At 39.6% G+C, this 288358-nt stretch overlaps 7 protein-coding genes, 2 long non-coding RNA genes, 2 other non-coding genes and 5 pseudogenes across 16 annotated transcripts; 11 read left to right on the plus strand and 5 right to left on the minus strand.

Moving 5' to 3' along the window:
- Positions 1-7770: 7770 nt before the first annotated feature.
- On the plus strand, positions 7771-22777 carry oprk1 (opioid receptor, kappa 1). Its single transcript, XM_088326227.1, has 4 exons — positions 7771-7893; positions 13571-13856; positions 19361-19713; positions 20388-22777. Exons 2-4 carry the CDS (start codon positions 13609-13611, stop codon positions 20918-20920), a joined length of 1134 nt encoding a protein of 377 aa, XP_088182353.1. The 5' UTR covers positions 7771-7893; positions 13571-13608; the 3' UTR covers positions 20921-22777.
- A 5292-nt stretch (positions 22778-28069) lies between these two features.
- Positions 28070-34469, plus strand: chmp5a (charged multivesicular body protein 5a). Its single transcript, XM_088353368.1, has 8 exons — positions 28070-28255; positions 28540-28644; positions 28717-28763; positions 30702-30795; positions 30878-30949; positions 32441-32549; positions 33954-34069; positions 34160-34469. The coding sequence occupies exons 1-8, from the start codon at positions 28187-28189 to the stop codon at positions 34208-34210; spliced, it is 663 nt and encodes a 220-aa protein (XP_088209494.1). The 5' UTR covers positions 28070-28186; the 3' UTR covers positions 34211-34469.
- Positions 30959-32381, plus strand: LOC148373526 (uncharacterized). The gene is made up of 3 exons (XR_015852756.1): positions 30959-31471; positions 31548-31605; positions 31759-32381. It is a non-coding gene; the product is annotated as an uncharacterized LOC148373526 (long non-coding RNA).
- Positions 34470-38192: 3723 nt separating the features above from the next.
- Positions 38193-38281, minus strand: trnar-ucu (transfer RNA arginine (anticodon UCU)). Its single transcript is given in 2 exon segments — positions 38193-38228; positions 38245-38281. It is a non-coding gene; the product is annotated as a tRNA-Arg (tRNA).
- Positions 38282-38720: 439 nt separating this feature from the next.
- On the plus strand, positions 38721-48250 carry bag1 (BAG cochaperone 1). Its single transcript, XM_088326239.1, has 7 exons — positions 38721-38862; positions 41175-41300; positions 41369-41451; positions 41514-41627; positions 46630-46737; positions 46823-46885; positions 47761-48250. Exons 1-7 carry the CDS (start codon positions 38826-38828, stop codon positions 47848-47850), a joined length of 621 nt encoding a protein of 206 aa, XP_088182365.1. The 5' UTR covers positions 38721-38825; the 3' UTR covers positions 47851-48250.
- A 3944-nt stretch (positions 48251-52194) lies between these two features.
- Positions 52195-58276, minus strand: myl12.2 (myosin, light chain 12, genome duplicate 2). The gene is made up of 4 exons (XM_088326250.1): positions 58160-58276; positions 55243-55455; positions 54089-54250; positions 52195-52575 (listed from the first exon to the last, which is right to left on the minus strand). Exons 2-4 carry the CDS (start codon positions 55424-55426, stop codon positions 52403-52405), a joined length of 519 nt encoding a protein of 172 aa, XP_088182376.1. The 5' UTR covers positions 55427-55455; positions 58160-58276; the 3' UTR covers positions 52195-52402.
- A 9543-nt stretch (positions 58277-67819) lies between these two features.
- myom1a (myomesin 1a (skelemin)) lies at positions 67820-116848 on the plus strand. The gene is made up of 37 exons (XM_088326262.1): positions 67820-67955; positions 72061-72300; positions 79440-79589; positions 79652-79838; positions 80388-80545; positions 80643-80735; positions 80844-80932; positions 82766-82807; positions 82982-83143; positions 83224-83385; positions 85807-85948; positions 87145-87344; positions 87420-87473; positions 89748-89872; positions 91595-91778; positions 91861-92035; positions 93862-93983; positions 98011-98207; positions 98284-98410; positions 99349-99533; positions 99600-99714; positions 101830-101986; positions 102145-102251; positions 102426-102470; positions 103818-103954; positions 104029-104173; positions 107191-107250; positions 107318-107385; positions 107450-107575; positions 110671-110758; positions 111180-111218; positions 111323-111428; positions 112156-112319; positions 113154-113190; positions 113358-113380; positions 115738-115793; positions 115870-116848. The coding sequence occupies exons 2-37, from the start codon at positions 72101-72103 to the stop codon at positions 116137-116139; spliced, it is 4497 nt and encodes a 1498-aa protein (XP_088182388.1). The 5' UTR covers positions 67820-67955; positions 72061-72100; the 3' UTR covers positions 116140-116848.
- On the minus strand, positions 98635-121875 carry LOC148373531 (uncharacterized). 5 transcript variants are annotated; one of them, XR_015849493.1, is made up of 9 exons: positions 118199-119086; positions 118067-118089; positions 117903-117966; positions 117564-117812; positions 112775-112839; positions 111295-111416; positions 110565-110706; positions 107261-107373; positions 101494-102467 (listed from the first exon to the last, which is right to left on the minus strand). It is a non-coding gene; the product is annotated as an uncharacterized LOC148373531 (long non-coding RNA). The 5 variants fall into 5 exon arrangements; XR_015849492.1 differs by having other exon boundaries at positions 117903-119086; XR_015849494.1 differs by lacking the exons at positions 101494-102467; positions 117564-117812; positions 117903-117966; positions 118067-118089; positions 118199-119086 and adding exons at positions 98635-99543; positions 121708-121875.
- On the plus strand, positions 113876-114051 carry LOC148373532 (U2 spliceosomal RNA; annotated as a pseudogene).
- Positions 114282-114418, plus strand: LOC148373533 (U2 spliceosomal RNA; annotated as a pseudogene).
- On the plus strand, positions 121170-150086 carry lpin2 (lipin 2). 2 transcript variants are annotated; one of them, XM_088326275.1, is made up of 19 exons: positions 121170-121498; positions 129710-129910; positions 134620-134715; positions 136187-136632; positions 137327-137453; positions 137531-137825; positions 138198-138297; positions 138592-138779; positions 139904-139997; positions 140077-140146; positions 140218-140310; positions 140379-140458; positions 140541-140685; positions 141422-141570; positions 143009-143095; positions 143304-143456; positions 144874-144988; positions 145314-145417; positions 146733-150086. In XM_088326275.1, exons 2-19 carry the CDS (start codon positions 129719-129721, stop codon positions 146875-146877), a joined length of 2679 nt encoding a protein of 892 aa, XP_088182401.1. In that variant the 5' UTR covers positions 121170-121498; positions 129710-129718; the 3' UTR covers positions 146878-150086. The 2 variants fall into 2 exon arrangements, with proteins under 2 accessions (XP_088182401.1, XP_088182410.1); XM_088326284.1 differs by lacking the exon at positions 121170-121498 and adding an exon at positions 121990-122187.
- Positions 139148-139297, plus strand: LOC148373535 (U2 spliceosomal RNA; annotated as a pseudogene).
- A 2199-nt stretch (positions 150087-152285) lies between the features above and the next one.
- emilin2a (elastin microfibril interfacer 2a) lies at positions 152286-187612 on the minus strand. The gene is made up of 9 exons (XM_088326318.1): positions 187359-187612; positions 181622-181747; positions 180866-181056; positions 178913-180787; positions 160998-161306; positions 156759-156812; positions 154934-154993; positions 154726-154869; positions 152286-152808 (listed from the first exon to the last, which is right to left on the minus strand). The coding sequence occupies exons 1-9, from the start codon at positions 187511-187513 to the stop codon at positions 152486-152488; spliced, it is 3237 nt and encodes a 1078-aa protein (XP_088182444.1). The 5' UTR covers positions 187514-187612; the 3' UTR covers positions 152286-152485.
- LOC148373537 (U2 spliceosomal RNA) lies at positions 158525-158644 on the minus strand (annotated as a pseudogene).
- Positions 187613-229076: 41464 nt separating the features above from the next.
- Positions 229077-229157, plus strand: LOC148373538 (small nucleolar RNA SNORD36). The gene has a single exon (XR_015847227.1). It is a non-coding gene; the product is annotated as a small nucleolar RNA SNORD36 (small nucleolar RNA).
- A 31680-nt stretch (positions 229158-260837) lies between these two features.
- On the plus strand, positions 260838-260949 carry LOC148373539 (U2 spliceosomal RNA; annotated as a pseudogene).
- Positions 260950-288358: the final 27409 nt, after the last annotated feature.

The raw sequence follows: 288358 nt of genomic DNA on the forward strand, positions 1-288358 counted from the left end.
TAGCCTCTTGGACACCTTGATGCCATGAATATAACTATACAGTAACTGATACCCTTTCTTACTACTGTCTTTTGAGATCAATTTACATAATTAGGAAGAAATGATACGCTATGGGCAGCACGGCGGCGCAGTGGTTAGCGCGTGTGCGGCACAGTTCTGAGGTCGTGGGAACCTCCTGCGTGAGTTCAAATCCAGCTCCCGGCCTTACTGTGCGGAGTTTGTATGTTCTCCCCGTGCTTGCGTGGGTTTCCTCCGGCACTCCGATTTCCTCCCACATTCCAAAAACATGCATTTCAGGTGAATTGAGCGGTCTTAATTGTCCCTAGGTGTGAATGAGCGAGTGAGCTGTCTGTCCCCGTGTGCCCTGCGATTGGCTGGCAACCAGTTCAGGGTGTCCCCTGCCCACTGCCCGGAGATGGCTGGGATTGGCTCCAGCCCCCCCGCGACCCTAATGAGGATAAGCGGTACAGCTAATGAGATGAGATGAGATGATACGCTATGCTATCAGGAATAGCAACTCGAGTCGCTCCCTGTTGTTTTGGCCGCTCTATTTGCTCCGCGTGTGATACATTAATAACATAACTACAGAGGGCGTGGCTTAGCGCTCTGTCGAATTGATTAATTGTATATTTTTTCTTCTTTCTATTGTTGTCCTTGTAACGCGGGAGTACGATGCGTAACTTAGCCTCGGCGATATTCTTTCGCCTCATAACCGACGTGTCAGGGTTCAATTATTTAGTTATTGTGGTTCACGATGTTTCTGTTGCCTGGAGGAAAATAAGAACTGAGGTAAATCCACTTACCAAGATATTGTGTGTGCTGCATGGCCTTGGTTGTTGTTTTTTTTTTCATTATTCCATCCATAAGTGTGATATGTCTCCAAGCAACCAGTGCTAAGTGACAAACCGACCATCCTTAAAAGATTCGGATTCATGCTATTATTTCATTTTTGTACATTCACATCAAAACCTAAAGAAAGGTAACATTAAAGGGACTGTGTGTATTATCAGCAGAGGTGGGTAGAGTAGCCAAGTAATAGTACTGTTACATCAGAATAATATGACTCAAGTGGAAATTAAAGGAGGCATTCAAATAATTACTTGAGTAAAAGTCAAAAAGTACTCAAGCATTGAGTAACTGTAGTAGCATCTTTTTTATATATTGAAAAAAACAACAACAACCATTCAATCAGATCATCAAAGTCCATCCATCCATCCATCCATTATCTGCACTGCTTCTCCTCAGTAGGGTCGCGGGGGTGCTGGAGCCTATCCCAGCTGTCCTCAGGCAGTGGGCAGGGGACGCCCTCAACTGGTTGCCAGACAGTCACAGGGCACGCAGGGACAGACAACTCACTCGCTCATTCACACCTTTGGACCGGCCAATTAACCTGGCATGCTAGGGCCAACCCTGATTAGCTGACTTCACATGAAAGTCAATTAATATATTATGAGATTGTTTTTTTTAAAGGTTTGAACAAATTTATTGACACTAATAACAGAAAACAATCATGACAATCTCAACAGCAATTAAGCACATTCACAATATTATATTTCAATATGACGTTTTTAACAGCAAACACAATGTGAGGTTTGAACAACCCTTCTCGAAAATCTTAATAGCAATCAAGCATATTCACAATTTCATTATATAACATCCGTCCAGGCCAAAGTCGATTGTCTTTGGTCTGAACAAATCCACCGACACCAACAGCAGCAAAACAAACACGACAATCTCAACAGCCATCAAGCATATTCACAATTTTGTTATATCTGACAATATGACGTGACAATATGACGTTTTAACATTTTTTCCTGACATTTTATACATCAATTAAACAATTTCAGAGTTATTATCTTTTAACAGTAGTTAACCAACGTGTAAAGGGCAATACTATTGTGCAAGGGCATAGCTCTGACATCCCACCCTCCCAAGCAGCATCCTTCCAGTCCTCTGTGTGGGTCCTCTCCCTTCTAACCTCTACTTTCCACAACCCAGGCCGTTGCTGCCGGGACTCCCACAGTGTAGCTCCGGTTCCCCCCTCCGGGTGGGTGCAGACGATTCTTCTTTATGGCTGCGTCCTAGGCCCGCCGCTCGCAGATTGTATGGTATCTGCAGCCATTTGGAGCACAGCCGCGGGGGGGATCTGCCTGCACCTCCATACCAGCAGGTTTCTGGAGGTCCAGATGGCGTCCTTGATGGCGGCAAGAGTGAGCCAGTCCCTGGCAAAGTCGTCCCAAGACCTCCTCGACCGACTCACCCCGTAAAGCACATACTGTGCATCAGGGACCTCCCCTGCTGGCAAGTCCGGGAACTTTCCTAGTTGGTCGGCCATTGTCCACAAGTCCTCTGCAGCGTTGCACTCACAAAAAAGGTGCCTCACCGACTCCTGGGCGCCACAGCCAGGTCGAGGGCATGTCGAAGTCGCTGACATTCCTCAGCGACTGGGAGAACCTCATGAGCCACCATCCATGACAAGTCTCGTAGTCTGTTTGGGAGGGCAGGATGATTCACGTTGCTCCAAACCGTTGTAGGTTCGCCAAACGCAAGCCCCCGCACAGGGCTTACTGTTGCTCGCCCTTGCACAATAGCAATAAGGGCCCTGTGGTTCTGCAAAGTGTGACACTCGTGTGTTTCCAAATCAAACTTCTTTAAAAAATCCCGAATAAAGAGATGTGTTGGTGGCAAGTTAAATGAAACTGGAATCAAACGATTGTTTGGTTCAAGCTTTAGCTTCCGCAAATATGAGCCCATCCAAAACCGGGTCATCGCTTGACTTTTCGGGTTGTTGGGTGGGCTCACAGCGTTTTGGAAGTGGAGAGAGACATATTTGCTTCCAAGGAAAAGCTGGAGGTCAGGCACTCCTTTCCCCCCTTTTTCCTTTTCATTGTATCTCTTTTTATCCTTTCCCACTTTGAGCCCCAGACAAAGCGAAAGATGGCTCGGTCCAGTTGTAACAGCACGCTTCTTTTGGGCATAAAAACTAAACTGATTGACAAAAGCAGTGGGAGGATGATCGCTTTGATGATTAGGACCTTCCCCTCTATTGTCAGTTTTCTTAGTGACCAAAAAACAAGTCTTTGCTTAACTTTCCTTGTCACGTCATCCCAGTTGGTCTCGCCTCCTCCATCCGCATTGAATTTTATCCCTAGGATTTTCTGGTCTGTCTTTAACACCGTCAGTGGGAGTCCTGCCTTTTCTGTCTCTTTCCACGTTCCATAAAACTTCACTTGTGATTTTTCTCTATTTAGCCTTGACTCACACAGGAAAAATAAAATAAACCATTCCCGCAGAAATTGTGAAAATTGGGGCTGGGCTCTGGCAGTTGTGAGCATGTAGTTGTTAACATCTACTCATGAGCATTATCCATTAGCATGACTTTTTGTAATGCGGCCGTTAACATGACTCGTTCGCATCTGCTCGTTGGCTTGTAGCCGTTAGCATGACTCGTTCGCATGCAGCCGTAAACATGTCTCTTTAGCATTTAGCATAATAGCATTAATTCGTTAGCATATAGTGGTTAGCATGACTTGTAGGCATGTAGTCATTAGCACGACTCTTAAGCCTCAACTTGTTAGCATGTAGTTATTAGTATAGTTCGTTAACATGTAGTTGTTAGCATGACTCGTTACCATCTGCTCATTAACACCTAGCCGTTTGCATGACTTTTTAGCATGTGGTCATTAGCATCTGCTCGTTGACCTCCACACGTGAGCATCTACCTGTTAACATCCCCTCATTAGGATGCCTTTTGCTCATGGTTACATTTCAAGTGGGTAAGTGACTCACTTGGGCCACCCCTGGAAACTTCCCTTGTTACCATAGTGACCAAATTTTTAAAAAAATCGTTTTTTACTTAGACCGATCTTGTATCGCCCAAATCGTCTCCAAGCTGGTGTTCTGCCAAAATGTCCTACCCTCTCAAGATGTCCTACCGTAGGCAAATCTGACAGCCGAATCTGCCTATACGTATTTTGAACAAGTGAAAGTCAAACAGGATTAAAATAAACTTTAAAATCATAAGTACTCGCTGCTTGTAACTGAATGTAAGGAGGAAAACGTGACATCACTTTTTGCATTATATACATCATATACCCATGTTGGGTAAGTAACGGGTAAAATACTTTAGTATTACAGCAAGTAAAAAAATATAGGAATAGTACTTCAAATTTGTTATAAAATAGTTGAAGTAAGTAGTGGCTCAGATGACCAGTTCGTGTTTACTGTTGCTTGAATCAAAGATAAGTTAAACTCTAGAAGCGTTGACCTTCCCTGGCTTGCACCCAGCTTAAATAATTCAATTATAACAACAATTCATCAACTATTACAATTAACAATACAATATTGTATTATTATTAAAGGTTTATTACATATGATATAAATATTAACAGTGTTTATGATGTTATTATTTTTGTATTAATCGTTGTTATTATAAAGGATCTATGAGCTAGCACCAGTAGTAGCAAATTTACAGTCTATAGTAGGCATTTGTGGCAAACACTCAAAATTCCCTGACACCTTTTTGCACTTACTGAAGCGTTCCTTATTCGAGTTAACTTTAACCAGATTGGCACGATAACTTATCCGAGATAAAACGAAAACAGCAAACGCGGATATTCCTAAATGATGTCCTTGGTTCAGTCAGTTGTTTAAATGGCTTGCAGTCTACTGTGCTTTCGAAAATGTCAGTTTCTTCTGGAAATTGCAATGAAATTGTGTTCCTTAAAATTTCAATTTGTGCACAGTGCACACAGGGCCGGCCCGAGCCTTCATGGGGCCCTAAGCAAAATTAGTTTTTGAGCCCCTTATTACTTGATCATTTGCATACATAGTAGGACTCATTCCACATTCTAATCCAGGAGCAGGCAACTATTTGCTGTCGGGGGCAGCAGTGGGTTCAAAAGTTTTGGCCAAGGGTCTGATCTTTGAAAAAGATCCAATTTTTTCATCTGGGAATTAATATAGATGCAGACATTTACATTTGATATTTACTTTTCAAGCGTTACAGTAAATGTGTCAGAACCCAAACAGATGGAGGCGGCAGTAGCTCAGGAGGTAGAGCACTCGTCTTGGGATCAAGGGATCCCAGTTCGAATCCTGGCTCGTCCGTGTTACATGTCGAAGTGTCCTTGGGTAAGACACTGAACCCCTGATACCCCCAATAAGCAGGTTAGCGCCTTACATTGCTGCAAGGCCGCTATTGGGAAATGTGGAGCACATTGTAAAGTGCTTTGGGAAGTCATTGACTTGAAAAGCGCTATATAAATGCAGATCATTTCATTTCATTTTCATTTCATGGAGGACCCAGACGCGTAACGTTTTCACACAAGCTTTGTTTTATGGGAATGGGGTAGTGAGGCACGTGAACACAAACACCAGGGATGCGGTGATCGCTAGGCGGAAGATGTGAGACAGAGAAGTCAGAGGCAGACGAGATCGAGCCCGGACAGAATAGAGGGGTTTGATACAGGACACACGGGTAGATACCGGACGGGACAGATGATGGACAAGACGAGACAAACGGCATCGATACCGGATACCGAAGACTGGAGCAAAATACCGGACAGGACGAGACAGGCAGGATCGGTATTGGATACTAGAGACTGGAGCAAGGTACCAGGCAGGAGGAGACAGACGGGATCGATACCGGAAACTGGGGATGGGAGCAAGAAACCGGACAGAACGAGCCAGACGGGGTCAATACCGGACACTGGAGCAAGATACTGGAGACAGGAGCAAGATACCGGACAGGACAAGACAAACGGGATCGATACCGGATACTGGAGACTGGAACAAGATACCGGACAGAGTCAAAATACAAGTCTTGCAAGTGCAGAGGTTTGTTGACAGACTGACAAGGAGTGAATGAGAGCACTGAGTTTAAATAGGAGGGAAGCCAATCAGGCAACAAGCCGCAGCTGGGGCCAAACGGGTGGGGCCAAGCGAGGGCAATGGGCAACTGTGACATAATGTACTTTTTTGAAAGTATTTTTGAATATTTCTGTAGTCAGATTTCAGTTGAAGTTCAGTAGTTTCTATGTAGTATTATTTTTGTTCTATTTCTGCGGTAGTTTTTTTTATTTTTTCCATGGTAGTAAGTTCTTAATATTTCTGTAGTATTATTGTTGTATCACAAAGGGTGATTTTATTGTTGCATGCATGTAGTATTTTTATAGTAATACAGTACTTTGATAATTTTAGTGTTTCTGTTTCGTCGTATTTCCATAGCAGAATTTTTGTAGTATCACTGTAGTTGTATTTTTGCAATGTTTCTGTTGTAATACTTTTTTAGTATTTCTTTTATAATACTTTTCTGGTAGTGTTGTGTAATATTGTATTATAAAATTGTATTTTTTTAGTATTTCTGTAGACATATTCTTGATGTATTTCCAAAGCAGTATTTTGTAATATTTTTGTACTTTTTTGTAGTATTACCATAGTATTATTTTTGTCACGAACCAGGAACGGAGATGGGACCCAACAGCGCTCATTTTCTCAGTTTTTATTGATAAGAGGGAGAGAAAGGCTTGCTTCCGCGATCCGCGGATCGACGAACACGGGTAGCAGGTGTCGGGTACGCGAAAGTGGCACTTCCGTGTCGAGCGAGGAGGATCTGAGACAGGCGGGAATAGCAAGTCGTTGGCTGGGGCTGGAGATCAAAGTCGGTGTCGAGTTCGTAAACGAGGTCGGTAGCAGGAGGCAGGCAGGTTATGGGGCAAAACAGGTCAGGTCCGGAAAACAGGTTGGCAACAAAGATCAGGCAAAAAAAAGCAGGGCAAAAACGGAATCGGACGAAAAGGCTTACTGAGCAGTTCACATAACGATCTGACGGCTTCCAAGCGGAAGCCGGGGGTTTAAAAAGAGAGTGTCCACCAATCAGCTTTCCGGGCTGTTGGCGCCAATTAAGCCACAGCAGCTGCACTCAATAGGCAATCATGACAATTTTGTCATATTTCTTTAATATTTTTGTAATATTACTGTGGCTGGGTTTTTGTTGTAACTGTTCTGTAGTATTTTGTATCATGGTATTTTTGTAGTATTTCTATACTCTTTTTTTTCCGAATGAAAGCAAAATAATATATGAGGTCCCTGTTTTTAAGCCATATATTTGATATTTAGTTTTGTAGTGCTTTTGTAGTATTTCTGTACACGTTTTTTGTTGTTGTAGACTCACAAAAGTGAGAATGGGGACAAAATTGGTGCCAAAAAAGTTAACCACTCTTTGGGGCCCCCTAGTGGTCGCAGGCCCCAAAGCAGCCGCTTAGTTCGCTTATGCCTTGGGCCGGCTTTGCGTACACACAACAGCTGGGCATGGTTTTTCTTGTAAACTGTGATTCTAAAAAGGCAATAAACATGCAATTCTTCTCTCGCTCCATTCAAACTTGCAATGCTACTCCCGCTGTGTTGGGTCGACAATGCGCACGCATCCTGTGGTGATCCGGGGATGACGTAGATTGGAAAGGGGTCATAGAAGCTAATACTGTTGAGGTATCCTTTGGTTTGACTTATTTTCCTACGAAAGAAAAAGCGTCTCAAAATCCTGTTCTAGGTAAAAGAAAATACATTAAAAAAACAGAACTCATGGGATGAAGATGTAATGGAAAAAAGCAGGTATTAAGATTTCTACGCCTGAAACTTTGATAATGTCATGTCTTTCTCCGAACGTCTGTTCTTTAATATGAAAGAAATGTGAATAAAATGTGAGTTATAGTCGAAGAGAGAGCAATGACGTCACTGGAGAGCAGCGCTTAAGCGAGCTCCAAGCTGTGCGCTGCGTTCAGTGTATTGACTTCTCCGCGGCGGATTAAGCTTTGCGCATCGTTACAAATCATTCAAAATATCTTTTACAACTTTGTGCCATTTCGTTAATTTTTGGGGAGAACTGGGATCAAGGTAAGCTTGCGTTAATGCTGCTTATGACATCTCATATTTCTAGTCAGTAGATTAAAAAAATACTGTCGAACTTGTTTATGAAACTACCGTTTTTTTCGCTCATTATTATTCGTCGTGTACTATTGAAGCAGATCAAATGTAGTATCTCTAATTAAATGCATTTTAAACTCGTTGTTTTAGCCTTAATGTCTTTGTTTATTTCGTAATGTTTAATGGCAGCTTTTGTCACTTCAATCAGTGGTCCCTAAACGGACCGGTGTTCTGCCGAAATGTCCTACTCGGGCGAAACTTCCTACCAGAGGCTGATTTGACAGCCGAGATACTAGTGTTCTCTCTTGACTTGTTTTGTTGAGATCCATATTCGTAGAACGTTCGTAAAAATCTGTTGATATAATACTAACACGTAGATGCAAGTGGGAAGGGCCTTCTGGCGAGTAAAAAAAAACTCCTAAGAATATGTTTATATATTGGTATTAACCGAAAGAGAATGCTTTTAGGCAGAGCTCGGCAAGTAGGAAGTTCTGGCATTCGAATTTGCCATTTCAGAGTATATTATTGGGTAGACATGCGCAGGTAGGACATTCTGACTCTTGACTTTACCTATTTGGATTATGTTAATGCAAAGACGTAAGGCGTCAGAGGCAGCAGAGGAAAAAATACCGATATCCATCAAATTCCTAAGTATCTGTGCCGATAATCGGTCGACCTTTAATTCTGATACTTATATATACCCTTTCAGAGTATATTAATGCATAAACATAAGCAGGTAGGAGGATCTGACTCCTGAATTAACCTATTTGGAGTATATTTATGCAAAAAAATAAGCAGGTAGTATGTTCTGACACTTTAATTTACCCTTTAAGAGTATACCTGTGCCAAGATGGTAAAAGAAGGATGAATGAGGTGCGCGCAATGATCAGTAAAAGTTGGTCCAGGATGCAAATACAAGTTTTGGTTTGGGAGAAGATAGAAGATGGGGGGAAAAAAAACTTGACAATTTGTCCACAACTATTTAGTTTTATAGCAACAACAGTCGCTGTTTGACAGATCATATTGGGGGACAAAGCCAGAATGTGCCCACCTCTCACATCTATGACATTGCAAAGCACACACTAAGTCAATGCATGTACAAATGTGAAAGCAAATATACCTATGCCGTTTCCATTTAAAGCAACGACCCATTTTCAGCATTCACAGCTAAATATAAAAATTATTTTAAAGTATTTCTCACATGATGATGTTCATTACCATTTCGATCCCAGGAGACTCTACATCACATACCACCATGGAGCACACCACATAGTACTCTTCTGCATGACCTAGCAGAACTGAAGGGCATTTTGTACATCTGTGTAATTTCTTGATTGTAGGTGTCATTCCTTTGTTTGCTAAATACCATTGGTAAGACATGACTTCCATCAACTTTATATAAATAGTGGTTAGTAGAAAAACTAAAGCTATAAACTAGAAAAGCAGCTCCAAACTTACCCCAATGTTCAAGCAAGGTACGGCTATCTGCCCTCAACCCTGTGCACCTGCGACCATGGTGGTTAGCACATCCTTTATCTCACCTAAGGAGATGTACAGTTCTGCAAACTGTAACACATTTTTTGCACATTTTTAATTCAGCAGTCACCCAGCTTTGAGATAGGAGACAAAAGTATATGTGTACTTCTTCAAATCACCATCATTTAAAAGATCATATGTTATCACCTTCTGCACAATAACATCGCAACTACTTGAGTCCTGATGTTTGTGATGTTCCAGAGTCTGCAACTGCCATTACTCCTTCAACCTTTCCATCATATGTAGAAAGTATATGATGAAAACAGAACAACAACCAGATTAATATTAAACCAGAATATTCTTCTTTAAATCATAACTTTGCCCACCCAGATATCTCCAGTTTCGAATACTGTTTCACTCACTAATGTTCTTAATTTCCAAAGGGATCATTTAGGATCAGTCCCCTAATGGGGATGTTGATGATCTTTGAAAAGTAAATTGAATTTAGTTAAACTAAACATTACTTTCAAAGCAGTTTCTGTGAAACAAATTTAGGTTGGACACATACCAAAAGAATCCAGTGTGCAGAGAGGTTTACAGGGCACAACAAAATATCTTCTATTGGAAATTTAATCTGGGGAATCACACTTCTCAGCCTCCCTGGTAAGGTCTATTCAGGGGTACTGGAGAGGAGGGTCCGCCAGGAAGTCGAATCTCGGATTCAGGAGGAACAGTGTGGTTTTCGTCCTGGCCGTGGAACACTGGACCAGCTCTATACACTCTTCAGGGTCTTTGAGGGTGCATGGGAGTTTGCCTGTCCGGTCTACATGTGTTTTGTGGACTTGGAGAAGGCATTCGACCGTGTTCCTCGGGAGGCCCTGTGGGGGGTGCTTCGGGAGTATGGGGTACCGCACAGTCTTATCCGGGCTGTGCGGTCCCTGTATGCCCGGTGCCAGAGTCTGGTCCGCATTGCCGGCAATAAGTCGGATTCGTTCCCGGTGAGGGTTGGGCTCCGCCAGGGCTGCCCTTTGTCACCGATTCTGTTCATAACTTTTATGGACAGAATTTCTAGGCGCAGCCTTGGCGGGGATGGAGTCCGGTTTGGGGGCCTCAGCATTGCGTCACTGCTTTTTGCAGATGACGTGGTGCTGTTGGCTTCCTCAGCCCGTGATCTTCAGCTCTCGCTGGAGCGATTCGCAGCCGAGTGTGAAGCGGCCGGGATGGGGATCAGCACCTCCAAGTCCGAGGCCATGGTTCTCAGTCGGAAAAGGGTGGTATGCTCCCTCCGGGTCGGGGAGGAGGTCTTGCCCCAAGTGGAGGAGTTCAAGTATCTTGGGGTCTTGTTCACGAGTGAGGGTAGGATGGAACGGGAGATCGACAGACGGGTCGGTGCAGCGTCTGCCGTCATTCGGACCCTTTACCGGTCTGTCGTGGTGAAGAGGGAGCTGAGCCGAAAGGCAAAGCTCTCGATCTACCAGTCGATCTACGTTCCTACCCTCACCTATGGTCATGAACTTTGGGTCATGACCGAAAGAACTCGATCCCGGATACAAGCGGCCGAAATGAGTTTCCTCCGCAGGGTGGCTGGGTTCTCCCTTAGAGATAGGGTGAGAAGCTCAGTCATCCGGGAGGGACTCGGAGTAGAGCCACTGCTCCTCCGCGTTGAGAGGAGCCAGTTGAGGTGGCTCGGGCATCTAATAAGGATGCCTCCTGGACGCCTCCCTCGGGAGGTGTTCCGGGCATGTCCCACCGGCAGGAGGCCCCGGGGGCGGCCCAGGACACGTTGGAGAGACTATGTCTCTCGGCTGGCTTGGGAACGCCTCGGGGTCCCGTCGGATGAGCTGGAGGAAGTGGCTGGGGATAGGGACGTCTGGGCTTCCCTTTTAACGCTGCTGCCCCCGCGACCCGACCTCGGATAAGCGGAAGACAATGGATGGATGGATGGATGGAAATTTAATCTGTAGGATGTTTCACCGCCAGTTTAAAAAGACAGAGATTTACTTAACATCTACTAACATCAGAATGCATTGCTAACCTTGGTGACATGCCTAAACCTCCCTGAGAAAATATAACATATGAAAAATACATAAAAACAAAGACAGATATATAAACACAAATTAAATAAACTTGTTATATATCGTTGATTTAGTTTTCTTTCTAAAAAAAACTCATAATATGTACAAACAGAACTCTTACTTACGATATGAAACGAGGGTAGTACGTTATAACATTACATACACTGCGTGAATAAACAGCATGCTTAAAAGCGACTACGAAAATACACGAAACACGTCATGTTTAAAAGTTGTGAAAAATCATGTGTATGGTATTTTCAGGCAGTAAATAGTAAAAAAAAAATCTGTCACGTATGACTGGTAGGAAAAAAAGACTGCACGATTCCCAGGAAATTGATCTTTACTATGTTTTGTGTACTGTTACTAAATCTTTTGCACCCTGGTCATTCTGGAAGGGGGGATTAATACTTGCGAGGCCCCTTCTCAAAATTTCTTATATTCCTCGTGCTGAGGTTTTGAGTGTTTCCTCGCCTGCATGTTGGTTTAAAATCAGGGGATGGTGTAATTGTAATCCTGTGCAGTCTTTTGAGACATCTTGTGATTAATGGCTACACAAATAAATGTGACTTGACTTGACTTGAAATCGCTATCTGCTCATTGCGCATGATAGGCAAGCACACTGGGCATTGATTGGTAGGACGTCTCGCCGGGTAGGAAGGAATTGCAGAACACCGGTTTAATGTCTAACAATATTCACAGTATTATGGCCGGCCGGCCCAATAACAACATCGGTAACAACCACAACAACCACAATAACCACAACAATAACAACAATAATAATGATACAATTTTTAAGCCTAAATCCCCCAGACCACTAGGGGTGTAGGTGACATAGGAGTATTTGGACTCACAGTACTACAGATAGTTGTTATAGAATGGAGAAAAAAGAAGGTCATCCTGAAAGATATGAATAAAAGTGAATAAGCTTGACGAGGGAAACAACTCTTTGGTACTGTATATCTGGTTGTGAATTGGACTTAGAAGGATATTGAATAAAAAACATTGTATATTATGTTGTGTTAATCTTATCATGGTCCTGTTAAACAATGTGGTTTAAAAACAGTGTGATGATCAGATGAAATCTAATGCCTTTTCCCATGTCATCTACATTCCTAATGGTCTAGTGGTAAAAATTTGGTCTTTCATTGTTGCAATCCAGTTTGAAATCCAGTTGTATTTATTGTTGTGCAAATGCGGTTAATAATATTTTTCAATTGATCAAGTATTGCTTAAATACTACCAGAAAACGCGTTATATATGATATAAGCCAAAAATTTGGCAAATTTTTGTTCTTTCTGTGCATACTGATACGGATCCGCAGCCCAGTGGTTGCCGACTACTGGCCTAAATCGTATATTTTTTCAAGATGGCAATTGTTTTAATCATGCATGACCGCTGCACTTAATCATGATCAGAAATGTCGCTGTCTTGATCTAATTTCTTCAAAACAATAGAAACAAAATCCTTTGGTTGTTAACACTTAGACTACTTTTAAGTACTCATAAAACATATCTGTAATTTGTAATATTTTTTGTATGGGTTTGATATCAATTAATTTGAAACTTCAAAGTCACGCATGTTCGTTATATTGTGGTAAATCTAAATCTATTCATACTAATCAAAATTTAGCTAATATAATCTATTTTACTCCAACCCAATGTAACCCAATCCAACACAATCTAATCCAAACAAATTTGATCTCAACCTAATCTCATCTAAACCTAATCTAAACTACTTATATATCCCAATGTGTGTGTGTGTGTGTGAAACTGCTAAACCGGTTTATGTGAAAATTTACACAATTGTGCTTTAGGTATCTGCAAGTGTTTCTAGCTAGGTATTGTGTCAAGGCACCCCCAATGAATGCCAACAAAATCGATAAATATCTACTATTGTGAGGCCTTATTTTGTGGGGTTGCTAATGCACAAAGTGGGTACTGAAGATCCGGACCACTGACCACTCCAAGCAGCCGAATCCAATCTTCTATCGGAATCAATACCTTTTTATGCACATGTTTCTACAAACAATGGCCCGCAACGACGGCTGTTCTGATTGCGAATCGATAAATGCTCTTGTGCACTCTCCTGTTGTGCAGTGTTAAGGGGGCAAAAAGAGGGCAGCGTTCAAGTGCACATGATGGAGACCCCTTTGGTGCATGTGAACCGAAGAGAGGGTCCTGAGGACATGTGTCCGTGGGATGGGGAGGAGGTGTCGGGGGCTTGCACCTGGCCCACTTCCTCCACCTTCAACGGGACGTGGGAAGGAGAGGCAGTAGACAGCGAGCCCATGTCGCCCATCATCCCTGTCATCGTGGCCGTCTACTCCCTGGTTTTCGTGGTGGGCCTGGTGGGCAACTGCCTGGTCATGTATGTCGTCATCAGGTTAGTTTATACCTCCTTTTTATTTAATTCGCGTAAAAATTATAGATATAGTGCAGTTTTAAAGGTAGTTCAGCTCCATTTAACTTGTCTACATCAATCAAAGGGGCTGTACGGAATTTGGAACTTTTTTTATTCGCTGAACTCAGTTGGGCATTGTTAACTTTCAACTTTGTGAAGGACGCCTCAAACAATGCACCCCACCTATAATGGGACAGTGTGTATTATTTGGCACCTCTTAGTGGTAAAAAAAGCAAAACAAAACAGAATTCATCAACAAACAATATTGATTTAAATAATAAGCAGAAATACATGAATTATACTACAAACGTTTATTTTTTTTAAATACTCTAACTTACTCACCTAGAGGGAGCTGACATGATTGTCGGCCATCTTGCCGTTAATGTTGTGATTGCCAATCTGGAGCACCTGCGGCGGCTTGATTGGCGCCAACAGCCCGGACAGCTGATTGGTGGACACTCCATTTTTAAACCCCCGGCTTCCTCCCAGTCATTATCAGATCGTTGCGAACTGTTGTATTCCACTCAGTGAGCATTCTCGTCCGACTCTGTTTCTGCTAAACCTTTCTCCTGCCTGATCTTGATTTTTGGCCCGTTTCTGGACCTGATTACGCCCGTTCTGCCTGCCCCAGTTACCTTACCCGTTTTGCCTCGTTACCTGCCTGCCTCCTGCCTACGACCCCGATAACGGACTCGACATCGCATCTGATCTCCAGCCCCGGCCAAACGACTTCCTATTCCCGCCTGTCTTCGTCCGACACAGAAGTGAAATGAAATGAAATGATCTGAAATGATCTGCATTTATATAGCGCTTTTCAAGTCAATGACTTCCCAAAGCGCTTTACATTGTGCTTCACATTTCCCAATAGCGGCCATGATCTTCGCAGCCATGTAAGGCACTAACCTGCTTATTGGGGGTTCAGTGTCTTACCCAAGGACACTTCGGCATGTAACACGGACAAGCCGGGATTCGAACTGGGATCCCTTAATCCGAAAACGATCGCTCTACCTCCTGAGCTACTAGAAGTGTCACTCTCGCCTCGCTCGCGCCTGTTTTCCGTCAGTCCTCGGATCAAGGAAGCAAGCCTTACTCTCCCTCTCTTTTCAATAAAAAACTGAGAAACGTACGCTATTGAGTCCTGTGTTCGTTCTGGTCTGTGACAGTTAAGGGTACCCCAAATGAACTTATCAAAATTTCTTCTTTTGTACTGTACTTGCTTTTTATAATTTCTATTTCATTTATGTGTTTTTTTTTCCTTTCCTTGTATTTAATGTATTTTTTTTTCTTTCTATTTACCTTTTTTATATTTTATTTTCATTAGTTTATGTCTTTTGATTCAATGTTCCCCTTTTCCTTTTTACCTTTTTTTCCCTCTTTTGAAAAGGTTGGGTCGAGAAATGTGTATTTATTTGACACAACTTGAGGCTGACTTACAGGGAGCTGACATGATTGTCAGCCATCTGACTTGTTAGTTTAATGTATCAGTCAAGAGATTTGTGCAGTTATTTCTTTTACACAGCAGAATCCTTACATAGTAGTTGCTGTCATGTTTTTCTTGCATCTTGCTGCTACATTCTGCTCATCTTGCTTGTTTTCGTTCGCTTTAGACAACACTGTGACATCTAGTAGTCGAATATTTCACAATGTACCTAGAATGGTAAAACAGAATTAAGGGTGATGATGGAGTGTCGTATAATTTCTGCCACTAGATAACCCCCTTGAGACGCTTTTACAGTGCTCACTCAAACGCCATTTTCATTTCCGGTCCTCAAAAACGTGAAGCGGAGGATCATTTGGTTTCTATTTTTAACAATTAAAGTTTAAATGCTTAAATCTAACCCCAAAACAATATACATTTTAAAACAGATCTTCCTACTGCCTGGTAAATCTCCTAAATCCAACGTTTATTGCTTCTTAATTTTAGACCTCTTGCATTTTGGTGTCACAGAATTTTAGGCAAATGTTAAGGTAAAATTAAAATGTTCAATACATCAAATAGGCAAAAATGCCAAAATTTGAAGGCATTTTTCTCAACATTTCACCATATTTGCCATTTTCTTTGTAAAATTTAAACCTTGTTTTAATCTAAGTAAGACAAATTACTCCACAACCCTTTTGTGAATAAGTGGTGCAGAAAAAGGATGGATGCATAAGAAAAATGAATTGGACTGATTTCAAAATGACAAAATTATTTTATTTAACTCACAAAAAGGTTGCCTTTTTGGCTATACTAAAAAAAAATACTCAATATCCCTCCAAGAATAATCTTTATTTTTTTGCTATGGGAATGATTCAATATACCAGAAGTAACATCTCTCTCATCTTATCTCAAATCTCATCTCATCTCTCATCTCATTAGCTGCACCGCTTATCCTCTGTAGGGTCACGGGGGTGCTGGAGCCCATCCCAGCAATCATCAGGCAGTGGGCAGGGGACACCCTGAACTGGTTGCCAGCCAATTGCAGGGCACACAGGGACAGACAACTCGCTCGCTCAGTCACACCTAGGGACAATTTGGACCGGCCAATCCTCCTGGAATGCATGTCTTTGGAATGTGGGAGGAAACCGGAGTGCCCGGAGGAAACCCACGCAAGCACGGGGAGATCATACAAACTCCGCACAGGTAGGCTGGTAGCTGGATTTGAACCCACACAGGAGGTTCCCAAGACCTTAGAACTGTGCCGCACACCCGCTAACGACTGCGCCGCCGTGCTGCCCACCATAAGTAACATTTTAAATGAAAAAGAACATCCTTAAAATAAGCTAAATCTACTGTCAATGGAGAAAGATTTTTATCACATATTTTGCAGTCTACCACCTCCGACTAACCCTCATTAGCACAGTTTTGAAACATCGAATCATTAATTAAGGTTTAAAAGAGTGCAAATAGTGTGTGACGAATTCATCAAAATAGGTTGATGATGTCAACCTTTGCAGCATCCACAACCCATTAACATCTCTATACAAAGAAAGGAAAATACCTGAGCAGTAAGGGAAGCGCCAGGCGGTGCTGGAAATTTTAGTATCAATCCCATCTAAATATATACATGGTAGTATCGATCAATACCACTCCGATACCGATATTTTTTGTTCTGAAATGCCATGATTGTTGAATAACTGAACCCTCCTCCATGACTTAAGATAAACACAGCAAGATTTTATATATAGGGTATATATATACCACAGCCATATCCCCCTAGTGGGAGGTGGCTAGAGTCATTTCTGACTCTTTTTGGGAGATTGATTCAGAGGAAGGAATTCCCAGCCCCCTCGCCCAACCCAACTGAGGCGTTGGGAGTCATTAGGTGACCAAGCCCCCCAATTCCAACCCCTAATGTTGAATGCAAGCAGGGAGGCAACGGGTACCAATGTTTAAGTCTTAGGTATGACTCGGCCGAGGCTTGAACCACAACCTCCCAGTCTCGGGGCCACCGAGCTGGTTTAATTGTTTAAATTGTTTCATTTTTCATTAAATAACTAGAATCTAAATTTAACAGTATATATAATAAATGACAATATTTCTATTACAACTGTTTCAGAACAAAAGCCAAGAGTCAAATAAAAAAGCAGCGAAATAACAAAAATAGTCAAGTCAAGTCAAGTTTACTTGTATAGCCCACAAGGACTTTAAAAGGGCTGCACAGACCACAGACTATTGCAAACTACCAACTATTATAAACCTACGTGAGGGCAAAGAAAAACTCAAAACTTCAACATGAGGTAAATGAAGAAACCTTGCTAGGAATACAAAATTTGACCTTAAATACTTCAGTATGGTAAAGAAATTGTTGATACCGGACAGAACGGGACAGGTACAAAAGCAAGATACCGGACAGGGCAGGACAGACGGAATCGATACCGGATACTGGATACAGGAGCAAGATACCAGACAGGACGGGACTGATGGGACCGATACCGGATAATGGAGACTGGAGCAAGATACCGGACAGGATGAGACAGACGGGATCGATACCGGATACTGGAACAAGATACCGGAGTCAAAACACACGTCTTGCAAGTGCAGAGGTTCGTTGACGGACTGACAAGGAGTGAATGAGAGCACTGAGTTTAAATAGGAGGGAAGCCAATCAGGCAACGAGCAACAGCTGGCGCCAAACGAGCGGGCCAAGTGAGGGCAATGGGAAATCGTGGTAGAAATACACATTTTTTGTCTATGTATTATCGTTAATTTTCAGCTATTGGTGCCGTATATGCTTTTTATCCTGAACATCAAAAAGCAGCAAAAACCCAATTAGTCATTTAAGTACTTTTTGGCACTTTTTTTCCCTAAAAGCAATGCAATCTTAACAAATAAAAATGTTTACAAGATATAGAAAGTGCTGCAAACGTACAAATACTGGTGCAGGTGTATCGTATTTATTAATGTATGATTGCACTTTTTTTTTTACCTATAAAAGACCTTAACGTCTGGTTGTGCATTTCTCATGAGGTTCTACGTTAGTATAGTACTGTATTTGTGTATTATCTGATCAGTTTAAATATACACTAACCACAATCGCAAAACATTGGATGCAACAGAAATCGAACCTGGGATGCGGTGGTAAGAGTGCAAAATCCTATCTACTAGACCATCAGTGATATAGATGAAATATGAACAGGCATTTTACTCTAATTTTAGTCAGGGTTAATGTTAGAGAATGGAGAAACCAGAGTCCTCCAGAAAGATATGAAAAAACACAAAAAAGCTCAAAAAGGGAAACCCCTCTGGTGTATCTTATTGTCAATCGGTTTTTGAAAGACATTAAATACCTCTTTTTTGTTATTAAATACCGACTCTCTTTTTAAGCTTTTCTGCCTTCAAAAATACTACACCCTCTAATATTTTGGAAATGAAGTCAAAAAGTGCAAATAGTGTCAACAATACAATCTAAAAACCTTTAACAGTATAAAAATAAAATACTTCTACTACAACAATTGCAAAAATCAAGAGAGACGAACCAAAAAAATCAGCAATGTAGCAAGCAAGCCCTTTTGGCTCTTTTGCCACAGTTTTACAGATTTTTGGTCAGGTACAGTAACATGTTTACATTTTTAATTGCAGCTCGTTGCTCTCTGTAGGGTAAGCTTTTTTCACGTGTTTATGTAAATTTGCAACACTAGCACACTAGTTTTCCACACGAATGACACCTGGCATTGTCATTTTCTGTGCTTCTGATGAGGATGCCTGCGCAGATTTGGTCCACTCTTCTGCCTGCCAGGCAGGATGCAGCAGCAGGCCAGTTAGAAAGAGGTGCTAAATGTGTGACTGTCAGTCACACCAACAGGCATAAACTTAACAGTGTCCAAGGCTGCTGGGTGAGAGGGAGAACTGTGCTATCTACATATAGAAGTGACGCTTTGAGGAAATTGATGGATCCATATGGTATCTAACGGATTAAATTACTTGCGTAGTATAGATTGCTGATGTCCGGATCAATCCACCCACCCGTACTAAGCAGGGTTTATTTATTTTGCCCTTGCGTTAGGTACACCAAGATGAAGACAGCCACCAACATCTACATCCTGAACCTGGCGGTGGCGGACGCATTGGTGACCAGCACCATGCCCTTCCAGAGCACAGATTTCTTACTCAGCTCGTGGCCTTTTGGCGAGGTGGCGTGCAAAGTTTTCATCTCAATCGACTACTACAACATGTTCACCAGCATCTTTACGCTCACCATGATGAGCGTGGACCGCTATGTGGCCGTTTGTCACCCGGTTAAGGCACTCGACTTCCGTACGCCGGTCAAGGCCAAAGTAATCAACGTGCTCATATGGGGGCTGTCGTCCGGTGCAGGTGTGCCCGCTATGATCTTGGGTAGCACCAAGACCAATAATGGTAGGTCTTAAAAACTAAGGATATAATGCAATTTAGCCAGCAAATTCGGTGTATCTTCATGTTTTATTTGTTTCTATACGGTGTCTATGTATTTACCAGCGAGGTGTAGTGAGGCACAGTCAGATTTACAAATAAATTAACTTACATTTTCTTCATCATTATATTGATAGAGCAAGGAAGCAATGTATAAACTGTAGCATGGAAAGAAAAAAAAATTATTGTCATACCCATACCCTTAAATTAAGTTAATGTGCTGCTCCTTTTGAATAACCACATCATAAATAGGTAATTCTTCACTATGAAGAAAAAGCCCATGCAACGACAGAAAATACTTGATGGGTTGACTTGCTGTTATCAGCAATTCTATTGCTTGGGGCTGAGGTGTGTGCCTAGTCAAAAATCCCTATCACCCTCTGCCTTGAGGCTAGAGAATTGTACGCCTCACTCTCCATCTGCAGATGCTCAGCACAGTCCTACGTAACATACTGCTCTTTTTGAATAAAAGCAGCAATAGAAAGGTAAATCTCCATTATGAAAAAAAAGTTCATGCTGTTCCATTTTAGCAGCTGCAAAGCCTAGAAAAAAAAGTTAGGAGTTTGTTTTTAGATTTAGGTAGGGTAACACCCAGTGTAGCTGTCTGACTCCAAATCTCATAAAGTTGTTTTGACCGCCAGGTACGACAGAATGTGCTCTCCAGTTCCCCGAACCGTACAGCTACTGGGACACTCTGATGAAGATCTGTGTGTTCATCTTCGCCTTTGTGGTGCCCGTCATAATCATCAGCGTTTGCTACACGCTGATGATCCTGCGCCTGAAGAGCGTGCGCCTCCTGTCGGGCTCACGTGAGAAAGACCGGAACCTGCGGCGCATTGCCCGCCTGGTCTTGGTGGTGGTTGCCGTCTTTGTGGTCTGCTGGACCCCCATCCACATCTTCATCCTGGTAAAAGCGCTGTGGCCCAACGTGCCTGAGACTACACCCGTCATGGCCGCCTACTTCTTCTGCGTGGCGTTGGGATACACCAACAGCAGCCTCAACCCTATCCTCTACGCTTTCCTGGACGAGAACTTCAAGAGATGTTTCCGGGACTTCTGCTGCCCCAGCATCCGCAGAGACTGCCAGGGTGTAAGTCGGGTCCGGAGCACCCTGAGGGACCACTCGTGCCCCCTGGACAACCGCGGCGACTCCAAGCAGGCCAGGCCGGTATGACTAGCCATGGACGTGTCCTCGTTGCCAGAGGACGAGGATTCCAACGAGTTGTGCTTGACACAAGTCACAACTGCGGTCTAAACTTCCTTCTGGGGGTCTGCAAAATATCAGGGTGCACTAGTGCTCTACTTGCAATTACACTAATGTATGTAACTGCGCCATCGTGACACGGTAGTCTGCAAGGATAATCTGTTTTGTCACCGTGGTGGTCTTACACCCTTGACTATCAATGATGGTGTTTCATTTAAACTTTAGTATACTTTCAAAATAAAAGAGAAAAGACATCAATGAATTTTGAACCAATAAAGAGGGGTGGGAGAGGAGCCTTCAGATAAGAGAATCGTATTCCGTCCAAAAGTCCTCCTCTGAGTCCTCTCTTTGTATTTAATCTTCGAGGTTACAACAAACAGATGAGTCCTAAGGGGTGTGGAATAAAAAAACAGCAACATGATTGGTTGATAGTGACTTAAATTAATAGTCAATACAGAGAATAATAGTGCACAATAATAGTCTAAAGAAATAACTGGCATCCTATCGAATCTTCTTTGCATTTGTCCATTGAATTTAACAGATGAGGATAAGTTTGTGTTGTCACTACTGTGGTGGCTCAAAGTTGCCCTCTTGTGGCGTATCATCCAGCTGCCCATTTCTCCGTAGAAAAAAGGAACGAGGTGACTGTAATTGACTCACCATGACCTGTAATAACAGCACGTATCCCAGTTGACTTCTGAAATTATTGGTTTCTATATTACTTGTAAAATGGGAGCCATGGTATGCAGTGATGAAATATGAAGGGTACATCGAACAAAATGCCACAATACCGTGCATTATGAGCTTTTGTGACCTTCTTTCTCCAGATTCACAACAAACTGTGCAGTGATTGTTTTGGTGTCCAAATATATTTCAGATACAATCCGTCCTTCTGTCGATTTAATGCTTTGATTCCACAGCCTAAAATGGATTTTTATCTTGCCATTCCCAATCAATCGTAAGAGTCAAACCTAACATAAATCAAATACCCCTACTGTACATAATACATCCATATATTGTATTTAATACATCCACTTACATCAACTGTTTAGTCTAGTAGCTTAAAGCTAATGCTAAATAAAAGTTAACTCTAGGCATCTGATTAAATGTGAGGTACAGCAAGGGCGCAGATTTGGTATGTGCCACCACCAATATGGAGCAATCATTGTTTGGCCACCACCGATATAATGTGATCATTTAAGAGAGAAAAAAAAAGATCGATCGATCACAATCTCGTTCACCTAGCAGAGCAGAAAGGTTTAAAGCACATTCTCTGCTGTAGCACTGATGCTTATGACCGACATGATTGATGTTCCTTTCCCCTATTTCACGTGAGACATGTGTTTGGTTATGATTTGGTCCCCGCAATATTGAACAATTGTTGTTTTGTCCCCACCAATATTATGGAATCACTTCAAAACTGTGGTACGTCCCCAAGAAAGGCCAAGACCAAACCCACGCCCTTGAGCTAGAAGAGTATACATTATTCATTCTTTGAGAAGAGCGACTGATATTAATGCGATTTCTCAACCTTCATCAATATGGCACTATCTCCAGACAGAACATGCGTTTCAAGACGCTGCAATATCTTGAGTTTATTTCAAAGCACAATTGTTTTTTCTGCATTACAGAACCTCATGACTGCTGGTTAGTATCACATACTACAGTGTGGCGTTTGCTTTCAACCCATTCAACAAGTTTTGATCTGTATGTTATTAGTGATACTATAGAAATGATCCTTCGTGTCGTGTTTCTTAAGGTGACATATTACATGATAAATCGTAAGTGTAAGTAGTGAGTTCATTATTGTTGTGTGTATTATTATGACTGTGACATATTAGCAACAATAAACCTGCACTTTGTGTTATTGATTCAATCTATTTCATGCTCACCGAGTGGACTTTCAACCCTGCCTCTTGTATGGTGTCGTCAATACCCAAGAGACGCTGCTATTTACCAGAGAAGAGGGGACGCAGCGTTTCTGTGGTAACGCCACCTTGAAAATACTTACCCGTGGTTATTCTCTTCTCTTTTAGTTGAGGACTTTCAGGAATGCTGATGAATTTGTCAGGCAGTGACGAGTGAGAGGTTCGTGTCAGGTGAAGCAGTCAATTTTACATATCAATTAACCTACATAGTACTCATTTCACAGGGAGAGACAGAGAGCAATTAATAAACAGTAGTATGTTGTTTTTTTTAATTGTACTACTTTAACTTATTAATGAAGTCTATGTGCTGCTGCTTTTGAATGAATATTCCATTAAAAAAAATCCACTCAACGAGAACAAAACTGGTTGGCTTTATTTTCATGCCAACATGATCTCTAAATCTATTGGTTGTGGGTGAGTTATGCAAAAAAAAGTCTGAATCCTTGGGCTCACTATCACCATCTGCTGTGAGAATTGTAAGAGAATTGCGTGCCTCACTCTGAAGCTGCAGACAATCTTCCATCCAGAAATACGTTTTATACTAGTTTTATTCATAATGAAATGTGAGAATTCAGCAACTTTATAAGAGAAAATCCAAAAATTGTGAAATTATATGAGAAACTACACTAAATAAATGTCACTATTTAATCTATTTTTATTTATATTTCCATGATGACAGGTGAGGCAGAGCTTTACCTGCCTCAACTGATTACCTGTCACTGCTTGTTTGTAATTAAACCGAATTTTAATAGTCAAGTCATCATTATTTGTATAGGTCTCAAAGGGCTGCACAGACCACAGATTATTGCAAACCACAGGCTATTATTATACCATCCCCTGATGTAAACCTTCATGAGGGCAAGGAAAAACTCAAAAACCTCAACATGAGGAAAATGAAGAAACCTTGAGAAGGGACTGCACATGAGGTATCCCCTTTCCAGGATGACCAGGCTGCAATGGATGTTGCACTAACAAATAATAAACAGACATTGTCAACATAAAATATAGATTATTCATATGCTATGGAATAGAAGTGTGTTTTAATCTTAGTTTTAAACATTTCCACTGAGGTTGAAGATCAAATCTCAGGGGGAAGAGCACAGCACCGGGGCCCGAATGGAGAACGCTCTCGAACCTGCAGATCTCTTCGTGGCTCTTGGGATCACTAGTAGGGACATAGGGGGAAATTAAATCTGAAAGTTATGAGGAAGCAAGTCCATGCAAGGTTTTGTATAGTACAAACATAACCTTAAAATTACATCTTAAACTAACGAAGCGAATGCAGGTTAGCTTAAATCGGGGTAATGTGATCAAACTTTCTTGTCCTAGGTAAAATCCTCGCTGCAGCATTTTGTACCAGCTGAAGGCTCTTGATTTTGGACTTCGGGAGACCGGAGAGTAGTGTATTACAGTAATCGAGATGGGAGGTAACAAACGCATGAATTATAATCCCCACATCCAACTAAAACAGCATAGGGCGAATTTTAGCAATGTTGCGAAGATGGAAAAAAGCTGTTCTAGTAATATTCTTAACGTTTGTTTGAAAGGACAGATCGGGGTCAAATATGTCACCTAGATTTTTCACTGAGTCACTCTGGGTGATATTACATTTGTCAATATTCAGAGCAGTTTTTGAGAACAATTCACGGCATTACCAGTTGTATACTTGCTCAAAAAGAGTATTTTAACCTTCTTGACACTGACAGACATGTTTTTCCCCAGGCTACAATTTTTTTGCCAAATGAAATGAGTTAGAATTTTGGAATTAATTTGGTCAAATAAAATGGGGTGAAGCAAAACGTAAATGGAGCTGCAATTTGATACGATGCAGCAATCTTCCTCCATACAAGGGATGTCAAACTCGAGGCCGGGGCAGAATCAGTAAAAGAATATCAACGCCAAAGTTCAAGCTTTGTTTTTTAGTATTATGCTTGACCATTCAGCCTACATTGGTATCCTGATCTACATATTATAAACACGGATGACAAGGGATTTTTTTAAAACATAGCACATTTATTCACAAACAATGGGAAAAAAATAATTTAAAATTTGGCATTGAATTTGTTAACTGGTTTTTTTTTAAGTTGAGAGAATCCAGTTTTGCACTGTAATCAACTCACAACACTATTTAAACTCAACACTTTCCTCTAGGGGGCGTAGAAAGCATTTGGTTTACATTTATCTAAAAAATCATAGCTTTTCATAGATATGACCTAGAGCAGGGCCGTAGCCACGCAAACGCACATTATGCGCATTGCGTAGGGCATCAAGTGCCCAGAAGGCCACCAAAAAAATCAGGGTTGTAAAAAAAGGTAAGTGTTAATCGTATGCGCTAAACGGTTAAACAATACAAAAGCAGCATAAACCAAATTTCCCGAGAAAAGGTGTAAATCTGCTTTGTGCCCGGCCTGTCTCCAGTCTCAAGGTGTCCCTCCCCCCTCCCAGTGGTATGTTCGATTATGCCTCATTCACAATATGGTGAGCACCTGTACGAACGTGGCTTGAAACGACAACAAGAGTCTGGATCGGAGAAAAGAAAAAAGAAGAAACGAGATAAAGCTCATGCATTGCTTGCCGGTAGTCAATGTTAAAATAAAAAAGCTCATTATTGTACCATATTTCCACACCCATTTGGCGAACTGCTTTAAAGGGAGGCGCTCTCCTTGGTTCTAATTATTTTTTGTCTGATCATACGGTGCTCTGGCCTATTGGATGCAAGTCTCACGCGAGCGCATTCAATACCAAAGCAAGTGTGCGTACAGTTTATTAAAAAAAAGCACTGTGATAAAAACGGAGTTTGATTGTGGTTTCATCAAGTATTTATCACAAACTGAAACACCAGAATACAACAAAATTGTAAAAAAAGAAAAAAGAAAAAAAAAAGAAAGACCAAACAGTTAGGTAATCCGTCTATCCATCTATCATCTGCACCGCTTATCCTCAGTAGGGTAGCGGGGTTGCTGGAGCCCATCCCAGCTATCTTCAGGCAGTGGGCAGGGGACACCCTGAACTGGTTGCCAGCCAGTCGCAGGGCACACAGAGCCACTTGCTCATTCACACCTAGAGACAATTTGGACGGGCCAATTAACCCGACATGCATGTTTTTGGAAACCGGAGTGCCTGAAGGAAACCCACACAAGCGCGGGAAGAACATGCAAAGTCCACACAGGAAGGTTCGATCTCGTGACCTAAGAACTGCAGCACACACGCCAACCAATGCTGTGCCGCCCAGTTAGGCAATCACATTTTTTAAACAAAGCCATCAAACTCAGATAGTCAAGTCAAGTCAAGACAGACTATTCCCCTTGTAGAGATCAAAGAGATCAAAGCCAGCAGAGAAGCTAATCACGTGTTGTGACTCATTTCATTTGCAGATAAATTGTACCCGTTTTTATACTCATTACAGTATTGTTCTTATTTCTATTTTCTCATATATATAAAAAGGATGATGAGGTTTTTATTAGTTTCAGCAATGAGTCACGGCACGTGATTAGCTTCTCTGCTGGCTTTGATCTCTTTGATCTCGTTGGCAGCTCACTCTGTAGACTGCCCAAAGCATATCAAAGAGCTGAATTAACATTTTAGCACAACAGAAACAAAACGAAAACAAATCCAAACAGCTTGACAACATCAATCACATTACTGTGCATGTTGAGAGATTTGTCAGCTGTGGTTATAATGTTTAAAATGAACTTTTTTTGTGGAGCACCAAAAGATGTGTCTTACCGTTGGCAACTCACTCTGTAGTGTAGACCGACAACAAAACCCCGCCATGCGGTCACATTTCAAAAGTCAAAACAAACCCTACCCCTTACCAGCAGGTGGCACTGTTGGACTCATCATTGCAGGACACTTACCAAAAACTATACACATATTTCAGCAGGAATTTCAATAAAACAAAAGTTATTGTTACACCCGTTACACATACAAAGCATGTTAAAACAGTATTTTACTAAACTCATGGAGGCACAGGGAGAACATGCAAAGTCCTGCGATAGCTGAACTTGAACCCTGAACCTCTGCACCCTGGGGCTGTGCGCTAACAACCCAGCCGCTGTGCCGCCCCGTCCTCATCTTCATAATCCAAAAGAAACAAAAGAAAACTACTTATTTAACCTCGTATTTGTTGACAGTGTTATGTAAATATACAAATTGCACTGAGAAATATATATTTTTTTGTGATGTGGTGGTGGTGGGGTTTGCTGGGGCTGCTGTCACCATAAAGCATTTGTGCTTAGGGAACCCAAATAGCTTGCAATGGCCCTGACCCAGAGACTAGATTTCTTTTTTTGACATCCTCAGAAATTTATGGTGGACCGCATTAAATAATCCAACAGGCCTGATTCTCTCCACGGGCCGCATGTTTGATATGTCTGCTCCATACCATTTTAGTCAGTTTCACCCACCACTGTCCTCTGGCTCACATTGCCACTGATACATGACCAAATCCGGAAAGTTCAATGTGAGCACATTGCGGACTTCTGTCAATAGCAGGGGCAAAGTATCTGTCAAAAAATGAATAAGACAACTTTTCAAGTTGAACATATCTAAGATTAATTCAAAATAAATCACATGATAGATTTGGTATATTTTGATTTTGATAATATAGTTTTTGTTTCATCATTTAAAAACTATTAAATTGTTCTTTTTTCATCCGAGTCATTTTTTTCTTACACAATTTTGAAAGTCTGAATATATTTCAGAAATGTTTTGTTAAAAAGGTTCCTCCCAGTTTCTCTGCAAATTAATGCTAAATGAACAATACAATTAACAGTTTAAAAAATAGAGATCCCAACGACATTTAAAAAAATATATGTGGTTATAGAATACAATACTAAAATTGTGTATGAATCTATTCTTTTTTTTCCTTTTCTCTGGTCTTAAAAAGTGTTTTTCTTGGTTTGGTTGGTCTACTTCTGTACATAGGATGGCGCGGACGATCTTAAAAATCTTTAAACCGACTATGGTCAAAAATATTTAAAACTTTTTGCGCAACTTGTTATATTTAAGCAATAAGACCATGATATATTCAGAATAATAAATCTTAGGTTATTGTTGAGGAAAATCAAAAAAGCAAAAATTAATACCATTTAAACTGCGAGGATGACGAACAAAGCGTTCGTGAGCAGATAAGGATGTATTACTGAGCGTGCCTCGAACGTTTATTGGCTGGTTTTACTCTCTCTAACCAATCACAATCCTTTAATCCCAACTCTCACTTCCGGTCATGTTCAATGAACAAATCTCGGCACATACGATAATATTGTGCATTTCGAACCAATATAAAGGTTTTTTTTTCATTTAAGAAATGAACCGAATATTTGGACGTGGTAAAGCCAAAGACCCTCCACCTAATCTTTCGGAATGTATCGGCACTGTAAGTAATATTTAACCACATCGGACATTGTGTTGATGTTTATTGTGTGTTCCGTTAGTTTTACCATGAAGAGACACTTTGCGGTGATATTTGTTATTGTTCATCAACTTCAATTGTAATTATCATTGTTCAACGCTGTCATTTCTGTAATGATAACATTTATTTGTACTGTGCACCTGTCATGATAACAATGTCATAGCAATGAGTGGCTGAAAGTTCAAACGACATTTTAGTGACGCTAGAGCGTGAGTTGATGAATAAAAAAGTACTACATGACGTTTTAGGTGGAAGCCAGAGGCGAATCCGTCGAGAAGAAGATTAACATGCTGGATGCAGAGCTCATTAAGTATAAAGATCAGATGAAAAAGATGAAGGATGGACCATCCAAGGTGGAAAATGGAAAATAATGGTTAATTTAAAGAACATATTCATGTGCTTTGTTTTTCCCCATTTTTGAATAGAACATGGTGAAACAGAAGGCCATGCGAGTACTAAAGCAGAGGAAGATGTATGTACATATGGAAAATATACTCACACACTCAGATCCTTTCAAATAAATGCCTGTGGTTTTAGCCTTAACCTCTTAGTACTGGTGTGATACCAATATTAATAAGTGTTGTGTTCCTGGACGCTATTGCAGTGTTTTCAACCAGTGTACCGGGGTCAAATAGCGTGCCTGTGGAGACCTTGTCCAGCGTGCCGCAGGGAATTGCCCAAATATATCTTTGAAACAAAAGCATGCCATTGTTCAATATCTTTACTTTATATCATTGATTAGCTGAGTAACTAAGATTCATCTATATCATTATGTGGTAGCAAATTACCTTTGTTTTTCTTTTTCTTCACTAATTTTCTGCCTTTGAGGTAGTAAGGGAAAATGTATTACCGTTGAATTTAAGGCACACCAGATTATGGACAGCACCCAGTACATTTTTAAAAGAAAAAACATTTTGTACATACATAAGCCGCATCTGCCCACATTGAAACATAAGATATTTACAAATAAAGAAGATACACAGAGTTTTAATAACATACAGTACCTTAACGCTTTAACGTTCTGCCGGCCCGCAGGTGGGCCGCCGGACTTTTGGCAAACATATAAGAGTCTATACGATGTCACGAGTCACTGCATAAATTCAAGATATGATGGCTATTTCAAAATATACTTATCAAAGAAACATCATGATAAGTCTGAAACAAGATACCCGAAAACCAATAAACAAAAGTAACTCACATCCCCTGGCCGTCTTCAACTTCTTCGAATGTCAGCGAAAATGGCTTGGTTACATCAAAGACAATCCATAGAAATCTACTGTGTAAAATATTTACTTCAAAACATACGATACTGCCGACAGATAAGTAGCAATAGACGTTTCTGCTTCGTTGGACGTTGCTTCTTGTAATTCATTTGTTTCGCCACATTATTTTCGTCTACAAATGAACAGACGCGTTAAATTATTCCCAATATGGTAGTTAGCACTCCCCTTTCGATTGACACCTTTTCCATGATGAGGGTCTGTCCATGCTAGTTTTATTCATGCTTGGAGCGCCAAGTAACATAAGACTCGCGTCTTCCTTGACACATATATTCCATCTGTCTCACTCTAACCTTTACTGCTCCCCCCCTGGCGGCTGTTAGAAAAAGTGCATAAATTAGCCGCATCATTGCATAAGCCGCAGAGTTGAAAGCCTGGGGAAAAAAGTCGTGGATTATAGTACGAATATTACTGTGAATAACTTAAAGCTATTGCACATAATTCTGCAGATTTTATTTATTTTCTTCATTTACTAAATGTAAAAACAAAAAAAAAATAGAACTTATTAACCCTTAAAACATTGTTTGTTCCACTGTCAGATTGTTTTTGCTCATTTTAAGTATTTTTGTTATTTTGGTAGAAAAAAAAGATGAAAGTTAGTCAAACTTGTAGGTTAGAAATATAGAAAAATCCCAAATTACAGGTAATTTGTTCATCAAAATTAATTCAATTTAATAAAATAAGAATGTATTTGTAAAGAATTTTCCAGGGAATGAAATGACACTTAAAGTTTTGTATAGAAACATTCAGTGTAAAAAAATGAAGTAAAAGGCACCCTTTTCCACCCCACCCAACAAACCTAAACACTGAGTACAAAGACCTGTGTTACCTCCTGAGCCACTGTAACCACTAGAATTATATACTGTCGATTTAGAAAACAAGATAATTTAAACTTTAAAAAAAAATGATGACAAAAATGATCTTTTAAATGTTGTCGACGGACGGTTTGATTAAAAAAGTGTGCTTTGGCTCAATAAAGGTTGGGAAACACTGCAATATTGTGTACACACAAACATTAGAACTTCAAACAAAGAGCCTGTGCTCAAACTCGGTCATGAACAAAATAGCCACACTGTGTGATCAATTTCCATTACAAAGTTGATTGAGGTTTTCGTTTGATGTTGCAAAAGGTATGAAAGTCAGCGGGAGCAGCTGGCTCAGCAGTCTTTCAACATGGAACAGGCCAACTACACTCTCCAGACGCTCAAGGACACCAAGTCGACCGTAAGATCTGCTGACTTTTGAGCATGTGTGCTGTCCTTTCCGTTCCTTGCAAATGACATTTCATCTGTGGTTCTTTGGTTAGGTGGAAGCCATGAAGATGGGCGCCAAAGAGATGAAAAGAGCCTACAAGGAAGTCAAAGTTGACCAGATTGAAGTATGTCTGTCTTTATTCTCATCCATCTGTCCTTTCATCTACCTATCCCATTTATTCATCAGTTCAAGTTACAATTTACGTTGACAACTCAAGTCATGTTTGTTTCTTCAGCGCTTAATCACCAAAAATCTCAAAGGGCCGCAAAGACAACATCAACTTTAAACTATATGTAATAACAGAATGTCCAGTTAACAGACTTGACGCAGTATGTTCAAGATGATGGCGTACATCAGGTCTAAGTGCCAGTACGGTGACTAGAAATACATGCACAGTGCAAAAACCACACTCGTCCTTCTACCTTAAGGACAAGAACACAACAGTATGAAGTCACCGTCACTCATAAGCTACAGTATAAAAGTGTGTCTTAAGCTTAGATTTTAACGCTTCCGCTGAGGTTTCAGATCGTATTACAGAAGACAGAGCATTCCACTGCACTGGGGCCTGAACTCTCTCAAACCTGGAGATTTCTTCTTGTCTCTTGGAATCACTTGAAGACCAGCATTTCCTGAGCAAAGATTCAGAGTAGGAACATTCGGGCAATTAAATCAGAGAGATATGAGGGGTCAAGTCCATGCAAAATTTTGTATGTTACCAACAGAACCCTATAATCACATCTTAAACTGACATGGAGCCTGTGCAGTTCTGCTAAAGTCTGGGTAATGTGATCAAACTTTCAAATGATAAATACTGTATTAATTTACCTAACCCCCACCTGAAAAACACAGAATTTGCAAACAAATTGACTTCCTGATACAATTCGTTATCACTCCTTCCATCTCTTGATCAGCTGTGTCTGCATTCTTTCTCAGGCCATCCATCATCTAATTTATTCAAGTACAGGGACCCCTCTACATACGGGCTACTCGGTTTACGAGAGATTCGAGATATGAGATGTTTTTTGGGCAAATATCTTGCCAGGCTTTCGAGAAAAAAATCCAAGTGAGAATTCCCAGACACAACCACTACAGAGTGTTCAAGATCGCTCACCGCCAGCATCAGCTTGTCCTAGTTAGCACGTGCGTTTACCGTCGTACAGACCTAAATGCACACTCTTATTGTTTTTTAATTGTGCTCTCTCACTCCTCCACCACCACACATACACCTCCCTTCAGTTAGCCACTGCTGAGTCTCTACATTGTAAGTGCTCATAATAAACTCACATTTTATTTTGTTAATATTGTCTTACTGATCTTGTTACTGTATTTTGATGTTCAAGAATATGTGGTATTTACGGTTAGCTTGGGTGATTTTGGGAGGCTGAGAACTGATTAATTGGTTATCAGTTTTTTCCTATGTGGAACAGTCGTTCGAGAGACAATAAATTCTAGATAAGAGCTGTATCCGAGAACAGATTAATCTCATAAATAGAGGGACCACTGTACTAAAATCCATCCATCCATTTAGCCACCTACAATTCATCTTTTTATGTATTCCTGCCTTTTTCCGTCAGTCTACTCTACATGTAGAAATTACTTTCATTCTATCTTGCAGGACTTGCAGGACCAACTAGAGGACATGATGGAGGATGCCAATGAGGTTCAGGAGGCCATGAGTCGCAGCTATGGCACTCCTGATATTGATGAGGATGATCTGGAAGCAGGTATGATCCTGCAGCATCTTAACAAGAGCTCAAATCCTCCTCAATGCACCTATTTATCATTTTGAGTTTGTCTCCACTACACAGTGGTACCTCTTCATACGAGCACCTCTGAACACGAGGAATTTAGGTACACAAGTTTTATTTGCAACAAAATCTTGGACATGGTACGTCTCAAGCAGCGACCGTTTAACAGTTGAGGCCACTCACCACCAGCATCAGCTCGTCCAGTTTGTGCATGCAAACCACTACAGGCAAAATAAATTGTGCTGTAATTTTCTGTGTTTACATTCATTTAAAGTTACAGTAAATTTAATTTTAGGTTAACAGTAAGTGCTTCATTAACAGTCTCTCGATCTCATACATGTCAACTTCCGCCAATTACTCCCCTTATTGATGATTGCAAATCTTCCTTATTAAGCAATAATAAACCTTACAAACACAAAGTGGCACCTATTTACTCACAGCAAGGCAGACTGTTGGATACCGTGACAATATTAGCAATCTACGATCTGCTTCCAGTGACCAAGACAGTCCGGATCATTGCCAAAATTGGCAAGCCATATCGGTATTTATTTTAGTTTTTCAATTCCCCGTCCAAATAAATTATACAGCCTACACCATTTGAAATGATCAAAAAATGTAAAAAATACGGGGAAAACATATAAGTCGACTGGTATGTGATATCCGTCATTCCTCTTTGCAACCAATTTCCTTTGCCCCACATGCACATTTTCTTTCTGGTTTTCATGGTAAGTGGGTAAGTGCTCATACTAAACTTGCATTTGATTTCGTTAATATTATCCTATTGTATTTTTTGTGTTTAATTACTATTAGAATGTGTTGTTGTTGATTGGGAAAATTGGCTTGATAGCTATTGAGGATTCAATTGGATGCTTTTGGGAGGAAGGAGAATGGAATTATTTCATATCGGGAAAATTTGCTCGATACACAAGCAATTCGAAATCAGAGCAGGATCCTAGGACAAATCTAAGACCGTATGAACCGATGCCACAGTATGTTAAATTATCGTAGTCATGTTTTTGTGTGGTGGCAGCATGGCAGAGTGGTTAGTGTGTCCGCGGCACAGTTCTGAGGTAATGGGTTCAAATCCAGTTACCTGCCTCCCTGTGCTGAGTTTGCATGCTCTCCTCGTGCTTGCCTGTGTTTCCCCCAGGCACTCCGGGTTCCTCCCACGTGCCAAGGTGAATTGATGACTTCAAATTATCCCTAGTTATGAGTGAGCGTTTGAATGGTTGTCTGTCTGTGTGTACCCTTCGGCTGTCTGGCAACCAGTTGAGGATGTCCACTGCCCGAAGATAGCTGGGATGGGCTCCCTTACCCTCAGCCACCCTACTGAGGAAAAGCGTTGCAGATAATGGATGGATATTTTTTGTGTGTTTTCAGAGTTGGACGCACTGGGTGATGAACTTCTGCTGGACAATGACACCTCATACTTGGACGATGCTTCCGCCGCTCCATCCATCCCTGAAGGAATGCCTGGAGAAAGCTCCACAAACAAGGTAGGAACACTGAAAGATACTTCCATTTTGTTCTCACATAATGTACTTTTTCTTTGGAACAATGTAGTAACATCTGTCTTGGATTTGCAGGATGGCGTATTAGTGGATGAGTTTGGCCTCCCACAGATTCCTGCCACTTAATTGCCAGCTGCAATATGAGAACTGCAAAATATTTTTGATTTTATTTTTTTAACCTACTTCAGATTGAGACATCGGCAAACAACTGCAACTACTTGCACCCCGTAACCACGATTTTAATATCATGCAAAAATTGTCCTTCAGGAACACCTTTTGCAATTATTTAATTTATTATTTGTCAGTGTTTTGTGATCAGTGAGTGGCATTAAGAACCCTTTCGGGTTTCATTTTTGAATTAAATGTGGATTTATTAGTTACTATATCTGAGGTTTTGTTATTTCCATGTGTTTCTTTGCATTTATATTTGATAAAATTCGTGTAATGATTTTGCATTATGTAGCACCTACATTGAATCGATTTGAATTATCAATGTTGTGAAACATTAAATTCAACCAGATTATACATGGCACTCCAGCGTTAACATGTAATACAGGCTTTAAAGAGAAAAAAAAAGGATAAAGAATGTAAGGGTAAATAGGCGAAAATATTTAGAAAGTAGTGTTTAGAGACTGACCTAAGTTACTGTATAATAGAAGTGCAATTAGGAGTAGTGCAATAACATTGAGCAGCAACAAATAAATAATCCCAAACAAGTAGAAAGGTGTTTATTTTCACAGTTTCGTGAGCCTGTTTAGGGTGGTGATGGCCGTGGGGAAGAAATACTGTTTCTGTGCCTGTTAGTTCTTAGAGCCTGCTGGTACTTGTTTAGTGTTGATTTTTTTTCAAGGTAAAAGATGAAAATCCATCCATTATCTTCCGCTTATCCGAGGTCGGGTCGCGGAGGCAGCAGCTTTGAAAGGGAAGTCCAGACGTCCCTATCCCCAGCCACCTCCTCCAGCTCATCCGACGGGATCCCCAGGCATTCCCAAGCCAGCCGAGAGACATAGTCTCTCCAGCGTGTCCTGGGTCGCCCTCGGGGCCTCCTGCCGGTGGGACATGCCCGGAACACCTCCCGAGGGAGGCGTCCAGGAGGCATCCTTATCAATACCCGAGCGACCTCAACTGGCTCCTCTCAATGCGGAGGAGCAGTGGCTCTACACAGAGTCCCTCCCGGATGACTGAGCTTCTCACCTTATCTCTAAGGGAAAACCCAGACACCCTGCAGAGGAATTTCATTTCGGCCACTTTTATCCGGGATCGTGTTCTTTCGGTCATAACCCAAAGTTCATGACCATAGGTGAGGGTAGGAACATAGTTCGACTGGTAGATCAAGGGTATTGCCAGGACAAAAACCACACTGTTCCTCCTAAATCCGAGATTTGACCTCCTGGCGGACCCTCCTCTCCAGTACCCCTGAATAGACCCTACCAGGGAGGCTGAGAAGTGTGATTCCCCTGTAGTTGGAACACACTCTCCTGTCCCCCTTAAAGAGGGGAACCACCACCCCAGTCTGCCAGTCCAGAGGCACTGTCCCTGTCCACGCGATGTTGCAGAGGCGTGTCAACAATGACAAACCCACAACATCTAGAGTCTTAATGAACTCTGGGCGGATCTCATCAACCCCGGGGCCCTGCCACCAAGGAGCTTTTTGACCACCTCGGTGACTTCAACCCCAGAGATACGAGAGTCCAACTCAGAGTCCTTCGACTCTGCTTCCCCAGAGGAAGACGTGTTGGTGGGATTGAGGAGGTCTTCGAAGTATTCTGCCCACCGATTCACAACGTCCCAGATCGAGGTCAGCAGCGCCCCACCAGCACTATACACAGTGTCGATGGCACACCGCTTCCCCCCCTAAGATGCCGGATGGTTGACCAGAATTTCCTCGAAGCCGTTTGGAAGTCGGCTTCCATGGCCTTGCCAAACTCCTCCCATGCCCGAGTTTTTGCCTTGGCAACCGTTGAGCCGATACCTGCAAGCTGCTTCCAGAGTCCCACAGGCCAGGAGGGCCCGATAAGACTCTTTCTTCAGCTTGACGGCATCCCTCACCGCCGGTGACCACAAACGGGTCTGAGGGTTGCCGCCGCATCAGGCACCGACTACCTTACGGCCACAGCTCCGATCAGCCGCTTCGACAATGGAGGTGCAGAACATGGTTCACTCGGACTCAATGTCCCCTGTCTCCCTCGGGACATGGGCGAAGTTCTGCCAGAGGTGTGAATTGAAACCTCTTCTGACAGGAGATTCCGCTAGCCGTTCCCAACAGACCCTCACAACACGCTTAGGTCTGCCGGGTCGGACCGGCATCTTCCCCCACCATCGGAGCCAACTCACCGCCAGGTGGTGATCAGTTGACAGCTCCGCCCCTCTCTTCACTCGAATGTCCATAACATGCGGCCGCAGGTCCGACGAAACGACGACAAAGTCGATCATCGAACTACGGCCTAGGGTATCCTGGTGCCAAATGCACATATGGACACCCTTATGTCTGAACATGGTGTTCGTTATGGACAAACCATGACGGGCACAGAAGTCCAATAACAAAACACCACTCGGGTTCAGGTCAGGGGGGCCGTTCTTCCTAATCACGCCCCTCCAGGGCTCTCTGTTATTGCCCACGTGAGCGTTGAAGTCTCCCAGCAATACGAGGGAGTCCCCAGGGGGCGCGCTCTCAAGCACACCTTCTAAGGACTCCAAGAAGGGTGAGTACTCTGAACTGCCATTTGGTGCATAAGCACAAACAACAGTCAGCACCCGTCCCCCCACCCGAAGGCAAAGGGTGGCTACCCTCTCTTCTACTGGGGTGAACCCCAACGTACAGGCGCTGAGCCGTGGATCAACTAATATGCCCACACCGGCTCTGCGCCTCTCACCACGGGCAACTCCAGAGTGGAAGAGAGTCCAACCCCTCTCGAGAGGACTGGTACCAGAGCCCAAGCCCTGTGTTGGGGGTGAGTCCGACTATATCTAGTCGGAACTTCTCAACCTCACACACCAACTCGGGCTCCTTCTCTGCCAGAGAGCTAACATTCTATGTCCCAAAAGTCAGTTTCTGTAGCCGGGGATCGTCGCGCCAAGGACCCCTCCCTTGGCCACTACCCAGCTCTCTGCGCACCCGACCCCTTTGGCCCCTCCTACAGGTGGTGAGCTCATGGGAAGAGGGTCCCACGTCGTCCCTTCGGGCTGTGCTCGGCCGAACCCCATGGGCAAAGTTCCGGCCAGCAGGCGCTCGCCAGCGGACCCCGCCTCCAGGCCTGGCTCCAGAAGGGGGCCCCGGTAACCCGCGTCCGGGCGAGGGAAATTGAGGACCAATGTTCTTTCTCGTCATAAGGGGTCTTCTGATCTGCGTTTTGTCTGGCCACTCACCTAGAACCTGTTTGCCATGGGTGACCCTACCAGGGGCTTAAAGCCTCCGACAACATAGCTCCTAGGATCATTGGGACACACAAACTCCTCCCCCACGATAAGGTAGGAGATCAAAAGATGAAAATAAGATACAAAAATATGTACCGGTATATCAAATACACTTTTTATGCTTTCATTTATTGTAACTATAATACAAATATTTACATATAAACTATATTGTGCAATACTTGTTATATTACACACATGCGGAAATCTAATTCCATTTGATTAGGCCACAATGTTGTGATTGCATCTATTGCGTTTGGCAGTGTAAATCGCTAGAAAAGTAGGAACAAACAGATTGGTTAATAAGAGTATAATCTGGACTGTTGGCAACTTAATACATTCGGGTTGTAACAAATCTAAAGGTCCCCAACCTTTTTGAAGCTGAGAGCTGAGAGGTTCCCAGTGTAGACCTATGTGATTGGAGCAAAATGTGTCTGGAAGTTATGAGGGGAATTTGAGTTGTTGTGTGTCTGTTATATTTAGGGCATCGGTTTTGGTTTACAGTAATAAATGGTCTGCATTATATTGTGCTTTTCAAGGCAATGAAGATCTCTCAAAGCGCTTCACACTTACCCATTCACACACACTTACACACCAATAGGGAGTCAGCCATGCAAGTTTTCCGGGCGCTATCGTATCCTCGTTCCGTTCCTCATCAAGATTATTTCCACCCACTCTAGAGTAAATTGTCAAAACCCGACTCTGGTGAGACTCGAACCCACAACCTTTGAATCACTCCCTTACGATGCTAGAAGTCCAATGCGCTATCCATTGCGCCACAGAGCCCAGTGAAAATCAGATAAGTCGTCTGAAAACCGAATCTGACGGTTAAGCAGTACAGTTTCATTGGTTATGGTTATTATTGGTTGTTTCGGGATTTTTCTCAATTTAAAAATTAATCAAAATAAAAATGCATGCTGTACTTTTACCCTTTTGTCCAATTGCTTCTAGTATTAACCGGAAGTACAGTGAAAAATAGAATGTGTCGATGAAAAAAATGTAGTGTCATTGGATGTGAGAACTAAAAATTGTTTTTGAATGTATTTGATAGGTTGTGTTTTTGAAATTATTTTTTATTATTTTATTGTTTTAGGATTTTCCTCATCATTTAAAATAAAAATCCATCCTTCTTTCCTATTATGTCGAATTGCTTCTGGTGTTTTAGGATTTTTCTCATTATTTAAAATAAAAATCCTTCCTTCTTTCCTATTATGTCGAATTGCTTCTGGTGTTAACCGGAAGCAGTGTGTCTGCTATTTACAAAAAAGTCTTGTATTAGCCTTTAGCAACGTTTTTATGTTATGATTAAAGTAAACGTTGGTATTTAAACATGTCAGCGCAAGCTATCGCCGTGATAGTCGCTTACGGTAATATCATTCAATTCAGTAAAATACTTTTGACAGAAATGGTTACAATTTAAATGTGTTTTGGGCTGTCGCTAGCATGGTTTCTATCCTAAATGTAGCCCTGCAAACACAATGGGAATGTTTATTCAATTCTGCCCTCTTGTAAGTTGATTATTTGGTGAATAATGTCATTTACAATTCAGGCCACATTTTAATTTTCATTCTCTTAAAAGTTCGATAAAGCATTTTATACAGCGGCTTCAGAGCCCTATTAGATTTTTTTTCTTATTTTCTCTAGAATGATTTGATTCTAACATTGTTTTCATTCCTTTTTTTTTACATTAATATATTTCTGCAGTAACTTTCATTTCAACATTAATTATTTAATGGTTTACCGGTATTTTATTATTTCGCATATTGGTTTGGTAATATGTTTGTGCTTATTCATGTCTAAAGTTTGTATATATTCCGACATTCTGGCATTTTATATTCCTTAAAACAATATTGTATTTTCATCTCCCTCCATCTTATTAATTTTATTTGTTGGTTTTAACGTTTTTGCATTCCTTTTCTCACCTTCCACACTCAACAGAACTCAACTTAATTTATGTTGCACTTGAAAATAAGCATAGTGATGCATAATTGATATGTAATAAAAGCACAATTTTAATTCTTAAAAAGATTCGCAATGAAACAATAGGGCCATGAATATGAGTGGACCAGTGTTTTTGAACCAGCTTGCCAGGGCGATATTTTGTGCAGTGTCTTGTTTAGTGTGCTGCAGGAAATTGCTCATTTTTTGGGGCAAAAACATGCCATTGTTCTGTATTTTTGCTTTCTTCTAGTGATCAGCAGAGTAGTGTTTATCCATAACAGTAGGTGGCAGCATATCATGTTTTATTTATCTATATTAACCATCTGTTTTATTATTGTTATTATTGTTATTAATGCACGTCCACGACAGAGTTTTGTGGTCATGGGATCAAATGCAGCTCCCAGTCTTCCTGTGCTGAGTTTGCATGTTCTCTCTGTGCTTGCGTTGGTTTTCTATGGGAACTCCGGTTTCCTCCCACATTCTGAAAACATGCATGTCAGGTTAATTGGACGGTCCAAATTGTCCCTAGGTGTGAATGAGCAAGCGAGTTGTCTGTCTCTGTGTCCTGTGACTGGCTGGCAACCAGTTCAGGGTGTTCCCTGCCCACTGTCCGATGACTGCTGGGATTGGCTCCCTTCTGAGGATAAGTGGTGTACGCAATGGATGGATAGAAATTATTTTATTATTTTATTTTTGGGGGGTTATCCCTGTCTTCGGCAAGTTCAGCCTGGTTGCGCCCATCCCTCTCCAGGCTAACAAATGTGTCCACCCGATCTCAAGCTGGGGACCTTTCGCGTGTAAGACGAATGTGCTACACTGCACTACAGAAACATGATTATGATGTAGTATGGGGAAATATATTTACAGACCTATTTTGTCGGATGAAGACGTTCAAGATTGTGCTCCTAAAAGCATTGATCAATCAAAGTGAAAACTCTTATTCTCTTATTTTAACACTAAATTTAAGACCAGCTCGGTGGCCTTAAGCGTAGGGCGCCCACCCCGAGATTAAGCCTCGGCCGGGTTATACCTAAGATTTACAACATAGGTACCCATTGCCTCACTGCTTGGCGCTCGGCATTAGGGGTTGGAATTGGGGGGTTTGGTCACCTAATGACTCCCAACAACATGTTGCAACACATCAGTTAGGTTGAATCCCCTCCTGTGTATCAATCACCCAGAATGAGTCAAAAAATTGTTAGTGTGTTCTTGACTCTAGCCACCTCCCACTAGGGGGATACGGCTCCAGTGTATATATAATATACATTTTAACAAAGAACCTGATTTTGTTTTTTTATTAACATTTGTTTTGTTCCACTAGCAAATAGTTTCAGCTTATTTTAAGTATTCTTTTTGTTATTTTTCTTGGTTGAAAATAAAATAATATTTAAAATGACAGCAAAACTATTGATCAAATGATAATTTGAAACATCATTTTACAAAAAAGATGAAAGTTGGAGTGTATTAAAAAATGTTCCACTTGCAGATATTTTTGTTGCTGCTCATTTTAAGTATTTTTACTGGTAACTTATTTTCATCATTTTCTTTGGGAGAAAAAAGTGCTTTGGCTTAAAAAAGGTTGAGAATCACTGTAATTAATGCTTAACACCGTAGCTGTTTACAATAGGTACTCCTTTAAACCTTTAACCAATATTTTGAAGACTATCAGGGCTCTAATTTCCTGACCTCGGTCAGTGGATGTGACATGTACAGACATTTGCCTATTTTCCTAATCCAGGTTCTACAAAGCACAGCATCTCGGTAACCGGTCAGGATGGCAAGAGTCCCACTGTCAAAGATCTGTCAGATTGTCTCACACAGGTCACCGGAGTTCCTCCGGCATCACAGAAGCTCATCTTCAAGGGTAAGAATCTATTTTGGACACTGCCGGTTATGCTGTTTCCCCTCATTGAACCTCTGTTGCTGTTGTAGGGAAGTCATTAAAAGACCTGGAGCTGACGTTGTCAAGCTACGGGATCAAGGACGGATGCAAGCTTATGATGATTGGAAAGAGGGTAATGACTTTCAACTTTTTGCTCTTGTGTGTGAACGTGTATTAAGTGGATTCTGTCAACAGAACAGTCCAGAGGAGGAAACTGAGCTGAAGAAGCTGAAAGACATTGAAAAATCAGTGGAGCAGACAGCAAAAAAGCTAGAAAAAGTTGATGGAGAGTTGACTGGACTCAAGAATGTACGTTAATTTTTTTTAATTGTGTTTTTTAAAAGCAATCTTGTTTTCCCCTTTTCCTTGATCACACGCAAAATCCTACACATTTGTATCTCACAGCATCCACTCCGATACAAATGATAACAAATACATTTTTAGCTTCCACCTACAGTCAGAAAAACATCCTGTAGTATTAATTTGTTAGGGTAAATATACTCTGCTATTTTTATCAAAGAAAAGAAAAAGGGCAAAAAATCAGAAGCAAGGTCACTTTTAGTCTCCGTAGTTTTTTTTCTTCTTTGTGCTTTGTAGCACTTATTTTTGGTACACTACACAATACAATGACATAAAAACTTGACTCTGAGCTTAATTTGTTTCACATATTAAAAATATTACTATGGCTAGGTTCATCGTGCAGGGAAATCAGATTTCTTTGCATGGGCGTGACCTGTATCCGATCTGTTAAAGTCCGTCTGAACGGCACATATCCGCTTTTTCACACCCTACCAGGCCTCTTTTGTATGTGGTCTTAAATCCGATACATATTCGATCTTCTGGAATACGACTTCATTTCGAACGGACAAAACCCATTTGTGCGACCTGAACGTCATCATTAGGCGACAGATTCCGAGTTTAAGCAGGAATCAGCGAAATTAACAACCATGGCGGACGAAAACACGGAGTGTCATTAAACCACACATTCGTGGAAGATGATCACTTGTTTATTTTGTAGCTCACAGAACAGCCAACATCCCATCGCGTATTCACAACATTTCACTCGAGTTCATTCTTAAAGCTTTAGTATCTTCTAGCAGTAGTTAACGATATTTACATTCAAATCCCACCACATGGACAGAATCCAATGAGGGAAAGCGAGATTTTGGATTCAATTAAATTTTGGAGGGACAACGCTCTGCTGTTAACATCCACGACTACTTCCGCAAACATGAGCGCATTGCGTGTGACGTCACGTGCGGACCAGTTGTGGCGCTCACACAGGAGATGAAGTCTCATTTAGTTGGAAATGGGAGCTATCTCACAAAAACATCTGATTTCACCCAATAATAGGAATTGAGCATTAAGCTCTGGAGTTTAAACCTAGCCTAAGATTGTTTTTCTTTTTTCTTTTTTTTTTTTTAATCATCTGAAGAGTATTGTCAGTCTGCTCGTGTCTTTTTTAGGCAAAGAAGGAAGTTCTGATGCATGCTTTCATATCCTCTTGTTTAGATTATTGCAACTTCCTGCTCTCCGGTTTGCCCCTATAAGAATATTGCAAGCCAGTAGCTATTGCGCGTGCTTACGGTGGACGGAAGTGGGATCACTTCACACCTCACTGTTTTTAAAATCACTGCAATAGCTCCCTGTGCAAAAAGGTGCTTTTACTAATCTTTAAGAGTTTTAATGGTCTTGGACCATCTTATCTGTCCAATCTGTTTTTGTCATATCAGTTCTCGTGGTTTGTTACCTGTTCCTAGGTTAAAGCGCAAATCCTATGGAGATGCAGCATTTAGCCACTATGGTCCTTGCTTTGGAACAGTTGGTGGGGAACCTTGTGTTTTTTTTTAAGATCAGGTTTAATACCCACTTTTTCAATATATGGCTTTTAATCGATCCTTTTTTTTTACATTTTATTCTAATTCCAAAATACCTCCATACCCACCTTTTTTTTAAGTCTATCATAAGAAATCCATCTTCAAACAAGTCACTTAATGTCCTGATACCTTTCAGAACGACTGACACGAGTAAAAAGGGTGTCCTACGATTTTTGTTTAAGGGATACGCCGTATTGGTGCAGATTTTGGAGTGCGGTGGCAAATTTTGCAGGTTTTGTGTACTTCCTGCCAGAGCATCTTTCATTGATCTAGAATAGGATTGTTCATTATATTAGCCTTGTTTTCACAGGTATTTTACAAGATATTCTATTGCTTTGAAAGGGGAAGCAATCTGCTGCTCAATAAGAACCCAATCGAGTTCCGCATTGTTTCCAACAAAAGTCTACAAATTTCAAATGAAATACTTAATAGTTAATGTTAGGCAGATAAAATCCAACCCTTTTTCGTAATAACTACAATCTACCAAGTCGCATTTGTGGGTTTTTACCTATCCCGCAAGTAAGTTTTATCATCAACAGTATTTTTCTGGAATGCATATAGGTATCATTCTTTTTATATATATATATATATATATATATATATATATATATATATATATACAATTATTTTTTTTTTTGTGTGGTGTCACTGACATTTTGATTGTATTTACCTTTCTTCGCAATATCAAGATGTCAATGTCAAGATGGCGGCGCGTGCGAGTGCAGCGGCTTCAGGCTCTCCTGTTCATCTTTTTGTTTTCAATGTTCTTTTATCCCTCATATTTTCCCTTCGACTCCTTTCACAACTACAATAACATCCACAACATCTCGAGGGATATACAGAGACCACCGGGATCTCCCTGGGTGATCTGCCTGCAGACAATGGCGGAGGGAGCAAAAGTAAAAGCATGGCTGCCGGTCGGGCCTAGGCTTAGAAGGCTACCACTTCAGACCAGCGCTTCCGAACATGTTCCTTACCAATGCCAGATCCATCGACCACAAAATTAGTGAATTTGAGCTGCGGATCGCCACTAACAGCTTTCTCTTGAAATTGCAATATTTTTGTCATCACGGAGTCTTGGCTTCCCTGACGCCGCAGTCTAACTAGCAGGATGCACGCTACACCGGCACGACCGAGACGGAGACTCCGGTAAAAACAGGGCTGGGGGACTATGTGCTACAATAACAGCCGAATCATTGACACACACTGCTCACTCGATACAGAGTTTCTAGCAGTATGGTGTGGACCCTTCTCTCTACCGAGAGAGCTAACTGTGGTCATTGTGATTGCTGTTTACGTTTCTCCTGCCCGCTGCTATCAATAAACAGCAGCTTGCACACCCCGACGGAGCTTTTATTGTCGCCGGCGACTTTAATCAGGCATGCTTAAGGACTGTATTTACCAGATTCATTCAATACGTGGACTGAGCAACCAGGGGAAAAACACTGGACCGTGTGTACAGTAATATCAAACACCTAGTTGGATCCGGCCATCTCTGTCTGTCCCTCAGCCCCCTCATTGATATGAGTATAACTTGCGATTTGTAGCAAATGATAGAGGAACCGGAGACTTTAGAGAAGGTGCAAATAACTTAAACCAGAGTTGGTACAGAACTTGCTGGTTTTCTGGCTCAGGAGTAGGTTGTCTACTCTGTCTATCTTCAACCGGTCCCTGTCACAGGCGACCGTCCCACCTTGCCTCAAAACCTCCATCATCATTCCCATCCCCAAAAAGTCAGCAGTGGAAAGCCTCAACGACTACAGGCCTGTCGCTCTTACGCCTGTGGTCATGAAGTGCTTCGAGAGGTTAGTGTCCCAGCACAAAAACTCCCTGCCACTCACACTGGACCCCAACCAGTTAGCCTACATGGCATACCGCTCCACTGACAACGCCATAAACACAGCACTTCACACCGTGCTGAAACACCTTGACCACCGGGGGAGCTACGTCAGAATGCTCTTTCTGGACTTCAGCTCAGCCTTCAACACTATTATCCCGGAGATCCTGGTGGAGAAACTCACACACCTAGGACTCTCTCCCTCCATCTGCCACTGAATAATGGACTTCCTCTCCAACCGCCCACAGTCCGTGAAACTTGGTAACCACGTCTCTCCCACCCTAACACTGAACACTGGCTCCCCCCAAGGTTGTGCACTGAGCCCCCTGCTTTTTACCCTCTACCGCTCCGACTGCTCACCAACCCACCCCACAAACACTATCATTTAGTTCGCCGACGATACCACCTTGATCGGCCTCATCTCTGAAGGGGTCAAGGAGGCATACAGGGATGAGGTGGAGTCACTTTCAACGTGGTGTTCGGAAAACCACCTCATACTGAACACCACAAAAACAAAAGAACTGATACTGGACTTCAGAAGGAATGGCAGTAATCCAGAACCACTCATCATAAAAGGAGACTGCTTAGAGAGAGTCCACTCCTTCAAATTTCTGGGTGTGCACATCTCCGACGACCTCTCCTGGTCTGCAAACACCTGAGCGGTGATAGGGAAGGCCCAGCAGCGACTGCATTTCCTGAGAGTGCTCAGGAAAAATAATCTAAAACAACAGCTGCAGGTGTCCTTTTACAAAGCCACAGTGGAGAGCATTCTAACATACTGCATTACGGTTTGGTATGCTGAGTGTACAGCAGCAGACAGGAAAACGCTACAGAGGGTCATCAAAACAGCCCAGAAAATCGTCAGTTGCTCTCTGCCCAGTCTGGAGGATGTTGCCTGCACTCGCTACCTCAGCAGAGCAGAAAACATCATCAAGGACTTTTCTCACCCCGACCACCACCTCTTCGACCTGCTGCCTTCCGGCAAGCGCTACAGGTCACACAAAGCAAAAACAAACAGACTCAGAGACAGTTTCTTCCCCACAGCCATTACCACCCTAAACAGACACCGCACAAAAAACTGAAAAACTCTTGCAAAAACACTACCTCACACAAATGTAAAATGGTACTCATGTCTATGTTCTTGCACATATTGACTGCACTATGTTTACTGCTCACCTTGCACAATGTGGACCTTTTTTTTTCTGCACTATGATGACTATGTTTGCACCAATGCATATGTTGACTGTTTTTTGCACTATGATGACTTTTGCACCAAATGCAAAATTGCACAACCCTTACGATACCAACTGTATTACGATACAACTGTATGTAACATCCTACATGCCGACATTTCTTGTGTAAATATCATGTAAATTATAACTATAGCCTTATCCTTTTTGTTTTATAACCTTATCGTCTCTTTTCCTTTATCTTCTTGGCTTTTTACCTCACTGTGAATGTGTGAACCTGGAGTGTCATGCCCAATTTCGTTGTCACACTATGTTAACCCCTATTTGTAACAATGACAATAAAGGTATATTCTATTCTATTCTATTCTATTCTATTCTATTCTATATATAACATCATGTTCTTTTAGGGCTTCCTGGCCAAAGATCTTCAGGCTGACGCACTAGGTAAACTGGACCACAGAGTGAAAGTCATGGCTGAGCAGTTCATGAAGATCCTGGAGCAGATTGATGCTCTGGTAATTGCAGAAATTGTATTTGAATCCAAAAAATGTGTGTAACTGTTCCTTAAAATTTGACTTATGCATTTCCTTTTGCCTGCAGAGCATCCCGGATAACTTCATCGACTGCCGTCAGAAGAAAAGGGGGCTCGTGAAGACAGTGCAGGTGAGTGCCTTTTTTTGGAGGTAAGATCAGGCCTAAAAATTTTGACCCGACTCAGACCCTGAGGTATTTAAGCCCAACCCAGCCCGAGCCCAACCAATTGACTTGGTTTGTAGGACCGAGCCTAAAGCAAATCCGAAATATCACATTTTTTGATGACTCAGAAGGAGGAGAGGTGACTCATGATAACACATTAAAGCCAAACTCTCAAGTTTAACATTTACATAATTTATACTTCTGCGTCTGGAGAGGTTACATTAACTGACAATTTTCCATTATTGACAGATTTTCTCAAGAGTTGACAGGAAAATTTGAACGCCGTCTGTCATTTTCTTATTCTTTCTCTCTCTTTCTCTTTCTAGCTTTCTCACTTTCGCCCCTTTTTCTCTTTCTCTTCCTTTCATTCTTTTGGGGTCTTTATCTCTTTTTCCTTTTTTCTATAACTCACTCTCTCTTTCTGACTTTCTCTTTTCATCTCACTCCGCTCTTTCTCCATCTCAGTCATTCTAATTTTCTTTATCGCCCTCTTTTTCTCTTTTGGTGTCTCTCTCTTTTTGTATTTCCTTTTTCTCTCCTTTTTTCTGCCTTTCCTTCTCTTTGTCACCCTTATTTCTCTTAATCTTTCCCGCCCTCTCTTGTTTTCTCTCTCTATTTCTTACTCTTTTCTCTATCCTTTTCTCTCTCTCTCTTTCTCATCCTGCTCTTCATTTCTTTCTTTCTCGCTTTCTCTCTCGCTCATTCCCTAGCGTTTTTCCCCTCTCTCTTTCTCGGGCCGATATTCGGGTCGGGGTCAGGCTTAAGATCTTACCTCTACTTTCTTTCACTGGCCAACGATCTCTCCGCCAGTGTTGCTGACAATCTAAATGTCCTCACCTCAGGACTTCTTGGCCCAGTGTGACAAGATGGAGGCTTGCATATCAGACCACCTGACAAAGATCCAGTCCAAAAATCTGGCCCTGGCTGACTGAAGACATATCACTGATGTTTTTTATTGCTCCGTGAGCAAATAGTCTAAAGTGGACCTCAGTTATATATATATTTATTAATCGTTTGTGCCCCTGAGATATGAGTGACCTGATGCACAAGCTGTTTCAATGATTTTGAATAGTTCAATATTAAAATCATATTTCAATCAATCAATCAATATTTTTGGAGCATGTCCATTTCAATTGGGAGAGTCGACCTGATTTATGAGCATTTTCCCAGAACAAATGTAACTCGTATCTCAAGGCGCCGTTGTATTGTTGCTATGAGTGATTGCAGTGTACTTGTTATCTCATGCCAGCTTTAACGTGGGTGTCAAATCGCAAAACAAAAGCGATCCTTGGCGGACAGCAGTCCGTATTTTATTAAAACATATTCAAACGATCTGAAGCGAGGTGTGAGTTGAATGTCACTTAAATTTTTGCAATTACTCCACAAAGTCTTGAATATTACCAACAAACATTTTTTTTTCAACTGTCTAATTCAGATGTCTCAAACTTGAGGCCCTTGGGCCAATTGCCACAGCAGGATGACAGTTTGAGGTCCTCGCCTTAATACAAGAGTTTTAAGGGACAAGGTTCATTATTCAGCACCTCATATTGGTAAGAGAACATCGCTTTAAAACAATATTGATTGGAAAGAAAATAAGAAAAAATACATGAACTATGATATATTTGTGGATTTTTTTTTTTTTTTTTTTTTTTTTCAAATAAAGTGGTACTTCGTTATGCTCGATCCATCTTACAAATGTTTCGGTATAAGAAGTTGGCGTCTGACTAAAATCAGGTTTCCTTTCCTATGTTAGTGACACTACCACTCAGGGTTGGCGCAGGTATGCACTTACAGCATCCTGTGTAGGTGAGACCCTTGCAACCTCCTGCATTAAATTGCCAAATAATATAGTCCTTTAATTCATTGGTTGCAACCACCCGGGCTGACAGTGAAGGGTGTCATGATTTTATCAAGTCGTAGGACGGCAATAAATGAAGATATGGAAAAGCTCCTTATGAGCTCGCTGGGGACACAATCACCACGGCTGAAATGAAGGGAACCTGCGCCTGCTGGGTAAAACTGCAGGCCTTTATCACAAAAAGACATCCCAGTAAAGCCAAAAGTGGATGGTCAATGGAGATGTTCGATTAAAACAGTCTGAGACATTTAAAAAAAGAAATCTGAGATCCAAACAGAGACAACAACCCCTGAGCCACTATTTCATGAGTCCAGCAACCGGAAAAGTGTGCCAATACACTTAACAATTTTTTTTTACATTTGGTTGTTGTTGGGGTTTGTTCATTTTATTTGTATTCATTTTTTGGCAAAAAAGCTTTGTACGGTACATTTACTTCATTTTTTGCAAATGTTTGGCCGTATTTCTTGCTTTATTTATACTATTTGGTATATTTATGAACGTTGACTGAACATTAGTGTGCCTACAGGGAAGTTGCATTTAATTCAGTAGGGGTTTGCTTGCATTTGTTCATTCCGTTTCAATTCATTTCAATGGGAAAATGTGCTTTGATTTACAAGTGTTTCATTATACAGTTAAAATCATAAGTAGTGGTACCACTGTACTTGTATGTCAGGAAATGTGCATATTTTGTAATAACATGAGGCTCACCTGGAGCTGACATTGTCGGCCAACTTGCTGTGCCAGGGTTGCCTTCAAAAAACAGTCTTTTTTTCTTCTCCATTTTCTTTTTTCCTTCTTCTGTTTTGTTCCCTTTTCTTCACTTCTTGGTTTTCCCTTGATTTTTTCTTTTATTCCTTTTTTCTGCTATTCATGTTATTTTCTGTTTCTCCCTTTTTTTCTCTTCTTCACTGAGTGCCCTGCAAAAATGAGAAAAATGTTGCATTTTGAGTCTCTGTATTTTGTATTTTTCCTTGTCCTTTGAAGCAATTTTTCGGTTGCAAAACACAATACGGTGACACCAATTGCTCAAATAATACACACGGTCCCTTTCATTGAGGTGCAGCCAACGCAAACATATAGATTAATTTATTACTAATTGTTTATTTTTAATGTTATTATTAGTACTTATATGTAGAATAAATGTGTGTATATGTGTATATATATGTATTCGAAAACAGTGGAACGTTCTAATGACCTAACCCAAACGCGAAACGTTTCACACCAAGCTTTATTGCGGAAGCTGAGAAGTCAGGTGTTGGAAAACCGACGGCAGCGATTCGGCGATTGCTGTCAGGAGAAGCAGGAAGCCCACGAGATCGGAGCGTGGTCGGAGGGCGGAAACAAGCGGGAGATTGGAGCGTGATCAGAGAACAAGTCAGGTAATCGAAGACGATCGGGAAGCCAGGGACAGGGGATCGATAAAGAATACAGAAGGGGAGCCAGAGTCAAAAAATGCTTGCCTTGCCAGTGCGGAGTTTCGCTGACAGACTGACAAGTGAATGAGAGAGTTGAGTTTAATTAGGAGGGGAACCAATCAGGAAACAAGCAGCAGCTGGAGCCAAACGAGTGGGCACAAGTGAGGGCAATGGGCAAATCATGACATCTTATCAAATTTTTTTGTGTGGAAAACTCAAATTTGGCCCAACCTTACCCATGCCCTACCTCTGTCTGACCGTAAAATTCTATTTTAAAGTTTTATGTTACATTTGTGACGAAAAAAAGACAAAAAAAAAAAACAAACCACTGTAAAATTACACGTTTTCAATGATAGATTTGAAATTAGTTTTATAATTAACGACGTCAACCCTACTCAGGCTTGTAATTACTCGTAAATGCCACAAGATGCCGGCAAAGCACTACTGCTCAGAATGAAAATATTCCTGGCCTGTACATTTCGCTAACGTGATATCTTGATATTAATTCAGTTGTTTAACTCTACTGTATTTTCTTTTCTTTTTAGGTCGACATTTCTTAATTAATAATATAGCTTATGTTTTACCAAGAACAGTTTTGCCCCCAATTACAAATCACGGCAATTTAGCTATCTTTGAGGTGTACGTTAATATTTACAGGTTTAAATAAGTGGTATTATAAATTACGTTTAAAATTAAGGGGAAAAAATATTAAGTACATTTTTTTGTCATGTCGGCAATTTTACGCCTATTATATCCTGGAAAAATAATAGTAAACATGAAAATTAGACTTAAAGTGACTGCAATTTTTTTTTTTTAAACTTAATTTAGCAAAATCGTCATCAATGGAATTTGATGTCAGCAACATTTACATATGTCTCTACACTCGTTCTTTTTTTAATAACATTTTTTATTTTGACAAAAATGCCCTTTCAATTTTCGTTTTTATTTTGCACGTTTTCAATCACAAAAACTATGGTTATGAGCAGTGATGGGAGCGTTACAGAAAAAAAGTCATTGATAAGGTTTCTAGTTACCGGTACTAATTCCATGTTACCCCTTAACCACTAGGGTCGTAGGGGCACCATTTCCTGTTGTGTGTCTTGGGCAAATAAAGCCGACTGGCACAAATGTAGGGCGTTACTCTGAAAGTAACTTATTACAAATCAACCTAATACTTGTATTAAAGGCGACCACCCAAAACGGCTAAAAATGGCCATTTAACAAAAGAAATGTGTACACCAAGCTGTGGAAGCGGTGAACCCTTCATATTTTTTGTCTTGTGTGATCTTGAGAGCTTGCAAATGAACACTTAGATGGAAACTCCATATCCCTGATGTCTCTGGGCTCGGAAACCACTCGGAAGATTTCATCCTGCGTTGCGGAGTACAGCCCAAGATATTTTCTTTTTTACCTGGCGTAGTGTATTTCAAAATTAACTATACAGACCAAATTTCAGCATTCCTCTACGGTAAATTCTGTGCCAACGGTTTCCCCATTTGATTTTTTTGTTCCAGATACATGGGATGCCTACAATTCCCCACGTGTGACACGCAACTAAATATGGGCATATGTACTAACCCATTCATTTCACTATTTTATTCTTATACTTGTAAATGTGGCTTAAAAGGGATTATATACAGTAGGGAGAATTTATTGCGCTCTGTGGTTGTGACCGTATTGAATGGTACTTTGTAGAACCATATAAACATACCAACTCCGCTTCAATGACATGATAAGCGGTGTGTTGATGGCAGATTCAGGGTTAAATGACTCATCCTGAACAAAGGCAGAACAGATACCGATGAGATGACATCCAAATTCGTGACCTGTTTATGATAACTAGTAGGTTCACACGCCATGTATTAATAATATTCGAGTTACATTTTTTTTAATTAATAATGCTTTACAGTACCCGAACCGGAAACAGTAATTCCGTTTTTGGAAAAAAAAAAAAATGTAACTCGTTACTCCCGACATTGGGTATGAAAAAAGTCAAATTGGCATTCAGTTGTCTATTACTTCAAGAGATGATCGTTTTTAATTATTAGTCAAAGTAAATACAGTTTTTAACAACATCCACATGTTCAACTTAAAAGACTCAGTGATGTGCAAATGAGCAAGAAGCAGCTACATGAAAACCTTCCAGTGAGCTATACAAAACACACAACAGTAAATAAGTATACACAAGGAAACTCCCCGAGTGGTAGTTGGCTAATCGTCTTTGTCTTTGGCGCCGTGCTTGAGGATACGCGTGAACGCCACGTAGTTGAAGTTGCCCTTTTTGTCGATGGGCGCTTCCCGGAAGAGCTCGTCCACCTCTTCGTCCGTCAACCTGTCGCCCATTGTGGTAAGCAGCTCTCGCAACTGTTCCTCCTGGATCATACCTGAAGGAACAGCATGGAATCACCATCTTATACCTAATTGGGTTGGAACTGAAAACACTGTAGAGGACTCAACTTTGGCAGATGCAAAAGTAATTCATTTTAAACTTCTTTAGGACACCTCAAACTGCGCACCCCACCTTTAATCATTAAGAATAAAGTTTCTGTATTTAGTTTGGCTTTTTTTTTGTCTTAAATTATCTTCCTTTATCGTTTCTACCCTTTCGTGTGGAACAGGTCAGGAACGTATGGCTCGCGAGCCAGATACAAATACATCTGACTCTGGGATAGAATAAAACCACAGTGATCTCTGAGACTTTCCAATTTAAGTGTATGCAAAGCCAAAACTCCACAGTAAGCTGTGGAGTTTTGTTTATTCCAAAATATTTACCATAAAATCCGGACTATATGGCGCACCTCATTATAAGCCGCACCCAGCACATTTTCAAAGGAAAAAACATTTTGTACATACATAAGCTGCACCCGACTATAAGCCGCACGTGCCCACGTTGAAGCACGAGATATTTACAAAGAAATATGGCAGACTGAAAGGGTTTTAAATAATATACGGTACCTTAACCCCTTAACATTGGGGCGGCCTTAGCTCAGCAGACCGTTGGATTTTTGATAAACAAATATGTGTCTAGACGATGTCACCAGTCACTGAAATACACCATGCCACATACCATTGGTACGCTTAAACTCTTGGGATTCAAAATATGGGGACCATTTCAAAACATACTCCTTAGCAAAACATCACGATCAGTCTGAAACAAGATACCCAAAAACAATAGAGCTGGCGTAACTCACCATTACATACCCTGGCCGCCTTCAATTTCTTTGTATGTCCGCGAAAATGGCTTTGTTACATCAAAGACAATCCAACGGTATAAAATATTAACTTCAAAACACACGATAATGGCGACAGATAAATAAGAATCCGCCTTAAACATTTCTGCTTTGTTGGACATTGCTCTTTGTAATCCTTTCGTTTCGCCACATTATTTCCGTTTACAAAAAACCTGACTCGTAAAATGATTCCCAATATGGTAGTTAGCGCCCCCCTTTCAATTTGACACCTTTTCCACGATGAGGGTCTCTTCATGCTAGTTTTATTCATGCTTGGAGCGCGAAATTACATTAGACTTGCGTCATTCTCGACACATATATTCCACCTGTCTCGCTCTTATCTTAAGTGTACCCTTGGGCGCCCCTGGTGGCTGTTAGAAAAAAATGCATATATCAGCCACATCATCGTATAAACTGCAGGGTTGAAAGCTTGGGGAAAAAAGTTGTATCTTATAGTCCGGATTTTACAGTACAATAGACCCTTTACTTTGTTCGTAAATATAGTGAGGTATCCAATGGGCAGGGCTGTGATTGTGACATTACGCGTCTGTGTGATGAAACTGGTGACGGAATTAAATTGCAAACATTTTTTAGATGTTTCAATTAAGTGCGCCTCGGCTCAAAAAAGGTTGTGAAACATTGCATTATGGTTTTCAGACATACTCACCAGTTCCTTCTTCGTCGAAGCAGGCAAAAGCATTGCGGATGACATCCTCGGGGTCAGTGCCGTTCAGCTTTTCCCCAAACATGGTGAGGAACATGGTGAAGTTAATGGGACCGGGGGCTTCGTTCATCATTGCCTCTAGGTAGTCATCAGTGGGGTTTTTACCTAAAGCAAATCAACAGCGATTATAGATCTTTCATTTCCGGATTTTCCTCACAATAAGGCGCACTTCCCCAAAAATAGTTAATAATATTTTTTCTAATATCAGGCACACCAGGATAAGGTGCACGGAATTAAAACTACAGTAAGGGCTAGGATGCACAAAAAAAGTACTGTATGTGTGCATCGATTGATCAGTGAGAATATATTACTGATCACAATTGCACAACATCGGATGCCACGGAGTCAAACCCTATCGCAGCGGGGAGGATGGTTGATCCTATCCACTAGATAGGAGGTCGGCAACAAGCGTGCAGCTCTTTGGTGCTCCCTAGTGGCTCCATGAAGCTTTTTCAAAAATGTTTGATAATGGAAAATGATATGGTTTCTGTTGGAGGACAAACGTGACTCAAACATTCTTAACATTTTCCAATGAATGCATATATATATATATATATATAACATCCAACATTGACTGGGTTAAATAAAACTTTAATTTCCCTCCCTTTTTTACATTTTCACTTGTCGCACAAGGACAGACATCGACAAATTAACAGAGACATCCATGTTAAAATACTCTTCATGTGTTACACTGCACCTTTTAATTGCATGCACCAAGCATGTTATATAATTTTGTGTCCACATGACGGCGGAGTCGAGGAAATGAATCATCTTGAAGCCCTTGTATGTGTGTGTGTGTGTGTGTGTGTGTAGCATTTTACCGCAGGGCTTCATTTTGCCATCATAACAATTTTATGCGATTGGTAATAACCATCCATGTCCCTACCTGCCTGGTGGTTATGTTTTGGTGCTCTTACCATTGCTATCTGAATCTCTTACCGTTGTCATTATTGTTTAGCAATTGTGGTCAAGAATAATTTGTAGTTGGGTCAATAATTGCACAAATATGTTAACACATTTTCAACTTTCTCTGCATATAAGGCGCACCGGATAATAAGGCACGTACGGTAAGTTATATTCCTGTGTCTTTGGTTTACCTAGAGATGCCAACATGTCATGCAGGTCTTCCTTGTCGATGAAGCCGTCCCTGTTTTGGTCGATCATGTTGAAGGCCTCCTTAAACTCTTGGATTTGGGACTGGTCAAACATGGCGAAGACATTAGAGGTGGCGCGCTGAGGACGCTTCTTGGTGTTCTTCCCCTTGGCCCTTTTGCTTGACATTTTGGCCACTCCAAATCTTCCCCTTTGTCCTGGAATGCACACATTGGCAATAAGCAAGCACATTTTCTCAATCATAGTGGGGTCCCTCACTTCTTTGAAACTTAAAAAGTTATCAAATATTGACAATTGTATTTCAGAATGTATAGAGAATTTTCACAATTGGAAAATATTTTCCCAATAGCATTTGGTCTCAAACATGATGCCCAAGGGCCTAATGAAGCCCACTGGACGATATTGTGAGGCCCCTGCCTTAATATGCAAGTTTAAATGTTGATTTGAGTGTGATATGAATCTTTCTTCAGTGGAGGAGATTATCAACTATGTTGGACTGAAGCTTTAAGGAATTTGGATGCACCTTGCAATAAACTGTCATTGAGTTTCTGCCTTAGAGCGAAATGTGTCGAACATGTCTTACCTGTTCGAGCATGGCTAAAAACTTGTTTCTCTCGCGTCGTCATACGTAACAGGAGTTAAATGTTATAATAAATCAGGGGTCTGAGAGCTACTAATTACTACTTACTACTAATCACCACAAAGGGCACCTAGTTTGATATGCGTTTTTAAAATAACTATGTTATTACAGGGTGTAAGTAGGGTTAAATAGACTCACTCAACCACTAAAAAACTAATTTAACTCGAAAATCACAATGACCCAGCACTAGTGAGCTATCTGCAAGCACCTCAGCTGTCTTTAGTTGGCACCCTGGTGCCAACAGGCCCCATGTTAGAGACCCCTGCAATACATTATTTTGCAAGAAGCCAAGTTCGGAACACTTTGCGGCCTGGAAATTAGAAGTTTACGGCATAATTATAAGCGTAATTGTCTGCTATTTTACTTCATTAGCTACCCAAAAGCAGAAACCTCACAAAAAGTTGAGCAAATAATTAAATGAAAAATTGTGCAGATTGGTCACTTGAGTCTCCCTAGTTTGTATTCTTCCTTGGTCTTTTGAGCACGTTTCCTGTTGCATCTAGTGGTCAAATAAAACACACTGTACCCTTAAAAGCACAATTTTTAGGTTGAAAGTAGTTCATAGACCATGTTATTACTTAAATATATTACAAACATCCCATTAGCGATCATTAATACCTTTATTGTATACATTTCGTAAGGCCATAACAGTTAAATATTTGTAACAAAAAACATATTTGTAAAATTAAACATTACTTCACAAATTTTGAATATTATTTTAGAATCTCAATAATTTGCTATTAACTGGTGTGATAAACTACCAAAGATTCTTAGTGTTTGGTAGCTCTGCCTAAAAAACATACAGGTACCAGGAGAAATTGCCCTTTCACATGGTTGTCAGGTAACCCAGGTATTCTGTATAGTAATTTTTTGTAAAGTCCATTATGGAATACAGATGTCCAGCCCTATTAATAATTTGGGAACCAGTATTGAATTAAAATAGATTTGTTAAAAAAAATAATTTTAGAAAATAGGAGGCCATGAAAGGAATTCCTTCTTATAAAAGGAAGATCTTCTCTTCATTTTCTACCGGAAAGGAATAAATATTGCAATTGATGCTAAGAGACATTTTCTTCCAACCTGATTGTTGAAAAAATATGTAAAGCAAATGTTTCAAACTCATGGCCCACCACATCATTTACAATACTGAGAGAAGCACAAGAGAAAAATGAGCTGCTTTATGTCAAAGAATGACTTGCAGGTTTAGATATGTCCACTGGATGTTGCCAAACGTAGAACTACTCCCTCATGTGTATTTGCTGATTACCATTATCCAACCAGAGAACATTGAGGAAACCCATCCAGACAGTATTTAACTTAAAATAAAAGTCATGGGCAGCACAGTGGGGCAGTGGTTAGCGCATGTGCGGCACAGTTCATGTCTTGGGAACCTCCTGCGTGGGTTCAAATCCAACTCCAGACTTCCTGTGCAGAGTTTGTATGTTCTCCCCGTGCTTGCGTGGGTTTCCTCCGGGCACATTCCAAAAACATGCATTTCAGGTGAATTGGCCGGTCCAAATTGTCCCTAGGTGTGAATGGGCGAGTGAGTTGTCTGTCCCCGTGTGCCCTGCGATTGGCTGGCAACCAGTTCAGGGTGTCCCCTGCCCACTGCCCGATGATTGCTGGGATGGGCTCCAGCACCCCCGCGACCCTACTGAGGATAAGTGGTGTAGCTGATGAGATGAGATGATGAAAAGCCATGGAAACGTTATTTGGAGCAATACGAGAAATCTTAAATTAAAAAAAAGCACCTGGGTATCTGCAGAAGCCTGAAGAAACTTAAACTATTTTTTGTAATAGATATCAAATGTAAAATCCTCAATAATAGTTTTAGAATCAAAAAGACCCCCGGCCCACTTTTGAAGGAACACTTTTCATGTTATTCATTTATTAGTCCGGCCACCGGGAGAATGTTTTTTTTCTACCATGTGGCCCCCGAGCTTAAACGAGTTTGACACCCCTGTAAAATGTATGACGTTCCATATAGAGTCCAGACTTTTAATAAGGTGTTTCAGTTTATTGATATGAAATGAGCTATTAAGAATGCCCAAAATGAGAATATTTGAAGGATTTAACTTAATATACAAATTATATTTTCCACAACAACTCGTTCATTGAATAATGACGCTGCACCGTTATCTCAGTGCTTTTAGCTTGCTACGATGACCTATTTAGGTCGCTTACGGAGATGGCATCAAAAGGCAGAAATTAACTTTACAATACGAGATTAATTGAATACAATTTTACAAAGAGAGACGCACCTTGAAATATAGACTTAAAATATCTCGTCACGCACAGACGACAATCTTCTTGCTAATTTTGAGAGGGCGGGACTAGCACTGCTGGCTTCCTGTTTACCAAACAGACCAATCAAAATCGGAGCGAGCTATGTTTCACTTCCGGGTTTTTTAATTTAATCAATGTCGAAACAGGAGAAAATAAAGGGATCTAGATCTGTTTTGTTTCAAAGAGAATTCAACTACATACTTTTAACAATAAATACAATAAATAATTTAACATCCGTTTAACGTAAAGAAATTGCTGGCTTTAAAATTTGAAAATTAGCAAGGTTTAATGTTCAAAATAAAAAACAATAAATTAATGTAGGCTCGAGCGAATGGGACAGTTTCTGACACTATTACGGAGTTAACACGCGCTTCAACCATTCATTAAATGTTTATTCAGGAAGTTTTGAACTCACGACCTCAGAAATATGCCGTACACGCGGTAACCACTGCCCCGCCATGCTGCCAACTAAATATTCACCTGTCTGTCCTGAGGCATGAATTACAAACTGATGACGTCATTTTTACCATAAATCCCTCTGAATATGGATTGTAATTGAAATGTCTTTATTGTCATTGATGTCAACGCTGTGAAACATTGTACGTAACGAGATTAGACATGGCACACTGTAATAAAGACTTCAAGGAGGAAAAATAGAACAAAATATTTCAGGATAAAAAGGCAACATATTTACAAAGCAAAGATATTATTAATACCACACATATTAAAGGGCTGAAATCTACAAAGGCACGACAGGGTGGCTGTCCAGGGAAATTGTCCAGTTTTAGTGAACTGTCACTTGATGATCTCAAACAGGTGGTGAATGCGGCCAAACCGACAACTTGCCAGTTCGACCCGCTCCCAGGTTCACTTATTAAAAGTCTTTTTGGCGTCCTTGGACCTTCAGTTCTAAATATTATAAACATATCACTCTCCTCAGGTGTAGTTCCAACAGCTTTTAAGTCCGCCGTTATTAAACCCACACTGAAACGACCCAACCTTGATCCAGAAATCTTAAGTAATTATAGACCTGTGTCAAACCTACCTTTCCTTTCTAAAGTACTTGAAAAAGTAGTGGCACAGCAGCTGAATGATTTCATATCCGAGAATAACCTTTTTGAATCTATGCAATCAGGATTCAGGGCTAACCACTTTACTGAGACAGCTCTGATCAAGGTAACAAATGATCTCCTACTGGCAATGGATTCTGGCGCTTCATCACTTTTGCTGCTGATGGATCTTAGTGCTGCTTTTGACACAGTGCACCACAATTTCCTACTAGAACGGTTGGAAAAATGGATTGGTCTCTCAGGAAACGTCCTCTTATGGTTCAGGTCCTATCTCTCAGATAGGACGCACTGTGTTAAATATGGCGAAATGACATCTGAGCCTTTTAATGTTACCTGTGGTGTTCCGCAGGGTTCAGTGCTTGGCCCCCTTCTTTTCAGCATTTACATGCTTCCATTAGGTGATATTATTCGCAAGTACAATATCAGCTTCCACTGCTACGCAGACGACACTCAACTATATCTTGCGTTGGAGGAATCTCCCACACTAAACTGTGGAAATTTGGAGGCCTGACTCATTGAGATAAAAGAGTGGATGTCACTCAATTTCTTGCGTCTTAACTCTGAAAAGACCGAAATATTAGTCATTGGTCCATCTAAATGCCGTGACTTATTCTCAAAAACTGCTGTGAACATTGACAAATGTCACATCACACAGAGCGACTCAGTTAAAAATTTAGGTGTCATATTTGACCCTGATCTATCCTTTGAAATGCATGTAAAGAAAATTACTAGAACCGCTTTCTTCCATCTTCGTAACATTGCTAAAATCCGTTCAATACTGTCTCAGTCGGATGCGGAAATTATAATTCATGCGTTTGTTACCTCCCGTCTCGATTACTGTAATGCACTACTCTCTGGTCTCCCGAAGTCTAGAATCAAGTCTCTTCAGCTTGTACAAAATGCCGCAGCGAGGCTTTTAACTAGGACAAAAAAGTATGATCACATAACACTGATTTTGGCTAACCTGCATTGGCTACCTGTTAGCCTTAGATGTGATTTCAAGGTTCTCTTAGTATTATACAAAATCATACATGGACTTGCTCCCTCTTATCTTTCAGATCTAATTTGCCCCTATGTCCCGGTCCGATGCCTACGATCTGAGACTGCCGGTCTTCTGGTGATCCCAAGAGCAAAGAAGTGTTCTGCTGGTTCAAGAGCGTTCTCCATCCGGGCACCGGTGCTGTGGAATGCTCTTCCCCCTGAGATCCGATCTGCAACCTCATTGGAAATTTTAAAATCTAAGCTTAAAACTCACTTCTACTCCATAGCATATGAATAACCTACTCTTCTCGTCGGTTGAAAAATAGTCTGTGTAATATAGTGTAATAATCTGTGAAGCCCTTTGAGACTCTTCGTGATTTAGGGCTATACAAATAAAAATGACTTGACTTGACTTGACTTGACTTAGAAACAACCCTACATTATAATAACATTATGTAACAATAGTGCATTGAAAATAGTGCAATAATATTTAAAAAAAAGTCCCAAATAAATTGCACTGTATGTATTTTCCCAGTTTTGCGCTTGTTTAGGGTGCTGATGGACCTGTGGAAGAAACTGCCTCTGAACCTGTCCATGTTTTAAGGGACCTGCAGCACCTACCAGAGGGCAACAGGTCAAAGAGGTGGTGGCTGGGATGAGAAGAGTTTTTTTTTGTAATGTTAAAATGATCCTGCCACAGTATTGCTGCTGTCTGGCTTTATACTACAATATTTTATTGATACAGTACATTATAACAGAACTTAATACGATAGAACACATTTCATTTTATTTTTTAAATACTTTTCTTTATCATTAAATACTGCTATGTACAGTGTTGGGCATGTTACTTAAAAAAAAATATTGATTTCAGTTACTCATTACTTCCAAAAAGTAACTGAGTTAGTAACTGAGTTACTCTAAAGTAAAAATACCAAGGAAAGTAACTATTTATGTTACTTTAAAAAGAAGTTGTATTTCAAAGAATTTGAAATTTTCTGAGCAGTATCAAGTCAGTGGAATAGAGGAGAACAGACAGGTAGTTGTGTTTTGGAACCTAATATTTATTGCACCTCATCAGCAAAAGATTTATCCTACACTTGAATGCAACAAATATAAACAGTAAACAATATCATAAAATATCATTGAGCAGTAAACAATATGAAGTGAGTTTAATACATTAAATTAAAAAATAAAAGAGGGATAAAAGAAAACGAATAAACTTGACATTTTTGTATAAACACAATAATAATAAAAACACAGGAAATAAAATTAATATATTTATAAATCTACGAAAAGAAGATAAAATACAAAACTACTTTTTTTTAATGCTCAACAAGGTTTAAAGTCAACAACACAGAATCTAGAATAATGCATACTGACCAAGACCATAAGAGAAAAAAGGCATCTCAGAGGGAACCAGCTGTTGATTGGTGGAGAGACGGCTCCCTTCCTTCACTTCTAAACCCGACTCAGCCTTCATTTGCATTTTCTTTTGGTATATTAGTGAACACCATATTCAAAATCACTATCTTACTATCTGGTAGTCACTATTTTGAATGTCTTCATGATCTGAAAAGACGTGACGTAAACAACTCTGCTGAGGTTTGCGGGGGAACGTTGACGTTCTGCAGCCAAAGCAACGCATTGCTTTTGACCGTCAGTAACAGTAAAGGCATGCAATGGCGGGAAAAAAGAATGATTTAGATTACCTCGTTACTAAAAAAAAAAATAACGCCATTACACAATAACGTTATTTATAACGACGACCTTCCCAACACTGGCTATGTGTAATAAGTGACACCATGGCCCAATCCCATTTCTCTCACTCGGCCCTGAGAACCCTCCAGTGAGGTCCCTCGATAGAGGAGTGCCCTCCGCGAGTTGAGTGCAAAGTGGAGATGGTTTGGACAAGACTTGCAAGGTTCCACCCCTGTCCAGGAGATGGCGGTAATATTAATTGGCTGTAGACCTCAGTGACGTATTGGTCTACGTCACATGTAAACAACTCGAGTCTCAACCTGTGGTGTGTCAGTTGGAGAGTTCGTGCAACGTTAAAAATGCCCGCTACAGCTGTGTTATTACCGATTGCCTGAAAGCTCATCATCTTTTCCGTGTCTCCAATCAACGGAGGAGAAATGTGCTATACTGAAGACAGCTTCGGCGCTATGTAGTGCTGATTCATCTTTACAAGGTACGTACACTCATTAAAAAAAATGACCCGTTCGGTCAAATACAGTAAAAGTTAACATACAATGCACGTTCACATAATACCTTATGTTTGTGTAGACATAAATGGCAATCTACTTATTAGTATCTTAATGCCATTTTATGACATATAGTAGGGGTCTTTAGTGTGTGACATGATGAAAAGTAAACAAACACAAGAACAGTCCACCTGACCCTTAAGCTGACATAATATCGTCACCAAACTTCCCTGTACGACCCAAAAACCTTAGTTCATAAGGAATTTAATTCAAAAGAGTTGTCATTGGATATAAAAAAGCTCATTTCAACATTTTTTCATGATGCTTACATCATCTATGCCCACATTTATGTCCAAATTGTTTGTTATCTATTGTTTTCCAGAGTGGCTGTCCCATAAGCGTGGACAGGTTGGACAGGAATGTTCCCATCCTGTGCTTATGGTTCGATGTGAAGTCAAAACTCATTCAGGACTTAAGGTTGAGCAAGAAGGCAGGAGCTGCTAAAGAGGGAACAGGGCCATGGCTGGAGGGCCTATACTGGCTGGCCCACGGTCTGTCCTACCGTGTGGTGTCACGGGTCTTCAGGGTTCCCAGGTCCACGATACACAGAATTGTCCACAGTTAATATGGAATAAATTGCCCAAAAGCCATGTTTTAGGCTTTGGAAGTCAGACCCACATTTGCATTCCGTGCTTTTCTGCATTACTATTCAATAAACATCTTTATTTTGAGTAACACCTTGGTGGTTTATTTCATAATGATTGATGTGAGATACTGTGTGTGAACTATGTGACTGTTGGACAGAAAACAACTACAAATCACTCCAGTTTAAATAATAGTTTACTTTCAGAAAAACAAAATCACATTGCGCCGAAATACATAATAGTAAATAAATAATATGTCACAAATTGTAACAAAAATATACCAATACTTCCATAAACTGGAAAACACAAACTGGAACTTCATTGAGTTCTTAATAAAATAAAATATTTTCCCTTTATAAAACAAAGGGAAACATTGCAGGGATGTCACTGTTCTGGAAATTTGTCCACGAGCTTCCCAAAAAGGACGGGAACCGCTCAGTTTTGGCCACAGTTTCCTCGAGCCTTTTCCTCACTCCGGCAGACTCCGCTTTCAAAAAGTCAAGGAGTGTATCGTGCTTCCTTTTTTTTCTGGGTGATTTGGGGTTTGGCGCTGGATTAGAAGATGCCAACGACGTGCCCGTCGGTGTGGATGGCGTGGTAGCTGTGATGGTGGCCAGCTCTTCCACGGGACGTTCTACATTGGCCTTTAGGTTGGGTGGAAAAAACAAGAATTACTTAATGCTTGTGTATTGCACAAAAACAACTGTGTATAGGATGCTCAACAAGTTGATGTGAGAAATTATAGGATGTGTTCTGGATAATTATTTGATAGTGAATAGATACACAAAATTGACATGTTATTCTTATGGCTGTAAGAGCCTTCCATTGGCCAGCATCACATATGCTTTAGAATTGTCTCCACATTTGGACAACATTTTGAGAAGGTAATTAGTTTACTTAATATGTGTTTACAGAGAGGGCAGTGGACTGTGTGATAGTAATTTGTTTCAACTGTATTTCCACGTGAAATTCGGAGACATTACTCATAATGCATGATGAAAACTAATGCATTCTGATCTCACATGAAATAATCATATTGTAAATAAAACACGACACCCGAAATTGTGTGCAGTAAACAAGCGCGTATGTCCAGAACGTTATTCTGACTATGCTCCTTTAGCGACTGGCCATGTAGATGTAAAAGCACGACTCGTTTAAGATACAAACAGGGATGGGCTGAACCGTGATTTTCTGCACAGTTATCCTACTTTAGAGTTTGTAGCGTGAAGATTATTTTTTGGCAGCTCCCTTGGTAGATTTGTGCACTTCGTAAAGTAGCGATTTTGCAATGTTGATGTTTTAACGCGAAAATACGATTTTCTATTGCATTTACGTCTAACTAAGATATCTCAATACATTTTGTTGCAAATACATGCGTGATTGTGGAAAACTACTTACATTTGTGCGGTTCCTTTCCGGGCATGTTTGTTGATATTGAGAATTCGCAAAGCCTTCTGGGTAGTCACTTCGCCGCCAAGTGAGGTAGGGAGCCCCCTCGGTCTTGAAGTGGTTACGACATGGTTTGAGGTCACTTCTGCCTCGGACTTGAGAGTATCGGGACACACCCCATTTTCACGTGAACGCGCAAACCGAGTGACTAGGGCACATAGCGAGTGAAAGTGCGAAGTGCAAGTGGGGAAAGAACTGTGATATATGTTGAAAAATTGTTGGTGTTGTTTATTTGGTAAAAAAATAAACCTGTTTTACACAAATTCTCTTTGTTTTCATTTGAGCAAACATACTTTGCTGTAGGTAAATAGGTGCTGTGTTGTGTTTGTAAGGTTTATTATCGGTTAATTAGGTAAATTACAATCATTATTAGGTGATGAGATCGCCAAATTCTAGCCACTGTACTACTGGGATTGTAGATGATATAGGAAAAGGCATTGACTTTTATGGGGCATTGTGGGAAATAGTTCAGCCAAAACAACATTGTACAATGTGGTACAGTGAGTAAAAATAGTGTGATGATAAGATAAAAACATGAAAGATCATGGCATCTAGATCTGCAGTGGTCTAGTGAATACTCATTGTATTTAGGATTTTTATTATATTGGTATTGTTATCATTACTGTTGTATCATTACTATTACTATTGGTTCAGGCCACAAAAATATTGTCAGACATGAAACTGGTCCGTGGTACAGAAAATGTTGCGAACCACCAATGTAGTGCAACTGAAAATAATCGTTACTAAGCACAGCGAAGAAAACAAATTATGGAAACTTTCATCCTCATTTTTGGCCCAGCCTTTCGCAAGGTTTTGTTGTCTTTGGGTACCCATAGCAACAACATTGCATAAAATCATGTCACCTCTCTCTAGTTGAGTCTCATGTTTTGTAAAATAGATATGAATTTCTTGACTGAAGAGTTATTTTTACAAATGGACGTTTATTTGATAGTTCAATTATCTTTGCTTAACAATTGAATCAAAATAGTGTTTTTTAACTAGTTCACTCCTTTTTACTACTAGGATGTGCTAAATCAGGGGTCTCAACCTCGCTACTCGGGGACTGATTGCCACCCTCAGTATGACAGTTTGAGGCCCCGCTTTGAAGGTGCATTGAGTCATATTTGAACACTAGATGATTCTCTATCTTTCAGATATAATTTCTTCCTATGTTCCGATCCGAAGCCTTCTCTCTGAAAATGCTGGTCTACTAGTGATCCCAAGAGCCAAGAAGAGATCCGCAGGTTCGAGAGAGTTCTCCATTTGGGCTCCCGGTGCTGTGGAATGCTCTTCCCCCTGAGATCCGATCTGCAACATCAGTGGAAATGTTTAAATCTAAGCTTAAAACACACTTCAATTCTATCGCATATGAATAACCTATATTTTATGTTGACAATATCTGTGTATTATTTGTTATTCCAATATCCAGTGCAGCCTGGTCATCTTGGAAGGGGGAATTACCTCACGTACAGTCCCTTCTCAAGGTTTCTTCAATATACCTCAGGTTGAGGTTTTTGAGTTTTTCCTTGCCCTCATGTAGGTTTTAGATCAGGGTATGGTGTAATAATAGTCTGTGTTTTGCAATGATCTGTGGCATGTGCAGCCCTTTGAGACTCTGTGTGATTAAGGGCTATACAAATAAACATAACTTTATTTGACTATTTTTTTAATGCAAATGAAATCCAAGGCCAAATGAACACAGAGTAGCAGCAAGAAACCAGAAAAACCTGGCGGCAACTAATGGGTATGGATTCCGCTATGTAAATGATAAACACATTTTTTGACCTATGAATAATTATTAAAAAATTACATTGGTATGAAAGCTCATGTATTTTTTGCTTATTATTCAAATCAATGTTTTTTTTTTATTGAGTAAATGTTTTTTCATAACACTAGGAGGCTATAAATATTACACACCGGCCCTTTGATGTGGAAATTTAAAACGACAGTATTTGACTCGTAGATGTTGCTGTATTCTGTTGTGTAACTGAAAAAGAGTGCTAAAGAAGACAAGTAAGAATACAAAATACGGTGACCCAAAGTAACCATAGACCACTAATTTGTTTGGCATTTTTTAGCCACCGTTTTCATTTTTTCGGGTATCCGTGGCTGCAAGATGGCGAACAACTATGTAATCTTCCTCTAGGTGAGGCTCATGTTATTTAAACTATATCAAAAATAAATTTAAATAGGTATTTAAAAAATGCACATTTAAATTATAGTTTATTTTTGCTAATCTCAAAATCAATTTGATATTTTTGTCACGACCAGAACACAGAGTAGACCCAATCGCGTAACGTTTTCTCACAATTTTTTTGAAAGAAAAAGGAAGGGCAGCGCCCGCGTTCCGATGCTCGCTGGACGCGGGAAGCAAGTCGGTCTCGCAATCAGATTGTAATCCGAATACGGAAGATCCACTTCGGGCGATGCCGGTGTCACGGACGGAAAATCTGGGAGAGCAAAGCGTGGTCGGGGTCGGAAACGAGTCGTAAGCCAGGATGGGAGAGTAGACGTAGCCGGAGACAAATGGGAGCGAAAACGGGACAGGTGGGAGTCAGGGTCGAAAAAGTCTTGCCTTGTATAAACAGAGGTTTGCAGATGAACTGACAACAGGAGAGTGACAGGACTGTGTTTACATAGCGACAGGGAGCCAATCAGGGCCCGCAGCGGTTGGCGCCAAATGAGCGAGCACAGGTGATTCCAATAATCATAAAAAAATTTTAACAAAGTATGTTTTTTTTTACCACTGGGAGGCGCTAAATAACACGTTGTCTGTTTAAGTGCATCCCTAGCAGATTATGGACTCATTTATTACTTACTGATTGATTGACTGATTTTCCAATTAAATCTGATTATTAGATATTATTTTATGTAGGGAATTCTGAAAAAACAATATTTGGGAACAGTGGAACGCTTTTATCCAAACTTTTTTATCCCCACCTTTCCTGGACCCTGGCTCCGGCGGCCGCCAAGTAAATTGAGTTCAAGACCTGTGCTCTTGATAAAAAAACAATAGTTTTGAAGATGTTTTCACTCTTTTGAGTTAAATAGTTAACTCTTTATTTATTTAACTCATATGAGGGAAGGGGTTGAAGCCCTAACTCTAGTGTACAAAGTAAAGGTAAAATAACACAAGCCGACATTTCCTCTCGTCAATTTCGGGCTGCCAGGGTCAGTAAGCCAAGGAGCTGGTCTCCTTCTCCTTGCGCTCTAAATTTAAACATGGCGCAACCTTAAAAGGTCCTGAGGGTGTCTTGCGCGTCCTGCAGAGTGGCAGCATTATTTTTGGTCTGTGGGCCACTCTCTTGTCCACTGGCCCTCACTCACCCCTGTTTGCCTTCCATTCTTCTGGATTTGCTTGACTTAACATTTTTTTAACACCTCATATTTATCCATTGTTGGATTTCTGGAGTGTTGATCGTGGTAAGTCCTGAAAATTTCTCGTGTATTAACACATAGTTTGTGTGGTTTATTAATTCACTTGTAATGAGAGGGTTTTCTATCCTGCTTGTCATTGATTTTTTTGTTAATATATCAGGATTTTTTACTGGCTAACCGTGTGTGTGTGTGTGTGTGTGTGTGTGTGTCATTGTTTTGAGGGAGTATATAAAAAGATAGCACAATGAATTAATTTAGAATAATGTGTGAAAAATAAGTACTATTAACTGCGTCATGAATCATGAATGTCGCAAGATTCTGATTCTGGAAAGAAAAAAAAATGGAAATAGGAACACTACAGCTATCAAAGGGATTGCCATTAAGTTAGCAGCGTGTTAGTCAGTTTCTTTCTTTCTCTTAGTGAAGATGATCATAAAGTAAGGTAAAGTGTTAGTTTTTTTCATTTATACAAGTCAAGTAAAGTCAAGTCATTTTATTTGTATAGTCCTTAATCACAAAGACTCTCAAAGGGCTTCACAGGTTATTACACGGACTATTTTTTTAGACTATTATTACACCATCCCCTGATCTGGAACCAACATGAGGGCAAGGGAAAACTCAAAAACAAAAGATGAAGAAACCTTGTAAATGAAGAAACCTTGAGAAGGGACCGCACATCCCCCCTTCAGGATGACCAGACAGCAAAGGATGTTGCGATCACAAATAATACAGAGATATTGTCCACGAAAAATAAAGGTTATTCATATGCTATAGAGTAGAAGTGTGTTTTAAGCTTAGATTTAAACATTTCCACTGAGGTTGCAGATCGGATCTCGGGGGGAAGAGCATTCCACAGCACCGGTGCCCGGATGGAGACCGCTCTTGAGCCAGCGGAACACTTCTTGGCTCTTAGGATCACCAGAAGACCGTCGCTCTCAGAACGAAGGCTTCGGACCGGAACATAGGGGGGAATCAGATCTGAAAGATATGAGGGAGCAAGTCCATGTATAATTTTGTATAATACTAAGAGAACCTTGAAATCAAATCTTAGGCTAACAGGGAGCCAATGCAGGTTAGCCAAAATCGGCGTGATGTGATCGGACTTTTTGTCCTGGTTAAAAGCCTTGCTGCAGCATTTTGTACCAGCTGAAGACTCTTGAAGTTGATTCTAGACTTCGGGAGACCGGAGAGTAGTGCATTACAGTAATCGAGACGGGAGGTAACAAACGCGTGAATTATAATCTCCGCATCCGACTGAGACAGTATAAGACGATATTTAGCAATGTTGTGAAGATGGAAGAAAGCGGTTCTAGGAATTTTCTTCACATGTGTTTGAAAGGACAGATCGGGGTCAAATATGACACAGAAATTTTTAACTGAGTCACTCTGTGTGATGTGACATTTGTCAATGTTCACAGCAGTTTTTAAGAACAAGTCACGGCATTTAGATGGACCAATAACTAACATTTTAGTCTTATCAGAGATAAGACGCAAGAAATTGAGTGACATCCACTCTTTTATCTCAGTGAGGCAGGCCTCCAAATTTCCACAATTTAGTGTGTGAGATTCCTCCAACGGAAGATATAGTTGAGTGTCATCTGCGTAGCAGTGAAAACTGGTTTTATACTTGCGAATAATATCACCTAATGAAAGCATGTAAATGCTGAAAAGAAGGGGGCCAAGCACTGAACCCTGCGGTTCACCAAAGGTAACACTAAAGGGCTCAGATGTAATTTCGCCATATTTAACACAGTGCGTCCTATCTGAGAGGTAGGATCTGAACCAAGACAGGACGGTCCCTGAGAGACCAATCCGTTTTTCTAACCGTTCTAGTAAGATATTATGGTCCACTGTGTCAAAAGCTGCACTAAGGTCCAGCAGCAGCAAAATTGTATTCAATTATTGTCATTTTTACACTTCAGTGCACAATGTTATTTGTTAGTATAAGTGTTTTTATATTTCACCTTCAAGTTTAGGTTAATCAGTCAATATATTGGTCATGACCAAAGCTGTTATTTTATTTTTGTTTCACAGTTGATGTTTTCAGAATTTCAAAACATTCAAGCGTTTCATCCCTCATTTTTTAAAGCATTTACGAGGAATAAGTGCTCCTTAGCAGAGACAGACAGACGCATACTTACATTGAGGGTATCTCCTAACGGGTTCATCCATCCATTATCTGCACCGCTTATGCTTAGTAGAGTTGCGGGGGTGCTGGAGCCCATCCCAGATATCTTCGGGCAGTGGGCAGGGGACACCCTGAAGTGGTTGCAAGACAGTCGCAGGGCACACAGAGACAGACAGCTCACTCGCTCATTCACACCTGGGGACAATTTGGACTGGCCAATCAACCTGACATACATGTTTTTGGAATGTGGGAGGAAACCGGAGTGCCCGGAGGAAACCCACGCAAGCACGGGGAGAACATGCAAACTTCACACAGGAAGGTTTGATCCCATCACCTCTGAACTGTGCCGCACATGCGCTAACCACTGCGCTGCTGTGCTGCGCCCAACGGGTTCAATGTAGCCTCAAGTAGCGGAGTAAGAGTACAGGTTCTTCTTTACAAATCTACTCAAGTAAAAAGTATAGTTATGGAAATAATCCTGGAAGTACAAAATATCCCTAAACTTACTCGGGTAAATGTAACAGAGTAAATGTAAACTGTTTCTACCCACCTCTGCTGTCAACTTATGTTTTATCCACATTTTATACTTTCTTTGATCATTTCAAATTGTGTATGCGGTACAACAATTTGTGGTAAAAAAAATAGTAATTTAAAAATGTTTGTTTTTTTAAGTCAGATCTTTTCTTAACCATTTTGTTTCTAATCCGGATCGTCTCGATCACTGGTAGCAGATGACAACGTACTAATGTTGTCTTCGATTAAGCTTTTATTTGCTTTGCCTTCGTGACTCTTATTTTGACAGTGATTTGAGGAAAGTACATACATAGTATATGAAGACAATGGGAACTGATACACTGACATTTTTGTTGCAAATTAAACTAAATTATGACAGTTTATGTTTCTGAATAAAACCATCATTAGATCATCTGATCTAGTCTGCAAAATCCTTCACTTCTATGTATAATAAGCATGAAATTTACTGATGGCGGGGAAAGGAGTAATACAGATGCTGAGAGATTTGTTTATGTTGTTTATTTGGTAAATAAAATAACTTTACAGAAATAATCTTTTTTATTCCACATAATATGTCTTGCTGTGAGTAAATAGATGCCATTTTGTGTTTACTGTCACTCAAAAAGGGCAGCAATTGGCTGAGGTTGACAGGTATGTGGTAAGAACAGCGGCGGGCCCTTCATTTCCCGTGTAGTGCCACGTCTGAATCATTCCAACCCTCAATAATTATCGTATGTCTATAAAACATTTACTACAGTTACGGCTGCGGTACAAATAAAAAAATACAATATCATTAATAAAATTGCATTATCATTTAGGAATATAGCCACATTTTATTCACAGAAAATCCTTTATATTCGTGCACAAAATCCACCCTCCACCCTGTCATACAGATTACATTTGCATTTCAGTTCCATCAAGAAGTTCTTTCTATCAACATTGAAGCTGATAATGAAGGTCGAGCCTGTCCAGTCGTATTTCTTGCATAAGTTTGTATTCGATTTAGGGCTAAAAATGTCTGTCTGAGAGTAGTAGTGGACACAGGGCTACTGCATTTTTCTTGACTTTTTAATGGTGATACTTCCGTTACCGCCGCTAGCCAATCATAATTTGTGAAACCGCTGATGTTTCTTAAAGCCTGCTAGAAGGTCCTGGGCCACCAGCTCGATAGCTGCTTGGCTAAAACACCAGGTTTATCAACACTTATGTTAGGCCTCAGGGCCTGCAGACTGATTGTGAAGGCCTCCGGGTAAAATTCGGACCCTGGCAACAAGTAATGGCTGAAATTTGATTGGTAAAATGCTTAAATAGGAAATCAAATATCTGAAAACAGCGCATCCGTGGGGAAAGCTATGAAAGGAAGCTGAGAGACGATTTGGAATTATCAAATACAAATTCATGGACAAAACTTAATCAACATCACATAATTCAGATGTTTTTTAGGCCAGTAGAGAATGCCTTGCAGGCCTTGACAGCCAAGCAGTGGGTAAAAATAATGTTTCTTTGCAGAGCTGGTCCAGACTCGAGTGTTTGACGAGCAGCTTCCAAGATGTCGGAATCAGCAGAAGTGTCGCAGAAGGAGCAGCATCTAAAGCATCGTAAGCAGTATCATCAGAAAGTTCTTCGCCATCACCATCACCAACATCAACAGGAACAACAGAAGCATCAATATGAGAGCAGCAGTCATTTAAGCAGCAAATCCTCTTTTAGCAAACAGTCCTTTTCCACATACAAGACCACCGCTCAAAGGTAAGAGGAACAGAACATTTTCAGCCATCTGCAGTGGTGCCTTGAGATACAAGTGACTTGACTTTGGACTAATTCAAGATGAGAGCCATCGATTGACTGATTAGAAAAAAATATATACTGTATATACAGTATGTATATACTCTACCGTTCAAAAGTTTGGGGTGACCCTCACAATTTTGTGTTTTCCGTTAAAAAAGTCACTCTAATAAGTTGTCCAATGTCTGTTATTTCGCCCAGATTAATCTCTCCCTTGTGTTGGCCAGTCTCAGATATGGCCTTTTCTTTGCCACTCTACCTCAATGGCCAGCATATTAAAAGTCGCTTCTTCCCTGTAGATGTTGACACTGATGTTTTGTGGGTACTATTTGATGAGGATGCTGCAGTAGTTGAGGACCTGTAAGCAGTCTATTTCTAAAATTATAGACTCTAATGTACTTGTCCTCTTGCATGGTTGCGCAGCGGGGCGTCCTTCTCCTTCTACTCTGGTTAGCGCCAGTTTCTGTTCTACTCTCGTGGGAGTAGTACACACCTTTGTAGGAGATCTTCAGTTTCTTGGAAAATTTCTCACAAAGAATAACCTTCTTTTCTTAGAACAAAAATTGACCGGCAAGTTTCATGCAAAAGTTATATTTTCCTTGCACTTCCGAAAGCTTAATCACTCCCACAAATATGATGCGCCAGGTACTCAACTAGCTCAAAGCAAGATCAGTTTTATAACTTGTCTAACTAGCTAAACTGTCTTCAGTTGTACTGAAAACTTGCGCATGGTTTTCTAATCATTTTTATAATTTTAACAGAATTAGCTAACACTGGAGAGTTGGTTTCTGGAAATGGGCCTCTGTACTTCTATGTGGATCTTGCATTGAAAAAAAAATATTTTCAGCTAAAATAGTCTTTTACCACAATAACAATGTATGGGTGTATTTCCGATTAGTTTGATGTTATCTTCAGTAAAAAAAACAGTGCTTTTCTTTGAAAAATAAGAACATTTATAAACAACCCCAAGCTTTTGAATGGTAGTGCACATCTGTCATCACATCTTTAGGATTTAAGTTATTGACATTGTTGCACGTGATACAACACACTAGAGCTAACACGATTAATTATTTTTTTTAAAATTCAAAATAGGGAATTGAATCTTTTCAACACTCTTTTTAAAACGAGTGAATTATTGATTATTTTTCAAAGATAACCACAAGGTATTAATGTCCTGAATTCTAACATGTAATGGAGAGCTACTAACTGGGCTAAAATAAGCTTGCATATGGTCGTGATACTCTTTAAAGAGACATTGTGTATTTTTAGGGCTTCCTTGTGGTAAAAAAAAACGTTCATTAAAAATATATTATTCTACTAATAAGCAAGAAAACGTGATCTATCAGATGAATGTACATTTTTTTTAGAATACTTCTACGTTGTGAAAATTGCATTTATTTTACATAACACGAACCTCAACGAGAGAGTGCAGACATAATCGTCTGCCATCTTGCTGCTACGGGTACCCACAATATCTCCAATTGGGCTGGGCAAAAACAATTTGGTCTGTTTAAATCTCTGTAATTTGCATTCTCCCATGTGGTTTCTAGCAATCGTTTTTGGTTGCTCTACACACTATAGCAAAATGTTATGGTCAATGTTGTGGACATATCATATACTTTAAGACAAATTTCAGATAAACCGCCAAACATGCTGTTCAGAAAAATGTTATTTTTCAGCGCATTTTATTTCACTGTGTGACTTTAGATGATTTAATTACATTTTTGAAATAATAATGCCAGAGCCTGTGTCCCATATCAACAAATGTACCACTTTAAACTTGTCTCTCTCCTGCAATTACTTAAGATCGTTGAGGCTCATTTTGACCTTTATCATTTCATAAATAATAGTTCCAAAACAAGGTGCAAGCAGAGTTCTTTTGTAAAAATGTCACAAAATACTGCAAAGGAGGTACAGTGATACCTCGCTACTTCGCGGTTCGACGTTCGCGGATTCAGAGCTCTGCAGTCTGTAATGGTAAAAAAATAAGTTTTTTTTTTTTTTTTTTGAAGGGGCGTCGCTACTTTTTGCGGGAATCCCCCTCGGCCGACGACCCTAGCACGATGCGCCGTTCTCGTTTCCCGGTGCCCAAATCCGACTCCCGTACAGAATCCTTCCCCCCTCGCGTGAATGCGCATTCTGCTGCGCTTCCGACAAAAGCGATCGTATTCCATATAATACGCTTATTGAAACCATAAAGCGAGCTAATTATAATAATTGGGCGATCGTAGTCTATATAATGCGTTTATTTAAACAATAAAGCGCGATCGTATTCTACAAAATGCGTTTGTTAACGCGGATGAAAAAGTTACCAACGTCACGTCTCCCGCTCGGGCCGCGATGGCTCTACATGGCGCTACACAGCCCTCGATGGGGGGAAGGGGTAGGGGTGACCTGTGGGGGTTAGGGGGCGGTGAAGCGGAAGCCGCGTGGACCCAGCAGTGGCAGCCGTGGGCTACCAGTACACTCAGTACGGCCAGAGTAAGTCGAGAGCCTTCCCGGCTTAGCATGGTGCTCGTGGCACACGTTAAAGCTCGTGTTTGCTGACGGGATCTCAAAGACTATTATGCATTACGGCGGTGAAGCGGAAGCTGCACCAAAACCGCGCGCCGGTGTTGTGCCCAAATCCGACTCCCGTACAAAATCCTCCCCCCCTTCGCGTGAACGCGCATTCTGCTGCGCTTCCGACAGGTCGTTGCGGTGTCGTGCGTATCGCGCCCGAAAATACCCGCGCCGCGGGTTATGGGCTCGCTCGCGAATAATAAAGATAAGCGGTGCAGATAATGAGATGAGGTGAGATTTTTTTTTTTCCTCTTTGAAGGGGCGTTGCTACTTCGCAGATTTTCAGTTTTTGCGGGTGGTTTTGGTCCCCATTAACCGGGTCTAAAAAATAATATATATATTTTTTTTTAAGGTGCGCCGCTACTTCGCGGATTTTCACTTCCCCATTAACCGCGATAACCGAGGTCTTACTGTACTTACGTATTTACATCAACCTAGACAGTGCTGGACAGATAAGTGTTCTGTGTGTATAGCTTCACCCACCCCTAGCGCTCGCCCAATCAAATTGCTCTGTGTGCTTTGCTGGTGTTTCTGGCTGTTTGCAGTTTTCTGTGGAGTTTCGTCATAAAGTGTCTCAACCGTAAAGCTAATTTTTCTTAATGAGCTTCCATGAGAAGGATCCTTTAGCAACGTACAGCCAATATGGGGTCTGGTGGTGGGACACCTTTACTGTAAATTGTAGTGGGAAGTATGCTCTTCATGACATAGACTGAACCATTGTACTGTTAGTGCTAAGTCTGCTTTGCGCACACTAGTATCTACTCTGCACTTTTTAGAATTGAAACACAGTAGATTAAAATTGCATGAGCGCATTTTTTTTCCGAGTCATATGTACTCATGAAGAGAGCCATCCAGGACTCCCGAGCCTTGGTTCCAGTTCCAAACATGATCCATCAGATAAATGTACTCATAACTGAGAAGTTGTGCATTTGGCTGTGATTTCACACTTATGGGGGCATTGTATGGGGAAGGTTACTTACCTGACTTGGAACTCAGATAGTTTTCTTGGTTTTAGCACATCACAAAGGGGTAGTCAATGATTTTGAAAGGTTCAGAATATTATTCATTGATTTCCATCTTTTAATTTTTTTCAATTAAAACCTTATATATCACAATTACATCCCTATATTTTGAATTCTATTATTCAATCACAGATACATGCCTTTTTATATGAAATATCTTGGTCCTGTTATAGTGTTTTCATCTGTTACAAAATCTCCAGTTTAGCAGCTACAGCACGATTCTCTAGAATCTCACAACAACACATCAGACTAGTCAGGTCAAGTCATGTTTATCTTTATAACCCTTTATCACAAGGAGTCTCAAAGGGCTGTACAGACATAAGCAACAGATTATTTTATGTCTGCGGTGTTCGTGTGCATGTTACATCTAAGAGGAGAAATATACAGACAAAAATATGTTTCTATTATGAAATATTGAACGTACGTCCACTAGTCAACACAGTGGTCTACAAGTTAACAGACCAAATCACATTCGCTTGTCATCCTTCCTCGAGGATTAAAAAGGAACTCCAGTGATTGGACAATGACTCTTATGATACCAAAAGGGAACTGTAGTGTCTAACTTTTCTAGCTGGTTAATCCTGATTCATAAATTGAGGACTTTTTTTGATTTGAGGGTGAAGAAGTTGTGAGTATTAGGTAAGTATTGAATAAAGTACTGTCGTATCCCTTTTTCATGCTCCTGTTATACAGCAATGTGAAACCAGAGTCAAGGTATTGTCATGTCCTTGTCACAGCAAGTGTGTCACTCTTGCTATAAAGGGGTCAGGGAGGGAATATGAGCTCGAGTCAAGCGTTGCCAGATACATTCATGACCAGCTCTGCTATTTGTGAAGGCTGACACGAACATATTACTGTCTAGCCATAAAGAGAGCCCTATCTCCTAATGTTTGACAAGTTAGTTTCTTGTCTAGTGTGCCGCAGTAAGTGTCCCAACCTTAATCTTTGGAAAAAAACATGCCCTTGTTCATTATTTTTGCATTCTCCCAGTGGTCAGCCAAGTACCTGTAACATGCAACCATAGCAGTAGGTGGCAGCAGAATACATTATTTATACATCTGATTTTGAGGTCGTACAGAATATTTAATAACTCATTTTGTTTGAAGAGCGGACTGATGCTTTACACTAAAAAACAACAGCAGACAAAGGATTATTGTGCTATATCCGAGTTAGATAAGTCAAGTCAAGTCAAGTTTTTTTGTATAGCCCTTAATCACAAGAAGTCTCAAAGGGCTGTACAGACCACAGACTATAACATCATTCCCTGATCTAAAACTGACATGAGGGCAAAGAAAAACTCAAGACCTCAGCATTCAAAATCCATTAGGAGGCTTCTCCCTTTACTAGTAACCATGGAAACCAGTACTGTTTCATGTGGGGAACCAAACTCCTACCCAATGAAACAGCCTGGAAAAAGATGGGCGCCGCCAGGCTTTACTTGCCTAAAACACACCACAGGAAGTGGTGCACCTACTACCTAAGTGGTTGAGGGTTCCTTTGACCGTGAATATAAAAAAATTGTCTTCACTACATATTGAAGGGAAAGAATGGTGCCAAATCTCATCATCTCATCAGCCGTACCGCTTATCCTCATTAGGGTCGCGGGGGGCTGGAGCCCATCCCAGCCATCTCCGGGCAGTGGGCAGGGGACACCCTGAACTGGTTGCCAGCCAATCGCAGGGCACACAGGGACAGACAACTCATTCGCTCATTCACACCTAGGGACAATTTGGACCGGCCAATTCACCTGAAATGCATGTTTTTGGAATGTGGGAGGAAACCGGAGTGCCCGGAGGAAACCCACGCAAGCACGGGGAGAACATACAAACTCCGCACAGGAAGTCTGGAGCTGGATTTGAACCCACGACAGGTTCCCATGACATGAACTGTGCCGCACAAGCGCTAACCACTGCGCCGCCGTGCTGCCAAATCAATAAAACAATTATCTTTTTGAGTAAAACGTTGTTTGGAGAATTATTTATAACAAAATTGGAAAAGCAAATAAAAAGGAAGAAAGTAGTAATACCAAGTTGTATCGTTGGTAGATCATTATTGCTCATTTCAAGTGTTTTTTTTGTTTATTTTCTTTGAAAAAAAAAGGTAATATATAGTAAAACTTAAAAAATCGTTTATCTTAAAAACATAAAATCCTACATTACAGCAAAATTATTAACCCAAACCGATAACTTGTATTTCTTCCTGAGCCACAGTGAACGTAAATGATACAACAACTTTACACTCTCAATTCAAGCAGCATAATAGTTTTAGTTCTAAAACCAAACAGAACATGAAACCTGCGCCGGGAATTCATTTTGAAACATTTTCGACGAGCGGTGTGCCTCGAGATTTTGTAACAAAAAAAGTGTGCCTTGGTTAAAAAAAGGTTGAGTAACACTGTCTAGTCTCATGTCATATTGACCCATAGTTCTCTAAAATATCAACAACTATTATTTAATTAATCATTATTATTAGCATTGTTATTTGCCAACAGGAAGGTAGTATGTGGTAGCTGTGCATATACACAATGTATAAATGTTTTCCTAATTTCTTTTAGTGTGTAAAATTTACTTTTGAAGACACTCCTGATTCAAACAGTAGCAATTACAGTAAATACAGTAGTTATTAAAACAAATTCAAGTAGAGAGTATAACTGTGAATAAGTTCCCTGTGCAGTACTCAAATAGAGAAAACATCCACTAAAAAAAGATCGTGTCCTCAACAGGTGTCTCGGAAAGTCACTTGCCAATAGTAGAAAAAAGTCGAGCACTTTGTTTTATCCTTTTATTTATTCATGAACCATTGTTGTCCAGGGTCAGGCTTAGGTGGCCGGCAGTACATCTTTCATTTTTACATTCAGTGCCAAAAGATACCCAGCACGCATAGCGGAACTCCCTAAAATAAACGCATGCAGTCATTGTGATAAAGGTACAAGCATGGACAAGAAGAGGCAAATGGCTGCTTGAGGTTGAATGTAAGCATTTTCAAAAGTTTTGTAGCAAATTTAGGAGGTCAATTAACTATTTGTACAAATAATCAATTGACAAATTGAAACTCGGCTCTCGTTCTTGAAGCACCATATTCATTTTAGATCAATTCCACAGAAAACAGATGAAAAGCATTTTAGTTCATCTAAAAGTTCGCTATACAACAATTTAAAGTGAATTCTTTTCAGTGTTTTTGGAAGTTCAGCATACTTAAATCAAAATACACACTCTCAGATTAAAGGAATTTTTATTTGCTAATCATCTACCGAAGAAACATGAATCGAACAATAAACAAAACAGGTATAAGGAAAAGACAGAAAAGGAACAATAGGTGGGAATTTTTGTCGGCAGCATTAAGATAGAAAACCAGGGTGGTTGGCTCAGTTTATGTCTGTGTTCCCCTCCGCCCTGCAAAAAGGAATGCTGCATAAAGTTGATGTACTCTGTTCATATAAGATCTGACTTTTTCGAATATTAGCGTATTCCTACAATCATCGACTTTAAGGCATCAGTATGATTTCTCTGTTCTTTCAAGCATGAAGACTAGCGTCAAGACTGAGAAGAAGGGCCTGGAGAAGGTGGTCAAATCGTTAAGCCCACTGCCCAAGCGAGCCAAGCGCACCTATCTGGCCACCGACTTGGACAAGGAAGTCATCGGCTACGTGATTCCCATCTTTAGAGCCAAGTGAGTGCCGACATTTGTCGTGTTCTGGTGAAGTTTGTGAGAATGGCGTTTCCATTGTGAAGTCACGAAGAAGTGCGCGAATTGATGGAGGCTCGCGAGGATGACGTGACCGAGGAAGGAATAAACTACGTGGCCATGAGGAACCTGTTTGTCCGGGAGGCCAAGGAGGCGATGGAGGTCAGGGTAGTGAAAAAGACCAGGACTGTGCAAATCCGAGAGTCCGCAGAGCGTGTGCAACTGAATAGGACAGTAAGTTATCCTTTTTTTCTCTCCAACATTTTAACCCTCCACTACATTCTAAAATGCTCCAATTGTTACATTTGTAGTGTTAGGTTGGGTTTCGACCCAGCTATAAAAACAAGATTATAAAACACTATTTACAGCCAAAACTGAAATCGTATGAGGACTGAACATATTTTAAATCAACTGCAAGTAATATGTCTGCAAAAAACACATGCATCTTAACACGTACTTGTATACACTGGCAAGTTCTTCCACACAGAGACCTTTACTCTAATTTTGTCATTTATTCATATCGAAACAATACACCTGTCTGGGTCCTTCTCATCTCTTGTTAGTTCAATATCTTGAAAACAACTCTTACACTGTAGTTGTATTTTCATGGATAAGGAAGCCTAACAAGGTGACCAAAAGAAGAGAAAAAAATGGATGATATAATATTGTTTCTAGTGTGTTTTAGATTTGATATAAGTCACCACTGACACACTAATATAGGGCGCTTTACCTGAAAATTAATACAAAAGTCCTATTCTATATTCTCTTTATTTGTGGATTTAGTTGGACGAGTGGACAGAGTTCCGCAAGAAAATGAACCCGGATAGCCTGATGCACTCTCCTGAGGTGACAACACAACCAAGAAGCCAGACTGTCTGGGAAGGCGAGACCATCAGACTGCACTGCGCTGTGGCAGGCTGGCCCAGACCAAGGATTGCCTGGTAGTAAATTTTTTTCAGAAAACAAGTCAGGATACGGGTAAACCGATGTTTATCAAAACTAAAGATTTTTGTCTACATTTTTTGTTCCGCATTCAAGGTACAAAAACAATGTGCTTATCGATGCCAAAGCACGACCCGAGAAATACACTGTGGAGAGCAACTACAATGTGCACTACCTGGAGATCAAAAAGTAAGTCATCCATCACCCAAGTCTCCTTTGCACGGTCTTATAAATTCCGAATTTGTTTCATTTGGGATGAAGCTGACTTTAGTTTGCTTTTGGTTTAACTACCACCAGCTGCAACTTTCTTGACACGGCTGCGTATCGGGTGTCCGCACTCAACCTGAAGGGAGAAATGTCCTGCGTGGCCACTGTGGTTGTCAAACGTAAGGAAAAAAGTACAGACAAACAATAAGTATTATCTTTATAGTGGGATTGAGCAAAGGACATCTGTGACTGGCCGACTCACTCCGTCTATCATGCTCTCTCTCAGTTGTATAAGAGTTGCATTAACAGTTTGTAAAACAAAATCTAATTAGCCAAATTGCTCTTATATTTGTTAATTCTCATTGAATATTTGGTGATAATGTAAATTCCATCCCGAATATAGTTGGTCTGAACTCTTGTCCTGGATGATTTAGGACCACCTTAATCACAAAAATGTCTTTTTTCTTTGTTTATCTTTATTTAACATTACCAGTACTTATTTTTTATACATTGCCCTTAGCTTGTTTATCTTAAACTGTGTATTTTATCTTGTAAATGTTCTTGAAACATCAGGATGGAACATTTTAATTTTGTTTTGCATTTCCCTTTTTACAATGAAAATAAATTCCGTTCAGTTCTATTCTATTCTATTCTATTCTATTCTATTCTATTCTATTCTATTCTATTTTCATCTCATCATCTCATTAGCTGCACCGCTTATCCTCAGTAGGGTCGCGGGGGTGCTGGAGCCCATCCCAGCAATCATCGGGCAGTGGGCAGGGGACACCCTGAACTGGTTGCCAGCCAATCGCAGCTATTCTATTCTATTCTATTCTATTCTATTCTATTCTATTCTATTCTATTCTATTCTATTCTATTCCTAGTCTAGTCTAGTCTAGTCTAGTCTAGTCTAGTCTAGTCTGGTCTATTCTATTTTATTCTCTATGAACTCCACTGTTCATCCCTTTAAATGTCAATAATTTTAAAAATTATTTTGTAAATAAAGTTATTTCATATTCTAAACCTTTTAAATTTTGAACAAAACTTTTGTTTTTATTTTTGGACAAGTGCTTTATTATAGCCAATCAAATTCTGAAATATTTTATGTTTTAACTAATTGCAGGTGCCTTTAGCGTTTTAAATCAGGTTTACTTAATTAAATACAAAGTCAAACTGAATAATTTCCTAACAAAAATACATTATATAGAATTTAACCCCAATTGTGTGTCACGAACCAGGAACGGAGACGGGACCCAATTGCGTTCGTTTTACTAAGTTTTATTTAGAAAGAGAAAAGGACTTGCACCCACGATCCAATGATCGTCTGTCACGGGTAGCAGATAGCTGGAACGCGGAAGTGGCACTTCCGTGTCGAGCGACGGTTGTTGTTGACAACGAGAAAAAACAGGGCGATGGCCGGGGCGGAGGAGCAACAACATAAACGGGTTCAGAAAAAAAGGTCGGCAACGAGAATCAGACAGAGAACATGACAGGATAGAGTCAGGAGTCACAAAAGTTTGCCTAGCGTGTAGCATAGGTTCACAAAAGATCCGACGAGTGTTGTCAGGAAGGCGGGGGTTTAAAAAAGAGGAAGCAACCAACAGGCGTCCGTGGCTGTGGGCGTCCAAGGAGCAGACTCAGGTACCTCGCATCAGTAATCATGACATAGTGTAAAAACAGCACTGTGTGTTGTCAATAATATTCGAGGGCCAATAAAAGTAATATTAACTGATTTAATTTGCTAAGGGTGAATTAATTTCTAATAATAACAATTAAAATGATGGCAATTATTGAATATTCTTCTTGGAATACATTAAAATAAACATGAAAATGTTGACTCTGTATTAACCTAGTCAACAAGGTATTTGACTGGCTATGTGGCTGGCTATAATAACCACTGGTGTTAATGAAGATAAAGATAATGTGCATCAAGTTTAGATGCTTGCCTGCCCCTCTTTGTAGTGTAATTCTTGCAAAAATGTTCTTTTTCTTTTCTTTTTTTTTGTGTGCAGGTTTTCAGGATGAGGATAGGGATCTGTCCGTGACCCAACCAAGTGAGTCAGTCAGAATAGCAGTCTCTAAATTTTGGAGACAAATCTGTGAACCAAATTGAAGTTTGAATTTTGAGCATTGCCTCTTGGAGTTTCCAATGCTCTCCGAATGACAAAAGGGCTGCATAACTTCAGAAGAGTCCGTGTGTGTTTGTGAACAAATCTTTTTGAACTTAGGAGGCTTCAGCTCCGAACATGGCGTCACTTTCGAGACCACCGTCCTGGACAAATTCAACGTGGCATTCGGTCGTGAGGGTGAAACGTTAAGCGTGGGTTGCACCGTGATCGTGTATCCTAACGTCAAGAACTACAAGCCTGACGTAGTGTGGTACAGAAACGGTCAGCTGACCCACTTTTGCGAGAATGTTGTACACCTGTTATGTTGTTAATTCTAAAATTGTCGGAATTCTTACCTTTAGGTGTACCCTTGAAGGAATCACAGTGGGTGCACACACAGTGGGCTGGGCAGCGCGCCACTCTTACGCTCGTCCACCTCAATAAGGAAGACGAGGGCATGTACACTATGCGTATAGTCACCAAGACTGGCTATGACGCCTACTCTGCATATGTGTTTGTCAAAGGTATGTCCTATTTTCTTATGGGGTTAAGGGTGCCATGTTTTACTTGAATAATACAAAATAAAGAATAAAAAAATTGCAGTACAATAGACTGCAACAAAAAAAAGGCAATTTTAGAGGTTTCCAATTCCCTACAAGAAGCGTTTGACTGTTTCTCGAAGAAAGCATTAAGATTGTCTAGTTAAAGGTGGAGTGTATCTTTAAAGGTGTCCTTAAAAAGTTGGAAGTAAAATATTTTATCTATTAATTATATGTTAATAATGCCCAGAGAGCCTTTACATATGTTTTGCCATCCCGCCTATCTGATTTTATCTTACTTTTATCAAAGCTGTTCAGGACACGCAACACATTAGGTAGAAGGAAAGGGGAGAGATGGGGGTTGGGGTGGAGAGTGACTTTATGTTTACCATCGCAGTTTTCTGAAAGTAGCATAAATTTGGTAAGCGTAAGAAAAGGCCTGTTTCAAATACAGTCCAAACACCAACCCAAACCCCCAAAAAGATGAAAAAGGAAGAGGTTATTCGAGTGGTTCTAAGAAATGCACATACTGGATGAATGAGCTGACTGTGGCTGTGAACATGGAGATGACGGCAGTGAGTAATTTAGTTTACAAATTCCGGCGGCACCCAATGGTTAATCGGGGAGCAGTATTTTTGGGGGGGACAGCTACTTGAAGTGGAGTGTCTGTGTATGTTTTGAGAAAATAAATCATCCCTAAGATGTTTGCTAGGGATGAGATCAGGGGATCATAATCTTTAATGATTCCGTGCCATTGACGTCATAAGCTGTCAATGACAATGAATGCATTAACTCCAATAACTTCTCCAAGAAAAGCACACATACAGTATAGTTCAGGGGTCAGGACAGTGTAGCTCGCGAGCCAGATATGGCCCTTTTTATGAGTCAGCTGGCTCGGATCTAAAGTGTGGGCTATAGTAATCTCCCATGTGACTTTACAAATCTACTGTATGCGAAACTGAAAGTTCACTCTGTATAATTTTCTCCCATTAATACAGTATGTAACAAAAATGAATACACCCCTCACATTTGTAAAGATATGTCATTATAATGTTTAATAGGACATCGTTAAAGAAACATTGCGTTGACACAATAAAATGTAGTATGTGAACAAAGGTCATAGCTTACTGGAAAGATATCCTCTGGTCTGATGAGATAAATATAAAATTATTCGGCTCAGATGGTGTCAAGCATGTGTGGCGGCAACCAGGGAAGGAGTATAAACATGTTTGTGCTGTGCCTAAAGTCAAGCATGGTGTTAGGAATGTAATGGTTTGGGGCTGCATGATTGCAACTGGAATTGTTGAGTTGCATTTCATTAAGGAAACACAAACTCAAGTCTGTACTGTGAAAAACCGGACCATGATCCCCTCCCTCCGGAAACTTAGTCCCAGGGCAATGTTCCAGCCTGACAATGTCCCCAAATACATTTTAAGATGACCAAGGCTTTTTAAAGGGGCTAAGGATAAAGGGAATGGACTGACCAAGCATGTCTCCAGATCTAAATCTAATAGAACATCTTTGGGGCATTCTCAAGCAGAAGGTGGAGAAACACAAGGTCTTGAATATCCCCCACCTCAGTCATGTTGTCATGGAGGAGTGCATTGGCCAGGGGGATAAAAGTGGTTCTGCAAAGTGATGGTGGCCACACAAAATTTTAACCTTCAGGATCTTTTACTTAACAGTGTACTCACTTTTGTTAACAGGAGGTTAGCTACTAATGGCTATATTTGAGTTTTCTGTGGGCAAAAATAAATTAACAGTGCTATACAAGCTTTACACAGGCTACCTATTATTGTTTCCAAGCATTGTTTCTTCAGTGTTGATCAATTAAACATTATGATGAAATCTCTGCAGAAATGTAAGGGATTCACTTTTTTGACATACTGTATAGGGCAAAGTTTCAACTACAATTTACACTCACTGTGTTACACCAACAGACCCATATTTGGTTTTATGTCTCTAAGGAATCCGTTATATGGAAGTGCATTAAACAATGTGTGTTCACTGGTAAGACAGTTTATGATGAAAACCCACAGAACGAACTGTAAACACCCCAAAACGCCAACCAAGCACCCAGAGCAATTTCATTGGGTGAGCAGTCACAAAGCCGTCACATAGCTAAGGGTAAATACTTCCGTATTCTCCTCGTTTGCAGTATTTTGTGACATTTTCAATTAACAACTCTGCTCACCCCTTGCAGGAGAGAGACCTATTTTTGGTGGTATGTTTGTTGATATGGGACACAGTTCTGGCATTATTATTGTTTCATAGATTTTATTCGTGAAGTAAAATTTGCTGAAAATTTTGCTTTCACGGCTCTTTAAAAAGGTTCAGCGACCCCTGGTATACTTATACTACAAAAGTGATTTAAAACTGTGTTTTTTGTTTTATTCGCTTCAATAGATGCGGACGTAGAGGTGGATGGAGCCCCTGTAGCCCCCCTGGATGTGCGCTGCCATGATGTAAACAAAGACTATGTAGTAGTGACCTGGAAGCAGCCCGCCGTAGAGGGCAGCAGTTCCATCTTGGGGTACTACATCGACAGGTTGGTTACCCCATTCACCAATATGCTAAAATCAGTCTAGCCTAAAGAGATAAGTGTAATCATTTGTCCTGATATAAATGCTCACAAACAACAGAAAATGCTTTGAAAAGAAGTTCTCTTGTTGGGGCTGTAAAGGACAGTGTTGGGGCCGTTACTGAATAAAAGTGTTTCATTAGCATTACTTAAAATTAAAAGTAATTCTGTTACCCCCAGATTACTGACACCCAAAAGTAGCACATTACTCTTTTACTAACTTTCTAATTTTAAATAACCTTGTGTACTATTATTAAAGCTGACCACTTAAAACTGCCTAATCATAGCTACATAATAAAATAAAGAAAATAAAGCGTGTACACTAACCTGTGAAGGCAGTGAAGCCTTCATATTTCCTGTCTCGTGTAATCTTGAAAGCTTTCAGATGAACACTCAGCGGATTTCCTTCTACATTGTGCGCAAAAAGGTTTTTTTTTCCCAGGCATGAAATATCGCGAAAAAAATTTTTAAAATAAAAAGACCAAAATTCAGAACACATTGACTGTAAATTTTGTGCTCCCATTTGACTTATTGATTTCCCGTTGATTTGTTGTTTGTATATAAGCTGCAACCCCTCCTCCCTCGCTGCCAACCACTCGACCAAATTTGTGCTTTTAATTTGAGCCTCTGATTTCAGAATTTTATCTTATAGTCGTAAATACGGCCTAAATGCGAGTATATCCATTAGGGAGAATATCAGTCGGGAGGAATCCTTGCACTCCGTGCTTGAGATTTGAGACCTATGCCATCTTAACAGTATTGGGTTGTAGGGCCATATGTACATGTCAACTCAGCTTTGACGATATTTAAAGCAGTGTGATGCTGGCGCCTAGGGGATAATTAATCCCTCCGAAGCAAAGGGGAACAGCCCCTCATTAACGGCATTGAAATTCGTGAACCATTTTTGATAAGTAATGGAGTATCTAAGGATTATATACAAGTAGCCCCATGTTATAACAATGTTTGAATTACAATTTTTTTATAAATGATGCGTTGCAGTACTTGTTACCGTCGTTTTAGGAATGTGTTACTTTGGAATATGTTCCTCCCAACACTGGCAGATGAATAAATTACTTCGGACACATTTCCATTGATTCACAACTAAAACAAAATTGTATCTCAAATCGGTGCTGTAATTAAAGCCAACTGGTGTATTTTTGTAGGTGCGAGGTCGGGACTCACCACTGGGCACAGTGCAACGACACGCCGGTCAAGTATGCCCGATTCCCAGTCACAGGGCTGGTGGAGGGCCGTTCTTACGTTTTCAGGGTCACGGCACTCAACAAGGCAGGGGTGAGCCGCCCGTCACGCATCTCCGATGTGGTGGTCGCCATGGATCCATTCGACAGGGCCCGCCTCCTAGGTGATGAGTATTTAAGTGCTTACAAAACAAGACAAGGGGAATTTCTTAAACTCTTTTTTTTCTCTGCCTATGCAGGACCATCTGCACCATGGACGGGTATGATCAAGTTCACAGAGGAGGATCACACTGGTACTACTTCACTTCCTCACATCCAATAGAATCTCTTCTTGGCTGATCACTATTCACATTTTATGGAACTAGCAGTATACGCAAATAACTGATGACACAAAATGGTGGCAGAGATTGTTTTCAGTCTAAAAGATACTCCTCTTTTCACTTTGAGGACTTTAAGGGGTGAGAAAATTTCTTGATGATATTTTCTGCTCTGCTGAGGTAGCGAGAGCAGGCACTGTCCTCTAAGTTATAGAATAGAAGTGTGTTTTAAGCCTAGATTTAAACAGTTCCACTGAGGTTGCAAATCAAAACTCAGTGGGTAGTGGATTCCACAGCACCGGGGCCCGAATGAAGAACACTCTCGAACCTGCATATTTCTTCTTCGTTCTTGGGATAACTAGTTGACCGGCATTTTCAGAGCAAAGGATTGGAGCAGGAACATAAGGGGAAATTTAATCTGAAATATATGAGGTGGCAAGTCCATGCATAATTTTGTATTATACTAACAGAACCTTAAATTCACGTCTTAAACTGACAGGGAGCAAATCCAGGTCAGCCAAAATCAGGCTAATGTGATTAAATGTTCTTGTCTTAGTCAAAAGCCTCGCTGCATCATGTTGTACGCTTTTGATAGTATATTTTGGGAGACTGGAGAGTAGTAGATTACAGTAATTGAGAAGGAAGTTACTAAACCAAGGGTAAGGAACCTTTTTGACCCAAAGAGCCATAAAAGCAAAAAATGTTTTAAAAAGAAATTGAGAGAGCCATATCATATATTTTCAGACAAATTTGAAAAAACTGCCAAACACACTCTCTAGACAAAATCTAATTTTTCAGCACATTTTATTTCACTGTGTGTCATTTGAAGATTTAATCAAATGTATGAAATGATAATAATGCCAAATCCTGCGTCCCAAATCAATGTAAATATGCCATTTACAATTTGTCTTCCACCTTCAGTTAAGAGTGTTGAGGCAATTCTTTTCCATGAAATTTGTCCTTAATAACGGTTTCAAAACAATGTGCATGCAAAGTTCTTTTGTAAAAATGTTACAAATTACTGCAAACGATAAGCATATCGTCATATTCACTTTTGGTGTAGAGAGAGAGAGAGAGAGAGAAGGAAGTGCCTTGCGCTGTGTGCAGGGATCCGCCCACCCGTACTGCTCACCCAATCAAAGTCGTTTGCCAGCGTTTTTATTTATCAGTTTAAATGGTTTCTTATCGAACTTCTGCATTAAGTTGCTTCGGCTTTATATGGACCAAAATCGGGATGAAATCACTTGACTTTGGAATGCCACAAAGAGATGTGCAATAGTTACATCTTCTTTCAGGGCCATATGTACTGATGAAAAGAGCCATATATGGCTCCCGAGCCATAGGTTCCCTACCCCTGTACTAAATGCTTGAACTGTAATCTCAGATTGGGACGTGTAACTGGAAGAACAGATTAGGGTCAAATGTGACACCTACATTTTTGATCGAGTTCCTGTGGGTGATATTACATTTGTCAATTTTAGAGCAGTGTTTGAGAACAAGTCAGGGCATTAGGATGGACCAAATATCAACATTTCGGTCTTTTGAGGCGCCAGAAGTTAAATGACATGCATCTTTTTATCTGAGTGAGGCAGGCCTCCAAATTTCCACAATTTAGTCGGGTACATTCCTCCATTGGAAGATACAGTTGAGTGACATAAATTCTAGCCTTGCTTGGTCAGTTTTTCTGCTGATAAGAAATTAGATTCCCTAGAAAATATAAATAAATAGATGAATTCACAAATGCCAAAATGCAAATTTGAAGGGCTTCGCTGTGAATGTTTTTACTTATCAATGTGTTCAGTACGAACCCTAAAATACACCACTATACTGTAGTTTATACACCCTTTGCCATTCCATAGTATGAAATCTGGAAAATCAAACAACTTTGAGGGTTCAGGGAAACTGTACAAATAAAATTCTTATTATTTTTAATAATCTTCTATATTTTCACTTATTCTTCTTGTAAATTAGGAAAAAAGTAATCCCTAAAAACATTTATTTTAGTAAAATACAATTGTTTTTATATGTGAACAAAAATTTGCCACCTTTTTTTGCTACAGGAAAACAACTTTTCTTTTTAATTTCCTTAAATAAATAACTACAAAAACAAAAATATATTTTAAAAGATGAAAAATCCATAATTACTCAAGTTAGCAAAATTGTCTGCAAATTTGCTTTCACTAAGTTGTATATTTTCTCATATACTTTGTCAATATTTATTTCATTATCACCATCTTAATCTGTCCCCAGCTGGAGTGGTCCCAGGAGAACCAAGCGAGGTCGTGGTTACTGAGGCGACGAAAAACTATGTGGTGCTTGGATGGAAGCCTCCTGCCCAAAGAGGCCACGAAGGAGTCATGTATTACATTGAAAAGGTGGGGGGGGGCTGGAGCTCATCTAAGTCATCGTCGGGCAGTGGGCAGGGGACACCCTGAACTGGTTGCCAGCCAATCGCAGGGCACACAGGGACAGACAACTCATTCGCTCATTCACACCTAGGGACAATTTGGACCGGCCAATTCACCTGAAATGCATGTTTTTGGAACGTGGGAGGAAACCCACGCAAGCACAGGGAGAACATACAAACTCCGCACAGAAAGTCTGGAGCTGGATTTGAACCCACGACAGGTTCCCATGACATGAACTGTGCCGCACAAGCGCTAACCACTGCGCCGCCGTGCTGCCCCTCTTGTGAAATCATATTAGTTAATTTAACCGGTTAGAGGAGCCATGAAACAGACTTTCCTTTGAGATAGTAGAGTATCTGGAGTATCACCTTTGTCCATGTGAATAAACTTTTAGAATGGCCAGAAAAAGAGAAATTTTATGTGAAACTCTACAGTCTTTTATTTTTCTAAGAAATAGAGGCTATTCCAGTAATAAATTGCCAAGAAACTGAAGGTCTTCTACAATAGTGTTTACTAGAGAACAGCACAAACAGAATCTAACCAGAGTAGAAAGAGAAGTGAGAGGCCTTACTGCACAACCAAGCATGAGGACGAGTACAAAAAAGTCTTTAGTTTGAACGCCTTACTTTCTTATTTAGTATCTGCAAAACACCAGTGTCAACATCTAAAGTAAAGAGGTGATTTAAGCAAAGAATTGGATTGTATTGTCTTTATTGTCATTATTAACAATGTTGTGAAACATTTTATGTTTCAATATTAGACACGGCACTCTCAAATAAAAACATGAAATAAAAACTTTAACTAAAAGAATATAAAATACATTTAGGAAAAATAGGCAAAATGTAAAAACAACATAGTGCTTAGTTATAATAATAATGCAATGAAAAATGGAAAATAAATGCATCAACATTTAGCAGCTACAATGAAAAAAAACATTATAAGTCACAAGGTATATATTTTCAAAACAAAGATTTGTGTGCTCGTTTAGGGTTGTGATGGCCCTGGGAAAAAAGCTGTCTTTGAGCTTGTTTGTTCTACTTTCAGCAACCTGTAGCACATACTAGAGGGCAAAAGGTAAAAGAGGTGGTGGCCAAGGTGGGATTTGTCTTTTGTAATTTTAACCACTCTGCAATGGTATCTCAAGCCGGCAATGTCCACCAGACTGGGCATAGTGCAGCCAATGATCTTTTGAGCTGTGTTGATTGCTCTGTATGTTTTTCCTGTCTGCTGCCGGGCTCCCAGGATACCACTCAGTTAATGGCGAATGCCAGAATGCATTCCACTGTGGCTTTGTAGAAGGACACCAGCAGATTCTGTTAAAGGTTGTTCCTCCCGAGAGGAAGTGAAGTGGCTGCTGGGCCTTCCCCACGACAGCTCTAATGTTGGCAGAGCAGGAGAGTTCACTAGAGAGGTGCATGCCCAGAAGTTTGAAGTAAGAAAAAGCCATATCTGAGACTGTCTGACAAAAGGAAGAGATCAATACGGTCAAAAGAACACAGACATTGGACAAATCATTCGATAAATAAAAGTGTGACTTTTCAATGGAAAACACAAAATTGTCTGAGTGACCCTAAACGTTTGAACGGTAGTTTATATTTTTTGAACAAGTGGGACATCTTTGTTGAATTTTAAACAATAAAGAAAACTATCTTTTCCATGAATAATGCAAACATCTTCCATTATTTTCAGTGTGTTGTGGGCTCGGACACATGGCAGAGGGTAAACACGAGTATGCCAGTCAAGTCACCTCGCTTTGCCCTCTTCGATCTGTGCGAAGGCAAATCATACCGCTTCCGCGTTCGCTGCTGCAACTCCGCCGGCGTGGGCGAGGCCTCTGAAGCAACTAGTGACATCACTGTGGGAGACATTCTAGGTAAGCAGGCCTCACATCTCGTCAGAGTTTTTCTCTCAGTTTTTGAAATTACCATCATTGTCGTCGCCACGCTTCTCGACAGACCTCCCCTCTTCGCCGGGTGCACCCGTGGCAATCAGGAACACCAGCACCTCTTTGGTGGTCTCCTGGGAGGCTTCTAAAGATGTCAAGGACCTGGTTGGTTATTACATCGAATACAGTGTGGTGGGCACTGACGTCTGGATACCATGCAACAACAAACCGGTCAAGCAGAACAGGTACGTTTCTTCGGCCAATGCTGAATATTAAACAGATATACGTTCTTCTATGTTACGTGAAACAAAAATGAACACAAATAATAAAATGGAGGAAAATAATTTTTGGAAAAATCATTTAGCTCAATGCAAATCATTTTCTTATCCCCCTAAGGGGCCAATATAATCATTAAAGGAAATAGTCATAGATTCAACTATTTGATAACCACTAAGGTGATGTAGTTACACTTTCCAAGCATGTTTGGTCATTTATAACGGCGTGGCTGTCATTTATATACAAAAGTAAAAAATGTATTTTATTATTTGGAGAAGAATTTGCAATCTTAATAAGAAATATGGCACGGCGGAACAATGGTTAACGCGTGTGCAGCACAGTTCTGAGGTCATGAGATCATACCTTCCTGTGTGGAGTTTGCATGTTCTCCCAGTGCTTGCGTGGGTTTCCTCCGGGCACTCCAGTTTCCTCCCACATTCCAAAAACATGCATGTCAAGTTAATTGTCCGATCCAAATTGTCCCTCGGTGTGCAGGAACGAGTGAGTTGTCTGTCTCTGTGTGCCCCGCGACTGGCTGGCAACCAGTTCACGGTGTCCCCTGCCCACTGCCCAAAGACGGCTGGGATGGGCTCCAGCACCCCCGCAACCCTATACTGAACACCACAAAAACAAAATAACTCATACTGGACTTCAGGAGGAAAGGCAGGAACCCAGCACCACTCATTTTAAAAGGAGACTGTGTAGAGAGAGTCAGCTCTTTCAAATTCCTGGGTGTGCACATCTCCGATGACCTCTCCTGGTCTGCAAACACCAGAGTGGTGGTAGGGAAGGCCCAGCAGCGACTCCATTTCCTGAGAGTGCTCAGGTAAAAATCATCTGAAACAGCATCTGCTGGTTTCCTTTCACAAAGCCACAGTGGAGAGCATTCTAACATACTGCATTACGGTGTGGCCTGCTGGGTGCACGGCATCAGACAGGAAAACGCTTCAGAGAGTCATCAACACAGCCCAGAGAATCATTGGTTGCTCTATACCCAGTCTGGAGGACATTGCCTGCTCTCGCTACCTCAGCAGAGCAGAAAACATCATCAAGGAATTTTCTCGCCCCAGCCACCACCTCTTTAAACTGCTGCCTTCTGGCAAGCGCTACAGGTCACACAAAACAAAAACAAACAGACTCAGGGACAGTTTCTTTCCCAGAGCCATTACCACCCTTAACACAGACCGCACAAAAAAATTGAAACTTGCAAACACACTACCTCCTAACAGATGTAAAATTGTATTCATGCCTATGCTCACTTTGCACAATGTTGACTATTTTTTGCACAATGTTGACTATTTTTGCACTTAACGCATATTGCACTAATGCGATCCCAAAACTGTATGTAACATCCTACATGCCCACATTTCTTGTGTAAATTATAACCTTATCTTCTTTGTTTTCTTTTATCCTCACTGTTAATATGTGAAAGCTGAGTGCCACGCCCAATTTCGTTGTCACAATATTTTCAACCCATTTTGTAACAATGACAATAAAGGTATATTCTATTCTATTCTATTCTATTCTATTCTATTCTATTCTATTCAACCCTACTGAAGATAAGCGGTGCTGATAATGGATGGATGGATGGATAAGAAATATTGGAAAATTCTTTTGAAATTGGAGGAGATTTAATAGGAGCATAAGTCTGTTAGAGCATCACAAAAAAGTAGATGATGTTAGTTAAAAACCTAACAAACTCTGTACGAGGGTCGTCTTTTCACCACCATGCTTCACGTCTAACGTGCATGAGATGCCATCATAATTTTGAGACTTTTTTGTGTTTTGTACTCAGGTTCGTGTGTCATGGTCTCACCAGCGAGACGACATGCGTGTTCCGTGTGAAAGCGGTCAATGCCGCTGGCTACAGCTTGAGCTCGACTCTGTCACAGCCAGAGCTAGTGCGAGCGGCCATTTGTGAGTGTCCCTGCCCTGTAAATCTTTTGTTTTTTTTCACCATTTGTGCACAAACTTCATCAAGTTTGAATAGATACAGACAACACAGCACAGCACAAAATACCCCCTTGACCTCTCTTTATATAGCTGAGTTGAAAGTGTAACTTGGATTTCTTCACCAAACTCTTTTCAGTGTTTTCACCCGTCGTTATTCTTTGCTTGTTTCTTCTCTTTATGCTTGTATTTGAGTAGCTGGACTGTTATTTGCCTGCATGTTGAATGTAAAAACTGAACATGATTGAGAACAGAAGTCTTATTGGTCGTAAACATCAGGGCTTATCACTTACGAGTGGGTCTTGAGTTTGACACCTGTAGCTAGATGATTTTGTTAATTTACGGCGAAAACCTTTTAGCACATAACTTACGGAAAACAAAAATCGGATCATGTCTCGTTAGGAATACCGGATAGTGGATTCATAGCCGCACAAATGCTGTTCACTTTAGGTAGAAAGAGCCGAACAATTTGCTTTCTCGACCTATGCTCTCGGTAGAGGTAAGACCTTAAGCCCGGCCCTAATTTCGGCCCTGGTCGAGCCCAAGATGTCAATTGTTGCTTTCTGCTCGGGCCGGCCTTCTTTCTTGTTGGCTTTTTTTTTTACTATGCTTAAATCACAGTGCGCTTAGATGTTTCAAGGCTGTGAGTAGATTGAAAACAGAAGTCACCTCATCACAACACGTATTGTACTAAGCACTTGCAATGTTAATTCCAAGAACTCCTTTCTGTCTCCGTGTATATTATCCACCCATCATTGTTCTTCTTTGTCTCTGCCTTTCTCTCTATACAGCGCTAAATTAAGATATACTGCTGCTGTAGTTTATGGCCCATTTTCAACCGGTCAAAATGACCGACATCCTTAAAATATTCCCGTCAACTCTTAAAAAACAATCTTTCGATGACGGAACATTTTTGGTTAATGTAACCTTTGCAGACACTGAAATATGAAAGCTGTAAATGTTTATGCAGCCTTGTTTAATCATTGCTCTTCCTCCAGAGTCCTCACAAATAATATATAACATTTTGGGTTTGCTTCAGGTTCGGTCCTGTAAATCAAGTTTATTGGTCGGGCTTTGGCTGGGTGGGTTTTAAATAAAAGACCCCATTTGAGGCAATATGGGATTGGGGATAATGAATTGGGTCCGCATGAGTCCAGTTAATTTCAGGTGAAACTTCAGTAACAACAAAAGAAATGCAGCCAGTCCCAACAAAAGTGCGCTCTGCCACTGGCAGCATTATGCAATTGGGGATGAATGATCGCGTCCACGTGGGTGTAGTCCGTTTTTGGTGGAAAGAATGTCAAAAAAACAGCCGCCACTCTCATTAGTATGCTATGTCAGGTACTACTTTTCATCTCGCAATGCACTGAGGCTGTCAAGCGGTGAAGTATTACAGTAGTGCCTGTTTGTTGACTAACGTTACCTGCATGCGCATCACTAAAATGTGAGTTTTTAGGGATGAGGCAATTTCTGCTTGGTGTAGCTTCTGACATAGCTGTGTGCTAACTCTTCAGGAGGCCTGGTTGGTGCATGGACAAGGTGAAAAAGGCTTAAAACATACTTAAAGAGCATGAAGCTTATCTGTCAGGCTTCTGTGTAAGTACTTTATCCATTATAATGGTTCCTCAAATCATCTTGTAGATAATTAACAGGGGAATTGTTGGCTAAAAATGTTTAACATGTTCATGGCCATGTTCATAGCTGAGAAATTTTCCTTACACTACGGCCTATAAGTCACTACTTTTTCCGAAGATTTGAAGTGCATACATACAAGATATGGCTTTCCTGTCGATTTTTCTGACTAATTAAGAGGCGTCAGTGGCAGTCGCAGTTCGAATCCCGGCTCCTCCGTGTTACATGTCGAAGTGTCCTTGGGTAAGACACTGAACCCCTAATAGCCCCAATATGCAGGTTAGCGCCTGACATGGCTGCACGGCCGCTATTGGGAAATGTGAAGCACACTGTAAAGCGCTTTGGGAAGTCTTGACTTGAAAAGCGCTATATAAATGCAGATCATTTCATTTCATTTTAATTAGTAATCAGACAATAAGTTAACCCACAAACGATTGTGCTACTTTTGGATACAACCAATATGATTTTTGATGAATTCTGGCATTACATTACTCCAAGTGAAAATAAACAACATAACCTGAATTTAATACTAATCAATCCTAACTGCAATTAAATACTATGAGGACTTTTCTTTATATGGTCATTACAATGAGGGAGAAGCCATAGGAATAAAATGACAAGGATTTTTTTTTTTTCAAAATGTTTAAAACTGTAAAATATAATCATTTTTTTATAATGTTGCCCCCACAAAATAAAAAAAATAAGAAAAAACTTGTGCTAAATTGTAAAAAAAAGTCCCTTCAACTACAGATGAAAAAAAGTCGTCCACAAATGGACACATTTGAAAATGCACTGTATATTACTGATTCAATTGTAAACTTATGACATTAAAGCAAAAAACATTGATAATCCCATGCATGGTTGAAGTTTGTATTTTTCATGGGGGATGCAGAAACAACTAAAACTACTTTTATTTTGGCCTAGCACGCTTATGATATTAAAAAAAACATATGTATTTAGTAGTACAGGTCTTTTCTAAAATTTTACAAAACTAATAAAAATTATGTTGAAAAAAATCCTAAAACAAATTTCCCTGCTCAGTAGGTAACATACCCTGGCATAAGCATATGGGATAATTTACATACAGGTCAACATGTACGTTTTCCCTGTATCTCATACGTTTTTGATCATTTCGGATGTATACGCCGTATACCAGTTTTTGCCCGGGGGGTTACTCATTTATTTTGTTGGACCGATCTAATTTAGCTCTAACCCAGAAAGTCTCGGTCACTAGTAATGAAGCTGGCGACATTCTGAACTGCTACGTATAATAAGCAACACGAAATTTATTGCAAGTGGGGAAAGAACTTAGAAAGATGTTGAAAAGTTTTTTCTGTATTGTGTAATTAAAATTAACTTGTTTTTACACAAATTGTCTTTGTTTCTATTGTACTGGGTGTTTAAGAAAATGTTGTACACATTGAGTTGTAAATAGCACAGAAAGTACATGATTAAGGCAAATTAAATTAAAAAGCATTATGTTGGAGATCATAATATTTTTTCTTTCATAACAATGAGAAATTCAAAAGCACACAAATTAAGACAAAAGGGACTCTCAAAAGTGAATGTGTTTTGCGCCATCTCCAAGAATTGTCTTTATGGCACAATTGTCTGTGAGGGAAATGTAACAGGTGGTTCTATGTGGAAATGCTTCTGAACTGGTTGATGGATGAGATCATTTCGCATGACCATGAAGACTACATTTTTAAAAGGACGCGGCTCCACCTCAGTGTTTGCTCAAAGTGTTAGCTTATCTCAATGACAATACGTGAGGAAAATGGATCGGGCGTGTTAGTGTGTTTCTGAAATGGCTTCACCGTTCACCTTGTGACTTTTTTTCTCTCCTCTGGGCCTGCGTGAAGGGAATGGTGTATGTTCTACTTCTTCCTGCAAACATGGAAGAACTCAAGCACAGAATCAGTACAGCAAGGGAGACTGTTAGCCAAGATATCCTTAGCCAGTGTTCGGCAGAAACTGGATTTCCGACTTGACGTATGCCGTTTCTTAGGCGGTGCGCATATTGAACATTTGTGAAATCGTTCACATAATGCATATATTTTTGAATTTATCATTCAGATTTGGAAGAATAAATTTTATGATCTTCAACTTTAATAAGTTTTTAATTGCATTTGCCTTAATGATGTACTTTCTGTAATTTTTACATCTCAAAAGATACTGTATAAAAAAGTTTGAAACACCCAGTACATAGTCCGTCTTGCAATGAGTAAATGTGTGCCGCATTATGTTTGTAATGTTTATAATCTTTTAGTAATGGGAACTGTAATGAATAACAAGGGGAACAGGTTTGAATTTATAAGCTTCTATCTTTACTCAATTCCTGTACATGTTTGATACGTCTTAGCCGTTCCTGGAATGCCAACCGGCTTGCACCTGCTGGAGGCTCACCAGGACATGATGGTGCTGGGCTGGAGCGAGCCAGTTGACAATGGAGGAGCTGACGTCAGAGGATACTTTGTGGACTACAGGACGGTGAAAGGACGCATGCTCAGCAAGTGGCACGAGCTCAACCTCCACGCCTTGACCACCACATCCTATAAGGCGAGCTTCCGCTCAAAAAGGTTGCCTGTTTCTCTGGTTCGGTTCTAATCCCATTGGACTCTTGTTTTTTTTTCAGGTTGAGAACCTGAAGGAAAACGTTGTTTACCAATTCCAAGTGCGTGCTCTGAACATGGCTGGTCTGAGCGATGGCTCGGTGCCTAGCGCCGCTTTGAAATGCGAGGAGTGGACCCTTACTGTGCCAGGTAGAGGAGCGTGCAACCTACATTGACGTGAAAAAGTATCTGCCCCCTTCCTGATATCTGTGTTTTTTGCATATTTATCACTCACAAAGGTTTGAGATCATAAAACCAATTTTATTATCACATAGAGATAACCCAAAGATGTACAAAATGCAGTTTTGATATGTTGATTCCATTTCGAAAGTCACAAAATACATCAAAACCTCTGGCCCTATGAGAAAAAGTAATTGCCCCCTCAACTTAATCTTAAGTTGGGACACCTATTGTCGTGATTACAGAAATCAATTGTTATCAATAATTGATAATGAGTCTTTTACAACACTGTGGAGGAATTTTGGCCCACTCGTCTTTGCAAAACGATTTCAAATCTGCCATACTGGGGGGTTTTCTAGCATGAACTCTCTGTTTAAGGTCACACCACTGCATCTCAATTGAATTTAAATCCAGACTTTGACTGGGCAACACCAGAACCTTCATTTTGGGTGCTTTGAACCACTTGCTGGTGTGTTTTCGAATGTTGTCCTGCTGCATGATCCCAAAACACTTGAGTTCGACGGCAAGAACTGATGGCCTGACATTCTCCTTCAGGATCTTCTCATAAACACCAAAATTCATCATTCCTTCAACCATAGCAAGTTGTCCTGGTCCTGAGGGTTTCACTTTAAGACTCATTGAAGAAAAGATTATTTGAAGGTTTAAAAAAACGTCAATTGAAATGAAATTTTCCATATTTTAATTTTCCACTAAATATGTGATTTTCCTTACCACAATAATGAGACACTGTAAAAGAAACTGCTAAGCTTATGTCCACATACTTGAGGTCATATGTTATTGGAAAATATATTCCTGTACTCTGCATTTCTATTAAAACACCTGCATTAATTCATAGAAAATAGATAACTGTATACATTTTTCAGTAAATCTTTGGTTTCTTCTCTGAGGTGCTCCCATTGGTCTTCACGTTCTGGAGGTCCGGGATACCTCTATGGTGGTCCTGTGGGAGCCGCCGTCATTTGATGGCCGCTCTCCCGTCAATGGCTATTACTTGGACTTTAAGGAAGCTTCTGCTGGGGAGGAAAGTTGGACTGCTGCCCACGAAAAGGCCAACAAGTCCACATTCTTGAAAGTGAGGTGCCCTTAAGACAGAAGTAAAAAACAGAGGACTCATTTTTGACTGTTTCTTTTGATTTAGGTGAGCGGACTACAAGCTGCTACATCCTACGTTTTCCGCGTGCGTGCCCAAAACATTGCTGGTGTTGGAGATCCCTCTACTGTTTTGGGTCCCATCCTGGCCGAGAGTCGCCCCGGTAAGTTTCTTTTAATTTTATTTTATTGTTTTTAAGGTATTTTGGTAAAGTGCCTTCATAATTTTTCAATCATTTTTGCACCCAAAAATGTAGCTGCAAATGTTACCAAATTAGAAGTTAGACTTAACCTACAAATGTTAAAAAAAAAAGATAGGAACCATACATAAAGATGAAGGAACTAAAAATGAAATAAAACATTCAAAAGTTTAAAAATACTTTGTGTATTATTTAGCCTAGCAAGTCAAACATACAGCTTGCGGGCCGGATCCGGCCTGTTGGATGATTTAATCTGGCACGCCATAAATTTATGAGTATGTCAAAAAAAGTAATGAGTCTATATGTCTTTCAAAAGTTTGGATTTTTTTAAATGAATTCAAACCAAATGCTCTCTCCGGCATCTAGAGGGCAATAATGTCTCTTAAGGAGTTAGTACCAGACGAGCAGGGCGTAAAAAATATATTCTCAGTTTAGTAGGCCAAGGCCAGTAGTTCGATCTGATTGAGTTAACACGTTCAATGCCAAACTGGGAAATATTTTACCCATTTTTTGTGAATGAATATGTTGTGTTTACAAAAGACCACTTGTAGGGTAGGTTACTAATGTAGCCTGAATGATGAAGCATAATATTGAAACAAAAATCCCAGATTTAACAAATTAGTGGTAATAAACTTCATTTATTAAACAACAATATTGATGAATAGCAGGTAAAGATACGTGAACTATCATATAAAAGTGCATTCGTATAAATATATGTATGTCGAGAAATTTGTATTTGTTTTACACAATATGAGGCTCACCTAGAGGGAGTAAAGATGATTGTTTGCCGTTTTGTTGCTTCTGGTACCCCCAAAAAACAAAAACCTTGTGAAAGGCTAGGCAAAAAAAAAAAGAGAAGACAAATGATGTGCTCTGGTCACTTTGGGTTCTGTAGTTTTCTTTCTTTTTTGTGCTTTGTAGCACTAGTTTTCGGTTGCAGTACAGAACGGCATCTAATATTCAAATATTGCACAGTGTTACTTTAAGGACAAAACGTTTTAATTTAAAAATACATTTCACAAAATGTAATCTAAGTTAAGATTAATATTTTTTTTATCATAATGGATAATCTAAATCAATTATGGGCAGCACGGCGGCGCAGTGGTTAGCGCTTGTGCGGCACAGTTCATTTCATGGGAACCTGTAGTGGGTTCAAATCCAGCTCCAGACTTCCTGTGTCTGTTTGTATGTTCTCCCCGTGCTAGCGTGGGTTTCCTCCGGGCACTCCGGTTTCCTCCCACGTTCCAAAAACATGCATTTCAGGTGAATTGGCCGGTCCAAATTGTCCCTAGGTGTGAATGAGCGAATGAGTTGTCTGTCCCTGTGTGCCCTGCGATTGGCTGGCAACCAGTTCAGGGTGTCCCCTGCCCACTGCCCGGAGATGGCTGGGATGGGCTCCAGCCCCCCCGCGACCCTAATGAGGATAAGCGGTACGGCTGATGAGATGAGAATTATTCATTGAAAAAAATCATTTGAGATGTCCTTAACTTAAAAAATTTGCAAGTAAAATATTTTCTTTATGAATTATGTGTTATCAATTCCAAACTGAGTTCAAAGAGATCCTATGCTTTATTTTCCACTGGGCGGAACACATTAGGTAGGAGGAATGGGGCGTGCTGGAGAGAGACGTCATGCTCGTTTCCACAGGTCTTTTTCTTTCTATTTGTTAGCGTAGCGTGCAGATGATAAAAGTAAGGAAAGACCTTTCTCAAGTAGTGCCCAAACACCAACCCAAACCCAAGAAAGATGAAAAAAAATAGTTTATTAGAGTGCGTCTAGAATATGCACTTACTTGCATGCACAACATGAATGACCAGACTACGGATGCAGTGATAACCTAAGCCAGGAGATGGCTGCAGCGCGTAAGAAACTTGAAAATTGCATACCACTTAAAACAACAGTATTGATTTAAAATGGCACAGGAAAAATAAATGAATAGCTAAATATAACTAAAATTAAAATCACCAAATAAGAACATTGTTTTATTAAAAAAATAATAATAATAAGAAGAAGAAACTATATATTGCATCAAAAAGTGGCACTTTAGTTTGAAAGTCTTCCTATGTGTCCTCCTGTTAGGCACCAAAGAGATCTATGTAGATGTGGACGATGACGGCGTGATCTCCATGGTCTTCGAGTGCCCGGAGATGAGTGAGGGCTGTGAGTTTGTGTGGTCTAAGAACTACCAGGCCATCACTGATAACTCCGAAGTAACAATCATCAAAGAAAAGGGAAGGTATGCATCAAATTCTACAATTTCAAGTGTGCCGAAGGTTCCAAGCAGGGTCCAGGGACATGACACAGGACCTGTACTGTACTGTGATGGAAACATGGCAGCCAATCTATTGTATGTTCTCTCATCACCCTCTTATTTGGTGTCCTCAATTTTTCCAGGTCAAGAGCTATCTTTAATAATCCCTCTCTAGAGGATCTGGGTCTGTTCTCCTGCGTAGTCACCAACATGGAGGGAGTCTCATCCAGCTACCAGCTCGCAGAGGAAGGTAGGCCACATCCCCAAATGAACTTGAGCTTTGTTGGCCCTGCAGAGAGATGCTTTGAAACCGATACACACAATTCCCAGCTGCCTGACAAATGTTAAGTGGCATTCCACGCTGTGAGGATATGCTGAGGTCTTCACAATCCCGCTTTTGTTGTGCACTTGTTGTCGTTGACAGGTCTGATGCGTCTGCTGGACATCAGCCATGACCACAAGTTCCCTGGTGATTACACAGCGCCAGCACTATTATCCCTTTTCACTCATTACATTCTCACAAGAGTGGTACAATTACATTACCATAGTAAACAACCTATTCTAATATGTTTTTAGCTTAGTTATTAATTTTACTTTTAAGCCTTTTGTTTATTTTCAATTAAAAATGTAATTATAAGTTAACAATACTATCTATGTATGTAATACGATTAAAAAAATGTTTTTTTCCCTTTATTGTGAATATTAAATAATGAAAAGTTTTTTAAGAAAAGCAGGTATTTTTGTTACCAACAACTACATTGGCTGATGGAAGCCCAATAGCTGATCTAGTATTGATTTTTCAGCCATCATTGATAGTGTCAGGGTTTACAGATAGAAATCTTACATTGTTCAAATCCTTGCATTTATTTACTTGAATGCAATAATGGACTTTTTTAAGTTACAGTTAAAAATGTCTGACTGCTTTTAAAAGCACCTTGCAGATGGCAAGTGCTATCAATGTTTATTTTCCGGTTAGTGGCTAATTACTAACAGCAGAGAATTTTGCCGTTACAAGAATAGATTCATTTACGTGTAGTTTATTAGCATCTGTAATTAATACTAATGGAAACTGCTACAATTTTAGCCAAGAATCAACATAGTTTGAGTAGTTCTGGTTTGTTGAAAAGGGGATAACCACAGCGATAACAAGTAAGTATATGCTCTGCTTCTTTTGCATGAAAGCATCAATAGGTGGGTAATTCTTTATTATGAAATAAAAAATCAACGAGAAAACTCATTTCTGGATGGCTTAACTTGCTGTTACTTTGCTGATACTATGACTAGTTCTATTGTTTGGGGCTGAGGTGTGCGCCTATTCAAAATATTTGGTCTCACTATCGTACCCTGCCATGAGGCAATAGATTTGCGTGCCTCACTTTGCACCTGCAGACGCTCAGCACAGTAATTTAATACGTACCAATTTTATGAATAAAATTCATAATGTGAAAGTTCATCGATTTTGAAAAGGAAATCCCCAAATTCTGACGTAAAATCAGAAAGAACTTTAACACTGAATAGAAACAACCAGTTTCTATATTTGTAACTTTATATTTCCATGATGACAAGTGAGACATAGCCTCACCTGCCTCCACTGACTGCTCATCCCGTTGCCAGCTAACCTCATTAGCTATGGTGACAAGCACGTCCTCTGCATCATTAATTGCGCAATAAAAAATTCATGGCGCTAAGAAAACTTGAGTGAACCCAGATAATTTCCCGTTTAATTGACTCTACAATACAGTTAGTATTTTTCAAGTATGGAATGTCACATGTTTAATGTATTCCAGCTTTTTCCTCTATCCTTGTTTGTGGTCAGTTATTCCCTTTAAGAACGAAATGGCCATGGAGTTGCAGGAAAAGGGCCGTGTACGCTTCTGGACTCAGATGGAGAAGTTCACCAAAGACTGTCAAGTAGAGTACGTTTTCAATGACGCCATTATTCATCAAGGAGACGTAAGCACCAGCCCTTGGTCACATATAATTTCCCCTGTCTCTTCCACAAATTAAAAAAATATATATATTTTCAGAAATACTCCATGAACTTTGACAAGAACACTGGCATCATTGAAATGTTCATGGACTCCCTGGAAGTATCTGACGAGGGCACCTTCACCTTCAATTTGGTAGACGGCAAAGCAAAGGGTACCACCAGCTTGGTTCTCATCGGAGAAGGTACCATGCACTGCAGGAATTTTCCAATAGTTTATTGGCAGACTAAACATCAATTATAAATATTAACATTGATTTTTAAACTGGCTACAAAAAATTCAGCTTAATGACACTGGGGGGAGGCCGTTCCATATATTTTAAGACAAAATTCAGCCAAAGCACTAAACCCGCACTCCAGACAAAAGTTGATTTTTTTCTCTTTGTGGCGTTAAATGATTTGATAAAATCAATCAAATGATAATATTGCCGGAGCCTGTGTCCCAAATCAAAAAATATACCACTTTAAACTTCAAACTCTCCCACAGTTTCTTAAGATCATTGAAAAAAAATGCTTAAAAACAAGATGCGAGCAGGGTTCTGTTGTACATATGTCACAAAAAACTGCAAACAAAAGGTTTAGGGATGTATTTCCCATCAGCGCAGTGGACGCTTGTGAGAGAGAGGGGAGCGTGCTGTGTGTGCATAGCACTGTCTAACATTACCGCTCACCCAAACAAAATGTTCTGTGTGCTTAGCTAGCGTTTTTGTGTAATTAAAGTTTGTTGTGTTTTTATCATTAGGTGTGACAACATTTAACATATACTATTTAATGAGCTTCCATATAAAAGATTCGTTAGCGATGTACATCTCCGAGCCATATGTACTCATGAAAAGAGTACGCGAGCCATAGGTTCCTGACCCCTGTTCTAAAGGTAAGCAAAAATAGTCTTGTGATTTATTTTTGACGTGACGTGACTCAAGCTGTTGTATTGGACTAGCGGGTAGATGCATCGAGTGGTACCGCGTATTAAAAATGAAACTAAATTTAAAATTTCCACTTGCGAGAATTCCCATGCCCTTAAAAGGACAATTTGCTTTAATCACACATTTATTTTAAATTATAGTCCCTCTAAGTGGTTGGTTACAGCCATACATGCACCTTGGCGAGGGTAATGATGCTTCTGCCTTTTTCGTATTTCATGTTAATTTCAAGCTTTGTTTCCATGGTTATCGTGTTTTAGATCAGGGGGTGGTGTAATAATAGTCTGTGGTTTGCAAAAATTTGTGTTCTGTGCAGCCCTTTGAGATTGCGTTTAAGGGCATTACAAATAAACATGACTTTCAGAAATAATTCTGGAACCAAAATGTTGAACACAAGGAGACAAAATACAAATACTTAGTAGTTTAGATTCCTTATTTAGTCAATGCACAATTATCACAACTTAGACCAATCTCTAAGCGCAACGTTTTAAACATGTTTGACTATTTATCCTGACAGTCTTATCTTATTTTCTCTTTAAAGTTGTGTTTTATGTGTTTACCCTCTAGGGTCATGTCAAATTTTGTTGCATACAGTATTTCACAATTTTTTTTATCAACAACAATTAACAATCTATTTCAATGTAATTGTAATTCAGCAGTTTAACCCTTTTTTTGTTTTTAACTTCATTTCCAAGATAAATTGTAGGTAGTATACTGCCGCTTTGTGGCCAAGTAAGGTACTTCAGAAAGAAGGCTACACTGAAAAGTCAAGTCACGTTTCTTTGCATAACCCTTAATCACAAGGAGTCTCAAAAAGCTGCACAGACCAATTACTGGTACAGACTACAGACTGTTATTACACAATCCCCTGATATAAACCAACATGCGGGTAAGGAAAAACTCAAATCTTCCGCATAAGGAAGCCTTGAGAAGGGAACGCACAAGAGGTAATCCCCCTTCCAGGATGACTGGGCTGCAATGGATGTTGTCATAAACAGACATCCCCAACATGAAGGTCATTCTTGAGCTATAGAATATAAGTGTGTTTTAAGCAAAGCTTGAAAGAGTCCCACTGAGGGTGCAGTTCGAATCCCGGAGGGCAGAGCATTCCAAATGCGGCATTCATTCATGAGGCACTAACTTAGTGTTTTTCAACAAGTGTTCCAGGGCGTACTACAATGCCTTGAGACCTTGTCTAGTATCCCACAGAAATTGCCCGAATGTATTTTTGAGGAAAAAGAAAATGCCATTGTTTACTATCTTGGCTTTCTCCTCGTAATCAGCCGACTATCTTTGAGACTCATGCATATCAGTACTTGGCATCAGATCACTATTTTTATATACTAATTATCTGCTTATGAAGTAGTATAGGGAAATGTATTTCATAACTTATTTTGTCTTATAAAGCTGTTTAATATTACACAGCTAAATATAATAGTACATCAATAAAATAAAAATGTCTACATAATTTTGCCAATTTAATTATTTTAGTATTTTAATATTTTAAAAAAGCCACCCTCTTTCTTTTACATTGTTTTTTGTTATGTCATTGTTCTGTTTCATAAGGTAGAGTCTTATAGTGGCCAATTTGTCTGAATTTTATTAAAATTGTATTTTGTTGGTATTCCGGATAAACTGTATTTTTGTTGTTTAATTATGGAAATATAGAATAGAATAGTCTTTACTGTCATATCAATGCGGTGAATCATTGTATGCAGCGAGATTAAACACGGCACTCCCGGGTAAGAATGTAAAAAGACTTTAAATAGAAAAATAGGATAAAATACTGTCTGAATAAGTAGGCAAAAAATAAATGTAGTGCTTTGAGACTGGCTCAGGTTTTAATAATAGTGTGATGAAAGAATAGTGCCTTGTAAAGTAGTTAGTGTAATAACATTAGCAGCAACAAAAATTCCTAAACTAGTCGCAAGATATGTTTTCACAGTTTTTCGTGCTTTTTAAGGGTTGTGATGGCTCTAAGGGAAGAAACTGTCTCATATCCTGTTTGTCCTTGTTTTGAGGGACATGTAGGACCGAGCAGAGGAAATAGGTCAAATAGGTGGTGGCCGGGGTGAGAAGAGTCCCCTATATGATGACGACTCTGCTGCAGTACCGCAATCTGGCAATGTCCTGCAGACTGATAAATAAATGTAATACATATGATATGCAGGGGTTCGGTAAAATGTACAATAGGAATTCAAATTTGGTCAAATTTGCATTCTAATTGTATTCATAATGAGCCTCAGAACTTGCTCTCTGTCTTTTTAACCTTTTTGTAGAGTTCAAGGCGCTGCAGAAAAAGTCTCAGTTTGAGAGAGCAGAATGGATCAGGAAGCAAGGTATACATACTTCTTCTCATATTCAACTTTACATCGGTGTGCAGTTGTGACACATTTTCTTCCGCAGGTCCTCACTTCATCAAGTACCTGGACTTCACCGTCACCCCAGAATGCGACGTCATGCTGCAATGCACGGTAAAGATAAAAATGAACAACAAACAAAAAAATATGTGACAACATGTGTTTTTTTCCTCCACAGGTAGGAAACTTGAAATCAGACACACAGATCATCTGGTACAAGGACAGCATCTCGATCAGCGAGCGCGACGAGGCTGCCAAGAAGATCGAGAACAAAGACGGCGTGCTGACCTTCAATATCGGAAAGGTTAGCCGACACGGGCAAATGTGCTTCTGTTTCTTTCAACTATGTTGTTTATGTTGCGCTGGCTAACGCTCACACGTCAGTGACATAACTGCTTTTGCTTAAATTGATCATGATATTCACTCTTTGGGCTAAAGTATTGGAACTGTACTCTCCTGGTCACGAACACACACGCTTTAAAACAGGGGCTTGCAAATTGGCCCCATGTAGCCCGTAAGGCTTTTTAATCCAGCCTGCCGAACCAAAAGTTTAAACACGTATTGCGCGAAAAGTTTTTATTTTTTGCCACTATGGTCCCCAGTGTGCCTTTGAGGCCCCCGTCTTCAAAATAATAGGGTTAATCTTTTCTTTTTCATTTGCATTATTCATATATTTTATTGATCACAATATTTATCAAATGCTATGCAAAAAAATAAATAATCCAGGATGTCTTTAATGCATTTAATCAAATTGAGTGCTTAAAAGGGGGCTTGATATAGGACTTTCCTTTACTTGTGAGTGTTTCAAAACCTATTAGATAAAATGATATATATACAAATACATATCTAAATATGCATATGTAGATGTTTGCATGTATATTTATTTATTAGTAAGTAAAAAAGCTGTATTCTTTTCTAACAGTTATGCATTTATGATTTCTCTTTTTTTTCTATCATACTTTTTTGGGAGTTTTTATTTTTAACATCTTGATATATTTGTATTCACGTTCCATTTTTTATGTGATGTTATTTATTTTAAATTAAAGTTCGAAGTGTAATTAAAGGTGGTGTCTGTAACTTTCTAATATTCTACCTGCTGGCGCCATCTTCTGCCTGAAATCATCATTGCAGCTTCTGCAAGCTCCCTTTGTTGCGTGTGCAAGTATGTGAAGTTCGCCTAATGCGGTCCGTGGCTGGAACACCGATGGTAAAAGTAAGATAAAAACAGAAAGGCGCGGTGGAAATACAAATATAAAGGCTCTTTGAACTCAGTTGGGTATTGTTAACAGATACTCAATCGTTAAAATATTTAATTTTAAACTTTTCAAGGACACCTCAAACTATGCACCAACCTTTAAACAATTTAAAAAGTAAAATAATTTTCTTTTTAATATGGGTTAACATTGCCCAACTGAGCTCTAAGAGCCTTTGTTTTTTTCCATCACACCTATATGCTTTCATCTTACTCTTAGCAAAGCTGTCCAGGGCGGAAAGTATCAGGTAACAGCAATGGGGCGAAGGATTGGTGGTGGAGAGAGACTTTATCCCGTCCCTGAGTTTTGAAAAAAATATATGTTTTGGTGTGGCATGAAAATGGTAAAAGTAAGGCCTGTTTTCAAGTACTGTATAGTACAAACGCCAACCCAAACCTGAAATATAAAAAAAAAGTTAATTCGAGCATGTCTAAGAAATGCACTTACTTTCACGCGTATCATAAGAAGCTCAACGGAGGCTGCATTAATGACACAGGCCAGGATAATTTTTCTTTTGTTGCTTTCTCTGCAATATATTTTTCAATTTGAGTATGCCTGTTTTGCTTTCAGAGCATAAGCATTTCGATCTTAAGTCTGTATTATTAGTTTGGAATTTTGCACATGTACAAATTCTGTTCTTTTCTAATATAATATTTTGTATAAGCTCAATTTATATATGTCTACTAAACATTTATTAAAGTGTGTTATATGTTTAGACTTTTTTTCAACATTGAACAATACTTGTTTACTTGTAGTTCCAGGTATTTTTTTTGTTTTGTTATCTATGCACGTTCCTCTCCTCTGTTAATACAAGGCCTATTTCTGACTAGTGTTGGGCACCTTACTTAAAAAAAATCAAGCAGTTCTAGTTACTCACTACTTCTTCCAAAAGGTAACTGAGTTAGTAACTGAGTTACTCTAAAGTAAAAATGATTAGTTACTAGGGAAAGTAACTATGTTACTTTAAAGAGAAGTTGTAAGTCAAAGAATTTGAAATTTTCTGGGCAGTATTCAAGTCAGTTGAATAGAGAAGAACATACAGATAGTTGTTTTATAGAACCTTGTAAAATGGATTGCACCTCACCAGCAACAGATTTATCCTACACTTGAATGCCACAGTAAACAATATAATAAAATAAACAATATGAAGTGAGTTTAATAAATAAAATCTAACTCGAATGATCCGTTGTAGAGATGGGAATCCCGACTGTTTTTAGTGAACCGGCTTTTTCGGCTTGGCTCACTAAAAAGAGCTTTCGACTCCCAAAAGGCTTTTTAGGTTGTTTTTGTTAATTAATCCATAAATTATCATGTATCATGTATTATTATGAATGACTTAAAAGGGAAAAAAAGGAAGCAAAGTAACACTTAAACGTTAACACTGGAAAAACACAGAAAACGTAAAAATATTTATAACACCCGTATTCCCAACACTGTGTTATATATTTTTGGTGACATTTGTTTGTATTTTTGAACTTTAGGTTTTTTGTTGGTCTTTGATCATCACTGATTAGGTTTACATTATTTTTGGCCTTTATATCATAGTTAATGCCTAATAAAACTGAGAAACATTATAATTTTGTGTCTCATATTTCTGATTTGCAGTCTTTTTACTCATGAACAACATTTATTTTTGTACGTGTTCCAATACCTTCGTCCAAATTGTGCGCTTTAAAAAAGAAGTTATTTTTTTAAACCATACGTTGATAGAAAGCAGTTCTTGTCCATGTTCTTGTATTTCATCACTAACAATGTTCTCAGCTTCCAGTGGTTGTCTAAGAACGGCCACTAGAAGTCCCATTATCATTCATCACTGCATGTGCTGCTCTGTGTTGCCAAATGACTTGCCAATGTGTTTTAATTTTCAGTGGGTTATTAAACCAGACGAACAGGCAGAAAGTGAAGAGATTACGCCGCCCACTGAGGATGCTTCATCTGTGCTTCCATCAAGACCCAAAGTCTGCACCATACGGCCATTAATGCTTTTTCCTTTACATTTTTGAAACCTCCACCTCGTTACCATTTCATTGTTTGCCATACCCGCTTGCAGCTTTGTCTGTTTAGCCGACTGTGCAGTTGTCGTCGTTATTTCGTAAAATGATCACCGATGTTGCCGTATTATAACGGCATTGCTTGTGCGCTGCAGATTTCCAAGAGTGATGTGGGATTTTACGAAGTGTACCTGAGGGACGAGAGAGGCCAAGATAAGAGCAAGTTCGATTTGACCAATGAAGGTAAGATCGAGCTCAGGAACACCACATTACACTCTCAGCCAGCACTTGTCAATCGAAGTCACGAGTTTTGAAGATGGGTCTCCATATACTGTTTTTTTCTTTTCTTTTTGTACATTATTTTTACAACATTAAAAAAATTCTTGCTTTAAATATTTGATATTTTCACAGTTTATCTCATTTTGAGTTTTTATACTAAGTCAGTGGGGTCCAAACTACATCCCAGGGCTAATTGTGGCCCAACCTTTGTTTTTAGTTGCCTGCGGCATATACAAAGGCTTTGCTTTTGACTTGGCCCGCATAGCTAGTAAAAAAAGAAATGTAGGTTCTTGAAAAATCTGTGCCATGCCTATTAACTCATTTACAGCAAGTCAGCCTATTTTCTGTTCTGCAAATATTTTCATTCTTCCATGTTCCTTTGTAGGATACCAGACAGTGATGAACGAGTTGTTCAGGGTGATAGGTAAGTCATTCAAGTGCAAACTCAAACTGTAATGTGAAAAGTAAAAATCGCTTGCATTATTACCAACAATAGATACCTCATCGAGTTCCATTTTGTCCTTCCAGCGAACTCCTCCTCTGATATCCAAGTTGTCAGCACAGAACATGGCATCATCCTCTCCTCTGATGTCACGTACTATCACGAGGAACAGCGCATCAACTGGATGCACAAGTAGGTCCTTAGTGTGTTAGCATTTCAGCTCCTGCTCATTATTTTCACTCCACAGGCCATATTGTCATGTCCAAACCAAATCGGGTGCAAAGATCACTCTCATTGAGAGCATGGGTGTTTTTTTTGTTTTTGCATTGGTGGAATTGAGAGTGTACGATGCATTTGCACCGTTGTGGGATCAAAATATGATCTCCTCATACTTATTACAAATAGGGCAGTGGAAGCGGATACATTTTTGACATTGTGAAAGTAAATCGAGTTAGCGGGTTCCGATGATAATTTTATACCAAATGTTAAGAGATGTGCAGTTAGGGGAGGCAGGTGAGGCTGTGCCTCTCCTGTCATCATGGAATTATAAGATTAAAATATGTTAAATGGTTATATTTATTCAGTGTTATTTTTCATTAACTTCACAATTTTTGAATATCGTCTTTCAAAATCGCAAAATTTATACATTGCTTTCTTGCTCTTCCAATCATATGAATAAGATGTAAGTTAATTGTTTTTTAAAATCTGACTGGGCCTCACCAGACATGAAACTCAACAACACAGGCCAAGAGCTTGTGGAAGCTGGCATGTTAGAACTATTAATGCTGGAATGAAAGCAGAATGAGCAAAATGCCAACCATCGTAAAATTAAGGTTCACCAAATGTATTATCAGACTAACTCCCCAAATCTTAAAACAGCAATATTCGAGCATGAATATTTTGTTCCTGCACTATTTAGGGACGCCAAGATATCAGCTTCAGAGCGCGTGAAGGCAGGAGTGACGGGTGAGCAGCTCTGGCTGCGGATCAACGAGCCCACCGAAAAGGACAAGGGCAAATACACCATTGACCTGTTTGACGGCAAAGACGGAGTCAAACGTGTGGTTGAACTGTCTGGTCAAGGTGACAACCCTCCACTAGTCAAATTCTATAGCAGTTGTTCTTAACCTGGTTCGATCAAACCCTAGGGGTTCGGTGAGTAAGTACTAGTATTAATGTGTGAATGTCAGTGTAATTACTTTCTTCATATTTCAATCAATGCTATGTCTAAAATAACATTAAATTGGTCGGACAAATATTTACGGTATAACTTCGTAAACTTTTCCTTCTTTAAAACTGTAAGATTGAAGATCTGCCTCGGATTGGGGAGGTTTCTGCACCCATGGAACGGAAACAACAATTGTAATGGACATATATAAACTTGCAAAGTCATTCTATGGACACCTCCCAGCATGAGACACATATATCCAGCATGGGTGAGATGTAGTGGCTATAAAACATTTACTGCAGCTACAGCTGCAATACATATAAAAAGCATCAACAGTAACCTCATAAAATGGTAATATTATTTTACTCACCACAAATCATTATTTGCGCAAATAATCCATCCTCCTTTCTTTCCTCAAGAAGATATACTGGTACCCTGTCATACAGATTATATGTGCATTTCATTTCCATCAAGAAGTTATTTTCTATCGCCATTGAAACCAATGCTGAAAGTACAGACAGACAGACAGACAGACAGACAGACAGACAGACAGACAGACAGACAGACAGACAGACAGACAGACAGACAGACAGACAGACAGACAGACAGAGATTTTACACTAAAGTAGGTTTCGGTGAATGCACCTATGAAACGGGTAGGGTTCGGTTGCTCAACAAGGTTAAGGACCACTGTTTTGTAATAATAGCTTTTGATTCTATAAAATACAATGTGTGCTTCACTTCATACAGTGTGGGAGGAAGCGTTTGAGGAATTCCAAAGGCTCAAGTGAGTAAACAAACTGATCTGATTAGGTGCAAACAAATGCTTCCAGGTGGCCTGAATGGAAAACATCCAACTCTGAGTGCAATCAGAGTCCATTTCCTGCCAGGTCACAATTTTTTTCCATTTTTTAAGAAACTTCTAACTTTGGAACTACTTCCTTCCTTTTTTAGGGCGGCAGCCATTGCAGAGAGAAGTAAGTGCCAAAATCTAGCAAACCCTTTCCATCATGGACTACAAAAAATAATCCAATAAAATCTGATACAATTGGCAGAGATATGTTCTTATTTTAAGTGTTATTTTGTTGTTCCACTGTGGAACTAGTTTTGGGTAAAGTTGAGTCTTACTTTTAAATATTGTTTTTATATTTTAAACCGGCGGTCGGAAACCTTTTCTGTACCGCAGCAGTCCGACCTAACAACATCATTAGAAATAATAAAGATAAGAATAATAATAGTAATGAGAATAATAATACTAATAATAATTCCAAATCCACTTTGGAAACACTACAACACTAGGTTTCTATATGACATGGGAAAAGGTATTGGATTTTCTCTCATCTTCTTTTGTCACATTGTAATATGTTGTTTTGGCTGAACTATTTCCCATAATACTCCATTAGAACGTCATACGACGTGGCACCGTGAGTAAGAACAGTGTGATGAAGAGATAAGGTCCATTGCCTTTTATTTTATCATCTACTATTCTATTGGTTTAGAGATTAAGATTGGGTGATTGGCTATGTAGTCTCTCCTCTTCTTCTACACCTGTTGCATTTTTGCATTTCGGAGATGGAATATGAGCTTGCTCTGTCCACTCCACGCATCGGCCCGGTATTGCAGTACCTCCGGGAACGGTGCATTCGCAATGATCGCAGCAAGGCTTTAGGGCTAGGACCTTAGCTTGGCCTTTTGGCTGAGAGTAAGTGTCCCGGGTCCTAGGCTTTGTAGCGTATTAAGAACTGACTGATAACGGATAATGGATAATGAATAACGAAGATAGATCAATAACCCTTAAAAACCCCAAAACCCCGCAATATGATATAGTAGTAAAGTGTAGGTGGTTGTTCAAACCTCACATTGTTGGCCTTTAAGTCCTTAGCTTGGCCTTTTGTGTACTTTCTATGAAGTCACTACCTTTGATTTTTGCATTTCGGAGATGGAATATGAGCTTGCTCTGTCCACTCCACGCATCGGCCCGGTATTGCAGTACCTCCGGGAACGGTGCATTCGCAATGATCGCAGCAAGGCTTTAGGGCTAGGACCTTAGCTTGGCCTTTTGGCTGAGAGTAAGTGTCCCGGCTCCTAGGCTTTGTAGCGTATTATGAACTGACCGATAACGGATAATGGATAATGAATAACGAAGATAGATCAATAACCCTTAAAAACCCCCGCAATATGATATAGTAAAATATTGAACGTGTTTAATTACTGTTAAAAGTGACGATAAAAATCGTTCAAACCTCATATTGATAGAATATGATATAATGAAATTGTGAATGTGTTTAGTTGCTGTTAAAAGTGTCAATAAAAATCGTCCAAACCAAACCCCGCCATGATCCAAGTTAAATTCCCGTTGCATGCAATGCTGAGTAAATGAGGTCAGTGATATTTGTCGAGTGATCATTCATTGCCCTGCTCTGATATAACGTACATTCAAACTTTGAGTTTTGCCCTGTACCGGTCCGACCACCCGTTGGTTGCAGACCATTGTTTTCAAGTGAAAAAAAGAGTAGGATTATAACTATAAATATATTTACATGACCAAAGAAACATAAGAGTATAATAAGAATCGAAAATCGTCCTCAAAAGCTGAATTTCATAGACAGAAAATCATGCTCTTTCAAAACCTTTTTATTTAGGAGAGAGACACGTAAAGAGAATATACCGTAGTAAAGTTAAAAAATATCTTAAAATGTGCATCATTTTCTGCCATTGGAGTAAAAATCATGTTTTTGCTGTTTGGTCTTGAATTCATTCTTCCACGTAGAAAAAAAAATACATTTTTAATTAATTGGCAGAACATTTTGCTAGTTTTAGTCTAATTGTTCATTTTTAAGGTTTCTCCTTTTTTGTTTTTCACTTCCTCCCAGGTAATATCTATTTCTCTATTAATCTGTTTGCAACTTTTTTTTAATCCGTAATTTTGTATGTGCAGTATTCTATCATTTCAGATCTTAGGAATTACTTCAAAGAGACATCTACAGTAATACTACAAAAATACCACAGAAATACTAGAAATAAATCCACAATGGAAATAGTACCAAAAAACCTACAGTAATACTTACAACACTGAATATCCAATGGGGTGCTTAATCACGCCGACCTAATACATTATTTTGCTTTAGTTGCGAGTCCTTCAAAATTGATACGGTGATTAATCTTATTCATAACAAATATAAAAAGAAATACAACTTGTAGATGTCTGCATGTATATTTTTTCAAAAATGAGAAAAAGTAGATAAGTCTCCTTTGCCCAATTTTTGGAATCAGCACGGCGTGCAACTCAAAAAGTTTGCCCAACTAATTGTCATGTTCTAAATTTCTTATTTAGATCGCGCTCGTGTCATTGGCGGCCTGCCAGATGTGGTTGCGATCCAAGAGGGCAAGGTAAGATCACCTGTTGTCTTTCATATTTCTTTCCCTTTTTTCTTCACCACAAGATCTTTTTCCCCTTTTTTGCCAGTCTCTTAACCTGACCGGCAACGTTTGGGGTGAGCCGATGCCCGAAGTGAGCTGGACCAAGAACGATCGGGAGCTGGTGGCCGACGAACGTTACGTGCTGAAGTTCGAGCACGGCAAGTACGCCAGCATCGCCATCGCCTCCGTCACCCGTACCGATTCAGGCAAATATGGGCTGGTGGTACGCAATAAGTACGGAACGGAGGCCGGCCTGTTTACGGTCAGCGTGTACAACCCAGAGGATGATGAAAACGTGGAGGAAGAGAAGAAGTAGCACTGAGGGTGAGAAGTGGAAGAGTTAATAGACCCCTTTCCGTGTCTGTAGCCAAGTGTGACGAAGCGAAGCTGCGCGTGCATTGTTGAGACCAAACAGTGGAATACATGTCAGTGAATACAAGCCGATTGACAGAAAAGGATCATATTATTATACAAGATCTAGCTAGCACCAGTATTAGCAAACTTACTCTATAGTAGGCAGTGGTAGCAAAAACTTGGCATTTGCCCAACACTTCTTACACTTGCTAAGGCATTAAGCATTCAAGTAAATCTAATCCAAATCACCATAATTTACCAGATATGACATGGGCAGCGCAAACGCGGACATTCCAAATGATGTCCTCGTTCCAGTCAGTTGTTTTAGTGTCTTGCAGACACATGTTGCTGCTACAGTACTATTGAAAAGGCCAGTTTCCTCTTGGGAGTGCAGCTGTACACGCAGCAGCTGAGTATGTTGGTTTTGCAAATTGTGACTCTAAAAACGCAACTAAACTTGCAAATGTAGTCTCGCTCCATTCAAACTCGTACTGCCATTACTGTTTTGGGTCAACAAGGTTCACGATTACATAGGTTGGAAAGGGGTCTATAGTCTAGCGATTGATGGAAACTCAAAGGCAAGCACTCGAAGAACTTAAAGTAGCCTTCAAAAGTATGTTGGTACTCTGAAAAAGAAAGACAATAAAATAACTGCTATCTTCATCCACTGTTTGTTTCATATTTCATGCTACATAATTATTCTGATATATTCAAATATGTGGCATATTTATTCAAATAATGTTGTATTGTTCCTGATACTTTTTATTTATCCTTACTAATATAGTTCCCCATTATAGTTCCAATTGATAATCAGTGTTATTTGTCTTTTCGTTATTCAATATTGGTTTTTTTAAAACCTATTTTATATTTCAACTTTTATCTGACTTTTGCATTTAATTGAGTTTTGGTACATTGATGCATCGAATCCCATTTTTAAATGTTTATATATTAAAGAAGTCATCGCACGAATCAAATAACTTCTTGTGAGCTGAACGTTTCACTCCACTTTTGTATATGTCGTACTAATATTTGCGTGGGTTTTATCTTCTTGCCTATAAAGGTGAGGTGCATCGTTTGAGGTGTTCTTATATAAGTTGAAGTTCAATATTTTCCTTTTTAAATAGGTGTTTTTAATGCCCAAACTGAGTTCAAAGTGCCATTATGATTTATTTTACACCATGCCTAAGTGCTTTTATCTTACTCTTAGCAAAACTGTTTTGGGCGAAACAAATTGTCAGTCTGTCAGCGAAACTCCGCACATGCAAGGCAAGCATTTTTGACTCTGAATCCCGTTCTGTTCCCGACCTATCACTGTATCCTGCTCGATTTTGTCACCGTTTCTTGTATCGATCCCTTGTCCCTGGGTTACCGATCGTCTCCGGTTACCTGAATTGTTCCGATCTCCGATCCACGCTCCGTCTCCTGTCCCGGCTGCCCGACTTGTTCCGATCTTCGCCCACGCTCCGTCTCACGTTTGGGCTGCCTGACTTGTTCGCATCCACGCTGCGTTTCTCGTCCCGGCTGCTCGACTTGTTCCGATCTCCGACCACGCTTCGATCGCGAGGGCTTCCCGCTCCTCGTGCCAGCGAGCACCGGATCGCGGTCTTTTTCCTCTCGCCCTGACTTCCTCGATCCCTCAATAAAGCATTGTGTTAAACGTTACACATTTGGGTCACCTGCTTGTACTCGTTGTGATATTGTGAACCTGTTCTGAAAATAGCTTACCAGTGCTGGATCACTGATTTTCAGGTAAAATTATTTCATAGTGGTTGCCTGAGTCCATTAAACCCTAATTCCAATAATATAGTGATAACATGATAAGTTGCTATTTTAGAATATCATATCAAACTGGATGCCCTTTGGACTAACAAAAACAAAACATAGCTCACCGCTTGAAAAAGGTTGGAAACCCCTGTAGTAGTGTATCATGATAATGGTGAAAGAAGGAAGAAAAAGATGAAAAAGGGCTTATTCGATTGCGTTTAAGACATGCACGTACTTGCACACACGCAATGAACGACCTGAGGCTGCAATGATGACACAAGCCAGGAGATGGCAGCAGTGAGTAAAGTCCAAATTCTGTCCTGCATTTGCATTTATATTTGTACAGTATAGCGCTTTTCAAGTCACTGAAGACCTCCCAAAGCGCTTTACAATGCGTTTACACTTACCCATTCATGCACACACTCACACAGCGACAGCAGCATCAGCCATGCAAGGAAACTACCTGCAACCGCTAATTTTTAATACAGTATGGTTTTGTCTCTTTTCTTCCATATAAATTGTTCTAAGCAAATTGATCTAGTAGATTGAAATGTAAAATTTAAAATATAACTATTTTTTAATATTTATTCAATTCTAATGTTCATTTTCACTTAACTCCCCAATTTTGGTAATATCTTATTCAAATTCAGTCCTGCGCCCTTGAGAAACTGTTGTATGTTTAGGATTCGTGTGAACCGAGATATTCCACATCAGGCTTGAGTCTATATTTTCCCTTTTCTCTCCTCTATGATTTAATAATTTTCAACGCTCTACGATTTTAATATTTTTGTATTTATCTTTAAATACAAGATCAATTTAATTGTATTTAAATATTTTGGAATCTAAAGGCAAACAAAAATTCGGCAATGTAATGACAAAAAAGCAGAAACACACTCACAGTCAGTGTGTTAGTGACTAACCCCTGCGGGCCCCAACAATAAGAACAGGTCGGTGCCGCACTTAAAATACAAGAGATAAGAACCAGAAAAGAGCAGGGGAATGTTGTTTTTCCAGTGCAAGTGAAAGAAAATCTTCAGCGGTGCTTAGTATAGTTTGGGTGAATCAATACAAGACACTCAAAATCACAGGCTTCAATTAATTACATGATAAATAATTGCAATTGCTTGACAACTCATCTGTCTTTGGAAGTAGGGAGATGATGTATGCCCCCTTGGAAAAAAACATTTGCACTTATCATGAAAACTTGGATGGCTGGGAATCACAAACAAAACCTCTTGACTATGAAATGTGTTATAACTTAAGCTGTTAAAATCATCCTTTTCAGGCTGATAACGCTACACAAATCAAAACTGATCACAAATACCAACTCATGGTTTAAGATGACCTTTCTTCTACAAAAAAAAAATGACTATTTCAAAACAAAATACCTTTGAAAAACAGAACCATTCCTTAAAGTTTCGATTCCCGATTGTTAGACGGCCACGAGAAGCCAGCTCTTATTAGTACAGTAACGGCTACTATCGCAAGTACTGATAATATGAAAAGGCCAAGTTTTCAGTAAAAGATACAAATGTGTTTAGGAGACACAGTACATACATATTAAAGGAGCTGTACAGAATTGTAACTTTTCTTTTTTATTTGCGCCTGCCAACTTGGGCTTGTTTCATTGACGCCACGTCTGTAAAGCTCCGTCATGACGTGTATGCAACTACACGCATTTTTTTAGATGCGCTGGAATAAGCTCTTTTTTTCTTGTGGTTTGATGTTTGGATTAGTAGGGCATTGTTAACACGTACTTACTAGAGAAAAAATATCACTTTCAAGTTTTTAAGGACACCTCAAACCTTGCACCCTATCTTATTTTTTATGTATTTATTTTTTCATTAATAATAATAATAATTACAATAGGATGTACATTTCAAATCGAACATACATTGCATGTATGCTCTCGCTCCTCTACACACAGACACACGCACGCCACCAACTACTTATCCGACCTCACACACCCATTCATACCAAAAGTGTTCTGTGATGGTAGAAACAGGATTACTCAGAACAGCAATAACATTGCAGGGTTGTTACAATAAATATTCGGCCACATAAAAGCATTAAAGGTATTTCAGGATACAAAGTCATTCGCTGCTCCAAGAGTTTGCCGAACGTAAAGTAACTCGCTATCAAAAAATTTGCCTAGCAACCCGGTGTGCATGCATGCTCCAGCATGCGCTTCGTGTCACCGTCAAAGACATTGAGTTGAGACAACAAGACAGCAGATAGCAGTAGTTAGCATCGGGGCTACATGATATTCTATAGCTATAAATGTTTCGTTTATTTCTTAAAATAATACAAAATAATGAATAAAGATAGCAGGGAGGAGATCATTCAATCAGCCCAAATTGTGGATATTTTAGCAAAATCCATGAAGTTTCCGAATTTGTGGAAACGAATCACCCAGAAAAGTGTGGACAAGTAGGGCTAGCGCTACGTCTGCCTTGCGCATTTTTGACAAATTGTCAAAACAGACGTCATTGAATCAGCTTTTCAAGAAACGCGAGGCAAAAAGGTAAATTAATGTTTTTTCATTTCCTTTTTTTCTTATTTTTTTCCTATTATGCGCCTCTCGTTTTGTTTATTGTGATGTATCTATTTTTAACCAGTACTTGTTTATGCTGTGATGCTCTTTTATGATTTATTTAAAAATTATCATGCAGTACTTTTGTAGGACTTGGAACGAATTAGCGCATTTACATTCAAAATACGTTTTTACCTAAAAGGTATTCAGGTTACAAAGCTCCCAGAACAAATTAAAGTATGTAATTAGAGATACCAATGTAGATGGAAAAAAAAACGCGGCACAGTTCTGAGGTCATGAGATCGAACCTCCTGTGTGGAGTTTGCATGTTCTCCCCTTGCTTGCGTGGGTTTCCTCCGGGCACTCCGGTTTCCTCCAACATTCCAAAAACATGCATGTCAGGTTAATTGGCCAGTCCAAATTGTTATAGGTCTGAATGAGCGAGTGAGCTGTCTGTCCCTGTGTGTCCTGCAACTGGTTGGCAACCGGTCCAGGGTGTCCCCTGCCCACTGCCCGAAGATAGCTGGGATGGGCTCCAGCACCCCTGCGACCCTACTGAGGATAAGCGGTGCAGATAATGGAGGGATGGACTGTTGCGCGTGCGCAGTCACAACCTGTCCCGCTTTCGTTCTCGTGACGTCACTGGCATCATCTGGAAACTCGTGCCCGCCCAGAAAGTGTGGTTGAGGGTTCAATCCCTGGCCGAATCATGCATAAGTACAAACATTGATACCCTTTGTGTAAGATTCAGGGGTGGACTCGGGGTGGTAAAAAATAAAATAGGAAAATAAAAGCGCCACAAAGAAGAGCCACCATTTTCTCCTCCCCTTTATACGAAGCTCAGCTCGGTGGTCGAAGTCATGTTCGCGTCAGCCCGCTGGGGAGAGCTTCTGGAGCCCGGAGGAGGAGCTGCCACACAAGCAGACAAGTAGTAGTAGTAGTAGTCATAGTTCCTCCCACGGAGGCAAGGGAAACATGGACGACACGGGGACTCGCTGATAAACAAAACTGCTGACAACAGAAGGTAACCGAACAAATATACAACTATTTCGTATTTATAGACCTGGAAAATGACATAAAAAAGGCCACTTGTCGTCTTCTAACATCGCCGAAGCAGCTAGCGGTAGTTAGCATCGGGGCTACGTGACATTGTCTCGCTACGAATGTTACGTTTATTTCCTAAATAACACACAATAATTGTCGTGGAGAGAGACAAGCGTGTCATTTTTTTACCGGCGATGTTAAACGGTGAAGCCGACGTGAGCTTCCTTAGCAGTGGCTAGCCAACGGTGCACCGCTTCTCATTCATTTTGGGCTTCTTCCATTTCAACTTGTGCCTCAAATGTCCACCATTAGCAATTTCCCTTCCTTGTTCGCCCCTTGTTTTTCTTTCCCTCAAAATCATCCGTGACGTGTAAATCATCGACATGACGTTCGTGAGTCATGTTAGCTTTATTAAGTCCACATAGGGCTTGATTCGCGGTATTGGCTTGTGCAACTTGACATTTGCTCACTATGAAGTGCATTGTGTAGGGTGTCGATGGAAACATTTTGAAGCTTCGAAAGAACGTCACGTTAGCTTTAATATGTCCACACATGGGCTTTATTCGCCAAATTGGCATGCCGTGCAAGTTGGCCATAGTATATTCTTAGGCGCATTTGTGTTGGGAGTTGATGGAAAGAATATGCAGCTTCGCAAAGGCCTCCTAACGAGTAAGTGGTAGCTTGTCTAGCTTCAAAAGAGTGTTTACTCATTTTTGGTAATATGGACGTGGGATTTCCCCAGTTCTTCGGCTGTGTGTTGTCAGACAAGTTGACAATAATGATGTGCTCACAGCATCACGACGCATGCCTATCAACCATGGCCAGTTGGTCCCCCTCATAAATATATATATTTTAATTTGTGTGGCACTTTTTTGTCACCGAAATGCATGTCAAAGGTATGGTGGCCGAGAGGTGCAAAACACTTAACTTTGATAAAACAATTTTACATTTTGCAAAACACTTTTACATTGTGCAAAACACTTTTACATTGTGCAAAACACTTTTACATTGTGCAAAACACTTTTACATTGTGCAAAACACTTTTACATTGTTCAAAACACTTTTACATTGTGCAAAACACTTTTACATTGTGCAAAACACTTTTACATTGTGCAAAACACTTTTATATATGAAAAAACACTTTTACCTTTGAGAACACTTTTACACATCATAAAACAAAATGAATTAAGTTTTGAAACAAATGGCGATTTTAATTTTTTCTTGCCCTCATGTAGGTCTTAAATCAGGGGATGGTGTAATCATAGTCTGAAGTTTGCGTAAGTCAAATGTTAGTAAGTAGGGAAGCGTCTGTAATATAATAACAGCATAGTAATAACATAAGTTATTTTAGAGACTTGTATCAAACTAGACCTTTGCGCTAATTAATCAAGTCAAATTTGACTAATTAGCGTTCTACATTCGGGTCCCGTTGCTGTTGAAAGTCTGTCCTCTGAGATTTGATCTGTAACCTCAGAGGAACTGTTAAAATCCAAGCTCAACTTATTTATGTTCCATAGTTCATGAATGACTTAGATTTTATGTTAACAATGTCTGTGTATTGTTTGTTGATGCAATAAGTATCTCTTAGGTTCAAAAAGGTTGGCAACCCTTCATGTAGAGCAACTGATAATGAGTGCTACAAAGCACAAGAAAGAATACAAACTACAGAGATTCAAAGTAACCAGGGAGCGACATTTTTTTTCTCATTTTTTACCCGCACGAGTAAGATGTCGGAAAATTATGTCTGTTCCCTATAGGTAAGAGTTGTGTTATGTTAAATAAACATTTCTTGACCCAATACGAATGTTTGAAAAAGTCCATGTTTAGATGATAGTTTTTTGCTTACTATGCAAATCTTTTTTTTTTTTTTTCATGAATTAATTTTTTTTTTTTTTTTTTTTACCACTGGGGGCACTAAATATTATACAAAATGTGCCTTATTTGATACCAATCTGATCCAAATACAATACTTTTTTCCCAAGTTTTGATTCTGTTCATTTGTTTTTCCTTTAATCTAGGGCTGCAACAACTCATCAATAAAATTGATTACAGTCTAATTTAATAAAGTGTCTGCAAATAATTAGAATAATTGATTCGTTCTATCGTGTGAGTTATGAGCCCCTAAGTCAATAAATCAACGCAAATACGAGTGCGTGTAAAAGTTGTAGTACCACTTTGGTCCGGCAAAGGGTGCCCAGACCGTTTTTATAAAATAAAAAGTTATCTTAATTTTTTTACAATCGTATTTTAACTGAACATTTTATCATAACAAACAAAATTGGCATGGAAGTTTCAACTTTGTTGTGTTAAACTGTTTCATCATTAAACAAAGTTGCAGACGATAAAACTGCAGAAATACTGAGGGGAAAAAACAGAAAATAAGTAAAAAAAAGTAAAAACAATAACAATCATAATGACTTGTCGAACAAGTGGCAGATTTATAAGCATATATAATTCTTATTATGGGAATGTTTATCAAGTTCAAAGATTTAAACCCAAAAAACAAATTTATTGATAGACTCAGGAAGAGAAAAATAAAATAGTTGGCTTTTCTACTTTTAAAGGACATCTTTGTACTTTACAGTTTACCTTTAAATGTGATTAAAAACATTTTGTTGTTTTTTTTCTTTACTTGTGCAATTTTTATAGCTTAAAACCACATATTTTTTGTTGTTGTTCTTTGTACAGCCCTTTGCGACTTTTTGTGATAAAGGGCTATACAAATAAAAATGAATTGACTTCAAATTAGTAAAAGTGGGTTTAGATTTTTGATATTTTTCTGTGGATAAGAAAACAAACAAAATACTACACATAAAAAGGAATGTATTGCTCTTTCTTTTTTTTGTTCGATATGATCTTTGGATAAGGTGTTAGGAAAAGAGTATCTTACATATTTACAAGTGTACATGTTTGTGTGTATTTTTGTTTATTGTCAAGTTAATTGACAAACACTTTGATTTTTTTTTTATTGTTTTATATGATAGAATATTCTGTTGTTTCGGGCACCATTTTTCTATCCGTCCATAACTTCAATATTCGAGTAAAGGAGAAAATTATATGTCTTTTAAGAAATCCGATTTATTTATGTATAACAAAAACAAAAGACAGATTCATTGATTATGGACATAATTGGTAGTTGCACCCTTACTTTATTAATCCTAAATAATATAAGCAATTATGAATCAGTTTTAGGTGAGCAATCACATATTTAGAATTATTTTTGCTGAATTGATAATAACCTAGTAAACAAGATTCGACATGGCATTTGATGCTAAACTAGTAATAAAGAAGAGACATATAAAGTAATAAGAATGTCAGTATGCAAACATATCGTGGCTGCATCTTAACAATAGTGCAATAAAAATAGTGAAGTAAATTTTAGCAGCAAAAATAAGAATGATTAACAATATATAAATACACATTTTTCATACAAAGGCAACATATGTACTGTTTTTCAGTCTTGTGCACTTGTTCAGGGTGGCGATCCCTGGGAAAGAAACTGTCTCTGAGCCCGTTTGTCTTTGTTTTAAGGGACCTTTGGCCCCTACCAGAGGGTAGCAGGTTTAAGACGTGGTGTCCAGGATGAAAGGAGTCCTTTATAATGTTGTTGGCTCTGTTGCAATATCGCAAGCCGGCAATGTCCTCCAAACTGGTTAGAGAGCAGCTAATAATTTTCTTTATGTTTGTCTGGTATGTCTGGATGTAAATATTTTTTAGTGCAAGGCTTGTTAGTACTTCCAAGAGCTACTGCTTGCTAAGCGTTGTCGAATGTCACTGTTTAACTCCTGTCGTGTTGGGAAAAAAAACTCTTGCACAGCAGACATTTCAACAATATTTTTTACAGCAGCAGTGCATGACCTTTCGCTGTAAAAAGAAGTGCTACTGGAGCAAGTCCAATCCCATGACTAAGTCTTTCCAACCCGATTTTCACAAAATAGCTGGTCATCAATATTGGGCATTAATGAGTAAACATGAGTAAAATGATACGATTTAATTGAAACTTTGTGGGTCAATGAGTTAAATTAACCTGAGAATCTGTAATGTCGTGTGACGATGCAAAACAAACAAAAACTAAATACAGTCATTATGATATCAATTCAAACATGAGAGGACTTTTAAATCAAATTTCTTTATTTCAAATCGCAACACTCAAGCATGTTTGAAAATATATTAAAGTATGTTTGGGTCACTTGAAGCCAATAAGAGATTCACCTTCAATTGAAAGCCGTTTCTCAGGAATTCAACACTGATATTGATGTTTTAAAAGGAAATTGCAAACAACAGGGTAGTGGAGTTCATGTTTGACATTGACATTTTACCTCCGGTATTTCATGCAATCGTATCACGAGCTTTACCGTTTCCTAATCAGTTGGTTACATAAGAATAAGTCAAGTCAAAACATCTTGGTCAGCACACATTAGCCAATATTTGCTTGAAAGGATTTCTGTAACAGAGTATTAGTGTGACGACATCTTCTACTTCAGTCTTTAATTTGGCAGGCCTCAAAGTCCATCTTTAAGGTCCCTCTCTAAAAGGGGCATTCTTTAAATCAAAATTGACTATTGCTGCCGCTTCAGTTTTGTCCATTGCAGGTATATGGGCTTTTATTGCGCACATGTAAGTTCAGCTGTTTCTTTTGTAGTTTTGTTTCGTTTCAGTTGGTGTTTTTGGTCAGTGTGCTCTAGTACTTGTTTTATTGTGGTAGTTTTTAAAATGTTTATTCTGATAAGACTTGGCTCGTATCAGCCGCTCGTTGTTCACAGGTAACTTGTTTTGCATTTTCCTGGCTGACCTTCAGCCTCCCAAAACATCTGTTTGTTTTTCTTCTGGTTTTATTTTGATCGGTTAAGCCTTTCTTCCTTGTTGACTTTTTTATAACTCTAAAAAAAGGTTAGTTATTAATAGTTTTGAACAACTTTATTACAACAGAGCAATTATGTGCATTAGTGTCTCAAGATTATGGACACACCAACAATTATTTTGCCGAAAAGAAAAAAAGATCTTAAAAAATACTGCTCAAAGATCACTGTTGTGAAGATGTACGTTAAACTTGAGTCAAGTCATGCGTAGCTGGCCTTAAATAAACCCATTGAATTTGTGCAAGACATTGCAACTTGTTTGGCATTCGGCAAACAACAAGGAAGGATAAAGAACATTGCGAAAATTCTCTGTCGAGCTTCTACCATCAAGACATTTTCCCTGAAATTTATGTGTCCCTGGCTCCCATGTTTTTTTGCTGGCTACTTATGGAGAACAACTCTACCAAAGTAAAACAACGAAATAAGAGCAAAAATAAAACATGAAATATTAATTCAAAAATTAAATATAAATAAATTAAATAAAAAACAATAGGAAAATACATAGAAAAATAAATGAATACATGTAAAATCAATACACGGCATTTTTTGCTGTTGACAGTATTTCTGTAGCAACATACAGTCAAAACGGGATATGTTGGTGTAACACCTTGACTGTAAACTGTAGTGGGGCGTATGCTCTTTACATACTGGACCAAACCGATTGTATTTTTAGCGCTATTTCAGTAAGGCGTCCACTGGACTCGCTCTACGCTTCTTAAAATTGAAATGCTATAAATGAGATTCGTATGAGCACAATTTTATCTCCGAGCCACATCTACTCATGAAAATGATCCATAAATCTTTATGGGCCATAGGTTCCCGACCTCTACTCTAAAGCGTGAATTCCTTTTTATACCCTAAAGGAAATGATGGGTCAAGTCAACACATGTCATGTTTACCAAATACCCACCATGTAAAATGATTTAAGTTTAATTCAGCATTTCAGTGTGGATTCTCTTTCGTCTTCAGCAGCCTTCAGTCAAAACCAACTACACCTGTAACATTCATGGCTACCCTCAGCAACTGAATTCACTTTAGTAGGAAATTAACAAACACAAATAAACTAGTTATTTTTAGTTGAAAATGATAGAGGTGTTGTTAGTAATACGGACATGCCTCTCCATAATTTTCTCCTTAAGTCTACTTTCCCACTGAAGTTTTTACTCCATTCATCTTCCCTAATCGTGTGTAACTCTGTTTACAGTACAACGAAACAGTACAGCTCATTTTAGCATCAATCGGAATGTAAGAAGAATAATCCCACAGGGATTACACCCTCTTAGTTCTCTATGGCCCTGTATTTGCAGTCACATGTTTTGGATGTAGGTTTATTAATGGTCATTGTACCTCTTTATCCAATTGGTCCAAACCTGCAGTAACATAAAGCCATAAACTACCCAGATTAGTGACAGTAACGGGGAGAAGCTGTAATGATCATATTCTTCATGTGGCTTTGTGTACAAGAGCGTCACACTGCAGTGTATACCTTGTTATCAGGCGGAAAAACACTGTGTAGCAAGTGTCGCCTTATCGGTCGTCAGCACCTTAAAGCTCTCATCTCATTGGCTCAACTTCAAGGATCCTGTATACTGGTGGAGGAGGATAAAAAAAAAACCTACATGCGTTAGTGTTTATGACAGGGTTTCATAAGAGCGTGGTCAAACTACTACTTGATAAATCAGGGTACAAATAAGGGATACTTTCAGGATGGTGGTTATAATTTAAGTTGTACAACGTGCATGTGGTGGCTGTGATTGAATGTCATGAGGCCTTGTGGGGAAAATGAAGAGACAAAGATCCTCAGGAACTACCAGCACAGAGGACTACACTGATAGCAGTGAGCTGGATGATATATCACCACTTAAGTCCTCATGGTCTTTGGTGAGTTGGTTTGTTTTCCAGAGGACCTAAAACTAGTCAAAGATTTCTGTCTCAACTAGAGCTATCGGTTGAATCTAGTTTCATAACTGAACGAACCATTGTTGGCATTAATAACTCTTGTTGTTGTGATTTCTTTTAATTGCTCCACCAACAGCCTAGCAAGTGGAATGCACTTTGTTCTACTACCCTATACACTTTCTAAAAAGTTTTTTTTTTTATTTTAATAGAAGGAAGTACAACGCACATTTATAGCCTGTCTGAGATTTGTGCAAGGTCCGAACGATTTTCAGCATTCGGATGAATGGACTTGTATCTTGCGAAATAAAAATAAAAAAAACCACTACGAACGCTCCTTGAGTTGCGGCCAATAAAAACACATCCTTGGGTCACATGATTTAAAAAGGTTGTTCATTAGTCCAGTGGCCTGCAACCAGCAAGCCGTGGACCTGTACTGGGCCGTGCGTTGTTTGGTTCTAGGCCCCACAGAAATAATAAAAAAAAAAGCCCTAATTTTTCGTTTATTTTTAGTACTACACCGTTTTACTGTATTTAGGCAATGGTTGATCAGTCAAAAGATATCGCTCACAGCATTTGCACAACATTGGATGCACCTGGAATCGTACCTCTATTGTGGTGGTGAATTTTTACCAGTAGACCACTAGGGACGTGGATGACATTGGAAAAGACTGTAGATTTTAGGCTATCACTCGTTTTTTACTCATGTCACCACATTGTTGAGTATGTGGGGCCATGATTAAAATGTTTTTGACACTGTAGACTATGAACACTGTACCAAAATAAAACCTATAATGTATTTATTTATTATCTTTCAAAGTCTGATTCGTCATCAGATACACCAAAGAGTTTAATCCCTTTGTGCTTTTTTGTTTTAATTTATATCTTTCAGACGTTACCGTGACTAAAACATTGTGATAATGAGATAAAACCAAATACCAACATCTACAACATCTACATCCTTAGTTATGTAGGGAGTATAAAATTGATTTAAGCTTATTGTTATTATTGTTATTGTTATTATTCAGCCGGGCCGTGAGAATATGGTCGGACATTAAACTGTTACGTAATCCAGAACATTTTAGGAATAACTACATTAGCTGACTCATCAAGTACTCAATGTTGGACTGATCTTTTCAAAGTCAATGGTACTTTTGTTGTAGTTATGAGTACACATATATTCCAGTTATATATTAGCGAATAACCCATTTGGCTAATTATATTTAAGAGTAAATAATTTAATATTCATTTATGTTAAGAAAATTGTCATGGAATTGAGTTTGGACAACTTTTGGGTTGCAACTTGCGCATCTTGAACAATATTAGTTCCGCACACATTCTTTCAATCTTCTAGCAGCCCCCCTCTCCCATGCCTAGTCTTGGGGGGAAATAGGCTAGTCAGATTAGCCCATTTACTATATGTACTTTGTTCACAGGTGGGCACCATGAACTACGTTGGTCAGCTGGCCGGGCAGGTTCTGGTCACAGTCAAGGAGCTATACAAGGGCATCAACCAGGCCACACTCTCTGGATGCATCGATGTGGTGGTTGTCCGCCAGCGTGACGGCACCTACCAGTGTTCGCCCTTCCATGTGCGCTTCGGGAAGCTTGGCGTACTCCGCTCGAAGGAAAAAGTGGTAAGTTCCCTGATGGAAACTTGATGAAACGAAAAGTTTAATCTGTTCACTTTCCTCTCACATAACACAACATGTATATTCAAGTCATTAAATATATATATCAGTGTTCATTTTACCTCTGAAAAGTGATGGGTCCCGGGGACTCGCATGCTCAAAAATCTATGGGTCCCAACAGAGATCTATGGGCCCCAAAATTTAGTGTTATTGAGGTTGAAATTTTAAATTGGCGACAAATATTTAAATAAATCTATAAATCTATATAGTCATTCAGATTTAATCATTACACTTAATTGGTAATACAAGGCAGTTATCACTTCATATTTTTCAGTTCACAAAAATATTGTACATTATACAAAATAATATTCCTGAAATATTAGTCTATATATTCATGCAGTTTTAATCACTTCAGATTTTTCAGTTCATATATTCTTCGTGGTTTGCTGTCCCGCCACAGTTGTAATGCCTTCTCAAGGTCCAATTGCAGCAACGGAATTTTCATAGCTAATTTGTGGTTTTCATTGTCGTTGTGCCGATCCAATGTGCTTTTCTGAAAGTTCGTATGGCGAAATGATTAATGCAATCCGTTTTTTTTTTTTGTCACGCTGGGTGCACGCATCACAGAACATGTAACCTCCATTATCCTCCTCCTCATAGCGTAACCAGGAATATAACTGAGTCCATTTTGGCAGCAAAGTCCTTTTCTTGCTTGGAGTATTCTTTTGTTTATCTTTCGTCAAATCGTTTCCTTCAAAACACGTGTTTTCCTTGCCTTCGCGGTCTTCTGAAGAATTTCTCGGCCGTTTTTTCGTGCCGGAATTATTGCCGTTGTTATCACTTTCTGTATTCTGTTTTGACTTATTACCGACAGTGAAGAAATTACCAATTTCTTTGTTGATTTGCACCTAATACAACTATTTTTACGGAGGCATACTTCTCTTTCACTCGACAACCACCAAAACAGTGACGTCATCTCGAAGAACGAGATCTCGTTTGCCGAGATCGGCGCGAGACCAAAATAAAATAGCGAATATGCCTGACGAAAAGTTTGGAGTGCGGTAAATCTTTGTTAAAAAAAAATAATAATAATCGGATAGTAATGACAATTTGGTGTCAAAAAAGTTGATTTGACACAATGCGTCCCCAGCAAAAATGATGCGTCTAGGACGCGGGGATGCGGGCAAACGAGAACACTGATATATATATATATAATTTTATTTTCGAAAGATGATTCAAGAGTCATTTCATTCGAAAGTTATGATTTTAAAAATAATTTAAAACCTAATACAGTGGAACCTCTGTTCTCGACCATAATCCGTTCCAGAACCCTGTTCGAAAACCGATTTGGTCGATCACGGAAAATCGTTTTTCTCATTAAAAGTAATGTAAAATCGTTTTAATCCGTTCCAACACCCTGAATCTTTAGCAAGAACGTAAACATTAAGCTAACCCAAGCTAATCGTACGTTCGCGTTAGCGTAATCCTCCCTACGAAAGATTACGCTAACAAGAACGTGTAAAAATAAAAAAAAAGGATTATGAATAGGGTTCCTTACCTTTGTGGTGGACGGTGGGGAGAGAAAAATCATCAAAAGTTTTTCAACCTCTTCCAAAACTTGCGGCAGTTGCTTGCTTATAGCGCTAACTTTCTTAGCCTCATCACTCGATTTCACAGCCTCTTTATTCTGTAATATTGTACTGATAGTAGATTTAGCCATCCTGTATTCACTAGCAAGATCGGAAATTCGTACACCTCTTTCATATTTAGCTATTATGTCTTTCTTAAAGGCAATAGTTGGATGAACAACTTGTTTTTTTTTCACCTGTCCTGCGTGCACCGACCTTCTTCGGAGGCATAATTAGGGGCTAAAACACCCGTACGCCGCTCAGCATCGCACCCTAGCGTACCGGCGTTTGAACTCCGATTTTTTTGACCGAACAGCGAAGCAAGAATTTCACGAAATTTTTGGTCGAACACCGATTTGTCCGAACTGAGAGGCGTTCGAAATCCGAGGTTCCACTGTACTCCCTCTACCCCCTAGAGGACAGTAAAGGATACACCAGTTTAATCTTAGTCTAATAATAATAATAATAATAATAATTTCCTTGTATTGTCATTCTGTGTAACAATGTACACAGAACGAAATGTCGATTGCACCTGACCCGTTGTAGCGAGCCGATGCAGCCGCAGCCAACAGAGGGCGCCGCCGACCACTTTTTAAGTCTTAGGAATGACTCGGCCGGGGCGCGAACCACCGACCTCTTATTGCCCATGCACGGCCAAATTCATTATTTTGTATTTTTTTTTCTTTCCATTTCAAACCAGTAAGACAATTAAGAAAAATATATATATTCATTTTCATAGCTACCACTTAAGTTTGGATAGTGTAGTGGGTAAAGCTACATTTATTCACCTATTAAAATATACCAGTTGACTCATTTAATGCCAAACACAAAAATCTTTTATTTCCCATTATTGGCAAATAAACATGTCATGCTTTGAAAAGTTCATCCGTGATTATAGTATGTAAGATAGGCTACTAAAGTAGACTAAATGATGAAGCATAATACCAAAAAGAATACGGTACGATAAAACAGAATTTACTGATCCAGGCCAGTCTGAGATACAGCCCCAGAGCCAAACTGAGTTTGACATCCCTGCGCCTTAAATGAATGGTCTGTGGTGAGGATAAGTCAGAGGTTGGTCCTTTCTCACCATGTTCCTAGAATGCTGATGCATTTGTAGCAATGAATGAATGAGCCGTTCCCATAGCAACATGAGACACAACTTGAATGCGTGGCCAGAAATGGAATCTGCAGGGGCAAAAAAAAACGCCTGTGGCTAAGAGCTGTTTTGCAACCAGCCAGCTTTGCTTCATCCTTTGCGGCGTCCAAATAAAGTAAGACACTGGTGATTACAAACGTACCAGCGAAAGATTTTTTTACATTTGCCCTGAAGTACACTCCACTTAATTGAGCCAACTGTGACTGCTTAAGGCTAGCTGTTGGTGATATATTTTTTTTGATAAACAGTTGCCTGTTTTCCATTATGAAAGAGGGCCTTTATTAATCCGGCCTGATTTAATTAAGTGTTAAAATGGAACGCCATCACTTGCATCACATAAATACCCGCATATAACCCTGAGGTATTGTGACTGCTGAATTTGCCCCACTGTATTCTCGGTGAGAAGATGTGGCTAATCAAATTTTGACTCCACTTTCCCAAAATCCATATGTACAGATTTACATCGCAAGGACAAGAAATTAAGAAAAGTCCATCCATCTTCCGCACTGGGTCGCGGGAGCCGATCCCAGTCATCTTTGGGCAGTGGGCAGGGAACCCCCTCAACTTGTTGCCAGTCGGTCACAAGGCACATGGAGACCTACAACCATCTACACCACATGTGTTAAACTCCCGGCCCGCTGGCCACATCCGGCCTGCCGTCTAATCATATCCGGCCCGCAAGACCATTTTACATTGTTGTTATTAATGGCCCCTCAATATGAACAACGCCGTCTCATCCCTGGACATCCTTTTTTGACGTTTTAGTCACTGTACCTATTCATTCATATATGACGTATACTATACAATATACCAGGGGTAGGGAGCCTATGGCTCTTTCTATGAGTACTTATCCCTCAGAGACAAATTTAATTGCATGCAAATTTTCTCCATCTCGTTCAAAACTTGAGCCATTGATCCTGCTCAGATACACGCAAAGCCAAACCAGAGCTGAATCAAAGTCAGTACTTTTCAGAATATATAGGGCACATTTTCACTAAAATTTACAGTCAAGGTGTCACACAAAAAAACCTCGCTTTGGCTGTACAACGCTAAAGAATCTTTTATATAAAAGCTCACTATATAACCTGTGTTCAGATACTTTTTGATGAATCCACAGAACAATTTTTAAATACGCCAAAACACCGGAAGAAAACTTAAAGTTATTTGATTGGGTGAGTGTGAGGGATGGGTGTAGCTATGCAAAAAGTGCAAGCACTCCCTCCCATCTCTCGCCCTACGCCGTCTGCGCACATCAGGCTCCTTGTTTGCAGAATGTTGTGACATTTTTACAAAATAATTTGTGTAGCATTTTCATATTTTTACTTTTGACAGGAGATATAATAAGGAGAGCAAAATCTTTTGGGATATTTAAGTTTTTTTTAATATGTACATTGAATTTGAATGTTATTTTAATGTTAAGTTGTTTAAGTTAAGTTCTAAGTTGTATAATTTAACAAGATATTTTTATTTACAGCAAAATAATAAATACTGTATAAGTGATTTAAGGTTTAGATTTAATATTCTTGTCTGTTTTTATTCATATTTATGTTCCAAAAACATTCAGTTTAAGTGTGTTGAATAAATGTTTATCCTGGTTGGCCCGCGACTTTAGGTGTGTTTGGAATTTTGTCCCTTTGTGCAATTGAGTTTGACATCCCTGATCTACACCCTCAATCATACCCAGAGACAATTTGGACCTGCTCATTCAGCTGCCATGCATGCTTTGGGAATGTGGGAGAAAACCCATACCGGCATAGGGAGAATATGCAAACTCCACACGGGGAGGCCGATAGATGGAATTGAACCCTAGATCACTGCACCGTGGGGCTGATCAGCTGTTCTGCCGCCCGTGAAGATTATCCTTGCATCTCTCATTTTGTGAAATAATAATGTGATTTATTTATTTTGATGTGTTTTCAATTTTCTAGATTGACATTGAAGTGAATGGAGAGCCTGTGGAGTTGCAAATGAAACTGGGTGATAATGGTGAAGCTTTTTTTGTTCAAGAATCCGAGCAACAGAATGTAAGTATGAGACCATGTAATTGTTTTTTTTTTAAGTGGTCAAGTTAATTTTCCCCCCAATAAATCATATTTAATTATTGTCTACTAATGTTTGCCCTGTGTGTGATAAATGTACTGTTCTGTTTTCGCGCATGTATTATTTAAAATACTTGATCTTTTTCCGATTCCATGAAAACCAACAAAATGATCCAAAAATTGTATTGATTAGTTGCAGCTTTAGTCAGTTTGTTCCATTGTGCAGGACAAGTGTGAATGGATTTGATTTTTGGAAATAGCAGATTTTTTTTCCTCTCCTCCGGTCTACTTGCAACTTAAAGCAGGATATCGAACTCATTTTAGCTGAGCGTCCACGTGTTCAGAAAGAAATTCTCACTGCGGGCGAACTAAAAAAAAAATTGAATGCCATAAACAGTTTGACTTTGCTGGAGGTCTGGGGGTCTTTTCAGAGGTTTACAATATAACTATGAATGTAAGATTTGAGATTTAAGATTTATAAAAATATTGAGGGATTTTATTCCTCAGTATTTATTTTTCTTCACTAAGATTTAATCTCTTGCAGTGTTTGTCAATTGCATTTTACAAAAAACAATCACAACAATTGAAGTCATTTCCACTACAGTTTATTTAACTGAGGGAAACTCATGCAAACTGAAAAGTGCCAAAAACAGCATACAAACACCTATTTAAAAGATTGATTGAGTCACTTAAAAGTCTCCCTGCTTTTTATTTTAATTTGTTTTTATTGAAAATGTTTACCTGAAAGCCTAATGTGTAATATCGGTCCACGAGATGGCACTGTGATGTCTGGTACGAGCGAGGGCCAGTGATATATGACACAGCGTGGCAACAGGCTGTCGGACAAACATGGCGCTGATTTACGTGGGGATTCCACATTGTAAAAGAAATTCGAATGTCTTAACCTCTTTTTTTTTCCAGTGACTATTAACATTTGTATATAGTGTATGTATTTTTGCCTATTACGCAAATTTTTTTTTCCTGGATGAAACTTTTTGGTACCACTAGGAGGCACTAAATATTACACACTTTCCCTTTATTACATTATTTATATATTATAGAAAGGAGCTAACGCTTCTTTAAACTTTTGCAAAGACATCCGTTCTGTATTTTTCCAATGGCCTAAAACGATGCGTCCAAATGTTATATTAAATAAAATAATACCAACATCGTTTTCCTCAATGTTCTTTGGTTGATTAAAACAAATACAGCTATAGTGGGTGCCTTGCGAGTGGCGCCTGACTCGGGCGACATCCAGTGGACATATTTAAAAATGAAGGTCATTGTGGCTTTCTTTTCTCTTTTGCTTCTATCAGAATTGTGTTGTAGGGCACATAAAATGTTGTGCCCTGCCACGTTTGGCCATTGGGTCTTGAGTTTGACACATGTGTCCTAAAGCAACTACAATGCACTATATATTTCCTTTTAAATTGGTGCTTTTACTGACTTCCACTAGATTGTCCCTGCCCACTTGGCCACATCACCAATCCCAACAGAGAGCCACCTTTTCTGGATATCAGAAGTGGAGCACCGGCCGTCAAAAAACATGGAAGATGACATCCCAGCCGACCAAGAAGACCCGCGCGATCCGCCGTTGCCTGCCAGCATGTCTACTAAAAAGAAGAAAAAACGGAGGAAGAAGCACAAAGGAGACCCTCGGAGAGAGGAGCTGACTCCGCCCATGTCGGTCACCTCCACCGTTGCTGCTAACATGCCCGCTGCTACAACCAATGAGGAAATGTTTGAGATGGACCTCAGCTCAGACGAGGACGCCTCGGTGCCTCATGTGTCTAGATCGCCTTCAATGTCCACAGTACGAGATGTTGACCCCAGACTACCTTCAGCCAGACGTAACTTGGATGGTTATGCACTTTCTGATGGTGACTGGCCATCAAATGAAAGGTGGGTTTTTGCCCATTTGTTCATTCTGTATTACACTTCAAATATCAAAAATCAACAGAACATAAACAAGTATGAGGTAATCTAGAAACATATACTTTTGCTTTTTGACCTTGTAGATGCCCATTGCCCAAATTATCCCGTAACCTGGCTTTTCCTATGCTTTATAAACACATTAATAGCTGATTTTTACATGTTAATGCATACCTCATTTTTTAAATGAAATCAACAGACTTGCTTTTAAACTACTCTTTGTAAGTATTTTGTAAATAAAATATAAATTACAGTGCAGTTACTATTCTTCTTCTACTGGGCTTTTGCATTAATCACAACACTAAAACCATTTGTCACTAGAGACTAAGGAACATTCTTATACAACTGTGTGCTTTAAAAATAAACAAAGTTTTATTGTGGAAAAAAAAAAAAATTTGTTTTGTATTATATGTAATATTTTTTTATCAAAGGAACCTGTTTGAATACCCTTAAAACATGGAAGATAGAATTACAAGCATAAGGGTAACTGAGTGTGCCAACTTGTACAACGTGACTATGTGTTTTTATGCAAATCAGCAGTCATTAGTCCATTTTTGTAAATCCCCTCTAATTCCTAACTTTAAGCTAACGGCAGTCGTTTCAGGGAATACCAGAACTTGGATAAAATAAATTGCTCCCCATGAATACATTTCTTTTCCTTCAGCCATGGCTTATCGCAGGCCTTTTCACCAAGAAGTGACTCGGAACTGATGGTGCGACCCTCTGAAACTTTGCTGCGAGCCGAGTCACACATGCAGTGGACTTGGGGAGAATTTCCAGAAACAGCCAGGGTAGGAAAGCAATCTTTGAAACACCATTTTTGGGATATTTATCCAAAACAAACACTTCTTGTATTGCCAATACCCAGGTAACCAAGAAAGAAAAAGTAGACCTGCTTAAAACGGTGACCATCACTCCTTCGGAAACTACCCATTTTCGCGTTATCCTCAGTTCTGAGGCCATGCAGGACTGCCAAAACGATGACGGCGGGCACACTGTGTGCGCCATTGTCAAGCCCAAGCCACGGACACCCACCAACATTTCCACCACTATGAGTGAGAGTTCTGCCACTCTCACGGAGCCTGTGGACTTGTTGCAATACAACCTGGTAACCTCTACCCCTGGCACTGGCCAGCAGAGTGATTCGCCCTCTAAGAAGAAAGGTACGTTTGAGCAGTTGATATATTTGATCAATTAATTTTCGTTTACTGGTCAGAGATTTTTTGGGGGGCTTATGATCAAATCCACTGTCCCCCCTTCTCTTCTACAACATGGGTGATATTAAAGATCTGCTTATTAATGAGCTTTATAACAAACCCTGGTTTAGTTTTCCCTCCGCTGCTGTAACCTATTTTGTTGAGTGAAAGTAAAGTGCTTTGATCACCACCTTGTGGCGGAAAAAGCACTGTGCAAGTAAAGCCAATTTTTAGAATAGAGCAAATAGAGATAATGTGGAAAAAAAAGAGAAAGGCTATTTCCATCCAGTATATTGAGCCGTGACTTGTGCAAGTCATGAACTGGTGTATTGCATGCAGGTGTCCCAAAGAGGAGCCATCATCAGGGTCCCGAGGACATCTACTTAGACGACCTAAACGCGCTTGAGCCTGATGTAGCTGCCAGATACTTTCCCAAGAGGTGGGAGTGCTGATATTTGAAATATATGTGTATATGTAGATATGTATGTGTATATATATATATATATATATATATATATAATTACATAATGTGTGTGTGTGCATATGTGTGTTTAATGTCATCTAACCTCAGGTGGGAGTGCTGATATTTGAAAATATATGTGTATATGTAGATATGTATGTGTATGTATATATATATATATATATTTATATATATATATATATATAATTACATAATGTGTGTGTGTGCATATGTGTGTTTAACGTCATCTAACCTCAAGCTTTCTTACTTTAGCGAGGCCGAAGCGGCCAGCAAACACTGGATTGAAACTGAGATTCCCTCGGGTTCACAGTCACCGCAGTCAGTGGGAAGCGCTGCAGCTGACAGCGGCACGGAGTGTCTGTCAGATTCTGCCAGTGACCTTCCGGACGTCACATTGTCGCTGTGCGGAGGCTTGACTGAGAACGCAGAGATATCCAAAGGTAATGGATGTGCACTTCTGCTGTCTTGGTTGACATAGTAATAAAGAATATACTATATTTCCTGTACTAGAATGCGCACCGGATTAATTGACAGGCGCACCGGATTAATTGACAGACGCCCAAAAATTCATGGTAGTCCTGAAAAATTTAAACTCATGGCCATACATATTCAACTTGTGTCACTTACAATGTTTTGTTAGAGCACAGAAAAAGTAAAAAAAAAACTGTTGTACTGATTTTTTAATTTTTTTATTTTTTTATTTTTTTTAACTATGTTCTGTTTTACATTTAACATTTGTATTTGGCACTGCGACTACAACAGGTGTGATCATGAAATAAGACCCATTGCCTTTTCCTATGTCAATTATATCCCTACTGGCCTGGTGGTCCAGATTCGACACTCTTTAATGAAGGTTTGACTCTAATAGGATTTTGCCTGGAGATGGAATAAGAGCTTGCTCTGTCCACTCCACGCATCGGCCCGGTATTGCAGTACCTCCGGGAACGGTGCATTCGCAATGATCGCAGCAAGGCTTTAGGGCTAGGACCTTAGCTTGGCCTTTTGGCTGAGAGTAAGTGTACCGGCTCCTAGACTTTGTAGCGTATTATGAACTGACCGATAACGGATAATGGATAATGAATAACGTAGATAGAACAATAACCCTTAAAAACCCCAAAACCCCCTCTTTCGTTGTTATTCGGGTTTTATCCCCTTTGCCACCATTGTTATGCAATTATGGTCAGCGATAAATGTGGACACATCAATAATTGCACAAATATGGTCGTACTACGTTATGCGAAATATTTTTACATACACAAAGGACACTAGATTATAAGACTCACATTTAAACTTCCGGCAAATTGTGGGTTTTGGGTGCACCTCATAGTCTGTTAAATTCTCACAATCTGGTCAGACGAGAGGCGCAGAGACTTCCATTCTTTTTAGTCCCCGGTGCTTCAGACAGACACAAGAGGTGCACTTCTGGTGGTCTGGTTTGGGGGATTAGGGTTGAGTTTTGGACACCCTACATTACAAGATGGTTTTACCTTTTAATCACAGTGTATATGCGATCTCCTAAACCAGCCTTTTGTAATTCTTGTAACTGTTTTTATTATCTATACAGAGAAGTTTATAGAGCACATCATCACCTACCACGAATTTGCAGAAAATCCAGCAATTATAGACAACCCTAACCTTGTTGTGAAGATAGGTAATAGGTAAGTGTTTAATTAGAACACTGAAGTGAACATGCCGACTAATGAAGTCACCGGATCTTGTCTCTTTTGGTGCTTCTAGGTATTATAACTGGACTCTTGCAGCTCCCCTTATTCTAAGTCTACAAGCATTTCAGAAGAACTTACCAAAGGTAAAAATATTACTGCATTCCCTCTATTTTTGCCAATGGCATGAATTGTAAGATTTCATCAAATGATGCAGGCAACTGAGGAGGCCTGGGTGAAAGAGAAAATGCCAAAGAAGTCCGGCCGCTGGTGGTTCTGGCGAAAACGGGCAGACAGTGCAATCAAGCAGGTTTGTGGCGAGTTTTTCGTGTAGCATGAATAAAGTTGCGTTATAATTGCACATCCATTTGATTTCAGTCCGAGACTAAGCAAGAAACCAAAGAGGAGTCTCAGTCAGTTGAAGGACCTGCCGCAACACAGGAGAAACTTACCCTTCTGTAAATACTTTTCCTTTACATTTATCACCTATTGTCTGCATAGTTTTGTGGTGAATTTAGTGAAGCCTGTTTATCTTTAAAGGGCTAAAAATAATGACTCGTCCAGTGACGAAGAGGGCAAAGAAGTGAGCGCTGCGTCGTTTCAGGAGAGACACCATTCTGACAGCCAGCAGCATCTCTGTGCACATGCATATAGGAAGTCTCTGCGCCTCTCGTCTGACCAGATTGTGAGTACTCTGATCATCATTTCACTTTATCAACAACATGACTTAGATGGGAAATCCAACAAGTTAGAAAATATGAGTCCGTTTTTAGTTTGTTTGGCAATTTGGAGTGCCACCTGCTGGCAGGAATTGGTACTCGCCCCAGTCAATATTTAAAGTCTAATATGCTGGGTGCGTTTGTATTTATTAGCCTAATAGATTATTGATATAAATGTGAATACATATGATTTAATCAACTGAATGAATACCCAGTGTGAAGTTGTTTTTTCCCTTTCTTTTAATGAGGTCGAAAACATAATAAAAATGGTAGATATTGCAGACGGTTGGTTGTTAGATTGATCAATTGAGAGGTTAACAAGGTTACAGTTGGGTAAATGAATGAATGATTGAATACATTGGTTCGTGGATAAGTAGCCTGATTGTTGGATGATTTAATTTTTCTAGTTAATTTACTAAAGATACTGCCTTAAAACTAATGATGAAGAGTAACTTCCCTGGTCAAAACTATCTTGAATATAATGGCAACTTCATTGCAGATATCTAATTTGCTTTCCCGAGATACAAATTTAATAATTGGGTATTTTTTAGGGTTTATTTATATGTATTACATTTGCAAAGTCAATCATCTGATATCCCCAATGGAATAACTCTTATTATAATCTCATAGCCCAAATCTAAGGACTTTTTAATATGATTGGATGTGGTTTATTGTGCACCATGTTTGTGGTTGTGCTGCCAGGCAAGTCTGAAACTGAAAGAAGGCCCCAACGATGTAACATTCAGCATCACCACACAGTACCAGGGAACGTGCCGCTGCGAAGGCACCATCTACTTGTGGAACTGGGATGACAAAGTCATCATCTCAGACATTGATGGGACCATCACCAAGTAAGCCTCACATTGCTGAGAACATTTTAACTTATTGTAGATCTCTGGTCATACAGGGTTCTTGAGGATCCCTGAAAAGTCTTGAAAGGCAATGAAATTCATTATCTTAAAAACTAGGCCTTAATTGGTATTAAAATGTCTTCAATCAAATTTTTGAGAGTCTCAAAAATGTGAACACGTTATGAGGATATATATTTGTTTGAACTCAAAAGATTTCGTAAAAAATATATTTTTTATGCATCATAAAATAAAGCCTCATGAATATAGCAGAAGAGTACTTTAGAATTAGTAGTTAACGTACCTGCCAGTTTTGACTGAGGATCCATGTTTGTACTGTAAATATGTTTTTTCCCGTGTCTAGAATGTTGTAGTGCTTTTCAGATGGAAAGTTTTCAACTGAACCAAAACGTGATTTGAAAAACAAAAACAAAAAACATTTGTTTAAATCTGCCACGAATTCGTGTGGTGTTTTTTTGTATTTAGTTTGTTTCAATTGTGTTTTTTGTCTACTTTGTCTTAAATCTATTTAAAACCGCATTAAAAAGTCTTGGATGTAAGTCTCCTGAAGCTGTAGGAACCCTGTCATGTAATTTCCATACAGTGAAATGCCATTTCGCTTTATATTACATGGCAACTTGGTCTATACTGTATATAGTATATGAAGCTATAAAATATATGCATGCATTGTTTTGTACCTTTTGATAATAATTGGAACATGGAACGAAAGCCACAATATATTTGATCATGTTCAAATATACATTTAATTGACTATAAACTGTATGCTGTAAATCACAACTCTGATGCACAATGTGCCTACTTACAAAAGTTAACACTTGTCTATTATCTAGCAACTTGTTTTTAATTAAGAATGGGGAAACAATTGCCAGGCCCACACATTTCCAAATCGGGCATTTCCTCAAGTTGCCTTTAAGATCAAGGCAATTACACACCAAATTGTTATGAAGCATTCTCTGGAGTCAATTAATTGCTCTCAACATGGTTACCCCTCTCATAATAGAACATTTTCTCTCATTCCAATAAGTCTTACATTCACGCTTTCTCCTTTTAATTATCTAAGCGCTCACCTCAGACTTGCTACTGATGTCATCTTCCATTTCCGTTATAGCCCGCTCGGTGAGGGCGAATGAGTAGCCTGCACATCAAAGGCACCAGATTGATTGCGGCTTATTATCTGGTGCGACCCCACAAGAGACTCGTGACATGTGGCTTCTGTTAGCGCGGCACTAACAAGGCTTTATAATGAGCTCATTTACATTTGAGACGCTCCAGCTTTTCCCCCTACGTGCAGCTAATCGAACTTTGCCCAAGAACAGTACTGTATGTGAATTTCCCTCCGGGGATGAATAAAGTATCTATCTATCTATCTATCTATGTTCTCTCCCAGAGGGTCGCTTTACTTAGTTTGTGTCACTTCCAGATCCGACGTGTTTGGACAGATTCTACCGCAACTTGGGAAAGACTGGACCCACCAGGGGATCGCCAAACTCTATCACTCAGTAGCTGAGTAAGTGCACAATGATGTTTGATGACCTGGAGAAGAGGGAGGGCTTTTTTTTGTTTTTGAGTTTATTTTGGAACAGCTTTTTTCAGTGTTGTGCTTGAATATACAAGTGCAACTAATGATTTTGTTATTTTAGAACGTAACAAAGGCTCTAATTCCAATGTAATTTGGTAGCTATTCTTAATGTTTTTTCTGATATTTTCTCCCCCAGGAACGGCTACAAGTTCCTGTACTGCTCCGCTCGCGCCATTGGAATGGCAGACATGACGAGAGGCTATCTCCAGTGGGTCAACGATGGTGGCATCATCCTCCCCCGTGGCCCCCTAATGCTGTCGCCCAGCAGCCTCTTCTCGGCGTTCCACAGGTAAATGCAACATGACTTGCATTGTGGTGGCTATCCCAAAGATGATCTATAGATCAGGGAATTTGAGATGCCTAATAGGAAATATTTGATTGCCACTCTACTGTGTTCTGCAAGTAAAGCAAATAAGGTCTCCTGCAATCGATACTTTTACTTATGAAATTAATAGTATACATTGATTCAGGAACAGATCTCAATTCAGGGTTTGTACTGGTGCTTGAAATCTTCAAATGCTTACATTTCATTTTGTGTTTTCAAAGTTTGAAAAGTACTTGATTTTTAGGTGAAATTCTTGTAGATGTGTGAAATTGTATGAAATGAAATCAGACCTGGGCACTCAGGTCCTGCAGGATTTTTGAGGTTTATCTAATACAGTAGAAGTGATTCCACTGACTACGATTGTTAACAAGGTCTTGCTAATTTGCTAACAAAAGCTGATCATTTGAAGAAGAGAAAAAACACCCAAATCGTGCAGAACATGTGGCCATTGAGAACAGGAGTGCCCAGATCTGCATTGAATTAAAAAGAAAAATTAAAAAAGATAAATCTGCTTAAAATTGAAGCCGCTACTCCTACTCTGGTTGTTTCGCTTTGCCGTTACATACTGCTGTTATTTTTATGGCGTCATGTCAAGCGTCATCGCCCCCTAGCGTTGCACCTTAGAGGACAGGTGGGTAAGACCAAAATGCTTAATGTAATTTTTGAGATGACTAGCTAAACTGTTCTTTTTTTTTTTTTTTTTTTTTTTGCTAACTATATGCTGCATGCTACACCAAAACAGGTCACTCTGAAATAATGAAATGTGTGTTAGTGCAAGGATTGCGAATCAATTTTGGACATTTATTATCGGCCATGTAAAAAATTAAGGTAGCGTTTGCCTGTGGTAAATTTATTTCCTTTAATAGTACTGGAGAAATTGGAAAATTGGCTTTAAAAGTCATTAAATGTGCTTGAATTTGGCCATTTGCGAATCCTTCCATTTATTTATTTAATAAACGCTGTACGAGACAAACGATATTGTGTAGCAAGACTGTTTTTTTTAACTTCCCAGTGTCCAGTCTGGTTGCTTATATTTCAAATACGGTGTTTGAACTGACTCGCAATGATTTGAGACAAGAGAGCGCCAAAAGTTTTTGGCAACCTGTTTTGACATTTTCCTAAATGTCTGGTGTGGTGAGCCCAACTAAGGTCTATATTATGAAGCAATTTCAATTTAATTACACCGGATGAGCGGTTGTCGTCTGCCTTGTTTCCTGCCGGCGTTTCGTTGTCGTCGTTTCCGCTAGTAACCACAGCAACGTCCAAGGCCTCGCCATCACATCTGTCATCGAACCCTTGATTGTTTTCTTTCTGGCCACTAGGAATTTCTTGCTTGAGCAAATTCTTGTGGCTATAATCATCCCTGTTTTGTTGTCTCCAGGGAGGTCATTGAGAAGAAACCGGAGATCTTTAAGATAGAATGCCTGACGGACATCAAGAACCTGTTCCAGCACAACAAGCAGCCCTTCCACGCCGCCTTTGGCAACCGAGCCAACGTGAGTTTTCAACAGCACCATAAACAAACCGCATCGTGTGATCTAACGCTAAAAACATTTTTAACGCCAACAACGTAGACAGACAGCTGCGACACTCCCAAGAAAAAGTGACACACTTGCTTGGCGGCACATAAATGGGAACTTGTTGCTAATCTGATGCTGTGCCTCATATGATTGCATATGAGCTCATTTCAAGTCTGTTTGTATTTTTATTGTGGGTTTAGGAAAGTTACTTGGGATATTAAGCAGAAAACACATGCTGATTTGGAACTCACGCCCTTTCTGTCTGTGGAAATTGCGATTTTTATGCGTGTGGTGTTTATAGGACGTGTTTGCCTACAAGGAGGTGGGAGTTCCCACATGCCGAATCTTCACAGTTAACCCCAAGGGAGAGCTGATCCAGGAGCAGACCAAGGGCAACAAGTCTTCGTACGTACAGAATCAGAATTCCTGCCACTAATAATTCAGAACAAAATAAATGTACCGTATTTTCCGGACTACAAGGCGCACCTAAAAACCACAAATTTGCCTGAAATTTTAAGGTGCGCCTTGGACACCGCAAAATACAGTTATTAAGAATGTAAACGCATTCAGTATTTATACGTGTGCGTTACTACACGAGGTTTTACGGTATACTACCAAATTTATGCAACGATTGTTCAATTGAAAAACATCTCTGACCATAATCACAAAGCATTGTATACAAAGGGAACCGAACCTGGGTCGCCCCGGTGTAAGCGCTGACACTTAACCACTAGACCACCAGTGATACAGAGGAGATGGTTGCAGTGTATATTATTACTCACCACTTTCTCCACCTTTCTTTCCTAGTGAATAATGATTACCACCTGATTGTGTCTGTACTTTTAATGTTTGTATTGGGTCATTTCTGGTTATTCTGTTGGTTTTGTATTTTCTTTTAATTATTGGATGAATGAATGCTTCAAACTATTTCGTTGGTCTTTTTGACAATGACAAAAAATATTCTAAAGAGGGGAAAGGCGTTAGATTTTATCCCATTATCACACAATTTTTTACTCACAGTTCTAGAATGTTAGAGAATAGCGAAGACAAAAAATGCTGTTTTGGAAAGACATAAATCAAATACACCAAAAAGTTGTTTTTGTCGTTACGCTTTTTCGTACTTAGATCTTTTAGAATGACTTTCTGTTTCGCCATTCTTTAACACTCGTTTTTGGCACCCTGAATAAATATTGTGAAAATGAGATAAAACCTAAAGCCTTTTTGTCTGTCATCTGTATGACTAGAGGTCGAGTGGTTAGGTTTGACATTCTCTCAGGGTTTGATTCCCTTTGATACAACATATTGAATTTTGGTCAGCGACAATTTTTGTCTGATCCATCATTGCACTGATATATACTGCAAGTGTACAGTATATAATGTACAATAATTATTATTATTATTTTCTATCACTGTTTATTTTGTTTTTACTGTATTTTAACCATTGTGTGTCTACATTCCTTCTTTTGGGCTGTTGGTCGGGGATAAAGGAGGGGATTTTATTGTCTTATTGTACACCAAATTTATTTATACAGCACTTTGGATGGCAAGTTATTGCCTGACAAGGGCTTTACAATTAAATTTGATTTGATTGGCAATTGCGCCTTATAATCCGCTGCACCTTATAGTGCAGAAAAAAAGGGTAAATTGTATTATTTTTTTCAGACAAAAAAATTGCATCCAAGCAATTAAGGTTGATTTTCCATTTTTCCTGTTTATCTAGGTATTGCAGGTTAAGTGAGCTGGTGGAGCACATGTTCCCGCTGCTGAGCAAGGAGCAAAATGAAGCTTTTGCCATGCCGGAATTCAGTTCCTTCTGCTTTTGGAGGCAGCCCATTGCTGCCGTTGACCCCGATGACCTTCTCTGAGAGACGCTCAGGCACATTCGCCCCCTCGCTGAAAGGAAAGGACCAATAAGACACAATTTGGAGGCTTGTTGTGTTGGTATTTTGGGGGGGTTGGTTAGCAGGCACTGCAAACACCGGACCAACGCTCGCTTTTGCCAAAACCAAATGCCACCTTAGATGCACTTCTAAAGCTGCTTAATGGCAGCGAGAATGAGTCACGCTTGATTTATGAAGGACAGGCCTCCACTCTTAACACGAGGCAGCTACTCCTCACATGAGATCTTCTCACTTAAAAGATGCGAGCACAATAGTATCCACATAAGTCACTATTTATAATGCTAAATACACATCTGCTCAGTCATTATTATTTATGATGATAAGTGTTATGTTTAATTTATTATTGTTGCCTTGTCTGAAAAACTTCACGGCACGAAATGCCACAAGTAAGCCTTTTTCATGTGTGTTATTTGAAGACAATAATTGTACCATTTTATTTAGGATACATGTTCAAATGTTTAAAGCAACATTTCAAAAACCATTTCTTGAAAAAAAAAAGCACTCGAACTATACACGCCACTCTGGAAAGAACAGGAATATAACCTCCAGCTTGAAGAATGAAAAGAAATATGTGAAGCTCGCAAGCCGTTTGCTATGTTTGTCAAGACATTTACAGAAAATTACCACACTTCACTTTCTTTGTACCTCACTTGAAATTTGCTTGCATGGCATAAACTGTTAACTTCACTGTGGGATCCATTTTTGTTTAAATACATACATAGCATTCAATGGTGTCGTTTTTTTCTTAAAATACTTTATTTTTCGCATTATAAGGCGCACTCCCCAAAAATATAGTCTTTTGTCATATATTTTTTTATATATAAGCCGCACTGGACTATAAGGTGCCTAGAATTAAAACTACAAAAAGTGCTATTGTATTTATTTGTGTTTTTTTCCATTTTCTACCCTTAAGGTATATATTAGAGCAATGATCGATCAGTTGAAGAATGTAGTGTGCAATGGGAATCGAACCCCAGTCTTGGCTGTGCGAGCTCTAAAACCTAAGCACTAGAAAACTAGTGATACAGTTGACATACGAATGGCTGTTTGATTTTATATCTTCATTACAATATTTTTTAATCTCAGTGCTAGAAGTGAATGTATCTAATTATGCGGACTTTGTCCAACATTCGTTTCTGGCACAGTGAGTACAATAGTTAAATAACGAGATAATATGGAATGCCATTTCATAGGTCATCTGCATCACTGGTGTTCTAATGGTTAAGTGTTGGCGCTCTCTCTGCCCAGGTTGTATTACTGTATTACTAATGTTTTGCGATTATAGTCACCAATGTGCTTCGATTGCAAAAATTTTGCTCAAAAACAGTAATATACCGTCAAACCCTGTGTAGTACTGCACACGTATAAATACTGTATGCAGTTTAGATCTTATTTTGTTGTATATGAGGTGCCCTGGGTTAAAAGGCGCACTTTCAAGTTTCTGGCTTATTTTAGGTGCGCCTTAAAATCTGGAAAATATGGTATGTTAAGTATTTGCTTGAAATATAGTTTGTATTGACGATATAGTGAAATAATTATATTCTTGGCGTTGTTTATATTTGTAATAAAAGGTGCTTGACAAATAAATATTTAATGATCAATTATAGCACGCTGAATACATATTTTCTATATTAACTCAACACTTGCAGCTTCTGCTCATTTAAAGAATTTAACTTTCGCTTCTTCTACACAGCAAATACAAGTAAATAGCACGGGGATGCTGATAAGCACCTATACAAAGCTAGCTAGCATCTATGCTAACGTGAGGAACTCACTCCAGTGTGAACCAGGAGATATCGCAAAAATTAAAACGATATGTAAGTAGCAAACGTCAGATTAAAACAAATATTATTTGTCTCATAGTAATATTGTCTTTTGTCGACATTTTATTACAGTAAAAACAAATCAAAATATAACAAGTTGATGATTTTGCCCAGGGGTGGCCAACCCGGTCCTCAAGAGCCGTATGTCTTGCATGTTTTGGTGGTTTCTCTTCTCCAACTAAGCTGATGCAAATTTCTAGCTTGTTGGCAAGCCTTGTGGGAGCTTGATAATGATCCAGCTGACTGGAATCACCTGTATTGGAGCAGAGAAACTCCAAACACATGCAGGACATGCAGCTCTAGAGGACCCCGTGATTAAGCCTTTGTAGTTTACCCTGACTTCCATGATAAATAGTCTACACACTAAAATAACAATTGAGAAATAATAATCATCACTGGCTTTACATGTTGTTTTTTCAACCAGCCTTTGAAAATAAATGATTCAATTCTTAGGTATTTTTTCACAAGACCAAAATTTACCCATAAATACCCAGACCCACTTTACTTAAAGGAAAATTGTCAGACATTGCGTTTTATAACAAAGAGACTGGGGACTTTAAAGTGTTTGTTACACTAGTGGCACCGGAGGTTCTTATGGGCTCAAGCGCCTCAACCTTTTCAGTCTGTTATTGTTGGTTCAAAGTCTTTATTTGTAATGTCTCCTCCTCAATTATTACTGTATTCCTACACGCTCGCAAAATTTGTGTTGATTGTAGACAACAAATCACGTCCCAACATCAATGGCGAGAAGGAAACAACTGGACAGCGAATTGGGGGGGAAACCTCCCTGAATGTAACGCAAACAGCAACCTTTGCGATGTTACGGTGCTGACGCATGCTGTCAAGGCAGATTTTTTTCTCTTTAATTTTTTTTCTCTTGTTAAAACAGCTAGTGGCAAAAGTGCGCAGGAAGTGTTTTGCGTTTCTGGGATAATGTGTGTAAGAAAAGCAGGACTTTAAGTGAAATTGACACGATGTCAGTCGACATTTCATTACTGGTGATTCATACGTGTTCTCTTATTAGTAATACATCCATAACTGGATCCATTCTTTCTATGAAAGTACAGTAATGCTTATAATGTTGATGGCGCACACTGTCCCGCCTGAATAAGTCACTTTGTTTTTTTGTTCATTATTTTCTTTTTTCATCATGCTTGCTACAAATGTGTCTCACCTCCCACAGGAGAAAAAAAATCATTTTGTAGATCCAAATGTGGTTTATAGAATCAAAGAACAAATTGTAAAGAGGAAGAAGTACCTTTAAAAGAAGGAAAAGAAAACGCGCCTGCTGAATCTAACTGATTGTGGCTGTCACGATCTTGTTTGTAATCAATAAAGTTTCTAACTCAATGAGGTGGAGTTTAGATTCTTGTTTCTGCAACTGAAATTTGTATGTAAGAGGGAAAATTTCTCAATAAATCTTCAAGAACATGTGTCTCCTAGTGGTCTAAAAACTTATTTCATTTAAAATGAAAATAAACAATATTGAGTTATAAAATAAGGAACTTTTACATTCACTTTGTAGGTCAAGATTTTGTTAGTTTACATGACGTGCAATGATAGAGGTTTAGCGTTCATGTTTCTTAATTTTGTTAAAAATACCTACAATTGGTAACTAAATTGCATTTTCTCCTCAACGAGCATTCCATAATGAAAGGATATTGTTTATTATGTTGCTATAACAAGATTAATTTTAATTAATGAATTTTATAGACGTTCTATTTCTGGATTTAAAGCTAATTAAGATGAGTGTTTTTCAACCTTTTTTGAGCTGAGCAAGGCACACTTTTTTGTTAAAAAATATCGAAGAACCCCGTCCATCAAAAATGTTATCAAATGATTTTTTTTTTTTTAAAGCTGAAAGTATTACATTGCTTAGATTGAGAGTTCAGTATAAGGTTTTTGAGATCACTGTGCCCTCAGGAGGTAAGTTTACTAATTTTGAGGATTTTACAAAGATTTTAACCTGTTTTGCAAGTTTGAATACATTTTCATCTTGTTTTTTTCTAGAAAAATAATACTTTGAATGAATAAGATTGTATGATGAAAGATTACCTGATTATGTTTGACTAAGTCCTAACTAAATTGTCTGTCCCTGTGTTACCTGCGACTGGCTGGCAACCGGTTCAGGGTGTCCCCTGCCCACTGCCCGAAGATAGCTGGGATGGGCTCCAGCACCCCTGCGACCCTACTGAGGATAAGTGGTGCAGATAATGGATAAGTCCTAACTATTTAATTCTTCTTTTGGGGGGAAGGGCGTTGGAAGAAAATAATAACTAGCAATATTATATGCACCATTTTTATGTTGTTTATTGTTTGTCTTGCAATCTCAAACACCTGCCAGAAAAAAGTTAATATATTTTCCAGAACCACATCATGAGCTGATGATTAGCATATAAAATAAAACAAATTATAAATTACTGCCACCTACCAATATGGATGAATCCGACAGTTACTCGGCTGATTTTTTTGGGGGCGATTTCCTGAGGCACACTAGACTGACAGACGAGTGTGGGTTGGGGGGGGAAAAAAAACTGATTTAGATTATGCTTTTTTTTCAATGCCAGTTGTGTCAAATATACAGCCCGCGGGCTGGACTGGCCCTTTTGGAAGATATGATCTGACCTGCAAAAAGTTTTTGAGAATTTCAATAAAAGATGAATTGTTGAGGTCATTTATATCAAAGGTTATTATTTAAAAAAAAATCCAAACCAAACACTCACTCGAGTTGCTAGAGAACAGTAGGAGAGGGAGAAGAACCATTTAAGAAGAATCAGCGGACCAGTGTCTGGACTTGAAGCATGTCGACGTCTGCTACTTCCAGTCGGCAGATATGGGAAGCTGCGTTGTTGCTGCAGTGCACTTGCTGGACAAATTTCTATGTTCTCCTATTGATGTTCCCTATGTTTAGTGTGTTTCAAAATCCAATGTTGTAAAATCTATTGCGCTCTGGTAATCCTGGAAGGAAGATTACCACTTGTGAGGCCCCTCCTCAAGGTTTTCTTATTTTCCTGAGGTTTTTGATTTTTTTCCTTGCCCGCATGTTGGTTTACGATCAGGGGATGGTGTAACTAACCTCTGCAATCATTTAAAACATTTTGGGCAATTGTGCATTGGCTTGAGTAAATAATACACTGAATTCTCAGCTTTAGTAGGACCAACCTAGTAGAGATCTGATGTAGTCTAATGATTTTGCCTGTCCACCGCTAAAACATTTATTTTGAATTTCTTTATTCATTTCAAACTAGTACGACAATGAAGGCAAGAATTATACTTTTTTTTCATAGCTCCCACTTGATTTTGTATAGCGTGGTGAGTTAGTTCAGGTGTAAAACTGCATTCAGCCAACATTAAATTATGTTTATTTTACTTGTGAATAAATATGTTATGCTTAGAAAATATTCCTTGTCGTCCATTATTATAACATGTAGTGTAGGTTACCCAAGTAGGCTGAATGTTTAGGAATAGCACTGAAAAACTATAAACATTTGAAGTTGACATTCTTTTACTGATCTCGCTCGCCTGAGAACAGAAAGTCTGGATCCAAACTGAGTTTGAAATCCCTCCTCTATGCTGATGAATCAAGCACTACAGAAGAGTAGACCATTTATTTTTGTCACGTCACAGATATTGGGCGTTAAATTATAAAGACCTTTCCACACTCACAATGAGAAGCACAAAGATTGTCAAATATATTAGATGAAGACGTTTGTATGCACACAGTTCATATTGCAGTCATTGGGTATCGGCTATCTGTACTGGGCCGGGGCTCCGTACAGATAAAGTGCGCTGAAAGTAGAGAGCACCTCGCGGGCGTCGGTGGTGGCCAGTCGGCCTTCCGTCCTCACAAGGCCCACACGATCTCCCTTCTTAAGGGGCAGGACAAGGCCGAAGGACACGGAGCCACCGCAGGCGCACGAGTCGTGTCCGGATGACCGCGACTGCGTTGAGCTACGTAGCCTTTGGACGCTTCGCTGTGACACGGACAGCACCGCCTCCACCATCTCACCACGCTGCGCCGTCAAAAGACCAGATATCAGGTAGCGGCCGTCTTGAGGGACTGTGAACATCCCTGTGGATACGAAAAAGGCCATTATTTTTCTTAAAGCTAGCCAACATGAGCAAGTTTCTCTAAAACGGCGAAGGCAACCACTGGCTGTCGTCTAGTACCAGGTCGCACAGAAAATAAAACATTTGCCTCCTGTTTCATAACGATTTATTTGGTATGCACGTATTTTTTTAATCCCTCAAAAAATGTAGTTTGGTTATATCGAGGTTTCATTGTGATATCATCGTAACTGAGCAATGATCAGGCCAAAAATATCGCTGACCATGTATGCTCAGCATTGGATATATCGGGATTCGATCCCTGATCGCAGTGGTGAAAGCGCCAAAACCTAATCATTAGGCTATTAGAATTGTAGATGACAAAGGAAGAGGCATTAGGCATGTTGTAATTGAGCATTATGGGAAAGAGTTTAAGCAATGTGGTTAGTGGTGCGGATTATTGCACAAGCAAAGTTTCTCTTATCTGGGATACTTTTATGCTGCAAACCACTGACGGACTTGTAGTACAGAGACATACTGACATAGACAGTTATATAATGCACAAGTTGTATCCAACCATATTTATCAGAAGTCTGCGCTCGGAAAGCTACCAACAGCACACTGTAAACAGACAGGACGCAACAATGAAGACCACGTTTGAATGTCAAGTCATGTTTTTGTATAGACACTTCACTGGAATTGTTTAAATCTTGGCTTAAAACACACTTCCATAGTGTATGAATGACCATATTTCATGTTTGACGATGTCTGTGTATTGTTTGTTGATGTCAAAAAATAGATGCGGATATAATTTTTATTTTCATAATGACGCTTGTGCTTGGTCGGGTTGCTCTCAAAAGGTATGAATAAGGACTTATTCTTTTGTCACTCTTCATGTAAACAATTCTTTCGGATTGCTCCAATCAGTGCCTAGGAAACAGAAGGTAGTTCTCTGATAGGTTTGAGTAGGCTGGCAGAACTAAAAATCAGGAAAAAAAAATGCCCTAGGGACACGAAAGTTAAATGCCGCAATATGGCGAGGGAACACTGTATGCATATTTTAATGAAACTCATTGTTCCTTTTCGAGGGTGCTTGTGTAGATGTTACTGTATACAAACAATTGTGGAAGGTCAACTATATGTTATTGTATCATCAAATATACGAGCTTCAGTTGTCACCTTAATGTACTGGGTACATCAAGTTTAGGGTACATTTTGACATTGAATATCTCGGAAGTTATGAGGGAAATAAAAACACTTGATATTGATCATCTAGTAAATACAGAATTTTTTTAATTTCAACTTTTCAAAATTATTCAATAAAAGCACTATTGGTCATACGGCACACTTCAAGCGAAACGCATGCCTGCATGGCATATCGATGGTTGCAACAGCTTATTATTCATGACCTTACGTCTCTCGGAATTGGGGGCACATAGACCCATCCTTTCACAAATACACACAAAATGAAATCCCATGGTGTGAGATCTGGATATCTTGGTGGCCAAGACATTGTGATCATTCTTCCCAGACCGTCCGGCAGGGTCGTGTTCAGAAACCGTTTAACTCTAAGGCTTCAGTCGAGGTACGTCTCACCATTGACTTTTACTCTTTCAAAGAACAATGGTCTGTTGACAGCTTTCTCCAACATAGTACAAAACAGTAAAGCAAACAACAGAAGCTGTCGCCACCACTGACAATGCAATGCTGCGACGCCTTTGGCAAGAATTTGTCTCTGGGCCTGACGTCTGTCCTGTGACCAATGGTGTTCACGCTGAACATCTTCGAACATTTCATGTAAAAATCGAGATTACGAGCTTTCTGAATTTCCCTAACTTGTTTCTGAGGTATTCAATGAAAAAATATACCCAAGACTTTCGGATACAAAAATAGCATTTATTAACCTATTAATGAATGAATTCATTCATTTGCATTCATTCACCTGTGTGGGGGCTGTAGTGGCCGCCGTCATTGAGCAGAACCTTGTCGAAGCGAATGATGCCAAACTCTCCAGAGAAAGGTTGGAGAGTGAGACCAGCAGAGAAGGAGAAGGGATCAGACAAGCTGACACGCTCTAATGGAACTCCTGAAGGCAAAAAGCAATGTGGTTAGTCTGCTTTTCACTCATGTCGGCTTCAAGGAAGTTTTACCAAGTGGTCGAGTGGGAACTTGGTGGGACGGGTTCCAGGGTACTTGAGCTGCCAGTGGACCTACAATAAGAACAAATGAATTTATGTGCAGAGTGCATTGGAAGAAGGCAAAAGATGGATTTGTTTTGATTGATTGCATTCTTTGAAATGTGACCGGTCCCATTCAAGCCTATGCAGAAGGTCCTGATTAAAATTAGGCTTGTTTGGCCTTGGAGGAGGTCTACTCTGCTTTATTTGTCAGATCCAGACACAAGATATTTATGGTAAGGGTGCGTAACTAAGCAACCGGGAAGCACATTCTTTGTGGGACATCTGCAATGGGCTCCAATTACTTCCACGATGCGTCCACACCCACTTCAATCCAAATAACCTCTTCCCTCTCGCTCATACAGGTTACACTTTATTCCGTTTTTTCAATTTTCTGACAAGCGCAGTGGAATATTTAAAAGAGGTGTGCCTTTTGATAGGAGTTCAGACTGATTTAAAATCTCCTACTCTTTCTCTAGGGAAGATCAATTATATATATATATATATATATATATATATATATATATATATATATATATATATATATATATATATATATATATATATATATATATATATATATATATAAATATCTGAATTACCGTATTTTCCAGACTAAAAGGCACACATTGGCCAGAAATGTCAAAGTACGCCTTATAATCCAGTGCCCCTATATACCGCAGTATTTATTATTAGTATTTAATTCACAAACATTGAATGCAATGGGACTTGAACCGGGGTAGTGGAAGTGAGGGCGCGGACACACTACTACAAGACCACCAGTGGTATAGATAACATGTGAAAAGCCACTCGACCTTATCTCATTATCAAACTATTTTCACTCAATGCCAGAAACACCGATTTGCATAGTGTATTTTGTTCTACATTCTGAAGGGTTAAACAGTCTCTCCGCTTTTGAGAATTGAGAAAATGAAAGTCTTTTAACAAAATACTATACAATGCGCTTAAGGACTTTTAAGATTGAGAATTTCATAGATTTGCATCCATAAAACGAATTGAGGGCGATTAATGACCACTCAATTCCCAAGGTTGGAACTGTGACTGCGTCACAAAGCTGAGGTAGATACATTTGTATCCTTCTCATTTGCAGTATTTTGTGACATTTTTAATAAATGCAAAATAAATGCTCGCACCTTGTTTTGAGACCACTATTCATGACAAAATTGACAATCAGAATGAACCTCAACGATCTTAAGTAACCGCGGGAGGGAGACAGATTTTAGATGGTATATTTGTTGACATATAGCTCTGGCGTTGTAATAACTGCATAGTTTATGAAATCATCAGACGTCACACAGCGTAATAAATTGCACGCTATTGGCTCTTACCTGGAAATCATATTGGAGAGCTTTGTTGAATTTTATCTTAAAATGAATGAAGTCCCTCTCACTGAAAAAAATCTATATATTTTGCTTTTATGGCTCTTTGAGTCGGAAAGGTTCCCGCCCCCGGCCTTATCGTATCTTGGGGGTAGATTTCATCAATTTTTTTATCGACAAAAAGGAAAATCGCTATGGGAGCGGCAGTAGCTCAGGAGGTAGAGCGCTCGTCTTGGGATCAAGGGATCCCAGTTCAAATCCCGGACCGTCCATGTTACATGTCAAAGTGTCCTTGGGTAAGACACTGAACCCTTAATACCCCCAATAAGCAGTTTAGTCTCTTACATGGCTGCAATACAAGGCCGCTATTGGGAAATGTGGAGCACATTGTAAAGCGCTTTGACTTAAAAAGCGCTATATAAATGCAGATCATATGCAATTTTTTTCTTAGGCCGTACCTTTGCGGCTGCTCCACTCCGGCTTGGAAGACACTGGATGACCGGAAGGATAGCCTGAGGATAGAAAAAAGATACACCTTTAACCTGTTGTCTGACGAGAGAAGATATTTAAGGAAAATTGAATAAAATGTAAAACGGGCTTAATTAATATCAACATCTTTGAAAGGCGCAACTGATTTCAATATTGATAATAAAAAATATCCACCTTAATAAAAAACAAAAAACATTTCTTTCAGATAATAAGCAAAAAAAATGAAAAAAATACAGTACAGTATATTGTTGCTGTCATGTGAAAAAGTATCTCTGAAATGTGTTCTTGTTTGTTCATGATCGAAATCTGCCCTCAATAGTTATAATAAATAGTTTATCAAAGATATTCCAAATCTTTCAATAATTAATGCAATGTTTTCTTGCATCCTCCTAAGAATAGCATTGTTTTTTTTTTAAAGATAAGGGGCATCTAAAAACCTTAAATTGGCCCGAAATTCTTACACATTGCGCCTTATATACAGGAGAAAGACTTGCGGATAAAATTGAAAAGTGCATCACTACAGTATTTCTTGAAAGATATATCAAACGGCAGACATCGCTGAACAAAATGGCAAAATATTGAATGCAACAGGAATAAAACCTGAGTCACGGCAGTGAGAGCGCCGAATCCTAACTACCAGCCCACTGGCGATATCGATAATTTACGAAAATTAGCTTTTATCTTGTTATCACACTATTATTACCCGAGGTGCCATGTTAGAGAATGGAGAAAACTGAAAATTTTCCTCAAGATAAATAAAGTCAAAGTCCGATTCATCATCAGATACACCAAAGAGTTGTTTCCCTCATGCTTTTTTTGCATTTATTTATATCTTTCAGGATGACTTTTTGTTTCCTCCATTCTTTGACAATTGTCTCTGGCACCATGAGTAAAAATGATAATGAGATCAGGTCTAAAGCCAATGGTAGTGGTCCAATGGTTAGGTTTCGGTGCTCTTATTGCCACAACCCCGGATTCGAATCCTGTTGCATACAATTTTTTGTAACTTCGTTCAGGGCCTTATAATCTGTTGTGCCTTCAGTCCAGAAAATATAGTCGTTGTGGAGATATGTGAGGCCAATTATATGAAAAATGACAAATTGTGGTTTGATTTAAATGTGTACATTAACTTTGAGCAATGATCTAAGGATATTTATGCTTGAATTTGGAAAAATCTGACAAAAAACAATTTAAAAGTTATTTGAAATAAGACATAATTGTCTTCAAATGAGGTATTTAGATCTTTGCATGAATCTGGTTTTAAGTAAAAGGGACAGTGTGTATTATTTGACCACTGTCGCTGTAGTGCACATGTGTCAAACTCCCATGGCCCGCAAGACAATTTTACATTATTGTTATTAATGGCCCGTCAATACGAACAACGCCGTCTCATCCCCTGACGTTTTAGTCACTGTACCTATTCCTTCATATATGACGAATAATACACTATATACCAGGTGTCGGGAATCTATGGCTCGCGAGCCATATATGACCCTTTCAATGTGTACCAATGGTACAGGGACAAATTTAATCGCATGCAATTTTTCTCCATCTTGTTCAAAACTTGAGCCTTTAATGGGGGTTCTTAAGGGTTATTGATCTATCTTCGTTATTCATTATCCATTATCCGTTATCGGTCAGTTCATTATACGCTACAAAGCCTAGGAGCCGGGACACTTACTCTCAGCCAAAAAGCTAAGCTAAGGTCCTAGCCCTATAGCCTTGTTGCGATCATTGCGAATGCACCATTCCGGGAGGTACTGCAATACCGGGCCGATGCGTGGAGTGGACAGAGCAAGCTCTTATTCCATCTCCGGATTGCAAAAATCAAAGATCATGGCAAAGGCCAAGCTAAGGACTGACATAGCATCAAAGCCACAGTCCAAAAACAAGGCCAAGCTAAGGGCCTAGCATCAAAGCACCCTATTCTTACCATTGGACCACCAATGATATACAGCTTCAATGTCCATTGACTGTTACTGATACACGTAAAGCCAAACCTGAATTACCTAGTAGTACTTTTCAGGATGTATAGGGCACGTTTTCACTACGATTTACAGTCAAGGTGCCACACAAAAAAAACTTGTTTTGGCTGTACGACGCTAAAGAAACCTTTATATAAAAGCTCACTATATAATCTGTGTTCAGTGTTCAGATACTTTTTGATGAATCCACGGAACAAATTGTAAATACTCCAAAACACAGGAAGAGAATTTAAAGTTATTTGATTGGGTGAGTGGGAGGGATGGGCGGAGCTATGCAAAAAGTGCAAGCACTCCCTCCCATCTCTCACCCTACTCCGTCTGGTAAGCACATCAGGCTCCCTGTTCTCAGAATGTTGTAACGTTTTTACAAAATAAATGCTTGCATCTGGTTTTGAAACCAATATGTATGAAAAAAAACGGGTCAAAATGAGTTCAACCGATCTTAAGTAATTGCAGGAAAGAGACAAGTTTAAAGTTTGTTGATTTTGGGACTTGGGCTCTGGCATGATTCTCTTTTCCTAATTTTGATCAAATCATCAAAAATAAATGTGCTGAATACTAAGCTTTGGTCTGGGGCACGGGTTTAGCAATTTAGTAAATTTGTCTCATAATATATGGTGTAGCTCTTTCACAAAATAAAATTAATATATTTTGCTTTTATGGCTCTTTGAGTCAAAAAGGTTCCCGACCCCTGCTATATACTATATATATACTATACCCTTTTCGCCGCGCTGAAAACACAATACTGCAAAGAACTACACAGTGTCCGGCTGCGATCAGAGCAAATGATCAAATCAGAGTCGTAAGAGCAAAGAGAACGGAATGATTAGAATTGTTATTTCTGAAAAATACATGTTTTATGTATATTTCCAGGTTTTGTAGCATTTTCATATTTCTACTTTTGACAGGAGATATATTAAGGAGAGCAAAATCTTTTGGCATATTTAAGTTTTTTTTTAATATATACATTGACATAGGAGCAAAGGAATTTTAATGTTATTTTAATGTTAAGTTGTTTAAGTTAAGTTCTAAGTTGTATAATTTAACAAGCTATTTTTATTTAGAACAAAATAATACATACTGTATAAGTGATTTAAGGTTGAAATTTAATATTCTTGTCTGTTTTTATTCATATTTATGTTCCAAAAACATTCAGTTGAAGTGTGTTCAAAAAATGTTTATCCTGGTTGGCCCGCGACCTTAAGTGTGTTTTGAATTTTGGCCCCTTGTGCAATTGAGTTTGACTTCCCTGCTGTAGTGTGTCGTAGAACTGAAAATCAGTGCTAAAATGCTCAACGGGTAGTAAAAACTAAAGGGACTCAAAATGACTAAAGTGCACCATTTCTCATTTTGTTTGACCGGCCTTTTGCAAGGTTGATGATTTGTGGGTACCCGTAGCGGACAATTATGTCAGCTCCCGTTGTGTGAGATTCATGTGATGTAAAATTAAAAGCTTATTTCTTGACGTACGACTATTTTTAAAAATGCACAGGCAGGAGGGAACATATGTCAATGTGTACATTTACATCAAAACAAACTGCAAAGCACGACTATGTAAAGTATTATAGTGGCTCGTTACATTCAAAATAAATTTCAAATAACCTGGACTCTAAGGAAAGTCAGAAGTGCGCAAAAAATGCTTATCACCACCAGGGTACTTCGTGGCTTGTTATAAGGTCCGGAAAGGGACTGAGGTGGCATTTAGAGAAAAAGCAACAACGGTGCTGAAGGTCTGGCCTACTCCTCTGGCAACGTGACAATCCCCCCTCTGCCAAGCCTGTATCTCACTGACGCCAGATCCATGAAACCCATGACTTAGAGCTACAACTTGTGGGAAACCCTCCATTCTTGACGTCTGTGTTATAATCATCACGGTGATCCAGCTCAGCTGAAGGATCCCTGATGCTAGCGTGCAGCTAGCCTGCCACTTTCTATATAACTTTCTTACACTGAAAGGAGAAGCCCTCAAATTGTGTTGTACTATCATACAATGACTTATAAGGCCATTCATTCAACTGCAATTCCGTGTTCTGTGCTTTTATTAGTATGTACGTTTGTCATTTTGTTACAGTTGTATATATTATGTTACTGATGTCTAATAAATGTTTGTACTTCGCAGATTTTGTCCTTAGCAGGCCTTTTTGGGAACGCAACCTCCACGAAGAACAAAGAATGACTGTATTTGAAGACCTGCATTCCACCTAATTTTTGAAGGAAGCCTACCTGGAGCCCCCGCGAAGCCAGTAAGGTGCGGAGTGGCCGAGTCTTCGGACCCCCTCCTCACCGTGACCCTACGCATATAACCAGGGGGCCCCGCCTCTCCCGTCTCCACCACGGGCCTGCTGGGTAGCACGGGTACGGCACGGCTCCCGGGCCACTGGGGTGCGAAGGGTTGACTTGGAGGGGCCGGCATCACGATGTGTGTGGTGGGCTGCCTAGGCGGCGGAATGATGAGCGGGATGTGGATTTGGTGAACTCGGCCTCTACCGGGGTCTGGCGGAGAGGCCGGCGGGTCAGGTCTGAGGAGGACTCCTGAGGACAAAATCAGTGCGTCAAAGATGATTCACTGAGGCGGCGAGATGCCAGGAAAGAGATGACGTGACACTTCCAGGAAATACACACTCATCGTAATGTTTATCTGGAGACCGGCAACATGCTCAAGAAAGGAGGCTCTTAAGGCAAACAGAATGTGTTTATTTAACACTGGACTTCAAATCATACTTTTAAAATTTAGAAAAAGTTTAAAGCTACCATATGAAACCCTGACACTACGTTGAAACACGAATTTGGTACAAGTCTTTTAAGTTGCTTTAAGTCTTGATTTAAACTCTTTAGTTTAAGCTGCTTTTACCTGAGTTAATTGTTTTTAATGTTTTTTTTTTCTAAATTTTCTCTTTAATGGTGGTATACAGACAACCAAGGACTTACATTAGACAGGTTATAAACATTAGGTGTCTCTAATGGAAAACAACTTAAAGACATGCACCTTCCCACCTAAACAACACATTCAGCCACACATTCTCAGACACCATTCAAAGACATTCAAATGACTAAATAAGTAAATAGTATATATTAAACTATTTTATGGATTGGTTATTAGTTTAAAGTTTGAACATTGTAAAAACAACTTCAAGCTTATTTACAACCACTAACTGAGTTTTCAACCAATGTTTTAAACCAGTGACTTGCAGTCACTTGTCAGAATGGAAATATAAAATTGAAAGTATAATTTTGGGATTATATTATGAATATTATTAATACAACTAGTTTGTATTGTATTACTGTGCTGCCGTCTGCAGATATTAAGTGAGGCACCCAATTCTCTTGCCTCATTGCAGGGGGCGATAGTGAGACCAAGGATTCTGATTTGGCGCACACCTCAGCCCCAAACAATAAAATTAGTGATACAGGTATTTACAACTTTCCATGACTCTGATTTTAAGTAATATTGTTTGAACTTCAAGGAACAGTATGTATTATTTGACCACTCTTGCTGTAGTGTGTCGAGTGCTGTGCTAAAAGGGATGGCACGTCATTTTTTTTTGGTAATTTTCTTTTCTTTTGCATGGACTTTTTTCACAATGAAGGATAACTAATTGACACTTTTGTTTAATAGGAGTAGCGTATAAACCTCGTTTATCAGTTAAAAGTGGAGTGCGTCATTTAAGGTGTCCAAAAAAAGTTGAAAGTAAAATATTTCTTCTGTGTGAACAATACCCAATTAAGTTCAAAAAGCCATTATGCTTTATTTTCCACTTTTATGCGTTTATCTTACTTTTACCAAAGCTGTTCGGGGAAGAACACATCAGATAGGGGGAATAGGGTTGAGAGGAGTGCTTGAGAGTGATGTTATAAGGGTTTTATCCGTTTACATTTGTTAGTGTAACATGAAAATGGTGAAAGTTAGAAGGTCTGCTTCAAGTTTAGTCCAAATGTCAATCCACACCCCAAGGAAGGTGAAAAAAGAAGAGTTTATTCGATTGCCGCATAGGAATGCACGTACTTGCACGTGCATCGTGAACAAGCTGGCTGAGGCTGCAATGAAGACACAAGTCAAGGTAAGAAAAGTGCTAAATTCCGTACAGATCCTCTAAAGAAAAAACAATAAAACCTTCTGATTTCGAAGCTACAATTTATTTAATAATATCTTGCTTGGGGCAGCATGGCGGTGCAGTGGTTAGAGCGTGTGCGGCACAGTTCTGAGGTCATGAGATCGAAACTCCTGTGTGGAGTTTGCATGTTCTCCCGTGCTTGCGTGGCCAAATTGACCATAGGTGTGAATGAGCGAGCGAATTGCCTGTCTCGTTTTGCCCTGCGACTGGCTGGCAACCAGTCCAGGGTTTCCCCTGCCCACTGCCCGAGGATTGCTGGGATGGGCTCCAGCACCACCGCGACCCTACTGAGGCTAAGTGGTGCAAATAATGGATGGGTGGATGTATTGCTTTGCCAATCAAATTATGGTTAAGATGTAGCTTCATTTATCTGTAAATCTGACTGTGCTTCATCCATTACAGACCCCAGGACAGAAACCTAATACTTTTCTGAAACTGTAAACACAAAGTCCAATTAGCGTTTCTAAAACAAGAGTAGTCGCTGTCAGATTGTGTTAACCGGAAAATGCTTGGCTATCATGACATGTGTCGGACAAGGCAGCAGCATAAATGAAACCATCCCATCCCTATCCCTATCCCCATCCCATTAGCTGCACCGCTTATCCTCAGTAGGGTCGCGGGGATGCTGGAGCCCATCCCAGCAATAATCGGGTAGTGGGCAGGGGACACCCTGAACTGGTTGCCAGCCAACTGGCTCGCTCATTCACACCCAGGGACAATTTGGACCGGCCAATCCACCTGAAATGCATGTCTTTGGAATGTGGGAGGAAACCGGAGTGCCTGGAGGAAACCCACGCAAGCAGGGGGAGAACATACAAACTCCACACAGGAAGTCCGGTAGCTGGATTTGAACCCACACAGAAGGTTCCCGAGACCTTAGAACTGTGCCGCACTCACGCTAACCACTGCGCCGCCGTGCTCTCTAAATGAAACCATGTTTGGTTTAAGTAAGTGTCTCTATAGAAAGATTCTATGGGGTAGTTGGCACTAGTTTAAGCAAAAATCCTTCCATTCAGCTCATTTTCATGGGTTTATGAAAGACTACTCCATCTCAGTACTGTAGATTTTAGATTGACAATAGAATCGAAAAGGCCCTAGAAGGTGAAGATCAACATCAAAGCCGCTCTTTCTTGTGAGCACCCGAGGCGTCGCCGACAAAATTGCGCTCTTCTCTTCGATCCATTAAGCGCCTTTCAGAGACACACGAGTCTTTATGAAATCGGAACGAATCGCTAGAGTGGTAAGCTCTGATCATGCACATCATCAAAGGCAAAATATTACCGTTTTACTAATTGGCAAGAATCCAGGAAATAAAACTTCTATTTCCAAACGACTTCCGATCTAAAACAAATTATATTTCTTGCGTTTCGATGACAAACGTCTTGTTCATTTTCTCTCTATGTCGCCCTCTGGGTTGCCTGAGTGCATATTTCCCGGGGGTCCTCGACCGCTTCTTCAACGGGGCCGGGCAATTTGCAGCAGAGAGAGTGTTATGGCAAGCAGACGACGACGTCCCGTAGCGCCAAGGCGGCTGAGACTTCATAGTGTGACGCAGCTATCGGCAAATCTCAGACCCTGTTAAAAGTCATCGGACTCGTGTTGGGGGTAACACCTTACAAAGGAGCACCTTCCTGGAATGGGCGTAACCAGCCCGGTTGTTGTAAACGTTTTATTATTTTCTTATCTATATTATGTGGCTATTTTAAGCAGTCAGCTTCAAAGTGAGTATCTAAACTACTTTTTAATCCAGATAGGCTCCGAAACAGCTGAACCGATTTTCTTGAAAATTTCTAGTTGTACTTTAGGCCTCTGCTTGTGTCTTTAGCTAGGTTTTGTGTCAAGGCACCTCCAATAAATACTGACAAAATTGATAAACATCTGCTTTTTTTGTGGTCTGCTTTTTTTGTGGTCTCTAACACACCCCGGCAGCCAAATTAGGTACTTCAGCTTCTGACCATCGAACCACTTCAAGCAGAAGATTCCAATCTTCCTTTTTCTTGTTTACAGTTATTTGTTACTAGCCTTCCAGAGTAATGTGCTACTTTTTGGTGGCAGTAATATGTAGGGTAATACAATTAATTTTTAAATTAAGTAACTAGTAACTAGCTACTTATAAAACTTCAGTAAAACGCCCAACACTACTCACAACAGGAATCATACCGGAAAATTGTAATCGGTCCTCCGGTCAGCACAAGTCATATGCCCTTTTTTTCAGTGTCATCATATATCAAAAATTCTTTTGAAGACTCACTACTTTCCAGCTTTCATCACTTGAGATTGGATGGCCCCTATATAATACCAAACCCTCCTCCCCTTATTCTCCATCCCCGTTCGCTCACGTCGACGGGAGGTCGGGAACCACTGAGGGCTGTTGCACATCTGGCTGTGCTCCCCTCTGAAGACTTCCAGATGGGCTGCTGTCATGAGAACGAGCGCTTCACCTTGCCGCTTATGAAAAAGGGCCCCATGTTGAGGCGAAACTGTCATCTGATTTAAAAAAAAAAAACAACGAACTTTTGAGAATTCACTGTAGCTCAACTGCTTAGCTGCCTGATTTCTGCACACAAGGTGGTGGGTTTGATCCCCAGTCAAAGTAGTTCATTTAGGTTTAGGGCCCTGGAGTTGTAAATGGTGGTAGGGTTAATGTTTTGGTTGGAGGTAGGGTGAGGGTTTTTGTTGGAGGTAGGTTTAGGGTTTAGAACATCTTAAATTACCGGTAGCTCGACTAGTACGATGCCTGCTTACCACATACAGGGCTATGGGCTTGATCCCCAGGCGAGAAAATACAGATCCAAGAGGAAGAGCTAGGAGCCATGGTTATTGGGTTGGTGTTGGAGTTTGGGTTAGGGTTTTGTTTGGAACTAAGGTTATGGTTGTGTTGGTGGATAAGGTTAGGGTTTTTGTTAGAGCAATGGTTAGTCTTTGGAGCAAAAGGGACATCACTAGTACCTCTGGGAGGATGCCTGTCTTCCACACACAGGGTTGTGGGTTCTCAGGTTATAGTTTTGTTTGGGGCTAGGGCTGGGGCTAGCGTTTTGGTTGGAATCAGAAACAACCCTGGAAGCTTAACTGCTAAAATGCCTGTATTACACTCAAAGGGTTCAATCCCCAATCAAGGCAGTGCAGTAAAAAGTCTTGGGTTAGTTTTTTTTTTATTGTGGAGCAACCAAAACCCAACTCTACATTCAATCAAAACCCTAACCATAGACTATGTACTGAATTAACTGGGGAACAAACTCACAACCCTGTGATTGTAATACGGGCATTTTACCATTTGAGACTCCTGAGCTGTTACAGATTTTACCCAAAATTCTAACCCTAACTTCCCTAAACCATAAAAAAACCCAAATTCAACTTTAACCCTGAAAATATACAGACATGAACCCAGAACCCTGTACATGTAATAGCATCTTACCAGTTGAGCTAGCAGTACTTCTTTTGATTCTGACCAAAACGCTAACCCTAACTCGAGCTTTAACCGAGGTTTAAATGGGGATCACAGCAACTTTGTGTGTGTGTAGAAATCAGGTAGCTTACCAGTTGAGTTACCTGTAATGTGGAATGTTCAAAACCCTAAACGAAAGTCCAACCAAATCCGTAACCCTTCCTCCAGCCTAAAACCTAACCCTAGCTTCAACCAAAACCCGTACCTAGCTCCAACACGAATCAACTAATCATGGCTGCAACACTATATCACTGGTATACAGTATTCTGTTTTTCACGGGGGTTGCGTCCCAAAAATAACTCCTGCTATGCAATAGCTGTGGAGTTGAAAACTTTTTTTTGATTATTATTCAATTAAATACTCTGTTATACTCTGAAACCAAATATCAAAACATTTTAGAGGGTCAAGCATTTTTTTAAATAAATAAAAGTACCGTATAAACAATTATTTATATATAGCTATTTTTGACAAATAACTTTGGTCCAGTCACGTAATAATAGGCAGAGAGACTGTTAAGTCCAGGGGTCTGCAACCCAAAATGTTGAAAGAGCCATATTGGACCAAAAAATAAATATAAAATGTCTGGTGTCACAAAAAATTAAAAGGTTTTTATGAGCCTTATAAAAAACGCAGCATGAGCTGTTTGCATCTATATTAGTAATTTGAGCCTACTACTACTGCTCAGTCTAGAAGACGTTGCCATCTTGTGATACTGTAGCAGAGCTATTAACATTAAAAAAGACAATTACCACCTCTTAGACCTGTTGCCCTCTTGTAGGCACTACAGGTCCCTCAAAACTAGTCAGATTCTGCCGTAGGGCCATCACCACCCTAAAAGACCGCAAAACACTGTAAAAAATATTTTGCGACAATTTGGGGAATTTTTTATTTTTGTTGTTGCCAAATAAAACTGAAAAAATATCAATATTATTGAACGAAACTGTGAGAAAATGCACTATCCTTTATATTGCAATGTTGTTATTTTTTTACCTATTTTTCCGGAAAGTATTTTATCGTTTTTCTTTTCAAAGTCTTTATTACATGTTTTTCCTGGAGTGCCATGTTTATTCTTGTCGCATACAAGGTTTTATAACGTTGATATAAATGACAATAAAGACATTCTATTCTATTCTAGTCTAGTCTATTTGATCAAAATTAATTCAATTTAATGCAGCACATCCTGTGGAGAATGATGAACCACGTAACTGCTATATTTTAGGATAGTTTAATGTAATTGCAATATTAATAAATAACAGTATGTTTCATTTATTTGATACAATAAAGAAAGCAAATGTTTGATGTATTTTCATTTTTAGGGGTTGAAAAAAAGAGAAAGACAATATCTGGGCAACAAAATTTGTGTGCAATAAAACGTAGCATGCATTTATAAAATAAAACAGCAGCCTTTTGATAAGGAAACGTAAATAAACTTTGCATCTCTCTCTCTATCTCTACTGCTTGTGCTCCGTTTGGCTCTAACAGGAAAGACGAGAAAGAGGAAAGAAAACAAGCGAAGGAGCTGATTTCCTTCTCGTGTTTACAGATTTGGAAAACGTTCGTCTGTTTCATGTCATTCCTCCTACAGAAACTATGGTAAAAGAAAAATATATATCCCTCCACCATTTTTTTGAAATTTGCAAACATTTTTTCGAAAAGCGCCAGGGAGCCACTTCGCAGCGCTACGGAGCCGCATGCAGCTCCTGGGCCGTGGGCTGCTGACCACGGGTTTAGCCGATCATAATGTGGAACGCAATGCATTTCTAGTGAGGGATTACTGTATTTTATGGGTGCCCCCTATGTACAGCTTAAGTGTCCGCGGACCTAACTCACCAATGCAGGGTCATTGGGATTTTCTAGTAAAAATATATTTTTAGTGGCTGATTGGGAGCGGCACGGCGGCTGAAGGGTTAGTGCATTGGCAGCAAAGTTCTAAGGTCAAGTGATCAAATTCTCCTGTGTGGAGTTTGCATGTTTTCCCTGTGCTTGCGTGGGTTTCCTTTGGGCACTCCTGCTTCCTCCCAAATTCCAAAAACATGCATGTCACAGTGTTCTCGTTTGCCCGCGTCGTTGCGTCCTAGACGCATCATTTTTGCTGGGGACGCATTGTGTCAAATCAACGTGCGTCCCCGGGACGCAACTTTTTTGACACCAAATTGTCATTATTACCCGATTTTTTTTTTTTTTTAACAAAGATTTACCGCACTCCAAACTTTTCGTCAGGCAGATCCGCCATTGTTGTTTTGGTCTCGCGCCGATCTCGGCAAACGAGATCTCGTTGCTTTGAGATGACGTCATTGTTTTGGTGGTTGTCGAGTGAAAGAGAAGTATGCCTCCGAAAAAACAGTTGGTATTAGGTGCAAATCAACACAAAATTGGTAATTTATTTTGTGTCAGTAATAAGTCGAAACATCATGGAGAAAGTGATAACAACGGCAATAATTCCGTCACGAAAAAACGGCGGAGAAATTCTTCAGAAGACCGCGAAGGCAAGGAAAACACCTGTTTTGAAGCGAACGATTCGACGAAAGATAATAAACAAAAGAATACTCCTAGCAAGAAAAGGACTTTTCTGCCAAAATTGACTCAATTAAATTCCTGGTTACGCTATGAGGAGGATGATAATGGAGGTTACATGTTCTGTGATGCGTGCACCCAGTGTGACAAAAAAACTGGATTGCATGAATCACTTCGCCATACGAACTTTCAGAAAAGCACATTGGATCGGCACAACGACAATGAAAACCGCAAATTAGCTATGGAAATTCCGTTGCTGCAATTGGACATTGAGAAGGCATTTCAACTGTGGCGGGACAGCAAACCACGAAGAATATAATAAATTTGAAGTGATTAAAACTGCATGAACATATAGACGAATATTTCAGCAATATTATTTTGTATAATGTACAATATTTTTGTGAACTGAAAAATCTGAAGTGATAACTGCTTTGTATATAACTGTGATGATTAAAACTGAATGAATGTATAGATTTATATATTTTTTTATACATTTGTCGCTTATTTACAATTTCAACCCCGATAACACTAAATTTTGGGGACCCATAGATCTCTGTTGGGACCCATCACTTTTCAGAGGTAAAATGAACACTGATGTCAGGTTAATTGGCCGGTTCGAATTCTCCCTAGGTGTCAATGACGGAGTGAATTGTCTGTCTCTATGTCCTGCGACTGGCTGGGAACCAGTTTAGGGTGACCAAACAAATAAAGGAAAAAAGCTAATAGAGAACAAAAAAGCAAGAAAAAAGTAACAGCTAGGAAAAAATAAACACAATGATAGCTGGGATGGGCTCCAGCATCCCTGCCACCCTTCTGAGGACAAGCGGTGCAGATAATGGATGGATAGATGGTTGATTGCTCTATTTAACCCCACTACCAATAATTAACCCATTATTAACATAGTAACAACAGAGTAATAACATGATAAGTTGTTATTCTAGAAATGAATATCAGACTGGGTGCCCTTTTTCAGTAACAAAAAGTTGCTCTCAGCTTGAAAAAGGTTGGAGACCACTGGTGTACATGTATAGATAACAGTATTACGTTTCTATTTTACATGTTTTTTGGGGACTGCCAATTGCCACAAGCAGTTCTTCTCCCTGACACCCTTTGATTTCAAGAGGACTTTGAGGTATATATTTTGTTTACACTGTCTCACGGTAACAGACACTTCAAATTGTCAATGGGGCTGTGGGTGGGGGGCTCAACATCTCTCCGTCTATCAACGCATTGATCCACGAAATCAAAGAGTCCGTTTGATAGAGTTCATTTGCCGAGGACCCCTGGTGAGATGTCATCTGACATCCTCGCAACAACACGTTTGAAAGGGGAGTGTGAGGAGACAAGGCACTAGGGAACTGTATTAGACCTCCCCAAACCAAATAAACCCAAAACCTGTGGTCAGGGTTTTTCTTTTGTATTTCAACATTTATTGATAGCTACTTTTGAGTTGGCCAAAGCTGCAAACCCGAGAAAATGTTTCAAGCTGAGACAGAAGGGTTTGTAACAATAGTTGAAGTTTTAGGTTAGCTAGAAGTGATGGCTGTACGGAGTTCGGAACTTGTTTACCCTCTGTTGCCATCTCCTGGATTAACATTGCAGCTTCAGTCAGCTCATTCACGATGCTTGTGTCAGTACGTTCATTTCTTCTCTAAACTCTCCTTTTTTAAAATATTTTTGGGGTTCTGGGTCGGGGTTTAGATTATACTAGAAGCAGGCCTTTTCTTACTTTCATTGTTTTCCTGCTACACTCACAAATAAAAATAAATTAAAAAAAAGCTGGTTTTCAAATGTTTTCAAATGAGGCTTTAAATCCATCAATAGAGCTTAAACCGGGACAAAGGTTTTAATCCACCGTTTTAGTTTCATCCATTCATACATCCATTATCTGCACCGCTTATCCTCAATGTGGTTGCGGGGGTGCTGGAGCCTATCTCAGCTATCTAGGGGCAGTGGGCAGGAGACACCCCGAACCAGTTGCCAGCCAGTCGCAGGCCACACAGAAAAAGACAACTCTCTCGCTCATTTACACCTTTGTACAATTTGAACCGGCCAATAAACATGACACACATGTTTTTGGAATGTGGGAGGAAACCAGAGTGCCTGGAGTAAACCTACGCAAGCACAGGGAGAACATGCAAACTACACTCATGAAGGTTCGATCTCATGACCTCAGGACTGTGCCGCACATGCTCTAAAAACTGCACTGCCGTGCTGCCCCATTTGAGTTTCAAATATGTTTTAAAACTTATAAGTAAAGTTCATGAGCAATGTTCCCTCTAAGCTGCGCGTGTGCGCAATTACGCACTACCCAGAGCTTTTCCGCGCACAAGAAAATGTAGCCGGCTCACAAAAATGAGGGCTCGAAATTGCTAATTAGAAAGCAAATGAAGTCAAAGTTACAGTGCATGAAGGTAAGAATACACGGGGTGCCCTGATGCTGTGTTCTAAATGCTGTATTTTGAAGTCAATGTCGAAGTAGAATGAAGTTGAGTAAAGTCAGTTTTTTTGAGAACTGGCTTCTTCGGCTCGGCTCACTAAAAGGAACCGGCTCTTTTGGGTCCTAAACGGCTCTTCGGGTTGTTTTTGCTTCTTTAATGTCAACATGACCAAATATTATGTAAAATCATGCACAAAATGACTTAACGGATCGTGGGAAATAGAGCAAAAAAGAAAAAATACCAAAATGGAAAAGAAGTGAAAAGCTGAGAAAAAAAAGAAACAAAAATAGAGGAAAAGAGAAAAAAGAGCAGGAAAGTTTTAGAAAAAAAGAAAAAGAAAAAAATAAAGGAAAAAAGGTAATAGAGAACGAAACTGCACGAAAAAAGTAACAGCTAGGAAAAAATAAACACAATGAGATTTATCTCATCTCTCATCTCATTAGCCGTACCGCTTATCCTCATTAGGGTCGCGGGGGGGCTGGAGCCCATCCCAGCCATCTTCGGGCAGTGGGCAGGGGACACCCTGAACTGGTTGCCAGCCAATCGCAGGGCACACGGGGACAGACAACTCATTCGCTCATTCACACCTAGGGACAATTAGGACCGGCCAATTCACCTGAAATGCATGTTTTTTGGAATGTGGGAGGAAACCGGAGTGCCCGGAGGAAACCCACGCAAGCACGGGGAGAACATACAAACTCCGCACAGAAAGTCTGGAGCTGGATTTGAACCCACGACAGGTTCCCATGACATGAACTGTGCCGCACAAGCGCTAACCACTGCGCCGCCGTGCTGCACAATGAGATTTATTAAAAAAGGAATTTAAAAAAAGGAGAAAAAAAACAGGGAAAAAGAAGAAAAGGTTTGTGTTGCATTCAAATAATTTCCAATTATATCAAGTCAATATTGTTGCCAACATTGTACTTCCGCTAAAAAATGTGATTAAATACAGTTCCGTATCGTGCAACCGACTAAATAAGCCCCCAAAAATGTTAGTATTATGCGACAAAAGATACCAGGAAAAAATAAATAAATGGAAATCTTGTAAATGAATTGTAAAATCAAATGACGTTTGAAGGCTGGACAACCTTTGCAATAGTACGTAAGTCAATTCATTCAAAAGTGAAAAATAATTTAGCATTTCCGGAAACTCAGCAAAATGTAACTTGATGTCAAGTTTTGGACATGTTTGATATTGATTTAGTTGCCACACTTGGGATTGCTGTTGCTCACTGTTGTTTCAAGCGTTGTTCACAGAATTTTTATGAACACTCAGACCCGTGGAAAATTAGAGGGAACAATGTTCATGAGTGGGGTTTTAATTTGAGTTTAAAATCCTGATTACATTTCTAAGGCAGGAGTGAGGGTTCAAAAAGAGGTTAAGCATTTAAAAAGGTTAGAGCATCAAGCATGAGACACACTTTGAGAACTAGGATTTTAAATTAGGGTAAGGTTTTCAATAAAAGCTTGAACTCAGAGTTAATTTTTCAAATGTGTGTTTACAATTCAGCTATTTATATTGGTTTGGGTATAGCTTTCAAGGCCATTCAAAGGTTTGAAATCATGAATTTTACGTCAGGTTTAGGGTTTCAAATGAAGGTGTCAGATCAAAAATAAAAAGGTTTCAAACAAGTCTAATTGGAGTTTACAGGTCCAGTTAGGGTTTTAAAAAGGTGATGTTTTAAATAATTGCTTGTGTATTACATTAGTTTTGAGTTTTTAAATACTATTTTTTAATGAGGGTTAAGATTTCAAATACAGGTTTAACAGGCGTTTACAATGAACATCTTTCAAATATATGGGATGGAGTGATGGAGTGTCAAAATAGGGTTGGAAATAAATTAGGGCTAGAGTTTCGAGTTGTGATAAACATTTCAGCACCAGACAGCCTGTACAGAGAAGCACGCTTATTTTTCACCGAGGGAGTGATGCAGACCTGCCGAACGAAGCTGCATATGGCGGCGGCCGATGTGTTTACAGGCCCTCTCCTCGTGGCCCTCATATGAGCACACAAAACATCACAACACCATCTGGAACATATTTTATCATTTCATTTTACCCTAAGTAAGAAAAATGAATAACGGGGCATTTACAATGCATCACATGAAAATCTTTGATAAGGCGATAACTGAGGGTAGCATTGTGCATCTGTGCACCGTTATATCCTGTTCTTAGCCTCTATTGTCGGCAGCAAATCACATCAGACTTGCTCTTGGGTGAGAAGTGGATGGTTGTTCCTCCAAGTGAAAGTTATGTCGTCTTTAGAGGACTGGGAATGGCAAAATGTCGGACTCAGAGATGGATTAAAACTGATGGAGTTTATTGCTTTACTACCGTACTTTTCGGACTATAAGGCACACCTAAAAACTCCAAATTGGCTAGAAATTTGAAAGTGCGCCTTATAATCCGGTGCACCTCATATACCACAGAATACAGTGGATGAGATTGAAAATTCATCCATTTTCTGCACCACATATCCTCACTAAGGTTGTGGCGGTGCCGAAGCCAATCCCAGCCCTTCGGGCAGTGGGCACGGGACATCCTGAACTAGTTGCCAGCCAGTTGCAGGGCACACAGAGACACACAACCATTTACATGCTCATTCATACCTAGGGACAATTTCGACCCCCACCCAATCGACCTTCTACGCATGTGGGATAAAACTGGAGTGCTCGGAGGAAACCCATGGGGAAAATAAGAAAACTCCGCTCAGGGAAGCGATAGCTGGAATTGAACCTGGGACCTCTGAACCGTGGGGCTGACATGCTAACCACCCAGCCGCCATGACGCCCTAAGATTAGAAATACTGTTATTGTAATTGTGTGTTACTACTGTCACGCACCAGGAACGGAGACGGGAACCCAATTGCGTTAGTTTCTTAGTTTTATTGAGAAAGGAGACGTAATCCAGTGATCGTTGATTGTGGGGAGCAGGTCGCTCGGGACGCGGAAGTGGCACTTCTCTGCCGAGCGATAGCGGTGTCGAAGAGGGAAAAGCAGGTCGGGTTGTGGGGACTCCAAAAACAGGGAGTCAGGTTCGGAAGTCTTGCCTTAGCGGGAGCTAAAGTTTCGCAACGACCAGACGCCGGTAACAGGGAGTCGGGGGTTTAAAAAGTGGCAAGGAGCCAACCAGCGACCAGGGCTGTTGGCGTCACCGGGGCAGCCGCAGGTGCCCCGAATCAGTAATCATGACAACTACGTGTTTTACGGAATACTTCCGTATACGAGCAATGATTGATTAATAGATAATCATTGCGGGGCTAATTCTCAATTCATTATATACAACGAGATTCACTTTACCACTGAATCATGGTCCATATGACATACAAAAGGCATTAAACCATATCTCATTATAATACTATTTTTGCCCACGGTGCCAGAAATGGAATGAATTGCATAGTGCATTCTGATAGGTAATTTTTCTTTTTTCATTATTTTTGAGGTTTATCAGCTCGTTAGCAATTTAGCAGGAGCTTGTTAATGATCCTGGTGATTGGAATTACAGGAAGAAGAAAAACCTCCATAATCATGCAGAACATGAGGCCCTCGAGGACCGGAGTGCCCAGGTCTGGGTTAAACTGTCTCTCCACTACTTCAAATGTGCGTCAATAACATTTTGAAAAACTGAAACAAAAAAGCCAGTCTTTTAGCAAAATACGATACATGATCTTATACAAAGACCAGGAGGTTATTGACTCAGAGGTGAAGACGTGGACAGGTTTATAGTCCGGCACGCCTTATGTAAGAAAAAATATGACAAAAGACTATTTTTGGGGGGTTGGTTGGATCCCTTAACCATTAGGGTTGTAGGCACCATTTCCTGTGGTGTATCTTGGGCAAGTGCAGCCTGATGGCGGGGATGCTTTATGTAATTTAGTGCGCCATATAGTGCAGTGAATATGGTAGTATCAAACAAGCAAACAGTTTACAGTATTGCTGACTTAAGCTATCAGTTGTCCAAAAGATGACAATTAGTAACTATAAGTTAAACATGGCCTCATGTCCACAGCTGAATGTGTCTGCTACGACAAAGGCTCAACTGTTTGTAGCCCACCCGAGGCCCTCATATGACTGCGGTCTTCCGAATTATCGATTTCGCAGACACTTTATGTAAGCTCCTTATATTTTCTCCAGAGTTAAACCAAAATCTCTTCATAATAAAGACTGTTTAGGGTGGGAACATATTTTACAGCATGACTCTAAATCGAAAAAGGCCAGAAAAACGCTTCAACCTCAAGAGATTACTGCAAAAATGGTGCGGTCACCTTAATTCCTTTCTGGTAAATGGGGTTGTGTACACACAACACTATCTTGTTGTAATGACGTCACGCTATTTCTCTGGTGCCATCCAGATTACACACTCAGGCTGGGTAATAAATCAAACTAGTTAAATTAATTTGCTATTACAAAATATGAAGACACTTTTAAATTAGCTGCATCGTGACATCGAGGGAAAGAATTTCAGAGTTTATCACTTAAAGCTGTTGCTGATTACTAGGAGCTTTTGCACAAGCAGTCGATTACTGCATTCGTATTTACAAGATGCATTAACATCAATTATCAACAAATCAATTGTCATTAGGCACAAGCTACAGTCTCCTGTAAAAAAGAGTTTATTTAAGCACGTCTAACTAATGCATGTACCTGCATGTCCATCATGAATGAGCTTACTAAGGCTGAAAACACTTTAAGCCAGGAGATGGCAGCAGAGAGTTAAAAAAAATCAAATTCCGTACAGCAGCTTTAAAAGGGTTTGGTTTATTGTTGATATAATTGTTCAGAATGAACAAACTGTGATTTTATATTCTAATACCCAGGCGTAATCCTGTACATGGGCAGGGATTCCCACTTGGTCTCGTCGGGCCCTTGTAACTCATATTTGATAGACGTCCAATCCCGTTTCAAATGTTTCATAAAAAATGCCTATTTGTCTCAGGTTCTACACATTCTGTTGTCATTGGATAGTAAGGAGAAGGATGGGTAGAAAAAAAATCCCCAAAATCGTAAAAAACTGCGTCTATATCATGATTCAGAAAATGTGATCATTTCTAAACGGATTAACACATTATTGTTGTAATGGTGTAAGATATGATATTTTGTTCACATGATTGACAGAAGAGTCCAAAGTTTATTTGGGGACGGGTCTCCTACAAGCTTTTAACTTCAACCTGATATCCTTTTTTTCTTTTCAGGTGATGGTTTTTGTAATTTTGTGAAATGATATTTGTTGCAACATGACTGCAAAGCAAAAATAAACGCCAAATACATACCCTGCATTAGAAAACTAGCCGGACCGAAATCCTAAACGTGATCTCGGTTAAAAAAATCAACAAAAGAGGTTTAATGTCTTTATCGTTAATAGATTTTGCACGCTCCCGACAGCTATTGGAAGCCAAGTCAGCCGGGAAAAATGCCTTAGAAAAGACATTTTGTGCAATCACATGCTTCCAACTTGGCGCTAACAATTCGGGACGGGCTCCGTTTACATCTCTGGTCCTAATCACGATTTTGTTTTGGTCAATGCACTGACAAGAAGAAGGGAGGGCCTGAAGCCGTGACGTCACACGTGAGGCCATTCGACGCATATGGCCAAGGGTGTGGAGCCTGACTGAAGCCCTCCCTTTCTCCATCAGTGCAATGAGTCAAGGCTCTTAATGAGGACCAGACCTGACTCGCAGGCTGAGGTCACCCTACGGGAATCCTGAGACTTGGATCCTGCGCGCATGTGTGAGGCGTGTGCGACGAGTGAATGAGCGCTGAGGGCGATGTCGGCGGCTCTGCGGTATTAGATAGGAAAATCCACAAAGGCAAAATTAGTCAGTTTGTTACTCAAGGAGGAGAAAGAGTCAAATCGGGTGTTCCGACGTCTCCTTCGGGGAAACAAAAAGGACGCAATTAAATCACTGCAAGCGGTTGGGCCACAATCACAAAACGTGTTTTGCTTCAGTCTACCTGCCAAAGCCTTTCTATAAAAACTGCAGGATTTTTAGGACAACAACATCACAAGTCACAGGAAGTTTCCATTATAGGCCCCGGCGGCCTGGCGGTGCAGCCGCATATTGAATGACATAGGAGGCGGCCAGCCAGCCATCCAGCGAGAGGCCCAGTGAACTCATGTCCTCCCACTCGGGGAAATACCCTGCGGCCATTCAGGGGATGTGATCCTTTTCCTCCAAGCCTCTATGAGAGTCGTGCAGGCCAGCGCACAATCGTATGCAGGATTATCTCCAGGAAGGCTTTGTGTTTGTACAGATGTTAATCATGCTTAATATAACTCTCAAATGCTGGAAGAGCTGGTAAGGAAATCTACACGAGTCCTATCTATTCAGTTAGTATATTTAAGGACCTTATCTTTTTTTCCCCTGAATTATCCTTTTTTATCTCTGGTATGGATGATGTGTTTTTGAAAATCATTGAAAACTTCATGAGGTAAATCAGCATCGTCTATCCTTTCTTGAGCTGGAGCCTATGCAAGCTGGCTTTGATTGACCCTGGACTGCTTGCCCATCAATCACAGTCAATACCCAACGAAAACCTAAGCAAGAAATCTCAATAAGATGTGAATTGAGAACCTCTGACTGAGAACTTTGTACGCATTCTGTTTTTAATATTGGACACCTGCAAAAGACATTGTTTAGGTTGTCACTACGTTATTTTGACTGTTACACATCACTTTTGTTCCTTATTTTGACTAGCATGCACTCTTTACATCATTGTAACTATCAGCCAATAATGTTGCTGTTGTCTGATTACCTCACCCTTAAGGGGGGACCTGCTCTTTGTAACTTTAGGTGGGTTGGTGGGAGATTTAAATAAAAGTTGTTGTTGCAGTTCATTTAAAACAAAAATCATACAGCAAATTGTGTTTGCAGTAAATGATTGGGGCTCATCGAAGAGCTTTTAAAACATATTTGGAATTTGGCCTGGTATGGTTCTCCTTGCAAGTTCGAAATTCTTCTTATTTTGAGTAAATGGTCTGCATTTATATACACTTTCAAATCAACGAAGACCTCCCAAAGCTTACAATGTGCTTCACACTTTTCCCTTTTACACGCTAACTAACCGATAACTAATCATGCAAGGCAACTACCTGCTATCGGGGGCATTAGAGATTCAGTGTCTTCCCCAAGGACATTGCGACATATAACACGGAGGAACCGGGAATCGAACCTGCGACCTCTTGATCCCAAGACAGGCGCTTTACCCCCTGAGCTAATGAATCCGTATCAGATTATGAACATATAGCAGGGGTCTCCAACTTGGGTACTCCATAAGGACAGCTGAGGTGATTTTAGTGGTTGACTGAGAGTCTGATTAACACTACTTCCAATAATCAATCTCGTAATAACATAGTAACAACAAAGTAATAACATGATAAGTCTGAAGTTGGTTGTTTTTTTAAATATTTGTATAGGGCGAATATATTATAATATACTTCAATAAAGACCAGGTTTTCATAGGCAGGTCAAAGTTAACTGGAGACATGTTGGACAAGGTCCATAATGGAATTACAATGATCGCATTAGCTCCAGTGCCATTTTAAGCAATATGTACATTTAACTTCACAGATTTTATAAAAACAAAGAATTGACACGATCTCGTTCAGACAATAGCTGGAAAAACTCACCTGGGTCCTTGGCCGCAACATCTTTGGACACTTGTCTGGCCATGGCAGAGAGCTGGGTTTGAAAGCGTCGCAAGGAGTTGTGAAGTTCAGCAATGTCTGCGCTGTGATGTCCGCAGGAAGCATTCATCTTTCCCAGGCCGGCCTTCAGTTCTTCGATGTGAGCAGAGATGGGGTCTATCCTGAGAGAAGTCTTGTGGAATGCGTCCACCCGACCTTCCAAGTGTTGAAATCGACTCAGGTCAGCCAACATCTGCTTGCTGAGTGCGTCTACTTGGTTCTTGAGGTCCTCCACATGGCGGCTAGAGACGTTGGGCAGGTCGACAAACGCCAGCCTCTGTGAACTGTTCAGTTCTGCCTGGCAGCACGTTGCGTTTATTTTAATCATGTCCTGGTTGTACTTGCTTAAGGAATCACTCAGTCCCTTGACAGCACCTGTCAGGCTTAGTACATTATCTTGGACTTTGGTGAGACCCTTCTGGAATTCGTCCATCGTCTTAGAATGGCTCTTATTCTTGACTGATTCTGTTTCGACGCTCTTTAACAACTCCTGGAGCTTGTCTGTATTTGTGCCAACGTCAGTTTGAAGAGCATCCAAGTCATTCCTATAGCGACGCAAATCCTTCCAAATTATATCCATCCCCTTAGCAGAGGATGAGGAACTTCCTTCAGCGACAGTAGCTTCTGAGACTGAGCATCCTGCTGAGCACAACTCTCCGATGGCGTTGATCTTATCATCCAAACCTTGGAGGAGAAACTTATTGTTGTTAACCTGCGCCTGCACATTATCCATGGAGTCGCCAAACATCCCCGGTAAGGAGTTGTTGCTCATCTCCACCAGCATGCTAGTGAACTGGTCCTCCATGCTGTCCAAACGATCGTCTAGAACTTGTCTCACAGCAGCCACTTCTTCCGTGATGATCCGTGTCAGCTTCTCTTCTATGTAGAAACAGTGAGTTTCCGCATTTTGTTCAGACACATTTAAGCGCGCCTCCAATTCTTCAATTAGTGGAATCAAGCCATTTTCCTCCTGGGGCTCGGATAGGTGTATCAGCTCGTTGTCTATACGAACATTCAAGATGCGGTAGGCCTCGGTAATACGGTCGATCTCAACCCATAAGTCTTTGTGGTCGCTATGGTCCTCCTGCTTTTTAATGGGATCCGTCTGCCGCTGAGTTCGCGATGGTCCATCTGCAGCCGTCATATCCACACGCAGAGCGCGGATCTCTTTCCTGAGGTCTGCCTCCTTGCTATCCACCAGTTTGGTGAAGCTGTCTAAACCGAGGTCCCGGCTTTCCTCACAGGTCTTCTGTAAGGTCTGGATCTTGCTGCTGCATGATAATTGTATTTTGTCCAACTGTTCCTTCATGGTCTGGTCCAATTCATTTTTAAGCTTTTCAACTTTGCCGTCAATGTAGGTCTGCACAACATCAAGCTCCATCATGGCCGGAGTCTGCGATTGCGAGGCATCCATCAGGACACGAATTTGTCCCTCGTGACTTGTTATCGTCCCGCGCAGGTCTTCCAGCAACTCCTCTTTGCTTTTGAGTGCGTCGTTAATATCATCTAAGCGGCCTTCAATCTTTTCTATGACCTTGTCTGCAGCCATACCGCCTCTGGACGCCTGGTGGCCATCCAGCACTGCAGGACTTTCCTCAGGTCCTGGGACCACTGCAATGTCCGGTGGCTGCATGTTATTGAAAAGGGTCATCAACATGTTTTTTGTGTCCTCCTGCAGATCTGCGCGTAGGTTGGCGGTTAACCCTTTCAAGGCAGATTGCAAGTCGTGGACGGTCTGTGTGAGGCGCTGAACTTCAACCTCCAGATGGTGCACCTTGTCGTTTGTCTCATGATGGCCCGTTTCTCTGCGCTCTGCCCCTGAGAGAAGTTTACACGGTGAAGCTATGCAAACTAAATATTCCAATAGACATTAAACTGACACAGAAGGAATCTTACTCTGTATGTGTCTATTTGAATGTCCAGTACTTGACGGACCATATGGGTGAGTTTCTTGTACTATCCGATGATCGGGAGTGGGTTTCAAGTCTCTGCACCCAGGTCCTTGGTAGCCCGGACAGCACCGCCACTCCAGCTCTGTGACTTTTTTATGAGAAATTTTGTATGTGGGCCGAAACCGGGTTTTGTATCTGGAAAAGGGTTTATAATCAGCGATACGTTGACAAAATAAATCAGATTTGATTTGTTTTCTATTTTAAAGCATAAAAAAATAGTACTTTTTATAATAAACAAAAACGTATTGTAAATCATAAATAGTATTTTTATGACGAATACAATTTTATTATTTTTAACAATATTGCTTTAGTTAAAATGACTGATCGAAACACATCACTGTTTTCAATCATAAACTTGTATGTGGAGATGCAACATGTTTTGTCGGGGGTTGTCACTGTAAAGTATTTTATTGTGATTATTGTTCAGAGGAGCTTTTTTTAAAGCCTCAGCTCAAAATTGTTTCACGCTGCACTTTTTCCATTGTGCAGCCAAGACAAAAAGCTCCCAGGGAAACAATAAATGACATCACTCCCTTTAGGGCGGGAACATCTGGAAAATTGATGACTGGTTTTGACTTCCCCCATCCCACTACCCTAAATCTGACACCAATCACATTTTTACATGCACAATAAACAAATAGAAAATACGACTTGATTTCGATGTCAGCTCGTTCTCATTTTCATCCGTTACATAACTCACGTCACTTGATGGGGACAGTTGGTCACATAGGGTGGGCAGGGGAGTACCACGGGCTCCTGGAAGCTCTCAATGCTGCCCTGCACAGCACAGCTTACATTCTTTTGCACCACAAAGGCGCACCAGTTCCTGGGTCACAGGGGCAAACGTACAACACATTTTACAGAGCATATGTTGGAGTAGACGAACGATAATAGACAAATAAATCTTGACTTTATAATCTCTGCTGTCCTGATGAAGCAGCATGTGGTTTATCACCCAAGGTCATTCCTGATTGAACTGTCCCACGTTTATGGTCAGATTGGCAACGTTCTATGCTTATCTAGGTTTAATTATGCTCTGAAACATTTGGATAAAAAATAATTCCAAAAGAAATTTTACAAAAAAGATTCATTTTTTTTGTTTACGAAATTACTCAACCTTTAAAGATTTTCTAGCTATGAAGTCACAATTTTTCAAATTACTGTTTAGGGTTGTTTTACACAGATTGACGACATTTTGAAGAATTCTGAGGATAAACATCGCAATTTTTGGCGAGTTCATTTTATATGTTATTTTTTATATAATAAATCCATGTTTGGGGGAATTACTACAAAATAGTTAATTTTTTTCTTGCGAAACAAATAAACCAACTCTGTGGTTGTCACGGTCGCCATGACGACCAGTATGCCACGCCCCCGAACTCAAGCTGAAGCAGATCAGCTGATTGCTGTTCTGCTATTTAAGGCTGGATTTTGGGTTTGGCGGGTGCTGGTTCATTACTCTTATACACAATCCCGGTCTGTTATGCTTGTCCTGTTTTAGTCTGTTATGCCTTGTCATGTTTTAGTCTGTTATGCCTTGTCCTGTTGAGTTCGTGCCGGAGGAACTCTGTATTGTTCTGTTTTGCCTCGGAGTATTGGGCGACTTTTATTTTATTAAATAAAACCTATGGATCGTCAACGCATTTGAGTTCTCCCTTCATGCCTCCTGCCTCCGTTCTGGTCCGGTCACCTTCCACGCCACCACGTCTCGTGACAGTGGTAATATTTCTTTTATAACAACCCAGGACTAAGGGTCAAATCAACCCAAATCATGGATTGGTTGATATCTAACCCAATTGAGTTTTTTTATTTTCCTCATGTTGATGTTTTTAAATTTTTCTCTGGCCTCATGTAGGTTTTAGATCAGAGGATGGTGTAATAATAGTCTGTGGTTTGGAATAATCTGTGGTCTGTGCAGCCCTTTGAGACTCCTTGTGATTAAGGGCTATACAAATAAACATGACTTGACTTGACTAGAGTGTATCGAATACGTTGCTATAGCGATTGCATAGAAAACCAGGGGTCTCCAACCTTTTTAAAGCTGAGAGCAACATTTTTTTATAATTGGTGCGAATGGCTACCAGTTCGATATGCATTTCTAAATTAAAATCTTATTGACGTTTTTTTATTTTTATTTTTTGCTACGCTATTAACAGGTCGTCATTATTAGAGGTTAAAAAAGGCTCAGACAATCACTAAACATAATGCTAGTCAGAAATCACCTTTTTTTTTTAAATCCCAATGACTCATGATACATTTATTGAACCACTCCGGGGGCTACTCAGGTGGTATTTTATTGGAGACCCCCGGTGTAGAGAAATAATTTATAGTAAAATAATAGACCATCCATTATCTGCAACGCCTACCCACAGTAAGGTCGCGGGGATGCTGGAACCCATCCAAGCCGTCTTCGGGCAGTGGACAGCCTGGACTGGTTGCCAGCCAGTCGCAGGTTGCACAAACAGTAATGTAGACCAAATTACATAATATATATATGAAAATAATAATTAGATGAATAATTCACATTAAAGTTTAGAAAAAAACCTGGAGCTTGGGTTCAAATCTGGGCTTTTTTTCCTTGCGCCTTGACGATTTTACACAGGATACTTCGGTTTCCTCCCACATCCCAGAGCTACGCATGCGAGGTCAAATGAAAACTTGAAAACGTCTGTTGTTGGGAATGAGAGTGAAAATGGTTGTTTGTCTCAAAAGAGGCCTGCAATTGACTAGGACTAGCTCCAGTGCTGGCGCAATATTACGCAAAACCGAGGTATTATGAATCAAGTTTAAAAAAAAAAGAGGGAATGAGGAATACACACGATACTAACGTGGGGAAAAATTTGATTTTAGACCAATTCATTTAAAAATACATTAAAAGTGAACAAATATTAGAAAAACACAGTAAAAGTAGGTGAAGAGAAACTATTTTTTGGGTGTGGGTGAACAAAATATTAGCCTAAAAGAAATGCAAATTAGGAAGAACCACAGCACAGTGGCAGATGTACTTGAAAAGTTACTATATTTTCTGCACCAGATAATCAAGGTTGGGTAGGATTACTTTAACTGCATTACTTTCAATTACTTTTGGATTACTCCAATACCAAATATGCTAATAAAGACAAAATAAACTAAATATGAATAGAATTACTAAATTTTGTGCAGGCTTGGGGAGTGACCGAACACATGGAACGGCAAAAATGATGTTGGCAAGCTGTTTGGATTTATTTTTATTTTTTTTCTGTCGCCTTTTATGTTAGTTTTGCCGGAGATCAAAGAGATCAAAGCCAGGATAGAAAGCTTACCACGTGTTGTGAGTCATAATTTTATTCATATTTAGTTTATTTTGTCTTTTATTAGCATGATTGGTATTGGAGTAACCCAAAAGTAATTGAAAGTAATCCAGTGAAAGTAACCCTACCCAACCCTGCGGATAATAATGCACCCCCCAAAAACATAGTCTTTTGTTATATATATTTCATACACAGGGCACACTGGACTTTAAGGCGCATTAGATTACACACAGCAAATGATATACACACCGAACATTGTTTGGACAGAAATCATACTCTGGCGGGAAAGACGCTTACACTTTACCTCTACCATCTGTACCACTGGTACAGATAGCGTATGAAAAGACATCAGAGCTTATCTCATTATCATACTATTTTTACTCACGGCGCCAGAAGCACTGATTTGCATAGTGCATTCTGATAAGTTAAACAGTCTCTCCACTTCTTCAACTATCAGTGTTCTCATTTGCCAGCGTCCCTGCGTCCTAGACGCATCATTTTTGCTGGGGACGCATTGTGTCAAATAAACGTGCGTCCCCGGGACGCAACTTTTTGACACAAAATTGTCATTTTTACCCAATAACATTTTTTTTAAACAAAGATTTACAGCACTCCAAACTTTTTGTCAGGAAGATCCGCCATTGTTGTTTTGGTCTCGCGGTTCGAGTTTCGTCTGCACGCCGATCTCGGCAAATGAGATCTCGTTGTTTCGAGATTACGTCATTGTTGTGGTGGTTGTCGTTGAGGGAAGGTGAAGGCTAAGTATGCCTCCAAAAAAAGTTAGTATTATGTGAAAATCAACACAAAATTGGTAATTTCTTCAGTGTCAGGAATAAGTCGAAACTTAATGCAGAAAGTGATAACAACGGCAATAATTACGGCACGAAAAAACAGTGAGGAAATTCTTCGGAAGATTGCGAAGGCAAGGAAAACACGTGTGTTGAAGCCAACGATTTGACGAAAGAAAACAAACAAAAGAATACTCCTACCAAGGACTTTTCTGCCAAAATAGACTCAATTATATTCCTGGTTACGCTATGATAATAATGGATTGGACCTTGAGAAGGCATTACAACTGTGGCGGGACAGCAAACCACGAAAAATATATGAATTGGAAAATCTGAAGTGATAAGTTGCTTTCTATTACCGATTAATTGTGATGATTAAAACTGCACAAATATATAGACTAATATTTCAGCAATATTATTCTGTATAATGTACAATATTTTTGTGAAGTGAAAAATCTGAAGTGATAATTGCTTTGTATTATAAATTAACTGTGATGATTAAAACTGAATGAAAATATAGATTAATATAATTATTTCAGCAATATTATTTTGAATAATGTGCAATATTGTTGTGAACTGAAAAATCTTGAAGCGATAACTGATTTGCATTACCAATAAACTGTGATGATTAAAACTGAGTGAATGTATAGATTTATACTATATATTTGTCGCCGATTTACAATGTCAACCTCGATAACACTAAATTTTGGGGACCCATAGATCTCTGTTGGGACCCATAGATTTTTGAGCATGCGAGTCCCCGGGACCCATCACTTTTCACAGGTAAAATGAACACTGAACTATGCGTCAGATCCTCTCGGTTTAATATGTGCATAATATGTTATATGTTACATTAAAGAGCTTTCACATCCTCAAAGACTCATTGCCCCTTAGAAACCGCCTTTTTCAACTTTTACCATCGGGCCGACAATTCAGATTTCACAAGGCCTGAACAAACAGACTGAAGGATAGTTTCATCCCCAGAGCTAGCAACAATACTAAAAAACACAGTTTTAAGTGCAATATCCCGGTTCTAAGTACAATACAGCAGTTTGTCGTGCAATGTCCTGGTTTAAATTGCAATATCCTGGTTGTGTAGTTTTTAGTTCAGATGTGAATACTATATATTAGAGTTGAATACTGTATACTTTTTAATTATTATTATTTTTTATACAATATATTTTGCCAACTGGAGTGCAACTCTAAATATGTTGTTATAACCCAGTGATAATAAATGTGACTCTGATTCTGGTCTAGTATTTTGTTGAAAGACTTTCTGTTTCTGTCTTTTGCAATGTTATCGACTCACAGGTGAAGAAGTGGATTCTTTTTAACCTTTTTAACCTATCAGAATGCATTACGCAAATCAGTGACTAAAATAGTGTGATAATGAGATAAAATCTGATGCCTTGTCATACGAGATCGATAGCACTGGTGGTCTGGTGGAGAAGTGTCCTTACTGCCCTGACAATGAATCCCATTGCATACGATGAGATTAAATGAAATGATCTGCATTTATACAGCGCTTTTCAAGTCAAGACTTCCCAAAGCGCTTTACAGTGTGCTTCACATTTCCCAATAGCGGCCGTGCAGCCATGTAAGGCGCTAACCTGCTTATTGGGGGCATTAGGGATTCAGTGTCTTACCCAAGGACACTTTGACATGTAACACGAAGGAGCCGGGATTTGAACTGAGATCTCTTGATCCCAAGACGAGCGCTCTACCTCCTGAGCCACTGCCGCCCCCAATGTGATTTGTAGGATGTGGAACAGCGATGCTTATCAAGTACGGAAGTTAATTGTAAAACATCAAGGACTAACACACACCGTATTCTGCGGTGTATGTAATGCACACCGGGTTATAAATCGCACTCTTATTTTTTATCGCACTTTTATTTTGGGGGGTTTTATGTGCACCTTATAGTCCAAAAAATACAGTAATTATAATGTTATGATCCATTATTATTTTTTTCTTTTTTAATACAAAATTTCGATTAAACCATTTGAATTTATTGTCATCTAAAATTCCCAATGACCTTTTATTTAGAGAATGCAAACACTTGTATTGATTTGAGTGTTGTCCATTTTGTAATCATTTTAATGGCAACAGATGTGGACAACCCACTTGGCGTCAACTACCGAGCACATCCCCCACCATTCTTTTGGGGAGAAACCATTGTAAAGTAAAATAAAGTACAAAGACAAACGGGATGTGGGGAAGAAAAATGCTTTTTCTTTAAAAAAAAAAATTGGCATCTGCGTAGCATGTGCGCACACCAAGTTGGAGCCAAGCAGGAGAAACGCCCTGAGTGAACTTTTTGTCAGGAAAAAAATGAGCATATGAAATAGACTTTACTGACCTGTTTCTGTGCCTGTGCACAACTCCAGCGTGGATATCATCATACGAAGGTGGTGGAGGAGGAAAACCGTGCGTGAAAAAGTTGCAAAACAGCGTGAATAGAGTCCACTGCAGCGCGCCCCGGGCACCCATGTTTTCAATCAAAATAAACGCCATAAAAAATCTTGAAAAGTTATGGCTTGTCTCCGTTACTGTGACATGATCCCTGCGTGGGATGACTGCCTCAAAAAGAAAAGTTAAGATCTACCACTTGAGTGCAACTCCCTTCTTCTGTGACGCGGAGGCTCCACGCCCTCCTCCCAATAAAACAACACAATAGGAGCTGGGGGGCGGGTGCTGATGGGGGATGTCAATGAAATGTAATTGTCGTCTGGGGGCCAGTCGCTCATTAATTAGCGAGAAAGATTTGATCAAGAGGATTTTTGTCGCACTTTCCGCAAAGAAAAACCAATAAAAATTAACACATTCACTTTCTTGAATACCAAAGAAAACAAGTACCGTTTTCTCAGCACTATAAGGCGTGCCGGATTATAAAGCGCGCACCCCCCTCCTACAATAGTATTTTGTCATCTATTTTTCACATCTAGGATGCACAGGAATACAAGCCAAGTTGCATTGATTGTACTGCGCAATAAAGCCCCTGGTATTCCTAGGTTGTCTCCCATCCGAGTACGAACCAGACCCGACCCTGCTTAGCATCCCAAGATCGGGCACTCTGAGCTTGAAATAGCCGTAAAGAGGTTGCCAGTAAACAGATCTTTTGGTCAATCTTATCTCAGGGGTCAGAGCCATCAACAGTACCAAGGCCTGGCAGGAGAACACTCCCAAGTCTGCAGATTTCTTCTTGGCTCTTGGAGTCACAAGTACACCAGTATTTTACGAGGGGGAGACTCCAGGCAAGAACATAGGGAGAATTTAAATTGGAGAGATAAAAAAGGGGCATGTCCATGCAAACTTTTGTATGTTAGTAACAGAACCTGAAATTACTATTTTCAAAAGCTGGATCCTCCTTGCCATTACCTTTCTAAACAACAGGCCTTGGCTGACCCATAACTATCATGTTATTACAATGTTTTTAATATATTATTGCTAGGAGTATTATTGGAAGTTGGGTGAATTGAACCTCCAAAAATCTTTTTAATAGAAAATCACAATGACCCAGCACTGGTAAGCTATCTTCAGAACAGGTCTGCAGGGACCTCAGCGGTCCTTAGGGTGATGCTGGTGCCCACAGGCCCACATTAGAGACCCCTGAGTTAGTGCTATGATTGATTAGACTAAAATGTCACTGACCAAAATCGCAGAATATGTTTTGCAAAGGGAATTGAACCCAGGTGTCTGTGGTGAGAGCAACACCATCAAACCACTAGACCCTAGTTATACAGATGTTGTACAAAAAGGTGTTTGAGTTTATCTCACTATAACACTATTTTACTCATAGGGCCCGAAACGAATGCTAGAGAATGGAGAAAACAAAAATTCATCCTGAAAGATATCAAAAAACGCAAAAAAGCACGATGAGGTAAACTGTTATTTTGTGTATTTGATGATGAATCGGATTTTGAAGGACATTAAATAAAGACATCTTGGTATCCTGTTCATAGTTTACTTTATTGATAAATTGTTTTCGTCATGGCTGCACATATTCAACGTTTGTCACTTAAGATACTTGGTTTCAGCTGCCAAAATGTGAAACAAAAATGTATACTGATTTTTGATTTAAAACTTTCTACATTAACACAGGAGTGTGCGTTATACACAAATAAATACGTTCTGTTTTCTACATTATCTAACACTCCTTTCTGGCACTTATAGTAAAAGTTAATCTGATAATAAGATAACACGAATGCCTTTTCGTATGTAATCCGTATCACTGGTGGTCTATTGTTGAAGTTTTGGCGCTCTCACCGTCGCAACCCATATTCTTTTGCCCTTGCAATGTTCGTCAGCAATGTACTGATTGATCAATCATTGCACAAATAAACCATAATACCGGAATACAGCGTTAATTTATTTTGAGGATGAGATCGCAAGGTGAAATTGATGTTTGGCGGGGACTAAAATGATCGGAAATGCATACAAAATTTATACATGTAACGCGTACATGGTTTTACGAGGTCTACCTTTATACTTCATTGAGTCTCAGAGGACAGAAAAGCGGACTTACTGGCACTCGGACTTGCAAAAAAAAAAAAAAAAACAGTTCCTACTCCATAAGGCAGTGTTTTTCAACCTTTTTTGACACAAGGCACACTTATTTTCATGAAAAACATTTGAGGCACACCGTCTGTAGAAAATGTTTAAAGATGAATTTACAGTACCAGTTTCATGTTGTTGATTTTTTACTTAAATTATCATGTCGGCAAAATGACTATATAAACTATAAGTATAAGCACTTTGGTACATTGAAAGGACTGTTGTAAAGGGCTGTGTAAATAAAGTACTGTAAAGTTAAAATTAACATTTTTATCATCTATTGTGGTCACCGTGGGTCAGGAGGTAAACCAATTCATTCATTCTGTTTAATAATTTTGTTATGATTTGGGATTGTATTACATTACATGTTTCATCTGTTTTCAAGTTTTACTATATTTTTATCAAATTTTTCTAGAAAAAATAACAAACTAGAAATGAGCAAAAAAGATTTTCTAGTGGAACAAAATATGTTTCACTACGCTCTAACTCTTTCAGTCTTTTTTTGGTAAAACATCAACATAATATTCATGTTATGATTTTTACTTTATTCCATTTATTTTATTATTTTTTGCTGTAAAATGTTAAAAAGCTTCATTAAAAACAAAATAAGTGATCAATATATGTACCTGTCTGTCTCATGAGCAGATATTTGCTTTATAAAAGGAGAGAAAGTAAATGCTGCCACCTACCGGTATGGGCGAATGTTACAGCAGGGCGATCAATGGCAGAAAGCTATGTTTTATTTAAATACTAATAAAATACTAATAAAATACTAATAAAATACTAATAAAATTATAAAATTGGGCAATTTCCCGTGGCAAACTAGACAAGGTCTCACGGCACACTTGTGTGCCCTGGCACACTGGTTGAAAAACAATGCCATTAGGCATTGCCAACCTGATGTGGAAAGTTCCTTCCCAAAATAGGCGCTAAGTCAATCGTGTGACCGCAATGTACTTGCTTGCTTGCTTATTGCTCCAGCGAAGGTCGGGGGGTCCCGTCCCTGTGCGTTGAGCCGACCAGATGAACCAGGTTTTTCCAATGCTGGCGGTCTTGTGCCAGCTGTTCTGCATCCTCTACGGCAACTCCGTGTTGTTGGAGGTCGCCCGCAACGACGTCGAGCCATCGAGTGCGGGGTTTCCCTCGTGGTCGTCTCCAGCCTGCGGCCTTTGGGTCAAACTGGAGAATGGCTCGTGTCGGATGGTCTGGTGGTAGACGAAGGACATGGCCAAACCAGCGGGTGCGGCGTTGTGCGACCAAGGAAGATGCTTGGGGCTGGCACGTGCGGGCTCTGAGCTCTTTATTGGAGACTCGCTGGGGCCACCTGATGTTCTCGATGGTTCTGAGAGCTCTGCTATCAAAACCATCGATTCTTGTGGCCAGGGTGTCGTTCAGGGGCCATGTTTCTGAGCCATAAAGCAGGATAGGGAGTACGGCGAGGTTGTAAATGCGGAGCTTCGTCTTGCGTGCGATGGTCTGGTGCCGCCAGAGTGGTTTCCAGAAAGACTGCAGAGCAGATGCTGCCAGGGCTCTTCTGCGGAGAATCTCTGGTTTTAGGTCCCCATTGTCTGTCACCATGGACCCCAGATATACAAATGTACTACAAAACTTTTTTCTACTTGTTAAGATGGGAAGCAGCGTCGTTGCAGTCTTGGACTTTTTGGACAATTTTACAGGCTCAATGAAACGTCGCTGTCATGCACTTACTGGACAAACTTCAACATATTACCTATGTTTTCTTAATTGATGTTCAATATATTTTGTGTACTGTTACCCAATGCCAAATCTATTGCACCCTGGTCATCTCGCAAGGGGGATTTCCACTTGTAAGGCCACTTCTCAAGGTGTCTTATTTTCCTTGCGCTGAGGTTTTGGGTTTTTCCTTGCCAGCATGTTGGTTTAAAATCAGGGGATGCTGTCACTGTAACCTCTGCAGTTCTTTGAGACATTTTGTAACTAAGGGCTATCCAAATAAATGTGACTTGACTTAAACGTAGGGGATAAAATATATTTCTTTTAGCATCAAATCTTCAGCACTTAGCTTTGAGCCACAGTTCTCTTCTATATACTTCTACTTCCACCTTGAGTCATGAATATACCCTGCAGGCATAGACTGCGCTGCGGGCAGGAATTCATCGTCACCTTTTTGCTGCTATGTGGGAAGCTTAAGGAGGGAGGGAGCCGATTTGCACACACACACAAACAGCAGCACCGTGAAATGTGTGTTTTTTTTTTCCCTGCTGAAGTGTTGGCTTCTTTGTTGCCAGCAATAAATCTTCAAACTTTGACTTCACTTTCCGCCTACATTAAAAAACGTGAACTTGAAAAAGCTTTTTAATGTAGCGTTGCAAGCATGTCTCTTTTACTTCCACAACATTCTCAAAGTACACGTTTCCCCAAAAAGGAGTGTTGTAGTAGGCAAATGGTTGAATAACGTTTGAAATCACAGCATGTCGAATTGAAAATCGAAATATGTTGTTTGATTGAAATTACACAAACTAGGGGAGTGTACATACATTTTTAGGATAACAACTGGACAGAGGTGAATTGTTTAAAATACTGATGGGTATATATACATGCCAACCTCAGCCAATTGCTCTCCATATTATTGATCGCAATGCCCCTTAATAAACAATAACAAACCTTACAAACTCAACAGGGCAGCTATTTACTCGCACCACTGCATCACGGACCGGTACCGGGCCGCACAGACAGAAAAAAGATGCTTAAATTTTGGCTTTTCCCGAATTTATTTTTAGGATACACGCATCTTTTTCAGCCCAAATAAAAACAATGTTTAGGTGGGCATTACACCAAAGTTCTAAGGTAGTACAAAACCATAATAAAGCAATGATTGATCCGTATCGCGACACAAACTGGCAACTTTACTTTAACTATTTTGCCAGCCTGCCATTGGAAATATTCTATTTTTCATTTTTTATATTTCTAAATACTTGTTTATACTGTTCATATTTTTAGCTGTTATTCATTATTCACGGTCTTACTGCTGTAACAAAATAAATTTCTCCATCGTGGGGTGAATAAAGGATAACCTTATCTTATCTTATTTGCTCAGCATTAGATGCAGCGGGAATCAAACCCAGATCACAGTGGTGAGAGCCCCTAATCCTAGCCACCAACTCACGAGGAAAGTTGATGTTAAAGCAAAAAGCATCTAATTATCACACTGATGAGATACAATCTAGATCCCCAATGGTCTATTGTTTGTACAGTGGATTTTAGCTTATTATTATTATTACTATTGTTGTTGTTGTTGTTATTATTAACGTTGTTATTGGGACGGTTTGCAAGAATATAGTCAAACATTAAACCGGTCCGTGGCACGAAAAAGGTCTCCGACCACTGATGTAGAGAATTATGACAATGTTAGCAATCTTCGATGACGATGTGTTCCACCAGTGATCGAGACCATCCAGATTAGAGTCTAAATGAGCAAAACGAGAGAGAGAATACTACCAATTAAAGAGTTAAGAAAAACAAACATCAAATTCGCAAAAATAAAAGAATTTACATAAGGATTTACACCAGCTCGGTAGCCTAGATGGTAGGGCGCCCGCTCCGAGACCGGGAGGTCGCTGGTTCAAGCCTTGGCTGAGTCATACCTAAGACTTACAAAATTGGTACTCATTGCCCCCCTGCCTGGCGCTCGGCATTTAAGGGTTGGATTTGGGGGGTTTGGTCACCTAATGACTCCCAACACCTCAGTTGGGTTGAGTGAATCCCCTCCTCTGAATCTCCCAAAAAGAGTCAGAAATGACTCTAGCCACCTTCCACGGGAGATATGGCTGTGTACATATATGTATAATATATATATATATATATATATATATATATATATATATATATATATATATATATGTGTGTGTGTATATATATATATACATAATGCAGAGAAAACGTATTAGTTGACAAGTATGTGTGTATGCTAATACCAGGTATGAGTATTGGTACAGATTCAAGGCAGTTTCGTGCAGTGAGGTTTGTGTATGGTGAGGCACAGTCTGTCTGTAGCATATTAAAAAATGTTTTATTGTTTTATCTTAACCTATAAATGAGGTCTTTGCACTGCTACTTTTGAATAAAAACATCAATACATACTGTAGGTAATACTACATAATGAAAAAGACCACGCACCGAGAAAAAAATGCCGGATAACTCGGCTTGACTTGCTGTTAGCTTACCAATACTAACTCTATTGTTGTATTTGGGGCTGAGTTGTACACCGAATCAAAATCCTTGGTTTCGCTATCGTGATCTGCCACAAGGCAAGAGAATTCGATGTCTTACTTGCAGCACACCACAGTAACATATTACTAAATGTATCAATAACTATCATAATACTGTATAATGTGAAAATGTCAGAACCAGAGCAGACGGCAAACCCAAACTAGTAACGTTTCACACCAAGCTTTATTGCGGAAGAGAAGAGGTCAGGCGCGGGAAAACAATTGCCAGCGATGCCTGGGCAGAAGAAGCAGAAAGCCCACGAGATAGGAGCGAGGGCAGTAACGAGTCTGGCAGCCGGGACGGGAGATCGGAGCATGGTCGGTGGGCAGAAACAAGTTGGGTAGCCGGGACGGGAGATCGAAACGTGGTCAGAGATTGGAAAAAGTCAGGTAATCGTAGACGCCAGGGACAGGGGATCGATAGAGGATACGTGATACAGGATACCAGATACAGGAAACAGGATACAGGACAGGTCGGGAACAGAATGGGAGCCAGAGTCAAAAATGCTTGCCTTGCAAGTACGGAGGTTCATTGACGGACCGACCAGGAGTGAATGAGAGTACTGAGTTTAAATAGGAGGTGAACCAATCAGGAAACGAGCAGCAGCTGGAGCGGGCACAGGTGAGGGCAATGGGCAAATCATGACAGAAAAGCCATTGATTTTGAAAAGGGAAACCCCAGAAGTGTGAAGTTAAATAATAAAGAACTTTAAACTGAATGAATATAAACATTTTATATACAGTTTTTTTCAAACATATATTTCCTTTGTGAGGCTGTGCCTCACCTGCCTCCCCAGACTGCATGTCACTGGTTTAAGCTCATCATACCTGTAACATTGGTCCAAACCGGTATTATCTGCCATCTTGTAGCTATTTTATAATCAGTAAATTAGGGGAATACAACTTCCAGGAAAAAGACTCATTTGTTTTTGAGAGATACAAGTTCAACTTAATTCAAACAGCACCATCAGACAAATCCAATGTTTGAAAAAGAAAACCACAGAGTTGCACTAAGAACACCAAAGAAGCTTTCCTCGATTCATATTAAAAATGCAAAGTTGATTTCATGCAAAAATATGTAAACTGTATTCTGACCCCAATTGTGTATACAAATGTGGCCTAGTTGTTTTTCTGAATCAAGCAGAGTTTCAGGAAATGATGCGTTGTTGCTAACTCACGCCTTGCGCTAAACTTGCGCTAAACTTTGAAAGAGAGGAAGATGTTTTCCCTTGTGCAAACCATAAATAGCTTTCTTCCAAATGTTTCATCAGACTGGATGCTTCAGTTGGACTAATGCCAGCAGGTATTATGCAATAGAGAGCATTTGAGGCCTTAATGACAAATGAAGTTCATATTAAACTCACAATGCCCCTTTTATAGCAATCCTTCAAATCCTTACATTGCTCTTGGATCAAACATTCCAGCAATTAAAGACTCATTTAATGAGCTTGATCTCAAAGGTTTTCTCTAAGCAGTGTTTCTCAAATGGTGGCTCGGGACCCAAAAGGGCCTTAAGGACTTAATTGCGGTGCGATGCAGGCAGGGTTGGGTAGGGTTACTTTAACTTCATTACTTTCAATTACTTTTGGATTACTCCAATACCAAATATGCTAATAAAAGACAAAAGAAACTAAATATGGATAAAATTACTAAATTTTGTGCAGGCTTGGGGAGTAACGGAACACATGGAACGGCAGCTGTTGGGATTTATTTTCATTTTGTTTCTGTCGCATTTTATGTTAGTTTGGCCGGAGATCAAAGAGATCAAAGCCGGGAGAGAAAGCTTACCACCTGTTGTGAGTCAGAATTTTATTCATATTTAGTTTCTCATCTCATCTCATCTCATTAGCCGTACCGCTTATCCTCATTAGGGTCGCGGGGGGGCTGGAGCCCATCCCAGCCACCTTCTGGCAGTGGGCAGGGGACACCCTGAACTGGTTGCCAGCCAATCGCAGGGCACACAGGGACAGACAACTCATTCGCTCATTCACACCTAGGGACAATTTGGACCGGCCAATTCACCTGAAATGCATGTTTTTGGAATGTGGGAGGAAACCGGAGTGCCCGGAGAAAACCCACGCAAGCACAGGGAGAACATACAAACTCCGCACAGAAAGTCTGGATATTTAGTTTCTTTTGTCTTTTATTAGCATATTTGGTATTGGAGTAATCCAAAAGTAATTGAAAGTAATCAAGTTAAAGTAACCCTACCCAACCCTGGATGCAGGTATGGCTGCAACTAATGATTATTTTAATATCCGCTGAATCAGTTAATTATTAATTTTTTGATTTATTAATATATACGATAAAAAACACATTTTTAAAATTTTATCCTCTTTATTCAAGTATTGCAGTTTTGCACACATAGAAAAATAGTGCAAAAAACAACAGAATACTCTATAATATAAAACAATAAAAAGTCCTAAAAATCCAAGTGTTTGTCAAATAGCTTAACAATATACAAAATACATACAAATCAATCCTATACACCTGCAAATATGTAAGATGTTGCAAAAATAGAGGCAAAGGAGAATGCGAGTACTGTATTCTGTCGAATAAACAGGACCATGTGCATCAAATTACAGTTTCGAGGTGCCCTCTGCTGGACCAAAGTGCTACTACAAGTTCGTAACAAGATGTAGAGGGCGTCGCGCCATAAAAGTAGCCTAAAATTTGCTGAATCAAAGTGGTACTACAAGCATGTGTACTCAACAAGTCAATTGCACTATGTCACGATGGTGAAATCTACTGCCAACACATTAAATAATCGATTTTAATCAATTTTAATTGATTATATCAATTTATTGTTGCAGCCCTACTATCAGGGTATTGCCTTGGTAAAGCTTAGAAAACAAAAATAACTGAGTGTCAATTCCACTTCTTAACAGTAGATGAAGATGATGACCTACAAATGCAAGTTCAAACTCGCCATTTCAAACCACAGAAAACACTCGGTAAACTTTATTTAAAGCATGTTGCGTTTGGCAAAACCCATCGTACTCTTTCTATTGGGGTTTATGCGGAGCGGAACCCCCCGCAATACGTGATAATCCACCAAGTATTCCCCCTTTCCCCATATCTAACATTAAATTAGCCGGTCCCTGCTCGCAGCAATAGTCGACTTGAGATAATCATTTTAGGTGGTAAGAAAAAAAAAAGCTGTGAACCATGACAAAGATTTGCTCTCTTATTAACCACTCCCAGCAATAATGGATAATTCATCTCGGCCACATTTTAGATGGACCAGAACGGCACGCCTCCCGACAAAAGTGAGCTTTGCCGGTCCAGCTCTACAGCAATATGAAATCGGGGATAGTGGATCACGACCGCACGAGGGTAGTTCACTTTTTGGTAGACAAAACAAGCCAGACAACAATGTTCCACGTTTCAATTTTATGTTTGTGCATTTTGAGTGTGTTAAAGGGTACGGTGTGTTATATTTAGAGTCTCCTAGTGGTCCAAAAATATATAATCAGTAAAAAAAAAAAGATTAATTGGAGTACTATGCAAAAATACTACCATACTAATATTAGTTTTTTTATAAAAAATCATAGGTCTATAAATTTGTATCTGATTTACACAGTGGAATCCACACTTGGGTCGCCACCGTAGTTGTCTAGCATCTACTCGCCACGCTGTGCTCTGTAGCACTGGCTCTCGCTCGCATCAGACAATACACTCCCATCTAGTGGTCATATATTCCACACTGGGTTTTAAAAATGCGGAAGCTACTTGAGTACAATATTTTGGATTTCATTGAAAATGCTGTTAATTGAGCTGTGAACTAAATGTTACTTTTGTTAGATTTTGCGAAGGTGGACCCAAATGCAGGCAGGTGTGCTAAATAAAGGATGGGATTTATTACAAAAACAGGATTTCAAACAAAATCAAACCAGGTCTTAAAATCATTAGCAAAGTGTCCAAACCATGAACAAAAAACAAACAAACCTGACATTATAACAGAAAGCAGGATGAAAGTGGCATGGAAATGGCCATGACCCGACCCTGCCTGTTGTCCACCAATCCTTATACAGGGTCAGGGTATTCACTATCAGATGTGGGAAAATTGGCCACAGGGGTGTCCAGCTCCAAACCCGGTTGGTGTCGTCTGGAGGAAAGTGGAGTACCAGATCCTTATAATTATTACTTGAAGTTGTTTTGGTTTTGTTGGTCATTTTACCTTAATATATTCTGCTTAGGTTTAACCATTATGTTGTGTTAGGGTCTCCAGTGACCCGTTTCAAGGTTATAAAATATATTAACTGATGTGTCTCAGGGGCCATAAAATCAAATTACAATTGGAATATATGATGATGGATGCGTCCGGGCGTCCGCGGCACACTTCTGAGGTCATGAGTTCAAATGCACTTGACAACTTTCCTGCATGGAGTTGGCATGTTCTCCCCATGCTTGCTTGGGTTTCCTCCGGGCACTCTGGTTACCCCCCACATTCCAAAAACATGCATGTCAGGTTGATTGCCCGGTCCAAATTGTCCCTAGGTGTGAATGAGCGAGTGAGTTGTCTGTCTCAGTGTGCCCTGTGACTGTCTGGTAACCACTTCAAGGTGTCCCCTGCCCACTGCCAGAAGGTGGCTGGGATGGGCTCCACCTCCCCCGTGACCCTACTGAGGATAAGAGGTGCAGATGGTTGGTTGGTTGGTTATGGGTGCATGCAATGCTTGTTAGGATGTTGCATTGACTATAATGAGGGATACTCCTTTCTTTTTGGTGGCCAGGTATGAGTTCGACGCTGGGTCAATATTGACCCGTTAACAGTGGTTAGGAATGCCAATTCCTAACACAACAGACGGGTAAAAGTGGATTTTTTTCCCCTTGATTTGGGTCGCAGTTTCTAATTAGGATGGGATGGTGAGTCCACCCTCAAGTTAGACTAAAACCTTGCTTTAAAGCACATGTTGTCCCGTTTAAAGCCAAAAGAGGGCAGCAAGACAACAGTAAAAAACGCAGTGGCGATTCCACTGGTCCCTGCCAAAGAGCGAAAAAAAGTGTAGGACGTTTCATTAGTGAAGAGGTGCCAGAAAGTGAGCCTTCGTAATTACCACAACAAAGAGTATCTTTCACTTTGAAAGGACAGTGTGATTCGGAGGCTTGAAGCAGCGGGTGGGCAAAAGCCATCTTTGTCTGATTTTGAAAAGTTTGAAAACGACAAGCTGTGATCCTTCTGAGATTCCTTATAGCACGCTGAAAAAGTCACCTTGAGTTTTTAATATTCTACTGAACGCGCTGGTGCCAGTTGCCATTCCAAAGTTGCGAGGCGTTTTTGCATGAGACTCTAAAGAGGTATTTGTATTTTTAATGGAAGTGTTTATGAGCCCAAGCCTTCATGGGCACCTAAGGAAAATTTGATTTGAGGGCCCCCTATTCCTAGTCCTAAATGCATATCCACTGGAACTTATTCCATGTTCTACACTCTCATTACAAATACTCGACGTGAAATGTTTACCTGTAGTTAGATTGTAATCCACGGTGAATCCAAGGCCACCGAAGCAGACAACAGATTTGCAAATTTGCAGGAAAAAAAAAATCTTTCAACATGAATGTTTTTAAAATTAAGTGCCTTCCCCTTCTGGCCACACAGGAATCAATAACTAAAATCTCAAAGGGCAGCCAAGCCTGTTTTACCTATAATTTATAATCTGAAATGGTACCAAATTCAACTGCAAAAACAGCCTGGGGTTGGTTTTCACTAAATATTCAAAGTGATACAGTACAAATTGGGATACTGAAATGCATCGAGGCCATCTAAAAGTAACAAAATGAACCAATTACTTACTGCAAACACAATTTGCTGTATGATTTTTGTTTTGTCTGCAACAACAAATGTACATAAATACAATTCTAAATAAAATTGATTTTTAATAGATGAAATCTGATGGCCTTCTCTATTGTTTTTAAACACAATGCCATGCATTATACTATACATTATATATATATATATATATATATATATATATATATATATATATATATATATATATATGCATGATAAGAATGATGTCACTTGCCAGTACTCCCCAAGCCCCCATTCGTCGAACCAAGACTTTGTTAAAAGCACATATTTTTTTGTGAAAATGCACATACTTTATATATATTTACATTTTTTCATATTTTGAATTTGTATAGTTTTGACAGGATATATTTTTATGGAGAACAAAGTATGGAAAGTTATTTAATGTTTACGTTGATTACGTGTCTTGGTTATGTTGTCTTGCTGTAGGTTTCTTCTCTCGAAGGATATGACCAGGGTAGATAGAAATGTTGATTACGAATGATATTCAATTACCGTATTTTCCGCATTATAGGGCGCACCGGGTTATAGGGCGCACCCCAAAAAATAGTTTTTGGTCCTATATCTTCCATACATAAGGCGCACCGGATTATAAGGCGTTACAATGGGAACGTCGACAAAACGGTCAGATAGTTCAGTCAAACTTATTACCCCCTTAACATTCCCAAAGCTTGCAAAGAAGCAAATACGTGTCGTAGACACTTGCGGATGCGGTGTTCGTACGATGTCACTCAAACGCATCGTTCCAAATATCATTCAAAAGGTTAAAGTCTAGGGATTCAAGAAATGCCAACCATTCCTTAGTTTGTATTTTCTTTTTCGCTCGCAACTCTACTGTGCATATGACAATAAACACTTGGAATTGAGTTTAATTTAAAAAAAGACCCATCACAGAAACATCTAGATCACTCTGAAACAAGATACTGGGAAAATATATAGCCGGAGTATTTCACCGAAGTTGTTGCGTTCAATAATAATGTGCAACCATGGTCCTCCTATATCCGTGAGTGTAGTAAATCCAGGAGAGTAAAATATTAACAAATACAGATTGGTAAAACATGTTTCCTCTATGCCGTAGACAACCAAACTTGCTATTCACATTCGTGTTTTTCGGCCAATTGCAGGCTTTTTTTTGCCCCTTTAGCCTATGCGAGCCTGTAAATGATAAAAAGGATCCGCCCCCTTTACCTCCGAATAACTTTAGCCAATAGTGATCGATTCAAATGATGATTGACACATTGGCTGGGAAATGAAACGCCGGCATATGTATCCTAGCATACACCGCGGACCACATCGCCTACGAGGAAAAATCTAAGCGGCGGCTGCTTGCCTTTAGTTGCGAGACCCTGCGACTTAATATTTATCCATATATAAGGCACTCTGTATTATAAGGCGCATGGTCAGTTTTTGAAAAAAATAAAGGCTTTTAGGTGCGCCCTATAGTGCGGAAAATACGGTAGTTTCAATCATATTCTTGTCTGTTTTGAATTCATGTTAAAAGCACACATTTCTGGTAAAAGTATTATTTATGTTTCTATTTTTTTTATATTTTGAATTTGTCTAGTTATGAAAGAATACATTTTGATGGAGAACAAAATGTGTTAAGTTATTTAATGTTTACGTTTGTTCTGGAATAATTTTCCTGTGTGTTTTGAATGATGGACAACAAAGTATGTTACGTTATTTAATGTTTAAGTTTGTTTGTTCTGGAATAATATTCCAGTCTGTTTTGAATTCGTGTTTATGTCAAAATAAATGTCAAGTTCTAGAGTGTACAATCAATGTTAATGTTGTTTGCTCGCGGCCAAAGGTGTAGTTTGAGTTTCGGCCTTCTGTGCAAATGAATTTGACACCACTGCATAACACCTTTAAGGCAGAGGCCACAAACTATTATCTCAGAGGCTGCAAATGGCCTGCAGGCCACACATTGGGGACCCTTACATTACGTTGATGTGGCCCTCGGTGAAAGTCCTTACCATTCAGGACGCTTTTTACCTGCCCCAAGAAAACAACAATGACAACAACAGCAAAACCCGACAAACTTCTTCAATCAACAACAGAAGGTCGGTGCATCAAGTTTGTTTTCTCAATATACTTCGGAATTATCCAATTAACGATTTAATAAGCGGGCGCGTATACATTTCACACATACGTCAAGAGTCATTTCGTCAAAATTCAAACCTTTCACATCGCCTGGCGCTTGCACACCTGCACACACGAACGCACGTATAGCCTACGTAGCAGTTAGCGAATCTGATTTATTGGCTGTAAAATGTTAATATGGCTTGAAACTTCTCTCATGAATTGTTAATTATATCTGCGACAAGCTCGTCACCTGAAATGTTAATGAGGTGCGACTACGGTGTCAAGCCACCAGGTCTGCACAAATAGAACGGATGAGCCGATGACTTCTATTCTAAGACTTGCTCGTGGCAAACCAATTTTTGGACCAAAGCCCATCAAAGTAATGAAGGCCATGATTGATGAGCTCAATGAATTTATCATAATGTGACTAATGTGTACTTTAACCCGCACCATATCTTAAAACTTCTATTTTAGGAAACCATTCAATATTTGGCCATACCTATGAATTAATATATTTATGAATGAATGCTTGAATTGGTTTATATGTTGTGCTCTTACAATCCTGTCATTGATCCTAGTGAACATAGTCTACTTAAGGGTTTTTCAAATGAGGAGTGCACTGTCTCTAGGATACCTGCTAAGTACAGCTCAGGTTCTGAAAATAGCTCCCCATTGCTACCGGGTCATTGGGATTTTCTCGTAAAATGCATTTTTTTATTGGTTGACTGAGTCTATTTAACGCAACTTCCAATAATAAACCTGGCAATAACATAGTAACAACCAGTGTTGGGCATCTCATCTCATCTCATTAGCTGCACCGCTTATCCTCAGTAGGGTTGCGGGGGTGCTGGAGCCCATCCCAGCAATCATCGGGCAGTGGGCAGGGGACACCCTGAACTGGTTGCCAGCCAATCGCAGGGCACACAGGGACAGACAACTCGCTCGCTCATTCACACCTAGGGACAATTTGGACTGGCCAATCCACCTGAAATGCATCTTTGGAATGTTGGAGTAAACCGGAGTACCCGGAGGAAACCCACGCTAGCACGGGGAGAACATACAAACTCCGCACAGTAAGTCTGGTAGCTGGATTTAAACCCACACAGGAGGTTCCCAAGACCTTAGAACTGTACCGCACACGCGCTAACCACTGCGACGCCGTGCTGCCCCAGTCTTGGGCATGTTACTTTATAAAAGTAATTAGTTATAGTCTCTCACAACTAACCGAGTTAGTCACTGAATTACTCTATAGTAATAGTAGCTAGTTACTACCAGGGAAAGTAACTATTTCCGTTACTTTTAAGAAGTTGTAGTATGCTAAATAATTTTAAATTTTCTGAGAGGTATTTGAGTCAGTTGAAAAAAGGAGAACAGACGAGTAGTTGTGTTATGGGGACATAATATTTTTTGCACCTCACCAGAAACAGATTTATCCTACACTTAAGGGTGAAACGAAAATAAACAGTAAACAATATAATAAAATAACAATCAGCAGTAAACAGTGGAGAATAAGTTAAATAATTTTGGTCTAACTTACCAACATGATACAACTGGTCAAGTAGACAGAGCCTACTGTACATCAAATATTTTGTTCTCAATAGAATTTAACTGTAAACCAATATAAAGGGAGGTTTACTTTATAAATAAATAACAATCTCTAGTCAGACAACTGCTCAAGTAGACATATGCTACTGTAAGTTTTTTTACACAACAAAAGGAAAAGCATTCTTGCTGTCTGACAGTGGGGAATGGGAACAAGGCTGGCATTCAGGTGTAACAAACACAGAAACGTTAAGCCAGGAGCACTCATGAAGCCAAGCTGGCAATCGGCATTTTGCTTGTGGTCGTCAAATTCTTCAAGTCTGCGGTGGAGCGAGGAAATCTGTGACTTAATGACACTTACGAAAAACAGGCGGTCTTTCGGGTTATAAGACTCTCCAGGTTGTTTTTGTTGCTTTAATTCATATATTTTGAATTATTATGACTATTATTTATAACCCGGTCTTCTTTAAATCCAGGCTAAAAACACACTTCTTCAGGTTAGCTTTTAACTGTTTTATTTCATTTTATCGTACTTGATACTGTTGTTTATATTGTTTTTATTCATTCAATTTTTTATGTTTGGTTTTAAATGATTATTTCTTTGTTATCACTGCACTTTGGGACACCGAAAGGATTGTTGTAAAGGACTGTATAAATAAAGAACATTTACATTATGTATCGCTATGCACGCAATATCTTAAATGGGGGGACAAATAGATAAAAGAATACATATTAAAAAACAAACAAAAGAATAAGAATACAATCGCGAAAGGAAAAAAGAAAGCTAAAAAGAAAAAAAGGGAAACTTTATATTTTGATATAAAAACATTAACACTTAGAAACACAAAAAACATAAATTTAAACATTTAAAACTCTATAAATAAAAAGATAAAACACAAAATAATTGTTACCTTTTTTAAACTCAACAAATTGAAAGTCAACAACAATGAATCCCTAAAATATGCAGATTGATCAATCACAAGAGGAAAAAGGCGTTTAACTTCTGATAATTCCAAACTGGTAATAAGACAATAACAAAATATCTTGTTATCTAAATATATTGAACTGGCAGCCCTTGTTGGTGACCCATGTTGTAAACACACTAGTCAGGAAGAAAAGGAGAAAACTATATTATTTCATTGATTTCGATCAGTGACATCATTAAAATCGTCTAGAACAAAGGATATTTTATGTCGATCATGCCTAAATTATTTCTCCTAGGATTATTCTTGAAAGCCACGAAATAACACAGATCCGACTGCGCTGCTTTCAGCCAATCAGAATGCGAGGCAGAGGTTAACCCTGCCCCTTTTTGTATCACACACAATGCATGGCATGCTAGCGGCTTCAACATCAACCAAACGTGCATAGGATCGATGGGAACTGAAACAAGTTATTTGTTCAACAGCAAGTGTTTTATTTTTATTCCGCTGCTGTTGTTTTAGTGAGAGAAGATAGTAAGTTACCGGAGTTGGTTTACTTGCACTCTTTGAGTATATCACTGCACCATTGTTAGCATACATTGTTAGCATATGACAAAAACAAACACAAGCAAAGGTGCCGTTTGGTGATTAAAGCAAAATTTGTAAATTATGGGATAGGTAGGATATGTAGTTTGTGATCCAGTGTATCGGGTTTGTGAGGCTTGTGATGTAGTGTCCATATATTCTTCACCGGAGACGAGTGAGGATGGCACCACTCATTAGTTGAATTTGATGTGCTTGGTTATTCATTTGTATATACAGACGCTGCCCTACTTACGTAAGTTGAATTTGTTCATAAGTTGCTTCAGTGCTATATTTTGTAATGTTTATGGTTTATATAAGTATGTTAAAGGTTTGTATAAGGAACCTGTATGGCTTTCTATCTAAAGATAAACATGTCATAAAATAATATGCTCTATAAAAATAAATAAAGTTGAGTTAAATTTACTTTTGGAAGATAAGCTTTAAGAGATCCTCCGCAGTGGTAAAAAGTGGCCAAATAAAACCGTTTTGGCCATTTTCTCAACCACGTCAAGCTTTCTCATTCGAATTTCATTTCAAAAGAAACAGCTCACCTCTCCTTTACACTTCACACCAGCCATATTAAATGGATCCACGAGATTGAACAATAAAAATGTCAAACTTCTTAGCGCGTTGGAGATAATATAGACATAGACAGTATAGAATGTTTACACACAAACTAGGAAGAGGAAGCAGATTTTTTTCTTACTTCCGTGTGGATGCTGTCTGCTAGCAATACAGTACATGTTGTTATGTTTACACACGAACCAGGAAGTAGAAGCCGGATTTCTTCTTCAGGGTAGATGCTGTGTGACCTCTCACAGCACTACAGTATTGACTTGTCCTCGGTAAAAAAAGTGCACACGATACAAAATCTAACTTACAGCAATGTCTGGATATTTTTCGACATCCCGAAAAGATGTTCATATTCACCGTTTTGATTAAGTCCAATGGTCATAAGTAGGGGAGCGTCTTTATACCATTATCTCTAACAAATCTGAATCTATTTCTACGTGTTGTTGGTAAGGGGCTTGTGACCTCATTGATTGCCAACATTTTGCGTCCATCTTTAAAAGGTTATTAGCCTCTTTGGACACCTTGATGCTATGAATCTAACTTTGTAAATAATAATTGAGACCCTTTTCCACTGTCTTTTGAGATAAGTTTACATAATAAAGGAATAAATGATACGGCTATGGGATCAGGAATAACGACTAAAGAGTCACTTGCTGTTGTTTCGGCCACTCTAATTGCTCTATTTGATACATGGATACCATAACTATGGAGGGAGTGGCTTAACGCTTTTTGTCAGATTTATTAATTCAGTCTTAGTCTCGTCATTAGTCATGCAAACGGTTTATTCTGACTGTTTCAGAACCTTAAACGATCAAATAATGTCTGTGTGTTAACAAACACAATGTAGTCTTCTGCTTATAAAGTACGGTGCTATTTTTTAGTAATTTAATCTAGTCGAAAAAAAATTAATTTTAGGTGGCTATTTCTTCCTTACCGTCTTTAAGTCTTACTTTCATCCCTCCCGTGTCCTGTTCGGCCAACACTCACATTACTCTACAGAACCATGACGGGGGCCGGTTGCTTCCAAATTATTCGTCATCTTTCTTCCCCACAGCCATTACCACCCTAAACAGACACCGCGCAAAAAAACTGAAAACTGTTGCAAAAAACTACCTCACACGATTGTAAAATGGTACTCACGTACATGCTGTCTGCACTATGTTTGTTCACTGCTCAAAACAGACACCGCACAAAAAAACTGGAAACTTGTGCCAACACTACCTCATACGAATATAATGGTACTAATGTCTATGTTCTTGCACATGTCGACTGCACTACGTTTACTGCTCACCTTGCACAATGTCTGACCATTTCCTTTTTTCTGCACTATGTTGTCTATGTTTGCACCAATGCATATGCTGACTATTTTTTGCACTATGATGACTTTGCACCAAATGCAATATTGCACAACCCTTACGATACCAACGGTATCACGACAACACTGTATGTAACATCCCACATGCCGACATTTCTTGTGTAAATACCATGTAAATTATAACTATAGCCTTATCCCCCTTGTTTTATAACCTCATCTTCTCTGTTCCTTTATCTTCTTGGCTCATACCTCACTGTGAATGTGTAAAACTGGAGTGTCATGCCCAATTTCGTTGTCACAATATGTTAACCCATTTTGTAACAATGACAATAAAGGTATATTCTATTCTATTCTATTCTATTCTATTCTGATTCACGCAAAGATAAGAGTAAGACATCATTATTGGGGGGTGCTTGTTTTGTCAGCTCAGCGGCGCTATGAAAGCAGACTTGAAAAAATGGTAGCTAAAACTATTTCCAGTTCTGGTCTCGTACGTCTCAAAAGTCAAGTTCTTCTATGTCTGTAGGCAAGTGCTGGCTGTGGCAAACTTCTCCCATGTGTGCCAAACTTGATGCGTAAAACACTTGCTCTCACACAGTTGTACCTGTACTTACGAATTTAATTGATTCCAGTCGTGACGTTGTATAACGAAACAGTTGTAAATCAAAACACGTTTTCTCATTGAAATGAATAAAAATCGGAATAATCCGTTCCAAGGACATCATATGCAACCAAACCCACATCAAATCAACTGCATTAGAATAGAATAGAATATACCTTTATTGTCATTGTCACACCATGGGATATATCGTGACAACGAAATAGGACGTGGCACTCCAGGTCCACATTTCACAGTGAGGACACAAGGAAAACAAAGAGATAAAGGAACAAAGAAGATGTTTGTACTGTCCTTGTTGTATAGGTTTTGTTTTCCTCCGGAGGGGGGTGTATGAGGGGTTTAGGGACAGACAGAGATGGGCGAATCCAACTAGATGTTTGATCTTACTGTACACACCGTCCAGTGTTTTTTCCCTAATTGCTCAGTCCACGTTTTGAATGGATTTGGGAAGTACAGTCCTTAAACATGCCCGATTAAAGTCGCTGGCGACAATAAAAGCTCCGTTGGGGTGTGCAAGCTGCTGTTTAGTGATAGCAGCGGGCAGGAGATTTAGCGCTATGCTAACGTTAGCATCCGGTGGAACGTTAGCATCCGGTGGAACGTAAACAGCAAGCACAATGACCACAGTTAGCTCTCTCGGTAGATAGAAGGGTCTACACGATACTGCTAGAAACTCTATATCGAGTGAGCAGTGTGTGTCAATGATTCTGCTGTTATCGTAGCGCATAGTCCCCAACCCCTGTTTTTACCGGAGTCTCCGTCTTGTTCGTGCCGGTGAAGCGTGCGTCCTGCTAGTTGGACTGCGGCGTCGGGAAAGCCAAGACTCCGTAATGACAAAAATACTCCAAATTCGGACGCTGTTGGTGGCGATCCGCAGCTCAAATTCACTCATTTTGTAGATGATGGATCTGGCGTTGGTTAGGAACATTCTTGGGAGCGCTGGTCTGTGTGGTCGCCTTCTTAGCCCAGGCCCGACTGGCATCCTTTTTCTTTTGCTCCGTCGTTGTCGGCAGGCAGATCACCCAGGGCGATCCGGTGGTCACTGTATATCCCTCGGGATGTTGTGGATATTATTGTATTTGCGAAAGGAGTCGAAGGGAAAATATGAGGGATAAAAGAACACTGAAAAACAAAAGACGAACTGGAGCCCGTGAAGCCGCTGAATTCGCGCGCCGCCATCTTGGACTAGGTACACTAAGGTCAATTAGTAATATATTCATGAATGGTCACATCGTATAAATAAAACAAGAAATAAGGAAATACAAAAGATGAGGTTACTGTACAGTACACAGCTTTCTTACCCAAGAAAACTTCAAAATGCAACACCGACAAAAATCAATAACAACTGAATGAAAATGATAACATGTAAAAAGTTGGGTAAATGTCTTGGCACACCTTCAACTCACTGGGCTGGTTTGGTCAGTGGACGCATAAAATAGCAATGCAGCCATTGGGAGCAGGCACCACACCATTTAAGAGCCGGGCCCCTAAAAGAGGTGGAATTCCCCTCATTACTCGCTCCCCGTTCGCACCTGATTCAAGCACTATTTCCCACTCACACGCCCTCTCTAATTTGGCACAAGCTTCAAAGCTGCGCTTCATTTTGCCCATTATTACGAAGTAGTAAAACATTGTGTGGCACATGTCACCCAAGGTCTCATTGGTTGACGAAGCTTCACTTTGCCCATCACTATAGGTGATCCAACAGGCAGCAATGGTGGCAGTCCAAAAATTCAGCAGACAGCACTTGAGTTTCAGAAGGGTAGGCAAGGGTTCTGTACCCTGGGATAACAATAAGACTGGGACAAGAAGGCTTAGTACGTGACAAGATAGGCAAAAAACTAGCGCTAAAGCTGAGTGAAAAAAATGCTTAAATAGTGAAGAGGGAGAGGTGTGATTAGAGGATAATCGGGACAAGTGAGACCAGGTGTGGGGTGGAAATTAGACTCAGGAAGTGTGTGACCAAAATAAAGAAAGGACAAGCAACAGGGAGAGAGACAGAAAACCAAATCTGAGTGCAGGACTGTGACAATAAATGTAGATACAAATTCATACAGTCTATTGATTTTAAAAGCATTAATATAATTGTAACAATTTATACCATTCATTCACAAAATTTTGAGGTTTTCACTTTGTTACTGCGCTACCTGAGCAACATTGATGTTGATGCCGACATACCGCATTCGACCGCTAGTTGACAGCCTGTACATATTTCCAGAATGGACCAGTACCACAGGTGCGATCCACCGGTAGATCGACACATTGAGCAACCCTGCAGTAAGTTGTCTTGTTTGGATTACAAAGTGTATAAGAAAAGTTTTTGCCCTCCGTTAAAGCTTACTTGGCTGAGAAACAGAACTCCTTTGGAGATAAGCCGAAGAGTTGCAATCGATTCATTGTCCCTAGAATACAATGACCCGGTTGAATGAAAATATTCACAGGCATGAGTCCGCTTCATAAAACGCAATAAAAGGAATCGTCTTTATGGCTAAATGTAAGTGACCGTATTAAAAGCTTATTGCATGAGCATGAGCAGCCTTCACTGGTGCCCGGTAGTAAATCTTTGCAAACTATCTTAAAAGCTCTTTGCGTCATCCCCCTTTAATAACAAATCCATCATTTTTATTGAAGAACATTTAAAGAGCCCAATTGATGTCAGTAAAATGATAATAGTAGACTTTACCGGAATGTTGAAGTTCGCATAATGATATAGTGTAGATCAGTCCTTTGACATTATGAGCTAAGCAATAACTTAATGAAGAGGAATAAAATACCATCTATTCAAACCATGTTTCCATAATGTTTATTGTAGTTTTTGGTGTCTCAAACTATAACTAATTGAAAAACTATATCTCAATCTGATCGTACGACTGATAATCTGAGCTAATTTACTCTTGAAGATACCAGTGGCTGATTGCCGGGCCAAAATCACACATAGGAAAAAGAAAAACATTGTTTTGAGTTTCATAACATTAGCTACAGGAACTCAAAATTTAACAAAAGAAAGATAAAAATGAAATATTAAAAAGTAAGACAGCATAACATAATTATTTCAACATTTTTCATTTCATTTACAACAAGAACAAAACCTGAAAAGGAGTAAAAATTGGCCCTCTGTTCTCTCATCTCAGCTAACCGACTCCAGAAGTTCCCAAATGACTGAATCATCCAATGTTGACCTAAATGACGAACAAGGACAAACTGAGTTCATCTGCATGTCATTTAATCTCATTTTAAATGCACCTAAGTAGACAGGATTATGAAGACCAAAGAGGACACCAGGTAGGTCCAGGATAAAGTTGTGAGAAAATTCAAAATAGGAATATGGATACAAGAAGCTTTTGCAATATTTAGGAATCTCCCGGAGTACTGTGCGAGCAATCATATCAATGAGTGATCAATGAGTGCATGCATCCTGTCCTGTGTATAGCTCCACCTATTCATATCGCTCACCCAATCCAAATGGCTAGATCTTCCGGGTGTTTAAGATTTATTTTGTGACTTTTTACTATAAGGTGTCTCAACAATAAACATATATTTCTTAGTGAGCTTCCGTATACAGAATTACCTGGCAATTTACAGCCAAAATGGGGGTTTGACTGTAAACTGTAATCAAAATTGTGTTTTATATATATTGGACAGAACCCTTTGAACTAACTGTTGTTTTGGCAACTGTTTGATTATTAAACCAGGTCACTGAGTATGCTGTCACCATAATATGAGTTTTCCAGCTATAGTAAGTTTGATCAATGCATCATTGAGTCGATGACCACATTATTCATTTAGTTGTTATACATGCAGTTATGTTTGTTTACATCAGGGGTCAGCAACCTTTTCAGCGTTGAGTGCCACTTTAACATTTCTTTAATATCCAACAGAGCTGTCATTCTACACCAGTCCAAATACACAACATGGATATACATTTTAATCGTATAACTGACAAATTTATCCTCCAATATTCTTGTTCATCAATCAGCTAAAAAATGAATGTGAATAACAATTGGAAAAGCCTGTAGCCATCCATGACTTCAACTTTTTGCCAGAAGAATTAACCATTATCAACCATTCTTCATTAACAATGAACTACAATCAAAAAACAAGTGATATGGACAGCTACCATACAATTCATCAATAATATCTTGTTGCAGAAAATATCAAAACTTGAAATAACAAAGCAAAGCAGAAGGCACGTGCGCGCACCTACACACACACGCATACACGCAAACACACACCTGCATACACGTACACACATGCTTTTTTAAAATTTTCGCCATCAGTAAATGGTTTTCTGTGCTTCGCTATGCAGTGAGCAATGTTATAGATTGCAGTGGTGGCGTTTTTAGCCGTGACAAAAGTCTTCAGGGTCTGTGTTTGTTTGCTGTACCTGGACACTGCACGTTTTGATGTCTCCGCCATGTCAGACTCATCCTTGAATTCATGTTCATGTTCATGTTTCGTCTCGTAATGACGTTTAACACTTGCTGTGCGAGGTACAATGTTCTCGAGGCATAATGCACAAAACAGCACCGTCTTTTTTTGCACAAACCCCAATTGGTCTGTCCACGCTGGCTGGAAAGAACGAAATGTTTTCACTCGACGAGTCGTCATGATTCGTTCATTTATCGCGCACGTGTGTTTCGTTGGCTAAGTAAAAACACGGATCTCTCCTCTTTTTCAAAGTCCGAATGCTCTTTATGATACAGTAAAAGAACACTTGGCGTGACATAGAAAATGTCCTTTCCCTTTCAATTTGCATGGCACTGTATATTATTTTTTTAAATGAAGCCCTCTCTTATTTTGGAGAGAAAAGGGAGATGATTGCTGGCTGTTTCATGTTTAGTTTTACTCAAAAATGTTATTCCATTCAAGCACTCAGCAATCTACGTGCCCAAACATCACACGTGGCTTAACTTTTATGTATTATATTGAGCTTACAACATTTGCTGCTTTTCATACTGCAGTCTTTTGATTCTTGCAGTTCATCAAGTTATTTTTTTAAATAAAACACCTTTCACTCTTCCAAGGACTCGGTTGAATCACGTTGTGGTGACGTAACCCGATTAAAAGTTAGTCCTTTTGTTGCGTGGTAGGAGCGGACACTTTTCCATCTGTGCTTTTTTTGTGCAAATGTGTGAAAGAAGAAGTCCTGAGTTGACTTTTGCTTGCCAAGACGTTCTTCAAACTTTCCACTTTTGATAAATTTGAGCATTCACAGAAGTTGCTTGACTTAAATATTGGACAAGTTGCATAAAGACCGCAATACATAATATGTAGCGGAATAGTCATCTTCCAACCAGAGCTTGAATTGATTAGAATCTGATTCACAAGAGTGTAGTTCGAATCTATTTTGAGTTGTTTGCGATATTGTTGTAATGCGTGTTATTAGGAAGGATGCCTCTCGTCTTAATAAACTGTTGAGGAAAGCGAGCTCTGTTGTGGGCACAGAGCTGGACAGCCTGACAACATTAGCTGAGAGACGGGTACTGAAAAAGCTGCGGTCAATCATAGAATAGAATAGAATAGAATAAATAGAAGAATTTACTTTTATTGTCATTTTTTGTAACAATGCACACACAACGAAATGTCGATACACTTGACCCATACAGTTAAACTGTAGCGAGCCGATGCAGCCGCAGCCAAACAGGGCGCAGCCATTTTAGTCATTAGGTGACCAAACCCCCCGATTCCAACCCTTAATGCTGAGCGCCAAGCAGGGAGGCAATGAGTACCAATGTTGTAAGTCTTAGGTATGACTCGGCCGAGGCTTGAACTAGTGACCTCCCAGTCTCAGAGCGGGCGCCCTACCATCTAGGCTACTGAGCTGGTAAAATGGACAATTGACAATTCATTACATCCACTACACAGCATCATCTCCAAACGGAAGAGCAGCTTCAGTGACAGACTGCTGTCACACTCTTGTTCCACGGACAGACTGAGGAGATCATTTCTTCCTCATGCCATGAGGCTCTTTAACTCCACCCGGGGGAGTAAAAGCCCACATTAAACCACACCCCCACATTGCATATAACCCTATTTTTATTACAGTGTGTATTTTCCGTAGCACTATGTAAATACTCTATATCAACACGTTACATTGGGTATTTATGTATTATAGTCATTTTACTTTATTATTGTTTTATTTTCAACACAAGGATACTGCTAGAAGTGTGAATTTCTCTACGGGAATGAATAAAGTATCTATCTATCTATCTATCTATCTATCTATCTATCTATCTATCTATCTATCTATCTATCTATCTATCTATCTATCTATCTATCTATCTACCTACCTACCTACCTACCTACCTACCTACCTACCTACCTACCTACCTACCTACCTACCTACCTACCTACCTACCTACCTACCTACCTACCTATCTATCTATCTACCTACCTACCTACCTACCTACCTACCTACCTACCTACCTACCTACCTACCTATCTATCTATCTACCTACCTACCTACCTACCTACCTACCTACCTACCTACCTACCTACCTACCTACCTACCTACCTACCTACCTCTCTCTCTCTCTCTCTCTCTCTCTCTCTCTCTCTCTCTCTCTCTCTCTCTCTCTCTCTCTCTCTCTCTCTCTCTCTCTCTCTCTCTCTCTCTCTATCTATCTATCTATCTATCTATCTATCTATCTATCTATCTATCTATCTATCTATCTATCTATCTATCTATGTAATCTATGTATATACCGGAGCCGTATCCCACAAATGGAAGGTGGTTACAGTGAAGAACACACTCACTTTCTTGACTTTTTCAGGGGGATTGATACAGAGGAGGGGATTCCCAGCCCCCTCGCCCCGCCCCTTATAGACACCTATTACGTCATACGGGGATATCATTATTTTAAATACATTTATTTATGAATGACAAATTATTCATAAAACATTACTACATTTCAAATTAAAGATTATGGTGACCGTAACTGGTCAAATAATTTAGCTATTTTTTTGTAACATCCATGAGGTGATTGAACTTAAAACTTTTAGTTTAACAGTTGATACTCTTTATAGATGGTATACACTCAGAATAAGGACAATGTATTTCTACCTTGCAAGGAGAAGAGGAGAGCACCCAAACCTAAAATAAGAAATTCCATACTTTTCTAAAAGCCCCCCTCTTGGCCGATAGTGACAACGTCAAAATAACAAACAACAGGTATAATATGTATAATAATCATAATAATAACAACAATAATAATATGAGGTGGGCAGCACGGCGGCGCAGTGGTTAGCGCGTGTGCGGCACAGTTCTGAGGTCGTGGGAACCTCCTGCGTGGGTTCAAATCCAGCTACTGGCCATACTGTGCGGAGTTTGTATGTTCTCCCCGTGCTTGCGTGGGTTTCCTCCGGGCACTCCGGTTTCCTCCCACATTCCAAAGACATGCATTTCAGGTCAATTGGCCGGTCCAAATTGTCCCTAGGTGTGACTGAGCGAGTAAGTTGTCTGTCCCCTTGTGTCCTGCGATTGGCTGGCAACCATTTCAGGGCGTCCCCTGCCCACTGCCTGGAGATGGCTGGGATGGGCTCCAGCCCCCCCGCGACCCTAATAGGGATAAGCGGTACAGCTAATGAGATGAGATGAGATAATATGAGGTATAGTAGGCAAAATAAAAAAAATAATGCTATGCAATCTCCTTTGCTGGTGTCCAATATTAACTGAAAATACGTAAAAATAGTAGTTAAAAACAATCATGAAAATACTTCAAAATTCTTGTGTATAGGCCTATACAGTATAATCAAAGTTTAACAGTGGTGGACTGTCAGGGCCTGCAAAGCCTTCTCTGCTGGCCGTAAAATATCTAAATTATGAGATGTTAATTATATTTTCTCCATGAATACTTATTAAATCATTCAAAATTGTCCGTCAGCTTTATTTAATTGCTTTTCACCTGGTTGTGCTGCTTCCAGATATGTGCTTTTCATATTTAAGCATTTAACCAATCACATTTTAACCAATACTTGTTGGCAGGGTCAACAATCTGCCCGTAGGCCTTCAAAAAGACTTCTCTAAATTCTGATATGAAACAAAAACATAGGTCATTATTGTCCACAGTCAAAGCTACAGCATTTCAAGGTATGGATGCAAGAGAGACTCTTATATCTAAATGTATTATTGTGAATTGTTTTCTCAATTGTACTATAAAGTTTTGAATACATTCTGATATTGGAATTGGATTATACGAGAGGAAAAAATAAGATATCAGTCAATTAATCAGGCAATTAATTAACTCAGTTGAAAATACAATTTTCAGAGTTAGTTTGAATTATAACATGATCCAATTATTTTTCCCCAAGTTTATTGTTATCCTTATGTACCAAATGAAGCTGTTATGTTAGCTTGTTTGGCACAATTATTTTTAATTGGAACGACATTTTAGAAATGTTGGCGCATCGAGAATGATTGTTTTTTTATTTTTTTGTGCAGCTGACTAACTAAGCCTCTCCTTTTTTATAAAGAACCATGCTTTGTCACATTTCAGATGGATAACAGGAATTTATTTTGGAGAAAGCCTGTCTCAGTCTTTGCTCAGTTTAATAATATTAATAATAATCAGGCTTGGGGGGTAACGGAATACACGCAATTGTGTATACGAAATCATGATACAAAGAAATAGAAAAGAGGTATATTTTATAAAAATAAGGATTACTTTGCGGGATTGTAATTGTATTTAAAAGCATTTTTATGTTGCACACTACAGGGGACAATATTGAAGTCCGTTGTCGATCCGTTTATTCCTTTTATTCTTTTCCTCGTTCGCAATAGCATTGTTTATATTCGCCATGTCAGGTGGCGCGCTCTCTCTCCCTGCCGTCTAATTCCACACCTACGTAGCAGTGCGCCGCACAGCTAGACACAAGCAGAAAGGGGGCGGGGTGACTGTTTAGCGAATCAGGATGCAGAACACAATCCGCAATGAAACACGCAAAGTATCAAAACTATGTTTCAGCAAAGGTTTATCGTATCTTTGATTAATATTCAAATCAATATTGTTTCTTTAAAAGGAATTATGTCATTGCCACAATGAGGTGCCAAATAATACACTGCGTCCTTTTAAAAAAATAACTGATACATTCTTTAAAATCTTTGGAAGAAGTGTGTCAGGTTGAAGGAAATTTCTTTTCACTGAAAAATTACAAGTCAGTTGCAGTTTCACCTACCCACTCTCCTCAGTAGAACTTCTGAGAAAGACATCACCCACACACACTTGAACTCCTGAAACACGTATCTCCAAGCTGGCAGTTCAACTTTTTAAATCCAGTCCATCCCCGCTGTGTGCTTCTGCACTTGTTTTTAATTGAATATTTTCGGGTGACACTGAGCTAAACATTTCCGGTAAACCCGTCCCGTCACTTTGACCGACCCGCTTCAGGTGTCAGATTTCTTGCAAGATTTTGGTAATAAGTTATCCTCATTCACTATCCATCCCATAATTGACAGTTTGTTAGTTTTGAACTCTCCCTAATTAAGAGTCCGGGCGTCATCCTTGACAGTACTCTCTCCTTTTACTCTCACATAATTAACATCACCCGGAATATGAATGACGTAACTTTAAATCAATCCATCTTTACATCTGTCCGTCCATCCTTCCATCATGTAAGTTTGGCATCGTCAGCTGGACTACAGCGGTGTTTTTCAACCAGTGTGCCATGAGAACTCTTCTGGTCTGCTGCAGGAAATTTAATCATTGCAAAAAAACATGCTATTGGTCAGATTTTTATCAACCGTGATCAAAGCAAGGTTGGTGATATTGTTTTGATTTGGGATCTAAGTATGTAAGTTTTTTGTCTATAAAAAGGGGGTGTGTGTGCTAGATATGACCAACATCTTTCACAGGCAGAATTGTTGGTTAACCTGGATGTAAAAAATGCCCCCAAAAGCTTGACTCAGCACTTTTGGTTTTGATGACTCAGCATTTTTCTTCCAGAAAGACATTCCATTCTACCAGTCTAAACCAAGTTTGGCTAGGATCACAATCTTTTAAAGGCAGTCTGGTAGGTTACCCTAGACATTAAAAGTGCCCCCAAAAGCTGATTTAGCACTTTCGTTGAATCAGCATTCATTTCCCCAGAAAGACATTCCACTCTCCCAGGGTATAACAATTTTGACTAGGATCAATTCTTATTACAAGCAATCAGGTGGGTCCCTCTAGGAGTAAATGCAGAAAGAAACCCTGTAGAGGTACTTAAATTTGTCATTTTTGTTGTAAATAGTAGTTCCAAAACAGGCGCAAGCATAGTTCTTTTGTAGAAATGTCACAATAAACTGCAATTGAGAAGGATACAGATGTACTCAGGGGAATGCGCTACTTGTGCAAAGATCCGCCCACCCCTACCTCTGACCCAATCAACTTGCTCTGTTTTGCTGGCGTTTTTGGATGTTTGCACTTTGTTCTGTACGTTTCATAAAGTGTTTCAATGGTAAACATAGATAGTTTAATGAGCTTCCTTATACAGAATTCCATGGAGACGTACAGCCGAAACGGGGTCTGTTTGTGTACTGCAGTGTGGACCATGCATTATATATTCTGGAACGAACATATTGACTATTGCTTTGCTTCGGCTTTGCATACACTAAAATTGGAAAGTGATAGAGAAGATTACCATAGCCCTCATTTTCTCTCTTACCAAGATGTACTCCTGAAAAGAGGTCTATCTAGCTCACAAGCCATACTTTCCCGACCCCTGCTGTATTACGTCCACAGCCATGGTAACCACAAATGAATGGAAAACTTTGTAATGTCAATCTAGGCAAGGTGATAATTAAGGCTTTCAAGAAAAAAAAACATGAAACAGGTGCCAGGCACTAATTTTTTTAAATTTTCGATGGTGTGCCTTGGCTCAAAAAAGATTGAGAGACACTAAACTACATTTGAAGTTTACTGGCATTCCCCTCATTTTCTGAACGTATTCCCCTCATGTTCTTTCACCCCTAAACACCCACAACTGCTTTTTAGCTCCGGGCCAAAAACAACACCAGCCATCACGATCCTGTCAGTGAAAAAATTCGACAGCGGGGGGGGGGCCAAAAAGTAAAACTGAAGGATTGCCGGAAGATCCGTTTTCGTTGGAAGGATATTGATTTGTGTGTGTGTGCATGGGAATCAGAGAAAGAATCTACCATTGCTGAACCTGGAATAAAATACTGATGGAATAAGTTAAAAGTTTATTTTCTCCCACAATGTTTGCTTCATCTTGGCTGGATGGGCTTCCGAGTGAAAGCGCACTCAAGTCTTTGAAACTCCTGCAGGGTTACGCGAATGACGTTTGGTTGCGTACTCAAAGCACACAATATTCCAGCTGATAGATTTGTGATGCAAGTTGGGAAAATTAGCAACGCACAGCAGCACACTGATTGATATTTGAAGCCACTTGAGTGAGCTCTTCAGCTATAACCAAGCATGTATAATTTTCTTCCAGCGTACTGAATTGGAAAGGGAAACCCGAGGTGTAATTATAATAATTAATTAATTTGTTAAATGAATATTATTTCCTTACATCAACCTCTCGCTATAAGCCATTTGCTCTCCTTATTATTACAATTCCTCGTATCAAGCAGCAATAAACTGGACAAACACTATGCGGCACCTATTTACTCACAGCAAAACAGACTATATGTAATACCAAAACAATACGAGGACTGTATTATGCCAGTTTTGTCTGCTATCAGGGACTGAGATGATCCGGATTCAAGCTGAAATGATTGGTTTCACAAAAAATAAAAAACCCTTAGATGGGAGCTTATTTTTGTTACTTATTGGTGGAAAGGGCACCGACTATGATATGCATTTCTAAAATCACAACTTATCTTTTTATTACCGTGTTTTTACTATGATACTACCAGGTTAACTTTTGAGAGTAGGATTTAAGAGACAGTAATTTGTACCTAGACAGTTACCTTCAGAGTAATGCGTTACTCTTTGGTGGCAGTAATCTGAGGGGCAACTGAATTACTTTTTAGATGAAGTAAGTAGTAACTGTAAGAAATTACTTTTTTCCAGGACCATACCAAAACCTACAGTTGTATGTGGCAGTATAAAGCAGTAAATCAATTTTCTTTCTGGTTGCAAAAGTGTCAGGAACAATATCGAGGTGGCAGAGAAACTCCTATCTAACGGTTCCTTTGGATTGCGGCTCGTTTATACGCCGCCTCCGCTTGTTGTTTTTGGCACGTTTTATGCACACACACAGTGACCCTCGACGCCGCCCGCCACCAAACATTGACTGATGGCTCGATTTGATTCCTGCCAGAGAGCTTTAACTGCCTTCTTCTCCTTCGGCGCAGTTGGAAGACAAAATAATTGACTGGCTGTATATCAACCAGCTGGCGGACGTGGCTGAGCTTTCAGCACGAGAAGAAAGTGATTTTTTGGGATTCTACGCCAAAGCGTTGACACGGTAAAGATGGATTAATCGGAGTGTGATTAGAAATCCCATTATATTTCTTTTACATCTTCACCGAATCGGATTAGTATCCTTTCTGACAAATGACGCCAGGTTGCCTATCAATACAGGTCCCTCACTTTCATATCAGCACGCCATTCTATTTTCAGAAATGGTCTTTTGTCGGTTCGTTGCTACAGGCGCGGTCGGCTGCGGGTCAAATGAAAATGTCACTGCCGTAGAATAAAGGGATGTGCAAATGTCCCGTCTTTAGATTCCTTCATCATGATGAGAGCTGTTTAGCCTCTGACAAGAGGCTCATTTCATAATCTTACACGCATGGTGCCATGCTCGTAAGCCATGATTTTGTTTTTCCGTTTTTTTCAGTGCATATTTGTTTGCTACGGTTGTGTTTTTTAGCCATTTTTGAGACAGGGCACCTTTTAAAGAAATTCTCAACACACTGTCAAAAATGTTTGGAAATAAATCCCCAGGACCGGTTTCACACTTTTTCAAAATCTGAAATCATCATGTTGCCAAATTTGTTTATTTTATCATTTGTGGTCACCATGGCTCCGGAGGTAAAACAGTTTTCTGATTTTGGTTAATAATTTTACTGTAATTTTTTAATTTACTACAGCTGTATATTTTCAAGCTGCATTTTACTACAGTTTCATTTGTAAAATAGTATTGAAAAGGAGCAAAATAATATCTTCCACTAAAACACAATTTTATTGGACGACATACAAGTAAGGCATCGCAAACAAACAAACAAACAAACAAACAAACAAACAAACAAACAAACAGACAGACAGACAGACAGACAGACAGACAGACAGACAGACAGACAGACAGACAGACAGACAGACTAACTAACTAACTAATTAATTCAAGCCTTTTGCTGGTTTGTTGCTCCGAGACATCCGGGTACAAGTATGTTATGTATAAGTTAGTAGTGTACTTTTTTACTGGTGAAAGGAGATTGTAGATTTTTCATTTGGTGGTTTCCATGCTTGAGAAGTACAGAATGTAAATTTCTATATGCCTTCAAAAGCAGTCACATTGATTTATAACAGCTGGCATAAAAGTACTCCAATTTGATACATGCGGCTGATCCCTAAACCACATGGGTCGTTGGGGCACCACTGAGGATGCAACTCTGGACACCTTTGTCCAATGTTGACGGTTCCTGACCTGATTTTTGGCAAAGTTTGCACCAGTCCATTCATCGATGTTGTTCGTTAAGTTCGTTTTCTTTTCTTTCTTATTCTCCTGTTCGCTTTGACAGTGCCCTGGAGAATAATTTTGGTCAGTCTTGATAATCTAGTGACGCAGCCATACCACTGCGGTTTTCGTCTGCAAACAGTTTACAACAGATCTTTGTAGGATCCAATGATCCCTCTGATGGTGTTGCACACTGTTTTGTCTGTCAATTTATTTTGGTGACATGTTCTAGCTCTTGGTAGTTGATTTTGACGTTTGTGGTGATACCTTGGAGGTTGTTGGTCATTAATATTTTGGATTCCTGATTTCCATCCCATACTAGGTCGATGCTTTCCCCAGACAATTACTGAATGAATTAAGTAAAGGGTGTAGTTTTGGTATGGATGAAGGAAATGTGTCCCCACCAATATTGAGCAATCGTTGTTTTGTCTCCTCCAATATTATGTAATCACCCCTGAAGAAGAAGATTGATTGATTAACGTTTCGTTCACAATGCAGCGCAGAAAAACATGTTCTCTGCTGAAACACGGACCTAACATTATTGGCTGTGTCATTCTTGTTTTTCACGTGGAGCTTATGTTTTGTTGTTCTCTTGGTTTATATGAACATGTTTGGCTGTGTGTCACCAGTAGCAAAGAGTAGGTAACATGTGGGGTGGGAGCAGGGCTTATACAGACCCAACAAACCTGCCAGGGCAAATGTGAGCAGCCAGCCACAAATTCTATAGTAAAGTGCGAATTTTGGAAATGTTATTTGTGAAATGATTTTTGCAATACACAATGCCTGGAGACAAACTATTTCCTATGTTGCTGACTTTAAGCTCAAAGTAATATAGGCAGATGAAATAAAAAGCAACCTGCAAACAGAAAGATTGCTTATTGTAGATGAAAACAATGTCAGATAATTGAAAGAGAGGGTGTTTGCCTGTATGCGATGTAGGTTTGTACCCACGTATCAACAGTATTTGATTTTGCAGTTGTGTCAATGGGGGTTACCTCCAATCATAAGACCAAACTTACCCCACTTGAATTGATTTTTTTGAGAACAGAAGCTTGTAAACGTTATGTTGACTGAACGTGTAAAATTGTACAATTTCAACATCTTTCCTGGAATTACTCACCAAACTTTTTAACAGTGACCTTCCAATTATTCTGAAACTTTCTTACATACCTGTTTGTTATTGGGTCTCATTTCTTATAAGAAAAAAACAGTGGCTATTCCCTGCCTGAAATTTGAATGACATTTCCATTTCACAGAAATTTTCAATGTGATTTCTGTTGCAATGCCTATTTCTACTTTATTTTTAGACTACTTAAGTTCTAGGTTGGTTCATGAAAAAATTCAACTAAAACAAGTCACGTTTTCTACGATTCCAAAGGGCAGGTTATTTTTTTGTCATCATGCGTTTTCCACTGGACATTTGAGTAATGTACACCAGATCTTTTCTTTACGTCAGTCTACAATGGTACGCTTGAAGAGCAACAAGTATCTGGTAGTGGAGAGTTGTTCCAACTACTAGAAACTTGCAACTACCAACTAGAAACTGTTTCTTAATTGTTACAGTTTCTCCACTTGTTAAGGGAGTCAGGAATTATATTGAGATATTATAGAACCTTGTTATCAAAGACCTTGGCATTTGGTCTTCAACAAGCTAAATAACTAGGCTCTACCAACTAATGGTAAGTCAACTGCAGTAGCATAACTTTGCTTTATTTTTTTAACTTGTGTCTGTTTAGTGAGGTTTGGAAACTATGAATTGATGTTTTATGGTATTTTATGTTAATTCAGTAATACAAAGACTTAAAGAACCTTTCATCTGTCAGGTACTGGAATTAGATCTGAAAATAAAATACAAGGTGGGATAAAAGTGTGTGTGAGAGCAGCAAGGCAAATATTTCAATTGATGAAATGGGCTTTGCTTCTAATGCCGGCCGTTGCTGTTTTGAAAAGTTGAAGGAAAGAACTGGTATAAGTCATAATAGAAGTCTTGTTCCACTTTTATGTTGTTGGTGACTTGGAGAGTTGCAAAGACTCACACACAGGGTAGAGTAAGAACTGACAAAGGTGTTAAGTGCCTATAATAAAAAACAAAACATTATAATCATTATGTGACTACTTATATTTCATGTTGATGATGTACGTGTCTTATCTGTTGATGCCCATGCACCATTTATTGCATCCTGGTCATCCTAGAAGGGAGATTTCCTCATGTTTTCTCATGTCTCAAGGTTTCTCCATTTCCTCATGCGGAATTTTTGTTAATTTTTCACTGCCCTGATGTCGGTTTCGGATCAGGGATGGGTGTAGTGGTGGTACGGAGTTTGTACAGCCCTTTGAGACTTCTTGTGATTAAGAGCTATACAAATAAACATGACTTGACTAAGTAAAGAATAGGATGTTCCAAGTTTAGATCAATGGAACAAAAAAATTGTGTTGTGTAAGGGTTGAGGCGAGTAAGGGATTAGTAGGTTAGCTGACCACCACTTGAATACAAAAATGTTCCTTTAGTGTCTAAGCCTCACCCGGGTGCTATGACTGCAAAGGTTCAGCCTCAAAGCCTTGCAGGCTTCTTTTCCCATGTCTCCTTGGTAACAGTTTTCAACATGTGTAAGCTACCGAGACATCCAGAAGAAGAAATTCTTCCACCCTGTCGTTTATTTTTAGCTTTATATGTGAGTTCCAGGAAACTTTATGATTTTTTTTGGGGGGGGGACTTGAAAAAGTATGTAACTCGCAGCCCTATTATATAAACTGTTGACGTATCTATGCAAGCAGGTGAGCTAGGTGGGTTTCCCGTAGGATAGTAAATAACATTTTTATATGGCAATAAAAATGGCATTAAAGCGTCAACATATATTTGCAAACACCTGCAGAAACCCCGTTAATTAGGATTTTACTGTTATATTTTCATGAACATGAAGTATACGACTGAGTACTTTTAATTGTTTCAGTTTTAAATCGTCCTTTTTGTCTTTTGTGTGTTTGCTTGATTCCGGGTATCGAGGAGGATTTTATTTCCATGATATTCTGGGTATAGTTGAGACACAGACAATGCATGTGATGATTCAACCATGCAAATACTGAGTTGCCTTACCATTATTCTTATCCAAAAATGGTAGTCCATAAGCTAATTGCAACCCTATTGCAAAGATAAAAGTTACATATCAAAGGGGTCCAACAGCTCGAGAGAACACTGTTCTACTGATGGTAGCGCCGTCATTTTTCGGGAAATCAAGCTGCTGAACTTTTACCTTTTAATTCAATTGTATTTTTTTTCAAAGTGTAGGGGAATACCTAGCTACAAACACATTTTCCATAAATCTGTTTCAGCCACAGACAGTAGGAGCCTTAAAAAAAATCACAATCCGTCACACAAAAACTTTTTCCATATACCTTTTTCCTAAAGTGCACACAAGGGCACGCTACACCAGTTTTCACGAACAAGACAAGACATCTTTTTCAGCAACAGGAATGGGACCAGACCCTTCAGCTGTTCACTAAAGGTTTGAACCCCCAAAGTGATTATTTATGATAAAAAGATGAATATTTGTATAAGTGTGTCATCAAAAGTTATTCTGGAGAATCATTTATTTGCATCTGCAAATGAAATCAAACAATCAATTGGAGAACTTTATTTTGAGAAGCGTCAACAGGAACTGGCACTGGACACAGGACATGCCTCAGATGACCAAGGATAACACTGCAGCTCACTAAGGCAGGCAAGAACGTCTGCTCTTGCTCTTTATTCCTGGACAGTGAGCACAAAGGAGGGCCCCGTCTGGCCTTTGCCTTCCGGACAATGGGGACAAAGAAGGCCGAAACCAGGGCAACCAAGGACCAGGAGTGGCTACCGAGGAACCCCTTTTTTTGTCTCTCTTGGTTCCTTGAGCAAAAATGAGTCCAACAAGGGGAAAGAGGTTTTCCCAAAGGTCCAGGGTCGATGTGGGACCCTTCCCTCACGTAATTCTTACTCCGACCAATGGTAACCCAAGAAAAGGCCATTGCAACAAACTGTTTCAGTGTTGAGTTGGGATTTTGCTTGATGTGATTGTTTAATCTTGCACAGGTATTCTGGATTTATATGAGCTGACATTCATGTTTTCTTTCTCTCATAGTGTATTCCACTAAAAAGAGTAATCTGACAGGCCTAATAATGGTACTTAAGGTCACTTCTGGCTACAAAATAAAACACAACTGAAGTTATATAATTACAAATAAATAAATGAAAAGTTACACACGACAAAATTAGAAAACCATGACTAAATGTGGGCAGTGACATTTTTCAAAATTACAACAATGCATATTTTGTTCCAATACATTGCCTACCCACTTGCCAGATGAATGTAGATAAGATCTATTAATCATTCAGTAGGGGTGGGTAAGACTGGGAATTTTAGTATCGATCCGATCCAAGTAAATACATGGTATGTTGATCTGATACAGATATTTTTTTGGCTGGAAATGTCATGATCAGTTGAGTTTGTTTTTATTTATTATATTTTTCATATTTACGACAATGCAACACAATGATTTTAAGCGCTAAAATGTTTATTTTAAATCTAATACCTACAATTCAAATTTTGAAAGTATTAAAAAAAGGAAATATTTCTATTACAACTGTTGCAGAACAAAAGCCAAGAGAGTCAAATAAAAAAGCACCACTGTAACGAAAATACAAATATAACAATGGTGGCATGTCAACTGTACCTCCATTGCACAATATTTTGAAAATAAAATCAAAAAGTGCAAATAATATATAACGGTATAAAAGACAAAGCAAAAGTTAAAAAAAGAAAAAGGAAAAAAAAAAGATGCAGCAGCATGCCAGGTAGGGAGAGGTGCTAAAGTGTGTCTGTCAGTCACGCAAGACAGGCATAAACTTGGGGAGTGGCCGAGGCGAGAAAGAGTAGGACTGCTTTATCTACATATAGAAACAGCGCTTTGGTGGAGGGGTGAACAAACATCCCAGGAAGATAGCATCGAACCGATACAAATACTTACTTAGTATCGCTTATATTGATATATGCATCGATCCGGGTGCTCCTTCCATCCAGTGTTCAAATAACATGTTATTAATTAATAACTAATGTCTAAAATAAAAAACATATTCTTGAAAAGATTAAATACTTAAAAGTTAGTTTGGACGTAGCGGCAGCAGTGGTGCCAATTACATTGGCCTTAAGTGTCTCTTGCCTGAAATAATAAATTGTGTTTTGCTGTTTATTTCCATGGCCAAAAGTTTGAAATGAAACCAAGCGCTAAAAGCCGTGGAAAGTTGCCAGTACTGCACAGGCGAGTCGGGTGGCATTCAGGAAGAAGTGGTTCCAATCACTGATTAATTAGATCACTATTCTCTCGCACGCACGTCTGTTGCTCATTCATTTGCGTGTGTGTGCGTGATTCTTGTGTGGGTTGGCGCTTATTAATCAAGACCGTATTCGAGCTCAGCCGGCCAACATGGCGCTATCGTCCTAATGGAGAGGACGTATTAACCTCGATCTCCTAGCATCCCATTGCCTTCCCCAAGGGATTGGCGGCATGTGTCTGTCTTCCCGCCAATCTTATTTACCGAATGGGACGGCACTTATTTCGTTTTGGCCTGTTTCTCAGTCGCCCCAATGCCAGTCACCCACTGCATTGATTTTTCACTTGGTTGTGAGACGAAGAGCTCTCTTCTGTCCAATAAGCTTCCTTTGGAGTTTGAGCTGCAAGCCTTTTGGAAGCGTACTGTGTATTCATCAAATAATAAGTCATGCTTGACTTCTTGATCCCTTTTAGTTCCATGGGTGTCAAACTATATTTTTTTATGTTGACTTTTCACTTCTCGGGCTTTTATTTCCCCTGTGGAGACTGGCGGATATGAGATGGCGGAGCCAGGTTATTTTCCGTCCACGTCCCATTCCCAACGGTACATTAGCCATCCCGCGTCATGTATTATTGATCGTCTGACTCTAATCATTGTCTCCAGTGTTACAGACCAGCTAGCAGCCGTTCGAGTACCCAAAGCTTCCGATTGAAACTTTGGTATTTCTGTGTTTCTACTATGTGGTTTATATTGAAAAGTGATATTCCCTACAGCAGGGCTTGTCAAAGTCAAATTGATGGAGGGCCCCCAAAAAATTTGTGCTACAAGCCGAGGGTCGGACTAGTGGGATGTTGATCTGTAAAACAATGAATACTGTATAGTTTAGTGACCTAACAAATATGTTACCGTATAATCAGAAAAATAAAGCGATATTTTTTTATGAATCTTTAATTTTCTTCATTCCAAAAATGTCCCACAATATAACCATTCAATTTGTTATCTTAGTTCATACTAAGCCATATGTTGACTTCTGTTACAATGACGAGAGAGTGAGACAGAGAGAGTTTAAAAGAGAGCAAGTGATACATCGAGAGACTGAGAAAATGTAAAAGTGATGCTGAGAGAGAGAAAGAGAATGAGAGAGAGAGAGAATGAGTGGGAGAGAGAGAGAGAACAAGAGAGTGAGAGAGGGAGGGGGGCTGTAAGAGAGTTAAAATGAGATAGTAAGACTGACAATTTCAGAGGGGATGAGAGGGACTGAAAGAGAGAGTGAGGCTAAAGGAAAGCGCAACAGTAAGACTAAAGAGAGTGAGACATACTGAGGCTGTGTGTGTGTGTGTGTGAGAGAGAGAGATAGAGAGAGAGAGAGAGAGAGAGGGAGAGAGAGGGAGAGAGAGAGAGGGAGAGAGAGAGAGAGAGAGAGAGAGAGGGAGAGAGAGAGAGAGAGAGTGAGAGAGACTGAGAAAGACTGACCAGAGAGAGAGAGAGAGAGAGAAAGAGAGACTGAGAAAGACTGACCTGAGAGAGAGAGAGAGAGAGTGAGAGAGAGAGAGAGAGAGAGAGAGAGAGAGAGAGAGAGAGAGACTGAGAAAGACTGACCTGAGAGAGAATAAGAGAGAGACTAAAAGAGTGAGACTGAAAGAGAGTGAGACTGAGAGAAATACAGAGACAGAGTGAGTGACAGAGAGACAGAGAGACAGAGAGACAGAGAGACAGTGAGACAGAGAGATATGCAAAAGTATATACGTTTTAGACGACTCTTGAAAAAAGGATGATTTAGATAAGTAACAAAAAAAAAAAAAAACAGAGACAACTTTAATCCCATGACAGCAACCTTATGCATAATCTTGAAATAAATAAATGGGTGTTTAAAATGATCTTTAGTTCACCACTACATGGCACTAAATTTGACACAATGTCCCTTCAAATCTTTGGAGAACCCGAGATTTCATATCCGGTCCCAACTTTGCCAATCTAAGTGTCGTAATATTTATTATTTTCATCTGCGTCGGTCGTTTCCAAAAGGTCAAAGCCGAGAGTTAATCAACAGAGGCGCTCGGTATGCCATCAAGTGGATCTGTTTATTGGAGCCGTCGAGAAGAAAAGCTTTGGTTACAGATGTTAGGGGCAACAGTAATTCACGTTTAATATTCCTCCTTGGAACCAAGCAGATGAAAACATTACGTGCTCGGCTGTCTTCGGAAAGGTTTCATTTTTTTCCGACGCGGCGCATGAAATCAGGCTTATTGGCGCTCGCCTCCTCCCCCGCGTTCGCCCGCCGTAATGAGAACCTATTTCCCTCGAGGCAACCGATTCGAGTGGGGCTTTTGGAAACTTTATTAAAGCTAAGCAATTATTGTTCTGTTTGCCTTCAGATGCTTTCGATAAGGTAAATGCTGGTTTAAGAGGAATGATCGACGGGTGACTTCAAATGTGGCTTTTGCGGCGCTGCAGGAAAGATGCCTTCCGTCTGAGCGACAGTTTTTCCTCATCCTCGGAGGAACTGCATTTTAATACAAACGTCTGGCAGGGATCCAAATGGGGCAAAATGTTATATTGAATTTCCCAGTTAGCCTGTGAGCAAAGGCCGGGCTCAGAGATTGTGTTACTCAACTGACTCCTTTTTTCTGTATTCCCCTCCCGAAGTGAAAGAAATGGAAAAAAGAAAAGGAATGGCTGAGAAAAATCAATCTGTGTTCAGAAAGGAGCTGCCTGCTGGCTGATAGATGTATTTTCGGTTTAACTGAAAGTCTTACGACGAAGATGCCCCAGATTCCTTCACAAGACTATAACAAATGCGATCAAACCTAAAAAGAGCTGTACGGAATTTGGGACTGTTTTACTCATGCCCGCCAAATCTGGCTTGTATCATCATTACGATGCAAGTACGTGCATTTTTTTAGTCATGCTCCAATAAACTCTTCTATTCAATCTTTCTTGAGGTTTAAATTGGCATTTTCAGCATTTTAACATTGAACTAAACAATAGAAATGAAAAAAAAGCAGGCAGCATGACATATACTCAATGTACAAACCCCCAACAACCAGTCCCCCTGTTCCCCCATTCCTGTTCGGCAAGAAAAGATAGATAAAGATAAACGTGTGTACAGTAGGTTTGATGAACCAAACATAAAAAGGGCTCTTTAACTCTGTTGGACATAATTCACACATATGTTTTAAGTATTACTTGATAGAGAAAATATTTAACTTTCAACTTCTTTAACTGTTGGGAAGCACTAATTTGCCACGAAAGTAGTATTGCCTGTTGCTCTGGACTTTTACCCTTGCTTGAAATATGACTTTATTCCAGCAAACTAGTTTTTAGTTTTTTTTGTTTTTTTTTAAACATAAAACCAACAATCCAACCTCCAGTTATATTAATTATCACTTAAAAGACCACAAAAAGTACAAATACTTCAACTCTGTAGTAATTTCAGGTTCTGGTGTGGCCAGACAAGCGAATCCCATAAATCTAATTCAAATTACATAAAGGGTGTTGGAAACAGAGTCTGGATGAGGCTGGGCCTCATCAGGTTTCTCACACGAAAAGCTCTGATTGTAACAGACCAGAAACGGACACAGGACCCAATAGCGCTCGTTTTCTCAGTTTGTATTAATAAAGAGGGAGAGCAGGGCTTGCTTCCACGATCCGACGGCTGACGGACAAGAGGAGAGGCGATGCGGAAGTGGCACTTCTGTGTCTGGCGAGAAGGATCGGAGACATGCGGGAATTACAAGTCGTTGGCCGAGACTGGAGAGCAAAGGCGGTGTCAAGTTCGGAAACGAGGTCGGTGACAGGAGGCAGGCAGGTAACGGGGCAAAACAGGTCAGGTAACAGGCAGGCAGAACGGGGCGAAATCAGGTCTGGAAACAGGTTGGCAACGAAGATCAGGCAGAGAAAAGCAGGGCAGAAACAGAGTCGGACGAAAAGGCTTATTGAGCTGGTGGCAACAGTTCGCATAACAATCTGACGACTTCCTCTTATAAGCCGGGGGTTTAAAAAGATGTTGGCGCCAATTAAGTCGTCGCAGGTGCTCTCAATCGTTAATCATGACACTGATAAAAATATGCCATTGTTCTTATGTATCTAAATTTTCTGACACAAATTAAGATGAAAAATAACTAAACATATTAGAGATGAATAAGTAAACCAATTAGGAATAAATCAATACAATAATGGGTTATTAATAGAGTTAATAATAAATTTAATAATCCAACAGCCGTGTGTTTCTTTATAAACTCCCGATACACTTTTATCACATCATAGTGCACACTCACACGGAACTTTACAGTACCAAAACCCAAAAAACCCTCAAGGGACAGGTTTCAGATGGACCGAACACAGAACAAAACATAGCACTTGGCTATGGAACTGCAAAACGATCAAATTAGCCTGCGCCTCTGTTTGGTACCTGCCCCCACCCACCCTCATCACATTCTACAGGGGCACCATAGAGAGCATCCTGGCCAGCTGTATCTCTGTGTGGTGTGGAAGCTGCAGTGCCTCGGACTGGGGTAGTGTGAGGAGGGTGATGAGGACAGCAGAGAAAATCATCGGGACTTCTCTCCCCTCCATTCAGGACATTGGCCAGAAGCGCTGCCTATCCTGAGCCAAGGACATCATTAGTGACCCCTTTCACCCCCATCATGGACTTTTCACTCTGCTAGCCTCTGGGAAGAGGTACTGCAGTGTGCGGTGCAGGACCACCAGGCTCTGCAATAGTTTTGTCCCCCTGGCCTTTAGACTGTTAAATGGTCAATCACACACATAGTAAGTCTGCACTGCTGCTAATCTGTACTTCTGTTTTTTTTTTTTGTTTTTTTTTGCACTACTAGGAGTTCTTTATACCCTAGTCAGTCCTTTGCACACCTGTTCTCTTCTGCACTATCGTACTACAGTGTTATTGTTACTGTACAGTGACTTGTTTACCTGACTGCCCATTTTGCACATCCGGTTAGCTGCTACTCTTGCACTCTTTGCACTACTGTATAATACTCATAGCTGTAATTATTTAGTATATTATTAGTACTTCAGTACTCCAACTCATCTCATCTCATCTCATTGGCCGTACCGCTTATCCTCACTAGGGTCGCGGGGGGCTGGAGCCCATCCCAGCCATCTTCGGGCAGTGGGCAGGGGACACCCTGAACTGGTTGCCAGCCAATCGCAGGGCACACGGGGACAGACAACTCATTCGCTCATTCACACCTAGGGCCAATTCACCTAAAATGCATGTTTTTGGAATGTGGGAGGAAACCGGAGTGCCCGGAGGAAACCCACGCAAGCACGGGGAGAACATACAAACTCCGCACAGAAAGTCTGGAGCTGGATTTGAACCCACGACAGGTTCCCATGACATGAACTGTGCCGCACAAGCGCTAACCACTGCGCCGCCGTGCTGCCCCTACTCCAACTCAATACAACATTTTATTTATATCTGTACATCCAAGGAAACTGTGCGGGTCAGATGTATCAAAATTTCGTTCTGTATACACGTGTACTAGAATGACAATAAAGTATATCTGAATCTGAATCTGGAAAAAAAAAAAGAATACTCCTAGCAAGAAAAGGACTTTTCTGCCAAAATAAACTCAATTATATTCCTGGTTATGCTCTGAGGAGGATGATAATGGAGGCTACATGTTCTGTGATGCGTGCACCCAGTGTGACAAAAAAACTGGATTGCATTAATCATTTCGCAATACGAACTTTCAGAAAAGCACATTGGATCGGTTCAACGACAATGAAAACCACAAATTAGCTATTCAATTCCGTTGCTGCAATTGGACCTTGAGAAGGCATTACAACTGTGGCGGGACAGCAAACTACGAAGAATATATGAACTGAAAAATCTGAAGTGATTAAAACTGCATGATTATGTAGACTCATATTTCAGCAATATTATTTTGTATAATGTAAAATATTTTTGTGAACTGAAAAATCTGAAGTGAAAACTGCTTTGTATTACCAATTAAGTGTGATGATTAAAACGGAATGAATATATAGATTTATATATTTATTTATATATTTGTCGCCGATTTACAATTTCAACTTCGATAACACTAAATTTTGGGGACCCATAGATCTCTGTTGGGTCCCATAGATTTTTGAGCATGCAAGTCCCCGGGACCCATCACTTTTCAGAGGTAAAATGAACACTGTGTCTATGGACACATATTTTCTTTCCAAAGGTTGCACATGGTTTTCTTGTCTCTGGTCACTGAGCTGTTATTTTTCTTGGCTTTTTTCAGACACTGTTGAATTTCGTACAATCTTGAAAAGAGGTTTGCAAGGTGTGTCTCAGCCTTCGCACAACCACCATTTATCAATTCCGTAAAACCTATGAAGGCCAAAGGGATTCTGCTTAATGTGTGCAGCTCATACCGCATTTAGTATGTCTGTCTCATCTCTGTTCCATCTGGGTGCTCTGAAAATAAATTCAAGTTGAAATCTCAGTTCGATTGAAGTTGGGTCGGAGTGAAAAAACGTCGATAAAAACAGAATCTTTGATAAATACCGCAATTTCTCTAAAAGATGTGTGGAAGATGCCAATGGAGACTGTGATACAAAAACCTTACATTTTCACTGTTTAACTGCAATTAATATTAATTTTCTTCTGTCGCCAATATTGGGTTTTTGACTCCATCTGTTTACTGCGTTCAAACACATACTGAGTCATCAGATTGTTTCGAGAACTTTTATGAAGTGACTTGCTGTTTGAGGCTTCTATGGGGCTTCTCAGAAGATTGACATGAACCAATTATGAAGATATACATTTCCACATAATTACAATTTCTACTTTGACTCAGGTCACGCACCTGAAGCTGTTTATGAGATGGTATTTAGAGTGTTGTGAAAAATCTTGGGCACTTCTGATCCTTTTCAAAATCTTGATAAATGAATCATTGGTTTGGCCGTTTTTGTCCCCAGACCTGAATCTTGTTTAAAATATGGGTTGTGATTTTAACGTTGTCTGTCTATGCTTTGAAACGATCAAATCTGGCTGAATGGAGATCATTTGTAAAGAAAACGGTCACAAATATCAACCAGAATCCGGACTCACAATGGAAGCAGTAGGAAGCTGTTATCTGCCTAAGAAGGATCTCCTAAAACTGGTTGATTGGTTCCCTTAACCACAGTGCCATTGGGGCACCATTTCCTTTTCCTTTTTGTTTCTGCAAAGCCTATGCACTTCCTTTCACTCTTAAAATATTTGTATTTTATAAACTCTATATTTTATAAAATGTAGAAAATAGTTGTTGTCTGCAATATGACATATTTGACTAAAATTGCTGTTTTGAACATCCAATGTTTTTGAAAGGAAAATCTTGGAAATGATTAGGGTATTAGGTTATGAGTTTGGACCCATATGGGGGAAAGCAGGAACCTTAAGCACACGTGCTTGAAATAAAGATGGCATTCAATAATGAAAGGAAAAACAAAGAATCAAACAAACAAAGGTTCGCAAAACAACAAAATATACAAACAAAACCAAACCTGACAACATCCAAACCAGAAACAAAGACCGAAACCAGAATTCGAAAAACAAAGTAACGAAAAAGTGGGCCCTAAACTACTAACAAAATGTCCTCACAAGAAACCAGAAACAAAAACAAACCTGCCTGGGCGGTGGACATGCAATAAACAAAGTAACAAACAAAAACAAGTGGGGCGTAATCAACTAACAAAATGTCAAAACCAGAAAAAGGAACGAAAACTATATCAGAGGTAGTGCTGTCCGAAATGACAAAGGGCCAGGATAAATAGGGACAGGAGTGGGGTGATTGGGCACACCTATGTCCGGTTCCAAACTACTTCTGGTGGAAGTAGGCATACCAGACCTAAGGGGCCGGTCACACAGCCGTTTGCGGCTGAATCACGACTAAAATTTTGCGTTTTTTTTTTTGCCCGTGGTTGCCCGGGATGGAAAATGCGCAAAATTGGCTAACCCGCTGTTCATCGGTGGTATGCCCGCAAAACAGACGCCGGCGACTGTTCCGCTTCCTCATCGCGTCATTTTCTAGTGTGGACCACGGGTATAAAAGCTCCCGAGCCGGTGTTGTGCCCAAATCCGACTCCTACGCAACACCCACATCGCCCCACGCCCTCGCGTGACTTTTTCATCCACGTTAACAAACGCATTTTGTAGAATACGATCGCACTTTATTGTTTAAATAAACGCGTTATATAGACTAGGATATCCCAATTGTTATAATTAGCTCGCTTTATAGTTTTAATAAGCGTTTTATATAGAATACGATCGCTTTCGTTGGAAGCGCAGCAGAATGCGCGTTCACGCGAGGGGGGGAGGATTTTATATATGGTGTGCATTACCGTTCGATTACGTTCACAACAAAAACAAAGACGGAGTGGATTGAGTTGTATTATATTTCCAACAAATGAAAGACGATGTGGTTTTAGTTATGTGTTCGCCATTACTTTCCCTAAAAGTGAGATAAAACGAGGTAAAGGTGGTTGTATTAGCGAGGGGATGCATATCTCGGCACCGGGCTGTAGCAATCATATCCGCACAAGACACAGTCCCGTGAAGATCAAGATTTCAATTTATGACATCATTTTTAATTAAATATCTTGAAAAGAAATGCCTAGAAACATAACTGGATTGAGACGGGATCACTACAATCAGTTCATAATACGCTACAAAGCTTAGGAGCCGGGACTCTTACTCTCAACCAACAGGCCAAGTTAAGGTCCCAGAATTAAAGCCCTGCTGCGAATGCACCGAAAGATTTATTCGAAATGAAGAGAAACTACGCTGACGGGGATCCATGTTCACCCCCTTGATGTCACGAGCACAAATGACGTGTGATCGGCAAATCGCGCTGTATATTTAGAAAGGCGTTTGACTGTCACACGCGTAACACGCTAATTTCACGTAATAACACCGCGATACAGGCGCAGAACATGCTATTACCATGCTCCACCCACGATTACCCGCTGAAATTTCCCGTCCTACCCATGTGTAACCACGCCCTGGCCGCGGCCAGAGCACGTCGTTCCGCGTCATTTCCTCGCATTACTTCGTGTTGACCACGTGTGCGGCACGCGGTTTAACACGTGCTCAAACTTTTGAGCAGCTCAAAAGTTTTGAACGCGGCCAACCACGTGAAAATTTCCGACCGCGAGTAAAGCACTGCTCTATCTCGTCTATATGGCGGTCTCAAAACGTCCAACAGCGCCCAACAGCATCTGCTCACGGCCAGAAAATTCTGGCCGTGGTTCAGCCTCAATACGCTCATTAAGGGCTGTGTACCCGCGCTCTGAAGAATTGAGCAGCGCAGAACTTATCGCTCTGCCACCCGCGCGCGAATTTTCGAACTCGTGTCAAGCACCACTGTATCTCGTCTGAATGGCGAACTCAATGCGTCCAATAGCGTCTGCCTCAAAGGCAGATATTTCTGGCCGTGATTCAGCCGTAAATGTCTGTGTGACCGGCCCCTAACACAGCGGTGCCTAAACTTTTTCAGACACCTATATCAACATTTTCAATATTTTATCAAACATCTGTTGTTTATTTACTTATTAATCGCAGTGGCTCTCCAAAACAATACTGTAAAAAAAAAATATTGTTCTCATCATGAATTGCTGTTTATTAATATGAACATACAATCAACATCATGCAGTCGATTGCTCTTGTGTTTTTAGATGATTCTCTTTGTACTTGTTGCATACTCAGTAAAGGCACTTTTAGATCAATCCATACAAAATACATTGCAGTATGTCGACAATGTAGAAATCTGCATTCATGATTTTCATCTTTGGGCAGTGGGCAGGGGACACCCTGAACCGGTTGCCAGCCAGTCGCAGGGCACACATAGACATACAACTGACTTATTCACACCTAGGGACAATTTTGGCAGGCCAATTCACCTGACATGCACGTTTTTGGAATGTGGGAAGAAACCGGAGTGCCCGGAGGAATCCCACGCAAGCACGGGGACAACATGCAAACTCTGCACAGGAACGTTGGTCGAGGGTTTGAATCTATGACCTTAAAACTTTGCAGTGGACACGCTAACCACTCGCCCGCCATGCCGCTTGGAATAAGAAATTATTTTTCACCAATCAAAACAATCGATCTCCTCGGATACTTAAGTTAAATGATCAGATATTTAGTACAATGTATTTTCTATTCAAATTTCCAATTATCCTTTACTTATTCCTTTCCAAACTGCTTTTTAACAGGGATTACTTCAATATATCGGAAAAAAAAAGTCCACCTTGATTGCATACTACAGTGTAGCATTTTCTTATTCGCATACGTTGTACCAAGAAACCAGATTCACACCTGGTTCTCCAACCTCCCTGCACCCAACCTGTTGTTCCCATGGTTACCACGGGAGGCAATCAGAGTTAAAGCACCACGTTTCAGACACGACCTCAGTCAGGCGTGTCGCAGCGAGTCCTTGAGCACGATGCGCAACAACGTTTTTGGAAAAAAAGCTGCAGATGTGAAAAAATTAGGTGCATTGAATAGACGCAGCCCCAGCCCTCCTTTCATACTGTTTGCGCCTTTAAAGGGGTGTGATGTGGCTTCCAATCGGCAGATGCGGTCACGGGAACATGAGCAATGCGTCTCCCTTGGGAAATGAAGAGACTGGAGTGGACGTGGATAATTATTTTGTCCAATTTTCTGGACTGGCCCTGCTCTTCCCATCTGTGGCTGACCTTCCAACCCCCACAGAGACTTTCATTTGTGTCTGTGCCTCTTTATATATTCATGCTATGGTTTATGGTAATTACTAAGGAAAAAAAAACAGGATCCTCCCCAAAAAAGGATCCGCATTAGCCTTCTACTATGCATCTTCTCATTTAATAGCTGTTGTGTGGAAGAGTGGAGCTGGAGTGTATCCCAGATGACTATAGTTGAGATTGGTCACCACTTGGGCCTATGTAAACAAACAAGCATTAATAGTCATAGTGTGTAGCTAAAACTTTTTATTTGAGTTAGCACACATAAGTAATGTTTAAGGGCACATTTTGCGAAATTAAAATTAGAGATGCATTAAATATTTTTTCCTGAAAATCACCCAAAACAGGGATCTCAAACTTAATTGACTTGGGGCTAGGGTCCGGGTGAATTTGAGCTCAATTGGGTTTTCCACAAAAAGTGCTTACAGAAACATTCCCCTCTTCTCAAATATATGTTTTTAAATTCCCAACATGAAATGTGATCGAAATAAAACATTAATAATTGATCTGACAATCAATCAATCAGTCATAAATGAATCAATAATTGACAGGAGGACTGTGAGTTTAAGACCGCTGATGAAACGTAAACTTCCGATTTTTGGCCAAAAGAAGTAAAACTGAAAAATGCTTTCTGTTAGCGTGGTATTAAAATGGTGAAAAGTGAGAAAGGACCTGTTTCAAAATGATGAAAAAGGAAGAGTGCATTCGAGCGCATACAAGAAATGCGCGTACATGCACGCGCTACTTTCGGGGTCTGAAAGAGGCTGCAATGATGACACAAGCCAGAAGATGGTGTCAGCGAGTAAAAAAAGTTCAAAATTCTACACAACACTTTTGAATAATTCAAGAATTGTATGCACTGTTTCTTTTTAACACAAGAATGAATAGATAAGTAATCATCCATTATAAAAAAATGTCAATGCAACAAGAAAAATATTACTGGAATTCTTGACTTGCTTTAAGCTTGCTAAAACTTTCACTAATTCTATTGTTTGGGAATGAGAAGTACACTAAATTAGAATACTTGGTATGATTATCTACTGCTGCCACAAAGCAAGAGAATTACAGGCCGCATTCTGCAACTGCAGATGCTCAGCAAAGTAATACATTACGTACTAACTGTATTCATAATTTTCAGAATGGAACGTTATATAATTTGAACAAGATAATCCCAGAATGTGAAATCAAATGAGAAAGAACTTTAACACTACATAGATATAACCATTGGATGTATTTTTAATTTTATATTTCCATGATTACAGTTGAGGCGCAGCCTCCCCTGACTGCAAGCCAATATGTGAAACCAACCTGAGTTTGGCCCCTAACTATTGCACTACAAATATTTGGACCGGAATAAAGACAGTATAATATCTCACCTAATTTTTGACATACACATATTGTATGATCTCGGCGCCACATATTATTGCAATCATTTGCTTCACTGGTGGCAGTCGAGATGCCCGACCCACTCGCGACATCAGCTGCACTCTTTTATTCTAAACAAATTTGGATGTTCTGATATATGAGTGGCAGCAGGGTGAGAGGTGACGAGAGGCTCCTCCTCACTCTGCAAGCACGAAAAAATATTCCCTCACGGACCCTGGGTTGAAGGGTCATCCATCTTTTGCTGGAGATAGAGAGACAAATAGGCTGTCGCCCATCTATTTCGTTGCTGCCGGCAAAGCGTCAACCCGTCATATGCCACATGTCACTAAAAGGGGAATATTTGACTCTGCAAGAAATGTCTAAAGATGAGACCCTGGCAGGAATGTGTTGAGAATTCCAAATGGTCGCAGATGCAATTCTGGGCTAAAGTCGACTCCAGGCAAAAGACAAAAGGCAAACATTTTACAGTGATTTTTCAGAGCTTGGCTAGTGTGCTTCAGGAAATTGCCCAATTTCATCTTGGCAAAAAATATGCCATTGTTTAGTATTATTGCTTTGTTCTTGTGATCAGCCAGGTAACTAACTGTAACATTCCACTATATCAGAAGGTGAAAGTGGACTACCCTTGTTTAATATGCTAGGTATCTGTACAGGAGGTAGTGCAGTATGGTGGGTCAGTGAGCGGATGGATCCCTTAACTACTATGGTCGTAGGGGCACCATTCCCTCTGGGTGTCTTGGGCAAGTACAGCCTGGTGGCACCCATCCCTCTCCAGGCCAACAACTCATTCTGTTTGATAAAGCTGCAAAAAATTACACACAGTATTTTTACGACTATAAGGCGCACCGTGTTATACGGCGCAACCCCCCAAAATATATATTTTTTCATATATATTTTCCATACATAAGGCACACCAGACTATAAGGCGCTACAGTTGGAAGAAAGTTCAGATAGTTCAGTCGAGCGTATTAACCCCTTAACATTCCGATGGCTCGCAAAGAAGCAAATACGTGTCTCAGACACATACGCACACGCTGTCTGTACGCTGCCACCAATCACTCAAATGTGAAAATACGGTGTATGCAATAGAGTAAAAATCTTGCTCATTATGTTTTGATTTTTGTCATTTTTATAATGTGTTAATTATAAGGTAGAAAATAGTAATTGTGATCTCCTGGCAGATTCTCTTTGCTCATTTTGAGTGTTGTATTGTCTTATTTTTCTAGAAAAACAAACAAATATATATATATATATATATATATATATATATATATATATATATATATATATATATATATATATATATATATATATATATATATATATATTTAGGTCCGGACATTCCACCATGACTAACTTGATAGCTCATTTGAATAATATTACCAGTATGTTTTTTGTTAACAATATGGCTGGTCATGTTGTTTACTTAGACTTTTGAAAGGCTTTTGATAAAGTGTCTCATGACAAGCTTTTACAAAAACTGAAATGCTATGGTATTAGTGGAAAGCTGCTTGAATGGATAACTGCATATTTGTCAAATCGTAAAGAATGCGTAAAAACTGATGATGTTCTTTCAGCGTGGTCGGAAGTTTGTAGTGGGGTACCGCAGGGCACAGTACTAGGACCATTATTATTTCTGTTTTTTGTGAACGACCTACCTGAGGCCATTCAAAGTAGTGACATCTCAATTTTTGCCGATGTTGCTAAACTGTCGGCTTTCTTACCAAAAACCCAGGTTGCAGGAACAATTGATTCTCTCCAAAATGACATTAAATCGGTTTTTCTTTGGTCGAACAGTGGCAACTACAACTGTCACCTCATAAATGCTTAGCACAGTCGTTTTTTCATGGTTCTGTTCTGCTGTATAACATTAATGATCATGATTTGCATGTTGTTACTGAACGTAAGGATCTGGGTGTCACTCTTACTTCAAACCTAAAGTTTATCACGCATATCGCCAAAATTACCAACAAAGCCAATAACATAGCATCAAACATTTACAGACACTTTTACAACAAGAACCCAGCATTCTTAGTTCGAATGTTTTGCGTGTATGTTAGACCCGGGTTAGAATATAATAGCGTTGTGTGGAACCCTTACTTACTCAAGGACATTAACCTACTGGAAGGAGTTCAACGTCGGTATACGAAGCGGATACCTGGGATGCACAACTTGTCATATCCGGAAAGACTACAAAGACTGAACTTGGACTTTTTGGAGCTCCGCAGAATTCGATTTGATTTAATTTTTGTGTTCAAAGTACTGCATGGAATGATCGATGTGCCTTTTGATCAATTTTTTGAGTTCTGTCGTGTTGATGGTTTACGTGGTCACAGATATAAGTTACGGGTGCCTAGACCTACCAGCAACTTGCATGGAAACTTTATTTTTTTCAGGATACCAAAAATTTGGAATTTTTTGCCTGACGGGTTATTAGTGCAAATACGGTGCAAACCTTTAAGCAAAGGTTGGCAGAAATAGATTTGTCAAATTTTCTTAGGGGAGGGGGCGTAAGGTGACCATATTTGGCCATGCTCACTCTCAGCATTAGTTTATGTTTTTGTGTCATGTTTTGGTTAATGTATCAAACAATACCTTCAATAAACATTACATTACTATATATATATATATATATATATATATATATATATATATATATATATATATATATATGGGGCCAGGATCAGGTTTTCTTTTCTGAAGCAAATTGATAAAATAATTTTCACCTCCAATTTTGTGACCTTGTTTTTCAGTATTATGCTTTATCATTCGCCTACATTAGTATGGTACTCTCATATTGTAATCAAGGATGACAGGGGATTTTTTTTTTTTTTTTTTTTTTTAAACTTTTTATTTCTCACACCAATTTTGACAGAGGTTTGATTCCACCATCTTACATCAACACAAAATATATACACTTGACACACTCATAAATAACAGAAGGAACAATAAAGAAGAAAAAATACTATTAATAGAAAAGAAGAATAAATGTTCATACAATACATCCATACAAAAAGAAATATATAAAAAAATAATAAATAAAAATATACGCCCAAAAAAAAAAAACAAAAAACAAACAAAAAAAAAACATAATAAATAGGGGGAGGTGTTTAGACATCAAGTAAAATTTGTGTGATAGGCTTCCATCTTTTCTCGAATTGGTCAAGTTTCAGTTGAAGTCTTGCAGTGATTTTTTCCATAATGTACATTTGCTTTAATTTGTCTCTCCATTGTTTTATGTCAGGAGGTTGTGGTTTCAGCCAGGACACTGTGATCATTTTCTTTGCTACCAGAAGCATTACCCTTAGTATATATTTCTGTTGACCAGATAGTAATTCTTCTGGCAAAATTCCTATTATGTAAGCCTTTGGGTCCAACCGCAACTCCCAGCCAGCAATTAATTTTATTTCTCTCTGGATACTTCTCCAAAAATTTAATATTACAGGGCAATTCCAGAAAATATGCGTAAAGTCTCCGACCCCCCCACAGTTACGCCAACATAGATTTGAGGTATTTTTATATTTTGAAGTGATAGAGGGTGTATAGAAGAATCGCATTTTTACTTTCCATTCAAACTCCCTCCATGTCGGGCTGTTGGTTATTTTGTGTCCCTCTTTCAATGTTTTTTCCCATTCGTTGTCTTTTATCGCTACATTAGTTTCCTGTTCCCATTTTTCCTTAACTGCCATGTCCTCATTACTGAGATCCATTCTCAGGGCTTTATATAGTTTTGATATAACCCCCTTTATTGATTGTCCTTTTGTATATGATATTAATAATTCCTCTACCTTAGTTGGCTCCTTACATATTTTACCCCATTCCTCGTGTTTCTGGAGGTAATGCCTTAGTTGCAAATATTTGTAAAAATCATTCCTGGGTAGGTCAAATTCTTGTTGGAGTTGTTCGAATGATTTCATTGCCTGTGCTTCCAATACTTGGGTAATCAACATCAGTCCTTTTTGGGCCCATTTTTGAAACCCTACCTTCATAGCCCCAGGTTTAAAGTCTGGGTTTTTCGCTATTTTGGTAGCCCTATTCACGGATCTTGATATTTTTAATTTTTTTTGTATTGTTGACCAAGTTTTAATAGTTCCTTTAATCCATTCATTCTGGATTTTTAGTTTCTTCCACCTCGTGACTGATATGTATGGTAACGATTCCACAGGCATATTTGGACAAGATCGCTGCTCCATGTCCACCCATATCGTATCTTTGTCTGTAGTAATCCACAAGATGAGTGCTTTAATTTGAGCCGCCCAATAGTAATATTTAATATTGGGTAGGTCTAGGCCCCCTTTTTCTTTAGGAGCTAACAGGGTTTTGTATTTTATTCTAGGTTTCTTGTTTTGCCAAAGGAATTTTGTTATCAATTTATTTAACATTTTAAATGTGGATGCCGGAATCAGAATTGGAAGGGATTGAAACAGAAATAATAGTCTTGGTAATATGTTCATTCTAATTGTTTCTATCCTTCCGATAAGACTTAAGGGCAAAATTTCCCATTTTTCCAAATCTTTCCTTATTTCTTTTATCAACATTCCATAATTTGCATCAAACAGCTGTGTGGAATGTGGTGTAATGGTCACCCCCAAATATTTAAACCCTTTATTTGTCCATTTAAAATCAAATCTTTCAATCACCTCTGTTGGACATTTTCCTGATATCATCATTGCTATTGATTTGCTCTCATTATTTGAATACCCAGCTACTTCTCCATATATTTTAAGGCTCTCCAACAGTGGTGGTATTGATAACGAAGGTTCCTTCAGCATTACCAACAGGTCGTCTGCAAACAATGATATTTTATGTTCTGTTCCTCCTTCATCAAATAGCCCCCTTATTTGCTCATTTTGTCTAATTGATTCTGCGAGTGGTTCTATGCTTATTGCAAACAAGAGTGGGCTTAAACAATCCCCTTGCCGGACTCCTCTTTTGATATCAAAGAAATCTGAACAGTGACCATTTACTCTAAGACGAGATTTAGGGTTTTTATAGATTATTTTCACCCATTCAACAAATATTTGAGGGAAGCCAAAAGCTATAAGTGATTGATGTAAGAAGCTCCATTTCACCCCATCGAAAGCTTTTTGTGCATCCAAGCTCAGTAACATCGAGGGTTGGGTCTTAGATTTTGTGCTCGTAATTATGTTTAGTATCCTCCTAATATTGTTTGCACCCTGCCTTCCCGGAATAAACCCTGTTTGATCATTTCTAATTAATTTCGCTATAAATTTCTGCATTCTTTTTGCCAGTATGCTTGTAAGAATTTTTAGGTCATTACAAAGTAAACTAACTGGTCTATAGCTTTCACACATTATTGGGTCTTTTCCTTCTTTGTGCAAGACTGTTATGATGGCTTCCGACCATGATTTGGGGGGATCTCCTTTTGTTAGAGCATAGTTAAATACTTTATGCAGTACTGGTGTTAATTCTTCCTTAAAGCTTTTGTAGAACACCCCCGGGAATCCATCCGTTCCTGGTGATTTATTTATTTTTAAGTTATTTATTGTATCTTGTATTTCCTGTTTTGTAATGGGGCGAATAATTTCTAATGTATCCCCCCCTGTTAGTGTTGGTAAATGTAGTTTTCCTAAAAAGTTATGTGCAGTGTAGTTATCTAAGTCATTTTCTGAGTCCTTGTATAATTCTATATAAACCTGCAAATGCTTCTGCTATACCTTTGGGTTTTACTAAACATTGTTTAGAGATAGGATGTTTTATTTGTGATATAATTCTATCTGTTTGGGCCTTTTTAAGTTGGAAGGCTAGCAGTCGACTGGCTCTATTGCCCATTTCATAGTATCTCTGGTTCACAAAGCGCAGAGCCCCTTCTGCTTTATTTGTCAAAAGTTCATCTAATTTGCTTCTGGTTGTTTTTAATACCTGTAATCTGGATTCATTTGGTATTTTTTTATGTTCTTCTTCTAGTTCCTTAATCTTATCCTCCAATTCCTTCTGATTCTTTAAGCGTATTCGTTTCAGTCGGGACGATATTTCAATTAATTTCCCCCTTATTACAGCTTTCCCTCCTTCCCATAGTATTGATGGAGAAACCTCATTGTTGTCATTGATTTGGAAATATTCTTTTATACACCGTTTTATTTCCTGTACTACGTTTTTATCTGAGAGGAGAGATACATTCATCCTCCAATACCTAAAATGGGGTTCATTGTCTAAATTTAGTTTCAAAGTAATTGGAGAATGGTCACTTATAGTAATATTCTCTATACCACACTCTACTACTGTATGCATATGTTGTCTTGAAATGTAAAAGTAATCAATTCTCGAATAGCTGCCATGCGGGTTTGAATAGAAAGTATAATCTTTAGTTTGGGGATTCTTCTCTCTCCATGGATCTATCAATCCCAATTCTTTAGTTATGTTATTCAACATCCTCGAACTCTTTGTATTTGTTCCATGTACTGAAGGATACTTGTCCACTTTGCAATTCTGTACAGTGTTAAAGTCACCTCCTATAAGTAACATTCCCTTCGCACAGTTGGTTATTACTTTAGCTAATACTTGAAAAAATGTCCCCTTTTCCTCAATTGGTGCATAAACATTCATTATTGATATTTCCCAACCGGCCATTGACCCTATAATCATTATATATCGCCCCAGATTGTCCTTCACTTCTTTTTCGACTTTAAACGCCACCCCTTTTCCAAGTAAAATTGCTACTCCCCTCCTTTTACCATAGGATGCGTAGAACACCTGGTTCACCCATTCTCTTTTTAGCTTCTTATGTTCAATCTCTGTCAAATGTGTCTCTTGTAATAAGGCTATTGAGCTCTGCAATGTCTTGAGTTGATTCAATATCTTCTTTCTCTTGATGGGGTGGTTTAGCCCATGTACATTATATGAAACAATATTTAGATTGCTCATGATTTGTATTGAGTCTCACTGATTTTTGAAGCATACAAAAACACTACATTAATTACTAACACCTCCATTGAAAAAACAAACCAAATTACTAACAAACATATTGACAAGCACACATAATTCCCCACCAAAAAGAAAAAAAACACACCCAAAAAACAAAAACCCATGTCTTCCAAGAGTCCAATCGGAGAGTTGTGGCTACCCTCCTGGAAATATGCACTCAGTGCGTGAACAACTTTTGTACCGTCGTCCATAGTTATAACTAACTAAATATTTTAGCGTAGCTCTATGCCAATATATATATATATATATATATATATATATATATATATATATATATACACACATATATTGTTTTAATTTAAAGATAACAATTTTACTTGGTATTTTACTTACTTCTAACTTGTTGAATTTATAATAGAAAGGGCAGATATGGTCCTTACTCTTTCACCCCAAATCCGAATTTGGCTTCGTTTTGCTCCATGAGAGCTTGTAAGTCACCTTCTATGATGGGGGTGTTCCTTTGTCTTCCTCTCAATTCCGGTCACTGTGGTCCAAATGTTCTTTGACAACATCTTTTGCAGTGTTTCCGTGTTGTCCTCTTCCACTTCGATCCCCATTTCTTTTAGCAATGTTGCTGCCTCCATCAGTGTAGAGAATGTTCTTATTCCTGAGTCCAAAAACATCTTCAGCTGGGCGGGATATGGAGATTGTGCCTTTACGTTCTTTTCCTTTAACTTTTTGATAACGTCCCTTACTTGTTTCCTCTTTTTTTGGATTTCTGTGGTGTAATCTTGGTTGAAGTAAACGATCTTGCCTTCGTACGTTGTCTTCCGCTTCCATGCTTCTTTCATTACGGATTCTTTCACTATGTAGTCGGTGAAACGTACGATAATTGCCCGTGGCAGTGCTTTACCTTGAGACTTGTTCACCAGTGAGCGGTGTGCCCTCTCAATGCGCAAATCCATATGTCCTGTTGTCGGAATGTTCGATTTAATAAAGTTTGTTATGAAGCCGATTGTGTCGTTCCTCTCGGCACCCTCCGGAATGCCATGTATTCTAATGTTGTTCCGTCGTGATCTCGACTCCAAGTACTCACACTTTGATGCTAGTTTGGCGGTTTGTTGGAGCAAGGAGACTGTTAATTGTTCTAGTCTTGACGTTCGCTCTTCCGTGTTAGCATGTAGCTCCTCCATGCTTTCCACCCTCCGCTCCAGCAACACAGTGCGCTCCAGAAGCTCTTCGATGCTTTTTTCCAGTCTTGCCATAGAAATCTTGTTCTCACTGGCTGCTTCAGTGTGTTCTTGCCGTAATTTACGGATTTCATGGAGGATGGCCGAGTCACGTCCCTCGTCGACCGATGACATTCCTTCTGCTCCCTCGATCTTTTTCTCCTTAGCGCCCTTTTCCTCAACAAGTTTCCCCTTCTTGACCATGTTTTGTTGAAGAATTTCTCTTTAATATCAGTCACAATTTGTACCCTTTCTGTCTTTCTCCAAGTAAGTATTACATTACTCTTTAGTGATTTTTGTCAGAGCTACTTTCCTTGCTGCCGTCTACCTCATTGCGCCACCGGAAGTCGACAGGGGATTTTTGATAAACAAAATGCATTTAGTTACAAACAACAGAGGGAAAAATGTTTTCAGGTTTGGCATTAAACGTGTTAACTGGTTTTGTTTAACAGTTAAGTGAATGTCGTTTTACAACTGAAAACACTCACCACCCAATACTGTACAAACTCAAACTGCTCTCTAGTGCCAATTTGGTTTACATTTATTAAAAAAAAAAGCCTGACCTAGAGTGGGGTCAGGAACCTATGGCTCGAGAGCCAAAAAGGGCTTTTTTCATGAGTTCATATGTCTTAAAAATAGAATAAGACTCTTGCAAATTTCATCTATAGCTTTTTAATTCTGATCGGCGTGGTGTAGAATCTGGTACATGTATGACTGACATTTTATAAGAATATGGTCCAGTGTATAAAGAGCATTATTTTAACTCCAGTTTACAGTCGAGGTGTCACACCAACAGACGCTGTTTTGGCTATGCGTCGCTAAGGAAGCTTTATATGGAAAATTATTAAATATTTTAGGTTCACTATAATGTATGATGAAACCCCACATAAGAAAACGTTAGCATCCAAAAACCTGGGTGAGCGGTAGGGGTGGGCAGAGCTATGCACACAGCGCCGACTTCACCAAAGACCAACAAGTCATTGTGCTCGTCTGCAGTATTTTTTGAAAAATTTATAAAACAATACTACTTGCACCATGTTTTGAAATATTTATCTGTTTAAAAAAAAAAGGGTAAAATGAGTCTCAACGGTCTTAAGTAATAGCGGGAGGGAGACAGGTATAAACCAATATATTTGTTGATTCGGGAAATAGGCCCTGGCGTTACTCTTATTTCATAAATGTAATCAGATCATCTAATGTCATGCACTGAAATAAAATGCGCTGAAAATTTTGATTTTTTTCTGGAGAGCGGGTTTTGTTGAATTTTATCTCGAAACATTTAGAAAAAATAAACCTCAATATTTAGCTACTATGGCTCTTTGGGACAAAAACCCCCTGACCCCTGACATAGAGACTCGCTTCTTTTTTTGCAATACTCTGAAATTGACGGCGATCCGGATAAAATCATCGCACGGGCCGAATCCTGCCCATATATTTGACACGCCCGTGTCAAACTTACAATCAAATCCAAATTGTAAGCAAAATTATTAACTGAAATGATTAATCTTTACACAGTTCATTCAAGTAACATGATCATTTGAGCTTCAAACAAAACATACATGGGACACAGGCGCCAGGAATATCTTTTCAAACATTTCCAAGATTGTTTTGAGATTTTTTCAATGGAAAAAAGCAATCCTTGGCTCTAAAAAGGTTAGGAAACACTGCTTCAGTGTAGCAAGCCATATTGTGAACAAAACAAAAGGGAACTTGTGACCAGTAGAACAGTGACCCAGTGTAGTTGCTGTGATACATTCTAAAAAACATCCTATCTTTGTTGTGTAATTCAACAGGAATGTGTATCAGTACTGGTTAAATCTATCTTTTGCACAATAATGGATAAACTTAGCTTGTCTGGGCTGCTTTGCCTCTACATCACGGTTATTTAATTGTCCTCATAATCATCAACACTTCTGCACACTGGTTCTCACTTTGGTAAACTGCTTAGGAAAACGAATCAACAAAGTATTAATTAAAAGAGAACCCTCATCACATTCATCCCGTTGTTTGCCTCATTTCTATTTGATGTTCTGAGAACCATTTATTCCAGATTAAACGAGCACGTCTGAATAAATCCTCACCTTTTATAGAGGCTGCTTGTCAGCCCTGCGGAATGATTATGTTATTGCTGCAAACAATTAGGGAGACGCATTGTTCCTCTTACCATTCCGGCCGAAGTCTGCAGCAGGTAGCAAAGAATAGATTTGGGGTCTGGTGGAGTCAATTCATGCGCCGGGGCCTAAGGTGCTCGCATGATCAGTTTTGCTTCCGCTTGACTACTCGATGTAATCACCAGGTACAAAAAAAAAATAAAATCTCATTACACTGGGTCCGAATCACCCTCACCGAATTAAAACTCGTAGGCTGAGATTAACCGGGCATGACTTGTTCGACGCGACCTGTCTTCAGAGAACTAATGAATCTCTGCCAATTCTGAAGAAGGGTGCAAATGTCCGCACCAACGAACCTCTTCCCAGTTACAGTTCACTACTCATTACTCGTTACTTTGAAAAGGTAATTAGTTATAGTTATAGTGAGTAACTGAATTACTCCATAGTCAAAGTAACTAGTTTACAGAGAAAGTAACTATTTCAATTACTTAAAAAATAAGTTGTATATCATATAATTTGATATTTTATGAGCGGTATTCATGTAGTTGAAATGAGTTGAACAGACAGGTAGTTGTGTTATAGAAACTTGTAATATTTAATGCACCTCACCCGCAACAGATTTATCCTACACTTGAAGTGAAACAAATACAAAGAGCGTTAAATATGATAAAATAAAAATCAGCAGTAAACAATATAAAGTGAGATTACATTAAATTAAAAAAAAGTGGAAAAAAATAATGGATGAAAGAAAAAACATATTTTATATGAAAATTAACACTAAAAATTACAGGAATAAAACAAAACATTTACACATCTAAGGCGGTGCGGGGGCTGGGTGGTTTGCATGCAGATCCAGGGATTCAATTCCAGCTACTTCACCCTCCCTGTGTGGAGTTTGCATGTTCTCCCCGTGCTTGTGTGGGTTTCCTCCGGGCACTCTTGTTTCCTCCCACATTCCAAAAATATGCACATTAGGTTAATTGGCTGGTCAAATTCTCCTTAGGTGTGAATGAGCGAGTGAGTTGTCTATCTCTGTGTTCAGGGTGTCCTCTGCCTGCTATCTGAGGTTGGCTGGGATTTACTCCAGCAATCTTTTGACCCTAGTGAGGATAATTGGTGCAGAAAATAGATGGATTTATACATTAATTGAAAAAATAAAATAACCTTGATTACGCTCAAAAAATTTAAAGTCAACAACACAGAATTCCCAAAAAATGCATAGTGACCAATCAGAGAAAAAAGGCATCTCAGAGGGAACCAACTGTCTATTGGTGGGATGCTGGATCGCTTCGTTACCTTATCTTATAAATCTACAAAAAAAGGATAAAATACAAAACAATTTTAACAATTATTATGTTCAACACATTTAAATTCAACAATACAGAATCCCCCCCAAAATTGACACTGACCAAATCTGAGGGAAAAAAATGCATCATTGGAGGGCACCAGCTGTTGATTGGTGGAGGGCCGGCTCCCCTTGTTCACTTTCAAGAGCCAGATCATAGAGGAATTTGTTTTTGCAAAGATAACATTTTGAAGGAAACGATTCTGTTGCCGCCGCATTCGCAAATGTCAACAGCACTTGTGGATCACATTTTTTTGCAATTCTCTCCTTCATTTGCCTTTTCTTTCGGCACATTGGTAAATACTATATCCGTCATCTTTATCTAACTATGCGGTAGTCTGTATTTTGAATGGCTAACATTATCCGAAAAGACATGATGTAAATAACTTAGAGGAGAGCGGAAAGCCGCTCTGCTGAAAACAGCGTCAGGTTTGCAGGCGAATGCCGCTGTTGGCCTTCTGCAGCCAAGGTAACGCACTGCGTTTAACCATTAGTAACAGTAAAAGCGTTGCAACGGCGGAAAAAATAAATCGATAGATTAAGCTGATACTGAAAAAATAACAATGTTACGTAACTGCGTTGTTGATAACGGCTTTATTCCCAACACTGCTCTTTACCGTTGTCTGGGGGGTTACTGAAGAACAGTCATTGGTTACAGATAATAGTCTCATCTCATCTCATCTCATCTCATTGGCTGCACCGCTAATCCTCAGTAGGGTCGCGGGGGTGCTGGAGCCCATCCCATCAATCATTGGGCAGTGAGCAGGGGACACCCTGAACTGGTTGCCAGACAATTGCAGGGCACAGTTAATAGTGACTTCATTTAAAATGTAACTAAGTAACTCCCCCAGATTACTTACACTGAAAGGTAGTGGCTGACTTAAAAATATACTGTCGAGTTACAAATTACCACATACAATCACATTAATGCTGAACATGCTTTAAAATAGCCTTATAATTAAAGAAAACATGTACACCATGGGTGGGCAAAACCTATGAGTCATAGGCCGCATTGGGTTAAAACGTTTGGCCATGGGGCCGGTCTTGGAGACCTATACAATTTTTCTCATTTATAAATGAGTATACATGCAGAAATCTACATGTTGTATTTCTTTTTATACCTGTTTTTAAAAAAGATTAGTCCCCTCGAATTGGTTTTGAAACACTCAGAAAAAAATAATACACTATGTCCCTGTTTTAAGCATTATATTTGTCATTCAGTTTTGTGGTACTACCTGTAGTTAATTTTGTAATACTTCCATGGTAGGATTTTTGTAGAATTTCTGTATCACAATAATTCTGTAGTAGTATTTCTGTGGTAGTATTTTTGTAAAATAGAGGGAGGCTACCCCTTCGTCTACCAGGGTGAACCCCAATGTACAGGGGCTGAGCCATGGAGCAACTAATATGCCCACACCGGCTCTGCGCCTTCCACCACGGGCAACTCCAGAGTGGAGTCCAACCCCTCTCGAGAGGACAGGTACCAGAGCCCAAGCCGTGCGTGGAGGTGAGTCTGAGCATATATAGTCGGAACTTCTCAACCTCACACACCAACTCGGACTCCTTCCCTGCCGGAGAGGTAACATTCCATGTCCCAAAAGCCAGTTTCTGTAGCCGGGGATCGTCGCGCCAAGGACCCCTCCCTTGACCGATACCCAGCTCTCTACGCACCTGACCCCTTTGGCCCCTCTTAGAGGTGGTGAGCCCATGGGAAGAGGGACCCACGTCGTCCCTTCGGGCTGTGCCCGGCTGAACCCAGTGAGCAGCGGACCCCATCTCCAGGCCTGGCTCCAGAAGGGGGCAACCGTATCCCGCGTCCGGGCGAGGGAAATTGTGGACCAATGTCTCTATTCTTCATAGAGGTCTTCTGATCTGCGTTTTGTCAGGCCACTCACCTAGAACCTGTTTGCCATGGGTGACCCTACCAGGGGCTTAAAGCCCGCGACAACATAGCTCGTAGGATCATTGGGACACACAAACTCCTCCACCACAATAAGGAACACAGGTATCCTTGTAGTATTTTCATAAAATTATTTTTTTAGTATTTAAGTAGTTATTTGTAGTATTACTGTGGATGTATTTTTGTGGCATTTATTTGGTAGTATTTTTGTAGTTTTTTTGCTGTATTTTTGTTGAATTTGTGCAGGAATTTTTGTAGTATTTCAGTAGTAATTTTGTATATCCCCACACCCTTAACTTCAGAAGTATTATGCTTTCTATCAACGAATTAGCACACACGATGACGTGGACAGGATAATCCCTTAAGTAAAATACACAATTGGAAATTAATAATTTTAATTAGTCCAAGACAAACAAATGATTTGAATAAAATCCAATCTTTAGTCTAATCTCTTATTCTGCTCATCAGTATTCTGTTTTTAGAGAAATAAAGAATCAGTTTTTGGATTTGTAGGCTAGCATCACTGTGGGCCAATTGACATTTTATGAGATTTCCCAACACCCAAGCTGTTAAATAACAAACAGGCCCCAATCGCATCACCTCAATCTGACCTCCCCCAAACGAGCGCTCTAAGGCTGCCCACAGTGCCAGCTCACCGTAATACTTTCAATCAGGCCTCTCCTCGCTGTTTGTACCCCTCAACCCCCTCTCTTGTCCTTCCATTTCTTAACTGGGCTCCGTTTCTCTCACCTGTCGTCGCCCCCATTTAAACCTACAGCGCAGTGGCGGGGGGGCGCGACTGAGCGGATTGATTTCCAGGAGGGCCGTGTCTGCGCCGCATTCTGAACGTTCATCCTCTTTTATTGCACTCTAATCTCAAGAAGAGGCATGGAGGGCAGCGGTAGCTGCTCTCGACATATGCACAGAGATCCACGAAAAACCTGAACCTTAAATTGGAGGATTTGGCAATAATAGCTTGACGACTCACCTGGATTTAACTCATTTTATTAAAATTTTATGGTTAAATTAGGAAAACTGTATAATAAAGCAATTATCAATCGGCCCAGTTTTGATCACTTTAGACATTTAAAAGCACTGGATTTTTATCAAGCACTTTATTTTTACTTGTGAAACACAAACCTCTCTCCAGAATACAGAGAAACAACAACATGTGCTAAGCTTAAAAACGAAAGTGGCAAACTTTTACCAAAAAGGTAATCCAATGCGAATGTTCAAGGGGTTTATTCACGCACAAAGAATGTCTCACTTCAAAATAAAGAAGCCATTGACTAAAATAATTGTTTTGAGTCAAGATTTTCTGTCTTTGTTTAAAGAAGCTGGAAGGAATTAGGAACCTTGCTTTGCCACCATCGCTTGGCTTTTGTCATCATTGCCTCCTCAGTGAGCTCATCCATGATGCGTGTGCAAGAATGTGCATTCCTTAAATGCACTCAAATAAACTCCTTTATCATTTTTGGGGGGGTTTGGGTTGGTGTTTTGGACTCTACCTGAAGCAGGCCTTTCCATACTTTCACCCTTTTCCTTCTTCACTGACAAATATTAATGAATTTTAAAAAAATCTGAGTGGACGAGCATGACGTCACCCTCCGGCCCTCCCTCCAGTCCCCATTCCCCGAAGCTAATGTGTTCCGCTTCAAAAAACTCTTCTAAAAGCAAGATAAAAGCAGATAGGCAGTGTCTGAAACTCATGACAAAAAGTTATCGGACACCAGGGCAGACAACTCTGAATTTTTTTTTTTTTTTTTTCTAGAAAAAGTTGTCGGCCACCCGGGCAGACATCGTTGTGTAAGTTGTACGCCCGACGTAAAAGATACACGCCCCGGGCGTCCGGGCAGACTTTATTTCAAACACTGAGAAAGGTGCAGGGGAAAATAAAGCATATAGGTTTTTGAACTTACTTGGGCATTGTTAACACATACTAAATAGAGAAAATATTTAACCTTTAACTTTAAAAGGACTTCAAACAACGTACTCCACGTTTTAATTTGAAAATGCGTTCAAAATTTTAGTCTAACGCATAAAGTGTAAGTGTTGGTTTGTATGCTATTTCTGTTGCTTTCAAGCTCAACTAACCTTGTTTTGTAAACATTGAGTGTAGCCTTCCATTTTAAACCTATGCTATTCTAAAACTATTTATGTTTATATTAAAAACAGCATTCAATTGATTTACATGTGAAAACAACCAACATGGCTTATGTATCCCCTATTCAGTTTTTCTTGTCGGTCAAAAAAGTCACCCAAACAGCTACCATGACTCTAGAAACGAAAAAAAAACAAACCACATTGATTGTTGAAGCAAAGTGCAAAAAGAAGAAAAAAAAACAGCGTGGAGGCATTTGCGAGCAGCCTAGCAAAATCCATCAATCTGAGTAAACAAGATGACATCACATGAGTCTCGTATTATGCTGTGAAATGCTGTGAAACGTGTCACTGGTGTCAACTTTGCTTGTCGACCAAAGCGTTAGCTGGAGGTGTCTTAAATCTCTTCTTTCCTCCCTACTTCTCATACATGTGTGCACCTCTCGGACTTTATTGATGCCTTTTAACCAGCCAAGGAGAAGGAATAAGTGACAGTCTGGGTGACATTAACATTAGCATACTGACATATTGATGACTGAAAATTTTTGCATCGCATACTAATGGGCCGCATGGTGACAACACTGATTCCAACACTTTCTTTTAAGTACTCAATAAATAAGGATTTAAAAAGCAAGGGCTTAAACTCTGGTAAATAGCTCTTTTAAAGTATGCCTGGTGTTATGCTTTTGCGGGTGGACGCATATGGGGAAGCTGATGTATGGGTGCTTAAAATATGGATAGTATTTATTAACAAAACCAGGAACAGAGTACCAAACAAACAAGGATGCCCAAAACAAATGACATGTTCAAACAAAATCAAACATGAGAACATCCAAATCAGAAAAAAAGATGAAAGGAACAAAAAACAAAGTAGCCAACTATCAAGTGGGCACTAAACTACGAACAAAATGTCCAAACAAGAAAGCAGAAGCAAAGAAAACAAAACTGCCGTGGAAATAGAAATGCAAGGAACAAAGTAACAAACAACAAAAAAGTGGGCGCAAAGCAACTAACAAAATCTTGTAACCAGTAGCAGGAACCAAAAAACAAATCAGATGTAGCAATGGCAATGGACACAAAATGAAACGATGATATATCTGTCCTAAATGTTCTCATCAAGGGTCATGATAATTAGGTACATGTGTGTGTTGATTGGACACACCTCTGCCCAGTTTCAAACCTGGTTGGTGCCATCTATGGAAAGTGGTGTATCAGATCCCAACTACTGGGACTGTTTCATATTTAAAAGCAGAAATGTTTAGTATTATGCAGTGCTTTGGATTTTTGGGTAAAAAATATTGCAGGAATGTCAAGCCCGCCAGCCACTCTTTTTTCATAAAGGAGTATTACTTTCTTGCTCTGCCATTCAATTGATAAATAAGATGCAGGTTCTATTTTTTTTTTTTAATCTGACTGTATCTCACCAGACAGTGTTGGCGATAACGCCCTTATAAACAATGCTGTTACGTAACTTAAACGAGTTTTTTTTTTATCAGTATCAGGGTAATCCAACTAATTATTTTTCTGCCTGTACTACGCTGTTACCGATACTGACGGTCAAAAGCAGTGCTTTACTTTGGCTGCAGAAAGCCAACAGCAGGACAGTTTTCCTCTCTCCTCAGGGTTGTTTTACTTCACGTTTTTTGGGATCATGTCACCATTCAAAATAGAGGCGACCAGATAGTTAGAAAGCGATTACAAATATAGTATCTACTTAAGCGACAAAAGAAAAGACGATTGCGGGCTGAGTCTCGGAAAATGTGAGCCACCGGTGCTGTTGACATTAGGTGGATACAGCGGCAACAGAATCGTTTCCACCGAAATGTTATCTTAATAAAAACACGTTCCTCTATGATCCGGCTCTTGAAAGTGAATAAAGGGAGCCGGCTCTCCACCAATCAACAGCTGGTGCCCCCCAATGACGCATTTTCTCTCTTAAGATTTGGTAAATTTCCATTTTTGGGGATTTTGTATTGTTGACTTTAAATTTGTTGAACATAAAAATTGTTAAAAATGTTTGGTGCTTTATCCTTTTTTTGTAGATTTATAAGGTGAGGTGCAATAAATATTAGGTTTTGTAATTCACTATTAAAATGACTCAAATAAAATTTCTAATTCTTTGACAGCCAACATCTTTTTAAAGTAACGGAAATAGTTATTTTCCCTGGTAACTAGTTACTTTGAGTATAGAATAATTAACTTACTAACTCAGTTACGTTTTGGAAGTAGTGAGTAAATCGAACTAATTACTTTATAAAAGTAACGTGCTAGCCATAAACCTCAGCACATATGACTGGATTGTATGCACTGTACAGTATATCTATCTTTTTGATCTAAATCAAGGGTCATCAACCGAAACTTGGGAGCCCGTGGCCACCGCCTCGGAGACCCTTGCTCTAAATACACAGCATGTTATTGTTTTTGCTCATTTAGTTTGGCTGGACAGTAAACATCTTGAGGTTGTATTTTGTTTACTATTATCTCCAGTTTATTTGGATTGAATAAAAAACATACTGGTCAATTGTGGCATTTTGAGTACGCATGAAGACTGAATTCAGACTTTGTTGTAGGAAATCTCAAGACAGTGCCAACACGCTTGCAATAATGTTGCAACATACTGTGTTTTTTAATTAATCCTCATCTGGTTATAAACGCAATTAATCTTTACAACTGTTCACTTTTCATTTTTATTGTAAGGAGATAAGAAATAGATGTTGGGATAAATGTTGCATTCAGCAGCCAATAATATACAATCACAGGCAACTTTCTTAATCCATCACACTCTCCACTCGTATTGACATATTTAGTAAGCTGTTGCAATTGCTGTGTTGTTGTACTCATTACAAATGTACACAAGTGGTTTATTTTAGTTTCTAGATTTTACCTAATCAAACACCATGAAGATTCCCCTCCCCAACCCTACTTGGTCGCCAATGGATGGCACAATACCAATCTTGGCATATTGACAAGTAGCAATTTTATCAATTTGAGTCAGGGAATAGGTCCAAGCGAGATGGTGACCATTTCTTTTTTCACACTTGTTTCAGGTTTGTTTTTGTTTGCAGTCCCCCTTGTGCAGATTACTGCAATATATGAATGAGGGCTTGCCAGTGGCACCGGCAGACTCAGACATGGCCATCTTGGGCTATGGGCCTTGGACATTTTTCAGGCTTTTAGCTGTTTAATGCCATTTCCAGTTCAGGTTTACCGATAAGAAATATAATAATCTTGATAATTCATAGATAGATAGATAGATAGATAGATAGATAGATAGATAGATAGATAGATAGATAGATAGATAGATAGATAGATAGATAGATAGATAGATAGATAGATAGATAGATAGATAGATAGATAGATAGATAGATAGATAGATAGATAGATAGATAGATAGATAGATAGATAGATAGATAGATAGATAGATAGATAGATAGATAGATAGATAGATAGATAGATAGATAGATAGATAGATAGATAGATAGATAGATAGATAGATAGATAGATAGATAGATAGATAGATAGATAGATACTTTATTCATCCCCGAAGGGAAATTCACATTTCCAGCAGCATCCCTGAGCTGAGAACAATACAATAATAAAGCAAAAAGAATACAATATACAAATACCCAGTGTGACGTGCAAATGCCCACTGTAGAATATCTAAATAGTGCTACACAGAATACATATTGCAATAAAATTCGATAATATGCAATGTAGGGGGTATGGTTTAATGTGGGCTTTTACTCTGCCGGGTAGAGTTAAAGACCCTCATGGCATGAGGATGAAAAGATCTCTTCAGTCTGTCCGTAGTACAAGACAGTGACAGCAGTCTGTCGCTGAAACTGCTCTTTTGTCTGGAGATAATGCTGTGTAGTGGATGCGATGGATTGTCCATGATGATTGACCGCAGCTTTTCCAGTGCCCGTCTCTCAGCTACTGTTGTCAGGCTGTCCAGCTCTGTGCCCACAACAGAGCTCGCTTTCCTAGCCAGTTTATTGAGACGAAAGTAGCTTTGCCTGCGTTTACGCGGGCTGCTGATTTATTTTGTGATTTTGACTTATTTACATCTTTGTCTTTCTTCTTCTTCTTCTCTCTGTCAAATAAGTCAAAACAAGGAAGAATACAAACTGTGGCGGGCTTTGAATTAGGAACGCTGACTTTCCTCAATGAACTGAGCCAAAAGCACCGGTTCTCTCAAAAGAACTGGAATTCCCATCACGACGGCTAATGTATTTTTTTCTTTCAAAAACCTTTTTTTTTTCAGAAGTGGCAAAAGAAAAAAAAAAAAAATTTGAAGCAAATAATTGCATTTCAAAATTGAAAAAGCTAAACATAATTTTAAGGGAACAATTCTAATTTGAGAAAACTAACCTAAACTGAATTAAATAATAATAATAATAATAATAATAATAATAATAATAATAACTCAATAAATTAATCCATTCTAACAGCCGAGTTGTAGAGTTGAGTTTTTAAAAAAAAAAAAGAAAATTGCCCTGTGCAATATCTTTTTAATTATTTAGTTATCAAATGAATTATTACCAAGAAACACCATATTTCAAAATATAATGTGTGTTTTCTTAAAGAGAAATTTAAACATTTGCAAGAAAACTATAATAAATATAATTGGGGACAGTGAGTAGAATTTAAAGCCATGTAGAGGTAAACACTGATTTGCATGATGAAAAAGGTTTTTCACCTGTGCTTCAATATTTTTGCGAAAGACATAAACAGAAAACAGAAAGATTTTCAACAAAATACTATGAAAGCTCTTTTACGTACATATATGTATTAAACCGAGAGGTTATTGACGCACAGGTGAAGAAGTGGACTGTCTAACCTATCAGAATGCATTAAGCAAAACAGTGTTTCTAGCACCATAAAAATACTGCGATTAGATAAGGTCTTATGCCTTTATATATATTGTACCAGTGATGGTTTAGTAAGTGTCAATGGCCTCACAGCCACGATCTGGGTTCGATTTGCGTTGTAAACAATGATGCGCGATTTTAACCAGCGACACTCATTGACTAGCTGCTCACTGCATTATCACATGCTGTAAGTGTATGGAGAGCCCACAGTTTGTACACGAATAACCAAAAAGTCCAGTGCACTATGTGTACACAAAGTTAAAAAGAAAAAAAATCTTGGTGGTTCGTCTTATCACCCATTGCACTTTATAGCATAAGGTGATCAACAGGTAATTTTCTTCCATTCATTTCACTGACGGTTTTCATGACAATAATACCGTGATCGGATATAACACACTATTTTCTTTATAACACGAAGTAAATGCCCAATTGTAGACCCTGACGAGACTGCTAGCTCTCAACTGTCTGCGTGTGTGTGAGAGAAGTGATCGAATTCCTTCTCCTGCGCCACGCTGGGGGTTTATTCATATTTGTCTGGGTGCACTTAGGGCTCCGGAGGAAAGAAACGATCCATGTTTTCGTCTGAATAGACGAGCCCACGCCAACAACTCAGCGTCTTTCTATAAAATGTCGGACAAAGGCTTTGCACCGATGCAAGGAAGCTTGACCTTCAACACCCCAGAGTTCTGTTAATAATAGACGAGGAAAAAAAAAAAGACTACTTGGTTCTCCCTATGCAATGGTTGGCTCTGACTTCAGCAAGAAAACACCATGACACAACTGAGTTCTCGGCTTCCAACTCTAATACTTCTTATTAGCTTATTAGATCGGTAGGTAGACTTTCTTGTCATTCTGGGACACATGTCCAAAGATTGAAATGTCGATACATCTAACTAACACATTTTCGTACTACCGTAAATTCCGGACTATAAGCCGCTACTTTTTTCCCAAACTTCCAACCCTGCGGCTTATTCAGTGATGGGGCCAATTTATGTAATTTTTCTAACGGCCGCCAGTGGAGCTCGAGCACAAAAGGTAAGATTTAAACTGCAACTTCTTAGTTTGTGCACAAATTAATTTAGCGTAGACATATCCTCATCATGCAAATTTCAAAAAGAAAGGCACATGACACACGCAGTCAAGCAGTCCGATATGGGTTTTACTTTTGATGCTAGCGTGTTTGTAAATAAGGGAGCATGGGACCATGTCTATATGACAAAGTCTCCCATATCGAAGGAAGACGTCTTTGATGACGTCAGTTATAAGGAGGAAGATGAGGACGGTTTACCGTGCTGGGGGTTTGGGGTTTTTAAGGGATATTGATCTATCTGCGTTATTCATTATCCATTAACCGTTATCGGTCAGTTCATAATACGCTACAAAGCCTAGGAGCCGGGACACTTACTCTCAGCCAAAAGGCCAAGCTAAGGTCCTAGCCCTAAAGCCTTGCTGCGATCATTGCGAATGCACCGTTCCTGGAGGTACTGCAATACCGGGCCGATGCGTGGAGTGGACAGAGCAGGCTTACCATAAGTACGGCACGTTTTTTTAACAGAGCTTTTTACTGTGTTGCGAGCATGTTTCTAGTAGCGCTTTGCTACCCTTCACAGGCACGGTTTGGGTTGAAAGTTATAATATTATTATTAAAGCTTTGAAAACTCTCCTGGTGTACCGTCTTTCTTTGTAAATATGTGTAACCATGTATAATATGTATTTGCAACTGTATATTTTTGTAATGTATTTATTTTAGAAACTTATTCTGATATGTTTTGTACGAGCAAATGAGAAAGAAGGGGCGGGGCAAACGCAGGCTGACGGGAAGTGGAGTAAAGATGAGACGTGTTTGTGGACACGGCCGACAATAGTGGATATATATTTTTTCCCACCCTTACCTTTGGAAATATACACTTTTTTCCTAGGATTACTTTCAACGGGCACCTGGACTCTGCAGGTCTGCAATAAATCTTAAGTACCGGTATCATTATCCTTTCATTTGGCCGGCTGTGTTTTTTGGACTATATCGTGTAAGGATTAATTTCGTGTTTGACACGGACTGTGGTTCCAGAAATGTGACCTTTTCTGAGAAATATGGCGACACCAGGATTTGTAACTGGCACACAGATCTCTAATGAAGCCTTTGATTTTGGCAATCCGGAGATGGAATAAGAGCTTGCTCTGTCCACTCCACGCATCGGCCCGGTATTGCAGTACCTCCTGGAACGGTGCATTCGCAATGATCGCAGCAAGGCTTTAGGGCTAGGACCTTAGCTTGGCCTTTTGGCTGAGAGTAAGTAGCGTATTATGAACTGACCGATAACGGATAATGGATAATGAATAACGAAGATAGAACAACAACCCTTAAAAACCCCAAAAACCCCAATTTCGTGTTTGAATTGCGTTTTTCAATGTGGGCGCATGCGGCTAATATACAGGTGCGGCTTGTGTATGTACAAAATCGTTTTTTCTCCCGAAATGTAGTGGGTGCGGCTTATAATCAGGTGCGCTCTATAGTCCGGAATTTGCGGTATATAAAAAAGTAAATACCATATGTAGTCATTGTCACAAGCCAGAAACGGAGACGGGACCCAGTAGCGTTCGTTTACTCAGTTTTATTAATAAAGAGAAAGAGCAGTGCTTGCTTCCACGATCTGATGATCGATGAACACGGGTAGCAGGTGGCAGGAATGCGGAAGTGACACTTCCGTGTCGAGCGAGGATAATTGTAGGCAGCAGAGATACTGGTCGATAGCTGGGACGGGAGAGCAAGGTCAGAAACGGGTCCAGAAACAGGTCGGCAACAGGTATCAAGCAGGAGAAAACAGGGCAGGAAAATGTCGTAAGGTATGGAGCTTGTTTAGCTGGGAGCATAGTTTCGCAAACGGTCTGACAGGTTCTTCTTGGAAGCCGGGGGTTTAAAAAGAGTCTTTAAACCAATAAGCGCTCAGGGCTGTTAGAGCCAATTGGGCAGTCACAGGTGCCCTGAATCAGCAATCATGACAGTCATGCGCTGGAGTATTATAAAAACGGATACTGTACAACAGTGCAAAAAAACTTTGGAAAATTAACCTTTGCAGTATGGTTGATGACTAGTTAGCATGTTTGTCTGACAGTTCGGTCTTCCTCCTTGAGTGAAGTTTACATGTTCTCCCTGGCACTTTGGTTTTCTTACATATTCCAAGAATTTGCTGAACAGATTGGTTGCCATGTTTGAAATTTAATTCGGTATGAATTGGTTTTAATGATTATCTTTTTGTGCCCAGTGATTGGATGATTACCAGTTTATATGGGACTTAATGTTGACATTATCAACAGTTAATATCATATTCACAAAGTATTTATAAATATCATGCACTATTCAAGGCAGTGTTTTTCAACCACAAAGCTTGTCTAGTGTGCCACAGGGAATGTTATCAATTTAATCAAATGTTATGTTTGCAAAAAAAAACCCATACCATTATGCTGTATATTTTTTTTCTTCCAGTGATCAGCCAAGTTACTGTAAAATCCATCCATATCAGTAGGTGGCATTATATACAAATAATGACTCATGAGGTAAAACAGAGAACTATTTTTATGAACATACATTGTTTAAATGGACACTGTAATATTTTACCATTGAATGCCAATACATTGTGTATGTCGTGATTGCCTAAGTGAAGTCACTTTGGGCAATCGTTTGGCCCGCTGGAGCGCACTTCCTGATTGGCTAACGTTCTCCACTTAAGCGGTCTGCGTCCAGAGATGGACGTCCGGGTATACTCTTTGTATCCCTGAGTGTTTCTCCAGACTACAAGGTACCAATGACTCCTCTTGCCTGATTCATGCCTGTCTTCCGTTTTATGACCTGTTTCCGTTCCACGTTTTGCGATCTACTCTCCCGTCCCGGCCATCGACTTACCCGCTCAGCTGTACTTCCTGTCCAGCCGTCACGGAGCTGCCATTCCGCCCGAAGAGGCTGACGACCGACAAGCGTCGACGTCCCAAGCTAGCTCCAACAACTCTTACAAATAAAAGCACTTTTGAAACTAACGCTATTGGATCCGAGATTCCGTTCCGGTTCATGACAGTGTAATGCAACCCAAAATGAATGTGATAAAGCGCAAGGAAGAATACAAACTGTGTAGACACAATGTGACCAATCTACACAATTATTCCTCCATTTTCTGGCCCAGCCTTTTACAAGGATTTTGTTTTCAGGGTACCCTTAGCAGCAAGACAGTAGAATATCATGTCAGATTCCTTTAAGTGAGCATCATGTTATGTAAAATAAGTACACATTTCCTGACCTACGAGTATTTCAAAAAAGTTCATTTGATAGTTTATCTATTTGTGCTTATCATCCAACCAATGTTTTTTTAAATGAGTCACGTTTTTTATCCACTAGGAGGCGCTCAATAATATACAATGTCCCTTTGAAGACACTGTTTGAAATAACACTGCAAAAAATATTAGAATAAATAAAACAAAATAAAAACCTTACACATAATTTTGCTGACTTTAATTAGTAATAAAATCAAATACTTGAAGACAACAAGATTAAGTATCCTGAAATAGGTTACAAATATAGTAAAATTCAAAATAACAGCAACATTATTCACTTAAATGAAACACTTGTACTGTATTACCTCTTTAGGTGTGGTGACCACAAAAGATAAGAAAATCTTTACTCTGTTAATTTAGGCAACATGATTGGAACTGTTTAAATCTAGGCTTAAACCACACTTCTATTCCTGTTGATGATATCTGTGTATTAATTGTTATCACAACATTCATTGCTGCCTGTTCATCCTGAAAGGGGGATTACCTCATGTGCAGTACTTCTCAGGGTTTCTTCATTTTCCTAATGTTGATGTTTTTGAGTTTTCCTTGCCCTCATTTAGGTCTTAGATCAGGGGGTGGTGTAATAATAGTCTGTGGTTTGCATTAATCTGTGGTCTGTGCAGCCCTATTAGACTCCTTGTGATTACGGGCTATACATATAAACATGACATGACTTGACTTGAACTAAAAGTTAAAAAAAGGAAATGAAGCATTGAAGGCATTGTATCAAAAAGGCAAAATTGTGATTCTTATCATCCACAGTTGAAAAAGCTAACCTCAGATAAGTGGATAAACATAAACCGGCCATTCCGAGAACTCCAGGGTAAACTTCTACTAGGTAATGTTCCCAATGAGGCCCGATCAGCAGCTATGCTAGACGGGTGGGCGACTCTTAATTGCAAAGTTCTTTTACCTTGGCTTCATATGTGGGCAAAGGATGGAGTCAAAGTTTGACAATGATTTCAAAGAAGTGCCATTAAAATCTGACCTTAGAATAACCTTTGCAGTTTACTTCTTTAGCTATAAATTGCAACCACCGGATCGATCTCTCAGCCCACCGACGACCTTGTTTCCACACTTACAGTCACAGGGAAGATGGTCGACAACGAGTCTGCTCAGGCGTCTGCTGGCCTCAGACCGGGTTTACGCAGGAACCGGTTAAGAAATGAATGAATGGTGGGGACGAGCCAGCCAAGTTCAAGCATCAAACGGCAAAGACATAACAGGGGGAGAAGTGCAGGCAACATCCATCATTGCGCTACAGCTGGGACGCGCCGCTGGAATTGTCAGGGTCTCATCACCATCACATCAACAATTCATGATCGCTGCCATCTCATGATGATGAGATTTGAATTCCAAAAGGCATTCTAGTTCCAAAATACCTCCTGGATGTACACCACCGTTCAAAAGTTTGGGGTCACTTAGAAAGATTCCCTTTTAAATTAATCGTTAAATAAATAATTAATTGTTAAAAAAAAAATCATGCATTGTGATTTCTAGATTTTTCTTTTCAGTTTATCTCTCTCACAGTGGACATGCACCTATAATGAAAACTTCAGATCCCTCCATGATTTCTAAATGGGAGGAATAGCAAAATAGCATGCTGTTCAAATACTTATTTACTGCACAGTATATATGTATAGAGTGCCCTTTTTTTGCACCAGTACACTAGTGTTTCATAGTACATTGTGCTTGCTAATTGCATTAGAGGGCTAGGGGATGATCAAAAAACTCTTATGTCAAGTCATTTTTATTTGTATAGCCCTTAATCACAAATAGTCTCAAAGGGCTTCACAAGTTATTACATATAAGAAGTTTAGGTTATTCGTATGCTATAGAGTAGAAGTGAGTTTTAAGCTTAGATTTAAACATTTCCACTGAGGTTGCAGATCGGATCTCAGGGGGAAGAGCATTCAACAACACCGGGGCCCGGATGGAGAACGCTCTCGAACCAGCGGAACACTTCTTGGCTCTTGGGATCACTAGGAGACCGGCGCTCTCGGAACGAAGGCTTCGGGCCGGGACATAGGGGGAAATCAGATCTGAAAGATACGAGGGGGAAAGTCCATGTATGATTTTGTATAGTAATAGGAGAACCTTAAAATCGCATCTTAGGCTAACAGGGAGCCAATGCAGGTTAGCCAATATTGGGGTGATGTGATCGTGCTTTTTTGTCCTAGTTAAAAGCCTCGCAGCAGCATTTTGTACCAGCTGAAGACTCTTGCGTCTGGTCATCGGAAGACCGGAAAGTAGTGCATTACAGTAATCGAGACGGGAAGTAACTAACGCGTGAATTATGATTTCCGCATCCGACTGAGAAAGTATAGGACGAATTTTAGCAATGTTACGGAGATGGAAGAAAGCGGTTCTAGTAATTTTCTTCACATGTGTTTAAAAGGACAGATCGGGGTCAAAAATGACACCTAAATTTTTAAGTGAGTCGCTCTGTGTAATGTGGCAATGTTGTTCACAGCGGTTTTAGAGAATAAGTCACGGGACTTAGATGGACCAATAACTAACATTTCAGTCTTTTCAGAGTTAAGACGCAGGAAATTGAGTGACATCCACTCTTTTATCTCAGTGAGGCAGGCCTCCAAATTTTCACAGTTTAGTGTGATGTTAGTACAAATGGAAACAGTTTAGCTGGTTAGAGAAGTTAAAACACAGAGTACATAGTGCATCCAATTCGCGGGTGTGATTTATTTCGGAATGGCTAGAAAAAATAACTTTTGTGTGAAACTCAACAGTCTATACTTGTTCCATGAAGCCCATTGCATGTGAAAAAATTCTAAGAAATCAAAGATCTCCAACAACCATTTGTTTTACCCCTTACGGAGAATAGTGCAAACGATTTTAACCAGAGTAGTAAGACAAGAAATAGGAATGAGTGGAGGGGTGTTGTGAAAGGATAGAGTGATGTTTGGACGCGTTCTAAGGGATGGGCAGGGCACCTGTATGATCCTGCAGGGGTAAACCAGTGAAAGCTGTCGGGCTCCGCTGTTGAACAGAAGAGTTTGTTGTGACACCCTGACCCGAGTGACATGGTCGCTGTTTCGTGTACCGTTTCATCTGGAGGGATGAAAGCATGACCAACTTTGGGGGCGAGGTGCTCAACTTGTTCGGGCATTTGGGTTGGCCATGGTCCAAAAAATTTGGTGTGTGTTTTTTGCTACTTTTTCGCTTTTTAATTTTCTATATTTTTGTATGTGTTTGTCTTTCTGCCGGTCACCCCTCTCGAGGGATATGACCAAAGTATTTAGATAGATAGAAAGACAAGTGGGAGGCCCTGCTAAACAACCAAACAAGAAGAAACATACATTAGAGCAGGGGTCGGGAACCTATGGCTCGCGAGCCATATATGGCTCTTTCTATTAGTATCTGTGGCTCAGAGACCAATTTGATTGCATGCAAAATTTCTCCATTTTGTTCAAAACCGGAGTTGTCTATCCTATTCAGGTACACGCAAAGCCAAACCAAAGCTAAGTATAGAAGTAACACTTCGCAGTATATATAGGGCACGTTTTTTACTACAATTTACAGTCAAGGTGTCACACAAAAAAAGGGGGAAAAAAAAAAACTCGTTTTGGCTGTACAACGCTAAAGAATCCTTTATTTAAAAGTTTACTATATAATCTGTGTTCAGTGTTCAGATACTTTATGATAAATCCACAGAACTGTAAATACGCCAAAACACCGGAAGAGAACTTAGTCATTTGATTGGGTGAGTGGGAGGGATGGGTGGAGCTATGCAAAAAGTACAAGCATTCCCTCCCATCTCTCGCCAAAGGTAAGCACATAAGGCTCCCTATTCTCAGAATGTTGTGACGTTTTGACAAAATAAATGCTTGCATTTGGTTTTGAAACCAATATGTATGAAAAAAAGGGTCAAAAGGAGTTTAACCGATCTTGAGTAATTGCAAGAAAGAGACAAGTTTAAAGTGGTATGTTTGTTGAATTTGAGACAGGGGCTCTGGCATTATTCTATTTTCATAATTTTTATCAAATCATCCAAAATAAATGTGCTGAAGACTAAGCTTTTGTCTGGGGCGCGGGTTTAGCAATTTAGTAAATTTGTCTCATAATATATGGTGTGGCTCTTTCCCCAAATAAAATTAATATTTTTTGCTTTTATGGCTCTTTGAGTCAAAAAGGTTCCCGACCCCTGCATTAGAGTCTCTAGCATAAGAAATAGACACCTTATAAGTCCTCAACTAGCAGCTTCATTAAATAGTACCTGCTCTAACGACTTAGCTGAATGATGATGGTCAAGCCCTTAGAGTGATGTTTCACGGTGTTTATTTAAACAACTGTTCCTGTTACACCATTTAGCGACGTAAAAGCTGTAAAAAAGAAAATGAAAATACATAGTGATCCATCTTATTTACAATGAAGTTTTACATAATTAAATGAAACATTTTTTGCAACAAGACTTATCTAACAAACATGATTAAAAGAGCATTCTAACTGAAAAAAACCCTTGGAGTGCATTGAGACCATATGATGTGACCTGAAATGAATATTTTTACTGTTGGGAAAATTCTTATGCTGGTGACCATTCAAACATGCCACAACACCCATTGTGTCAGGGCCAGAACAGACAGAGGACCCAGATGTTAACTTTTTCACACAAGCTTGATTTTATGGGAGTGGGGCAGTCATGCGCGTGAACACAAACACCAGTGATTCGGCGATCGCTGGGCGGAAGAAGGGAGACAGAAGTCAGGCGCGGAAAAAACAGGAGGCCAGAGGCAGACGAGATCGATACCAGATACCGGACAAACGGGATCGATGCCGGACACTATGGGACAGACAGGATTGATACCCGATACTGGAGACTGGAGAAAGATATCAGACAGGACGAGATAGATGGGATCGATACCGTATACCGGAAACAAGAGCAAGATACCACACAGGTCGAGATAGACGGGATCAATATCGGATAGTGGAGCAAGATATCGGACAGGACAAGACAGTTGGGATCGATACTGGAGACACAAGCAGGATACTGGACAGAGTCAAAATACACGTCTTGCAAGTGCAGAGGTTCATTGACGGACTGACAAGGGGTGAGTGAGAGCACTGAGCTTAAACAGGAGGGAAGCCAATCAGGCAACAAGCCGCAGCCGGCGCCAAACGGCCGGGTCTAAGTGAGGGCAATGGGCAACCGTGACACATTGCACGAATCTTTGATCAAATAAATGACGAATGACAAACAATAAACATACCTTGTGCCCTAATCAGCCAGGTTCTCGTCTAATGAAACGTTTTTCTACTTTTTGGCAGCCTAACTTTCTCCTGTGTGAGGTATGCTAAACTCTGTTTCGCTCGCAGAATTTTTCCACTTGTATATATAAGCTGAAAACGCAAGCCGACGGCGCAAGGTCTTCAGAATAAAAGCATAGCCTCCAGAAAAATAACGTTTATTCTATGTCCTTTCTGAATACAGAAAAGAACAAACTGGCTTCAATGAATACAACAAAATAAACATATAAACATGTTTATATTATATGATACTGTTATGATCCTTCAGCAATATTTTTCATCCACTTAATAGATGTAAGACATGAATGATTTCTAGACAAATGACCATAAACTATTTTTACAGTAAAGGATCTTGCCGTAGAGAAAGGGGTAGTTAAGCAGTCTAGGAGCAGGATCAACATTTGCCATCCCTCCTTTCCTTGTCTCCCGCACGAATTCTGACATTTTTCCATTACGATGTCACCGACTTTGAAGTTATGAATGTTGTCTGATGACGACGCTGTAGAAAGGCTCTCTCTTCTCCATCTGCTCCAAACTGCTCAGCAAGAAACTGAACACGACGCCATCGTTTGCGAGCATACATATCCTCTCTGATATGACTGTGGTGGGTTAGTGCTTTAGCTTTTTCAGTTGTGTCTCCTCCATTGAGACAAGTTTAAAAGACGTTTTCTTTTTGGACGCCTTTTTTGAGGGTTTCGTCTCAGCTTGCTCCACACCATCGTCGTTTTTTCCTTTCCTTGTTTTCATTTTCTCTTTTACCTTGTATTCTTGATTCTTTCCTTCATTTCTTTTGCTCTTTTCTTCTTCTTCTTGGTCATATTTATTTCATGTTTCATTGCGCTTTTCCTTTTTGAGTCAAATTGCTTTGGTTCTTCCTTACTTTCTCCTTGGATCCACGTTTCATTTGTGTCTCGTCTTTCATTTTCTCTTTTGAGGCTGAATTTCATCATATTGCTGTTCCTTGATGCTGGTATGGTATGGTGAGAGCTTTTTTTACGTTTTTGTCCTTTCTGGCTTTTCTTTAATGCTTGGTCATTCTTTGTCACGAGGCGTGGTGGCGTGGAAGGTTCATGGTTTTCTGTCTCTTTCTCTTGAGCATAAACCCTTTCTTCCTCACCCTGATTTATGATTCCATTCTTGAACTTCACCTGTTCTTCGTACTTTTCACCCCTTGCAAACTTTCTCTTAAGGTGGTTGCTAGTTGTCTGTTGTCAGGGATATAGAGCCTTTATTTAAAAGGGAGTGGCATCTCAAAGTGTCCCTGGATGTTTCTCTTGATTCCTTCCCTAAACACATCCAAGAAGCGGTTTTCATCTTGATACATGGTCTTTGAATCCTTGTTCGCATCTTTAGAATCAGACTTGAGAACTCTGAGTACCTCTGCTTGGGTCACAGGAGGAATCTGTCGGACAATAACTCTCTGGCACGTTTGTAAAACTTGTGTAGCCCTTGTGAGGTGTTGAACAGCCTACAATACTCCATCGCAGGTCTGTCTGAACTGCATATGGTTCGCTATCTTTTCCAAGGATTACCTGTTGTGATACTAGTGCTCTTAAGCAGTTGTAAAAAGGCCATATCTGAGACTCGCCAACAAAATGAGGAGATTAATACGGGCAAAATAATACATATTTTGATAAATAAAAGTATGACGTATACTATGAAATGGGCAATAGAGCCAGTCGCCTGCTAGCCTTCCAACTTAAAAAGGCCCAAACAGATAGAATTATATCACAAATAAAACATCCTATCTCTAAACAATGTTTAGTAAAACCCAAAGGTATAGCAGAAGCATTTGCAGATTATTATAAAAAATTATACAAGGACTCAGAAAATTACTTAGATAACTACACGGCACAAAACTTTTTTAGGAAAACTACATTTACCAACACTAACAGAGGGGGATACATTAGAAATTATTCGCCCCATTACAAAACAGGAAATACAAGATACAATAAATAACTTAAAAATAAATAAATCACCAGGAACGGATGGATTCCCGGGGGTGTTCTACAAAAGCTTTCAGGAAGAATTAACACCAGTACTGCATAAAGTATTTAACTATGCTCTAACAAAAGGAGATCCCCCCAAATCATGGTCGGAAGCCATCATAACAGTCTTGCACAAAGAAGGAAAAGACCCAATAATGTGTGAAAGCTATAGACCAGTTAGTTTACTTTGTAATGATCTAAAAATTCTTACAAGCATACTGGCAAAAAGAATGCAGAAATTTATAGCGAAAATAATTAGAAATGATCAAACAGGGTTTATTCCGGGAAGGCAGGGTGCAAACAATATTAGGAGGATACTAAACATAATTACGAGCACAAAATCTAAGACCCAACCCTCGATGTTACTGAGCTTGGATGCACAAAAAGCTTTCGATGGGGTGAAATGGAGCTTCTTACATCAATCACTTATAGCTTTTGGCTTCCCTCAAATATTTGTTGAATGGGTGAAAATAATCTATAAAAACCCTAAATCTCGTCTTAGAGTAAATGGTCACTGTTCAGATTTCTTTGATATCAAAAGAGGAGTCCGGCAAGGGGATTGTTTAAGCCCACTCTTGTTTGCAATAAGCATAGAACCACTCGCAGAATCAATTAGACAAAATGAGCAAATAAGGGGGCTATTTGATGAAGGAGGAACAGAACATAAAATATCATTGTTTGCAGACGACCTGTTGGTAATGCTGAAGGAACCTTCGTTATCAATACCACCACTGTTGGAGAGCCTTAAAATTTATGGAGAAGTAGCTGGGTATTCAAATAATGAGAGCAAATCAATAGCAATGATGATATCAGGAAAATGTCCAACAGATGTGATTGAAAGATTTGATTTTAAATGGACAAATAAAGGGTTTAAATATTTGGGGGTGACCATTACACCACATTCCACACAGCTGTTTGATGCAAATTATGGAATGTTGATAAAAGAAATAAGGAAAGATTTGGAAAAATGGGAAATTTTGCCCTTAAGTCTTATCGGAAGGACAGAAACAATTAAAATGAACATATTACCAAGACTATTATTTCTGTTTCAATCCCTTCCTATTCTGATCCCGGCATCCACATTTAAAATGTTAAATAAATTGATAGCAAAATTCCTAGAATAAAATACAAAACCCTGTTAGCTCCTAAAGAAAAAGGGGGCCTAGACCTACCCAATATTAAACATTACTATTGGGCAGCTCAAATTAAAGCACTCATCTTGTGGATTACTACAGAAAAAGATACAATATGCGTGGACATGGAGCAGCGATCTTGTCCAAATATGCCTGTGGAATCGTTACCATACATATCAGTCACGAGGTGGAAGAAATTAAAAATCCAGAATGAATGGATTAAGGGAACTATTAAAACTTGGTCAACAATACAAAAAAAAAAAAAAAATCAAGATCTGTGAATAGGGCTACCAAAATAGTGAAAAACCCAGACTTTAAACCTGGGGTTATGGAGGTAGGGTTTCAAAAATGGGCCCAAAAAGGACTGATGTTGATTACCCAAGTATTGGAAGCACAGGCAATGAAATCATTCGAACAACTCCAACAAGAATTTGACCTACCCAGAAATGATTTTTACAAATATTTGCAACTAAGGCATTACCTCCAGAAACACGAGGAATGGGGGAAAATATGTAAGGAGCCAACTAAGGTAGAGGAATTATTAATATCATATACAAAAGGACAATCAATAAAGGGGGTTATAACAAAACTATATAAAGACCTGAGAATGGATCTCAGTAATGAGGACATGGCAGTTAGGGAAAAATGGGAACAAGAAACTAATGTAGCGATAAAAGACAACGAATGGGAAAAAACATTGAAAGAGGGACACAAAATAACCAACAGCCCGACTTGGAGGGAGTTTGAATGGAAAGTAAAAATGCGATTCTTCTATACACCCTCTATCACTTCAAAATATAAAAATACCTCAAATCTATGTTGGCGTAACTGTGGGGGGGTCGGAGACTTTACGCATATTTTCTGGAATTGCCCTGCAATATTAAATTTTTGGAGAAGTATCCAGAGAGAAATAAAATTAATTACTGGCTGGGAGTTGCGGTTGGACCCAAAGGCTTACGTAGTAGGAATTTTGCCAGAAGAATTACTATCTGGTCAACAGAATTATATACTAAGGGTAATGCTTCTGGTAGCAAAGAAAATGATCAGTGTCCTGGCTGAAACCACAACCTCCTGACATAAAACAATGGAGAGACAAATTAAAGCAAATGTACATTATGGAAAAAATCACTGCAAGACTTCAACTGAAACTTGACCAATTTGAGAAAAGATGGAAGCCTATCACACAAATTTTACTTGATGTCTAAACACCTCCCCCTATTTATTATGTTTTTTTTTTTTTTTTTTTTGGGTGTATATTTTTATTTATATATATATATATATATATATATATATATATATATATATATATATATATATATATATATATATATATATATATATATATATATATATATATATATATATATATATATATATGTATATATTTCTTTTTGTATGGATGTATTGTATTAACATTTATTCTTCTTTTCTATTAATAGTATTTTTTCTTCTCTGTTGTTCATTCTGTTATTTATGAGTGTGTCAAGTGTATTGGTGTGAGAAATTAAAAAAAAAAAAAAAAAAAAGTATGACGTTTTCATGGAAAACTCAAAATTGTCTCTGCGACTCCAAACCTTTAAACGATAGTGTAAAGGTGATTACTTTTTGTTCCTTTAAGTGTCATAAAACTGAGGAAATTCAACTTTTCAAAATTCTTTAGCACAAATGATTGGTCTAAGTTTGCTCAACATGTGGCAACCATTGAAAGAAATACAGAAAGAAATAGTGAAAGGAGATTGTTTGCCTTTCGTTGCCTCATTTGAAGACCCCAATAGGTAGTGTAATTTCGCTTTGTTAAGTACTGCCCGCCATTACAGAAAATGCATTTGTAGAGACTGCCTGAGGGGTTACAGCAATCGTTCAGTCACCTTAGGTTCACGTGTTTGATTCCAGCTTCCTCCAGGTAACGTGTCATTTTGTCTTTGGTAAGACACTTCACACACCTTGCCTCCAGAGCAAAGAAGGTGCGAATGTTCGATTGTTGTGGAAGGTGCCGAATTAGCAGCCACACTTCCATTAGTCCGCCCCAAGGCAGCTACCAATAAACGTGTGAATATGTGAACAAATGAATAATGCATATAATGTAAAGCATCTTTGAATGTCCTCCTAATCACTATATTAATCTAATGCAACGTTCTTATTGCTTTTTATGCCGGTACAGCAATGAAACACATTTCTTTTATTGAAGCTGGGATATCATGGGGAGAAAGGGTCTCTTTATAGTGAAAACAAGAAGCCAAATTTAATGTGTTACAATTTAGCCAAATACAGGCTGGAACACACATGCTTAGTGTGCACTGTCACACATTCCCTTGCTGAAGTGATGACCAGAATCAGAAGAAACAGCTTAAATACAGAATGACTGGCGATATTCTGCCCAATTGGGAATAATACTCGCTGGTGAGTACGAATTAGCGTAACGATCCAAATATCTATATTGTCAATACTACACAAGTACTTAGCTCAAATCACTACTATTGTCTTGGAATTAATACTTCACTCCTCCACCAATTTCCTCGAAGCGCTGCTTATCTAAGTAAAGGGCAAATTACTTCTCTCTTTTACCCCAAACCCTTCGCCACTCTTTTTTTTTGATAACTGAGTTTATGACTGAAAAGCTCATCTCCTTACCTGGCCACTGGCTTTATTCAGCCTGCCAGGCAGAAGAGAGGGCCAAATATATGTGGCCAACCCTACCAGAGGCTAAAAATGACAGAGGCAAACATTAAGCGCAGCGCAGTGTGGAGTTTTTTTCTTCAACTACAGAAAAGGACAATGCCAAGTGTAATTAGCGTAGTAAAGTGGTCTGCTACTGTTGCAACATCACACATTGACATAAACACACGAAAAAAGCCCACACTGAAGAGAGCAACAAGCTGCAACAAAATATGTGAAATACACCTCAAAATCAGAGCCAATGAGAGATAGTTTGCACAACTTACTTTATTTTCAAAATGTTGTCCGATGGAATGTATTTTAGTTTGTTTGTTGACATCTTTATACTGTATTTGTATTTTTGTTACATTGCTGCCTTTTTAGTTTTACCCTCTTGAGTTATGTTCTGAAACAGTTGTAATAGAATTTCTAATGTATTTTCATAAAGTGTTTAAGTTTCCGATGCAGTTATTTAATTTAAAAATGAAACATATTAGTCTGTAAAATCTTCATGCTGTGCTTATCATAATTATAAACTAACTCAAGGGGGCTAGGATTCAATTATTCATCGATCATAATATTTCCAAGCAAAAAGTAAATATAGGATCGGTACCAATCAATACTCCCATGTATTTACTTGGATCGGTTGATACCAAAGTTCCCAGTATTGCCCACCCCAACTGGGTAGTGCACCAAAGCAAAACAAAAAGGTGCCTGCTTCTCTCGTTTTACAAATACAGACATATACCCAATTGTGCATTAAGAGCATTAAAGACCTGACTAATCAACATTCAATTTTATCTTTAGTGACTTGAAAAATTATTTGCCCCCTTAACGATTCCTGTGTTTTTTGCATGCTTATCACTCACTAAGGTTTGAGATAATCAAACCAGTTTTAAAATTACACAGCGACAACCCATGCAAATACAAAATCCAGTTATGAAATGTTGATTTCTGTGGTGTCGTGTAATACACTCCCCTTCCTGCGGTGTCGCTGTATACTAATGTGCAGCCTTGTACTTGTGCTTGAGAACTACCGAGGAAGAAGTTAAGTAAACACTCTATGAATGTACCGTCCGTGCCTGTCTCTGAATCCTACTACAACCCTACTACATACACAACAATTTCATTTTTTAAGGGACAACAAAAATTTAAATTTATCAGGATCTATGTGAAAAAATAAATGTCCTTTTAACCCAATAATGAGTTGGGCCACCTTTGGCAGCGATAACAGAAATCTAATAATAATAATTGGTAATGAGTCTTTCACAACACTGTGGAGGAATTTTGCCCCACTTTTCTTTATAAAATCTGGCATATTGGAGTTTTTTTGAACTGCCCCTTGAAGGTCACACCACAGCATCTCAGATATAAATCCAGACTTTGAATGGGCCACTCCAAAACCTTGCGCTTGAGTTTAAGGGCATGAACTGATGGACAGACATTCTTCTTCAGGATCCTCTGGTAAACACCAGATTTCAATCTTCTATCACAACCACTGCAAGTTGTCCTGGTCTTGAGGCAGCAAAACCTTTATCTTACTTTTATCATCGGTGGTTGCAGTTTTCTTTTATTCTACGATAAAAAGGGTGAAATTGAGAAAAGGACTGTTTCAAATGTAGTCCAAATACCAACCAAAACCTCCAAAAAGATGAAAAAAAGAACAGTTTATTAGAGCGCCTTTAAGATAGACACGTATTTACAGCTTGACAGAGGCATCATTGACGATTTCAGCAAGAAGATTGCGTCAGCAAGAGGAATATTTTGACGTTACGGACACTACCTTTAAAGATCATACATAAGTACAATGCCCATGGGAAAAATCACTCCAAGACTTCAACTGAAACTAGATACATTTGGGAAATGATGGAAGCTTATCACAACCTTTAATTTGATTTCTTTTATTAACATTTTTTTTTTTTTTTCATGGGAATGTCAATTGTATATATTTTTGGGTTCGTGTTGCTGTATAATGGGTGACCCAACCCTCTGTCAAATTGTGTGTGAGAAATAAAAAGTAAAAAATCATGAAATTATCAGTATAAATTCATACTATTTTGGTAAAAAAAATGAAGCAGACAGTGGGTTTAATGGTTCAACAGCCAACAATTCCAAACGTGCACCACGACTTCCACCACCATGCAGACGTAGGTAGCCGGAAATGAGCTAATTTATATATATTGATAACGATCTAAAAGTCAGACAGCTAATGGTGGCGGGCAGGGCAGACGGCATCCCCGTTTTGTCTGTGTTGAAGACTTCGAGTGCAGTGCAGAAGCCTTTTCACACACTATTGAAATAAGGATTTCTTCCTGTAGGTATTTTGAATGTCATTAGAGAATTTGGCAACGAAGCAGTGGAAAGGGCACAGCGAATTCAGGCCCCATTAGGAAATGTCCTATTTTGTCTGTTTGCTGCCTAATTGTATGATGGTGATTTTAAAAAAAAGTTTTCCAGCAACTCTTTTTTTGTGATACCATTGACCGCTTGCTCAGTAAAAAAATATATTTAAAATCTACGTAAGTGACTGAATTACTTTTAATAGTTTAGAACAACAAATGTGACGGATTTGTTTAAAAATGTAGCTTTTCTTGCAGCGAATGAATGACACAATATGGTCTGATATTCCGGATCACATGGATATTTTACGAGCTTAGTTAAACATTTCAAAATCAGTCAAATACTTTCAGAGTCCTAGCTGTTTTGTTAATTTCTCTTTGATACGGTAAGTCAGGCCAAATGAAAAAAATATGTTTTATTAGCAGTGACGTGTGGTGACGTGCATCTGTGATAAGGAAAATTCAGATTTACAAATAAATCAAGCTATATCTTATTTAACACTAGATTAGCAAGACAATAAAACAATATATACACCGATCACTGATCCCTTAACCGCCTGGGTTGTCAGGGCACAACTGAAGACGCAACTCTGGACAGCTTTCGCCACTGATGATGGTTCCTGACCTGTTTTTTGGTCGTGGCACCAGTACATTCATTGATGTTCTTGGCCTAGTTATTTTTTGTCTTCTTCTCCTTCTGCTTCATTGGACTGTGCCCTGGAGAATGATCTTGGCCAGCTCTGATAATCTTGTGATGTGACCATACGACTTCAGTTTTCGTCTGGGCATAGTTGACAACAGTTCTTCATAGGGTTCAATGTGCCCTCTGACGGTGTTGCACACATATGAATTGTAGCATAGAAAAAAAAAGTTTTATTGTCTCACCTTAGCAAATAAATGAGGTCTATGCGCTGCTCCTTTAGAACAAAAGCATCAATAGATAGGTAATCCTCCATTGGGAAGAGAAGTCCCTGAAATGAGAACAACACGACTGGACTTGACTCTCTGTTAACTTGCTAATACTATCACTAACATTATTGTTTGGGGGTAAGGTGTGCGCCAAATCCAAATCTTTGGTCTCACTATCGCCCTCTGTCATGACGTAAGTTGCGTGCCTCACCCTGCATCTGCACAGTAGTACGTTACATACAAATTGTATTAATACTATTCATAATATAATGTTGAAATTCAGCATTTTTTAAAAAGGAAATCCCAAAATTGTAAAGTTTATTAAGAAAAACCTTTATCACTGAATAAATATACCAGCCTAACCTGTATCCTCTGGCTGTGCGTGACTGAACAAGTGTTAAAATACTTGAATATATATACCAGTACAACTATCCATTCATCCATTATATGCAGCGCTTAACCACAGTAAGGTCACGGGGGTGCTGGAACTCATCCCAGCCATCTTCGGGAAGTGGGCAGAGGACACCCTGAACTGGTTGCCAGCCATTCGCAGGGCACACAGGCACAGACAACTCACTGGTCATACACACTAGGGACAATTTGGACCAGACAATTAACCTAACATGTATGTTTTTGGAATGTGGGGAGGGAACCGGAGTGCCTGGAGCAAACACACGGAAGCACGGGGAGAACATGCAAACTCCGCACAGGAAGGCTGGTAGCTGCCACCAGTACAACAAAAAGATTTAAAAAACATTCCAATTTTTCATCTATAACAGTTACAAATGTTACTTGTAAACACAACAAAGCATGTCTGCTGGCAACCAGTTCAGGGTGTTATGATTGAGATGCTTGTATCAGTCCGCAAAGCATTGCACACAAAAAATTGTGTGTAACTACTGCTAAAAAAGGCTACAAGTTAACTGCCTAAATGCTGTCATTTTCAACAGGGGTAGGCGCATCTGTCTAAATTTTGATATTATCAATGCTGAGTAAGTTATTGGATTGGATCTATACTCTTGTCTCACGATTGATACTTTGCTCCTCCACCATTATACTTTAAACTGCAGTTTTCTATTTACTGTAGATAGCGCAGCTTTTCTCTCTCACTGCCAGTCTTTTAGTTAATGCCTGAATGGCACATTTTAGCACCTCTTCCTACTTGGCATTTTTCTGCATCCAGGCTGCAAGGCAAAAAAGCGAGCCAAGTCTATTTGCCAGAACCTAAAAAAAATGACGGGAGAAAACAGGAAGCACAGCACAGTGTGGATTTTTTTTCAACTCCAGAAGATGACAATTCCAGGTGTCATTTGTGTGTTAAAGTGGTCTGCTACTGTGGCAACACTATATATTTACGTAAAAAACATGAAAGAAGACCTCTATGTCCATTTTCACAACAGCAACAAAACTAACAGGGCTTCCTAATGACTTTGTTTTCCAAATATTGCACAATGGAAGATATTTTAGTTGTGTTGTTTACATTGTTATACAGTATTTGTATTTTCGTTAAATTGCTTTCTGGGGGGGGGTTGACTCTCTCGGCTTTTGTTCTGCAACAGGTCTAAAATGTTGGTGCCTACATTTGTTTTGCTGTGTTAATTGTAAATTTAACATCTTTTCGGGGGATAGTTGAATTATTCAATGATCATTTCCAAGCAAAAAGTATCGGATTGGTATAGATCTATACTACCGTGTATTTACTTGGATCGTATCTATACCAAAATTCCCAATAGTGCCCAACCCTAGTATATAGTGTCTTGTTTCATGTAAACTGAACTACTCTGCCCATTTTAAACCTTTGTGTTCTCGAACTCATTGTGATTTTTTTTTCGGCAAAGGTGGACCTAAGCTATTTGTTATAGGGAAATTCCCTTACTTAATTTAAGCTATAGTTTGCTGGCCCTAGCCCTACAATTCCCAGGCAGTAAATGACACGACGGACCATCTCATGTCCGAACAAGTTTTCTACCTTTGTACGAATGGAAAGTAAATAACACTGATCTCTTCCTAAAATCTTGTGAGTCCTTGTTCTGAATGCCCCGATATTGGCTTCAGTGGGTTCAGCAAATTTATTTTTTACTATTCTACTGTTATCTAAGTAACTGCCTTTTTTTGCTTGTATTCTAACGATATGATTTTTTTATTTACTATATCAAATTGTACGACACGGCTAATGAAATCCCAAAACAAAGTGGCATTTTCTGTGCCCGCCTTGCTTCCTGGAAAACAACAAGAAGGACAAGCCCGGATAATTGACTCATGGGTTTAATTAGAATCACAAAATACAGTCAGTGGCTTCACTTCAGACAATAAACTTTTCTCCTAATGCATTTATCCATTCAACTCTTCTAACTAGCCACAATCTTTATGTACACGCCAAACTTCCCGAGTACCAGCACAAGGAAAAGGTGACGAGGTGTAACCAATTAAAAGATGGCAAAATTAATGAGGGTGCGTAAACAAGCAGCGTGAAATGGAGTTTGTCAGCTCAGGCAGGGAAAAACAAACATGTGTCTGCATAGGCTGCTTTATGACATTCATTTCTTTCTTCAAAGTCGTAAATACCCTGTCTGAGAATGTGAGTGGGATGGAAAAGCAAGAATTTGTCTTTAATGCCGATACACACGTTAGCACCATGTTTGTGGTCCCCTGCTGACAGTGTGTGGGTGATGGATGGTGATACTGCCCGTTATGTCCCGCACGCACAAACACAGATAGATGCACACCACACAATCATGCACAGGACTATTTGAGGGCGCTTGCAGTTAGTCGACACTATTCGTTATTACTGGGCTAACCTGCATCGAGCAGAATGTTGCTAACGACCCAGTGCCACTGTAAAAGTGTCAATATTATATTTTAATAAGCAGTAAAAATATGCAGGAAAGAACGTGTTATAGCATCGGTTCATGAAATGCAGCATAAGTTCCTGTGTCACCAGAGGTTCAGCTTCTGCAGAATCTTTATGTTCAATGATATATATAAACATGATGGAACACTTCGGCTATCAGTCAAGGTTTTTTAAAGCAGTATTTATAGTTTTTATTTCTGTTTTGATTTGAGAGCAAGGCTGTAACTAACTATTGTTATAATAGTCAACTAGTCATTAACTATTTTAACAATTAGTTGAATACTCGGATATATATCCACATTATATAGATATATATACATATATATATATATATATATATATATATATATATATATATATATATATATATATATATATATATATATATATATATATATATATATATATATATATATATATATATATATATATGGGATGAAAGTAAAAAAGAAGGAAAAAATATACTTATATGCAGGACTGTCTCAGACAATTAGAATATTGTGATAAAGTTCTTTATTTTCTGTAATGCAATTAAAAAAACAAAAATGTCATACATTCTTGATTCATTACACATCAACTGAACTATTTCAAGCCTTTTATTATTTGAATATTGCTGATTTTGGCTTACAGCTGAAAAAAACTCAAAAATCCTATCTCAAAATATTAGAATACTTCCTCAGACCAAGTAAAAAAATAATTTTATAACAGCAAAACTAAATCAAACATTCGAAAATGTCCATTGATGCACTCAGTACTTGGTTGGGAATCCTTTTGCACGGATTACTGCATCAATCCGGCGTGGCATGGAGGCAATCAGCCTGTGGCATTGCTGAGGTGTTATTGATGCCCAGGATGCTTCGATAGCGGCCTTCAGCTCATTTGCATTTGTAGGTCTGGTGTCTTTCATCTTCTTCTTAACTATACCCCACAAATTCTCGATGGGGTTCAGGTCAGGGCAATTAGCAGGCCAATCAAGGACAGTGATGCCATGGTCAGTGCACCAGTTACTGGTGGTTTTGGCACTGTTGGCAGGTGCCAGATCATGCTGGAAAATGAAATCCTCATCTCCATAGAGCTTTTCAGCAGATGGAAGCATGTAGTGCTCTAAAATCTCTTGGTACACAGTTGCATTTACTCTGGACTTGATGAAACACAGTGGACCAACACCAGCAGCTGACATGGCTCCCCAAACCATTGCTGACTGTGGGAACTTCACACTGGATTTCAAGCAACTTGGATTTTGCTCCTCTCCAGCCTTTCTCCAGACTCTGGCGCCTTGACTTCCAAATGAAATGCAAAACTTGCTTTCGTCTGAAAAGAGGACTTTGGACCACTCTGCAACTGTCCAGTGCTTCTTCTCCATAGCCCAAGTCAGACGCTTCTTCCGTTGTCTTGAGTTCAGAAGTGGCTTGACCATGGGAATACGGCTATTGTAGCCCATTTCCCGGACACGTCTGTGAACTGTGGCTTTTGATACCTGGACTCCAGCTTCAGCCCACTGTCTTTGAAGCTCCCCCAAATTCTGGAAGCGGCTCTTCTTCACAATTTTGTTAAGGCTGCGGTCATCTCTCTTGGTTGTGCAGCGTTTCCGGCCACATTTTTCCCTTCCAACAGACTTTTTGTGGATATGCTTTGAAACTGCACTCTGTGAACAGCCTGCTCTTTGAGAAATTTCTTTTTGTGTCTTACCCTCCTGATGGAGGGTATTAATGATGGTCCTCTGGACAGCAGTCAGATCAGCAGTCTTCCCCATACTTGTGATTTAGTTTACTGAACCAAGCAGAGTGTGTTTAAGGCTCAGGAAACCCTCGCAAGGTGTTTCGAGTTAATTAGATGATTCAGGTGATTAGTTGAATAGCCTACTTGTATACTTTTTCATGATATTCTAATATTTTGAGATAGGATTTTTGAGTTTTCTTAAGCTGTAAGCCAAATTCAGCAATATTAAAATAATGAAAGGCTTGAAATAGTTCAGTTGATGTGTAATGAATCCAGAATGTATGACATTTTTGTTTTTTTAATTGCATTACAGAAAATAAAGAACTTTATCACAATATTCTAATTTTCTGAGACAGTCCTGTATATATCTCTTTCCCTCTGACATCTGAGCCCATATATATTTTTTTTTCGAAATCAACATGAAAATGATTTAATTATGTGGAAAGTTATAGTAAACAGGGTGGCACGGCAGCTGAGAAGTTAGCGCGACTGCGGCCCAGTTTTGAGGTCATGGTTTCAAATCCACCAGACTTCCTGTGCGAAGTTTGCATGTTCTCTCCGTGGGTTTTCTACGGGCACTCCAGTTTCCGCCCACATTCCAAAAACATGCATGTCAGGTTAATTGGCCGCTCCAAATTATCCCTAGGTGTAAATGAGTAAGTGAGTTGTCCGTCTTTAGGTGCCCTGTGACTGGCTGGCAACCGGTTCAGGGTGTCCCTTGCTCATTGCTCGAAGACAGCTGGGATGGACTCAAGCACCCCTGTGACACTACTGAGGATAAGCGGTGCAGATAATGGATGGATGGATGGATGGATGATGGTAAACACAAGATAAATAGGTTGTATGATCATTTATGGGTAAAACTGAGGATTAGTATAAAAAAATAAATACAAATCTAAAACCAATTTGTTATGTTTTGACGCTGATGGACCCATGTGGGGGAGGCCAGAACTGGAGGCTGAGGTACCTGTAACAAGGGATTGTATTTCATAACAAACATATATGGATTTAAAAAACAAAACAATTAAATGCCCAAACAAAATGCAAAGACCAAAACGGGAACTGGAGAATACATGAATCAAAGTAACTAACAAACCAGAAACTAAATGCTCTCTTTTATCGCAAAATGTGAAATGATCTGCATTTATATAACGCTTTTCAAGTCAATGACTTTCCAAAGCGCTTTACATTGTGCTTCACATTTCCCAATAGCGGCCGTGATCTGCTTATTGGGGGTATTGGGGGTTCAGTGTCTTACCCAAGGACACTTCGACATGTAACACGGACAAGCCGGGATTTGAATTGGGATCCCTTAATCCTAAGACGATTGCTCTACCTCCTGAGCTACTGCCGCCCCCAAAACACATGGGTATAAAATGTTCATTCATGTAATCCAAACCGTATTGGCTTGAACGTTACTTGATTCTTACCGAGGTGAGTCAGACTCTGTTTGGTTCAACTGTGTGACATGCTTTTCAAATGTTCATGTGTCATAAGCTACTGCCATGATACGGAATGTCTGCTTCTCAAACTTCAAGTGGTCTTTTTTATTATTTGTAACCTTGCTAAAATCTTCCTAAACTTTAGAAGTTTTGGTTTGCTTACTTGATGTTGACGCCGCCATTTCTATTTATTTATGTGACTGCTCCAGAGAGAGGGACTATGGCGCATGTACGACTTTTATAGATAGATAGATAGATAGATAGATAGATAGATAGATAGATAGATACTTTATTCATCCCCGAAGGGAAATTCACTTTTCCAGCAGCATCCCTAAGCTGAGAACAATCGAAAATAACTGAGAACAATCGAAAATAACACGGGAGCTGCTGGAGTGGCTGCCATTCGTGACGGCGCCGGAGAAACGATTCAATTTGAATCATGTACAAACAAACAAACAATTGAATCATGTACAAGAAACGATTCAATCTGAATCATGTACAAACAAACAAACAATTGAATCATGTACAACAAACAAACAAAATATTTATGTTTCAATAAGTGGAGTGTTAATAAAATGGGGGGAAAATAATTTCTGATACTGATATAACCAGGTAAAACTAATTTTAAGTTACCTGTCCAAATGAATGTTGTGCCATCTCACCTTTCCCACTCTCTCTGCTCGCAGGTTATATTCATGTCGAGATAACTCAGTCGGTTGGAAAAACATGTATGCTGACAATGTTCGACAATAATCTAAATTGTGGACTATGTCTTTAATCACTTTTTGCTAACTACGTCGACTAATCGTCGCAGCCCTATTTGAGAGTACATTTTCATTACAACATTTTTAACATGGTTGCCCTAGTGCCAAAAGCACTTTTCTGTATAAGACGAACACCATGCTATATTTCGAGGTAATGGTACTTTCATTAGCTTTCAATGGCATTGAAATTAGACTTGTTATTTGAAAACAATGTGGTAAACAATGTTTTTGAGATTAGACATGGCACTCCAGGGTAAACATGTAGTATGAAAAAAAGAAGAAAATAAGTAAGAGAACCTCAGGACAAATAGGCAAGAATGAATAAAAGTATGTCTGGCTCTAGATACATATTGAATTATTTTACATAAAAATAAAGAAAAACTAAAATACATGTTAACATTGAATCTTGAAGGAAAAGGACATTCTAATGTCTCGCCGCGTATTATTTTCTGGGACCAGAGCGAGCATTCAGACTTTGAAAAATAGAGCAGGAGAGAAGCAATGTAGTTCAGGCAAATTATTACAAAGTTTCGAATTTGAGATAAAAGTGAATTAAAGTATAACGGAATGCACTACGGGCCGACGATCAGGGAAACGCTCTGCCCCCAAGAGGCCAGGAGTGCTGCCCCCCCAAAAGGCAAGCAATAATGTTTCTGCCCCTCTCTTATAGTGAGGAAAATTTGCAAACATGCAACATGCAGCACAAACAGACACGCAGAACTCACATTACAAGACAAAAAGAATGTCATGATTACCCATGATTTTCACCTGTGCCCGCTTGTTTGGCGCCAGCCACTGCTGGCGCCCTGATTGGTTCCCCATCCTACTTAAGCTCCGTCCTTTCACTCGCCTGTTGTCAGTCCGTCAGCAAACCTCTGTTGCTACAAGGCAAGCATTTTACTCTGACTCCCGTCGGTCCCGCTTTTAGCACCCGTTTTCTACCTGTCTGTTCTTGATTTCCCCGTTTCTCTCCAGCTACGACCTGTTTTTGATCCCGACCATGTTTTGCTCTCCCGTCACGGCTTACGAGCCGTTTTTGATCCCGGCCACATTTTGCTCTCCTGTACCGGCTTTCGACCTGTTTTTTTCCCGTCCTCGACACCATGATCTCCCGCTCCGAAAGATTCACTCCCTACTTGGAACTCGTTCCGATTCTGTGCGCAGCTTGCTTCCAGCGAGCACCGGATCGCGGGCGCTGCCTTTCCCCAATATCTCAATAATTTTGTGAGTAAACGTTACGCGATTGGGTCTACCATTTGTTGTGGCTGTGACAAAGAAGAAGTCCCTGTACAAGATATTAGCACACAGCTGAACCTTCAAGGCTGTTGACAAAAGACCATTTCTGGGGAAGTGCAGGAGAAAGAATACATTCAGCAAAAAAATACTTCACTAAATATGTGGATACATATGATGTGCATTTATTACAGCTCAATGAATAATGTGATTACCAAAGTAATAATCTTATGATTAAGTAATAAAACTAACATAGCTGAAAACTCCTGCGATAGTGACAACATACTCAGTGACCTATTTTAATTATCTAAGTCTCATGTTATGTAAAACGAATAAAAAATTATTGAGCGATATTTGAAAAAATGCTCCTTTATATGATTCATGGATTTTTTTCTTATTTTTATCAATTTTGTTTTTCTAATGAATTCCAGTTTTTACCACCAAGATATACAATATAATACACAATGCCCCTTTAAGTAAAGTTGAGTTCAACACTATCACTTGATTTTAGCCTGATGTACAGCACTAGTTCTTACTGCCATGGTCTTTGAAGTGCTCAATAAATAAATAATGTTGAATTGCTGTGCAAACACATAGGGGGGAAAACTCCTGGCTGAGGACGCAAAAGTTATTTATTAGCTTCGAGTAAAAGAGCCCGACACCCATTTTTTTTTGCAATTATTCCCTCGATATGTATTCATAGCGGCATTTCCACTTTATGAAAAGATCACCATCCTCCTCACAATGCGGCGACTCCCACACAAACAGGAGCAAAAAGTATCTGCCGCGTCGGGACTATTCCTCTCAATTTGCGCCGTATCGTACTGCTAACAGCTACTAGATTATGCATGTACCTGACGTGTGTGTGCCCGCATCTCTAATTGCGGGCATCTTTTCTATGATAGAGTGACTGCAAATAGGAGGTGACCTTAAAGCGCAGATGGATGAGCAGCTCAAGCGCTGGAATGCCCAGCAGTGTCAGGCAGCCCCCCCTGTCAGCTCAGTGCTTAAGGTCACGTCGTGGTGACGCTAAAGGGAATTTCGAGGGAAAGCTGGTTAGATTTTGTCGTTAGTCTCCACCTTTTGGTCTGAACTCCATGGAAAAATATAGCCAGATATGTCGCGTAGGGTTAGGGGAACCCGTTCGTCCGTAGTAAAAGCTTGCTAGGTTGACATTAAGAAGAAAAAGTAGCTTCTTCCTGCTGTTAATCGAGTTTGTGGTAGTGATGTGTCGTTTTAGGACATGGCGGCTCGATGAGTTGGTGTTCTGCACTAACTTCCTACCTTCTCGAGACGTCCTATTGTAGGCTGATCCGACAGCCGTATCTATTTGTTTATCTGCCGAAACGTTTTTTTAAAGCAGTAAAAAATCACATAAGACTAAGTAAAAACGAAAATTACACCGCTTTTTTATTATTACTTTATATTTCTCTGTCATGGTTGCCATGGCGCCCCTTTGGTCGCGCCCGTGTGTGTCACGGTTGCCGTGGTGCCCAATTGGCCCCGCCCGTGTGTGTCACGGTTGCCATCGTGCCCAATTGGCCCCGCCCGTGTGGCGCCAGCTGCGGCTCGTTGAGAGATTGACTTTCTGTTTATATAAAGCTCAGCACTCTCTTGCTTCAGTGTCAGCCCGTCAACGAACTTCTGCCCCACAAGACGTGGGTTCTGACTCGATCCTGTTTTCCTATGATATCTCCAGTCCGGTATTGTTCCCGTTTATTTTTGTACTGTTTAATTTCGGGTTCCAGTTTTGTTTTCTGTTTTTGTCCTGTTGGTTAGTTTCTCCAGTTTTGGTTCCCGTCTAGATTCTCCTGTCTAGATTATCCTGATTCGTTATCGATCTCGTCGGTCTCTGGCTTCCTGTCCTTCCAAGCCAAACCGGCTTCCTAACGTGCATCACTCCCCATTTCCCGTGAAATAAAGGCTTTTGTGAGAACGTCACGCTATTGGGTCCTGATCTGTTCTGGTTCTGACATTCTCAATCACAATTCAACAGAGAGTTGAGTCAGCCACCATACAACAACACATACAAAAGATATATACAATTGACATTCCAATAATGAAAAAGAAAAAATAACAAAAAATGATAACAAAATAAATTAAATAGTCAACGCTTTTGAAATAATGTGTCACTGCTTTCAAAAGCACATATGATAGGTCGGACGAAAACTTGCACATATCCTAGGAAATCTCTATTGACTAATGCAGGACATAACTGATGCGAAAAACAAGCGGTTACTGTAGTTGAATTTAAATTTTACATTTGTTGAATATATAAAAGTATTTGTTAACAATACCCAACAGAGTTCAAAGAGCCTCCATGTTTTTTTCCCCACTTTGCCTATCTTGTTACAATTCAGATGGACCCAAATGCAGTGCTGCGTGAGCAGAGGCTTATTTAGAGTTGCAGTAAAAATTCAATACTTTTAGTTTACATTTTTTCGAGTTGCTTGATTTAATGTTGCATTGTATAAAAAGGTTAAAAGTATAAATAATTTAAAAGTTGTAGAGTGAAAAAAATAAATGACATTATAATTTTGTACTTTAGGTTTTTGAATTAATATTTATTTGTTCATCCAGAATGTTACGTTATTAGTGGTAATACAGTATACCAATTAAAAGGAACCCATAAACCTTTCTTTGGTTTCTTTTCTTCTTCTTTTTCCAGCTTTTTAATTTTTTTTTCTTGCTTTATTCTTATTTTCTTTTGTGTTTTTATTCTTCTTTTTTTTTATTTTTTTTTATTCACTTTATTCTATTTTGCTTTTTTTTTCGCTTCATTTTAAAAAAAATAATTTTGTGCATAATGGGAGTAAAGCAGGGGTCTCCAATGGTGCCCCCTGAGGGCAGTTGAAGTGCCCGTGGACCTGTTCTTAGAGTAGCTCACCAGTGCTGGGACATTATGAATTTGTAGTATACTTATTTTTTTTAGAGGTTGACTGAGTCTATTTAACCCTACTTATAATAATTATCCGGTAATAACATAGTAATAACATAGTAAAAGCATAGTAATAACGTGACGAATTA

Source organism: Urocampus carinirostris, chromosome 1, assembly GCF_059441175.1.
Source record: "Urocampus carinirostris isolate Australia breed hairy pipefish chromosome 1, RoL_Ucar_1.0, whole genome shotgun sequence".
Lineage (NCBI taxonomy): Eukaryota > Metazoa > Chordata > Actinopteri > Syngnathiformes > Syngnathidae > Urocampus > Urocampus carinirostris.

Bases quoted from the DNA above. Each gene is read 5' to 3' on its own strand.
- oprk1 (XM_088326227.1), top strand. From the start codon at position 13,609: ATGATGGAGACCCCTTTGGTGCATGTGAACCGAAGAGAGGGTCCTGAG. The intron at 13,857-19,360 runs GTTAGTTTATAC...CCCTTGCGTTAG, and splicing joins GTCATGTATGTCGTCATCAG to GTACACCAAGATGAAGACAG. The intron at 19,714-20,387 runs GTAGGTCTTAAA...TTTGACCGCCAG, and splicing joins TAGCACCAAGACCAATAATG to GTACGACAGAATGTGCTCTC.
- chmp5a (XM_088353368.1), top strand. From the start codon at position 28,187: ATGAACCGAATATTTGGACGTGGTAAAGCCAAAGACCCTCCACCTAAT. The intron at 28,256-28,539 runs GTAAGTAATATT...ATGACGTTTTAG, and splicing joins TTTCGGAATGTATCGGCACT to GTGGAAGCCAGAGGCGAATC. The intron at 30,950-32,440 runs GTATGTCTGTCT...TCTATCTTGCAG, and splicing joins TCAAAGTTGACCAGATTGAA to GACTTGCAGGACCAACTAGA.
- bag1 (XM_088326239.1), top strand. From the start codon at position 38,826: ATGTCAGCGCAAGCTATCGCCGTGATAGTCGCTTACG. The intron at 41,628-46,629 runs GTACGTTAATTT...ATGTTCTTTTAG, and splicing joins AGTTGACTGGACTCAAGAAT to GGCTTCCTGGCCAAAGATCT. The intron at 46,886-47,760 runs GTGAGTGCCTTT...TCCTCACCTCAG, and splicing joins GGCTCGTGAAGACAGTGCAG to GACTTCTTGGCCCAGTGTGA.
- myl12.2 (XM_088326250.1), bottom strand. From the start codon at position 55,426: ATGTCAAGCAAAAGGGCCAAGGGGAAGAACACCAAGAAGCGTCCTCAG. The intron at 54,251-55,242 runs GTAAACCAAAGA...GATTTGCTTTAG, and splicing joins TGACATGTTGGCATCTCTAG to GTAAAAACCCCACTGATGAC. The intron at 52,576-54,088 runs GTGAGTATGTCT...CTGTTCCTTCAG, and splicing joins CTTCGACGAAGAAGGAACTG to GTATGATCCAGGAGGAACAG.
- myom1a (XM_088326262.1), top strand. From the start codon at position 72,101: ATGTCGGAATCAGCAGAAGTGTCGCAGAAGGAGCAGCATCTAAAGCAT. The intron at 85,949-87,144 runs GTTGGTTACCCC...GTATTTTTGTAG, and splicing joins TTGGGGTACTACATCGACAG to GTGCGAGGTCGGGACTCACC. The intron at 112,320-113,153 runs GTGACAACCCTC...CACTTCATACAG, and splicing joins GGTTGAACTGTCTGGTCAAG to TGTGGGAGGAAGCGTTTGAG.
- lpin2 (XM_088326275.1), top strand. From the start codon at position 129,719: ATGAACTACGTTGGTCAGCTGGCCGGGCAGGTTCTGGTCACAGTCAAG. The intron at 140,147-140,217 runs GTAAAAATATTA...CAAATGATGCAG, and splicing joins TTCAGAAGAACTTACCAAAG to GCAACTGAGGAGGCCTGGGT. The intron at 140,311-140,378 runs GTTTGTGGCGAG...ATTTGATTTCAG, and splicing joins CAGACAGTGCAATCAAGCAG to TCCGAGACTAAGCAAGAAAC.
- emilin2a (XM_088326318.1), bottom strand. From the start codon at position 187,513: ATGGCGTTTATTTTGATTGAAAACATGGGTGCCCGGGGCGCGCTGCAG. The intron at 181,748-187,358 runs GTCAGTAAAGTC...CCTGTGACCCAG, and splicing joins GTGCACAGGCACAGAAACAG to GAACTGGTGCGCCTTTGTGG. The intron at 152,809-154,725 runs GTGAATGAATGC...TCGTATCCACAG, and splicing joins CCACTACAGCCCCCACACAG to GGATGTTCACAGTCCCTCAA.